The following is a 288,358-nucleotide window of genomic DNA, read 5'->3' as shown; positions in this document are numbered from 1 at the left end:
TAATTAGACACATGTAAATATCAAAGCATGAGAAAGTTTCTCTTAACTCCACCACTAAGTGTAGGGGAGCACACATGCGAAGTGTGCGTGATGCACATAACTACACCTTGTAAATGTAACTAGAAATGCAGTAACCCCACACTTTGGCTGAGTGGCAATAAGAGCTGAGCTGTAGTTTAAATTTTCAACTTTCCTCTCCTTAGGTGAAGTCGAGAGAACCCAAACAAGTTGGTAGATGCATTTTCAGCTATAGCTTCTACTAAAAGCCTGATAAATCCAGACCACACATGTAGTCTGTACTTACCAAACAAGATACAACAAACATCCTCCTCTCCCCTTCTCATCTTACAAGCCATAATGATATTTTGCGGATGATGGCTTTTGATGCCGTTTTGCTGACTACGTACCCACGGTCAGGCCGACTGCATGTTTGGCTCCTGCGTTCAAGGAGAAGTGCTGCGCCGGCAGACTCGGTGATCCCGCGTCTATGTGTTTGTCGTCATGAGTCTGGCGGGCCACGGCGCTCACTCTCTCTCTCTCTGACCTCACTGTGTAGTGGAAGGTAATAACAAGGCGGCCAGTACCGAGGCCCGCCGCCACTCGACCAACAAATTCCTGCCCTGTCTGTCCTGTTTTCAGCTGGGAACCGGCATAATGGAGACATGGCACGGCGTCTTCTCCCAAAGAGGGGTCATGTCAGCCTTAAAATGGTAGAACTCATCCCCGCTAACTGTGAGAACATGTGTGTTAAAGTTATTACTGCTGAAGTACACTGAAGCATGAAAGATGCCTCTGTTTTTATTTTTGTAGTGCAGGTTTTTTTTTTAAAACACTGACAGATACTTATTGCTACCACAAGATGAGATGACATACCACAGAGAAGTAAGTTCTCTATTTTATTGTGGTTGAATAGAAACAGTTATTAACTCCATTTATAAACAGGTCACTATGAATTTAATCAAACTTGCATGGACAGATTGTTTTTTTTGTTGGTTTTTTTTTGTTTTTTTACAGTGTAGTAAATCTAAGGCATAAAAATTTCCCACCTGACAGAGAAAAGCTATGTGCAATCATGTTCTAGTGCCGCTCAGGATGGCAGGGTATTTTTAGAGTGTCTTCTCGAAATTCAGCCATGTGGTAACACAGGTCTGGTGAAATATCGGTTAATGGCTTGTGAAAGTTGTATCTTGATTATGCTGATGTGCACTTTTTTTCCCCTCTCGGGCCTCGAAAAATACAGTTATGTAAATTAACTTGTGTGTCCCTTGAAAGTTGCTCTGTAGCTGCTTCCCTCTTCTCAGTGTGAGTCATACTACTGCTTCCTCATCAACAACACTACAACTCGTAGCTCACCAGCTGTAAACGAGTACTCTACTCATAATCGTTCTTTCAAGTGTCACATAGCTTGAAAGGTAGCAGATCACAGCTACGATAGATTCTAACCACGACCCAGAGTAACCACAAACTCTGTATCAAAACATTGATAAAAACACTTTTCTTTTCCATTAAATCGCTAAATACGAGCAACTGTAAGAGGAGCTATGAAGAGGTGATGGCATGACACAGATGTAGTGTGTTTTGCTACAATGAGAAACGACGGCTGTGCCCCAGCTCCATATGAAATAATATTTATGTACAGTGTACACTATATATACACAAAATTTTATGATATACTGTTTGGGCAGTTGGTATACAAGAAATGAGCATAGGTTACCATTTTAACAGGAAATCACACAATACATGCAATGTAAATAACATTTTTGGAGCTGCATCACTACCATTTGCAATATTTCTTTTTTTGCAGCTGGGAGTACCACCTCCACGTCCTTTATGCATTGCATTGTGGGAGAAAACTGTGTAAAAATCTTTTAGTATGCATACTGACACTTTTCAGAAGATGTAATTTTGTCACTTTTCTAACGTATACACAAAACATGCTCAAAACCTGCTAAGAATTAGTCTTGAGAGTTTGCATTTTCTCCTGTGTGGGTGCTCCGGTTCTTCCCACAGTTCCCGTTGCATGCTGGGGATGCGCTCCAGCACCCTGTGACCCTGCACAGGATAAGCGATTTAGAGAATACACTAATGGGTAGAGCTTTTATATGTTTAGGATTAACTAGTTTTACCTTAATATCAACAAATGATGTATCATATTGCGTTGTTCGTTACACTTCAGCCTTGCAGTTTTTTTCTCATTTTATGCATAAGTGCAAACCTGCAACATGAGTTTATTTGATATTGTTCGAAAATACACGTAACACTCTCCACCTTTTGGCAGGTGCGTTACCTGAAGATCATTGAGAAGAGTGGATATCAGGCCTTGCCGTGGGTGCGCTACATCACCCAAAATGGAGGTAGGTTAAGAGATCTCTCATGCTTGTGCAGAATGCCCATATGTGCAGGTATTAGGCAACAGTTGGGCAATGCAGTGCAATGTGGTGGGAACTAACCTTGAACTGATGCAGTTCTATGAAAAGGGGATACACTGTAGAACATGAGGCAATGTGGCAACGTCCTGCGAAATGTGAGAAAGTGAACTTTTTCTTTTCAAGCTTCCCGATCTTCATATTGAGATTACCAAGGTTGCACATGTTGGTCTTTTTGCTAATGTTGCCAGTAATTGCCAAACATCCTCATCTCATTTCCTTTGTGTTCCATTCATTCTGGGTGGAAAGCATCAGCTGCCTCCACTTGATTTCTCTCCGATTCCCTCTTTTCTTTTGTCCATTTGATTAAGTCTTGTTCATTTCCTCCTCAGATTACCAGCTCCGGACCCAGTAGGCAGCGCCTCAGCTGGCAGTAGGCAGGTGGAGAACCGAGGGGGCGGAGTTGAGCCGCTAATGCGCTATCAATGGCAGGTGTCAGTCATGAGACCATAGGACTGTCAGTATATACATTTTGTTTGTTTTTGTATTTGTTTAAAGTTATAATGATTTCAGATCAATGCAACTATTAGATGGGGCCTTCGGTTTAGCACGGTTCAGAAAAAAAAAAAGTAATTCTGTTTTACTTCAGCGTGGCTCCTAATGTCAGCGAGGCCAAAGGAAAGGAGAAGAAATGTTTACATCCAACGGACACAGTGCAGAGTTACACGCAATCTATCACTGTGGGTCAGATGGTTTAAAATCATATGTTACAATTCTTTTTCTCAAGTTACTGTAATCACCTCCACACAGGTCAATAACACACTCACCTGTCAGTTTGAGTATATTTTTTATAAGAAGCTGCTTTTTTCTGCCACGATTCCTATTTGTTGATTATCTGTATATATTTGTTACATTATAATGATCTTCAATTCAGTGTTATTAGTTAAATGTCTGTAAATTAAAAAGCAAAGGTCTCTCTTTTTGTATTATCGCCTCCATACAATGCCATTGATACATGCCAGAGCAATGCCTTCCTCCTTGGCTGTTGTGCTTTTCATTTGACTCCTTTGACATTCAGCTTTGCAGAAAACACTCGATGTGGTCAGTTTAGGTTGCACGGTAAACAGAGTACCAGTTGAAAATCCCTCTTTCCACCCCGACACCTGTTTCCCTCTTTCTCTGTCTGTAACCACGCTATTTTAAATCATTAAATGTCTATTTAGAGAAAACTGTTCCACCGTCTCCTTGCGTCATTTCACATGTGATGTCAGTCCTGTAGAGTCATCACTCCGAGCTGACACGGGTGTCATCTGCAGGCACCTGTCCCGCAGGCCAGTGAGGAATGCTGAATGGGGGGAAAAGCTCTGCAGAGCGAGAGAGAGAGAGAGAGAGAGAGAGAGAGAGACAGAGGAGGGGGTTTCCTGTATCAGGCTTGTGGTCGTAGCTAACCCTGGATGGTTCTTTCCACCCCGTCCTGGAGGTCTTTTCAACAGTGCGACTCTTAATACCCAGGGCCTGTGATATCATAGGCAATTGAGCGCCAGCACTCCGTAAACATGCAGGAGAGCTAGGAAGGATGTGACTCAAGCTGCGGTCAACGGTCGCAGACATGCTAGAGAGCAACACGGGATGGACCAGCACAGACTAGCTATTGTTCATGCCAAGCCAGACTGCAGTGGTCCTGCATGAGGTCATTTCTTAAGTTTGTCTTGTAAGAGCACTGTGATACTTTTAATTCATGTGACTCAACTCAAAGAAAAGGTACTGAAGGCTGTGAGTCCATGTTACTATGACGTGAAATGCTAGATTTGTTTTATTACTCACACGATGGACTTGATTCTATCATTTTGTGTCCAGTGAGATGTTTTTCTTTCCCCTTCAAACCCCTATTGGAAGCATCTGTTTGGTTCAAACACCTACACTACAGGTGTGCTTTGTCTGAGGAAAAAAATATGATTCACCTTTGAAAACAAGCTGTGTTACCCAGCTTTCAGTGTTCAGGATAGTCATCAAGATCAAGTTTAGTTATAACCACCTGTAACCAAAACATGGAAGTTGGACATGTTATATTCTAGTCTGCAGCTGTCTTTTTTTTTCTGCTTTCTCAAATAACATCTTTAAACATTATAATAATATAAGATTTCAAGCTGCATTTTCCTCACAATTGAGACAACATGACGGAGAAAACAAGTCAGTTCAGTCTGCTACTTGATAGTTGTTTCTGTTTTGGGACTATATTGAGGTTTTAGAACTTTTTTGCTGATTTGCAGACTTTACCTTTGACTGAGCACCCATATTAGAGTTCAGTCCTGCATGTGAATTCTTGTCCTATCCAGCAGCGATCTGAATGACAGGTATGAGACTGGTAATAACGCCTACTCAGACCAGATTAACGTATCTCGTCTACATCAATCTCAACTGTCTGGTGTTAGGAGGGCTCTGGTTTTGGATCAAGTTCTTCAACGGGGACTAATGCTGCAAACATAATCATATAAGTATCTCTTAACTCCAAGTCATGAAATGCCCGCAGTTCGATGTGAGCGTTCCCCTCAGTGGAGAGCAGTCTCTGTGATACTTGGCAGAGGATGTGAATGTAGTATTTGGCACATGATGAGAAGGTTGCATTCATGAAGCAAATTCAACCTCTGAGGATGCAGAGAGGGGAGCCCTGACATGTAACTCATGCTTTGATTGCTTGCAGAAGGCTTGAATGCAGCAAACCATCAGTATCCTCTCTCATGTTCACAAATATTTAACACAAACACACACTCTCTTATCTCAGATCAACCACAGGGGTGTCAAAACAAGTTTCTCGGAGATGCAGCTTCGTCATTTATGTTGAAAATGTATAGTTTCAAAGAATAACGAAAAAAACGAATCAGCAATTACACTTTCAGTTCTTAAACTCAAGTGTTGAAGGAAGGACTTCTATCCTTTAAGTAGCAATGTACCCAAATAAATATACTTCATTATAAGAAAAAGTCCTGCATTCAAAGTATTATCAGCAAAATGTGCATAAAGCAGTCATTTATAGCAGAATGTCTCCTGTCAGTGTTATTGTATGTATTATATTATTGACTTATTTTTACTGACGCATTATTGTGTGAGCAGTTTTTAATGTTGTAGTCGGTTGAGATGGAGCTAAATTTAACTACTTTGTACATAGTTTAGTTTAGCATACAAAATAACCATGCATCATACATACGGTATATCCTCACCATGTGATTGTATGTAAATCTGCATCTGCGAACTAACTAGTAACTACAGCTGTTAAATAAATGTAGTGAAAAGTAAAAAGAACAATATTTCTCTCCAGCATGAAATGGAAATACTCGAGTAAAGTCTCATTACTGTAAAATTGTACTTAAACACAGTATTTAAGTAAATGTGCGTAGATACTGTACATTCCACCACTGTTATCATCTCTAATGTATATTTTAGCACTTGGTTAACGACTCAAGCAACAACTAATTGAAAAATGTCAGATCTAAACCATTTCCAATTTTCAATTTTACAGTCACAAACTTTTCCTGATGCACCTCTTCTTTCTTACTACAATTAATTTATAGTAAAAAATGTATAAGACACATGTACAATGGAATGAATTGGACAACTTTGGACAATGGTATAAATCATGATTATAATTTTTGAGTTTCAAAGTCAAAGCCAACATGGAGAAAAAGTCCTTAAAGTGCTGAGAGAAAATGGAAATTTTAGCATCTATAACTCCATGACAACCAGATCATCTCTGTGCACCAATGAAGATCATGTGATTGAATCAGCTTTGATGTAGTGCCAACCATAAAATGAATGAACCTTCCCATTCCTGCAGTATAACGTAGATTGAAGATTAGCATGTGAATAGAATAAAAGCCTTACCTTTCCCCTCTTGGTTGTCGTGACAACGTTACACTATTGTTACTGATTGTGTGGCAATTGTCAATGGAAAATAACTATGGTTACTCAACAGTGTGATGAAGTAACAGATATAGGCTTGACAGCGTGGCAGTGTCGACTTCAAACACAGGTGTGTCACGAGGAACCCCGTGTTTATTCACACACGGAACCCCGGTGCCTAGCAACCGAGGGAAATCCTCTCCTGTCACATCAGGACTATGATCCTTGCGTGACGTCAAAAAAAAGGTCGTTCCCCTCTCAGGCATGCGAAGTGCCCCTATAATCGTCTGTGTGAAGTCTCTCACCCTGAGTTGTGAAATACAAATAGTTGATGAGTCACTTGGAGACAGTAACTAGAGAAAAGGTATTCCACTATAGGTGAAAGCCGCAGAATGTGAGGGACTTCCTCCCACAGAAACCTGAAAAAGTTGTTACACCAGTTGAAAAACACCGGGAGCTCAGTGTGTGGTCCGGGCTGGCTATAAAGGAGGGTATTCCTCGAGTGTAGGGAAATTTCCATCCTCCTGTGTAGACTTTAGAACAATATTGGTTTAAAGAGCATATAGCTGAGTGTTCAACCGAGCTGGCCTTGAGTCTTTTAGTGTCTCCAGCCCTAACAGATAGTATGCTGAGACAGCCCGGAGCAGTACGTGACAGTAGGTCATACATCCTCATCAGAGCATTTCAGCTTGGGTCAGTTATTTGCAGTGTCATTGGGTAAAAGTGTACATTAGGGCAAACATTTGACACTGTTGCTATATTTACTTCCCATTAAGTGATTTCATGTAACATGTGTTTTGTTTTAATTTTGCCTTGGAGACTAACTGACTCAGCAGTGGAGTTCAAAATCTGAAAGATCAGCAGGTACAGTAGGGCACGTACAACCTTGTTCATGTCATAATGTACAGAGCAAATTATCATGGAGTACTAAAGCAGTGGTTCCCAACCTCAATGTTGGACCCCACAAGAAGTCCCAAGATAAATTGGATGTATATTTTTACTCATTCTTTTCTTTTCGTGTGTGAAACATTAGATACTTTCACTTTTTCGGGCCTCTAAAAATCCTTCAAATAGGACAAATTCAGTTTTTGAACTGGCCATAACCATAAGTCATAAGAGGTCACAAGTAGACATTGCCTCATTTTAGAGCTGCTAATAATGATTATCTTAATTATTGATTTCTCTGCCTCTTACTTTCGTGATTCATAGATTAATCAAAATATCCCAGGATCCAAGGTAACTTAGTTGAAATTGCTTGTTTCATCAGCCCAACAAAGATGAACGATGAATCAATTATTAAAATAGTTCCCGATTAATTTTCTGTTGATCGATAAATCAAATTCAGCTCTACTTCATTTTAAGGGTCACAAGCCAAAAAGATTTGGAACCACTTTACTTGAGGGCACACTGCCACGTACATATTTCACTTCTTGTACTTGGGGAAAATCTGATGGGAAAATCTAAATGATCATCAAACTCTTTTATCAATCACTTACAGATATACACTCACTGGACACTTTATTATTTTATTGTTACCTGGGCAATATTATAAATATTATTATTATATTGCACATTATTATTATCATTATTATTATTATTATTACTACTACTATTATTATACTTTTCAGTATAATGAACTCCAGTACACCACCACCACCCGCTATGACCTCATTAATAAACATAAAGTAGAATTATCATATTTCTGACAATGTCAACAAAAACTGAGAATGTATAAGCTTCGGGAAAGTAAAATTTATGGCAGAGCTGTTGTATTGGATTGTATTAGACTGCACAGGCGTTCCTAATAAAGTGCCCAGTGAGTGTATTTGTTCAAACAACTCACTGTTAAAGGAATAGTTTGATGTTTGGGAAACAGGTAAACTAGCCTCCTCTTTAGCTATCAACTCGGCTTGTACAGTCACCAGTTCCTAACAGTGAAGCACACCAGGAACAACAAAAAAAATTGAAGTTGTGGTACACTTATATGTAACTCTGTGATAGAACCAAAAGTACGACTCCACTGAACTCACTTTAATGTACTGTGTTGGGCTGCTGGCTGTTGCTGGTTAGCTTAGCTTAGCAGACTTGGAAACAGCTCGCCTGGCTAGCTTCAGGTATTCACTACACCCATGCAGCCAAGAAATAGTCCTGCACATAACCCCCCTAAATCAACAGCTTGTTTTTACATTTTTGGTTTTTGTACAGACTTTGTTACCTTTGGACAGAGTCAGGCTAGCTGTCCCCAATGTTTTCAGTCTTTATGCTAAGCTAAGCTAACTAGCTGCTGGCTGTATCCTTATATTTACCACACAAACATGAAAGTGGTGTCGATCTTCTCATCTAATTCTCATCAAGAAAGCAAATAAGCCTGTTTCCCAAAAATGTTGAACTATTCCTTTAATAGAAAGAAGAGACTCTACGTCAGACAGTATGTATTACAGAGCCGGCTCAGTGACAATAACTGGCAGTCATTTTCTTCACTCCAGGTTTCAAAGTTCTGCTGCTTATATTCCTGGAAAACTACCCTGGATACTGTCACGGCATCCAAAACAAAAAAAGCACTCAGTGCTCACCGTCAGTGGAGCTGTGTTTGTTTTGTTAGTTAGTAGATGTGTCCTCCTTATACCCTTATCCAAACCAAGAGTCAAGACAAGAGGTATGACTTTCCAAATATGCCCCCGGTATCACTTAAGCTTTCTATAGTAACACGTTTGCCTTTGCTCTTTGCTGTTGAGTTACAGTGCCACGACATGCCCCTCACTGCTGAAGGATTATGTGAAAATGACATATCTATAATGGCAGTTCTGTACAACCTGAGGCAAAATCTACAGGGCGGTTTGAATAATGTTTTCCTTTAACAACTGTCTGTGATGGCACGGGTCTCGAAAAGTAAACACCCCCCCCTAAAACAAATATACAGTAGATGTGTCCAGCTTGTATGAGAAGGAAGTTGTCTTGTAAAAAAAGATGTCTTCCTTTATCAGATAAATGAAAAGAGACGAAGGACTTAATATTTTCATGTAGCACTGAGGACAATTTATGTTTTATGACAAAGAAGGAGGTCTTTCACTATTTTCTGTCTGTGAACAAAACCGAAAAAATAGATGTTGCTTGAGGCAGCATGGAAGTGGAGAAGTCTTTTCTTGTGACACAATAGAGGGTTAAATCCTTGTCTGTCCTCTTTGAGAAAACATAAGACACCTGGCAGTTCGATGTGAGTTCAAAGGGTTGAAAGAGCTTTCAGTAAACTTCAGTTCTTGTTTCATATTCGGGTAAAGAAAGACAAGTGCACACAGACACCTTGCACTCTGGATAATGACAATTGCAGACCTGCAGCAGTGCCAGAGAGGACAAAACCTCCAGTCCATGGCATTCAGACTGCTATTTTAACCAACTACCAGTCTACCAAATCTACATCTGGATATTATCTGGACAGTAACAGCTGTAATAAACATTGACGCACTCATCAGAAACCCCCAAATTCACTTTGATTGTCCACCAGAGCGCCTTTTGGTTTCACTCCCTGCTACTGAAAATATTTGTGTTTTCGCTTCTCTCGCTCCTCTGGACATTTGATAGGCCTTGGACGCCATCCGACATACTTTCTGCTGTCTTAATGCCGGCCCGTTGCACCAAATGATATTTTAGCACAAGTGCATGGCAACAGCAAAACAAAGAGGCACAAGATGAATTCTTTGGCCGACCACTTTTTGAATTACTGATCATGTAAAAACCCTCTGTGGCTCCCAGATTGCAAACATCAGTCCTTGGAGCCTGCATGCAAACCAGTCCTCTAAATAGGCTTGTCTATTTCTGTTGGGCTGCGGGGGGAAAACATGTGTTTGACATCAGTGTCACTCTGTAGACGTTTTGCAGCGGGGCTTCATTGTCCCTTTACGACAAACTCCACTTCTCTATGAGACAGACAGATGACAATGGGTAAAGTCAAAGAGTTACAGTAATTACAGTTTAATCAATGAGCTCACGTTTTGAGGACAGCCCAGTATGCTGAGGTTAAATGGTTTTGGATTCAAGGTTGTGTCTCATTTTGAATCTGTTTGGGCTGCTGTTTATACTAGCTCTTTGAAAAGGGCTCTGGATAGACAGCAGCAAAGTAAACGGACGCACAAAGTACAGTGTGTCCCATGCCACAACAAACTGTCCAATACTATCAAGCCATGTACAACATGCTCAACATCAAAGAGCACAGTAATACATAGCTTTAAATCACTAAATTACTCAAAAACCTGATGTGCAGTGACAGTTTGGACAGGGGAAAGTGAATGAGCTGCTCCGTCCTGCCATAACAACTGAGGTGCTCATAATCAAAACACTCAACAGGCTCCAGCTGCGCTGCTGACTGTTCAGTGGGGAAAATGCTTAGTGGCTCACAGGTGTGGGTATGTATGAGCTAAGATGAGCGTTTCAGCTAATAAATAATATTAGGTCACACAAAACTTTGTCTTATGAAATAATTTGAAATGAGCGAGACATTAAAATTCAGTCCATGTGGAAAAGTCAGAAAGATACTTTTGCCCAACTTGAAAGGATTACATGATGGAAACATAAAAAGATACTTCAAACTGTGGAGTTTAGGAGGATTTGCCTCTAAATCTGACAGATTGTGATTTTTACTTCTATTTAAGTTTTCACTTTCAGTTTGTCTCATTCTAACCATACCTTGTTCATATTTTTCTCTGTTTTAGTTACCTATATATGACTGTAACATCCATTGTTAATTATAGCTGTTGTACGTATTTGACTGTTTTGCAGTACAGGAACTGAAACTTTATGTTTTTCATGTTAAACAAAATCTGCTAATCTATTTCCTGAAATTCAGTGACCCTGAACTGAATGTAAGGAGTAGAGTTCAGCTGAAAAAGAGCAGGCCTATTTCACAACTCAAATTTCCAAATAGAAAACTCTCCTGCTATAAAGACAGGTGATGCTTGTGAACAGTATCCTCATAAAGTCCCGGTTCCAGTCGCTGAGAAACCTTGTGTATTTACCAGCTCATGGGGAAGAGGAGGAATGAGAGGCCTGTGTGACACCAGCTCTCTCCCTCTATAATTTCCGTCCCCATTTTCCACCAAGACCACTCAATCTTACAGCCATATGGCGGTTTGCTGCCTTAACCATTCACAGCTGAATAAAAATAAACCTTTGGGACGCATCCTCGGGACAGGGGTTTGAAGACGCATTCATTCAACTTGCGCTTGACTTTGTGCTGGTTAAGATAACCTACTGTGATTCATCCTATCTGCAGATGATTCCCCTCATATAATTTGCACCGGGAGTACGGTCAGGGTATACAATATCATTCAGTTAAGATTCGAGGGTGAGGCAAAAATAGAAATTCAACCACATGAAGAAGCTGAGACCAGAAATAGCTTGTTTGATGGGTATATATTTCAGTGGTGCAATGATGGGGTCTCTCCAGAGAGCTTTAAAAGCTCCCCCCCATTTATGATTTGGGGTAGGGTGGTTGTACGCGTGGTTACTTGCTGTGTGCTTCTGCATAAGACACAGAGAGTTTAAGAAGTCAACCATCCCGCAGCTTTTAGATTAAAAGAAAACATCTCAAAATGTCAATTACACACATCTGTGCTCCCAAAATAAACACGTGTTGAGAATGCCACTTATTGTTAATCTTAGACATGATTAATGGGATTAACTGACGCTCTTTCGTCAGTCTTTCAGCAAACACAACATGTCGTCATTTCACAGTCTGATGTAGTAACTTTTGTATATTAGGAGGTGTGGCGGAGGCTTACTGCCTCCCACGTCGATTAACCTGTAAATGTGGTGTGAGGTATGCAGACAAGGAAGGAGACAACCTTCGCCCACCTCAGAGCAATTAAAGAGATAACTGTCTATAATTATTGTGGCTGATTTATGGCCTAGTATGTATTGTAACAGTTATCATTTCACAATGTAAAAAAGGTGTTGGTACATATGTTCAGAAGCAGTCAGTTCAAGATGTACTAAGAGGCACTAAGTTAATTTACTAAAGCTCTTTTAACTTTGATGTGTGGACTTAATAAGAATACATGTTTTTCTTAAATTGACATAAACACCTTTTTGAAATGCTACAGTGGTTTATGGGTGAGTTTTTAAAATCTCTGTGTGAATTATTAGCCATGGTAGCAGAGTGGCTCTACGGATGGCAATGTCGGTCTGTCAGTTGGTCAGTTCACCACTTCAGACTGAAATACATTTACATTTTGTCATTTGGCAGATGTTTTTATCCAAAGCAACTTACAAGCAAAGCAAGACAATCAAGCGTTAGAGGACAGTTACTCAAAAGATCCATGGTACCAATTCTCAAGCGTTAGAAGTTTTTTTTGTTTTTAAAATTTAAGTAAGAGACGACTAGAAGTAGACAAGTATATAAGAAATACCATAAACAATAAGAAAGTAGTGCAACAATTAGCAAAGTGCTAAAAAGTTAAAGGGGTTCAAGTGTTGATGTGATCACGGAAGAGCTGAGTTTTTTGAATGCACCAAGGGAGTCAGCAGACCATGTGGAGCTGGGTAGCTCATTCCACCATCGCGGAACCACAGACGAAAAGGGTCTGGATCTTGATTTCGTACCAGGCAGTGATGGTATTACCAGACCAGTGTTTCCCCTATAATTCTACAGGCCTGGCCAGCCGCCAGGCCAAAAAGAATCCCTGCCAGGCCAAAAAAATATTTTTTAATGCCAAAAATAATGCCAAATATCCATTCATTTGGAAATTAATAGCATTTGGGAGCTTCTGTGCAGCACTGAACCGAAACGTGAATTAATCTCTGTGTCGTTTCCTGGGAAACTCTGGGTAGCGTAGCTGCTTTAAGGAATAGGGCAGTACGTAATGTATAGCGAGTGTGAGCGGCGTAAAAGTGATGGTGAATGCGAGTGGAGCAGAGGAAAAGGTTAGCAGTAAGTTGTGAATCTGGCACTAAATATACAGTTCAGACTACAGTGTGTCACTTAATAAATGCTGCGGCTTCTCAAGACCAAGAAAAGTCTTGTTTGTTGTTTCCCCAACTGCTGGAAAAGTGAAAGGGAGTTAGCTCCAAAGTTAGCAACAATGGGTTAGCCTAACCTCACGATGCTAAACAGAGAAACAGAACGAAGAAATGTGTGGCTGCTGAGTCTCTCCCAAGTTTTGCTCAGCGCATCCAGCACCCACCCCTTCACGTTGCTGCTGCTACCCCTAAGCAGTCAACCTAGGGGAAACACTGACCAGATGTTGGATCATTTGCAGACATACGGCCTGAATATAGTGCTGATCTGACTTTTCCTCTAGCGCCACCATGAGTTTGACATTCGTGGTTTTGAGTGAAATGTCTGAAAAACTATCAGATGGGTTTTCATGGCATTTGGTACTGACATTCATGTTTCGCTGAGGATAAATTGTGATAACTTTGAGGATCCCTTACCTCTCCATAAGGCAGCATCATGAGGTCAAGATTATAACTTGTCCACTACTTTGTTTTAATACTGAATACCTGCAAAACTGATGACATTCCCATCAGCTTCAGCTATACTTTGTGTTTAGTGCTAATTAGCAAATGTTAGCATGCTAACAATCTGTAATCTTTCGTTTCCAAAACAAGAAAATCAAGTGTAAGTACAGAGTTTTCACCTGACAAAGGGATCATGCTCTGAATAAAATTCTTCAAAAAGTAGGTTGTGAAAAGGGGAACTCATTATACTGCGTATCTGATTTGTTGTTGAAATGAACATTTCACATGCAAAGGCGCTGAAACAAGAACAAAGACCTGAATGTCAGACAGTAAAAAGATCCTCTTGAATTGACCTTTTCACCTCAGGTTAATTAACTTCTTGACTCTCACCACTCACAAGTGTCTGAAAAGGTTCGGCTGCCATCTGTCAGCACACCAAAGCTGAGGTTGTAGTGCTGTGATCACTATCTCACCATCTACACAGAGGGGCAATTTACTCCCATGCCCACAGGAGATCATAAGGCACTCAAGCGATAAATTACAAGCCTGAATCAAAGACTGTGGCTTCAAGTGTGTGAACAGGAAAGATTTGCAAAATAATGTTTCCCCAGCTTTTCCAGTTTTATGTGTCACTATCACAATAGGACGTGCTTCCCGATTACTTCATGCTCAACTTATTGTTTTAACAAGAATACACAAGGGATCTTTCACCAATATTAGCACTGACACTGATATTGTTTTAGTAAACATACCGGAAACATTATTTAAGAAGGTATGTCTACAACTGATCTACCTAGCGGGACACATTTAGTGAGTCACAGCATACCGATGTCTTCTGCCAATGACAGGAAATCCTACTTTGGTTTCATGAAACTACATCAGCTCTAACTTTAAATGTGAAGCTATTCAGAGGGAACTACGTGTGAATATAATAAAGGACCATATCATATATGGTTTTGTATCTAATATATTAACAGCTAATCACACATACTGTTGTACTTAACATCAATGGCAGTCATTTCCCAAAGCATACCATGTGTGTTTAGATTGAATTCTTAGTTACCAGGCACTGGTTTCTGTTGATCTCACTAAGGTATGAAAATTAACTTGGAACATATCATTAGCTTCTAGTTTTTGTCAAAGATGATTCATTGTAGTGTGGGAATATAGCTGTGAGCAGGGACCATTTTGAAACTTCCCTTGCTTGTACTCAAGAGAGCTTCAAGAACAACAGGCAACCATATTTATTTACCTTTTTAAGCATGTTTGGGCACTTTTACTGTCATTAGATAACATTTCTTACAGGAAAAGGATTGTTGGTTTGGTTGCCAAATAATCACTAATATTGGAGCACCCTTGAATACATGTACAAGACTTTCCACACTGTCAATGCAATAATGTAACTTTCACCAAAAGGGTACCATGGAAGGTTTGAAACCAGTCTGAAATAGGCTTAAAAATACAAAACCACTGGTATGTCCTTTGAGGTGTGTATTTGTAGGAGGAAGTTGGGATTCAGAATCTATAAATGGCATGTAAAATTCATGGTATTCACATAATTGGTGCATCTGGATCTGCCTGCAGGACAGCTTTCATCACTTAAACTCTTCTAACTAAAAAGTTAGAAGATTGAAGAAGATTGGGAATTCTTCGACAACCTCCTTCTTCCTTCCTCTTTATTTTCCTCTCCTCTCCTCCACATGCACACCTGACAAGACAGGTGAAGCGAGGTAAAGAGTAACAAGAGGCAACAGCATCCCTCAGGGCTGAGGCTCCTCTCCTTTGATCCTCCACAGCAGATATGATCATTGACAGTACCTCACTACCCCCCCCCCCCCCCCCCCCCCCCCCCCACCCAAAAGACCTTCAGAGTCATCTCCCTGAATCCAAGCTGCACTAATCTCAGTGATCTTTATCTCCACACTTCAAAAAAGGGACCAAAGGACCCAAAAAAATCCTGTTTCTGTCTCAAAGTTCAACAAAATCTCTTGACCTAAATCCTAATGAGCAGTTTCACTACCCAGGGATGAAACAGCTCAGCTCTGCCACCTGTTTGTATGCTGTTGTGGGCTCCACTTTCCAAAGGAGGCTGAGGGTGAGCCAAAGTTCCCCATTTGTGTCAAGCTCATAGCTTTTAAACAGATGCTGGACCTGCTGTAGCCAAACCAGCCTCACTTTTAGTGTTGACCCATGTGGTGATGCTATTTAGCTTCTTACAGACCCCATTAAATTTACCCGAACGAGTCGAGCCAAATATATCAAGCAATTTCAGTTTATAAGGAGTCGACTTTAGTGAGTCACTTTTAGTTTTACCAGCGTGCACAGGTTGGTTTGAAGGAATCCTCCAGGAGATATATTTTGAGGATGATTTAAAACTCAGGAGTCTTAAGTTTTAGTCCCACAGGAGATGTGTAACAGTGTTTGAGTTATATTGTTAGAAGCTTGTGTGGGAAACTCCTCAAACATGTGTTCCCTCAGAATGGAAACTGTGCATGCCGTTTGTTGACTCACACCGCGATACACTGTAGGGCACCCACTTCCTCAGCATCCAACAGAAAAATGAGTGACAGATACATTTCAGCCATGGTAGAAAATTAGCAGAGTAGGCGGTTACAGAGGAAGGAATTAGTCCAATGTGTTGATTGTCCTTGTCTAATTCAGCAGAACATCCCCATAAGCTCATCTGTACTCCCTCTTAATCATCTATTACCCTCCTACATAGACAACAAACACAAAAAAGCCCATTTCCCTCTGCAGATGGTTAGCTGCAATGGTTTTATAATGGCTTACACGTTGAAATGTCCTCTTGTATTTTATAGGAAGAAGGAAAAATAATAACAGCAACATTCCAGAGGGGCTATAATTTTCTTCCGGCGGGTAAAAGTTGTCCATTATGGTCAGGGTCAAGGAACACATGCAACCCCGTCATCAGGGCCGCGTGGTCGGCCACATCAGAACCGCCCGTCACAACCAGTGGAAAGGCCCTGTCTGTTAGCACAACACACAGCCAATCGCTAGCCAGAGGCCCCAGCTCCTCGGTACATTTGCCCCCCCTAACCACGCCACGCTCTAATTTAAGCACACATATTCCATTGAAATTACAGCATACATACCCACCCTTCCCTGCAATTTACATGATTTGCACGATGATGGGGTGAACTTAGACAATGCTGATACAGTAGATACTCAGGAAGTTTCTTTTTCTTTGTTTAGGGCAGGGTTAGGGGAAGTAAAAGTTTCATCAGGAATCATCTTTTGATTCAGATGATAAAATAGCAGTTATGTCACACGGTAACAGATCACCGAACATCAAAAGTCACTCGTTCACTAAATTCACTCGGCCTTATCAGATGACACATGAGATTGTCTGCCAAACAGTTTTCTGAACAAGCAAACAGAAGTGAAAGGTGTTTTGCCAGGACTCACACCATTTATGCCACAAAACTTAATGCATCCAGATGTGCAGCACAAACAACAATAATGAGTTTGACACTTATCGCAAAACAGAGTTTTCTTTTCATTATTTAGTCTGTGTTGAGTTTGAGTTTTGGAACATTTCAATCTCACAACAATAGTCTGAAGATTCTTTCTAAAACATGTGGAGAAGTGAAATAAAATATAATAATAATAAAATATTTTATGACAGATGCCAAACAGGAACATGAATCATGTTATCAATATGATTTTCAGATTGGCACAGTAATAAATAATAAAGATAACTTTTCAAAAGAAGGTTGTAAAGTTTTTTTACAGCCACCAAAAATGTGCACAGCAAGATGTTCTTGCTAAATATATTTACAACACTGAATGTTTAGCCTCCTTATGCTTCTTTTGCAAGCTAAATTTTGCAGCTTGCATCCATTCTATAATGATTTATTATAACTGCATGTGTCTTTTAAAGCTGCATTAGTCAGTATATTTATATTAATGATATATTAAATGACTGAGAGGTGTCGCTTGTAGTGACACCGTAGTTCCCCTCAGCTCTGCAGAAGGTTTTAGCCTCATTCAGCTCATTGTTGGACTTACATTTGTCAGGTAGCCAAAAACATGACTACAAGTGAATGCTAATGTTGCTCCTCTATCTGCTGAATGTATAAATAGGCTACTATTTGCCAACACATTGACCAGAACTTTATAAGGAGGGGGATAATATGTTCACTGTAAAACACTGTCAGCTCATTCAATGTGAAAAAGTACATTTCCTGCTGCCTTAAAAATATGAGTAAACTGAACTAAACTGGAATATTTTGTGAGTGAACTCATGAGTTATTGTGATGAAACTCATCTAAGTTCACTGAACCTGAGAAAACAAGATAATTACACTTAAGACATTACGTTTAATCAACAGCTGTTCAATGACACATGTTAGAGTCACAGTTTCAAGAGTCACCAAGGTCTTAACAGCTGTTGCTGCCACTTTCATAACAGAGGCAGTACAAAGACAACAAGACAAGATCCCAGTCATTTTATGAAATTATAAGTGTATGTGGGACAGGGACCGAATCATCTTGGTTAGCATGGTTTTAATTACTATCTGAAGAAACAGTCATGGCTTAGCTAATGACACACAGCAAGTCTGCATCATGCATGTTAAAACTACAAGAAAGAAGGCTCTCATGAGAGTTTGGTAACGTTTTAGATTATGGCCCGCAAAGTACAGCATAATTATTCCCAATTTACAGTGTAATTTTTTGTACTAGCAGTGTACCAGTACAGTATGTATGGATACATAGGCACAAGGAAAAAAGATGTGAAGGGGATAATAATCTGGGAACTGAAAAGAATTTTCACTGTTGGTATTTTTAATAAACAGGTTCCTATTCTAATGTTAAGAGGTACAGTATGGCCATAACTGAGCAACAAGGGTGGAAGTTTGGGGGAAGATAGGGAAATGAGTTCTGTAGCCCTTTAAAAATCTGCTGCTGTTAATGTTAATGTTAAGTAGTATATTAACGTAATTTCTAGGACACAGGATTGGCTCTTGATGTCTGTCCTAAATTGATTGCCTTGTTTTTAATTTATGCTCTGTGGTGAAGCTTAAAGGACGAGTGTGTAGGAGTTAGTAGCAGTGAGGTTGCAGATTGCAACAAACCCCCCCTCCCCTTTCAAGCGTGTAGGAGAACCTACGATGGCTGCAAAACTCATGAAAAACACAAAAGGCCCTCTCTAGAGCCAGTGTTTGGTTTGTCCATTCTGGGCTACTGTAGAAACATGGTGGTGCAACAAGGCGGCCTCCATGGAAGGGGACCTGCTCCATACGTAGATATAAAGGGCTCATTCTGAGGTATAAAAAACACAACAATTCTTATTTTCAGGTGATTACACACTAATTAAAACATACTCATGAATATTATATTCAATTTCTGCCAAGTCTGTTCCACTAGATGCCACTAAATTCTACACATTCTGCTTCTTGAAGATAATTTTACACAATGTGAACAAGTTCCTAACTGATGAGCTCGCTCAACATGATAACATCAAACAATACTTAAAGTTAGATGGAAAAATCTCTAAGCATGAAAGCAAGTATGATTGTGCCAGAGATAGTTTGGGCTATTTATGCATCAATAAATCCACGGCAAACTCTTGTATATAACAGTGTGAGTTAAGGTAAAAATAAAACACACCCTGCCAACTTGCGTGCATATCTGCTGGTGGAAGAACTGTCAAAAGGAAGTTAAAAATGTTGTTCATTGTGGTTTTTGGTCATGCAAGAGTACATCTCTTTCATGTAAGTATGTGTATTGGCTTGTGGGATGTTACAGACAGAGTGGAATTTTACAGGTGTTGTGGGAATGTGAGTCTCCTCTCTACAAAAAAAAAAAAAAAAAAAAAAAAATTCACACCTACACAATCTCAGACCTTGTTTAACCAGAAGTTATTCGGCATGTATCTCCCTCTGAGGCGTTAACAATGAATACTGTCCGGATCTCACAAGAGCTGTCTCTATGTGTTATAGGTGCAATGAAAGACATGACAGACAATTTAACACTCACGCCTCACCTGGGAATGCCTCGAAAAACACACACCGCTACACTGAACAGTGCATCCAGGGATAGACGGTGGCGGTGATGACTCATCACGGCGTGCTGGGAACCTGCAGAGTGAAATGTGGTTATGAGTTATTGTGATTAGACTATCAGATCCAGACGCAGCTGATGGTATTTGGCTTTATTTTTAGAACGTTTATCTGTTGTATTTTTCTTTGTTGTACTGAAGTGTTTGATTCTGAGAGGCAGATTCCACAAGTCTATTCAACATGATGTTTTTACTTGGCCTCTCACGCCAACAAAGATGTCAACGGTTGTGTTTAAGCGGTTGGCAGGTGTCCGCTGCAGAGGTGTGTTTAACTTCCGTTCACCAAGGAGACAAAGATGTTTAAAGAGGACATAACATGTACATTTCCAGGTCTATATTTTCTGGGACTCTACTGGAATACCATTGCATGATTTACAGTTCGATAACTCCTTATTTATCTTATACTGGTCTTTTATGCAGCCCCTCAGTTCAGCCTCTGTCTGAAACAGGCCGTTTTAGCTCCTGTCTCTTTAAGGTCCCACCTACCAATGAGCCCACTCTGTTCTGATTGGTCAGCTCCAAGAAGCTGCCCCTCGGCAGGCTTCCAGTGGCTCGGGAGACTATGTAAACAAACAGCAGTGGGAGGAGGATTTCACTTTGTTTTCCTTGTTCTTTACTTGAAATGGAAACTTCTCAAATATATCAGCACATGTTCGAGCCCGAATCTAATCCAAAATATGCGAGTGGACAACGTGAACAACCTCAGCAACAAAGACAAACAATCTGACATCAAGAGGAGGAAGTAAAGGTAACGTTGCAAACGAAGAGTTCAGAGCAGGCCGAGGCCCTGGCTTGTGACTTTCAGGAGACGCACATCCGACATCATAACAGTATAAAAATAACAGGGAATAAAAAAAAAACATTATATGTCCCCATTAAGTTAACACAGATTTCTAATCAGGGGTACTTATACTAAGAGTGTACTTCAGCATTTTGCCAGGGTGTCCATGTAAATATCATTTAATAAGTAACTAAACCAACTCAACTAAAAGACAAAAATAGTTATTTGATTTTTTAAAAATGTATTCACATATTTATGTTAAGGAGGAAAATAGCCAAATAGCATTACAAATGTGTTATGTTGATTTTTAGTCAATTTAAAATTACCAGTAAGCTTCCCATACTGAGTCAGATGTCACCAAATGTTGCAGAGTGAAAACTAGTTAGCAGGGAAGCAGATAAATCAAAAATAATTAGCTAAAACTGATGGATTAATGGTTGAAATAGCCTACATAACAGTATTTGATTAATGGTTGATATTAAACAGCTGAAATGATAAGCTATAAGTGATGAATAAACTGTCAAAATAGCAAAAAGTAACAGATATACTGTTGAAATAATTCATGGTAATGGATAAATGGTTGAAAATACATCCAGCTTTCCACTGATCCAAGTGTTGGTATGAATGCAAACTACCTAAACATTTTCAATTTAACTGTATGAAAAATTATTCTAACAGTATACCGAACAGTGCAATAACATCCAGTTTGTAATGCATTCATATGAAAACAGGAACATGGCAGGTGTGTTGCGGATGAAGGGGTCTAATAGGACTGTGAGGGAACTTCAAACAAAAATAGTTTGGGAACCTGACCCAGACAATACTTCATGACAGAATGATTTTAATCCACAGTGAAATGTCTTTATTTTAGGCTGCTTTCAATATGTCAAACATGCATTCGTCCAGTGTAAGTGCATCATACATGTATGTCACGTTTACAGTTCAAGGCGGACTTTGTTCAGCAGTGATGTGGTTCATTCATTTACTCAGGTGTGTTGAAGGCACCACAATGCTACGCTATCGCACAGTAAGTGCTTTTGAATAGGAATTTGTTCATTGTCACGTAAGATGGAGAGCTATGGGGGCCTTGGCATTTGAAAAGGCCATATTTGAGGGCCTCCTCGGTGAGTGTTTACCTTCAGGGACAAATGAAGCCATTGAGTCCCTGCGAGCTGTGAATGAGCTCCTTCTGCACACACAGGCTTTTTGAATGCACATCAAAACAACCTCAGCAAACTCAGGGACACATTCCACAGGCGTTTAATGTGAGGGCAAATAGGCAACCACTTCAATAAAATACCTCTCGGATGGAATTGCATAAGTCAGAAAAGCAAGCGCTTGCCAGATCAGGGTGAAACTCAGGGAAACACCAACAGTTGAAGGTTTACCTGAAGTTTTTAAGGACTGTTTTAAAGAGAGAGGATTTATTGCGTTGACAGGTTTACAGCGGACGTACATGCAAGTGGTTTGCACTGGTACAAAAAGTCGATTGAGGGAACACTGAAGATGTTTATCAAAACAGATCTTAATCACAATGATAGAAGCAGAATTCATTCATCAGATCTTTGTAAAATATATAGAGGAAGACAAAGAAAACCCTCTGCCACATGTCTATTTTTACATGCCGTCTTTTTGAGGTTGAAGAGACAATAACAAGTTGAGCCCAGCGAAGGCCATCCTATTTTAATTATATTGTACCAAAGCTCCCCCGCCCCATCTCCCTCCTCTTTCCGCAACCCCTTCCCTTCACAAACACACACAAAAAGGCATCACATTACACGCTAACATCCCCGCTACCCGTGCCATGTAATTATACAATCGGCAGAAAACATTTATTTTTAGGGTCAGTAAATGTTTGACTTCTGCTTGTGTGTGTACAAGGCTGAGAGAACAGGCAGGGGTATTTCACTATAAAATTTTTAACAACTCGAGCTTCATTGTCCAGTTTGGGGTTTTTATGATCTGTAGGCGTTTACGCAAGTTGAAAGCGTTTCCAGTTCCAGCATTATCCAAGAAAAGATTTGAGGCACACAGTGTTCTCAGTATAACAGGTGTAACTAGTTAAAGCTACTTTGGTTGCTGTACATGGGTGGATTTTTTTGGGTAACCCTTCTTTTGTGACTATTGTTGAAATTCTGTGCATTATTAAAGTTAAGATTGAAGGGGAGTAATTCAATTTTCACAGTAAGTTTTACTGATCTGATGAGGAATTCCAAAAATATAATATAATAGTTCTTAGATTACACTCAGAAATATTAAATTAAAGTGGATTTAAGGAAAAATATATTATGGTGCACAGCCATATTTCTTCAACTTTTCACTTTTTTTGTGTCAGATATGTGGTTGCTAACGTGAAGCAGCACCCATCAATAGAAAACACTAATAATTAAGTTGTTTATAGTCTTAAAAATAAACAATGATCCAGGTCAGAACCCTCATTATTTTTATTTTTTAAATTACAATATTCTTGAAATGTTTACTGCCGGGAGCATTTTTGTGCCGATTTAATGGTGTACTGGCCAGAAAGTGAGTTTTGATTGCCAAAACTTTCTGAAGCTGGAAAATTAATCCGTGAGTCATTGGGATTGGTTGACAACTCGATCAAAGCTTTAAATATAATAATGTATTATGGGGATTTTGTGCTTTGGGAGGGTGAAATCTTAGTCATGGGATTTGCAACCTATGCGTGAGTAATTCTCACATTTTTTAGACATGAGTGTGGTGAGCATAACAAGTATATTTGGGGTTTTCACTCCTATAACAGATGCTGTACCTTTCCTGACCTGCTCTGCAACACTGAAGGGTGGTTATTATTATTATTAAGTAAAGATAACAGAATAAACAAAAGTCACTTTTTCATCGACTAAAAGTAAAAACACAAACTCTTCCTGTGCTTTAAGCCTTCGAAGGATGGTCTGCTGTTCATTTTTATTTCTGTTTGAGTAGTGTTTGTTAAAAACTACTGTACTCAGATGTTTTTGGAAATTAGTTTACCTTTTTTCAAAATGAAACTTGTTTGCGAAGGATGGTCTGCTGTTCATTTTTATGTTTCTGATTGTCAACAAGTCTCTTGAAAAGACTGAAAGTGTTGCTGTGTAGCCAAAGGCTGATATATCTTATCCCTCTGTGTCATATTAAACACATCAAAGAGTCACACTCTTGCACTGGGTGACATTTTCCTTCTTTACGGAAGTTAATTTTGAGTCAGTCCCACATACACCCACCAGTTTCTGTAAATACGCACTAAATACGTATTAATCTGAACGTTGTCCCCAACAAATGCACCGTTTATTTCTGTTTGAGTAGTGTTTGTTAAAAACTACTGTACTCAGATGTTTTTGGAAATTAGTTTACCTTTTTTCAAAATGAAACTTGTTTGCGAGATGACTAACAGATTTTTGGCTTTGATCTTTCCTCTAGATTTGTTGATTTAAAGGAAAATGCAGCAGCATCCGGTTCAACTTCACTCAAAGTTGACAAAGTAGACAATTAAAAGCTCAACTCCTCACATTTGTTGTGTCAATGTAAAAAAAAAAATAAGATACCAATATTATGCAACAATACTGGCATATTTTGCACAAAAAAACAGAACAGTAAAATAACAGCATAACATAGCAGTGATAAAGTTATTGTGTTTGTGCTTTTGTAAAATTGGTTCAGTATCACTTAGACTAACTGTTGCACTGGGTCATATCTTCCTTCCTAACGTAAGTTTATTATGAGTCAATGCCACATACACCAACCAGTTTCTGTACATACGGCACAAAACGTGTATGAATCCGCCGCTGAAAATTGTCCCCAACAAATGCACCATTTATTTCTGTTTGAGCGATGTTTGTTTAAAACTACTGTGCCCAGATGTTTCTGGAAGTTAGTTGACCTTTTTTCAATATGAAACTTGTTTGAGAGATGGCTAACACATTTTTGTTTTTGATCTTTTCAAGAGATTTGTTGATTTAAGGGGGAGGGGGAAGCATCATCCAGTTGAACCTCACTCAGAGTTGACAAAGCTGACATCATTCAAATGCCCAACACCTCACAATGCTTTCTGTGTAAACACATTTAAGATACTGATATCACTGCAACCACACTGGCTTATTTTGCACATAAAACTGCCAGTCTGTATTCACCGCTTGTTCAGGCACTTTCTGTACCTGCAAAATATATTAAAAAAAAAAAAAAAGTACAACTGAGAGACAAAAAAAAGAGGGTGAAAGTCATTCTGCTTTCTAGTATCGTTTTTAGCAAAAGAACAAGACAGCACATGGTTCATCCCATTATTTATTACTCATCATAAGAACAAAGAGTAAGAAGGGATGATTACTGCTGTAGCTATATGCTGTGACTTGTCTCTCTAATGTCTTGCTGTCCATCACATCCTCCGAGGACAGACATGTATTTACTTAATAACTCATTGTTTGAACATGATGACCAGAGTGCTGGTGTTAGGAAATTAGCACATGTTTCACCGGTGAGGTTCATGTGACCTGCTGGGACTGCAGTCAAACAGATCTACGCCCGGCTTTTGTTTTCCGAGCCGCACGATCACCCAAAGCACACTGTTTGTAATAGCTCGGGCCTTATCTCGGGTTTAGAATAAATAAAACATTCGCTAAAGAAGTTATCAACGCTGGTGATGTGCCAGAGTTTAATCTAATCTGCAGCAGGAGGAGATTGAATCTGTGCCAAGGAGTTTTACAGCACAGTAGGGAAAGGTTCTGTGAGTGTCTGATTCGCTCCTGTTTTTTTTTACAGCTAAGTGACATTGCAAAACTCAGTCACATTGTGTCGCAAGCAGAGATGGAAGAGTTAATCCATGCTTCATCCAGTCTTGACTACTGTAACTCTCTTTTTCCCCAGCGTGGGTCATTTACAAGTAGTCCAAAACGCTGCTGCTAAACTCTTGACCAGGTCCTCTGAAAGGTTTCATGTGACACCGATTCTGATTGCTCTTCACTGGCTCCCCGTCAAATTCAGAATCCAATTCAAAGTTGTTGTGATCACTTATAGAGCTCTGCATGGTCAGACACCTGCATACATTAGAGATCTGCTGCAGCTTTATGTCACCAGCAGGTCTCTAAGGTCCTCTGATCTGGGTTTGCTGGTTGCTCCTGGATCCAGGCTTAAAACTAAAGGAGACTGTGCTTTTGAGGTTGTGGCTCCTAAACTTTGCAACTCTCTCCCTTTGGTCTCAAGATCTGTGGACGCCTCAAGACCCATTTGTTTAGGCTCGCTTTTGTGTAATTTTCTATTTATTCTGTTGTTTTTTTTAATTGTGTTTTATGTCTGTATATTTATGCTTTATTTCCTCTGTGAAGCACTTTGTGACGTCTTTGTTCTTGAAAGGTGCTATATAAATAAAGGTACTTACTTACGTAGTCCTTATGTGGTTTATCTTATCTAAAAGTGCCCGTAAGTATCAGATTGTCCGAGAAATTTACTGGCGCAGACTTAAGTTATGTTTTGACCCAGTGCCTCCACGAAGTTCAATTTTAGTACCTCCTGTTCAAAGTAAATTTAGAAAATTACAAAATTGGAATAATTATTCCTTATAGGTTTCTGTTTTAAAATCATTTACTGTACATTTATTTTGGAGAAAAGATAAGAAACTCCCAATGTTTGATGTTCAAACGTTTAAAAAGTGATATTATTCCATCAGCCATGGTCATAAGTGGCCTTTTAAAAAATATGAAATGAAAAGGAGAAAGAAACACGCTAGATGTTTCAGGCCAGATCCCTTTTTGGCCAAATCTCTGTTGAACGGAGCCTGACGGATGACAATACGTGCCACACCTATGGTTGCGGTTACGGTGACTCATGCTCAAAAATCAAGCTACTGGCACTAACAGTACGGCACGTTCACACTCATTTCTTCCCACCTAGTCAATACACACAAATATCTATAATATTCCAGTGATACAAAGGAGTTTTATACACTTTACTGCATATTTTGCTTCATTTGATGACAGTTTTCTTCCTGTGCTGTTGATTCCTGCACGCAACCTGAGATCACCCGGATTTATCCTCTTTCAAGGTTAAAGACCAAAGGTGACCTGCCTTTTGGTTTTTGGAAATACCTGCCTGAGGAGCTCCAGCTGGAGAAGTCAACTCACCATGCTCACTCATATGTACACTACTCATAAAACTTTGTCTTTGCCTGTTTTATTGTTTGCAAGGTTCCTGTTGAGGACAGCACATTGAGTACAGTAAAGCAATTTGAACATTAAAGATAATCAAAGGACTTTCAGGATGAGTCAAGATTAGGCAAGCTCTTCCTCGTTTTGGGACAAGCAGGATGTTAATCAGCCTCAGACAAGAAATCGCTGGAATGTGCTGATAAAATTCTCGTTGGAAATCCCTCTGGAAATGAAAATCACATGTTGTATTGTTCCACTGAAGTAATAATGTACGATGAAGTTTGCAGTCAAAGGTCTTACCTGAAATAAAACGATCCGACCTGTGCTTGTTGAAACAGACGCATTCTGGTCATTTGTTCAATCAAAAGTTCTACCTTAACGTCTTCTCTGTTTCATATTCCCTCAATGTTTTTCTAACATAACAAATGAGATTTACTGCTATTGTCATTCTTGATTAGTTTGGGGATGGAGGGACCTCAGGGCTACGGCTTCGTTACCTGCACTTAGTGTTTGGTGTTGATGGGAGAAGGAGGGGAGGGGGTTACTTTACCAGAGATGCTATCAGGTGACGGAGTATTTACCTCCATTGGTGTTTTCTGTAATTAAAGAGTTTACTCAAAGCTGTGACCACTAATCACTTCAACAACCGTCCTCCAATTCATGGTCCCGGAGGTCCACATGTCTCCTTTAGCTGAGAATAACGCGTTTAAATGCATGTATATTGCGAAACAGTTGAAATTCAACTGTCATTTGAATATGAAACTTTGGTTTAATTTCGATTCTATTCTACTAATTACAAGATGAATCAGTCGTCTTTCTCTAATGTGTTTTGAGTAACATCTCATCTTTGAAATATGACACCGTCGGCACAGAATCTGCAGCCTTCGGGGAACGCTGTGCCCAAAGGAAACCACTGAGAAGCCTTGACTGTGTTAAGCTGGACAGCTTATCTACGACACATCTCCAGGGCTGCTTAAAAAGTCTGCAATTATAGGTTGTCACAAAAAGAAAAAGAAGATGAGTTAAGCTGGGCTGCTGGAACAGAACGGGTGTATTTTAAAGGTTACAATTTACGTCAGACATTTGTTCTAGCGCTGCATCCTCTTCAATCCATAACTGAATAATCATGTTTTGGTTTCTATTTTGCTCTGCAAGACAACTTTGTTCCTGTTAGTAGAGAACAACAATAGGAATAAGCCCTCCAGCTTCTCATGCTGTTAACAGAGAATAATAATCATGACTGCAACCAAACAAGTGACCATGTGGCCTTTTTTGTGTGTGTGTTGTTGTTCCTTCAGTCATATTTTCAGTTTTGGGGTCGTTATCTCTGGATCTTCTTTTAAATGCCCAGATATGTTTACCTCTAACAGTAACTGATCCAGAGACAACATTTCCTCAAGGAGAAGAGATCAAAAAGTGGCACAAAGACTGTATTTAGGTAAGTTTTGAAATGAAAACCAAACAATCCACCTTCTTTTTTAATTTGTTGGACATTTTAATTGACATATAATTCAATATATTTATTAGACTACTTTTTGTACATTGTCAGCTTGGATTAGCAACACGATACCTCAAAGAAGCTGCTCAGTGAGAAGCTTAGAATATCAAGAAACATGACCTCTGTCACAGTGGGGACAATAATATCTGGGGCAGCTACGAATTTTTCTATTTTGCAATGTGATATTGCCACAGCAGGACATGTGATGTCATTTCCCCTGGGTGTTCAATTTGGCAGGGTGGCAGGAGATTAAAGGTCCTTCCGATGTGCTTCCTCTGCCTCAGAAGAAGCACCGTGCTCCCCTTCTAATTTGCCTCCTCCTGCCATTTGCTGTGTGTACAGACTGAAGCCTTTGAAGTGGTGAAGCTCTCTTGCATATGATGTAAATGCTGCGTGTGTGTGTGTGTGAGTGTGTGTGTGTGTGAGTGTGTGTGTGTGAGTGTACTAGTCCTGATGTGATAATACAAAATATAAGAGTTCAACAAAGGGTAGGTTTCCTGCCGTCCTCATTCCCATGTAACACAATGCAGGTGGACAATAGAGGCAGGCTCAGTCAGCGTCATTATCCGCCGAGATTCACTGCGAGCTTCAGTTACATGAGCCCGGCACACATCCCTCCAGTGACTCTACTGAAGAGGTAACCTCGGGTTTATCTGCTTGACCGTCAGTATAAGGTTGCACATGATGGCTTGTGTTTCCAAATGCTACTGTATATATGTTTTTCCTACGTTTGTGTAGAAAATTCTCCCATGAAAACACAAGATTGTATAGCCAGTATTTGAAAAAATCACATATGATATTGAACATTCACCGTATTCAGATAAATAGCAAATAATATTTAAGGTTCTTTTCCACATGCTGAGTTTTTTAACCGAACTTTTGTTTCTCAGCAGGCCTGGAATGTTTTTACTGAATAAACAACCTGAACAAAAAGTAAAACTGAGTGATATGAATGATTTATAAGACTGCTTAGAGCTGATTTTAGAAACTTCAAAAGCTTTTGGATATGCAATTAACTGTCAATCTAAACTGTATATTTTAGCATCACAGTTTCTTCTCCGCCGCCTCAAAGCTGTTCTTTCAGAATCATGCTGAGAGAGGGGCTGTTAGCGGGGGCTCGGCTGGTTTGTCTGCCTGCTGACAGACATTAAAACGTTCCCTCATCTGATAGCAGCCCGGTCTTTGATTAGTTAAGCGAAAACAATGCTTCTGCAGCCAATGTGAGAGAGAAATCACAACACAGAGCCAGAAAGAGAGAGAGCCAGAATGTTGAGGCAGATATTGATTTGAAGGTTTAATTACAGCATCCTGCAGGGAAAACATGAGAGTCCAAACACAAATAATACATTCCTGTATCTGGAATGTGCAGCTGAGGGCTTTTGAATCCAGATTTACTGTTTGTGTACGTTTCAGTATAGTGTGTTTCTATGTGGCAGTTTATGTTTATGTGTTAATTTTAGTGTGTAGAACTTCAAGGCTAAAGATTTATCTTCACAGTAACTGTAGAATCAGATGGCAGAATTGAGACATTTTACATCCAATACTAGACTGTTTGTGCTGCTGAAAGCAGCCTCAAATGTTCCGAAAGATAAATTAAAAGAAAAAAGTAAACTACAGTTTTTAGGGGGGTGGAGACACTCCAAAAAATCTCCTTTTCAAGTCCTTTTAGTCTTATTTGAGTCTTTACAGTGTTAAAACAAGTACAAAAAATCTGCCAGAGCCAAAGTCAGATTATTTCCACCTTTACTTGATTCTAGTGCATTCTTATTATTTATGATTATAAGTGTTTATTAATATATTTGTGGACAACTAAAACCCATCATCAATCAAGTAAAACAAAAATAAATATACTGCTCATTAACGCTAAATAGATGGACTTAAAGTAAAGTGTTACCATGTTAGGTTTTTATAACTTATATACAGATAATATGGACATTTTCTGCAGTGTGTGACCTTTTAGTCACAGAGGGTCTAACTACAACATCACCCCAGGATCACTTTTTAGCATCATCGTGTTTCCTTACAGCTCTGCGCTACTTTCATTCACGTTTTATCATTCACACTTTTATCCAAAGCGACAGACAAGCGAGGCAAGACAATCAAGCATTAGAGAGCAGTGACTCAAAAAGAGCTGTGGTACGAATTCTCAAGTAGCTGAACAGTTAAAAGTGCAATGAGAAAGAGAAATGAGATAAAATCAGAAATGACTGAAAGTGGACAACTGTATAAGCAGTGGTGCAACAATCAACAACATGTTAAAAGGTTTAATTTATGTGATTTATGTGACTAAATGTGGTCCATGATGTTATTTAGCCAGTTTTCATTCATGTCCAGTTTATTTTTGTGATTGTTGTTGACATACTCTCATTGTATTGGGTCACTGTTTGAGACTGTTGTTAATCCAGACGGCAGCGGTTCTCCCACATTCTTCTGTCCTGTTGGGGTTTTCTGGTGCCATGATGGACTCTCAGGTGGCTCCATTCAAGCAGGTCAACAAGACCTCACAGGAGCTGCTGGCAGACCCGGTGCCCACACAGCCAATTCCCCAGCACTCAGCAAGACAATAAAGCAAGAGGCCCCTCACAATGCAGGGGCTCCCATTAACAATGAGGGGGACTAAAGCAGCAATCAATGCAGGACTCCCGATGAGGCAGACCAGGGCTGTGCAGACGTCTGGGCTGGGGATTTAACCAGAGGCCTCGGGCAATCATACCTGACTGCAGGCAACCTGAGACGCAGGGTGGAAGGAGGGGGAGTGGTGGAGACACTTTGAGGGCTGAATGAATTGTAGGTAAATCTTATGGGGGGGAAAAACCTGTTTAAAAGAGGTATTGATGATTTATCTTGAATTCATGGGTGCAGTTTTTTGTGCTTTGGTGTGTAATATCTGGCCAAATATCACATCACATCCACATATTTCATATTTCTGCACTGACAGCAGAATATTTTTAGTCACATTTGGTATCAGTTCTTCAGGCTTCTTTCCAGCTGACAGCGAGCAGTGTGGCGTGATTTTTTTACTCAACTTTGGAGCACCTTTTTTTTTATGAGTCAAAGCACCACATCAGGATAGCGCTCTATACCAGCATACATGCTAACAGCCTGTAACATAATTGAAGGCATGGATGGATGGATTACCAAAAAGGTCTACCAGGAACAGACCCAGGGGCCCAAAGAGTCAGAAGGCCTTAAAGACAGAGCCTCTGTTTGAAATGACTGTTATTAACATTTCTTCTTGGAAAGTCAAAGGCCTCAGTCAAAACTAGAAGTGGCCTAATTATGTTTTTTTTGCTCCTGATTGAAATCTGCATCCTTTATTTTTGATTATATGCTGATACTGACTTCTTTCACATCTGTTTATATAGTACAGCTGCACAGTGCATCCTTGTATTTTGATTTAAACTGCAATAATAAGCCAAAAAAAGTATCAGAGGCCTCTTATGTGTCTGTGTGCAGGCAGCATATTCCAGTAAAGTTCAGGTATTTTACCTTTAGATTAACATTTTTTATTAAATCTGATCACAAACAACATACAGTAGGCCTATAATGATGACAAATCCAACAGGAATGAAATACAACACAAATTACTTCAACAGATTTAAAACATTTTTCAAGAAGGCACCTAATTTTCATATAACTTCTGTCTTGTCTGGTTGGGTTTCAAAAGTAAATTAAATACAGATAGATGGTTTTAAACAGTATTTTATCAAGTACTTCTCATTATGCTTGTATTCCTACATTTAAACACAGTGTTATTCTTTAAAATTCAGTCTTCAGCTATGACAGCCAAGCACACCTCAGCTTCAACATTCAACCCTGAGAAGCACTTTTTATCATGTACACATTCATTAGTCCATTGAGAAACACTTTGCATGTGAAAACAAAGAACTAAGCATCTAAAAGAAGCAATCAAGGGAAACAGCAGAGCACTTTTCTGGCACGCGATATGTAAGAACTCATGAATCCTGCCAGAAAAGACCAATGAAATCATTCCAGCTCACATAGAAAAAAAAAAAAAGGCAATATGAACAAATGTAGAGATAAGTGTGCTTGCCTGTGTGTGTCTGTTTGCACGTATGTGAGTGTGCACGTGTGTGTGTATTTTGGTGACACGCCACATAAATATTTACCATCTCTAACCAAATGAGTGTGCTGATGTGGATTTAAAAGCTAACATTACAGAGGATGAAATAATGAGCTTGTGGTTTCAGGGAGCTGGAGGGAAACACGCTTGGACAAATAAGGACGGCGAGTAAATGGGGCCTTTGTTGAGCTCCGTGATACTTCTCGCTCTGCACAAACAGAAAGGAGGTGTCGGAGGTGATTAGGAAAACAAATGTCAAGTTCTTTCACTCTGCTATCAGCTCTTTTCAACGCAATCCTGCACAGGTGCATGAAGTGTGTGTGTGTGTGTGTGTGTGTTTGTTGTGTGAGTGTGTATGGAAGCACGCCCAATTTAAGTTTGCTGCTGCTGCTGCTGAATGTCAGACTTGATGAAACCTTTTTTCTATCTCTCTTGCCTGTAAAGACAAGGTATAGCAGAATGTTTTTGTCTCTGCAATCCTTTTTCTTTGTCTCTGGTCCAAATCGCAGGGATGCTATGAGGTGTATTGTGAGATGTGAGACACTACAAGCTCACACTGAGAGTCTTTTCTTAGAAAAGAAAGCTGGAGATGAAGGGATTTTCAGTTGAGCAAACTGTTTGTCTTATTGCAAAGTCAACAAGGTAACAAACGTCTCAAGGATCCTCACTTCAGTATCCTCCACAAACAGGTTGAGTGAGGAGTCGCAAGTACAAGTGAACACAAAAATCACGTGCGCTCTGAAGTGTTAGTGGACCGTAAGGAATTTGATGTGGTTGCCTGTGAGAAAATCAAACCCATAAATGGCTTTACCTGCACGACTTGATTCTGCTCATAAATGGTAAATAATTACAAAAGCAACGGACAGAGATAGCACATCCCACTTCACTACTGTGCAGAATGAACAGAATGCACTCTGAGAGAAACAGACAAAGCGAAGTCGGTCCTCTTTTATTTTTCACTCTGTGTCAACAGAAGCGCATATTCAGTTTATGATGTGCTCATTAAAATACTTGCAGAGCCTCAGTTAGCATTTTACTGGGAGGTCGCGCTCAAGGAGCTCCTCTGTAGATCATTTTATTACAGTTTTATTGCTCTAAGATGTAAACAAAGCAGGAAAAAACACTCACTAAAATTGTTTGCAGGAGTTGTCTCACTTTGACAATTTTCTCCGCTGTGCGTATCTACGGGGGGCAAAGCTGTAATTCTGCTGCTGATTTAACACGACACTTTCAGATCTATGAAAGTACCGTGCAACATATGACCACTTTTTCCAGTTTAAGGTTAGCAGAAGTTAATCTTTTCATGGATTCAGAGTTACCTGCAGTGTGAGCTGTTGCAGATATAATCTATAAGTCTTAAATAGTGAATTAGTATGACACAAAATGAAACTGTTTTTGTAACATGTAGATATGAATAGAAGTCTGACACAAGCTTCTCAGAGAGTTGGAAGATGCATTATGTAGAAAAAGTAACAGAAACTTAGAAAAATAAACAACGAACTAGAGTAAAACATACACAAATTGTTTTTACGACTGTTCTTCAAAGGAGTAATCCATTCATATGTAGCTATAACTATAGAAACACTTTGAGGGTGTGGTCGAAGATGAGACCTGAACAGGTAAGGTAAACACACACATGGAATGTTGTAATAGTTTTATAAGCCTGTTGAACACAAAACACACCTACGCCGAGTTACATGACTACAAAAACATGTCCAAAGTTGATTTATAGGTATTACCCAAACACGAGTGTCAGATAGAAACCTCGCTATCGTCCAACCACTATATGCACAACATATAGTTTTAGCATTAGTCACTTAGAATCATTCAAACTGAAGCGGTCGAGCTGCTGAAAAAAAAACCCACCCTTGAAACTGATGAATCAGCTTCACCTTATCAATTGTAATACAGATAAGTGAGAAATGAAAAAACAAATTGCTGCAAAGCTAATGTCAACGCCCAATGCTTTGCAAACAGTTTTGACATCCTTTGAACTCTGCATTTACCTTGAACGATAGCAGGGATATTATCAGATGTAAAGAGTAGAGTGAAGTAAAGCTTGCCTGATTTTCCCCAAAATACACAGGAGAAGAAGAAAACAGTGGCCTGATAAATAATTGGTGGAATTTCTGTCAAGTTTTCTCTCAGTTTCTCCTTTGCTGTCTCTCCCTTTGTAAATGTCTCTCTCCTCATTTCCTCTTTCTTCTTCACTCTTTTTTTTTTTTTTTTTTTTGGCATTCCAGTTTAGACCAGTTGGAATTGTGAAACCAAATCAAATCCAAACTATTACAAACGTATTAATCACGCCACGAGGAATTTCTCAAAATTTCTATGACAAAAACTAAAACTCTTTCATTAAAGACATTTAGTATGATTTTGTTTGGCCGAGTCAGCGTTGGCATGAAGCAACACGAGGCAACACGACAACAAAAAGAAAAGAGCAGAATGGAACAGTGAAGCTGAGTAATATTTGGAGAGACGCCACAGTTCAGACAAACTGTACATGAGATAGGTTTGAAATTATTTTAAGTGAAATAAAGGTCTAACAATGAGCTCCCTGTCAAATTGGCTCATACAGAGAATTTTACTACTACAAAAAAACTCCTTTTCAGTCACTGTGCACATGTGTCTTTCGGATACAGTCAAAATTCACCCAGAATTATTTTCCCAGTAACATTTTCAACACAACTAAAGCGTAAATAAAAGCATTTTGGGGTTTTTTTGTGGGATGCAAACCTACTACGATACTCAAGGATGTGAAACTTTAAATGCTGTGTATTGAACATGGAGATCATTTGGAGCAGCAGATTTGACTTTAAACTTCCCCACTTTTTGGGGATTTTCTGTTAATATACCATTATGATGTTCTCTTTTCTAGTTTTAGTCTGGACAGAGACTTTTGAAAACGATGACGCAGGCACCCACTTTCGCTTCCTGACTGGGTCTTATCAGTCACGTCATGTCCGCCTTATATTCATGTTACTTTCAGTAACAGATCCACCTTGTCGGTGGTCCAGCAACCAACCACAGACTAGACATTCTGCTTCCTGTTTACACCGGCACACGCATGCCCAGTGTACGTGAATGGTCATGTGATATGCGTTTTCAGGCGTGTTAGTATGGAGGTTATTTCTGAAACAGTGCTAAAAGACTTGTGTGGACAGAGATCGTTTTCATCTTAAAACGTCATTTTAAAATGAAAACAACAATATAGATAGATATAAAAAATATTGCAGTAGAGACCCAGATTAAAAATATAGATAGTAAATGTGCATAATATGCTCCCTTAAAGAGAGAGTTCTGCAAAGTTCCTGAGCTACTTCAGTGAAATTATCCGAATTAAACTCCATGGCATCAAACAATCTTTCTCCTTGTAAATTATAAGTAGCTTCCTGAATTGCCTCGTCTTGTGTGCTAGATGACAAGCATCCAATGAGAATGGAACTTTTTTCATGACAAAAAGAAATTACTTTAACAGCAATTTTCTGACTTATTCCCACACGTCTCTCTCGCTCTCTCTTTCTGTCTCCCACAGCAGAGTTTTCATGTCAAGTCTGTCGTCGCCTCTGAGGTCAGGCCCAGGGCGCTGTGTTGTCTCCAGGTGAGAGGAGAGTCCTCCTTGTACTCATGATGTTTATCACTTCAGTGCTGAGGACTTGCTGAGTGAGGTCAGTGTAAACCAGGATTAATCCTTCCCACTTTTTGTTTCACCCAGGGCGTCAGGGGAACTCTCCTGCCTCTCCCTCAGCCCCCTTGTTTTTACTTCTTTTGTCCGGAGGAGCATCTGAAATATTTCAATCATTTAAAGAGCTTTTTTTTTTGCTTAGAGGTTGCCTTGTGTTGTCAGAGAAGAGAGCTCATTGGCTCACTCGCGCAGGAGCAGGTGAAACACGAGATGTCGGGGGTCTCCAGGGATTCGTTCCTGAGATACCAGAGGATTGAATAGCTGGAAAAGCTCATTATGTTCATAATCAGAAATTGTCAAAATAAGTAAAACTGTCTCTAAAAGTGTCATCATTTGATCAAGCAAGCGTTTAGGTTACCTATTGACCTCTCACATCTTTGATAATTTGTGGATTTGTCTTTTTTGGGAAAATTGCGCTGCAAATTCATGTATTGAAAATATTTTCCCCTTCAGACCTCTGTGACTTAAGATAGACACTAATTATCTGCATTTACATTACATTCATTTGGATGCTTTTGACTAAAGTACTTCTTGACTATTTGACAAAGGGACAGAAGGAGCTGGAGATTGAACCACTAACCTTTAGTTAATGGTCAACCCACTCTCCTATCTGGATTAAGCTTTAGACAAGCCGCTAAAACATTAACGAGTTTAGATGAGAGATTTAGACGGCTGATAGCGTCTGTATTCATTCCTACTGATAGACATGAGCTTACCTTTTTATACATGTTGGCCTACTGTCTTCACGGTTTGTCTCAGCTGTGTTGTTGCTGCTTCTTGTTTAATTGTAGATTAATTTTGTCCATAAATCTTTTACTGTTTTCTTCCAATAACCGATAACGTTAGCTAACATTACTAGTTGACACATAATGTTACTGAAATGCAAAATGCTGCTAATTACTGCAACAGGTCAAGCAGCTAAATCAACTTCTAAAAAAAAGATATTTTTGGGCGGATGATGTAATTTTATCAATCTAGACAAAAGCATGAAATGTGTAAAATAAGATTAAATGGTAATTAATCCATTTATCCATCTTTCACTTCATTGTTAATTCATTGATGAAAATTGTAATGTCTTTCAGGAGAGTTTTATTTTCAAATGATAGCTTTTATTTAGTTTTAGTTGTGTTTTACTCATGGAAAAAAGGTCATGAATCAACAATTTACGTCATAGTTTTTTTTGGCAAAATTAACACTGATAAAGTTGTTTGCTCACTTGAGGGAGCAGACGCTCCTTGAACAATCAATTTGAGAACATATTTTAGCATTAGGGTACGTGGGTCATGTTCAAATTAATTCCATCAAACTACGTGTTGTTCTAATTTGTTCTAACTTGATTTTTTTGAAAAAGTGACAATATCTGCTGAATCTATCAGCTGCTAAACAGCACTGATAATTATGTAATACACCATATCTTATCTTTTTTTGCTGTTACACATTGAAATCGTCACATTACTCACACTGTAATTAAATATGCAATTAGCAAAGACGATATTGGCGCCAGAGATCTGCCGTTATGACTTCCTGAACTTGGTCTGACGACACTCCAGAGCTCCGTGCGGCCACTGTGACCTCCCAGGCAGTGTTTACTCTCCGGTGCAGAACGAACATGTTTTCACTGAGGATCCTGGGCTCATAAAACACACTAATTAGAGGGCATCCTTCAGCCAAGTGCAGCTATCAGTCAGTCATTTTATGTTTATGGCCATTTTTTTTCTGTTGCTATAAAACTCTGTTGCTGAAGTGGTGTATAGCTGGCTTAAGGAGCCTAGGACAGAGATAAGACTCCTATAATTTCTCCGTATCAGCACTGAGTTTTACGCTGTCTCCATCAGGCTGTAACCCTTGGTCAGGCACCAATACATAGATTTGACAGTCGCCCACGCATGTTATCAAAGCCAAGGATTGTGTGTGCACTTAAGTATAAGTATGTTATGTTGAAAGAAACCCTACTCTTGCATTCTTTGGAGTTAAAGAAAGGACATCGTCCCCTTGCGTGTGCGTTTACAACACAGCAGATTCCATCTTAAAGTCTTGAGTGACATGCAAGATGCAGATTTGACGAAAAGAAAAGGGGAGAGGGAGGTATCTTGTCATTCTTAAGCTGGATGTGACCACGTTAGCATGCTAAAAACGCAGATAGGAATACCTCACAAAAGCCCAAGTCAAACAGATATTGTACCAAAGGCATGAGAAAAAACCGACAGTCCTGGTCCCATCCAGCAAGCATGCGATGAGTCACAGCAGCTTGGGCAAACAACGATGTCTGGCATGAGTCATAACCACTGACACATGGGTATCCAGAACACGTGGATGGGCACACAACAGACAAGTCCAGGCAAAGGGCTGCATCCAGTCTGACAGCCGTTTACATCTGGATCTGTCCATCTCGGTCTACGTGCAGCAAGATCCTCCACCCGTTCACATGGCCATATACTCTTTTGATTAGCAGACTACTGCAAACAGCAACAACACTGCTATGAGTCACTGAGTCAATATGCAAGTTGTCTCTTTGTATTTGGCACTAAACAGTTCCCATCACATTGTCCAAATATTTCTGTAGCACCAAAGTCAGAGTCAAACAGTTATTCATGCATATGTATGACAAAATTGCCAAAAATACTTATACATGTTCACATAATATATGTATGCATAGTTTCAAATCAAGTTTGCAAAAGCAAACACATACACACACCTGTCACACTGGCAGTTATACAGGCTTTGCATATCCCATCTTCCTTTTTGAACAGGATTTAGAGATTTATCTTCCACAGTAAGCGAGGTATGCGCTGCAGCCAACAAGTTTGTCTAAGCTGATATAAACCGATCTGATGTAATATGACATGTTGTATATTTATTCACCATTTTCCAAGAACAGGCATATACAGCTGTGAGATGTGGTTCCTACCAGGTATTTGTAAGGTTAGCGTTAGGCTGGTGTTAGTTGGTTCGGGGGGCTCCCACAGAGGTAAACAGGGCAAGCTTTCTTCAACCTGTCATTAGATGAGACTGTGCCAAATGATGGATGACTCAAGGACATTCAGTACTCTTGGTTGAAGCTCTTTGTTGTATTATGTGAGCCCATACAGCTGGTAATCCATTTGGTGGAATGTGGCAATTCCTGTTGATGCCCGCAGGGAAATAAAGAGAAAACACCTGACCAACTGTCCAAGTCTTTTAGGACTTCTGAGGCATAAAAACTGATTTTTCAGTGAGAACAAAAATCTGTTTTGTGGTGTGAAGAGATTTCATTTGCCTTCAGTGTGAATTCTCAACTTGTTCCAGGACTGTTATTGAATTAAATAACTTGAAACAAGCAGAGTAATCTGGCTTACGTCTTCTTCTTTGTGATCCCTTTTTTTTTCCATCTTCAAGAGCACATTAGTGCCCCTGGACTTAATATAAGTGAAAATGGCCTGTTTTGTGGTCACTTGTTGGCTAGTCATCCATGTTGGCAACAGAAAGTAACTAGAGAGCAGTAATGAAAAACAACTGTTTCTGTGCTGACAACAACCTTAGAGAGAACGCAATCGAAAGTCAAGCCAGATTAACAAAGGGTTGAAAGCAGCGTCTCTAAATGTTTATATCAGATCAAACATAAATCAAAAACGAGGCTATAATACCATTTACCCTTTTTCCCCTTAAGTAGCGTTAATACTTCTACTTCAACATTTCTATACTTATTTGCTTTCTTGTCAAGAGTTGGATTAGATTATTGATACCACATGTCATGTCTGTGCGTTAAGTACAGAGGTATAGCCAGGTGTTGATTAGCTTAGCTTAGCATCCAGACTGTAAGCAGGGAGAAACAGCTAGCCTAGCTCTCTCCAAAGTTCAAAAATATACCTATGAACACCAAATTAACATGTTGTATCTGATTTGGTCGATCCGTAGGAAAACATGCTGTAACTACTTGGCAAAAAACAGGCGGGGACAATGACTTCCTAGAGTCTTGTCGCCACAGTGCGGAGATGTTGCACATATGTACTGAACAAATAAATGAAGAAATAGTTACAGCATAAATGTTAAACAGCTGCAGTTATATGGCGTTTTTATCCAAAGCACTTTACAATGTTTCTGCTGCTCACTCACCCATTCACACACACACTCACACACTGATGGCGGCACGCTACCACACTGGGCGCAACCATCAGGTGCAATTTGGGCTTCAGTATCTTGCCCAAGGACATTTCAACATGCGGACAGGAGGAGTCGGAGATCGAGTCACCGACCTTTCGATTAGCGGATGACCCGCTCTACCTCCCGAGCCACAGCCGCCCCAGCATGTAACTCTCTCTACAACCATGTGTCATTTTTACATTTCCTTCAGATTGAACAATTAAGATGCATTAGTCAGTAAGCTTAAGATGTGGTAGGTGTATTTTTTAACTTTGTTCTAAGATAAACTAATCCCTTCCTGGCACCACCTCCATACTGACTGTAACACAGAGACATAAAAGTGGTATCGTTCTTCTTATTAGTATAAGCATATTTCCCCAAAACATCAAACTATTCCTTTGATGTTGGAAATATCACTTTATTTCACACTGTCTGACAGTACGATATATATATATATATATATATGTATATTCTGTAGCAGCTTATTCCAGCTGTTCATTAAAGCTTTATGATGTTTACAACGAGTTAAATTAGTTTTTTAGGCTGCACCATTCCATCAGATGGAAATACTGTAGTTGTATTGTGCATCATTTAACACACATTTACCTAAAATTTAGTCTGACATATCTGATATCTTTGGAAACATTAGGATCTCCAAAAGAATTTAAAATAAAGCTCTGTGGGTTTGAACAATGTTTGGCTGCACAGTGTGAGTTTGTAGTGACTGACTCATTGGCAGTTCTGTGAGGGTTTAAGAAAGAAGAAGTGAATGAAATGGTGATATGTTTTCATAATATCAACTCTATTTTACAGAAATGAAACATTTCATGTCTTTATCAAATTAAGCTAAATCAATAAATAATAACTGTAACCTGAGGACAAATGAATGAATTGAATTATACTTTTATTTATCCATTTGTGTTACACCCCTCATTGCACCGCGGCAGATTTTTCATTTTGAGACTCTGCTCTGGATAAATTAAATGTTAAGCTGAGGATATTTTGAAGTGTCCAGTTTCAAGGAGGAAAAGAACTTGTCGAGTTGAGGATTTTATGCAGGTTACAGTGAAGACATGCAGATGCAGCAAGTTAAAAAGTACAACACAGCTGCTCCATGTCAAAGCAAGCTGGAAATAAAATATCTGCTGCATAGTGCCAAAAAGCTGTTCGAGTTTAGTTATGAAATTTATGAGACTGATAAAGGGAAATCCTAATGAAGAACACATGTTATACTACAGATGAAGTTAAGGAAACCATCTGCCACTGACATCCACGTTGTGAACGGGTAATCCCAAGGAATCTGATAAATTGACTGGAAATGTTTCACAATCAGTGTCCCTCCTAACCCGCCTTTGGATCTGTCATTGCCTGTTGTACTTTCCACACAAAATCAACCCTGCTGTGACTTGAAAGTGCGGCCGTGACCTCTCTGCGGTCACTCAAGCTCTGAGGATGAAGACGAGGTCCCCGGGGTCCTGATGTAGCCTCTGCACTGGACACCACAGCTTCAGAGGTCTCTAGCAGAGAATGGGATACGTTTTTCCTTTTTTTTTTTTTTTTCTCCAATGTCGCGTAAACACCAGCGCCAGACCTGAGTGGGATCAAAGTGCTCATTAAAGAAGCCCACAACCCTGAGAAATGGCAGACCAAATAGCAGCCCATGGTGGCGGGCAAAAACTAAATTTGGAACAAGGGCATGCATTCATTTCCCAGGAATGGGGTGTCTTAGGCAATTGCCATTGAGCAACGACAGTGTTTTAAACAGTATTTTTTTTAAAGCTACAGTAACAAACAGCAGAGTTTTTGTGCAGAAAACAGAGGAAGAGTTGTTCCTCCAGACAGATAGATAGATAGATAGATAGATAGATAGATAGATAGATAGATAGATAGATAGATAGATAGAAAACACTCATCTCTGGTGCATGCTTTGGATGTTGCATTGAAAGTGAGATCATTGGATGATGGATGATTCTGGACTTTGACTGACCCCTAAAAGTAATATGTCACATGCTTTGTTAATACTGTAAATATTTTAGACAAATCACAAAATAATTTAGCTTTCAGCGTTATGTTGGATTTGTGTCCTTGCAATTGTTGATTTTACATGAACCAGCTGTATTACAAAAAGGGAATTATGAGATTTATTCAAGAGTGTGTCAGTAAAAAAGCAAAATGAGGAGAATACGCTGCCAGCCAGTTCATTACATAGTTCAGTGCCGCTCATGCGTGATCAACAACTCTATAAACAGGTGAACAAACCTCCAGTGAAAATAACATACACTTATATGGAAAGAAAATGTGCATTACATTTTACTTTCATGCCACAGAGGTGTCATAGTTTCTGCTCATTTAACGGTTTCCGCCAGCTGGGCTGAAATAGTGGTAATGCAGCGTTTGTATGAGTGACTGAAACACACTGAGGCAACTGTTGTAAGCGGGTGAACACAGGAGAGTGATTCTCAGGTTGCCACTACTTAAAACCTGTGGGTTTTTTTTTTCTTTTTAGAGGTTATGATGGGAGTCAAAGCAACGTCAAACAGCCCTTTCTATCGACTGGCGAGATACAGAAAAACATATTTCATGTGGCTTCTGTGTGGAAGCAAAAAACACAAAAGCACAATTGCGTATCGCCACTTACAGGCTTCTTAAAGGCTCAATCAAGAGTGTTGTTGTTAACATTTGTCCACGGGACAATAGGTTTTCCAGTTATGAACGTAAATCAAAACTGCCTTGTGTAAACAGACGGAGAGAAACAATCTGGAATCATCTGTTGATTCAGATTTCTATTTGAGTCTTTGTGATTATGGCTTTCCCACCATTGCTCTGTAATTATAGTCCCGCTCTCCTCTGCAGTAAGGTTCACATTACAAGTGTGGTTATCAACATGTGTGTGAGAGCGAGTGAGAATGTGTGAGAGTGAGTGTACGTGACGGGTAGTGGAGGACTTTCAGCGCAGGCTGAGCGTGCCTGTGGTTGACCTGTTACCCTTAAAGTCCTCTGCGGAGGCTTAATTATCAGAAATAATACTGCTGGTGAGACTTACAGTACACAGTCTGATATATGAAGTGTACTGCTGATTGGCATGCATATTACAGCTGAGTATATTTACTCATGTACAGTCTTTAGGTAGTTGGTCTCTTCTTGAGTATTTCCTTTTTATGTTGCTTTACTCTTCAATATTTCAGAGAGAAATACTGTATTTTTTACTCCACTGCATTTATTTTACAGTTCATGTTACTTTACAGGTTAAGGTTTGGGATATAAAACATATTAATCATTACAATCACTTATGATACATGATGCATGTTTGTCAGATAAACAGTGTATAAAATAGGTAAATTATTATCTCCATGACAACCAGCTACAACATTAAAATGTTGCTTACACATTAATGTATCAGTAATTATTAAATTATAAAATATTTAACACTATTAAAGGGATTATTCTGCATAATGGGTATTTTTCTTTTGCTAATTCATTACATTTTGCTGACAATACTTACATACTTATAGTCAAAATCATAGTCTTGATTTTGAAGGCATAACTGTGTTATAACACTGAGTTTTTTCTACTCTTATATAAAGTTATAATCCTGAAGATTTCAGTTCTGGTTACTTTGGAGACACCTGTGGTTACTGGTGGTAATGACATGCTCATTTTAATAAAAATAAGTCACAGGTCCATTCAACATGACACATGTAAGGATCAGCTACACTGTGCAGCTACTCTGTCAGAAAAAAAGACCAAGGAAGACATTCAGCAGTGTTGTCATTTACAGTAATACTGAGCAAATGATCAAATTATGTTCAGTTCACTATGAATCATGAGAGAAAGGCAGACCCTGTCAGTAACAATGAAATTTGAGTGGAGGTTACAGATTGAAAATACTTATAATGGCTATTCCTGAATATATGCCAGCCATCACAATGTATCACAACTTGGGTACATAATAGAAAATCTGTTTTGACTGTGTGCCTTTAATTCAAGACAGGTGAGCTTCCTCTGAGTGAACTGGGTGCTCTGACAACAACTTATGAACTGCACAAAACACAGAAACTAAAAAAAGGACACAAAAACCCCAAAACCACAACAATACTATGACCTCAGTTTACAATTTGGTATACAAAAGAAATGTAGGCCATAGTTTGTTTTTGGAGTGCCATTCTGCTGGTTCATAACTTATGTACCATTACTTTTATGAAATTTGAAAAGCAGGAATTTTAGTTTTAATGGGGTATTTTTACAAGGTGGTATTTCTACAAGTAAAAGATAATATCTTGATGTTTGTTTTTTGTGAATGTAGCCAAAAAACACTACAGAATTAGAATTGTTTCCTTTGTCAAACGGACATACTTTTGAGTAGAAATGCAGGCTTATAACCTTTAGGTAAAACCACATTTCAACTGGAATTTTGATTCTCCAGAGAAGTCATCAGTCAAACGGAGGACAGGACTGAGTTGTAGTTTCTTAAAGCTCAAGAGACAGCGCCAACAGTCCCACTTTTAAAGTGTAGATAGAGATATTCCCAGATGAGGCTTAGACAGCCCTAACCCCGAATGATGAATTAGGCTATTCACCTCTCTCAAATCCACACAGACCTCTGTGTGTTTTGTCACATGAAAACACAAGCTTGCCTCTTTACCCCAGGCCCAAGTATGTAAAAACAGAGGAAATAGCTGAAAGAAAAGGTGTCATTTTTCTTCATCTGAAAGAGTGTATGTGTGTGTGTGCATGTATGACTGAGAGAGAGAGAGAAAGTAAAAGAAAGTGAGAGCGCCTGCATGCGTGAGAAGCACATGGAGGGAAAGTGAGAGCGCGAGGGGAGAAAGAGTAACCGGCCTCTAACTCGCTGATCTCAGCTGATTACATTTTCCCGTCCAGACGGTAGACATTCCTCCAACCTGTGGCCGCAACCATCGGGCCCCTCGGTTTTAACTTTGCAGCAGAGTCCCATTAGAGGTAAACAACCCTGAGTCTATGCAGACCGCAGAAACAGGTGGGCGTGCGGGGTGAGACTGGTCACTGGAACCCTGATCGAGGTCAACAGACAGAAAATCTTCAACAAAAACTTTCAACCTTTTGTACATCTGATTTTCTCACGGACACCTAAAAGGTGAAGAAAAAAAAGATGCCTTGCGGTCTCTCTCTGTTTAGATGGCTGTGAAAACACAACATCTGTGCCGCAAGGAGTTAAACATCAGATCTGTTTGCTGCTCAAATACACCCTTGGAATTTGATCTGCCTGAGTTGATCAGAGTGAACCTGTCATTCCCACAGGGAGCAAACCACTTCACATCTCTAGGTTCGCACCGTCATGTGAGTAGCAGTATCTGCCGTCAGACCAGGCTGGTGACATGTTGAAGCTGTGACATGGCAGAAATGAGTCAGATTCACAGTACATCCATATTGTGTGTGTGTGTGTGCGTGTGTGCGTGCTCTGACTCAAGCAGCTCCTCTTGCCAGGCCTGTGTGTCGCTGTACGCCCGCAAACACATACACACAGTCAAAACACACACCTCACCCCAACGACAGCATCAGTTTTTCCGCCATGGAGGCCACAAAGGTCAGGGAAACACTGGCTGCGTTTCAACAAGCCCCCCCCCTCTCCCTTCCCCACTTGCTCCTCAGCAGGCCGCACGTTTACTATCAACAGGAAACATCTTTCACGGTAAAGGAAGTGTTACTCTCTAATTGGCATGATGTGATTCAATGACCAGATTACTCCCAGCCAATGGGAGGGGGCTTATTTTAAGAGGAGGTATAAAAGGGAACAGAGGCCCTTCCAGAAAGCTTAGACGGCACAAAGTTCTCACACCGACTACATGGTGTGCTCTCAGCTCAACTTCTGCAAAGTTGTTAAGACTGTACATAGAAGCATTACTAAGCACATCTGGTTTCATTGTTGTTTCATGGATCCCATAACACATCATGAAACCACAGTCTAAGCAAAAGAAGATGGGGGGAAACCCAGAGTGCAAAAAAACTGACCTCATTATGATTCTCCAGTCTTGGCATAAAGTATGCGTTCCTCCTCACACATTTTATGAACAGAGAAAAATGATCCAGTAGCCTGTAATATATCGTATAATAAATCATGCTGGAGCTAAAAGGTAAATGAAGGTGAGAGGAAGGTCCCATTGAGAGGGATTTACTGTTATTTTTTTTCTCTTTTTTCACAGAGGTATTCACATTTTGGAGCTCTGCCTTATGACGAAGCAGTTACCCCCTCAGCTGCCACTGATGCCACAATCTCATTTTTAGTCTGCACATTCCAAAAAGTGATTGTTCTTGCCAACTTTGACAAATTTTCTTTTTTTTTTTTTGCTTCAATGGACGGCAAGAGGCATGAGAACAGAGCCAAAAATATCATAATACAGAGTGTGACATTAGGGGAGCACGGCCTAGCGACGGGGAGCTATGACGGAGTTCCCTGATTAGTGAGTTACCACGCAGAGACAAAGGGCCTCTGAAATCACAGGAAACAGAACAATCAAAGAGCCGGCGTACATTCCAAGAAAAGCAGCGCGCCACAGAAGTACAACATGATCCAGGACGTTGCTCTGTCTGAACATCTGATGAATGCTTTAGCTGAGCAAGTGCAGTATTTATTAATAAAGAATGATACATAGGACAGACCAAATAGCTAAAATCTTAAATTAGCAGAACCCATACATCAGATGCTATCTTTGATCGCTGTTCCTCTCATTTTCCTGGTTACAGAAGGAAAATCAAAAGACATGAATCCGAGCCATATTTGGATAAGAACTCACCCTAATTATAACTCCCACACTGTTGGAATCTGTCTTACAACCTCAACAACAGGTATTTTTATACACTTGCAGATGCAAAACCCCCAAACCCTCAAAACTGTGGGGTCCCCTTCCCCAATACCACCGGGCCCACACAGCTTCCCCATGAACCATTAGAACTGAACTCAGGAAATAACCGGCTCCCTTTCTCCAAAATGGCAGCCCTGTTTCCGCAGTGCTGGCTTGCTGGATTAGAACAATTCCCCACCAGCCCATAATTTGTGGGACTCTCATAACACGACACACCCTGCCATACATTTCCATTATAACCCCATTTTGTCCTCTGATGAGGATATTTCAGGATGAAGGGCATCTTATCCAATTTCTGGTGAGGGACCCTCTGAGGGGTTGCTTTGGTTAAGGCCTTCACAGATGGGCTTCTAGCCACCAAATGTCTCAGATTTCTCCTCAATTGTTCGGTAGCAGGTAACAACAGGGTTGAACAGAAAGCCCTCAATGTGGTCGCGCAAATTCTAGGTCAAGCAGAGATGAAGGAGATCTATTTTTGGCAAAATGTGCTGTTTATCTCAGTGTGTAAAACCAGTGGGGAACCTCTTCCCCCACAAGTCAGGCCCACTTCTCTAACTTGTGGTGCATGTGGCGATCTATGCAATGTGGTTGCCAAATTATCTGTTTTCTCTTTGTTAAGTTAATATGATGAGGTATGAGCGGCTAACATTGATTCGAAGTAATCAACTAATTAATGCAGAGTTAAATGTAGATATAAGGCCTTGATGAAGAGGAGTATTTCCACAGCATTAGAAACACAATGTCTTGCAAATCCCTCATCAGAGTATCAAACGCAGAGAACAGACCAAGCTGTCTGTCCTTTCACTGTATTTCCAGGCCAACAGTGTATCAGTCAGGCTTGTGCAACACAATGGGGCGAGGGCGAAATATGCCAGATGAGTATAAATCTTAGCACGGTCGACCTCAGAGTCTACGAAAACAAATTAGAGCCCGGCAGTACCCTTGGCTCACTCAGACACACACATTATATACACAACTGCTGTACATGTGTTCCTTTTAATCCCTGATTTGAAAGACAACATTCGACATGGGCCTCAGCGCAGGCAAGAATGTGGTATCTCTGTCTTGAGCCTGTGTGAGGTCCACGCTGCTGAGTTGATTATAGACAAAGCACAAAAGAGAGATGCAGAGATCAAGAGACAATGTGAATGCAGTTCTCACATGTTTCTGTTTAGGCTGAGCAGGAAGGTTACAGCGTGATGCCAGGATGGTGAATGATGCATCAGTTTCCTGATAACGTTAAAGGCAAAGAAACTTTAACACATGTCACTCAGATGAAAAGGGACATTAATTTTATTCCATTACACCATCGCTGCATAAACACAGCCAGCACACACACACACAAAATACACTCAGACGCAAATGTTATTGGTGTATTCTTGCCAGAAACTTAACGTAAATTGTATTTGCAGCCATAGAGGGTGCACCACGTTGAGTAGAGAGGAACTGTGATTGTTCATTGCAAACATGCAGCCACCTCAGTTTGCGTTAACCCACAACACACAAAAGTACACGCTCACACACACGAAACACACATTTCAGGAAACCATGGCCAAACTGTGAGAAGATTCACTGTTCGAAAAACAGGAAGTGGTTACCAGCTGCATTAAACCAGAGTACACCTCTGTAATACTCAAAATACACTGAGAACCTTCAATATCTGAGTACTTTAAACTCTAAAGGAGAACTGAGAAAACAGTTCTACTGCCACCTCAAATTCAAGTTTTATTCGCTTTATTTGCATGAAAGACAGATGCACGTTTAAACAAGCACATTACTGAAGGATTTCTCGTTTGTGCTGGAATGCAGTCCCTCAAAGAAGCAGTCCCTTGTCATTAGAAAATTCTAATGCAGGCTTTTGTCAAAGAACATCTCTATCCCTTTAACAAAAGAATGTCTGAATTGCATAATATGCCAGGCAGGTAGATTAGCAAAGGCTTATTCTCCTGCACCGTGTCTGTGCTGCTGATTGCTGTGCCTCAGGTTAAACAGAGCAGCTGCGTTTGAGAATGTCACCCAGAGCTGCGGGGCTCTCCTTCCAAATGAACTCACATGCATTTATGGATCAAGTGTGTTTACCCCCTCGGCCTGCTGCAGGTTGAAGTACATGACCTGCCCTGCTGTGGAGCAGTGCCCAGGCAAGCTGACAATTGTGAGGGCTTAGATGGGAATGAAAACAAGAAGGGAATAAATCGAGCTAAGTGTCATTATTTGAGAGGTAAGTGTCTGCAGCTCGGGGGACAACACAGGCAACAGGTCTTGTGACGAGCTGGCGTGAGAACTGGTTCTGACAGTTGAGCTGAGCCGCAAACAAGATGGGCCTGATAAGTGCTTAAGGGAGAGCTCAGGTGAGCTTTAAGTGGTCAGTCAAGGTTGAGAGGGTGAGGATTTCATGCTCTCCCAGAGGTCATGGACTCAGGGACGCCTCAGAGAAGCAGCCACTTTGACCTGTTGACCCTTCAAGTAGCCTGTGAGATGTGGTCACAGGCTCAGATGTTAAGGAGTGAGACTTGCTCTGTGTCGGCTTTCCCCACTCCGTCAGAGCACATGCTGTTGCCAAGCACTGGGTGTGTGTGTATGCACAGTGTATTACAGTCACTATTCACTATGACAGTATGAGATGATCACATATTTTGGGAAGAGTTGGCTGATGAATAAGACAGTCAGTCATAAAACACCATGGAGGAGTTACATCAACAGTCCTGCCTTGTAGTAATAACCTCAGATGTGCACAAATAGACCCGACCCTGCCTTGACATATAAGGAAAAAATGCATTGAAGCCTGATTTGGACATATATGTCCATTATATACAGTACAGTTGTGACATATTTTCTCATTAAAGGGAACTGGAAGGTGTGTCCAAACTTTTGACTGATAGCGTAGTTCTTTAATCACCATTATTCTGATGTCACAATTTGTCATCTACTTAGATTTAATTTCACTATTAGTTTAGTCTTCACTCCTCAACATCTCAGCTATGATAAGAACCAGCCCCCCATCTATTTTCACATCACAAAAAGCCCGTAAATTCCAACCTGATCAATGGTGGGCCCCTTTCAGGAAGTGTGTGAAGAGGCACAGATGATACAAGAGATACAGGTTATTAAAGAGCAGCGGGGAGAAGGGGAGTTTGAAGTTAACCAGTCGGGTGAGGCCCCCTGAGCCATTACAGTAGGTTAATTATACCTTAGTTGAAGTGTTAAATAGACCAGTAACCTGTGCTTTGGTGCCGTTTATTGAAGCCAGGTGTAGTAAATAAATCAATTAGGTATGCGGCTTCAGAAGTAATTTGACTCACTTCAGTCTCAGGGGGAGTTTTCGAAGCTATCTTTGACTTTATGTTTGGCACTGTGTGGGTATTTTCAGTTTTGCTACAGTTGTACAACACGACCGATATTTAAAATAGCTGAAAATCCTCCAACTGTAAACGACTTTGAACAGATTTAAAATCAGGTTACGTCAGTGGATTGCACATAGCCACAAAAGAAACTGCTGAAAGTTGGAGAGGAAACCGACATGTGGCTCAGCAAACCACTCTCTCCGTTGAGGTAGCACACTTCACAAATGATGAACTGAATATTTTGCATTGGTGTGGATTCATTGGTGTGTGCATCGTGGACCCACCTGGTAAGTTGACAAAACCACACTACAAACACCGATTCCTGTCAGTAGGCTAAGACTGAAAGAGGGACACATCAAAATCTGAATGGTGCGCGTGCCAAATAGTCGGTACACACCGGATCTCGTTTGTTTGTCAACCACAGGTTGTTATCTTCTGTGCCTTTTTGCAGCCAAACCCAAAAATCTAAATTACTCAGTTCCAGATACACCCATAGCACCTGAACACTCCCTTTAACTGATATAACTGTACAAAGTATCAAAGCAACTGATTTGGCACTTGTTATAACCAAAAATCACATCGTCATCTCTCTTTTTCTCACGCTGAAACCCACATTACAGAACCACATTATAAAACATCTGTTAATCTGACGTTTGTAGTTTCCATATTCGACTGCAAAAGCCAACAACAAGTGATACTGAGAAAACTAGATACTGTCTGTCAGCATCTTTCTCACCCCTCACCCGCTCTAAAAACAAGGGTGTTTTATGGCAGTTTGACTAGGGGTTAATGTCCCCGTGCTCCTTTGAGATAGCATCTGTAATGTGCAGAGGAACCTGTCTGACCCCCTCAGTGCAGAGTTATTGACTGACTGGGTGCTGGATGATTTGCAGGCAAACTCGGGATACCTCCTGGCCTTGAGACATGGAGGAGAACAGACTTCACCTGTGTGGATTCAAGTTTCTGTAATTACTCTCAGCAAAGCCTGATGTTAGATATTTGGAAAAGTCATACTCTCACATTAAATAGTGCACTAAGAGGTTGTACAAATAGGATTCTATGTCAAGGTTTTCTTGGTCTTTACTTCATATAACTCTCAAGATCCAAGTTTTTTTGACAACTTCAATTTACCGCATGATGATATATTTCATTAGTTTTTGTTATGAAAGAAAGAATATATGAACACATCCTATGACCAATCCGAGGCCATGACCCTGAGATTGTGAAACTCTCTTCAAACACATTTAGTCACATACGTTAAGCTTCTTACACTGTTACAGAGGAATCCTGACGTTTTGACCACTGAAAATGACAGTTCAGCTGATGACCTATCTCTTCCTCCCACTTGATTCGAGACACGATGACTGCTATTCACTACGCAGTTCAATTTCCGTTCACCATGACATTGTAACTTATACTCACTCATTTCCCACAACAACTCACTAATAAGCTCCTGACAGTTTGGGCTGAAATGGCGTCAAGCTTTAGCCTTTTAAGGGATCCATTTAGCAAAAAACACAACACCATTCAGGGGTACAGGATCAATATCCACTCTCTGAAAGAGCGTGGTTCTGTGAAAACAGACGAGTACACTCAAGGAATCGTAACCAGGTGTAGGGGAGGAAATACCTGGAGCATTCCTCAGTGCAGGAATGTTTTTATTAGCGTTTTTACAAATGTCGCCATTTCGAGGTGTGTACACTATAAAGTGCACTGCAGGCTGGATCACTCAATCAAGCGGTGCGTGGCTTCAATGGGGAACCTGTGTCGAGGCCAAGGTTATGCTATTTGAACAGCTGGCACAGTTTAGTTCGGCATGTTCAAATGTGCACAGGTCTGAGGCTGTCATACCACACAGAGGAAAAAAAACACAGGCCTCCCCCGACTTTCAGCAGGATAGACTCTATACAGTGTCATCATACTCAAAGTGTTGATCGAACAGGCGTGTTAAGCTGCTCACAGTAGATGGGTCAGACATTTATGCATCAAAAAAATAGAGTTGAAAGGCTGTTAACCAAAAGATCTATCTTTGTAAGTTGAAATAAATGCATCTAGGTTATGAGCGTGCAGCTTTCCGTTCTCTTTTTTTTTGATATCTGCCTTTTTTTGAGCCAGAAACTTACTCAGGTCAATGTACATTTTCCAGTTTTTCAGAGAAATCAGTGCAAACAGAAGAGACATGGACACATTAATCAATGAAACCCCTATCACATTCACACCGTCAATACATAAGCTTTAAAAAAAAAAATTAAACATTTTGGAAATACGCTGGAAATTCACTTTCTTGCCAAGAGTGAAAAGATTGATACCACTATTCCTATAATGTTGAACTATTCCGTTAAGGTGAAGATGAAGCATAAAAACAAACAATTTTACTATTTTACCAGAAGTAAAAACATATATATCACAATGTGCATTGGCCTGGCCAACACTTTGAACTGTCATGTGTCCAAAGGCCGGCCTGAAAACGTTCCAGTGCTTTCAGAGTGACCCACTTCAAGCCCCTGAGAGCCTGCCCATTCTCATTTATCAAATAAAAAGCACCTTTCTTAGCACTTTGCAGAGAAAAAAAACATTTTCACAGCCAGCGAAGCCATGTGTGTGTGGTGTGACGAGTGGGACCGGTATGATTCCTGGTGTTAACAGCTAATAAATTGGGGCCCATCCCCCGGTGCTGTACTGGCTCAATTATATCCACATGTAGCCATTATTCCTGCCATGTTAGCTGGAGTGGGCTGCATATTTTTAAAAGGTGGGTTTCCATAACACTTGCTGAAAGCTACCTCGGTTGTCGAGACACATGTTTGAGCTCTATGGAAGCCAGACGCTGGCTGTTTTAATGCAGAGGTGCTGTGGAACGCAGCAGGGGCCAGTGTGTGCCCTTTGTCTTCAAAAGTCTCACCTCAGTTATGTGTGTGGAGACGATAAACAGGTTTGTTACCTGGATAGAGTCGCAAACAAACATTCAGATTAACCTAAAGTCTTTCCTCAGGTATTTTAACACTTTTGTCTACAAGTTTCCAACAATATAACTGACATACCCTCAGCTGCCAGTTTATTAGGTACAGCTAAAACTAATGCAGACCTGCAATAAGTCCTCCCTTCATGAAGGTTATAATGTTCAGTTTTGGTTGAAACAGTTTTAACGTGAATGCTGTCTGTGTTGTTGAATTGCACTGCATTATACAGAGAAGTATATTATAAACACCTATCAGTAGTTTATTCAGCCTTAATAAAGAACACTACATCCATTATCACGATTATATAAGTGGATTTAATGACTTTAAATGATGTTTTTGTAATTAAATTATTCTGTTAAAGACACTGTGTTCCATAAAAAGCCTTTACAGACAATTACAAACTAACAACCCCTGAAATATTGCGGTTATGTTTGTCTCAGCGGTAAAAATTGGAAGGGAGTTGGACTCGTGTCTCTCTGGTATTAACTGGTTTACTTTTTCATCTTAACCATGTAAACAACCAGGCAGTGTCATGCAGCTGCAATACATTATTCAAATGAGCGCAGCGTAATTAACCGCTGTATATACTGTAGCTTAGTGGCAGTTGTGTTTGGTGACAGTTATCTCTAACAGTGAAACTCAACTGTTCTTTAGTTATGCTAATTCAACCAAAGAAACTGTACTTAATGCTCCCCAGCAGGTACAAATGTGTGCTCAGGACTATCTGCTCAGTCCCCGTGCTGTTTTTTTTTTTTTTTTTTAACAAATGTTTGAGGTTTTGTGAAATTGGAGCAGGACTAGGGCCAGCTCTTTGAATGTCACACTGTTGGCACGTGCCAACCTTTTCTGCTCAACATTTCTCTCCACCCCCTTGTCCTTCCCCCCCCTTTTTTTTCCAACAGGGGGGATGGAGAGCCTCAATGCTATCATTCTTTGATTCTGTTTGAATCTGGACGCATGTGAGCAGGAAAAGGAGCCAAACGTGCTTCCTGAGTGGTCCGGGGGGGAAACGCTGTAATAAGCAAGGGGTGGGCGGTTAAAAATAACTGGGCTATATAAGCCCGGAGCAGGATCCCACTCACTCTCAAACTCTCACTGACTCTCGCTCGGTCAGGACGTCCCGTGCTGGTCCGGCGCTACCTCTCACACTTACACACTGTTTTTCCATGGCAGTTAGCGGAGTGTGCCACATGAGGCAGGGCTGATGTGTCCAAATCCTCACCGCAGTGACGGAACACTTACAGACCTGACACAGACATGATGCATGCTTGTATTCATGTCACTGACTTAAACAGCCCAGTAACAACTTATAAGTGACAACATGTGTTTTCGTCATGGAGAATATGAGACATAAATCTATACGATGAGCCAACAAACCCAAACTTTGTGCTGTTTTTTGGAGACAAAAGAATTATAAAAACAGAGTAAAATGCCTTAAATTCTCAACATTGCTGTTTAAGTTATTCGTGGGAAAGTTTTTTCAACAACAGGTGCATTCAGAAAACAGAATATCTTCAAGAATTAGTCTGACTGTCACCGCTGCAAGAACATGTCAACAACTTCATGAGCCATTAACAACCCTGACAACTTGCTGATAACTTTCTAACTTCGGTATAGCTTCACAGATAAGACAGCAACACCAATAGCACAAGCTTTACAATTGTGAAATGACAGTTGCCTAATGTTAAAACTATTGTGTAAATCTCAATTCAGGGAAAGAGATTTTCTGGAAACATTCAACACTTGTTTCATGTGACAATTTCATTTGTTCCTCTTCTGCAGGGAGAGAGAGAAAATGTGCAACATGTATGGGGCTGCAGGTTGGAGGAGCAAGACGTGAGACTGTGCTTTGATTAAAAAGGACACGAGGTAAAGAATCTGTGGCGGACACTGAATCCCTTCCAGGTCCCAGATGTTTGTCCTATTTGTGACCTCTAACCTCTGTGTAGAGGGGGACAAGCAAAGCAAAGGGAGAATTTCCCTACAGGGATCAATTAAGTTCCACTTCTGTATGAACTTATTACAAATCTCTTTAACCGAAACCTTCACTGAGAAATATTTTTGTGTGGGCTGGTGTCAGAAGAGTGTTCCACCCATCGTATGTGAGGCCCCGCGCGTTCGTCCAATTTGCCCAAATGAAATTCTCTTGTTGGGTACGTACACTTCTCCTCAGGAAGTGACGGATCAGAATGAAATACAAACCTGTCTCTGAAACATCATGCGAATTACTGAGCGCTCCTTCCAGGGAAACACCAGACCTGCCAACTACAGCTTTTTTTTTTTTTTTTTTTGGCTTTCTCATCCCTTTGCTGCACCTCACAGAGCCGAGCACGCTGCGTGCAGTTTCACATGATTTCAGGCTACTCAAAAGCCCATCTTACAGTCCTATTTGTCTGTCTGTCCATCATTTGGAAGTGAAAGATGTCAAGTAAAGTCTTACTACAGGTCTGTCGCAAATCTCCTGTTCATCACATCTGGTTGCATCATGACAGTGTACTACAAAACAGAGTGTGTGCAAATAATGGATTAACCAGCTTGGTTGAAATGTGATAAGCTTGCTGTGTTGTGAGGCTTTTGGTAAGAACCAGTAATGTTTGGTACGTAATATTCAAAGTTAGACTGAATGAATGAGTGAGTCAGTGAGTAATTGGTCTGACGAACTGGATTTATTCAAGTAATTTCCAAGTTTACAAGATTACTAGAACAGGTTGAACTTTATCTTTCTAGAATTTAGTCCCGATCTGAGCAAACCTCTAAAAAGAGATGTCTTTGTAATATGAAAACAGCAGCTGTGGTTCAGCTGGTAGAAAGAGTTGTCCGTTAATTATAGGGTTGCCACATGTCAAAGTGTCCTCAAAAGAGATTTTGCCCACAAATTCAGCTTTTTTGGGGCTTGGCTCAGAAATAGTCACACACACAAGATATATGTGTTAACTTGTGAGCTTCAGAGGTGGTGGTAGGCGGATTTTGTTACCTTTGGACAAAGCCAGGCCAGCAGTTTCCCCCCCGTTTCCAGTCTTTATGCTAAGCTAAGCTAACCATTTCCTGGCTCCAGCTTTATATCGAACAGACAAATATAAAAGTGTTGTGGATCTTCTCATCTAACTCTCAGCAGGAGAGTGAATAAGCGTATTTCCCGAACTGTTCCCAACTATTCCACTAAGAAAGACACTAAACCGCAAACAAAAATGTAAGTTGCTTTGGCCAAAAGCATCCAGAAAATGAAAGAGAATCACTGAGGTTATGAAAAGTTCAGTGACAAATCACATAGACATGCAATATTCTGTTGAGATAGCCACGTTTTACATATCGAAGCACAATCAGATGTCCACAGACACGGTTGTTCAGCAGGTGCAAACCAACTTGGTCTCCAAAGAATGGAAAATGTTTTAGAATATTTTTTTAGAAATAATTAATTTATGAGATATGACTGAGAGTGCAAACAATGGATTAAGTCTCCTTAATTTAAACTTTTAAACATTACACAGCGTTAAAGGTAGCTGAGTAATAGGGGAAGTGAGAGTGCTCTCGCTCTCACTGGTAGCAGAGCAGAGGACTGCTGCACAGAGTCGAGGTCAGAGTCAACGGTCAGAGGTTCAGACATCATGCCGGCCGCTCCACTGCCTCTAAAAACACACTTCCTCTCCGGGATTTACTGGATCTCTGCTGTGTGACGCACTTTCCACTGAACACATAGCACAGATCAGGGATCAGGATGTGGAAACCTAACAGCTGCACTGACTGGTGATGGTGAACATGACAGCTTGATGAGAGGTGATCTGTCTGTCATGAGGTGCTGAGCTCAGGCGTTCTCTGTTTGTTCAGATCATCAGTACCGAGCGCTTTTACGCTTTTCTTTCACTGTACCTGTCGCAGGAGGGAAGGAGGGTGTTTGGGATTAAATGATGATTCAGTACGTGTAGATAGATATAGAACATAATGTGTTGATTCGTGTTGAAAAGTAAAAAGTACGGCCCTTAACTATATTTATTCAAGTACTGTACTTAAGCATAATCCAAAGAACTTGAGTATTCTCATTTTATATCACTTTCTACTTCTTTTGCACTACATTTCAGAGGGAAATGTACTGTTTACTTCTCTACATTTATATAACAAATATAATTACTTGTTTCTTTGCAGATTAAGATTATTTAAATATATTAAGTAAATGAAACTTCACAACAGTATATAATACAGCTCTATGACAAGATAATAGGCTGCTTATACAGGTGAATGCATCATTAATAATAATCCAATACTATAATATATAATGATATTAACACTGACAGAGGACATTCTGTCTGGAAAATGAGTACTTTTGAAACTTCATACTTGAAGTTTCAAAAGTACTCATTTTGCTGATAATACTTGTCATATGTGTACTTTATATAAATATAAAGTAAATATATATAAAGTAAATATAACTATGAAGTACAGAATGATAAATATGTGTACTTACACTCAAGTGAATTTCAATACTATACTTTTACTTGCAATTTAGTATTTTTACACTGCTGTATTGGTACTTTTACTTACATAGAGAATCTGAATATTTCTTGTTATAATTTCATTTGGCAGACGCTTTTATCCCTCTTCCACCACTGGTGTCGATTGTGAGATTTGATAAAACATGAAAAAAAAAATGCAAAACATGTGTCAAGAGAGATGAGAGAGATAGAGATGTAGATATAGATGACAAAGTGATGCTAGGGTGATTACAAATCTAGATATCAAAATACAAGTGAATGTAGGTGACCCATATTGCAGAGTTACAGTTGGCCAGCAGCGGTGGAAAGAGACTAAATACATTTACTCAAGTACTCTACTTAAGAACAATTTTGAGTTACTCGTACTTTACTTAAATATTTCCATCTGATGCTACTTTATACTTACACTCCACTACATTTCAGAGGGAAATATTGTACTTTCTACTCACTGTTTGACAGCTTTAGTTACTTTTCAGATGAAGATTTGACACAATGGATAATATGAAGATGAAACCAGTGGTTTCCAACCTTTTTGACTTTTGACGTCTTAAAAAAAGCAATGTGTAGTCGGGGTCACATTTCAGATGTCTATCGGTTGTTAACAGCTGCACCAAATAGTGATTTTTCCCTCCAAACTTCTCACATGGTTTCATTTCAATAAATCTTCAAATGATCCAATATTTCACCAAAAATCAAAGATTAGAGAAAAAGTCCAAAAACTGAAAACAGATTTGTGTATCAGAACTTTGTTTTTTTCTTCTTTTCTCTCCCATGAATCATCTCACGACCCCTCAGATTTATCTGGTGACCCTTTGGAGGGGCCTGACCCCTAGGTTGGGAACCACTGGACTAAACTAGCTAACTGGAACATGCTGCTTACACACTGATACTTCAGTATTAATAATCTAATGATGTCATATATAATAGTATATCAGACAGAGGGACCAAACCTCTACTATTACTGCAATACTTTAAGTACATTTTGCTGCTAATACTTATGTACTTTTACTAAGTAGGATTTTTTTGTGCAGGATTTTTACTTGTAATGGAGTATTTTTACATTGCTGTATTGGTACTTATACTTAAGTATCTCAATACTTCTTCCACCACTGGGAGCCAATGAGGTCCTGCTGAGAAAACCATCAGACCGTCTTCAAGTCAGAAACCAGATCTCTCAGGAGAAACAGCAACAGGCAACAGTTGTGATGTAAATTTGACCCCCAATCGACACCGCAGACCGCCCCCCTCCCCCTCCCCCCTCCTCTCTACCCCTCAACCATGTCAGTCCATCATTAACACCTGAATGGGATGTTACCTTAAATCATGTTTACATCAGGACTGGTTAGAGCGTTTAAAAGCCGTGAAAATCGTTTCAGACTACCCTGGCGCCTGTTTGGACAAGCCTGCTGTGAAAGAACAAAACCATCTTCCATTAATGATAATGAGCCGAGAGCGGGACGCGCTAAACAGGTGGAGGCAGCAGCACGCACCCAGCTCACAATATCTCACGCTTTTTAAAAAAAAAAAAAAAAGTCTTTCTTTTTATACTATGTTCAACTCTCAATGACCTGCACACACATCTTTTTTTTTTTGAATTACGAAACAACGCAGAAGCTGTTCCCCATTTACGTTTAAAAGCGTTAAAGTAAACGAGGAATTGTTTTTGGATTGTTTGTCATTATAAGAGAGAAAATAAAGAAAACATATATGAAGAAAGTGACGATTGCAATTTGACAGCACACATTAACGGCATTAATAATCAAATGATAGAAGATGGTAATGTTTTTTGACATTTTTGTGGTTAATGATATCAGCTATCTATGCGTGTGAGTGTGTGCGTGTGTGTGTATGTGTGTGTGTGTGTCATAAAAGATGATTACGTAACAGGCTGCCTTTTTTGTTGTTAAAATCATTTCTTATTTATGTGCCTTTCCTTCCAGAGTTTTAACCCACTAAACTTTAAATCTAATTGTATTTTTTATTACTGTTCATCAAAAAAGTCATATCTCTCCCATGTTGTGATGATTAACTGAAGTACTGACAGCCTTCATATTAAGCTGTTGGTGAGGCTTGGCCTCCGGCACTTTCTGTCATTAGACTTGTTCTTTTCAGCATATTACGTAAGTATCTATGGTTGCTATATTGCCCAGTGTGTTTGTAATTTGCCTGCAACTTTTTTCCAACTTCAGCTCAGGTGGGTTGGTCTGCTGAGTGTTTGCGTCACTCTGTGGGGGAGGTCCTACACTTTATAGGCTCCTCAGCGCTGCTCGCCTGTCATACGGCGCACTGAGCAACGCTGCCTGCAGGAGCCGCTTTATAAAGAGCTAAATTTACCAAACTTTACGTTGTTTCCTGAGCTCTCACAATTGGCCAGGAGTAGTCGGGTTAGAGGGTTATAAGGTTCGGAGGACCTCCTACCACTCAATCTTGTTCATGTCTTTGAGGCGCAGCTGTGGAGAGGCGACAGTGAGATAGACGCACAGACTTTAGTGCGGCTGCCGCTCAAAACAACGCGACTTTAAAAAGAGATTTTTATTATTTCACCGAACGATGGCCTTATCCGGAGTGATGCTACCGTCATTTTCGACATTCTCAAACCAAAGAGAAAAACCCTGGGAAAACGTAAGTTAAAACTTATCTTGTATTGTGTTTTAAAATCAGTGATTTGCATTAGATGACTTGTCTTGGTTGAGTTGATCATCATAGTGATATTAATATCGGCCTATTGTAAAGCAGTTCGAAATAATTTATTTGCTTTTGGAAAACAAGAAAAAAACAACTTTATCCTTATTTTAAGAAAATAAAGCTCAGTATTAGACTGAATTATCTGTCCAGTGGAAATTATCTGCAGTGTCACATACAGTGTTTTATTTCACAGCAACATTACAATCATGCTTAATGATATTTTTTATTCTTTCAGAGATGGAAAGGAGATGTGGACAAGCTAGTCTCCAGCAGCTGCTCCATGCTTGAAATGGTACACAACCTGGACAATCATAGCAAAAAGGACGACGAGGATCTGAGTAATTATTTGGATCTGGATTTTATTCTCGCCAACACAACTTGCTCAGACAGCGCGGCTGTATACGTGGGCACAGCTGATCCCAACATGTACACGACGGGAAACTCTGTGCCACCCTTCCCTGCAGACGACCACCGCTCGCCGCCACCCCCGTACGGCGCCAGCCTCATGACTGAGCTGCTCCGCTCCGAAGGAACCAACAACTATGGCATTACGCGCAACCCCAGCGTTCAGGGGAGATTTTATGTCAACACGACGCATTTTCCCCGCCAGGACAACATCAAAGTGGAGCCACCCATGGACAGTTACGGCCCTGTTTTGGGCATGGTGCCCCAGAGCTGCAGCAAAATCAAGCAAGAGGGGAACGTTTCGTGCATGATGTCCTTCGAGCAGCCCCGAGTGGCCATCTCTCCTCGGGCAGCCAGCAGCATGACCCCGCCTCTCAGCCCAGATGACCAGGGGGCTTCGGACTGCCAGGCACCGATGTGCCAGCCCATGAACTTCCCGCAGAAGTATCACACCACGGCGGCTTTCCCGCACCATCCTCAGGCTCCCCAGATGCAGATGACCTACCACGCTCCGCATGGTGCGTTTGGCATGTACGATGAAGGTCTCAGCCTGCAGCCTGGCGCGCAGAGGGTGATGCTCACACCGCCCTCATCTCCCCTCGAGCTGCTCGAGTCCAAACCCAAGAGAGGACGGCGCACATGGCCACGCAAGCGCACGGCAACGCACACCTGCACCTTTGCTGGCTGCGGCAAAACCTACACCAAGAGCTCACACCTGAAGGCACATCTCCGAACTCACACCGGTAAGTTTAAGTTCATATTAATGACGCATGAAGTAGTATATTAGCACCACAACTGTGCGTAATTACGTACATGACTGCTCAAATCAAACCCATATTTCCCCTTTCAGCACAGACTAATGAATTTCCCTTTCTTTGTCCACGCAGGTGAGAAGCCGTACCACTGCAGTTGGGAGGGTTGTGGATGGAAATTCGCTCGCTCCGATGAGCTGACCCGTCATTTCCGCAAACACACCGGCCACAGGCCCTTCCAGTGCCACCTGTGTGAGCGCGCCTTTTCCAGGTCTGACCACCTGGCACTTCACATGAAGAGACACATGTGAAGGAGCCCTGAAAAGGACTTGGGCTTCATGGGGGGGTTGTGTTGTTTTTGTTGTGATTCAACTGATGTATTTTTTATTTAAATTGTTCTCCACACGACCAAAGTCTTTTTTATATAATATTGAATTTAAAAAGTTTTAGTGTTATTATTTTTTAATAACGTAGCTGGTACTACTTTGGTTATATAAAAGCTTTAGAAAAGCTTTGTTTGCTTTACAGCAGGCAGACCAAGAAGGGGCTGGCCCTGTATATACTACTCTTCATTGACAGAACTGGAATGCTGTGTTTGACACAAAAGTGCCTTTCTATGACTGTGCTACTGTAAAACTCTAGTATATGTTGTCGACAGGAGTGAAATGCTCATACATTTTTTGCCTAACATGTGCAAAGACAATGTTTTATTTAAACTGCCTCACTGTTTGAATGGCCTAAACTCTTTTATTTTAATGTGGTCTCCTATTTTTTTTTTTTTTTTTTTTTGGGTGATATTGTCTCCTCTTGGATCCAGCCCCTCTGTACACTATCAGGGCTTGATGTCCTGTGCATTATTTTCTACTTAAATTTATATAAATATGTACATGGATTTTATACTGTAAAATGTGTATTTATTGTAAATATTAAAAAAACAATGAAATTGAACATTTGGCTTGGGGAACTCCTTTCTTTCAGGAAATCACAAGATGCATCTTGTTCACACATTTGGTTTAATGGGCCGCATCCACCCACTCACCCACCATTCTTTGCTGCCTTTGAAAGCACTTTAAATGGGTGCAGTGGACCTGCAGACCATCACATCAGTTACACTAAATAGGTTATACACGTTGCCATTGGATAACCACTTTAATTTTACAACATGGGCACTTGATTTCCACTGTGATGCTTTGCAGCTGCAAGACAGAGAAGGGCAGCAGCTTGTGGGCTTAGCCTATAAATACAAACACTCAATTTCCATAATTACAGAGTGAGCTGGGAGCCGTCTGGACGGAGGGGCACAGCAAACCCTCATCAGGGAGCCCTTAGACTCCCTTTCTGATGGGTAGAAATTATAGTAGGACATCAAAGGGCCTTAATACTACAATTACACAGAGTCACCCTACACTACAGATGCAAAGTATGAGTCTGTGCATATTATGTCTGTATGGTGTCAGTGAGCATTTGTTTCATCCGCCATCAAAGGCTGCATTGAGTAGTATCAAAGCCAGATGGCTGTTTTTTTTTTTTTTTGAAAAGATAAATATTAAAAACATTTTTCTTCAAATACAGCATGTGACCAGTCATTGGCAAAAGTCTTCCTGTTGCTTTATGATAAAAGTTTACAGCTTTAAAACATGGCTCAATAAAAAAAAACCACTCCTTCCAAGAAAAGTGCTGTCACTCAGCTCCACTGTTATCTTGTATCTCACGCTCACTCATAACAATAAATTGTACAACCGCTGGATGTGTTCTTCAGCACGTTGCCAGGATTGATCATATTTAAAAAATGAGGAAGTACAGACCAGGTCAAAAATATCTGCAGTAGTCGATGCAAATGTATCACTCTCATTTCGCTTTTTTTGTTCCAATATCAACGCAGAACCTCAAGATGAATAACAATCTATCATGATTTCACTAACGTAACTCTGTTCTGTATTCACAAGAAACTTCTTTTTTAAGTAGCAAATTAAGACTTACGGAAAGATTTAACCAAAGTCCTTCCTTCCTGTTCCTCATGGCCACAAGTGTAATTTCTATATTTATAACTGATACATTTACTTTGCTATCAAACAAGTGAATAGTTTCATTGTGACGTAACTGACTATTTTCTTTGGTTGTTACAATATTTTACTTAAAATACAAGACTTACCTTGTTCCAGGAATGTTAAAAATCACTTTTATTGAATTAAACATTACAGTTTCAAGCAACTCAAAAGTCAGATTATTATTTTTTTTTAATAATCACATACATACTGTGCAATATTACATGTTATAATGATATGTTGATAAATAAGGCGCCGTCACTCTGTACATGTCCAGTAAGCTCTGGATTATACAGTGAATGCATTATGTGCCAAATAAACCTGATTAGTGTGAAAATTATTACAAGAATGCAACATTTTAAGGCATTTAAACAAATGTCCTCCATCTGGGTCATAAGACATTAATGAACAGAAAAAAAAAATCCACAGAAAACAACAACAATAACAACAACAAAACAGATCCAATGGTTGATTTGAGCATTGAGAGAAAAGCAAAATCTAACCTGGAAACAGATTTCACTTTGTATAGGCGGTAGTGTGAAGAATACAAGTAAAAATGTCAAAGCTTAGTGTAACAGCACCAGTATAAACTATGTAGGTTTACACTTATTCCATTTTATAGAGGCTCTTAGTTGTATGGGAGTGCAAGTTGTTTGGGCGTTACAACAAGGCAATGATAAATCATCTGACAAACACAAGCTGCTGACATCAGAGTGACGGTGCAACAGCGCTCCAGGTGGACTGAACTTTGTTCATAAGAAAGGAAGACCTCAATGATTATCGCTAGCATCTTAATTATTGGAAATAGCAGAGATAAGAAATGATAAGGGGTTAAATCACATTTAACTGTAGCAATTTTAGGATTAAAATGGCTATCAAGAGATTTAAAAAAACATCATATCTTATGTATGTCCCTGTTGAGCATTTTTATTTCTTCAATCTATGTACTTTAAGGCTATAAATAATAGATAAGCAGGCATAAATGGCAATACTTGTAATATTTGAAATAAAAATCTGAATTGTGCCATTCATGATCTTGATAACTGAGCTCCAGATCTTTAAGACTGGTTTGTTTTAAAGATGGACTCTGCTGCTCTGAGGCGTGTACATAAAACCATCATCAAATAATATTTACAGTACATGAGGAGGTTTCTTTAAAAAAAAAAAAAAAAAAACAACATTTGCGATTGGACAAACTAAATCACAGGCTAACAGAGCAGTTAGCATGTGTGGTAATCCATAATCAATATGAATGTTTCTGAGTAATTAAAGGTTATATAAAACAGTTTAAACAGTGCATTTTACAAGTACTTCATATACCACAGATTCATTGCTTTTGTATATAAATAAAGCAGTAAAATATTCTTAAAATGTTATTTTTCTTGCAACAAACAAGCTTTTGGATAAGGCAGGGTTGTAGGTTGTAGTCAAGTACCCAGCTGGTTTGGGTTGCGTTAAATCGCTATGTTCTTGCAGGATGAAGCCAGGCTTAAATCAAGTGGCTCCGTATTGTCCCTGATTATAGTTGCCATGTAGTTTGGGAGCAATGAACCTTAACTGGTTGCTAAATACGGAGTCATTTGACATGACTCCAGTCATGGCTGGAGAAACACTGGTATCTTACACAAATTGGTAACAGGGGCTGCTAGACGTGTCGGGCCAGTGTGTCGGTGCTGTTGTCATGAGTGTGCGGAGGACTGCAAGGCAGAAGGAGGAGGACTAAAAGCTGTGGCGGGGCATGTCTGGTCAGGCGCTGGGCATGTCGGCCCTGCTGAGAGCGATGGCCAGCTCTAGGTCCTGCTGCTCCTGGAGCCGCAGTCTCCTCAACCTCTCCTGCTCCTCACGCTCACTCTCCCGCTTGGCCCACTCCAGCTGCTGGTTCTCACTTCCAAACTAGCGTAGAGAAACAAACATGAGATGTGGACAAAAAAAAAAAAAAAAGCAGAGACAGAAGCTGAAATGCCAACACAAAAAGAGGCGAGTCACTGGACAAGAGCAAGTTCTAAAATTAACTGTGGATGCAAATTTGAAATCAAATGTTTCTAAATAGGCAGAATGTCGACAATTACGTCCAAACATAACTGAAATGATTTTATACACAACAGCAAGTTGAACATGATAAAAGCAAAAAAAAAAAGAGGTCATTTAGATTTCACTTGGACATCACAAAAAAGTCAAAAAACCCAATGAAAAAAAAGATTCTTACACGACACATAGAGCGATATACTGTTGACATAAATTACTGGAGAGATATTTCCCATATACATAAGTGCTTAGATATTTATTTAATTAATTGTGCTCATGAATCACCGTTCTCAGATTATTCAGGTTTTTCACATGCAAAGGATTGAAGTTGACCACCACACCCTTGTACAGTCTTACCTTGGCACGTTCAGATCCTGGCAGAAAAACAAAGATTACAACACAGAGCTCGATATATAAAAACCACAAATCCCTTTCACAACTGTCATGCTGGCATGAGGGATAAAATTAATTAATGTCATGTCAAATGATACAAACCAGACACAAAAAGCTGCCATGCATCATCTCTCCACTTGAGAGCACGCTCAGCTGTTAGGCTATGCACGATGGCAAAAAAGCGGAAGACGGAGGACAATGAAGAAGATTTAATCTGTTGCACTCTGCTTCAAGGCATATCATGTTTTGACAGCAAATAAGCCTTTAGCTCGTACTTCAAGATTTGAAAAAAATGCTCCCAGAGTGCTACCTGACCAGGCAAGTTCACTAACTCTCTGACTAAAAGTTTATATATCCTAACTTCCTGTCAAAGCCACAGATGGCAGCAAGCATGCAAGCCCCTTTACCAGGCGGACGTAAGCAACAATCAGCTAGATAGAAGTACCAAGACTGTTCACGTCAGTCATGCAAACATGTATTTTCCTTCCACACCAAGCCCTTAAAAAGCTTTCAGTTGTTCTGTCAGTTGTTAGTCAACAGCCAATAAACATGGCGGTCCTGTGATTGCGTGCTATAAAGTCACTGTGTGATGGAAAGTTAACAGAATGAGGCCCAGTGACTGACATCTCTCAGCCTTCAGCTCTACAATGTGAAGAGTGACATCATAAGATCAGTAGCTCATGCAGACAAAAATAATTGACTGTAAGTAGGCTACACTTACAGAGCCAAAATCTGCAAAACCCATAGGACAGTCTTTGGATGCTTTACTCGAGTGTGTCGTAACAAAAGTGTCTTTACTGTCTGCTGTGGAGCAAACGCTCTGGGAGGCCTCTGATGCACTCAAACTGAGCATACCTACTGGAGAGGGAAGACATTTAAGTAAGTACCAAATTCATGTAAGAAAAAAACACACTTCAGTGCCATCACTGCAGATGCTCAGAACTGAACGCCCCTTGGGAAAATAACATCACACTTTATACACTAATGTGTAATATTGTTCTGCTAAATTTTCACAGGAAGCCAACAGCTTTAAGCTCATGCATATAAGTCACCCAGGGGAAAGCAATACTGGTTCAAAAAAGGTGTTAACCACATTTTTTGAGTAAAGCTCACTGAACCATTGAAGCTTAAAAAAAGCACAGTGTTGCTCTTTTAGAACATCGACTTATAAAAGACGGACCCGCCCTTGTCTACGGTAAGTGTTGAACTCGTATGTTGTATGTTGATGGTGTTATGGCTGCAACTATTCATCTGTCAAGCTTTGTTCAATTCTGTGAATGAAACACAACCAAATCTAGGAATTGGAGTGCTTCTACCAAAAAAAAAAGGGCTCCACTATCTATCTAACAATGCATAACAGTGGAAATTCCACCTTTGATTTATTTGAAGGGGCCATATTATACCCCTTTTCTACAAGTTCACACAGTTCCCCGGCGTCTTAATAAAATGTATCTGACATGCTTTGGTCAAAATACCACAGGAGCCTTCTCATCCTGTACAGAACGGCCGATTTGAGTGCCTGCCCGGCCCACCTCATCCCCCCTTCTGCAGGGTGTGCCAGCTACCATGGTAACTCTTGAGCGTGAACCCCGAAGAAAACACAGCGATGCCCATCAGCGGTGCAGCGAACACACCAAACACCTTGCGTTACTCGCGTGACTTTGACCGGGGGATCATTTGTGTTTACTCGCCCCAAACAGCCAGCAAGCAACGACAGGCACCGACTAGTCCCCAACCAGCGCTGGAGGCTCAGCCTGTATGAAACCAAAATAAAGACTCACTAGTGTCGAAACGTTAGGCTGTTTGCACAATTAAATGCTGTGAATTAATAAGTGTGCTCCAGTCCCTTTTGTTCTCTGGAAGTCAGCTGTCGTCGAACTGAGAAGCACCTGAGTGAGCTGCATTTTGGAAGATGCATGGAGAACCCTGTTTGAACCCAAAATAAACTTTTGATGTTTTGGTGTGGTTTAATTGCAACTAATGGATCAAATGGATGCTGAAATAACTACATCATAATGCCGATTTGTAAAAAGTCTGAATTCAGGTTTCATCAGGTCTGTCAACAAGACAACTTTTAAAATACTTTTCTTCTAAATTGAGTTCAGATCAATCAGAGCTATGCTAACACTGTAGCTGCTCCATCTACACTCAAAATAACGTCATCTAAAGGCATAAATATGGCAGCGAATTTATTGTTTATACACACAGACATCTACATACTGTGTAACTTTAAAATTATATAAACTCACTGGCATTTAAGATGTTTATTATTGATGACAACAGCTGAGGTAGTGTGTGATTCCAGTGTTAACTTAGTTTTAGCTAGGCTGAGAGGCCAGTTCAAAGATAAATCCACTTAATCCCAAAAATCTAAAAAATAAACTCCTTCCGCTGGTAAACTGCTGCGGATCAGAATAGAATTGTGTGTTTATTCCTCCAGAAGATGTGACAGCAGCAGCAGCAGCAGCAGCAGCCGCAACACAGGACACTCCGGCTCTGCTCGCCGGCTCTCTGCTCCAGAACTGGCCGGCGTTCAGCAGCCGTCTGTCGGCGAGCAATGGCTCTGTCCCCCAGTCCAGCCCTGCTATACGTGCAAATTTTTCGCCCTTAGCTTAGTTTTAGCACGTGAGAACAAACATGGCAGACCTTAGGAAACTTAGTGGGAAGAGACTCAGATAGAGGTATGGATGGGGGGGCAGTACAATTTCAGTGAATCTCCAAATGATGTTAGAAGGGGCATCAAATCTAAATGGCTTGTTCAATCTCAAAAGTACAGAGTAAGTCAGCCAACCCCAAACTGACTCGGTTATCTTATTTCAGTTTCAGTTTGTGTATTAGTAGGCACATAAGAAACCAAAATATATACGCACAAGCAATAAAAAAAGTTTTTCATAATATGGCCCCTTTAAATATTGCTCTATTAAATTTGTTATTTGTGCTGCAATACACTTGGAAGCAGTTAGCTGGATTACACCTTGTAACTGGACCAAAATTTGTTGTGCAATTGCCCCTGTGATGCATACACTCAGAGCAGCCCACATCTTTCTCACTTCCCCTTCACGTATGAGGCATATCTCTGGAGCTAGCTGACTGCCTGGCTAACTGGATACACATCTCTTGCCCTCTCTGTGTGGTAAAGCAAAGGGGAACACCAACTTTCTCACGCTGTGGCTTCTGCTAAAAGAATAAGTGCAAGGTCACAGCGGAAGGCAACGTGCTGGGCATGGCCTGTGGGTAGAGTGTGACTTCACGTACACACACACACAAAAAAAACCTCAAGATGAACATGAGGCTATGTGCATCGAAATGGCAGAGAAATTGTTCTCAGTCTTAACACATTTTTGACAAGTTTATAATTGCACAACTGAATTTATATCTAATTAATAATAAAACCACCGAGATCACATCACTCTTTAAACGTTATAAGTACTACCACATCTCGAATGACACCTTTCCTGTTGACAACTTCAAAAGAAGAAATTGCTTTCATTGCACTGTCACAGCTCAATAGGAAGTACATTTTTCAGCACACCATCAGGGCACAAAAATCCGTGTTTAGAAGGACAACAGTCAATCACAATAAAAATACCCAAAACAATGCTGCAATGACATTTTTGTGAGAGGTTGCAACTATTAAAAGGTGGCCGAGAGCAAATAAAATGTGTGCTCAAAATAAAATACCTTGACATGATGAACGGTATTGATTTCAACTGGTCTAAACCAACCTTACATGCTAATTATGAACATCACTGAATCACTGATGTCAAGTGAAGCAGCAAGCACAGTCATGTTCAAGCACATACACACACACACACACACACACACACAAGGACAAAAAAAATCAGGGCTTACCATAGGGAGGTGCAGGCCGGTTAGGCACATTTTTCTTTGATGGGAGCGCAGGATTGTCTGACTTCTGCCCACACACAAGAGGAGAGACCAAAAAAAAAAAAAAAAAATCTCTCAACTGTCATTCAACATGATGACTCCAACAGAAATGTCAGCCAAATTATAAAGCCTCTGGCCTCATGGCATAGAGGTTGTTTTCATAAATGTGATGAATGGGCAGAAGAATAAGAAATCACTCATGATGAGAGTAAAGTACATAACACAGCTCTCTACAACTTAAGTGGAAAGTTATGCTTTATGGTGCAACTGATTCATAACTCTGAGAGTCTGTGGAGCTTACCTTCGACATCTGACTAAAATCGGCAAATCCACCCTTGCCTCCAAAAGAGTTGCTTCCAAAGGGGTCCACTGTCCCAAACACATCTGTGACAAGAGTACATTGAAACACATTTGGAACATTTGAATAGGTTTACGGAAAGAGCCAAGAAACTATAATGAAGTTCAGTCCCAAACCACACATTCAAAATCATCTCAGCATCTTGCTTATTCTGAAAGGGCCTGCATGCTATTTTCAGCAAAGGGAATGTGGCATGACCGTTAAATTTTCCATGACATTTCGCAAAATCCCTGAAAAGCAGAGGTTTTGTTTAACCTGACGTATGCATCTGATCAGCTAATTAAAGGCGTCAGTTGGAGTACTGTTAACCAGAACTGTGCCCGGGTTGTTTTGAAGCTCAGTGGTATGCCGCTTAATGAAAAAAAAAAAAAAAAAAAAAAGGCAAACTGCAGATGGTTACAGTGAAAAAACAAAACATTGTAATATAATATGTTTGTTGTGAATGTGCAACCACAAGAGACCCCATTCATGTGGAGTACGCTGTGTTTTTCTTTTACGCACAGTAACTCAGCTCAGGTCTACAGTTGCCTCTGTGTTCTTCTGAAGGTGTGTAGCATGGCAGAGCATTGGTCAGCAGTAGCCACTAACTTAAAACAACTTCCGTACCGAATGAAGCAGAGCCGCTCAATAGTAGCAGATATAAAGGCAGGACAGAGGCAGGAGTGAACTGGTTAAAGGAGTGGCAGTGTATTCTAGTAGAGCAGGACCAGCAGTCACAGAGTTTCTGTTATGTTTGGCTCCTGCAAGCCTCCTGTTTTTCCAGGGTAGGGGGAGTATTTTTAGTTGGCCAGTAGTTAAATGCGTAGGTACTCGCCTAAAAATAGCCTCAAACCACAGGAAAATTTGAAGCCACAGTGAGTAAAAATTGTTTGCCCCTGATGCCCCCAAAAATAAAATCTAAATCTAACACGTCACCCAGAATGGCAAAGAATGACTCTTTGAGATGCTTTGCACAACGAGAACGTTCTCTCACGTTCAGATGTCAGTTAATAGAGTCACATTCTGGGAAATCTGCACGTATTTAGTACAGGGATGACTGTGCATTTGTGCTTTTATTTGACAAAGTGACACTACCACAGTGCCATCTCATGTCATCTTCCCTTAAACAGTAATTGCATATTTGATAGAAGAAACACAATATCTTCATAATGACTGAAAACATAAACCTCCAACCTGCTTTAAAAAAGAATGTACTACAAAACAATTAGAAAAAGAATAAAAGCTAAACTGAGAAACTGAGTATTACTGATGACTCTTCATTAAACAATAGCAAGGAAAACTCAGGTTAATCTGTAAATTTACAACTGAGAAGACCAAGAGTAAAATCTCTCTCTATGTACTGACATCCCATGATGCTTGTAGCCAACAAAGTACCTGAATCCCTTGGTTTTGGGCTGTTTGATGAGAAGGGGTCAGCACTGCTGAAGGCACTTGGCTGAGAAAAACAAAAAAGCAAAGCACAAGTTCAATAAGTAAGCTACTGAAAAGAGCTTGTTGAAAATACAAAAAAAATGACCACAGTAGCATAACCACCAGAAATCTTTCTTTGTAGTGCTGGTTTACTTTTCCCATTATCTACAATGGAGAAGACATGCCAGAACTTGCTTCTATCAGCACTGACAACTATAGCAAGTTGTTTAAAAGAGGAAACATAACATTTTGAACTCTGGGGAAAAGAGCCTTAGTGTTCTCAGGGTCACATTGCATACAAAAGAGCCAAGATCAACACTTCAAACTAACAAAATCTGAGTGCTAAAAAGAAGATGTGTTTGATACCTTGGCTGGTGGTGTGGGTTTTCTACCAAAGGGGTCTGAGGATCCAAACAGGTCTGACTTGTCTGTCCTCTTAAAAAAATCATCAGATGAGGTGCCTTTGAATGGATCACTTTCTTTGAAAGGATCTCCCCCAAATGGATCTAGAGGAAGAACAAAACGGTGGTGAGTTGATAGCAACTGGCTTGGCTGCATTATGACTTGAATCATTTTCAGTCTTTAAAAAGTATCTGAGGTTTTTTTCCACAGCATGAACTCCAACAGACTGGAACAAACAAACATTTCCATTTCGTTTACGTAATTGCACAATTTTGGCATCCATAATGTAGATATATTTTAGGAATTTAGCAGAAAGGCTTATTCTCAAAAGGTCTTCAGACCTTTGAAGGGATCGGACTTGAAGGGGTCTTCTGTCTGGAAGGGATCTGCTGGGGGCTCCTTAGCGCTGCTGTTGTTGAACATGGCTATTTTTGACTTGAAAGATTCATCCTGATGTAAAAATACATGCAAAAACACAAATCGAGACACGTCAACATTAGTCATGCCATGACTTTGCACTAAAATATAATTCAGCAAAAAAACTGTCCACTTAAAGCCGTCAGTGACTATATTACATCAAAACAAAGTGTAACTTTATGGTATGACAAGGCAGAAAATCTCCTCTGGGGGCTACAAAACTGTGAAACAAATAGATTTCATGAGCATATTTGTGTTTGTATTCCTGTGGCATCTTAACAGTCATTTTTAAGGAATGGGAACCAAAATGTGAACCAGGATCATCAGGTGTACAGGCGAATAAAGTTTCTGGGTTCTAGGCTAAATTCTTGTGGTAAAAAGAGGACTTATTCTTCATCTCCTCACCGCACTTCTGAAACCTCCGTTCTCCTTCTCAGCAAAAGGTTCACTTAGGTCTGGCAGGTTGCTGAAGTTTCCTCCATTGATGTCCTTTAGGGAGCTGTTGTACTGTTCGATGGTCTTGGTCACTTCCTTTTGGTTGTCCTGGATCAGCGACAGCTTACTGCGAGCCTAAAAACACATAAAAGACCGTTTAATCCATATCTGATTTCATAAAGACAACAGCGTGATTTCCTTCTTGGTTCAACAGGGCAGAATTTCCTGCCAGGTAGAAGTAATTATCATTTCAACCTGCACTTTAAAATATAGTGAAATATAGTGATGTATTTGCTTTTCCATCGTGGATTTGGTACAAATACATTCATCAAAAGTCAAGTTTTCACTAGATTAAACAATGATGACCATGTTTAGCAAATTCTGTATATGGTGGTAAGTGGTTAGGTTGGTCAAAAAGAGCAATTAAACTATGATACAAGAAGGTAATAAACATTTTCACTTCAGTGTTTCAAATTTGTGCTCCCCAATGCACGTTAAACACTTAAGCACAGTAGTCATAGCAAAAAAAGTTGAACTTATGTCTCAAAAAGTGAGATTACTATATCAAAAAATATACCCACCAACACCAAAATACAATAAGTTCAAATTCTACAGACATTACATGAACATACACACAGGTCTTCCAACACAGGGAAGTCAGTATTATCACAACCGATCTTTAAGCCACAAAATGTTGAGCTGATCAGAGATCTTATTGGCCCTAAGTGCCAGAACATCTTCATGTAACATGTCTCTCTGTCCATACTGACCTGGTTGATCTCTTCCTGGGTGGTTTTGAGCGACTTAATTATGCTGTCCAGCTGGACGCGACCGGAGAGCAAATTCTGCTCCAGCTGGGCCTCCTCCTCCTGCAGCCGGCTCAGGTCCGCCTTGGTGCGACCAAGTTCATCCTCCTGGCTCCGGAGGTCAGTCTCCTGAGAGCGGATCTGGTTCTGCAGGGACGAAATCTAGAGGGTGGTAGCGGAGATATTTGTAGGGTCATCATTTGTGTAATAGTTTAACTGCTCTACATTTAGTAATTATAACTTATGTCTGATTTAGGTTGCTTGTTAGGACAGATCAAGGTAGCAATATATTGAGGTTTGTTCTCTGCAAGAAAAATAAAAATGTAGGCCTCAAATGAATCAGCAAAGCAATGCTTCACTTCCTGATACGTATGTTAATGCTCCCTTAAAAAACAAAATTAGCAAAACACAACAAAAGTTACAAACACCTGACAACTTTGTTACAAGTAATAATCTGCAGTACTTTCCTTCAAACAGACCTAAACCTACACTGAACTCACAGTTTAACCAACATGTGATATCTGGTATCATAGTAATTCCTGTAAGTCGTCTTCTTACCACAAACATCACACCCCAACACAATCAAAAATGCAAGTGTCATCAAAAGCAAAATACAAAACACAATGGTATTTCTTCTTATCATATGCATGTTATTTTAATGTGTCAAGACTCTAACCATCTGGGACTCTTCCTGACACTTCTGCTTGACGTCATTTAGCATCCCCTCCAGCTTGGTGCGCTGCTGGTCCATCTCCTCCAGACGTTCCTGGGCTTCCTGCTTCTGGGACTCCAAGTCCTGCAGGCTACTGCTCTCCCGGTCCAAGTCGTTCTGCATGTCCTGAGGCCAAACACACATACCCAGGTATCATCTTTATTCAGCAATTAACTCTTCCAGTTCACCTCGAAACTGTGTAACTTTGGTGTGAATCAGCACAGGATAAGTGAGTATCTGACTCCTGATTACTTCTCCACAAGTTCATCATCATGCTTAACTCAACAATCTTCTTGAGTGGATCTCAAAATGTGCATTGCTTTAAAAAAAACAAGTCAAAATTACTCCATGAGTTTGCCTTGTTAACAGATCTGTATATAAATTATGTATTTTTAGGCTGTTCATCAGTCATACAAAAAGGTCTATTAGTACTCTTTTTATTGTTTCCAGGCACTAAGATTGACTTGTAGTCACTCATGAAACACTAATTATACAACATTATTTTATCCATAAACAGATGGTTTGTTCATTTTTTTGACTTAGACTTACTTGAACTTCACTATTTTGTTGTCTGATGGTTTCCTCCTTTTCCCTTATCTCTTGTTCCATGATGAATTTCTCTCTAAAGATGAATGACATGGGAGAAGAGCAAAGGACAGGAGATTACAATTTGTTATCACTCATTAACAAAGCAAATGTATGCCATTTTTTCAACAAGCTTGAAAAAACAAATTGATGAAGAAGACAATGTGATGAGAGGAAGTAATTGCACGGAAGCTACACCCTACTTGATGGCCACAGCATTTAACACTACTTAATGTCACTTATTCAGTAGTACGAGCATGAGCAAACAAATGGTTCAAAGTTTCGGTTGATGCTGTTGGTGAGATGTGGAAACAGAGAGATTTACAAAGAATCAACATGAAAGAAAAAGCAGAGGGTGGGGGATTTGTTGCATTCAGTAGTCACTTTATGACCTCTGTGACAATATACCAATTTAAAGAAGAAAAAAAAAATCAGCAAGAGAAATTTAGAATATGATTGTATACATGCCATAATAATTTGAAAGAGAGGTCTGGCGATTGTGATATGTTTAACCTTATTTCAACTGTCACAGAATAACTAAAGATATTTACATGAAAGCTACAAATTGTTGTAATGTAAGCTGTGTTAACATAATTATGTTTTTTTAATTGCACTTATAGTTTCATGGTGCTTAGATCTCACTGCAGTCTCCCCTCTTTTTTCTCAGAGGAAAAGAAACAAAGCTATCCTCCTGCTACTAAGGGGCTCACCTCTGCAGCTGAGCTATTTCCTGGCTGAGGTCGTCCAGCTCTTTGATGCCTGTCAACTCTGCCGACCCTGTGGAGCTGGTGCTGTCCTGAGGCGAGAGACATCGAGACAGACGAGTGAGACGGCAGAGGAAAAAAAAGAAGAAAAAAAAAAAGGACATTCAAACAAGTAAGCACGATAAAGGATGTTAGGGGGGACAGGAGGTGAGAACAGAGAAAACAGGAGACAGGTAGGAGAGAAAATGGATATGAGGGAATGTGAAGAGGGAAGACAGGGGTTAGGAAAAAGGAAACAAAAAAAGATGGAGAAACAGAGCAGAGGGGAGATGAGTGGTATGCACGGGGGAGAGAGGAGCTCCCTGCTGGCATGTCTAGCAAAACAAAAGACACAGGAAGGAAATACAAACACCTTGCACAGCTAGGGAAGGACAGAGAAAGAGCCAGACAAAACATGAATGAGGAGAAATGCAGACAATACGAAAGAATTTACCACTACAGTGAAATTTGGGTCATTTTTAAAAAATATCAGTTATCAGAGACAGTTATGGGAACTCCTGGTGGCTTAATAGAAAAAGTGGGTGTCCCGGAACCGTCTCCCTCTGTAAGCAAGCCAAGCATTGATCAGATAAATGCTATCTTTAACTTTTTCATTTTTTTAAAGTTTCATGTTCGACCGCAAAAAAGGGAACTGTGAAAAAGAAGAATTTGGTTGAAATGATAGCGCTTATTTATACTTTTTTAAAAAAAAAAATTTATTTAGGTTTTATTTCTGTGAATTATTGCTCTGTTGATTTTAGTCTATTTCTGACATCGAATTGTTTATAATTCACACAAACAACCTGAATGTCTTTGATGTGGCAGGTTCAGGTGTGGTTACATATTAGAAGTCCTTCCCTTTTCGGTTTTGTGTAAACGCTACACGCTAACAGGCAGCTGTTATCCAAAATGTTTGGACATGTTTCTGTTAAGCATAAGAGTGAAACAAGTGAAATTTTTTCTTGAGTGTATAGTTTCCATATACAGGATGAGAAACTGCAGCTTGATGTCTGTTCTGATGGTCAGAAACTGAAGCATTTTATTCAAAAATTACATATCCAACTAATTGAAATTGATATTTGATTTTACCGGCACACCCTTGACTTTTGATGCTTTTTAAAGATGACAGATCCCTTCAGTCATTGGTTGGCCAAACTGTAAAACTAAAAAAACTAGACTAGTGACTACTTGTTTTCCTAGTATAACACAGTATTAACTAAGTAGAGCTGGAATAACATTAGATATTGTGACAAGTCATTGATGATTACCCTTAGAGCAAAGGGAGGTTTAGACAAGGGACATTTATGGAAAATCCAAAGCATTACAAATTTGTTGCAAACAGTAACAAGATGGAAGTATTCATGTGTTCCCTTTCTATTGGAAAATAAACTGGAAAACTGGCATAATAGAAGGGGCACGGTCCTGTTTACACCTTGTGCTTCGGACTGAGACAGATGATATGATAGAACAAAAGCGCCACCTTGTGACGAAAAGCTGAACTACTCACTCTGCGGATATTAGCTAATGCAGCATATTCAGGTCTCACAGCTGACATAAGCCCCGCATAGCTCTGTTAGACAGGATAGAAAAGCAAAAGCACAACAGAATAGTTTTGCAACAGCAAGTCTGGAAAGCCAGGAAGCAGAACTCACCATTTAAAATATATGCAGATGTCGGAAAACATAAGATTCTTAAGGTACAGATGCAAGTGAGAAACCTTTGGCTTTTGATTAATGACAGAAAGGTAACTGCAAACCACCAATATAGACTTTGGAGTTTTGGCTTGCATTTAATTACAAGCACAATAGTGAAAGATAGGAAGCCTTTTAATAAAAGAAGCTATTGAAAGATCAGGACTCACGGAGCCTGCCACTGATGCTGCAGTCCTCTCTGAGGGGGGAATCATGTCTGGAGTGAGAGTGGAGGGAGGGTCCATGCCTTTAGTGACCTTCTGCTGAATCAGATACATGGCCAGGGAGAACTGCTCCCGGGTCAGCTTGCCCGTCTGTTTAGTGTCAGCCAGTCCCCTGCAGAGAGAAGAGACTTCACTTGAAACATGACATTCTTTGTTCCTTTTTAAGAAAATGATATCTGACAATCACAGATAATGACATCCATCTGATATTGTCAAACATGCGGTCGAATTTCTAAGAACACGAGCATATCTTCACCACAACACAAGACATGAGCAGCGTTTAGAAAAATAAAGAAGTGCTGCAAATAAAACACAAGCAAATATGTGACCACACATACATGCCACAAAGAAATGTGCTGCAAATAAGGAAAACACAGGCAAAGTCCACAACACACACATTTTTGGGGGACACTTGATAAGTTAAACACTCATCAATGATGTTTGAAAATGAGATAATCATGTTTATTTTCATTTTAATATTCTTATTACCCCATTCAAATATTATTGGGAGATATTTTTTGTACAGCTTTAGTCTTTTACTTATTATTAGCTTGTTCTTCAGTTTTTAGTGTCTCTCGGAAGCTTTGAATGTGTAGAATCTTAGTTCTGTTGTACTTGCAGCATTTTTCTATTTGCTGCAAGCTATTTTATGCCAAATATGCAGGGTCAAACTGGTGAATGTATTTCCTAATTTGCCTGTGATTTTTGAGGACTGAGCTGTCTTGACCCCTGTAATATTCTCAATATGTGAAAAAGTGTGTTGTGAAATTAAACAAGAAAAACTAAAATAGAATAAATATGATGTGAACTGAGCTCTCACCATATCTGTGCCAACATGGTCTGGGAGAGACTGGACTGCATGAAGATCTCTATGACCTCTGTCCCAGTGACGAGGCCGTCATTGTCTGTATCCATCTTCTTGAAGATGTCATCGTATCTCTCTCTGTCAGCCACCGGTACCACCCAGTTTACCGCTGGCTGGAAGGAACAAAGGAACAAAGAGCAACATTTATGTGATTAGAGATGAAGGAGAAAACATCTGCTACAACTTCGCAGTTCTTTTTATGTGCTAGACTTAAGATTGATAGTTTGGATTTTTCAAAGAACAGGTGGTATTTGCATTTACTTATACTGGTTAACAGTAAAAATTATACTACAGCACTATAGATTATTAGTGACCAATAAGGAAAATATTTGCAATAAATGCAAGCAAGGTTTACCCCACATGTCCAAGAACACTCCACTGAAATGTACTTTTACCAGTTGTTTACTACAAACAGCATGACAATCTGTCACTGAGTTACCAACCCCATTAACACAAATACTGGAAAAGTCATCATATAAAATCCAAGTTTGAATTCAAACATTTGTGACTAAATAAGTTAATATAAGCAAGAATACATATGCAAGAAAATGGCTTTGCAAGACCTCTCACAAAATGTGGAATGGACAGTTTTTGTGTTGAATAAGTTACACAGAAAATTAAAAATGGGGAAATTAAAATAGCAATTAAAGAAGGAGAAAAAGACAGGAATTTAAAAAAAAGAGGACATCACAGAAAGCCTCACTTCTTTTCTCTGTCAGGGAAACCTGTTTTTCCAACAGTCACAAATGAAAAATCCCTGCAGCAATAACAAAGTACAGGGAAACACACTGGCCTGTGCACAATTCTCAGAACAATGTGGCAAAACAAGTTCACCCATTATCAACAGAAAAGAATTAATGCATGAAATGGGGCTTTCTTTAAAACACCAGGCTCTGCCCTCGTGACCATTACTAAGGGAAGAACAACAAGGGCTAAACGTATTGATTTTTTCAAAAGGACTGGATGTTTTTCCAAGTTTTTAGTGTTTTTCACTTGATGCTTGTTTGAAGAAAAACTACCCAAGACAGCAGGCATACAATCTTGTGTTTACTTCCCCATGAAGGAAACAAAACTTGTAAATTCTATTTTAAGAAGTGAGGAGGGTCGGGCATGTGTGAAGACATGACTGGTGTAATGCAGAACCACAATTATACATTATATTATTAAACTGAATATTAATTTTTGTGTGATTTTTCACGCAGTTTCCATTATTATTGTGATGTATAGCAATATAAGAAATGTATTCTTAATAATATCTTGATATCCATTTTAACGATATTGCCCAGCCCAGCTAGACTTATCAATGTCATGATGCAGTCACACTACGCCAACATCAACAATTCAAGCATCACAAAAGTGAGGCAACAAACCTGTGAACTAGATTTAAAGGAGTGTTTTGGAGAGAGATTGACAGTAGTGGTGCTGAGGGGAGTGGCGCTGGGCAGTGGAGGAGTGCTTCGCAGGGTCTCTTTGAGAGGAGCCGCACCAGCCGCAAGCCCGGAGAGGGCAGGCAGGACAGCCACAGCGCCTGGCAGCGCAACCGCAGATTTTTTCCTTTTGGAGGGAGGAACGAGGGAAGCCGGTAAGGTAGTTGGGATAGGTTCTTTCTCCATGGCCCGATACACAAGATGCATGACCTAGAAAATGGGAAATCAGTTCATTTAATTGTATTAGCAAAAACAAAGGTTTTCTATTTTTTATTCCTGATTTTAAAAATCAAGTATTATGATCCCAGAATGACTCTGGAGTGACAACTTACCACTGTGAATTCATCTTTGTCCAAGTGTCCATCTTTGTCTACATCACTTAACTCCCAAATCTAGAGAAACATAAAATAAATGCCAGAATTAACAAGATTTAGTTGCTTTGACTTGTTAACTCTGCTATATCAGGAGAGACTGTGCAAAGGTTACATCTAACATGTAATATCACCTTTCCTAACACATCCAGAGGTAGCTTGGAGTTTATCAAGACTGGCTTCACTTTATCACCAGAGAGGAGACCATTTACAGGGGACAGACTCTCAAAAATGCCCTCAAATTTCCCTTTTTCATCAGGCTGGAAAAGAAAAAAGAAAACAGGTTTAAGAAACAAGCCTACTTTTTGCATAATCTAAGGAATTTTCTGGACAAATGGTATCAACTCACCCTTATTGCCCAACTATCAGTTGATGTTGTTGAAACACTTAATAATGGGCTGCTTGTGTCTTTCTGTAAAAAAATAAAATGGACATGAGATACTAACAAAGTAGGCTATCTGCAGAAACAAACACAGCAACAACCACATGAAAATGGTGAAAAGATAGTTATTAAGAAATGTAATTTTTCCCTCACGATATAACTTCCTGCGACACTCATGATACATTAATCTTTAATCAGACACAGAGAAGTCATTTTTTTCCCTGCCATCATGTTGCAATAGTCAGCATAGTCATTTCAACACTCACAAATTTGGGTGCCGCTAAAGTCTGATTGAGGTTGTTGAGGCTGATGTCATTTCCGCCCTGTGCTGAGGCCACCAGTCTTAAAGCTATGAAGAAACCCTATGAAAGAGGAAGAAAGTTAGGTGTGTTTTGTGCAAACATCAGCATCACCACTGGCAGCAAATTTACAGAGAAACTTGGTGTTACCCGCTTGTCCAAGTAGCCTTTTCTTTCTGAATCTGCCAGATCCCAAATCTAAAAAAACAAACAATAAAAACAAAAAATGACTGAATTTATTTTTTTTAAAAACTAAATTTAAGTCAAGATGGCAGTGAGCACATATATGAATGTGTTTGTGAGTGGATGTGTGTATGATCCACCTTTCCCAATGTACTGTCTGACAGCCCTGATTTCTTAAGGAACTGAGCTGCATCTCCAGCTGATATTTTGCCACTGTTTCCTGGATCCAGCTGCAAAGAATCAACGAAACACATGAATTAGGCAGAGCAGAAATAACATAAAACATTAATTGATTGTATACGACTGGTGATATACAGCTAAATGAACACTGAAAGAGATGAACACAGCAGTAGCCCCGACTTTACCTGTCTGTAATAGCTCTCATAGGCTGGGTTTCCACTTGATAACTAGAAAAGACGGGAAACACATATAAATTAATTCCAAACAATAGTATCAGCTAGCACAACCTCCACGTTAGGCTGTTGGATGACAATAGCTGTAACGTTAGCAGATTGCAGTTACATCATCAAGTCAGTCCGACGCTAACGTTAGCTAACTAAATGTTGGTTGTTGTTCAGTTTAACCACGCATTTATTTTCATTAATACTGTCCTCACTGTTAACTACTACTTTCCCTACGACAGTAGCTTCTCTCCTCCATTTAAACGCACAGTGCCTCTGCTGTCCTTAACCTAGCTAACCATGTTAACTTAACCTGATTGACAACGAATTGTTTCTAATACGGCCCCACTAGCTAATATCCACCACTGCTGGTAGAGTAGCTAGTTGTGTGGTGAGAGTGTATAGCGACTGTAACTGTCACTTGGTAATGATCAATATAAAAATTCGCCACTTTTCCCAAGATACTGGAAGTTGTTACCTGATTGAGAGTCATAAGCGCCGCCATATTTCCTGGTGTCTCGGGAGCGCGCGAACGCCCCTTAACCGGACGAGCACGAGCGGCGACAGATGAGACGTCTTATTTTTTTCCCCACCTGCATTCCGCAAAGACCCGCCCTACTCCGCCTCTGATTGGCTAGTACACGTTGCCTTCGTTGGTAAGATTGGTTAGGTTTATCAGGGTCAGAGCCAATCAGAGGCAGAGTAGGGGCGTATCTTCACAGAATGCGGGTGGAAAAAAAATATCGCTGACGGGCCGGGCCGGTGGGTGTAAACTGGAGCAGTGACTGGTGCTGAGAGGGATTAGATATGGGAAAATGTATTGTGCCAGTACAAACAGAGGTGGAAACCTGATTTAAAGGACCAGTGTGTAAGATTTAGTGGCATCTAGAGGTGAGGTTAAAGATTGCAACCAACTGAATACCCTTCCCCTCAGCCCCTCCAATTCTGGCGTGTACGAGAACCTATTGTGGCGACAAAACTCGCAAAGAAGAAGGGTGCTCTAGAGTTTGGTTTGTCCATTCTGGGCTACTGTAGAAACATGGAGGTACAACATGGCAGGTTCCGTAGAAGAGGACCCACTCCCTATGTAGATATAAAGGGCTCATTCTAAGCTAACAAAAACACAATTCTTATTTTCAGGTAAATATACACTAATAAAAACATACTTAGTAATTTAATATTCCATTTCTGCAAAGTCCGTTCCACTGTATGCCCACTAAATTCTACACACTGCACCTTTAAAGGTAGCAACATGCTGAACTTGTCATCACACCCATTAATTAATAACATAAATGCCACACTGCCCTGCCTTGTAACTCACTGTAGTTATTGTTAGTGAACATTTCTGTTTTCTCATTGTAAATGGATGTTGCTCAAAGTTGCTGTATGCACATAGGTCTTACCAGGTTCATACCATGAATTCACCCTTATTATTTCTTAAAAAAACAGCAAGGTTGGATTACTTGTCAGGTAAAGCAGGCAACTATCCAAAGACCTTCACTGTGGTAGTTTGCACCACTATATCACAACATAAACTGCATTTTTACCTTAGTAGCCAAATTTCACATATATAAATTTCAATTGTTCAAGTTTGTTTGAATTATCTTATTACAAAGATAAATTGAAATCCATTACCTGTAAAACAAAAAAGGTCATACAGTAAGATGAAATGTCACCTATTTTGTGAAACAAACACAGTCATATCTCATAGTCGGTCATTTTTTCCTGTAGTTGCATGAATCATATGAAACCTCCCCCAGAGATAGAGTAGGCTTTTACCATTATACAGCCAGCATTTCTCAGTAAAACTAATCTTGATTTCAATATTGTGATATGGCAGGTTCATGGTTTAGTTTTTCATTTTGTCCAATGCTGTAAAACATGAAAACAAATTGTGGTTGTGAAGTAAGCTAACTTACATTTAAACTACATACTTCCAAAATGTGAGCATATGCAGTGAAAAATATGACAGGACCAATATGGTTATAATCTTTTAATAAAAACTTTGGTATCAATAACATTCTGTCCAATAAAAATAAGTGTGTGACCCAAAGTGATGTCATCAGTCACACCAGGGGCTCACCATCTGTTTCTCCAGACTTTCAGGATATTATGCAGGTCCCGTCACATTACCATGAAGACATGATGAATTCATGCCTTTTCAATGTAGAAAAACAATTGCATTGTACACTTAGATGAAGATTCATTTATGTCTAAAGATTTCATTCATTTCTGCCTTATAGAGTGGGGAAAGGAAAATAAAGTCAGTGCCACAGATGTAACCAGAATAAGTTACATTATATTACAGTCTGTATTTCTGTCTGTATTTTTTGATAAGTCTTACATTTTATATATTATATGTTCTGTTTTATGTGCATTTTATGTTTTACTGTGCTGCAAGAGAAATTTCCCTTTGGGGACAATAAAGTTAATGTTGGAATCTGAACAGTTTGACATCTGCAAACCTCAATTTGTCACATTTACTACAGCTTATAATCAACTGTCAATGTACTCTAACCGGTGAGGAACTGTGCAAGGGAATCTGCAATTAAAAGTTAGACAAATAGATCAAGAAAATCAAGACAACAGTGGATGCCAGTGCCTCCATATTCTTTGTTTTTACAAATTGCTGATAGAGCATGTGAGGAATGGATGTGGTGGAAGGTGGAAAACCTTAGAATCTACCCAGCAGCTCAGAGGCAACAGGGCGGCATCATGACCAAAATGAAAGAGAAACTAAGTCCATAAACATCCACCCTTCACTATATAAACCCCCCAAGTTGGGTTGTGTCCAAATCTCAGGGAAAGGATGCACAGCAGCCACAATACCCCTGGAAAATACAGGACAGAGTTTCTCTAGGAGGCAGGACAGAAAAAAAATCTGGCCAGACCTCCTCAAAGCTCATCTTTATGCTTTGCTTCCTCCTCATCTGTTTCTGAAAGTCCCTCCTCCATGTCTTCCTTTGTTTCTTCCTCCCCATCTTCTTCTCCCTCGTCGTCTATGTCTTCATCCACATCATCATCGTCATCAGCGGCGGTATCTTGCTCTTTGGTCTTCTCCTCCTCTTCTTTTTGTTTCAGGTCATCTTGCTCCTGTTTCATTTTCCTCTCTGGTTCCTGTGGGGAAAGTCCCGATAATGATGAGCCATGACTTCTAATCTAATTTGTATTTCACAAGCGACGGTTTCATTTGCCGTACTGATATACTAAATATGGAAATATGAATTGCAGCACCAGCATACCTTTGTGACGCCCCATGTCTCATTCCCAATGTCTTCTGCTTCCTTCACGTCATCTGTGATCAGGAAGTTGTCAAAGATGGTACCAGATTTCACCTGAGATGAACCATAAAAATGTTGTTAACATGATCCTTTGGCATCATTACAGTAATAACATTAATACTCAAAAGATGTCTTTCTTCCTCTCTAACCTGCCAAAGATCGAGACCTAAAACACCAATGTTGTCAAACTTGTAGATGGTGGAATCAGGACTGTATTCAGGATTGTCAATCTCAGGGTGTACCCAGGCTCCTTTGTAGTTGGGATTGTCGATCTGCTTGGGTTTCCATTCTCCCTGGAATAGAGAAGCTATTTATTATGCTGTAAAGGCATCAGCGGAGTGAATGTTTAACTTTTTTAGGCACAACAGATAATTAAAAGCACAGGCTCTTGTAGAATGACTATCCATCTTAAGCCTACCTTGTACTCGGGGTTGGGGATCATGGGAGGCTCCCACTCTCCATCCATATCCTCATCCCAATCATCAGGCTTTTTAGCATCAGGGTCTGGAATGTTTTCAGGTTTGTCCCAGTCCTAAAGGAGAAGAAATAACCCCAAGATGGGAGGTTAAAGAAATAGAGTTGTAATTGCAAGTTTGGACGTACCCTTGATTCAAGGCATGATTAATGGACAATAGTAAAAGACTACAGCTGTACTGGGCAGCAACAGATAATATAAAAATATTTTGAATACTTATATAAATTCCCACTATCAATGCAATAAAATTGATTGAAAAAGGTCTGCCTCTCAATAAAAGTGTGGCCAACAAAGTAACTGTATATCTGCTTACTAGCACTGGAAAAGGTGGCACAGAAACATAATTATCTTGCCATCATTGTCTACTTGTTCAACATGTTTTATATTAAGTGGTTGATCTTTCCAGCAAACCTGATTTTAAACTATTTAAGATTCCTATTTTGATCTGACATATTGCCAATTAATAGATCTTGTCCCACACTTAAACCCAAAGAAAAAGACAAACAAAGGTACATTTTAAACTGGATGAGGTTGATTACCTACAAGCTACTGGCAGCAGACGTATATTAGTAAGCTTATTCACCTCAGGCTTGGTGTCATCAGCGTCGTCAATCTTGGCACGGTCATCCCAGTCCTCTGGCTTCTTGGCTTCAGGGTCCTTAATTTTCTTGGGAGGCAGGAAGTCCCAGTCCTCCTCCAGACTGCCGGATTCTACCTTCTTGTTGTCAATCTTCACCTCATAGGTCTGGTCTGGATTCAGGATCAGTGTGTACAGATGGGTCAACTCATCATCCTAAAAGAAACAGAAGTGTTTTGATTAAGCCACTGGTAGAGAGTGTGTTTGTACTTTATGATAAAGATGATAATAATGTTTTTTAACATTTCTTATGTCAGAATTACCTTGCACTTTACTTCTTTCTTGATGAGGTGATTCTTGCCCTTGTAATTGAAAATGACGTGAACCTTCTTGGTGCTGTAGCCACAAATATCAGGGCCTGTGTGAAATAGATTAACACAATCACTAAAAATTGCAAATCCTGATATTATAACCATTTGACCACAACTGTTGCTTCCTGGGAACATAATCACTTACCAAACATGATGTAGTATGTGGAATCTCCATGCATGGCACTCTGATCCAAGTCAGTGGGGAAGACCTTGACATAGCCACCACCACAGTCAATCTTTTGCTCATGCTTGACTGTAAACTGAATGACCAAAGGCTTGCCCTCGTTGTTGAAAGGTTCAAAACGGGCAGAGGTGGCATAGAAACGAGCATCTTGGCTTGTCTGCAGACCTGAAAAAGAAAGCATGAAAGAAATCTTTAGGAAGACAAACACAAAATAGAAACCACTGCACTTAACTGGAGGAGAGATGAGCTTTTCAAGCAAAGCTACAATGCTGAAGTTGAGCTGCGGAGGCAGTAATATGTTTTTGTTTAACTCAGTAAATATTATAGCTGCAGAATCAGGTAGCAACTAGCAAACTTTTTCATAATCTAACAATTTATTCATTATTTCCTCCAATATTTACAAAAGGGACACGTTTGAACGACATGTGACTGATCAATACGTCATTTCAACATTAAAAACTTTACCTTTGTCTTTCTCAGCATCTCCATAGAAATTGCCAGCCGTTAGTTTCCACTCTCCATAGTCAGACTTGTGCTTGGAGTCCATCCAGCGACTTCGCCATTCATCTGAACAGAAAAAAACGACCAGTAAGTTCAACGAGGTTTAACACTTGGGACACATCAGTTATTTCAAGGTACTTCCCGAAAATTACTGACATTAGCCAACTGTATATGCACATGTGCGTTAGCTACTCTTTGGAAGGTAAGTTTCATAATTGTGACATTTGTTTAGTTTACTGCCACTTAGGTTAAATCTAGCTAGCTACTTAGTTAACCCAAGGTTAGTTGTGGGTAGCATAACTCAACGTTTGCTAGCTCTCGAGGCCTTGTTAAGGTTAGCCAGCTAACGTTATCAACTTAGCTAAAGTTAATAAGCTGAAAATGAAGGTATTTTTTTACTGAACCGCTGACTAAAGAAATCTTAGTTTCGTGAGAATACGATTTAAGAAAAATTCGCAATGATTATTCTAACCGAAAGATGGCTAACAGTCAAGCTAAACGTGCAATGAATTAACCTCCTGCACGACCAGCATAATGAATTTCTCTGCCAAACTTACCACCGTCCAAAAACTCCTCCCGAAAGTAAACCTTTGCATGTACGCAGTATACTACCAAAATTACCGCAACTACGCCCAAGACTTGCATTTTCCCCATCTCAGGACCACTGTCCGCTACCAACAATACCCTTGCTAAATAGAGAATATCTTCTGGAGAAGGAAGAGAAGGGGGATATTTTAGAGTCGCTCCAGCGAACAGATGTCTACATGTCATTGGACGACAAGATGGCGTGTCTGGACCAATAACAGTAGACCACGAAACATAGGTCCTCTGCGGAGACTGACCCAGGATCTGTACTTATTTTGGTAAATTCGTCGTTGTCATTATATCAACAGTCCGATAGAGGGTGCCAAATATAACAAAAATAAATAATGGTTCCCAGACGATGGCCCGGAAAGCATTCATAATGATTAGAAGTCTGATTCTGGTCATCCATTCAGCCAGTCGTTCAGCCTGAAGACTTTTTAATTGCCAAATATCATAGAAGACAATGTGAAGTGTGATTTGGCGTCATCAATACAAGGTTACTGAAATAAAATACGTGGACAAGCATTATTATTTTCTCTAACAAGCCCTCAAAACTGAGAGAGAGAGAGAAAGAGAGAAAGGCCAAAAGCAAAATATGAAGAACGGCTAGGGACGATAACATTTACTTTTTTCATGTCACCTTTGACACTAACGGCTATAACGCCTGGTGGTGTCCCTCAACGGCTGGGCAACAAGTGCGATCATTTGGCGAGTAGGTAAGTTATGCCAATTAAAACGAAGCACATGAAACCCAACTACACGGTCAGGGTTATTACTGAAAGAAAATACATGGACAAGCATCATTATTTTTCTCTGACAGGCCCTCAAAACTGAGAGAGAGTCCAAAGCAAAATATGAATAACGGTTAGGAACGTTGAGATTTTTTTCACGTCACTCCTGACACTAACTGCCAGTAGCGCGTGGTCTCCCTCCAACGGCTGGGCAACGGTGACAGTTACAGGGCTGTTAAAACTGGATTTGAATGAAAAACTTGCTGTCAGCGGTCGGGAAAACCAACGAAAACAACCCAAACAGAAAAAATGTGGCCGACAGAGAGCTGTAATTGTAACGGATAATCAAGTGTTGGTAAGCACAGAAAAAAAGTGTACAGTATGTTAACATGATGTATGGCATAAACGTTAGCTTGCACAAAGTGTCTGACTGACAGCCAGTGTAAAGTTCGCTAAACTTGGATTAGTGAACACAATGTAAACGTTAATAACCTTACCAGACGAAAGTTAACTAATCTAATAGCTATAAAACTATCTTTATGTAGCTTTTATTTAACTTTAAGTTAGCCAGGAGCATATTTGTAGCTTAAGTAGTAAGGCGATATTCCTTTACAATGGTAGCTAATAGCTATATCAGCTTATTTAGCTAACCTCGCTCTCAGTTGAACGTTGTAAAATTTAACAATGTTAATCAACGGTCTCATTAACCGTTAAAACGTTTCCGTTGATATGTATTGTGTGTATATAATGTGACATGTATTGTATATAGTGTGCTCATATCTAATGGTAAACTCCTCGATATGACTGTCAGCTCGATTTAAAAAAAAAAAAAACTGCCATATTTTGCTCAAAAAATGCACTTATTTATCAGTTTAAAGATATCCCCATTTCTTTGGGGCTTCATTAAAGTGAACATAATGGCATGAGGCTGCAGCACAAGTGGCAAGTTATGTTTTTTTTTCTTATTTTTTAATGCAGGGAGGATATGCAGAACTGAGTTTTTAATCAGCAGAGGAGGATTTAACCTGAGCTCTTACTAATGGATGCACATGATCCAAAGCCGAAGAAGCATGGCTATCAGGTAAATTACATCTAACACCTTTACATTTAGACCTCCGCCTACGCCATTAAGCATAATTCATGTGACACTGCATTTGTTAATTGAACAAGTTACTGCTATTAACACTGCTTATCATCCTCAGGCCAAATACAAGCAGGCGAGAGAAGAGCGAAAGAAGCTCCTCACCCCTGCACACATGTACATGATTGACATCCTGGCTGATAGGCTGTCCTTGGAGCCAACAGCAGTAGAGGACTTTATTCTAGATTCCTCATCTGTGAGTGTGTCCTAAGGGTTTTGTTTAGGAGATTGAGAATATCTCACAGGAGAAGTAATTAATCATTCCAGTGTTGGTGGACTGTTTTGTGTTCATTATGACAAATCAGGTCTGTGATCAAAAGAAATGAAAGAGCCAAGACTCAACATTGACATAATGAGATCCTTTCTGCATTTGGGGAAAATATGTGGCAGTTGCAACTTCTCACTTAACCTTTCAGATGGAAACTTGGAGCATCATTACATACAGGCTTCCAACAATTCCAAAATTGAATACAGGTTTGGTGGCATTCAGAAAAAACACCTTAGGGATAGAAGGCACAACTTAGCCTTTATATTTTATTGGTCAGATGAGGTTCACATGTTTTGGTTCAGTTTGTGCATCATATGCATGATGGCAAAGTTTGAATTCTAACAAAAATGTAAATTGTTATACTATTAAAAGCAGCCACATCTCAACCGATGCACACCAACACATCATATTGCCATGTTCTTTTGTCTGCCACTGTGTCTTTTTTGATACTACAATACCACTGTGATATACAGAAGTCATAATATTAAAGGCTTACATATAGTAGCTTTGAAGTGGGTCAAAATGTTCATTCTTTGTTTCTGGTGTTGTTTAATGCCGTACTATAGTACTGTCATGACTCTCATCATTTTTGATTTTGGGGAGAAGTTTTCATTTTCATAGGTATTTCTTCCTTAGTTTACAGGAACATTGCGTTTTTGGTTGAGTGCGTGTTAAAGTTATAATTTCTTTCTTTTTTCCATTGTTGAACAGCTGGCTGCTTTTGATAATTTCTTTTCCAAGGGAGGTTGTAAAACCATTTCCTTTGTGTATCAAGAGTCTGAAGTCCCAGGAGTAGGTGGGTATAAATCTAGAAAGATAATCAGTTTCAGCTGTCACACATTAGCCAGCATGTCACGTGTAATTTATTACTTGACTGTCATCATGCAAGTTGAAGTTATTTTTAATAGAGAACAGAATGATAACAGCAAATCAATCACAAGACACATGGTTGTACAATACTCAATAAGTTTTCATCTCTGGGTCCATATGTGTGCTGTATGCAACTGAGTTTATGTTCGGTCATCTCTCTTTACTGTCTAGTAAACATAATTGATTGAACTCGCACCCATACTGGTTAATATCCAAACTTCAGTTTAAATCATTGAGTAGTGTTACATGTCCATTTCTGTTTTTAATCTAATCAAAAATCATTTTAATTTAATTTCAGAGTGTGGCCGCTCATATCCTGGGGCAGCCAAAGGGGAGAAAATAATGAGGCTATTTTTAGCCGATTTGTCTCAGACATGCCTTACAGGCATTTGCTGCTCTTTCACACGGACTACAGTGGACATTCCTGTGAATTCAGAAAACATACATGAGGTAAGACGTGTAATGTGTAAACCATTTAAAATGGTGTTTTCTGTGATTGTAAGTCATTTATTGTTTTCTATAAAAGCGACATTTTCCCTTTATACTACTGTATTTTGATATTTTGTTGAACTGCACATGCCATGATTTTATTGATGTGCTAAAAGAAGTAGAGAAGAATTATAGAATTAACTTATCATAATTAATCATTGTGTGCTAAAATAATTTATTTTTCTAATAAAACTAGAAAGCTATCAGAGAGTGCATAATCCACAAAGGCTGGACAACTTTAAGTTAATTTTAATGATAGAACTTTAATAACAATAGAGATTGATAGATGATTTTTCAAGGTTACCACAATCTTGTGCATATTGGGACTTTGTACAATAATGAATTGTGCAAAAATATCAAGCATGACAAACTCATCACAACTGAGTTATGGCCATTTAGATGCATCATGTCGCAGGAGTATGCCTATTGTCAAAATTCTATCAAATTTTGTAGGATTGATTTAGGTTGACATGCTGTCATATCTAAGGAGTCTACAGTTTTTCATTTCATTCAACAAAACTGCCAGTTTTACTCATTAGTACAACTTCAACCAGTTAGATGGAACTAATCAGCATTCCCTGTATGCATTTGACAAAAGCTGGCAACCTTTGTGATAGAAAACACATGTTGCATTACTTAGGAAGATCCTTGCTGCAGATGACCATGTAACTAGCGCTAAGCAAATTTGAACTTTTTTGCCTTTTCATTTTGTGAAGTGATTGATGATCTTGTCTTGCTGCTTTGTAGGAGATCTTTTTTTCAATGGTCGATGCCAGAGAGGGTCTCCTGAAAGGGACTAGGAATGCTTTCAATTTTCTGCTACCAGCTCTTGATGCAGCACAAAACTGGGGCGTCCTAGATAAGTCTAGACACGGAGCAAAAATTAAAACAAACTTCAAGTACACCATACAACGTTGTCTTAGCTCCTTAGATGGTAACTAATTTTTTTTCTGTCAAATTTTGATGTTTAGAGAGAATTATAATTGTAACCTGTCTTCACCATTTTTATTAGCAAATCCTACTTGATTGCTTTCAAATTATCATTTGTTGCTTTATTTATTAACAATGCCATTACTGGTGGCCTTTAAGTAGTTTTGATGATCTTGTCTCTCATGTACCCCAGACATTCAGATGAGCAATGAGAGTATCGTTCATCTATATAAAGTCACAGATATTGACTTCACTAAATTGGTGTCCCTTGAGGAGATGAAGGTTGCGGCTGCCAACTTTGACATGGTGCATCGACTAGAAGAAATTCTGATGCAGTGGTATAAGCAAATTGAGCAGGTTGGTTAAATGAAGATTTTATATTTGTTACTACTACTCGAAGAGGCAGTAGTCAATTCATGTGATCAGAAGTATCAAGAAGACTCAAACAATGCAATATCATTAAGATGTCATTAAGATACGATCTCAGAGCATGATCAGGGTCTATACAGTCTGTCTAAAATATAATCGAAAACTAGATTAAATTAGACCATATTTTGAATTATTAAAGCGTATCACTTCCTAATCAGTCGTACTTTATATTGACTAATTGAATTGCTTTCAAAGGAAATTATAACCTTCCTCTGTATCTGTGATCATCAGGTCCTGATAGAGAGTGATCAGTTGAGAAAAGGGGTTGATTCTGCAGGGCCACTGAGTGAGTTAGAACACTGGAAAAGAATGTCTTTAAGGTTCAACTCCATCATCAATCATATCAAAGGCCCAGAGTGCAAGGCAGTTGTAATGGTGCTACATATCAGCCATTCCAAAATTATGAAGGTATGGATGCTTGAGTCTTCAACTTAAGAGGTTATTATAGAGCAGTTTTTACCATTTTTTTGCTTGATATGACCAAGGTTTGAATTGCATACAGATATGGACTCCACTCAAAACTTGAGAGAAACACTCAATATTGCTAATTGATTCTGTGAAAATAAAACCAGACAAATGTCTGTGCAAAATGATATGGAAAAGTTTATTGTTGCATCAGATATACTGATTACGACGTGAATGAAGATATGTGATAAATTCTTAACTTTTAATGTTGTGTTTTAATGGGACATGGCATACATACAGAATATATATTCTAAATTTCTGATTTTAGTGGACAATTGCAGTGACAGTTGTCCATAAACCTAAATTGAATCTATTTTTAATCAATGTCAAATGCAAGGACTTGCTTGCTATTCTCTGTTTCTTATTGTACGTTTGATACCTTTGATGAATTATATAAGAAATAAAAAACAGCTGTTTCAGAGTCCTTCCCATTATGACAAGAATAATATTATGAGGAAATAGTAACCTTTAGGTAAATTAGGTATCCATTGTTGCAAATTTATATCTAAATATTGACGCAAAATATCAGCTATCAACTTCAATTGGAACTTCTAAAGCCCTCAAGCCATTCACAGCATTATATTTAATCAAACCTTTTCAACCATGCGGCTATGCAGATGTGGCGGGAGCTGGATACCAGGATAACGGATCGTGCCAATGAGGCAAAAGACAATGTAAAATTCTTGTACACACTGGAGAAAGTCTGTCAACCTCTTTACAACAGTGACCCGGTATGTATAGTAAATAATTTAGCTGATAAACACCTAATCATCATCATTACTTTTTTTTTTTAATTATCTGTTAATCAGAAATGAATGCAACAATTTCCATAGACACAGAGTATTGTCAATAATGTCAATATATGTCTGTGATTTCAGGTCACCATGATGAAAAGTGTGCAGAATGTGATCAATGCCATTCAGATGATTTACAGTGTTTCACAGTACTACAATACAAGTGAAAAAATATCTGCACTCTTCATCAAAGTGAGTGAATTCAGTTTAGTCAGAGAAAAAATAAGTTGTATTCAGAAAATAACACACAATGTAAGGACCTAGTTTTTTTGTGATGCTTTAATAATTTATCGCCTCCAAACATTTAACAGGTTACAAATCAGATGGTTACAGCATGCAGATCCTATATTACTGACAATGGCACTTGTCTTATATGGGACCAAGATGCCGAAGACATCATCAGCAAAATGCAGGTGATGATCACACCCATATGGATAACATCTATTGTATCATTAGTGAGGCTTGAATATAACACACATTGAATCAACATGTCACTAATCTTTTATCCTTGGCAGGACTGTATCTGCTTGTATCAGGAGTATCAGTCTTGCTTCCAGAAAACAAAGAAACAAACAATGGAAAGACCTGGAAAGAGGTCTTTTGAAGTTTCAGAGATGCAGATTTTTTGCAAGTTTGAGGGCTTCTGCAAGCAACTCGAAAAGGTACAATCCAAGATCCCGTTTTTTATCCCATTCTTACCACCTGGCCTTGTCAAGTAACAGTCAGCATTATCTTTTCTAGATCACACAAATAATAACAGTGTTCAAGACGTTTGAATCTCTTGGGAAATCAAACATTGAAGGCATTGAGATTCTGGCCAGACAGTTCCACACTATATCCATGAATGTGAAAAGGAAGCAGTATGATATGTTGGCTCCAAGGACAGCTGAATTTGAAGCAGATTTTGCTAAGTTCATGACTCAGATCAGCCACATTGAGGTAAATATTTTATCCTGCTTTTCCAAATTGCAACTTGCTCTGGTATTAGTAGCCCCTGTCGCCCATCTCCCTATATGTACTTGGTATTGTTTCTGAGATACATGATTGTGTAAACATTTTTTGCCACCTTTACCTACAGAACCAGCTGCGGACATTTATGAACTCATGCTTCTCAAACATCATCTCATCTCAGCAAGCTCTTTGCCTAATACAACGGTCAGTATATAATGTTAAGATACCACTGTAATTATTTAAACTTTGGACGATTTCTCATGAATTCCTTTATTTGTAGTTTTCAGAGGCTGAACATTCCTTGTATAATGACAGAAATATCCAACACCGTGGGTCTTATTCTTCAGCAGTATGCCTCAGAAGTAGAGTTTGTGAAAAAGGTATCCCATTTGCATGAGCTTATATACAGAAATTAACTAGAATTGACATCCGAGTATAATTGTCAGATTTGTTTGAGCATTGATTAAATGAGCAGATGTACTTGTGTAAATTTTCTTTGCAGCTCTATGACAAACAAAGAGGTGACCCTCCATTAGCTAGAAACATGCCTCCTGTGGCTGGGAGGATTGGTTGGGTCAGGCACCTCTACAGAAAAATAGAGGAACCCATATCATACATAAAAGTAAGATGTAATTTCTCCTATTAAAACAACAAACAATACTTCATTGTCCTACTGAAATATTTCATTGTCGAATGTATCTGTTATCCTCAACAGAAAAACTCTGACATCCTATGCAGCCCTGAGGGACAAGATGTGGTCAAAATATACAATCTCACTGCAGCTGCATTAGTAGAGTTTGAGTCTGTCTACCACAAAGCATGGATGAGTGAAGTGTCAAAGCTGGATTATGGTTGGTTCTCTTGCCCTGACCTAATATGATGGTACTCTAGATGGTACACAGAACCCCTTTTTAGGTTGCATCATAAGATTATGTTAATATTCATTTCATATGCTTTCTCCCTATTCTGCTTCATAACAGTCTTGAATATTACACTGCTGGTTCGTCACCCAAAGACTGGAAAATTTGTTGTCAACTTTGATCCTAAAGTAACTGAGGTCATTCGAGAGGCTAAGTGTTTGTTAAAGATGGGTCTGGAGATTCCAAAGCAGGCTTTGTGTCTGGTCAAGTTGGAAAGCAGAATGAATGCTAATCACCTCAGACTGCAGGTAAATTATTTTATTATATTTTTTCACAGATGGATGGGTTACCTTAATATAAAATGACTTGTATGCTTTCTTATAGACCATTTTGGCAGACTTTGAGTCCACTTGTGAGAGCATACCTGCAGACTTCACCAACTTGATGGCTTCAAAAATAAAAAATGTAAGCAGTTTATGAATACAGTACATTTGAAAATAGAAGTAAAATATCAAATTGTTGAAGAAAAAACAATGTATGCACAACATAAATAGTTCAACTCATCAGTCAACAACAAACATTTTAAGTGTTTCTTGCTTAGCAGGAAAAAAACAGTAGTGCCTTCAGTAGAAAAGCTTTCTTGCTACAGACTGTGGACATGTGGAACCTGCTTTGCCGCACTTCATATTTTTATGGCTTTTTTGACTATTGACCTTTTATTTCTTAATTTACCAGTGCTTCCAAGGTTGCTCATTTATAACTAAAATGTTTATGATAAATTACAAGGTGGAATCTGCACTTCGCCATGGGTCAGTGCTGCTCACCTGGTCATCCTTCCTCCTGGACAAGTTCTTTCAAAATGTTGACAGTGCTTTGTTTGAGCTCAAACATCTTGTAAAGAAGGTACATTACTCAATAAAAGCAACGTGTAAGCTGTCCCTCTGTTTCAGATATGGATATTGCTATAATATCAAGTATAGTTGTTTACTGTTTAAAGTAATACCAAAACTAATGAATTTATGAAAAAGATAAGAAATTAATCAGTGTAATCCCATGATGTTTAGAGGATTATTACAAACTCACCATGAATGTTTGTGGGTCTTCTCTGTAAAACATGTCCTTGAATATTAAAATCACAAGTATGGCCATTAATAATTTGTCACAATTTTGCCCTTCAGGGATTCACAGAAATACTATAGCTCAAGGGCAATTTTTCTATGCTACATTTCCTTTTTCAGGTGCAGGATATCTGTAAGATACACATTGATGATGTCCTTAAAGACATCTCAGAGACTGTACTGATTGAGCTTCCTGAAGATCACGCTTCCTCAGTGCAGCACCTGATTGACCTTAATGAGGTATGGTACTGTGATGACCATCTTATTTTAATCCACCAAATAAAATCATTACATAAAATTGTATATTCGCTATTGATGTCATACCAGTAAATGACTCGCTAACAATTTTTACTGTGTTAACGATGTAGGTTCAGCTTTTTAAGTTTGCACTTCAAGTATGAATATGTATTCCATAGAATTTTCATATTTTGTCTGGGTCACCATTACACTCATTGTGTTGTCAAATCTCTTTAGACTCGATGTAAGGAGTGGGCAAAGATATTGGACTACAAATGTAGTTGTGTTAAAGAGGCAGTGAAGGAGCTGGGTAATTTGTTCAGTGCCATGTATGAATCAAAAGGCACCAAGAAGACTGTTGAGGAACCTGTTCCAGGTGCTCCTAAATTCCTGTTTTAATAGTTGCATGCAAGTGGAAAGTATATAAATAACCATCATACAGCCACTAACATTTTATGTATTCATTTATGTAGTCAAAAGTTTGGACACACTTTCTCAATGAGAAGGTGTGTCTAAACTTTTGACTGGTACTGTATGTACAGTTTGTTTTTGTTTTTTTACTTCACCTTCTAAAACATTTTATCAGAACTGTGTGACATTCACAGGAGAGATCCAGAAGACCCCTAATGAGGAGGAGGTAATGACTTCAGAAGGTCCAGATAGAAATAAAGCTATCAAATTTGAAAAGGTATGTTCGCTTACTAACACCAAAACATTGCTCATGGTGTATACAGTATACCAACAAATGTATTAATGCTTCAAATGAAAACTGAAATTTCAGGAATTTAAGAAGCTTTATGAACACTTAAGTGCAAGGGTACTGGATGCACTGGTCAAAACAACTAAGTTATCTCTTGACACCCTGAAAAGGAGAATCTTTGGCACAAAGTAAGTATTTCTGGGTTTGTCAGTATGTAATAAAAGGGCCAATATCTAAGCAACACTATACAATTTCTTACAGATCGACATCAACTTACCAGAAGCCAAAGTCTGAGTCTGGGCTGGTCCCACTAATAAAATCTGAAGTCCAGCTGGTCATGCCCAATGTGGTGAGTCTCTAGTACTCTTGGTTCCCAAGGCACCTTGAAATCCTTGAAAGTTTGTGAATTTGAGAAGAAAAATCAAGGCCTTGAAAGTTTTTGAAAGCAGACAAAAATAGACATGGGTCTTTGAAAGTGCTTGAATTTATAAATCTTGAATATAATATTGTTTTGCTGTGCTGTGTTAGAGAAAGCAAGAGACCACATAGTCTGTGAGCTTCTGTAAAGCCTGCTAGTTCTCATTATAAAAATTCTGTCTTACAACAGTAATTAACATTTATCTGTGTCTCAAATTATGCTGTGTTGGGTCTTTGAATTTGAGGGAATTGGGCCTGGAAAGTCCTTGAACATTCCTTGAATTTGATGTTTAAGAAGGTGTTGGAACCCTGAGTATTCATTGACAGCTGATTTTAGTTCATGCTAGTGAAGTCACAGGAAAAAGATAATCTAGAATTGCTTGCCAATCTTGTGAAACAGAAAGTTTTGTTTCTCTGTCTGATATTTGTTGTGATTAGGTAATGATTCCCACTGTAGATGAGATCCAACAGGTCATAAATCAACTGATGGACTTAGTGTTGGAAGTTAACAAAGGTATTACATGCTGGCAGCGAGAGTACAGTCATGATGGCACAAAGAACAAAGGTGAGTCATTGTCAGAAGGAACATGGATTACAAAAAATGCCCGAAGACAAGTTAATAGGAAAGACATATGTCTTAAAGTATAATAAAAATATGTGGATTTTAACAAAGAACACTTAATCTCCTAAAATGTACACCAAAATATATATTAATAAGTTTAAGTTAATAAAGTTGTTCATTTGTAGATCTCTGTATTAAAAATAAGAACAATCAAGATTGATTATTTAATCTTTTTATTTAATATGATGGTACGGTGTATTATAAAATCAATTCCCTGATTGGCCAACATCAATCAAAATTGCTTGCAGCTCTTAAAATTTGATGTGTGAACATGAGTAGTGTTATTAATCTGAGATTTAAATTTTCAAGAACAAGTTTTGGTCATTTGTAATCATCTTATAGGCAGAGAGAAGGAGAATTTCTATCACAGAGTTGTTGAACACAAGGACATCAAAAAGGTTGTGGTGATCCTGAAATCAGCTGTTAGCTCTCAGAGAGAACAAGCGACTGTTCTGAAACAGTTCGATCCATTCAGAGTGATCTGGGATGAGGACAGGGACCTCAAAATCAAGGTATGTTGTCCTGCGAACATAACCTGTTATTGTTTTGACTTTTAGTCAGAAAATGTATTTTTTCCATTATAATGATATTAACATTATCTTAACTTTTAAAAGGAATTCATGGGCAGCAATCCATCCTTGATCCAAATTAAATCAGAAATCCAGCACTATGACTCAATTGAACAAGACATTGATGATATCAAACCTATCATTGGTGTTGGGTTTACTGAACTGTCAACAGGTAAGGTATCAGTAATGTCTTCTAAGCAGCAACTATTATTTTCCCTCTCTCATATGCACTACATTTTACACTGTGTGATAGTGGGTCAAATTCCAGTGGAGAGTGGAGAGAGATAGCTTTACAGCACACAGCCAGAAGGGGGAGCAAAAGATTTAGAGTTTAGATTGTTACCATGCCACCATTTACAAATTAGCTGTAAACACAAAGTACAGTTGAAGCTGATTGCAATGTCAGTTTTTCAGGTATTTGATCATAAACCAAAGAATTAAACAGATTTAAATTTTGACCTGATGATGTATGTGATAAGGAGGTGGATCCCCAAAGTAATTACAATTCATCCTGTGTGGAACATGAATGTCTGCATAATATTTAATTCTAATCCATCCAATAGCTGTCAAGACATTTGACTCAAAACCAAATGTCAACCTCATGGTCAACCTCATTTGGGGGAAACTCAGGGGATCACCAGAGACAACAACAACAATCCATCCAATATTTATATATAAAGATACTTCTGTCTGGACCAAATTAGTAGAGCAACTGAACACCATTTCTATCCACACCATGCCATGGCAAAAAATTTCCAACCCAAGAAGCAACAAATATATGATTTAATAGGAACTGTTTTAACTTTTTGAATGAATGCCAAGAATTTTGGTGGTGAGATAAAGGCCTTACTTTTACATCATCCTATGTAATCATACCTATGTTCTATAGTTAATTTCACAATGATGAGGCTGAAGTTTAAAAATGGTGTGCTTATAATATTTTAAATGCTGTTGCCTTTCTTACTGGTTGTGTCATCACTTGTGTTTGGGGTTGTGTTTGGCTGTGTGTACGTGTTAGAAGGGTGCACAACAAATTGTTTCTCTTGTATACAGATCCATTAAAGAAGTCACTAAAAATTGAGACCAAAGCCTGGAAGAAACTGTTGTGCAAATATCTGAAGGAGCAGTACAAAAAGAAAATGATTGACACCAGCATACATACTAACAAATACATCATACAACTATCTCATCCTGTGGCTAATCTCGAGGATGTACGCCGTGCCATGGGGGCCCTGTCTAAGCTTCGGGATGCTGAAATACAGACTGACATGACATTGATTTCCATTGAGGTATGAATAGCACAGTAATTTGTTTTCAGGGATATAGCTCAAGTCTAGTCTATAACTGCAACAAATGCAAAGTAAATAGGAATGTGTACAAATGTGATTGACCAGTTTGGTTGCATTTTAGCAAAATCTGAGCCAGGCTCAGATTTTTTGCCAGAGGAACCTGTTTCTTTTTGCATTTCTGTATTTGGGCCCCTGCTGTGCCAACAAAGTGGTTTCACTAAAATAAATAAATACATTCTGATAAAGTAGCAGACCAAACTGGATCCACAGACAGTATTTAAAGATCCCCTCCACACACCTAACCCTGATATGGTTTCTCCACAAAGTAAAAGTTCAATTACCTAATTAGAGTTTAAAATAAAACAAAACAAATCTTGGCGAAATCTTGTGTGTGGTTGAAGAATATTTCTGACAGTTAATGATAATGTCTGTGCTTTCATATAATCTGCAGTTTGTCATAATTGGTTCAGAAATGTTTTTTGCTTTCATTGTCTACTTGAAGTCATAAATTATTTTCCTTTCGTAAGTCAGACCTTGAGTTTAATTTGTATCGATGTGAAATAACCATCTTATGATGATCTAAAATTTTACAGGAAGCCTTTGAAATTCTGACTAAATATGAAGCAGAGGTAACCAAAAAAGAAGCAGAGGGGGTACACAATCTGAGGCATTTCTTCACAAAGCTTCAGTCTAAAGCTGTTAGTATCATCATTATATTTATGCTTATTTTGTTTTTGGATGTTATAATGTGCACTTAAGTAACTGTGATCTTGTTTTTTGATTCCGGACATTCCCAGAGATCAGTGCAAGATGAGCTTGTTCGTATGCAACCCAAATTCAAACAAAACCTTCTGGAGTGCGTTACCATTTTCCAAAATGATGTTAGCACTTTTATAGACCAGTATGATTCAGTAAGTAATCTGTGAATCTGTGTTTAACTATGTGTGTGTAAGTTTTCAACCAATATATCAATTTAATTTGATCTATTAATCAGTTCATATGGTCTTGTATTTTAGGAAGGTCCTATGGTTGAAGGAATAGCTCCCCAAGAAGCCAGCCGCAGGCTCCATAGTTGTCAGGTAATTTAACTTAATAACATCCTATATACTGGTCAATGCTAGATACATGAAAGGCAAGTAGAAAAGTCAGACACTGTATAGAGTATCGATATTAGAGTATTTCCTTGTTTTATGGATGAAGCGGTACAGCGGTTGAAGCAGCCACAGTAACTGTTCCTGAACCTTTGGAAAGTACTATACCCGGAGTTCTACGTCTCCCTTTGCGGTGGAAATGCCCTATATGTGTTTACAGTGTATCTGTCCTAAAACCCAATCCAATGAGCTCAATGCAAAACTATCAGAGGTGATATGTGAGCAAGGGGTAAAATGCACAAGTTTGTTTTATAAACACAAACAATTGTCCATATTCACACACACATTTTTGATGATGATTTTTGTTTGTTTTGTTTAGTCTCAACTTTTTGTTGTATGTTGAATGTTTTAAAGTTTTTGTTGTTTGTTTGTTTTTTGTTAGTTTTTTTTGGAAACTAAAAATAAAAAAAGATATATTAGTATCTTACTTTTCTGAGATGAGAATGTCTTGCATATTTGATGACCTTTTGTATTTTAATTTAGGTTAAATTTGAAGAACTGTGGAGAAATTTCAACACATATACTTCTGGGGAGCAGCTTCTTGGCCTGCCAGTTACACAGTATGACTGTCTTCAAAAGAAAAAGTGTGTTTCTACTCTAAAAGGCTTACCATACATTACACTAAAATTATATCAATACTTTGATTATAATGTTAATCTTATTATATTTTATAAAGTATTCAGACTAATAAAACTATGATTTCTTATCATTACCTTAGAAAAGAGCTTGACCTGCTTCAGAAACTCTACGGCCTGTATAATGCAGTGATGAGTAAGATTAGTGGGTACTATAGCATTCTGTGGACAGATGTGGACATCGAAAAGATCAATGCAGAACTTTTGGAATTTCAGAACAGGTAATCATTGTATTTCTGTTATTTTCTTTCCGTTTCTGTGAGTTTTTTGTTCTATGGAGAATGCTTGGCTTTAGGTAGGCATATGCCAATATTAAAACTTAATTAACCAAAATTAATACAGTATTCTCTCTCTGTAATAGGGAGAAAATATTCAAATATACATTATAAAGAAAAAACATAATTGTATTTTTTATCATACATGTATATTGGTTATTTTTGCTATTTGTAGGTGCCGAAAGCTACCCAAAGGACTAAAGGACTGGCAAGCCTTCCTGGACCTGAAGAAGACAATTGATGATTTCAGTGAGTCATGCCCTTTGCTTGAGATGATGGCAAACAAATCTATGATGAGGAGACACTGGGATCGGATCACAGACCTAACTGGTCACCAATTTGAGGTGGAGTCCAGTACCTTTACACTACAGAACATCATGGAAGCACCTCTGTTGAAATACAAGGAAGATATTGAGGTTTGCTCTCAGTTTGGACAGTTTGGTAACATTTAAACACACCTATCCCATTTTTTAGCCATTTTGTATTCACTTTCTTAAGCATGGCTTTCTGCATTTGTAGGACATCTGTATATCGGCTGTGAAGGAGAAGGATATTGAGGCTAAGTTGTCACAAGTGAAAGAGGTGTGGTCTGGGCAGACACTGAGCTTGATGACATTCAAGGATAGAGGAGAACTAATGCTGAAAGGGGCAGACACAACAGAGATCCTCACCATCCTGGAAGACAGTCTGATGGTGCTGGGGTCACTGCTGAGTAACAGGTAGAACTGGGCAAATGCTAACTTGAAATTTTGAGTTGAAAAATTAGATTTTTCCTTCAAAATGAGCGCAATTTACATGAGTGAAAGCACATCACAAATTTGTGCTTCTGGTACATTTTGTGAGTGATTAAGAGCTAAAAAGAAGTAGTTCAATGATTTTTCTCAGACCAGCAAGCTCAGAATAGAAATCCAATGCTGAAATAGAAATAGTCAATCAACAAACAAGATTCCAAAATATCGACCAAGATCATAATTGAACACTAGTAGAGTTGCAAAGTGGGAGGGCCTGCTGGTTCTGGAAGTATATTTCCCTATTCTGTATTCCCCTTTTGACATTTTCTTTGAACAACATCGTCAATATTGCTTTACATTGTGGACTCTATTTTCTTGCAGGCGTAAGGGTAGTGCTCAGCTAAAGGCAGTCTTTACACAATTTTCCTGCACCTGTGCCTGCTGAGGCTGTGTTAATGCAGAATAGGCATCGCAGTGCAATTTTAGTGCTCATTTTGGCACAAAATTGCATCTGCAATAAAACCTGCTTAGACCACCTCTTATCTGCCAACGCAGACACAGGGCAATTTACGTGACTTCAGTTGGTAGACCTACAGAGACGTATCCAAAATCACAAACCACCTCTCATTAATGTTAAGTTTTGCCCCTTTCAGTTTGCCACATTTTGTCATCTACTCAAGATTGACATGAGAATCAAAACATAATTTTTAAGGAATATTTTTACAAATAATATCATCCACATGTATGTAATCCGATAACCCGGAGTTCATAAATACGTGTTTTTCTCACAATAACTTGTAGAATGTTGGATCTTTTCCTTGTTTATTAAACAGCTGTAGTCATTTCTCAGCAGCAGGAATGATACATGTGTTTCATCTATGGTCAATGATTTGAGAGAGGGGCTATGCATCATTCACTCATGGATAGCACAGAAGAGGCAATTTCATTAATTATTTCAGTCTTCCGACACAACGAGAGGATCAATCAGGATCTATTGTAATTGATGTTGTGCGTTTGCTAAACATCAGACTGGAAAGCTGTTACTCACAGATTCCAAGTTTAACAATAAAACAATTTGAAGTAACAGTTGTCCTTAAGATGCGTCCTGAGCTCCATCAAATCTGTCTGGACATTTAGATTAAATAAAAGTTCACACTCACTTTAGAGAATCTAATTATTTCTTCTGTCATGTCACAAGGATTGTTACAGTTAGTTTTCAGTTTGGTACTTGCTGTCAAGTCTCAAAATATTTGCAGTAGTCAATTCTGTGCATGGACGTGTATCCATATGATCAGTGTGTAAAATACAGCTTTATTTTCATTCTACCATTGTCAGCATATTTTGATTGATGCATGTTACAGACATGAACTCTTTTCTCTCTCTCACTCAGCCTCTCTCCCCCATTTCAGATGTTGCTGGTTTAAAGGGGATGAGAGGAGCTCATTTGATTAGTCATTACTGAAGCTTATCCTGACTCCACCTGCTGATTCTGTATTCCTCCCACTAATAATGTATTCAGTCTCTCCTCCACATTGAGCATGGCTGAGCCCAGTGCACTAATGCTGATGGTCAGGAGAACTGCAAAAATTTATAGTCACACCCACACACGCCATGTGCCAGAAATTAGGATTTGAATCTGTACGTACACCCTATTTCAGGAAAATTTGGCCTTGTACTCCCTATTTCAGGAAAATATGGCCTAGAAACTCAGGACTCTCGCATAATGTAGTGATCCTATAGGTTTATACTATGACCACCAGTTTCAATTATTTCAACTTCGTTTCTGAGAAATAACATTTTCACTGATTGCATTCTTCCTCCTGAAATGCACCTTGCTAGTCGTAACTTCTATCCCAAAATCTTTACACAGTCTTGTACCTTTGACTTTTTACCAAGAACCAGATATTTTCTGATGCAGTTGTTAATATTTTGTACTGATGACTTAACTGGGAGAGTTTCATGCCAATCCAAGGTGTTGGAAGGGCTCAAACTTTGAGTAACACAACATTCTCTATAGGATAAATACTTCTGGAACAAGGGGCGCCTGAAATAGCACTTCCTACTTTGCAGCTCTATTGAGAAAAATGGATGGAGGACGTAACTGATGATTCAAAGAGAAAGTCGACATATTGGTGCAAAAAAAATTTGAGGTCTTTTAAGTCACAGCATCCTTTCAGTCATGGTCTCATTAACTAGAACGTTTTCAAATCCCTTTTGTATTTATAAGTTCAATGTTGTATGGACTGTTTTTCCCCCATCAGATAAATAAGAACTGATGTTTTGCATATGAACTGTTTTTATTTACAGGAATTTAAAGACAGAAATGAGGCTTTTCAAATGCAGAGAAGGAGAAGAAACGATGAGTTTAAATGTATTACTTATCCTTTATTAAGTGTTTACACACCTAAAATTGGCAGCACCAGTATGCCAGCAGGACCAATATTTGTCACCATTGACTGTATATTTGTGGTGATTTGAACATCAGAGGTAAACTTTCTTTCTGTCTCAGAGACCTCAGCCTCTCTCTACCCCTGTTTCACCTACAGTTACTTTTAAAGGGGATGAGAGGAACTTATGTGATTAGTCATTAATGAAGCAGGCTAGGACTCCACCTGCTGATTCTGCATTCCTCCTACTGATAATGTATTCAGCCTCTCTTCCACATTGTGCCCATCTGCATTGGAATTGCAAAAATGTGCTGGTCACATCCATGTGTGCTTAGTCGCATTTGCATCTGCACCCTAATTCAGGAAAATGAAGCCCAATGTTTTGTACTGTCTTAAGGACCTTGTGACCATTGCTGTCTCTTTATAGGTATAGTGCCTACTACAAAGCAGAGATCCAGGATTGGGTCTCCAAGCTTTCAACATCATCTGACGTCATTGAACAGTGGGTTATTGTGCAAAACCTGTGGATCTATTTGGAGGCTGTGTTTGTTGGGGGTGACATTGCCAAAGACCTGCCACAGGTAAAGTTTATGCTTTTTATCTTTTTATTCTGAAAATTTAAATGTTGAGAGATTGAGATTAACTGCAGTATAGAGATACAGCATAATCCTAATTTCCTTTTTAAAATACTTGATTTTTCCCAATGAAGGAAGCAAAACGTTTCCAGAATATTGACAAGTCCTGGATTACGATCATGCAGCGAGCCCAAAAGGTACCAAATGTGGTGGAGTGCTGCGTGGGAGATCCAACTCTGGGACAGCTCCTCCCAGATCTTCAAAAACAGCTGGAGTTCTGTCAAAAGTCTCTTGCAGGGTAAAGCTTTGCCAAAGATAAAACAGATAAAAAATGAAACAGAGGGAGACATTACATTTGTCTATGATAGTTCATGCAACTGTTTGTTCCTCTGTCAATATCTGCAATTATACTGCATAACCAAGCAGTTATTTTGAAACAGACTTGTTTCCTGCAAAGTTGGTTTAACAAAATCACTCGTATTTAATGATTAGTATTTATTTCTAATTGATTTGCATTTTAATGTTTTCCATTCAAGTGTTTTCATTAGACTTTTTTCACCTATTTTTTGTTACTCCCACTCTGTTTTGTCAGTGTCTTGAATCACAAAGAAAACTTTGTAATTAATGACATACTGTAAGTTATACAGTAGCTATTGTACAATGGCTGGAGGTGATATGTACACTGGATATGATGTTATCTAACTCAACAGGTACCTCGAGAAAAAAAGACTCCTGTTCCCACGATTCTTCTTTGTGTCTGATCCATCCCTCTTGGAGATCCTAGGACAAGCAAGTGATTCTCACACAATTCAGGTTAGCCCATTTATTGTATTCATTTATATATAATATAAAAAAGTGATGATGTTAACCATAAACGGTCAATCACATAGATATGAAAGCACTTATGTAGACAAGAAAAAAATGTAAGTACCTTTGCTAAGGTTATGTTTTCATTCCCATTTATACATCTAGTAGTTATCATAATATCTTGAATACATGTCAAGAGATTTCAGTGTAATTTGGAGTAGAATGACCATGGGCCAAGCAAGAAAATGTGGGATGTAATTTGGGGAATTTTTAAAGGATTTCTTAACATTGTGAAAAAAGGAGTTTTAGCTTTTCTTGTATTGTGTATTGCATTTCCTGTAAATTTACTTAACTGTCATTTATATTGACTTATTGATTGCTTGAGTTTGTGATGAAAAAAAATTGTAAAACTAATTTTAGGTGCAATTTATTTCTTTAGTCACATCTCCTTGGAGTGTTTGACAATGTCAATGAAGCAGAGTTTCACACAACAGAATATGACAAGATTATGGCTGTTATGTCACAAGAAGGAGAGAAACTACCGGTATGTAATGTTAATTGTATTTACAGATCATAACTGTAATGTGGAATTGTGTGTGAACTGTGTGTCTGTTTGACACTGAGTGCAACTGTGTCTTATGTACATGCATCTGCATGGGTTTGTGTGTGAGTAGTTGTATTGTTCAGCTGCATTTTTAAACTGGTTTCTATATTTCCATAACTAGGAACATAAATAGAGTGATAAATTTTAGTTAAGTAAAATTATGCAAGAATTGATAGCAAAAGGTACTTATGTATAAAATGTAAAATTGTGAAGAATAAGGATGTTGAATTGTTGATTTTTTGTATTAATCTTTTTTTTTTTAACTTAATGTACTTGCTCTCCAGCACTGTTCACAGTATAGAATAAAATAGTAAATGTGTGTTTGTGGTTCCAGCTGGACAGTCCTGTCATGGCACAGGGACCAGTGGAGCTCTGGCTCGGAGTGCTGTTGTTGCAACAGCAGGCTTCATTGCACTCCGTTATTAAATCTTCAGATCTAGAGATCAATGATGAAGACTTTGATCTTCTCTCTTTCCTCGACAAGTTCCAAGCACAGGTCAGTATGGCGAGTGTGTGCCAGAAAAGAAAAAAGACTAAATACCCAAATACCTTTGTATTAGATTTTAGGTCAACAGTAGGCTTGTACACTGTATTATTATAATAGATATGCTCCATTGCTATGAACTATGACAAGAACTGTCCACCCTCTTACCACAACTCCCTGTAGATGCTTCCACAACAGAGGTTTGAAACACTGTACTCTATAAGCTTAGAATATCATCATTGCACATTTTAGAAAGAAAAGAAAATTTCAGATCAAACTGTCCGGAATGATGGCCTCAGCATGAAATAACTACAAATTTAATCATGACTTTATTTTCACCAATTTACCTTTCTCTGTGATGATACTTTTTATATTCTTGGATGTACTTTGTGTCAAAAGTTTGTAAAAATAACAAAGATCAATAACCTTGTAGTGTTGAAATATGAAAAGAGAGGGGTTTTTTTTGGTACAGTTCCAGTCAGAAGTTTGGACACACCTTCCTATTCCCTTGAATGAGAAAGTGTGTCCAAACTTTTGACTGGTACTGTACATGATAGAATTGCACTTAATGTATATTAGCCAATACGTTCAGGCTATATACAGGCAGTTCACCTTTAAATGCATTGTTTTGCTCTTACTCTCTTAGGTGGGCTTGCTGGGAATCCAAATGCTTTGGACAAGAGATTCAGAAGAGGCTCTACAAAATGCTGAAGATGACAGGGAGATCATGCCTCTTACCAAAAAGAAATTCTTAAATCTGCTCAGCGTTCTCATTAAACAAACAACCTATGACCTGAGCAAGTTTGACAGAGTCAAGTATGAGACGCTTGTCACAATCCATGTGCACCAAAGTGATATATTTAATGACCTAGTAGGTTCTTTGAAAAATCTTACTTCTATCATGGATCTTTTGATATTATAGACTAATGGTTATTTGTGTAACACATTCAGATTGATGTCCTACTTTCTCCTCAGGTAAAAAAGCGAATCAAGTCTGTCACTGACTTTGAATGGCTAAAGCAGAGCAGATTTTACTTCAAAGAAGACCTGGATAAGGTCATTGTGTCCATTACTAATGTCGACTTCATTTATCAGAATGAGTTCCTAGGCTGTACCGACCGTTTGGTCATCACCCCTCTGACTGACAGGCAAGAAAAGAGGAATATAAATTACTTAAAGGCATACTATGCAGGATTTTCCTTAAAGTGTAAAGACTCATACAAAAATAATCCCTCTCAATCATCACTTATGATGATCCCCCTGCCTGTATTTTCTTATTATTTTGCTGTGTTCGGGATGTTTCTGGGCGTCAACCTTTACAAGGGAACCACTGTGAAACAATCAGAAAATAACATTTTATTTATCTGATTCACTGTTTTTCTCATTACTGCCATTCACTCTCTAGTACTTGACCATTGCTTTTCTTTCTCTCTTCCTCTCTCTCACGCTCGTGCTCTCAGCTCGCTTGGGGGAGGAGGGGACAACTCTGAATGTTGTGTTTACAAACAGCAACGGACAAATCCATGCATAGTATGCCTTTTATAATTGAATTTACTTTTCATATAGGGTTTAATTTCTAAGTTCAGTCAGAGAATTGCTTTTCTGTCTGCAGGTGTTACATCACACTAGCACAAGCTCTGGGCATGAGCATGGGAGGAGCCCCTGCAGGGCCAGCCGGCACTGGAAAGACTGAAACCACTAAGGACATGGGTCGCTGCCTTGGCAAGTATGTGGTGGTCTTCAACTGCTCAGACCAGATGGACTTCAGAGGACTTGGCAGGATATACAAAGGTATCCCAAGCAATAAAATGATTCATCTAGCAGTGTGGTGTACTATTTTAGGTATCATATGTTGTAGTTTTGTCTATTTTTTTGTTTGTTTGTTTGTTTGTTTGTTTGTTTGTTTCAGGCCTTGCACAATCAGGGTCCTGGGGCTGCTTTGATGAGTTCAACAGAATTGACCTGCCAGTGCTTTCTGTCGCTGCTCAGCAGATCTACATTGTCTTGCAAGCACGCAAGAAGCTTAAAAGCACTTTCATCTTTACCGATGGAGACTGTGTGGACCTGAATCCAGAGTTCGGCCTGTTTATCACTATGGTAGAATGCACAAATCTTATAAATCTTATAATAAACATTTCAAAGAAGGGTAGAGAACATCAAATATATTCCAACATGTTGTCATTCCATCCTAGAACCCTGGATATGCAGGTCGTCAAGAACTTCCTGAAAACTTAAAAGTGCAATTCAGGACAGTGTCTATGATGGTGCCAGACCGGCAGGTAGGTCGAAGCTAGTATTGTTCAAGAGTAAATTGCTTCCTTTTAGCTGTAGTCCTAACTGACAATCACTTTCCCACTGTTGTTTTTGGCAGATCATCATGAGAGTCAAACTGGCCAGTTGTGGATTCAATGAAAATGTTATCTTGGCTCAGAAATTTTTTGTCCTTTATAAACTGTGTGAAGAACAACTCACAAAACAGGTGAGAAGCTTATGGCCAGTGCCTAATTCATAAAGTGAATGATTATTGACACAACCTCTACTCTTTACCAGGTCCACTATGACTTTGGCCTAAGGAACATCCTATCTGTATTGAGAACACTAGGGGCCAGTAAGAGAGCCCGACCCGATGACTCAGAGTCCAGCACTGTCATGAGAGTGCTGCGTGACATGAATCTTTCTAAACTGGTATGAGAGGAACTCTACTGACAAACAGGGATAATATATTTTATATTTTACTGTGTAGACAGACACTGTATGTGGATCTTTTTATTTGTTTCAGGTGGATGAGGATGAGCCTCTCTTTCTTAGTCTGATCAATGACCTTTTCCCTGGTATCCAGCTGGATGGGAGCACATATGTTGAACTTCAAGCTGCTGTAGCTCATCAAGTTGAGCTTGCTGGTATTGTCAACCACCCCCCATGGAACCTTAAGTTAGTCCAGGTACCTCATTACCTGTTCATCCACACGTTTTACTCCTGTTGTTGTCTTGTGTTTTACCAAGTTATAATTTGGAAAATACCACTCTAACTGTTATGTTACTGTTACCACCAGCTTTATGAGGCTTCACGTGTACGCCACGGCCTGATGACTCTGGGCCCAAGTGGAGCTGGGAAGACCACAGTCATCAACATCCTCATGCGAGCTATGACTGAATGTGGAACCCCACACAGAGAGTTGCGCATGAACCCAAAGGCCATCACTGCACCGCAGATGTTTGGCCGCCTAGATGCAGCCACCAATGATTGGACAGATGGTATTTTTTCCACTCTGTGGAGGAGGACGCTAAAAGCCAAGAAAGGTTTGTGACACAAGGTTTAGTGCACATTTAAATAATATGTCTGAATTTATGTCATATATTGCCTTTAGAATTTTTTTACACTACTCATTGTATTATTTAATTAATTATTGCTTGAACTTAAAGAGCTTTACAGTTTACCTCTGATTCACACACACCCACCTACACACACTAGGTATGTAGTGCTGGTCTGACCATCTAGAGCCATTTCAGTGTCTTCAGGTTCAGGGTCTTGCTCAAGGACACTTTAACATGTAGATATGAGACGCTGAGGATTGAACCTCCAACCCTGCTATTGGTGGATGAATTGCACTTGCTTCTGAGCCAAAGCTACCCAGCCGAGTGAAGTGTAGAAGAGAGAGTTTTAGAATTTAATAATTGAATTTTAATGGCTTATGATGGATTCCCTGCAGGAGAGTTCATATGGATTGTGCTGGATGGTCCTGTGGATGCCATATGGATTGAGAACCTCAACTCTGTGCTGGATGATAACAAAACACTGACTCTGGCTAATGGTGATCGCATCACGATGTCTCCATCATGCAAGCTGGTGTTTGAGGTGCACAACATGGATAATGCCTCCCCTGCTACTGTATCCCGGGTGGGTATGGTCTTCATGAGCTCTTCAGCTCTCAGCTGGAGGCCCATACTGCAGGTACAGTTGTCATCAGTCATCCATCAGTCATCAGTCATCAGCGGAGAGAGTCTTTGTAGATAGAAACAATGCTTCTCTTACAATTGAGTGCTTAGGTTGAATACAGGCTTTATGTTTTAGGGATGGGCTAACAAGCGCAATGCAGAAGAAGCAAGCAGCATTATGGATTTATATGACAAGATATTTGAGGATGCTTACTTGTTTATGAAGCAGAACCTTAAACCCAAAATGGAGCTTTTGGAGTGCAACTACATAATGCAGGTATGTACCAAGAAGAAATTTCTATGTTGGACAGGAATTGGATAATGCTCTAAACTTTTTTTCTGGAAACATGGAATAATCTGATTATGATCTACCCTTAGTCTGTGAATCTGCTGGAGGGCCTCATCCCAACCAAGGAGACAGGGGGCTTAGTTGGTAGCAAACACCTAGAGTGCCTCTTTGTCTTCTGTCTAATGTGGAGTCTGGGAGCCCTTTTGGAGTTGGAGGATCGTGATAAACTGGAGGCTTATATCAGAGCACATGACAGCAACATTGATGTGCCTCAAACACAACCAGGAGAGACTATGTTTGAATACATGGTCAACTCAAATGGTACATCCATTTCATACATTTAATGCCACCTCTTTTTTATCTAGTTTTTAAGTGAGGTATAACAACTGTATGTATGGTAATTTCTGTTTCAGGTGAGTGGTGTCATTGGAATCACCATGTGGGGGAGTATGTCTATCCAACAGACCATGTGCCAGACTATGCCTCCATCCTTGTGCCAAATGTGGATAACACAAGAACATCTTTCTTGTTGGAAACCATTGCCAAACAACGCAAGGTGATCTTGTCCCTTTTTAATAGATGTGTTTTTCATTTAAAAAGTAGTTACTTATTTTTGTTTAGGGTATATCTGTGAAAGATTTGATATATTTTATTTGTATAGGCTGTATTGCTTATTGGTGAACAAGGGACAGCCAAGACAGTGATGATAAAAAGCCACACAAAAAAGTATGATCCTGAAACAGACCTTTCCAAGTCTCTGAACTTCTCTTCTGCGACAGAGCCCATGATGTTTCAGGTAGAATATTTCTCATGTTCTGTATGGTTGTCGTTGTAAAGTTTTAAAATAGGGTTTTGTTTGCAAAAGCAATGTTTATTTTTCATTACAGCGAACAGTGGAGAGTTACATTGAGAAACGAATTGGCAGTACCTATGGGCCCCCAGGGGGACGCAGGATGACTGTCTTCATTGATGATGTAAACATGCCTATTGTCAATGAATGGGGAGATCAGGTGCTTATATAGCAGGTTTTGTTATATATTTACTATTTCATGTTCAGTCAATTCAGTTAGAGTAACTACTGTATGTGACTGTCCAACAGATTACCAATGAGATAGTCCGGCAGATGATGGAAATGAGTGGCATGTATAATTTGGACAAACCAGGAGACTTCACCACTATTGTGGATGTACAGATACTGGCTGCCATGATTCATCCTGGTGGTGGGAGAAACGACATCCCACAAAGACTGAAGAGACAGTTTACTGTCTTCAATTGTACTCTGCCATCTAACACCTCCATTGATAAGATCTTTGGTACCTGTCCCTAAAATGACATTTTTTTCTGCTTACTATATATCAGTTTGAATGAAACACTATTTTCTCATGCTCTCTTTCTACAGGTATAATTGGCTGTGGATATTTCGATACTTGCAGGAATTTCAAGCCTGAGATATCAGATATGGTGAAGTGTCTTGTGTCTGCTGGGAGGATTTTATGGCAATGGACAAAGGTAATCACTTGAAAAATAATGTGAAATTGATTTAAGTGATAGATTTATTAATGAAGACATGATTTGATTGTATGATTTCACATTAAAGGCAAAAATGCTTCCCACACCATCCAAGTTCCACTACATCTTCAATTTGAGAGACTTGTCCAGGATCTGGCAAGGAATGCTAAATGTCAAGGCTGATGAGTGTGATGATATCCCCACTCTCCTGGCTCTTTTCAAGAGTGAATGTACGAGGGTGATTGCTGATAGGTATGGTGAAGTTCTTACATACAGCAAATCCCCTTTTAAATACAACAAAATGGCAAGAAGGCAAACCGAAATGTATTTTTCTATAGGTTTATTTGCTCTGAGGACAGAGAGTGGTTTGAGAAGAATGTATCTCGTGTGATCCAAGAGCATGTTGACCCCGACCTTGTACCAGAACTTCATCCTGAGCCATACTTTGTCGACTTCCTGCGAGATGCCCCTGAGCCCACTGGAGAAGAGGATGATGATGCCTGTTTTGATGCCCCCAAAATTTATGAATTGGTATGACCTTGGTATTTAGGCCATTTAATGATATTTGTACTGATTATGTCACCATCATCTGAGCAAAGTAACATTCTTCCAGGTGCCAAATTTTGAGTTCTTATCAGAAAAGCTAATGATGTATCAGACCCAGCACAACGAGGTCATCAGAGGCTCCAGCCTAGATTTAGTTTTCTTCACAGATGCCATGACTCATCTTGTCAAGGTCAGCTTAGAAGCCAATCTAACAGATACATATCCTGTAGTGAAGGCTACAGATAATTCTGATTTATTTGACATTTGCCTCCCTATAGATCTCACGTATCATTCGAACGGACAATGGAAATGCCCTGCTTGTGGGAGTGGGAGGATCAGGGAAACAGAGCCTGACTCGCCTGGCCTCATACATAGCTGGATACAACATCTTCCAGATCACATTGACAAGGTAAAAAGAGAAAAAATAAAAAACTGTTCTCAGCATTAGTGAGGAAACTTGGTAGAGGGAAGCTATGCAGCAACAAGATGAGGTGATAAATAAAATGAAAATTCAATAATAGTTAGTCATGTCTTTTGTTTTAAAATGTTTGTAGAAATGCAATATTGTAAAATGTTTGTCAAGAAGCAATTGAATAAGTATTCCATGAAACCTTGTTGGTATTTTAGATCCAGTTTTCCAAAATTGTGTTTTCTTATTGATCCTTATTGTTTTGCTGCATTCACACTTTGAGGGATACTTGTTTCTTACACTGCTGTGTTTGTCTTTCCATCAGAACATACAACATAAGTAATTTCATGGATGACCTGAAAGTGTTGTATAAAACAGCTGGGGCTGAAGGCAAAGGCATTACCTTCATCTTTACTGACAATGAAATCAAAGATGAGGCCTTCCTTGAGTACCTCAACAATGTTCTTTCTTCTGGAGAGGTGAGGACTTCACTTTGAGGGTAAAAAGCACTGATGTCTGTGAACCCCCAATTCATGATCACCCAAACAAGCTTGGTCTTTATTTAGACAATGTAGTTGAGGACTTTCCTATTTATATCATTGAAACAATAAACCATGTTATGATTATATTATGATTATGAAAAAAAGGTAAAAAATAAAATTAACAATTTAAGTTTACTGAATAATTACAAGTTAAATCCAAATTTTGTTAAGCCGATAAGAAAAATTTAAAAGCAGCCATTGCCTAATAAATGATCAAACTTATAATATTTACTATAAATCTAATAGATCTCAAAGTAATGCTTTGGCTGGTCCTAATGACTTCACTGTGAATTAACTGTGCGCAGGTCTCCAACCTTTTTGCAAAAGATGAGATCCAAGAGATCACCCAGAACCTGATCTCTGTGATGAAAAAGGAGTTACCTCGTGTTCCACCAACGTTTGACAACCTTTATGACTACTTCATATCACGGTCCAGAAAGAATCTGCATGTAGTTCTGTGTTTCTCACCGGTAGGTTAAAACTCAGTACATCCATTATGAGAAGCCAGTAACCCATAGATCAGGTGCTTAAAAACTGTATCTTTGTACATTTATTCTGGATCTTTTTGTTTAAATTGTCAGCTGCGGTAATTTCATTATTATTTCAGTATTTGTTCTGTTGCATTGCATGCTTAAAAGAAGCAAAGTAGAACTGCTATATTACACATGCACTTACGAAGCTACTCCTGTATAAGTGAATGTTTTTGGTTAGATTACATTGTATCTATAATGGCTCCACACTTACTTTTATTTTCAGTGGCAGTTGTGCCCCTAAGTTGAAAAAAGGGGTACAGACAAAGATTTAGGGGCACTGTAATTCTAAGGGGATGCATCTCTAACGCATTTCTTTTTTTAAAACCTGCAGTGCAGAACTTTTACATATAAATAAACATCCTTTACATTCAAGCTCTTGCCAAATGAGTTCACACAATGTTGATTAAGCTTATCACTGCCAGTTCTCTCTGTATTTCACAGTATACTGGAGATTTAATCTGAAATACAGGATGTAGTTGAGACTTAACAAAGGACAGGAATGCATTGTGCTTCATTAATGCATCCTTTTTTTAAACTACTTAGAGACTGCTTATTCTTTTGAGGCATTGCAATCATGTTTGGGGTTTGAATCCAGTATCGAATCTGCTTACTAAATCTGACTTCAGTACTGAAGCTACTTGTCAAAGCTGAATCAATTCAAATCCATTTAGGGTTGGTGTTCAACTTTTGAAGAAACTAAAGTTAGAAATAACTACAACTCAAAAGATTCACCTAAAATCTGTAAGCTGAGAGGACAGAAACAGTTTTGATTGGCAGCCTTATTAATGTTCACAACCTGCAACTACAACTTGAAAATGAGAGAAAATAGAACTAAATTCATTACAAAAGGCATTTTTGTGCTGAAGGCGCTCAGTATACATAGTGAGATGAATGTTCATAGCAACAGAAGACATTAAATGTTGATTATATATGTATGCAGTACATTGAAATAACAGTAACCTATTGACTTTGGCACACCTTTTTTTCACAAGCAACTCTCTACAAATACTGAATGTCTACTAATTGTTAAGCTGCTTAATTGTTGATATGATACTGCATGAATGAAATTCTAACTGAGAGAATGCAACACCTGAAATTGACATGATGTGATCAACTAGACCATTTTAACTATTTTACTAAAGAAGAGTATTTGCAGGAACCACAAAAACACAAATAATCTTTGGCTGAGTACAGACACCAGCTGCAGAGAGCACACAAACCCAACATTAGCTAAGTTTCATTATGTTCTGTCATCAAGTTATTTACACAATCAATGTTAATTAGCGACAGCTGATATGACCTGCTGTCCCCAACGTTTGTCATCTTAACCAGCAAAAGCAACTGTCATCTGTATACATTGCCAATCCAGGTGTCATAATCTAGAGTCACTCACACCAGAGCGTCCAAATAATTTTTTACATTTGCACACTGTAGAGCCTTTTCTACTGTCCTTGACAGGTGGGACAGAAGTTTCGCTCCCGATCTCTGAAATTTCCAGGGTTGATATCTGGGTGCACAATGGACTGGTTCACCCCTTGGCCCAATGAGGCTCTGGTGGCTGTGTCCAACTATTTCTTGTCAGAGTTTCCCATGGTTTGCTCTGCTAATGTGAAAGCTGCCGTGGTGACCACCATGGGTACATATCATGACAAAGTGTCCAACACTTGTGAAAGCTACTTTGAAAGGTATAAAACACAGAGCATATCTATATTGACATTGTAACATTGTATTTATTTATATCCAGATATACAACTTAAAGTTGTATGCTGTTTTATCTTTCAGGTTCCGAAGAAGAACTCATGTCACCCCTAAATCCTACCTCTCTTTTATAAACGGTTACAAAACACTGTATGCTGAAAAACATAACTACATCAACACACTTGCAGAGCGTATGAATGTCGGTAAGGAAGTTCAGCAGCAAAGCTAAGATATACTATGAAGATGATTTTTTGGGACAGCTTTGCAAGGTCTACTTAGGGAAAGGATTTTATAAGATGTTACTGATTTCCAGGATTGGACAAACTGATGGAGGCTAGTAAGTCTGTGGCTCAACTATCAAAGGACCTTGAAATCAAGGAAAAAGAGCTGGCTATAGCATCTGTCAAAGCTGACAAGGTAAATAATAATATAGACTACATCTTCCCATGACCCTGCAAAAGATGCACAGTTATAGATAATGGATAGATCATGTGCAACTTCTCTAAAATCTGAAAAAGTGACATAAAAAAACAAACAAAGGTTGTGGCAAGTATGACACATCTTATATAGAGTAAGTTCATTAATTGGGTAAGGGAGTATTGGCTTTTCCATTAAATATTTTTAATTATAGTAAATAATATATCTGTAGTATATATTATAGTAATAGTAAATATCTGTCCCAGGTTTTGTAAAAGAAAAAAGAAAAAAAAAGAAAAACAACTTGTTAACTGGAAAACTGGATAACAGGTCAACAGTTTGCGGACATTTATATGATACCTAGTATTACATGAGACATTTCTTGTTGCAATCACAAAGGTGGTGGCAGAGGTGACAGTCAGTGCAGAGGCTGCTACCATTGTCAAGAATGAAGTCCAGATTGTGAAGGATAAAGCCCAGAAAATTGTGGACGAAATTGGAGTAGAGAAAGCTATTGCAGAAGAAAAACTGGAGGCTGCAAAACCAGCTTTAGAAGAGGCTAAAGCTGCACTGAATGTGAGATTTATGTGACTTTTTTGCGTTGAGCATATTTGTATTTACACTATGTGTGTAGTATACTTGATATACTTTGAAATTCTACAGACCATCAAGCCTGCTGACGTTGCCACTGTGAGAAAACTGGCAAAGCCTCCACATCTGATCATGAGGATTATGGACTGTTGCCTGCTTTTATTCCAAAAGAAGTTAGACTCTATCTCTATTGATCCGGAAAGGCAATGTCTTAAACCATCATGGTCAGAAGCACTGAAGGTAGCAAATATCCTTTTTTATTAAATTTCTATAGTTACACCTCACAACCTGCACATTGTAAGTGCTTTATGTGAACCTAAATTAATGTTTTCTGTGTGTATGGTCCAGTTTGCATGTTCCATAGTGTAAATAATAATAATAATACCACATAATATTCAACTTTGTGAAGTTACTCATGGCTCCCCTTTGTCCGTCTGTCTTTGTCTACTCTATAGCTCATGAGTGGTGCTGGTTTCATGACCTCCCTCCAGCAGTTCCCAAAGGACAAAATAAATGAGGAAACTGTAGAACTTCTGCAGGTCTACTTTGACATGGAGGATTACACAATGGAAAATGCAAAGAAAGTGTGTGGTAATGTAGCTGGTCTGCTTGCATGGACCTGTGCTATGGCCACATTCTTTGGCATAAACAAAGAGGTGCTACCACTAAAGGTAAAATTCACCTTCATCATTTATGCGATGCAGATATGGCATAGGTAGTGCTGTATTTAAGGATAAATGATATCCACATCTTAAGCCATAGGTTTTATTTGCTGATGTACATAATGTAATAATACTCATCACATATACAGTGACACATTTTCAGTTATTTTAGTTCTGCAATCTAGTATGTTAGTTATGAAAGGAAACAAAAGCTGATGAGAATTTTAAGCATGTTTGAGTGTGATCTCACCCATTTTATAGTTTTTAGGATAGAAATTACAGCTTTAAGATCATAATCAATTTTATACCTTGCATTATATGTTGCAAATGATATGATAATTATAAAAATCTTTTCTATGCTGTACCCTAAGTTTTGTGAACATTGATGTCCTTTATCTGTGACTAGGCTAACCTGGCAGTTCAAGAAAGCAGGCTGAGAGTGGCTAATAATGAGCTAAACGGTGCTCAGGCTCAGCTGGCCGAGAAGCAAGCCGAGTTTGACAAAGTGAAGGCCAAATGTGATGCTGCTATGAAAGAGAAACAGGTGTGGTTCAACCTTATAAAACATTGCATTTACTTTAAGCTAGAAATTGAAATTTGGAGTCACCTAAAAGATCATGTTTTTTTCAGGACTTGCTGGATGATGCTGAGATGTGTAGGAATAAAATGCAGGCTGCATCTGCACTTATTGATGGACTTAGTGGAGAAAAAGTGCGCTGGATTGAGCAAAGCAAAGAATTTAAATCACAGATCAACAGGTAGGTTACAAAGGAAAGAGAATCTAGTGAAGAGAATCTTGAAAAATAATATTTCAGGAACCCATACAATGTTGGGGACATTTATTATTATTATCATTAGGTTTGGCTTTTTCAGGAGAGATCTACAATTTTTTGTATTTATTTGTATTGTATTTATCCTGAATGTCTGAAAGACTTTAAATGATGCCATTTGCCTCTGTTATCCTTGGCAGACTTGTGGGTGATGTGCTACAGCTCACTGGCTTCCTTTCTTACTGTGGGCCATTCAACCAAAATTTCCGTGATATGTTGTTGAAGGACATCTGGGAGGCAGAACTAAGAAGCCATAAAATCCCTTTCACAGAAAATCTTAATCTAATTTCTGCCCTAGTGGACCCTCCCACTGTAAGAACAACACAAACTTGCAGAAAAAAACCTCACTTCTACAGTAGCTGCACAAGATTGTATTCATGTGATGAAACATATTCACACCTCTGTTTATCTGTTTAAGATAAGTGAGTGGAACCTTCAAGGACTGCCAGGAGATGACTTATCAGTGCAGAACGGTATCATTGTCACAAAAGCAACAAGATATCCCCTCCTCATTGATCCCCAGACTCAAGGAAAGGCTTGGATTAAGGAAAAAGAAAAGGCCAATGCACTCCAAGTACAACACCTAAGTGAAATGCAATTGAGTTGTGCCATTCCCCCCCCCCAAATTAGCTGTTGGTACAGTAACGCATAAAATGGAAGTAATGTGTCATCTTGCTTTCAGGTCACATCACTCAACCACAAGTTCTTTCGCACTCATTTGGAAGACTGTCTTTCTTTGGGACGCCCACTGCTTATTGAAGATGTAGCTGAGGAGTTGGACCCTGCTCTTGACAATGTCCTTGAGAAAAACTTTATTAAATCTGGGAGGAGTTTCAAGGTAATCAAATGTAATATCAGCTTGTAATTGATGATACAATTGTAAAATATGTCCTCTTTTAAATTCTTGGAGTTTTCTTGTGTAGGTTAAAGTGGGAGACAAGGAGGTGAATGTGATGGATGGATTCCAGCTCTATATAACTACCAAACTGCCTAATCCAGCATACTCGCCAGAAGTCAGTGCGAAGACATCCATCATTGATTTCACTGTAAACATGAAGGGCCTGGAAAACCAGCTACTTGGTCGAGTCATCCTCACAGAGAAACATGTCAGTGTCTATTTTTTGGATTGTACATAACAGATTTTTCTCACATGGGTCTATCAATTCAAAATAATATTACATAATGGTTGGTTGAATGGTTAAAACACCAACAGTGTGTCGGTTTGGGTTTGACTGGCTCGATCACGTAAATGTCCTCTCTTCTATCACCGTGTTATTATGGTATTAAGCATGTAATATTGATCTGTCTGAGGCTGCATGTGGCTTTTAGATCCACTGATAAGTTGTGAGTTATTTTAATGCTTTTTACAGGAACTAGAGGCAGAGAGACTTAAGCTAATTGAGGATGTGACTGCCAATAAGAGAAAGATGCAGGAGTTGGAGGACAACCTGCTGTACAAACTTAGCAGCACAAAAGGTACATCAGTCATTGTTGTAGGTTCATGCCAGTTTCTTGGAAACCTGTGATGTCATAATATATTTTTGAAAACTAAAAAGTGTTTCTGTTTGTGTAATTTAAGGTTCCTTGGTTGATGATGACTCCATGATTGGCATTTTGAGTGTCACTAAGCAAACTGCTGCTGAAGTTAGTGCAAAGCTCAGTGTTGCAGCAGATGCAGAGTTGAAGATTAATGTAGCTCAAGCAGAATATCGACCTGTTGCCTCCCGAGGTAGCATCCTTTACTTCCTCATCACAGAGATGAGCATGGTCAATGTCATGTACCAGACCTCACTGGGTCAGTTCCTCAAAATCTTCGACCTGTCACTAGCAAGGTATGATCTAATTTAAACCAGTTTAAGAAATATTTTTGAATAATCTTGTTGCTTGTTTGAGCATGGAACAGCATTTCTACTATGACCCTACATGTCATACTACGTTACTCAGTAACTACAGTTCATTTAGAAAGTATTCAGACACCTTCACTTTTTTAGAAATGTTTGCAAATTTACTAAAAAGGAAAAACTGAAATATCACATTGACATAAGTATTCAGACCCTTTACTCAGTACTTAGTTGAAGCACCTTTGGCAGCGATTACAGCCCCGAGTCTTCTTGGATATGACGCGACAAGCTTCGCACACATGGATTTGGGGATTTTCGGCCATTCTTCTCTGCAGATCCTCTTAAGCTCTGTCAGGTTGGATGGGGACCATCGGTGGACAGCCATTTTCAGGTCTCTCCAGAGATGTTTGATTGGGTTCAACTCAGGGCTCTGACGGGGCCCCTCAGTGACATTCACAGAGTTGACCCTAAGCCACTCCTGCATTGTCTTGGCTGTGTGCTTAGGGTCATTGTCCTGTCGGAAGGTGAACCTTTGGCCCAGTCTGAGGTCCAGGTTTTCATTAAAGGGTAAGAATAACCCCTGCCTGTCCTGTCTCGTAATACCACTTTGTACCTCAAGAGGTGATACTGAGTCACTGTAGCATCCAGTTTGCCCTTGGGGGATATGTTGCCCCCAAGTGTGGAGTATGAATTCGACAGGTGACAAATTTTTACATATTGCACCTTTAGGGATATCTCTGTACTTCCACTCAGCTTTCCCTCAACCCTGACTAGTCTCCCAGTCCCTGCCCCAGACCCCTGAAAAGCACCCCTTATTTCTCACAGTCTGAGAGTCCTTCAGGTGCTTTTTTGCAAACTCCAAGCAGGCTGTCCTGTGTCTTTCACCACGGCAAGGCTTCTATCTGGCCACTCTGCCCTAAAGCCAGTGGAGTGTTGCAGTGAGGGTTGACTTTCTGGAAGTTTCTCCCATCCCCACAGAGGATCTCTGGAGCTCAGACAGAGTGACCATCAGGTTCTTGGTCACCTCTCTTGCCCTTCTCCCCCAAATGCTCAGTTTGGCCCGGGCAGCCAGCTCTAGGAAGAGTCCTGGTTGTGCCAAACTTCCTCCATTTAAGAATTATGGAGGCCGCTGTGCTCTTGGGAACTGTCAATGTAGCAGATTTTGTTTGTAGCCTTCCACCAAGCTGTGCCTCGACACAATCCTGTCTCTGAGCTCTGATATGCATTGTCAGCTGTGAGACCTTAATATAGACAGATGTGTGCCTTTCCAAATCATGTCCAATCAATTTAATTTACCACAGGTGGACTCCAATTAAGGTGTAGAAACATCTCAAAGATGATCTAGAGATATGGAAGACACCTGAACTAAATGTCAAGTGTCAAAGCAAAGGGTCTGAATACTTACGTCAATGTGATATTTCAGTTTTTCCTTTTTAATACATTTGCAAAAAAATCTGTTTTTGCTTTGTAATTATGGGTTATTGAGTGTAGATGTGGGGTAAAATGAATGTAAACAATTTTAGCATAAGGCTGCAATATAACAAAATGTGAAAAAGTGAAGGGGTCTGCATACTTTTTGAATACACTGTACCTTGTGAAACCTGCCTAAAAATTTAAACTAAACCAAAAAAGATGACAATTTAAACACAACCTTCATTTTTACCAAATAATGGCCTTGGAGGAGGATATCCTTGTTGCACACTGTTCATACATTAAATCTTTCCTGTGTTTACTATTGCTACTATCATGAATATGTTTCCACAGATCTGAGAAGTCCTCAAAAACTCAGAAGCGAATTGCAAACATCATTGAACATCTGACTTATGAAGTGTTCAGATACACAGTTAGAGGCTTGTATGAAAACCATAAGTTCATCTTCACCCTTTTGCTGGCCCTCAAGATTGACTTACAGAATAACAGAATAGAGCATAACAAATTTCAGATTCTTATCAAAGGTAAGATGATCATCACTAACAAGAAAAGTTAATCTACCTTTTTCTATGGTGTATTTTAACATGTTGACATCTTATATATACATATAGGTGGTGCAGCTCTTGACCTGAAGACATGTCCCTCAAAGCCATTCAGTTGGATCCTTGATATGGTATGGCTTAACTTGGTGGAACTCAGCAAATTGCAACAGTTCTCTAACATTATAAACCAGGTGAGCTAAAGCTCTATGGATTATATCATATCTTCATCTGATTTATTCATAAATGTGTCTATAAAAAGTGTTGCTATTTACATATTTTGTAGGTGTCTCAAAATGGAAAGGCCTGGAAAGCATGGCTAAATGCTGATGCTCCAGAGGAATGTGTCATCCCAGATGGATACAACGCCCTTGATGTCTTCAACAAACTTTTGCTAATAAGGTTGAGCCCTGCTGCCAGTCACATTGCTTACTGCATGTGTTCAAATACACAATATAACATTTCATTCAATCATCCTACAATCCATTTTTTTACAGGTCTTGGTGTCCTGATCGTACCTTGTCTCAGGCCAGAAAGTATGTGGGAGAATCCATGGGCATGAAGTTTGCGGAGCCGGTCATTTTGAACCTTCACAGCACATGGGAGGAGAGTGACCCTCGCACCCCACTAATTTGCTTCCTTTCCATGGGCTCAGATCCTACTGAACAAATTGAAGGACTTGCAAAGAAACTTGAACTCGGTGAGCATTACTCCCGTATTAATATTCCATTGTTTTAAGTGTCTCATCTTAACCCTGACGATTGCTTACTTTGTGTCATGTTCTCACTATATTGTTGTGTCTTACAGAATGCAGAGCTATATCCATGGGGCAAGGGCAGGAGGTGCATGCAAGGAAGCTCGTTCAGATGTCAATGGCACAAGTGTGTATTCTGAGTTGATCAAGTATTACATTGATGGCTGACTACTTTACCTGATCTGTGGGATCTGTGTCTGGATATACATAGGGAGGCTGGGTCCTTCTGCAGAACTGCCACCTGGGTCTGGAGTTTATGGATGAACTGCTAGAAACAATCTCTACAGCAGAGACCATGCATGATACTTTCAGGGTGTGGATTACCACGGAACCACACAATCTATTCTCCATCACACTCCTACAGGTGACACCTAACCTCTATAAATACCGTGATGAATTTATAAACATGTACAGTACATGAACAAGCTTCAAGCAAACATTTTCACCTCTTCACCTCCAGTCATCTATCAAGTTTACCAACGATCCACCCCAAGGTGTGCGTGCTGGCTTAAAACGAACATTTGCAGGAATTTCACAGATCCAGTTGGAAGTCAGCAACCTGCCCACGTGGAAGCCTTTGCTGTACAGTGTGGCCTTTCTCCACACTGCTGTGCAGGTAATGATCACTGATGAGGAAAGGGAGCTTTATTTAGAGGAGCCAGTGACAAAATATTTAGACCTTGGCAGAGTTCAAACTAGAAGCACAGAAGGATCAAAAGAATTCATTTGATTTTTTTTAATTATATATATAGGATTTAAGCAATTGTATACAATTTAACCAATTGTATACAAATTAACTTCCTAAATCCTATTTCTACTATATATAATATAATGTGTGTTGTATTACTTGCCATTTTATTATAATTCTGACCAAGGTGTGGCTAAACTTGGTGGAACTCACAAGTCACTAACATTATAAATGCAACACCATTTTCTCAATAAATCTTGCCCAGAATGTTTTGTATGATTATCTGATATATTTCTCTGGTGTTCATCACTTGTTATGATGATGAAATACTTCTGATAGCCTATCATGATTTGAGCCATTAATGTTTTAAAAAGGCAAAGTGCGCTTTACTGTTCACACACTTCAGGTTCACACTTCATCCATGATTGAACAACATAATGTCAAATCTGCTCATCTTTTTCAGTTTGTTCTCTCTAAGACAGCGAGAGAAGACAGGTCTTCATAATCACAAAGTCTTTTTCTTTAGTGTTAACTCATGCTCAGTGGCTTGATTCAATATGTGATAAATTGTTTTATTGCTTCCTTTTTGAGGAACGGCGCAAATTTGGACCATTGGGTTGGAACATACCTTATGAATTCAACTCTGCTGATTTCACTGCAAGTGTTGAATTTGTTGAGAGACACCTGGATGATTGTGGTCCCAAGAAGGTGAGGATTCAGAGGTCTAATTTTTAAGAATTTCTTATCATCTTTCCTCACTTACCACCTTTTGCTTTTTCCTCACAGGATGTCTCATGGGTAACTGTGCGTTACATGCTAGCCGAAGTTCAGTATGGAGGAAGGGTCACAGATGACTATGACAAACGCCTACTGAAGTGTTTTGCTCGAGTAATAATCGAATTTTTTCCTAATCTGGAATTTCTTGTAGATTACATATAGGAAACAATACAATATAATATAAAGCAATGCAATTCAACAGCACCATTGACAACTGAATGTACTGGATAATACCAAAATACTAAAAACATATTTTTAAAAGGACAATTATTTCTCTTTGATCCAGTATTTTATTTAACTGTTTAACATTTTTAATTGCAGGTGTGGTTTAGTAAAAAGATGTTTGATCCATCATTTTGCTTCTACACGGGCTACAAAATTCCAGTGTGTAAGACAGTAGAGGAGTATATGGAATATATCCAGAGCTTGCCTACTATAGATTCACCCCAAGCGTTGGGGCTGCATCCTAATGCTGACATCACGTAAGCTGACATTATGCTTAATCTCTCAAGTACTGTTTATAATGTATGATATTGCTAAAATCACACATTGTGCTTGGTGTTCAATGTTGACCAGATACCAGACGAACACATCTGCTGAAGTGCTCGATACAATCACAAATATCCAGCCCAAAGAAAGTGGAGGGGGGTCAGGAGCGACTCGGGAGTCCATTGTTTACAGCATGGCAGAGGATATGTTGGACAAACTGCCCCCTAATTATGTGCCACATGAGGTCCGTTTGTTTGGTCTATAGGGTTTTAGTCACCAACCTTTGCACTGACTATAATCTAAAAACTAAACTATGCAACTTTGATGGATTAAGGTCAGAGCACGACTGTTGAAGATGGGTGCTCTGAACCCAATGAACATCTTCCTACGTCAGGAAGTGGATCGAATGCAAAGGATCATCGGTGTAGTGCGCACTAGTCTGACTGACCTGAAGCTGGCAATTGATGGCACTATCATAATGAGTGAGGTCAGATCACTGAGTCATCCCTTTGATCACTCTAAAACACCCACGCTTCACCATTAGTTTCTTAAAATACTAACTTCAGTACATGTTTGTAATTCAGTTCTAACATGTTTTGACAATTAATATTCACTGAATATGTGCATATTATAATACTGAAACATTTTATTTTGAATATAATACAAAACAAAGTGCAAAAATTATTTGTATTCCTGAATATACGGTCATCAAACTATCTTTCAAAAAAAGGTTTTTTTGTGAGGGTTCAAAGTGCTGTGAAACTACTGATCTGTACTTTACTCCCAGAACCTCCGTGATGCCCTGGACAATATTTTTGATGCCCGTGTGCCAAACCTGTGGAGGAAAATCTCTTGGGAGTCATCCACACTTGGCTTTTGGTTCACTGAGCTTCTGGAGAGAAACAAACAGTTCCACTGCTGGGTGTTTGAAGGAAGGCCCAAAACCTTTTGGATGACAGGTTTCTTCAACCCACAGGGTGAGTACCAAGCTTTTGTAGAATAAGGCAATTTTTAAAATTGTCTTCCACCAATAAACAGATTAAAGACTAGACTAGTTGTATAAATGCTCATCTTAAGTCACTGTGGTTTTATGCTTAAAGGAAAATAAATGAATTCTAACAGATTCATACCGACTGATTGATGCATATTGAGTTTGTCGGTAGTAAGATGACCTAAAATGAAGACCCCAAGCAAATGTCAACATCAGCTGAGGTTGAATTGATATCATATTACAATACTGATATCAATTTATAACTATCTTTGTCCTGGCTGATGATTGCAGGTTTTCTAACAGCTATGAGACAAGAAGTAACAAGGGCAAACAAAGGCTGGGCTCTGGACACAGTCACCCTGCACAACAAAGTACTGAAGCAGGCAAGAGAGGAGATAACAGCTGCCCCTACGGTGAGTCAGAAAGCATGCAAATATTAGCAGAACACCAGCTTATAATAATACATAAATCTCAAATTCAGCTAACACTTATAGTCTTGATAAATTTAGACAGACATTTTTCACAAACAAGTAATGTTTATTCTTTTAGGAAATACACTTTTCACTGACTGCCTTTCCTCAACAGGAGGGAGTTTATGTTTATGGTCTGTACCTGGACGGTGCCGGCTGGGACAGGAAGAACATTCATCTCATCGAGTCCTCACCCAAAGTGCTGTTCACACCCCTGCCTGTCATCCACATGTTTGCCATCAACTCCACCGCCCCTGTGGATCCTAAGCTTTATGTCTGCCCCATTTACAAGAAACCAAGGCGCACAGACTTGAATTACATCACAGCAGTGGTGTTGCCTACCACCCAGGCACCAGACCACTGGATCTTGCGTGGTGTCGCCCTGCTTTGCGACATCGCATGAGGGATAGCTGCATGTCATTGTTTATGTGTAATACTGCTTAAAGGGAACATTTTAAAAAAATCACGTCAGATACCTGTAAAGAGGTCTATTTAAGATATGTTATTAATTATATTGTTACATTGCATTGTTAAGATTTACTATTAAACAAAGGGTATGATTTAACATTTAGAGTGGACTGTCTACTAGTTGACAAATCATTAAAGTTGTACAAAGTGATAAGGTTTTCATTGTACCATTCTTGCATCTAATTCAGTGTGCCAGTCAGTATGTTGGCCAGGTTTTGTGAATGGCCTCTCAAATGTTGCAATTAAATTACATTTTAATTAAATAACTGATCACAAAGTCTAAATGCTGTCGTTAAGTCTACTCATACCAGTAATATCATAACCTGGTAAATTCCTCTTTAGTTCTTTCCCTCTCTGACATAAAACGCTTGACAGTAAAATTTTGGAGGAATCTGACAGACATGGCAGCGCTCTCACCAATCAAGTAGGGTTACAGGTAAATGATACTGGTGTACATCCTCTCTTATAAATTACAGATATTCCAAGCATTAGTAGTTGTAAGTACTCATAGTTCAATTTATGTGTATATAAAGTATCCAATCAAGACTATTCATTGACTTTCACAAAAGTCTTTACTCCTGCTCACCATTGTGGTTCAAAAATTGATCCCGAAAACAACATGAAAAAAACTTACTGTGTAAAATTATTTAGCAGTCTAAATAACTCTCCATGTCTGTTCTGTACACACAGGACCTGAAACAACTTTTAACAGTATGGACAGATCACATCTACTGATGACAGGCGGTCAAGTCGGCCACAAACACATTTTTGTTGCCTTCCCATCCTGTCAGTCCCAGCAAGTATAATGGAACAAGGTAAGAGTCTCCTATTTGATCTTACTGCTTTTTTTGTAAAATGAATGAGATGTTGATGCAGACACATTTTGTATACAGGATGAGAGTAGAGATAAAGCCAGATACCTCCAACACCTCAGAGGACGAAGCCCCAGACCACACAGGCCGACACTCACACCATTACTGAAATGCAAGCAACTCTTGTTGGAGAGAGGTGTTCTTATGTGCACAAACCAATGTGTCACTTGCTTGTTGTGCCTGAGGATTAAAAGAAGTACAGTACTTATCCAATATTGGCAACGATTAAGTACAAATATGTGTGGAACATACTGAACATACACATGGTCATTTCTATACCTACCCATTCCACTGTAATAAACTGGATTCAAACTGAACACAACAATTGCTTTCCAGTTAGTATGGTTTAGAACGATATACGTTTTTTTTTGCAAACCAGCTATATACTTCCTCATTTTGAAACCCCGATTCTGGAAAATACTGTTATAGACGAAGGCAGTAAAGCCGGTTGATTGTCTATATTGAAGACAAACCTTATGTTGCCAGTTTGGTTTCCCCTCAGTTACAATTAGCACTTGCTAATATGGTTTCTACAGGTCAGCATTATGGTCAGTTGGGCATTTATCAGTTATGGTTAAGGCTAAAATTAGTTATTAGTTAGTGAATGTTAGTCAATGCAATGAAAAATTAAGTCATTAATGTGTGTGGGTGTATGCTATGCACATGTGTGTCTGTAAGGTGAAGAAGGGGTTGCTGTTTGAGTGACATGTCCTTTTCCTAAAAGTGAACACTGGGACGAAGACGAGCAACTGGCGCCAGCCTTCAAATCCCCCCCACCCTCTGAGTGATCCCCAATTATGTCAAGAGGGGAAAATGGTGTCCCTTTGAAAAGTGTTCTTAATCAAACCCAATTAATTCCGCTCCTTTCCCTTATTATTTCCACCGTGGACCACGTCCTGCTAGTCAGCCTGTTAACTAGAGCCTGGGCCCCAGCTAAGGTCACGCTTGGCCAAGCAAATAACATAATAATGTGTGTAATTATTTACTAGTTCTGAGTGCGTCCCTACTAAATTCGGTGTTGCTACATTAAGTCTTCATGAGAAAGGTGTGGTGAAAGAGAGCTATCACTAAATATAACAAAGTCTAACACTTTTAATCTATATCCTTTCTACTGATAGTAATGCCAAACAGCTCAGTGCTCAGACATATTAATGATATGAATGTTTAGTATACGCTCTCCTTGCAAAACTAAAGGGTAGCAACTAATAGTAAAACAGTCAGAAAATGAACTTTTTACAGTATACAAATATACCTGTTCTGGGCAATTATTATTCATAGTGCAGAGGTGTTAGGAGGCCTACATACTGTTTGAACACCCTCATATTATTTTCTTATTATGTTGTCCCAAAAGTCATCTAAATAAAGAGCCTTCTGCTCATGACTCACTTATATCGTGCCCTGAGTCAAAGTAGCATTTTAAAATTGTAGCTGGAAAACAAGGTCAGGATATCTACATTCAAACACTCTTACTACTTTACTGTGAGATGATATGTATAGACAGGAAGCAAGTTTTCTATCTAGTTTAAACACATTCTTAAAGGTTTGAACAGTAGCAGCCCATTAAGTATGTAAAAACTAGAACATGACTGTTTCCAAAATAAATGTTTTTAACATCAGTGTTTATTTTTGTCCCATTTTAAGTGATATATTGTAAAAGATCATTTGTTTGTTTGAAACCAACTCTTCATCAGTCTACTACTAATGCAATACTGCCTGAGCAAGTAGTTGGCTTTGACACTTTCAGTCATACTAGTGCAAATAAGAGGGCTTTACTCACTTCTTTACCTCTGCAAAGCTGCTTTTAGCACACTTGATACATTCACCTCACTAAGACTAAAAACCAGTGCGTGCAAAAATATTTTATTGTCTTCTACTATTTTCTCAGCACTTTACTCTCTGTCCCTCTGGTCAGCTCATGTGGTGCTCTGGTGCAATTTTAGGGCCCAAATGAAATATAATAAGCATAACATTGCACACAGAAGAGTTTTTCATTTTCACCTCTTTCACACCATTGTTCCTTCCCTAATATACTGAACGTCTCTTAAAACCACTGTTTCAATATTTAACAGTTTCCTACCCTCAACCTCCACGTCTGTTTTACTATTGATAAAAGTTTTGAAGCATATGACAGAAGCTGATGATTGATGTCAACTTAAAACAGAAGTTGACTGTGTCAGACAAGATGGTTGGTACGTTAAGTTTAGATTATCTACCCTACTAATACATCCCTGTAAAGGGCTCACATGCAAAATAGACTTCTATGCAAACCTTCATCCAAAATAAATTGGGGCAGCTAAGCCACGCAGGCTACTGGAGGGCAATTAGAGCTTGAGCCCTTGTGGCCTCTGCAGCCTAGCAGGCGGGGCCTCCTGACACCCCTGGTTGGGCCTGATGGAGTGGAGTTTCATCTGCCTAACGGCCTGGCAAAGCTCCACAGGCCTGAACGAACACAACAGGCCTCCATCAGGCCAGCTCGCTCTGTCACAGCTTACATGGCCTATTGTACACCAGCGCTCATTAACGGCACTAAGTCATGTTGGTGTCTTACTAATGCGAGTGTGGAAAGAAAAACAAGATCCACAGTTGAAGTGCTTCTACAGTGGTGCTACCGTAACTTTATTTTTTCTTTTGCACATGGAAAATGAAAGTCACATCCTAAAAACTTGAAAGGACTAGAAATTAGTATATAATAATGTTGAAAACTGATGAAAAAAATGCTTTAAAATAATAAACAACCATACACATTCATAAATGTGTTCTCTGTTAATAAGAAATGTGCCTTTTTGTTTCTTTGGCTTTTAGTCCACTGTTGTCAACAGGGATTATAACTAAATATAAAACCAAACCTATAAAACTGACAGTGTAGATGCTGCCATTTCTAAAGGCCATCATACACAGTTAATGTTCTGTAGTGATGTAGATGATAACTGTTCCTTAAACTTCATTATGGTGTCCACAGTAGATTTCCACTGACGGATAGATTTGCTTCAAAGCACAGCCAGAGTGTTCAATAGTGCTTTGCTTGCCCAGCACCCCTCTGCATCACTGCAATGCACACACACCAAATACATTATAAAAACAGACACGCATTATCACCATGACCTCACAGTATTTATCTGAGCAGCGTCAGTGCAACGTCATCTCAACGTCATCTCCCTCTAGTTACATCAAACTGTTCTACTTTCAAGAGGTAAGAGAAGTTGCCAGCTCCCATTAACTTTCTCACTCTAAATCCACCTGACTTCAGTGAATATTTTGTCAACAATGAAATGAGGAGCATCCTTTACCAAGGATGAAGATTAAGACAGTGCACAATAAAGAACATTGATATGTTGTGCTGTTTCTGTAAATTAGAGATAATATAAATTGGCAAGTTTGAGGGGAGGGGCAAAGTTAATCAGGTCTTGAAAAGGGTTTTTCAGGTGCATCTGAGGGCATCCTGTCTATGGCTGAGAATCCGGGGTTAATCGCTTTAAAAGCAGTAATTAGGTGTTAAGAGGTATGCTTGTCTGTTTAAATTAGCCTCTGAGCCAGATTACGCTCTGTGACTTCCGACAACCTCCCCCATCAGGTCTAAATGCTCTCCAAAAGGCCATTTTAATAATTTAAGTAAAAAAAATACAAATATTGCCTTTAAACCCAAATCAAACTTAGATGTATGTGGGAGAAGAGGTTATGAAATACACATCTGTGCCCACTTTCTTTTCACTTTAAGAAACTATAGTAGAAAATATAGTAGAAATGACCAACCATTGGTGCACATTTGTTCAAAAGATGGACAAAGAGTAAACGCAACCAAACAGACATACAGGGAGAGAAATCTGTTAAAACAAACAAAATTTATACCAAAGCTATATAATTTTGAGAACTAGAAACTGTACCAGCAAACCATGTCAAAGCGCAGCAGTGTTCATCAATCCTCATGAAGATATTATCACTTAAAGTGAGCAGCAAAATCTTACAACAAGGTACACAGACTAAAGTCAGTATTACCTCATTTATAAAGTACCTCACATCCACATAACAGTCAGAACACCCCACATTTAAGACAGGAAACTTGTTTAAATTGCTGAAATTTGTCATCACGTTATAACTCCAAATACAAAAATGTTGCTACAAGGCTCCACTTAGCCTTTCATATACTATATTGCAGTTTGTTGGTGCTGTCTGAAATGCATGAAAACATACAAAATTAGTCTTGACACATAATTTTGAAGTGTCGATCAAAACATTAATGTAGAGGATTGTCTTTTATTAAAACAAGAGTGTGTTCCCAAACAGTGTAGCAGTTAAAATGTATATGTCTGGTAAGGAGGTCCTTTAAAAGTCGTGTATAAGGCAGGAAAACTCTTTCCCGTCCAAGTCTAAAGAAAATTGACCCACAGAGGTTTGATCATTTTCCCTCAGGGTTGATAAGTTGTTCATACAAAATTAATAACATTTTTAAAGTGAATTTTAAAAAATCCCAAGAAATTAATTTCCAGAGTTATTCTTTAGTGTCATTGAAAAATATCTGACTTTTGAACTCCTTGTCTTCATGAATCCTCTCCGTTGTATGAAATAAACAGTCGAAAAGAAGTTTGTAAACATTCACTGGAGCAACTCAAAAGTGCTTCATCAGGTCACATGTGCTGCCAGGTTTTATCCATTGACTGAATGTGCTCTTTGGCCTTCATCCTGAGTGCTGCGATGCTGGAACTCCTGTCATCCTCCATTGGGTATTTGTCGTTGAAGCTGGGCGGGCACTGGTAGGGAGGTGGGCCCATGGGCTGCATACTTTGGACCATGCCAGGTGGGGTGTTGAGAAAGCTGTGGCTCGGATAGGCTGGCTGCAGGCCCTGAGGTGAGCCCATGAACCCTGGGATGGTATGCATGGGTGTGGCACTGGAAATGGGTGAGGTGAGCCAGGGATCTAGGGGCATCGGGTTAGCCACTGGCCCCACGTTGGGAGGCATCGGTGGACGATTGAAGGATAGCATAGGGGAATCGTGCAGCTTCATGGTGCTGGTGTCCATCTTTTCTTGACGTCTCCACTTGGCCCTCCGGTTCTGAAACCACACCTGGACAGAGATAAATGCAATGAGGTCAGATGGTGCAGTGTCATGGAGGCACTGAGACACAATGGCAAAAATCATCATCAGAAAAAATGCAATCAATCTCGGAGGGTTTGAGCTGTCTGCCACACTGTGTTGTCTGATGGTAACACTTGGGGTGTGTGAAAAACGCGATTCACATAAGAATTTTAGATTCTCATCTTCTATGATTCTGAATCGATTCAAAACGGCCAAAAACATTTTCTGTAACAGTATTTATTAATAATATTATGTTTTGAACAGATGGGTTATGCAGCCCCTGGACAGTGTACAGCGTGCACATGCAAGAGTAATCTTGTAGTTCATCTTACAAAAAGGCAAGCCTTTGGGCGCATTTTCAAGTTAATAACGTAATAATTAGCTTTCCAAGACAAAGTATTTTGTGATAGTGCACCATCACTCAGAGACTAATGATAGTGAAGTGGAGCATCAAACTCCAGCACTAGCAAATGAGAGCGGCTGACCAACACACATTGCAACACTTCACAAAATCAACCAAGAAAAAGACTCAGTCTGTAGTCGGTTTCATGTTAAATGTTCTGTGCAATGTCTTTTCCCGGTACTAGCGTTGCATCCGAGAGGCTGCTCTCCACTACTGGAGACCCAACACTTTTTCCCCTCTTACTCCCATTACACACACACCAACTTCTGTTTTTGCAAAAAATATTTAACTAGTGATGTTGGTCATTAAATTACACTTTAATGTGATTATTCTAATACAGGCAGAAGACTGTAACATGCTTCAAAATGAATGCAGTTAACTTTTTTTAAATCACAAAAGTTTCTCTGCTTTTTTCTGTTTGTCAGACAGTGACCTTCATCAAGACCAGTTAGCGTATCTGTCAGTTATGTTTTATATTTCAGTTCAGTGGACAAAGGACACAAATCAATAGTTTGACACACAATGCACTGGCCTAAAAATAGTGCGCCACTTTCTATTTATTGAATCAAGAATCGGTTTTGAATCTAAATACATCCTTGAAATAAATAATATACATGTCTGATTCTGTTGCCAATCAGAGCTGTAGTGAAACAGATTTAGAGATGGGAACAGTGGTTTTATGAGAGTTGTTGTAGATTAAACCTATTTGTCCCAAAAAATGACAACTGTTTTTGCAGCTAGGTGCAAAATAAAATAAATTATCTTATGATTAAATGTGGTATGCTGGAGATTAGGATATCACAGTCTTTACCTGAACCCGAACCTCAGGCAAGTTGACCTTCATTGCCAACTCCTCACGGCTGTAGACGTCTGGGTAGTGAGATTTCTCAAAGGCTCGCTCCAGCTCATGAAGCTGATAGGTGGTGAAGGTCGTACGGTTCCTTCTGTGTTTCTTTTTAGCGTGCTCCTCCTCTTTGGCCATGTCGGGAGATCCCTCAGCAATGTCTTCCTCCTTTTGCATGTTGCTCATTTCTCCGTCACACTTGTCACTGGAGAAAAGGTCTGATTCTAAAATGATGAAGAAGATAGAAAGACCAAAATAGGCATCATTAACCATCTGAAATTTTCACACTTGAAGGGGAAGAATGTTTGTTATAGCTGCCTTTCTCATTGTGGATGTCAGAAACCAAGATGAAATTAAAAAGCTCTCCTCATTGGCAACATGTTTACATCTTTAGGGTTATGATATGATTATGCTGTGTTACATATTGCAACAATTTATACTTGTTTGCTTGAATGAGTAATTCTGCCTCATTAGTAACATACAAAAATATAGACAACAAAAATTTAAGTGTAAATCAGGGTTAAGTAGGACGTCAGTATTCATATCTTTTAACATCTAATAAAATGAATGTAACATTGTTAAACAACCAACAGGTGTGCAACTTGTAGCCAGTAAACAGTCTTTACATTTTGGCAACACTACCATTTTGACAAATCTTATTTGGCTCAGCCAAAGGCTACATCAGTTTAGAGACTTTCTATTTTGTGCAATACCCAATAGTAATAATGTCAACAGTTACAATACAGCACAGGGAATCTTTCAGAATTCACCCCTATTTATTAATTCTAAATGATTCAAATATTTTGTTAATAACAGCTGAACACCACAGCCAAATAATTTCTCAGAGGACCAATTCACAAAATAATCCTATTTTTTCCAGAAATGTTGTTACCAATGTCAGCAGCATTGGACACCAAACTTGTAAGAAGTTGCATCCTTTCAAATCGGGGTCAGATTTGCATAAACATGGTTCACATTCCACAGCATTTCCAACAACTGGGTCACTCTCCTCTCTTACTATTTCATTAATTCTGCTTTCTGTGACAACAGTAAAACATAGAAATAGCCTCGTATTCTGAACACTAGAAGTAAAACTTTTTCTTGCTCTTTTATTTCTTTCTCTGTAGTCGAATAAATTATCTTATGTCTAGTTTTAAGATGATGTGATTGTTTAAAATTTCAAGATGAATGTATGTAGCTTTTCAACACACACGTCTTAAGTGAAATCTTAACTCTTCTCCTCGTGATAAAAACAGCTTAATGTCTGATGCCCTTTATACAGTTGAGAACACCAGGGGTTTGGCAAGCCCAAATGACATCACGTCTTTCACTGAATTCTTCCCCTGCAGTAATCCCATAGTAACAGATGCTACCAGTTAAACCTGTGAGTCCCCGCCTCCTCTAATCTAACAAGGGACTTTAGTTGGCCTCTACACAAGCCAAGTAAACAGTCATAGTCCAGATTGTGTCTTCCAAGAAATGGATGTAGAGCAAGTGAGCCATGTGTGTGATGCACCAAAGCTTGTTAATCATACCAAATCGTTTTAAGCAAGATGGTCAACAGATCATTGGTTTGGAATAATGATGCCAAGCAGCAAAAGCTGTTTTTGGGGGGTGGGGCTGAATGAAAAAAAAACCTTTGTTTTTTCCACATTATGTTAAGTTCTAGGGTAAAGCACCATATAAGTATCTAAACTGCCACATCAATCTTGTTTATGGACAAAATTTAATAAAGTAAAGCTAATTTTGCCCGAGGGATCAAAAGTGTTGCAAAATTATGCTTTGATTTATAAAACTCTCAAAGGTATCAGCAACAAGTTTTTAGCATGCCAAAAGTCAAAGCAGTGCTCAGCTTGTATTGTTTACAATGGGATACAACAGTGAAGAGTTTTCACAACAGAAAAAGGCATCAAACCTCAAAAAAACAAATCATCTTTGTTGCATAATGCGCTTCTCCACTTCCCATGCATTCCAGCTCCTCCATTGGAGAGAACTGCTCTATCTGGTCTCTACTGGTCACATAGGTTGTTCCGATGACAATATACTGTTCATATTTTAAGCTATTAAACATAAACAAGTCTGGAGCAGAGTAAGCTAAATTTAGAAAGTCTTTTACATCCTACATATGCAGAACATTGCTATCACATACAGTATTAAATATTTTATTTCAACCAACTTAACAAGTTTTGCTCTAATTATTTTGAATTTGCTCAACATCTCAAAATTACCAAAGACAACAGATATGTCAGCTGAATTGACTTTTCTTGCAGTGGACATAGTAGAGTACAAGTGTAACTAATTACATGGCTCTGGTCCACTTGTGGTGTGCCAGGAGGCTAGCATGCACAGCGCCAGGGCCCTGGTACTATAACATCTGATTGGAATGTAACCACAATTTATGTTAACAAATCAAAATGTCCTCTGTTTAAAATGATGGTGTGTTTCCACTTGATAAAAAACAACAACACTGTTTCGTGGTTTTGAATATATTTCTCAGTATAAGCCATTTATAGATTCAAGGAATTTTTAGAACTTACATCTAAGATTAAAATCAAGATTCAGAAGTATAGCTTGAACACAGAAGTATAGTAAACACAGGTTTTCCATCGGTCAAGCTTGTCTTTTGCTGGTTCTTGTATTTTTATCGTTGTATTGTAAATATGAGAGTCCAGTCACCTAAAATCATAGGTAACTATTGTATTATCTTAAGATAGAATCACACAAATATAACTTCATTTAAATGTAGTTCTGTGCTCCTCCTTTTGCACTCACCAAAATTGCTGCCCTTATTACTATTACACATCGCTGTCATTACAGACAATCACAACCATCATGATATTGAACTTTGTTATGGAAGGATACTGGTCCAACATATATGGAAAACAGTGTGGGAGTATTGCATTATAAACCAGAGATACACCAAGAGACCTCAATAAACTTTATATATGTCCAATGTCACTCTCTGCACAGTCTAAGATAAAATCCCTGAACTTACTGTGATCATGAAGAAATGCATCTGAGACTGTTTGTACAACACAATATGTTCTTTTCTGAAAAGACTCACCATGATAGGAAGAATGTTGAGAGCTGTCACGCAGCTCTGAAAGATGGCCATAGGGATCTGATGGGTCTTGCTTCTCAGGGTGCTGTGGGTTTTCTCCGTTGGCTTTTTGGCCCTCATCATCTCCTACTGAATGGAGTAAAGGGTCCTGGTCTTTAGTGAATCCCAGTATGACATCAATGCTGTGGACCCTACCTCCAGTGCTTGAACCAGCACCTTTTGCCATATCATAGTTGTCCAGGCAACTGTCGTCCACTATTCCGAGCGTATCCATTGACAAATGCATCCGAGCCTTTGGAGATACTTTCTCTCTTTCTTGTCAGGAAAAAAAACCCCAAAATGAGACAAGGCAGAGCAGTTGTTGTAGAGAGCTGCGTCACATGCAATGGAACAGCCTTATGTGAAGCGTGAGGGCCGTATTCTTCAGGGATCACTTCAGTGAGGTTGAATATGGTTTTTGTGAAAAAGCAGTACAAACTCACATCTTTGTCTGCAAACGAGTAAGTGAGAGAAAAGAAAAAAATGACATGACACATTCTGTACACTTAATGAATCACTGAATAGCTTGTTAGTCTTTATAGGCTTCAGTTGTTGTAGTGGAAATGAGATCCGTTCTGGCAGCAAGTTCCCTTGTTTTGATTGTTAAGATACTTAAAGTAGCACAAGTACTTCAAATAGTGAGTGTTAATTTCCTCCATAAATTCAATGTTTTTCTACCTCAAGAAACTTCATCAAATTATGCTATCTTTGTAAAAGTTCTGTTACGATCATATGTTGTTGACTACAAGCAGGGCAATATTTTGTCAACAAACCTTGATAAAAGTAGGAGGAATTTTAAAGTGAATCAGTGAAGAATCTTTGCTCTGCACAGACACTTTTTGTATCAGTGCATATCTTATTTTTACAGTGTCTAGAAAAACAAACCCAATTACCCAATAATCTGATTCACATCAGTTTTTATCTACATAGCACATTTTAACCTCAGCATTTTTAAAGTTTTTACATAAGTATGCAGTAATTTGGTTTAAAATCTACCCAAAGACATCTTGTGAGCCACCAAAAAGCAAGCTGCACTTAAACAATATTTTAATCTCTTACTTGAAAACAAATTAACCTTATGGAAACCCATACATCAGTATCTGTTATGAATGACAAAATGCACAATAAAGAAAGTAAATAAATTAATCTTACCTTCATTCAAGGTTCTATCACAAGTTACGCTGCGCACATCGTGTCTCTGTAGTCCATAAGTACACAAATGACAATATCTACTGTAGGCACTTGTTCCTCCCTGTTAAGTCCTTGAAATCCCCTGCACACAAGTGAGCAAAGGACATACTGTTGGAGCCCTGTGCAACAAGCATATGTAATTTCTTTCTCTCCTGACAAAACTCTTCTTAACCACACAGGACACCAAAGCTTGCGGGGGAATGGTAGTAAAACCAAAGGGTTTAAGAGGTTTATTAATTGGAATCCTTCCCCTTTAAGAATGACTGACAGTTGTTTTCTGGTCAAGTAATTGCTCCAAATGTGTCCTGCATTCAGACCACAGAGGGAGGCCATTGCTAATGAAGCCTTGACAAAACTTTCAAAAAATCTATTGTTTGAAAGATAATGGCTTGTACTGAGAGTTTCCACTAATCCCTTCATTATAGACAATGTAAGGGAGAAAAGACACAGAGATGGACTTTTAACTTGAATGGCTACAGACTGTAAAGACTTGTATTCATAAATTTTTTTTTTTTCAAGCAGACCATTCTTTATGAGCATTGTTGCATTTGGAAAAATAAATGAATCACTTGTGGTTGAAAGCAAATTTAATGACAATTTTTTTGTGGAAATAAAGAATGAGCAATGTTATGAAGGTTTCCTATTCAGATGAATTGTCTACTTGAGTTACTATAAATAGTACACAGCTAAGAAGATGCGATTTATAATAGTAATAATAGTCAAAGCATCCTGCATTTTTCATGTTTATACAAGAGGGAGTGACAAGAAGTAAAAATAACAACATCTAGGTCCAGAAAAGTAAAATGGGACAATCCTCCCATACCATTTAACCTAATCATTTCAAATACTGTATGAGCAATAAGTGTACAAGATGAATGTTGAACCCTGTCCTTATTAAAAGTCCTGTTAAAGCCCCTTTAAAGTGTTTCAGTTGAGACTGTGACACATACTCATATTGTTTACATGAGTCAGATAAAAAAATAACAAATAGTGTGGCCCTGTTTTATGAATAATCTTGTTGCTCTAATGGTTCACAGTGGAACTGGGTTGGGGGCATTGGGGGCATTTTATCCTGCAACCTGCAGTTTCTCCTCTGCCAGCTGGCACAACCAAAGCTGTGGCAGCTACAGTAGGTGTTGCAGAGATCAATCCTATCCTTAATGAGCCTAAAGACTTCACTAGAGATTTCCTCTGACCTCACTCCTCCCATCTGAAGATATATTTAGGAGTTCTTTGCACGGCAAAAGCAAAATCCAGCATGGAAAAGTTGTGCACAAGGTAGTTTTTCCTACAGAATGTCAGGTGTATAAAATCTGAGAAAGCAAAAAATTGAAGAAAAAAAATTGTCTCTGAAGTGGTTTTAAGAGAAGTCTGAAGCATCAGCCATGCAACAAATCATATATCAAATACTGACTTTTATTATATTCAGTGATTTTATACATACTGTAAAGTTTCCAAGAATAAATGTCATTATTAGGACTGCCAGACTGCTTTGAAAGTAAGGAAGTACTGTTTTTAAGTTTTCATTTGTTTACTCTGCCATGCGTTCTATGTGGATTATTTTTGCAATAGGGCATTGTTTTTGAAAATGCCTACAATTACCAAGAAGATGAGTAAAATCTGTTTGGCACACATTTATTACATGTTCATATTCATTCCACTTTTCATAGACTTAGCAGTCCATGAAAATTTGCTGTAGTGTCTAACAGGCGGTGTGTGTAAAAAATAATAACTATTGATTATAATTAATTTTTAAATACATTTTGACACTTATTAAAGACGCTTAATGAGGGTCTTCCATCGATGAATATGCCATCCTCTTAGACTCAGGGAGATTCCCAGAAAGTTTGTCTGCATGATTGTCTCATGCCTAAGCAGACGAGGAATTTTGAATACTAACAAGTTTAAAGCCGCCTGGCAACACTGATCTGAATTGCCAATGCTCTCTATGGGCAGAATGGCTGTGGGTTAAGTGGCTTTGGCTGAACACCTTTTCTTCGTTGTCAAGGTTGTTTTCCAAGAAAGCAAAGACTGCAAAGCCCATTACTTTTGCCTGTGAACAACAAGCTTTGCTACTAGAAGAAAGAAATAAAGTAAAGGAGTTGGCATGTGCCCAGGCTCTGCCATATGGTTACTGTAAAGAAAGTCAATGTGTGTTGGCAGGGTGCAAGGTGTGCTCTTCATTAATTTATTCATTAGTTAACAAGGCATTTTCATGAATATTTTAAAACATTATCACAAATTAATTTAGGTGTTCTGTCATGTCAACCAGGATTTCTATTTTGGAAATTGTCTTTTAGCAAGATAAAACATTGAAAGAAGCATTAATTGCTTTAGTAAGCTGATACCATAAGACAGTCAATGGACTTAGAGGATGATAATTAGTGTCATCAATTAGTGATGCAAGTGAGAAGATTCATTGTGTGTGATTCAGAACATCCAGTTGTCACAAAATTTAGAGAGTTATGATTTTCATAAAAAGATATGTAAAAATATATATAGTATATGTCAGAAACTTTGAGGTATCAGAATGATTTTACAAACCAACATTGAATCTTATAACAGTGTATTAGTACGTAATGGTGATATAAAAAAAGATCAGGTGGTATTGTCAACTGACTCTCACATGTTCAGCAAACTACATGTATCTGCAATCCGTTTCAGCTAACCTGACTTCGACTTCAGCTGATTGTCGAATACACCTTCTAAAATTCCCACTTAGCAGTGTCAGGGTTATGTTTAACCAGATAAAACATCTGGGTGAAGTCCTCTGACTTCTTGAAGACTTTTCAAACCTCATAAGCAAATGTATACATCAATTTTACGTTTCTACACAATAAATATTTACATTTAAAAAATATTATATATTTACATATTAAAATGAGGGGAACAAAGCTGTATGTCAGAAGATGCTACAAGATCCCACCTTGTATGCATTAAATGTGTTTTTTTAAGAAATCTGATACAGTTTATTTCAGTTTAAATATTGATTACTCCAGGCTGACCCAAGAGCGTTGTCACTGCAGTTGTCTGCATCTGTATGGTGGTCTTGTCGTAGCAAGAAAAACGCAGGTATAACTATTAGCATTAATGATGGCTAGGTGTGATAGTGTGAGCCAGCATGTATAATTCTTGCCAGAGCCCTGGAAATGATACACCTGAATGTCTTATAAATTACACCTGTTTATCAAGTCACAATGTTTACTGTGACCTTTGTGTGTCCACATCTGTATTTGGAAATGCTATGCACCTGTTGACACATAATGTTTAACACCTACTCAGATCTAGTTCAGATGTTTCTAATATCATCTATTGTTTTGCCCACTACATTAATGGATAATATTCATATGAGACCTGCAAGAGGCTCCTAATACCACCCAAGTCGTTGGCAAGCGAAATTGATAATCATTTTATCACATTAATATATTAAAGCTGTCCCTCTTTGCTTGTTTCCCCATTATCCTAATTGAGTACAAATTGGTTAAGAGGGTGCAGCATAGCTATCAAGCTCCTTAGTTTTATCAGATGACAATTTAAGCCCCTGAGATCCTATTAGGAAGAAAGCGGATAATGTTTAAAGGCGCTGTGTCAGCTTACAGGGGGAAAGGGGGATGGGGAGCAGCAGGGGGATGACAGGGAGATGATGGAAAGGGAGGGTAAAATGCTGAGCGACTGACCATGTGATCAGCTCTGGCTGAAATGTGAGGGGAAGCTGACTCTTTCAAATACTGAACAGTCTGTACTGTCAGAAGTGCAAGTCTATTATCAGTTTGTGTGAGGTAGTACATAAAATAACCTTTTTTTATTTTACCTGGCTTCAAGCTTAGGCTTTGTTTACAGACATAATGAAAGTTACATTTTTAATTTTAGAATTTCAAAATGTCATTTCAGAATATCCAAAAAGGCTATAATTGTTTTAAAAAATGTACATTAAACGAAACTAGTAATCTAATTAGTGTCTAGCGATAGAGGGGCCAAGCAGGTATCAGGGTAAAAGTTTAATCCTAGATTAAACAGTATGTCCGATGATGTATGTAATCTATTTGCTTTTCCTTATAGGTGCAGTACAAGCAACTCAACATACCTGCTATGTCAAGGTGTGCAGATAGAGATAAGAGTGCATCATTGATGTTCCTGCATGGGACGTATTCCTAAATTTCCTTATTTTTAATCCCATGCATTTGTCCTACTATGCTACTTTGAATCCTGCTTATTTAATATTTTGAACTGGTGCAGACAAAGTCATTAGGAAAGGGGAAAAGAAATGTTCAGAGCATTCAGGTACTTTATCTTTTAATCTTTTGGTTTGTCACAATAGTTAAAGGAGTTTAACCCTCCCTCTACTCATCCAGATTAGGACTTGTTGACCCACGGTTAATACTTCCTTCACTTAAAGTCTAATTTAACATCTTTATCTTTTAAACATAGTCGTTGAGGAGACGACACAAAAAGGAGCATTTCATACTATTTCAAAGACTGTTAAATTAATATTTTTAACGTGCAGATAAAAAGACATCAATAACATGACATTAATGACATTAATAATCCCACTTTGAATAAAGCTAAGGACTTCTAACATGGAGATGACAAATTAATTTAGGGAAGTAATGTAAGCGCTGTGAGGTAGAGCGGCCCTCCATAGCCAAATCAGTTTTCAATTGTAATATTTTCTAAAAAAGAAATGACTTTCTGGATCAAAATCAATAGCTATTAAATCTACATTGTACTTGAATTGTCTAACATTGCAGTTAATATGACCACATATTTGAAGGCCTAGGAATAGTCTGGGTTAAATGCAGGTTAAATGAATAGTAGGCACATGAGAAAACACTTTTCCTGAGCAGTCTGCTTTATCTCCATCACTATGGCCTGGGTTTGGTTTGGTTTATCATTAGTAGTGTCCTCTTCTTAATCCTCTTCCACCATTTTTGTACGGTCCTCTGGCAGGTCAGTGTCATCTATCTTGAGCACTCTATGGACTAATGAAATAAAATAGTTTTACTGTATATTCAGAATGACGACCTCAGTTTCTGGATAGGTCGGCAATATTAAATGTTTTGTACTGTTTTGTATGAAAATTAATATAATTATGAGAAGAGTAAATATGCAGGTATTGCGACATGACTTTCATTGAGGGGACATAACTGAGGTCATTGATGGTTATTTCATGTGTTAAAGCAAGACTATGTAACATCTGCTGAGCATCAGCAACAGCGTCCTCTGCTGCCACAAGTGGTAATTACAGGACGCTGATGCATTTAATTCTGTTGATAACAGGGCAACCAAAATCTGTTAAGTATGATTAAATATTGTCATTGGTCACACCAGTGCACTTGAAATTTCTCTCCTGTGTTCCTGTTTGTACTTTCAGATATCAGCCTTATTTTGCTGTTGCCTGATCGCTTTCAGTCGTTACAATAGTGCAGTACCCTCACCGCAAGGTAAAATACGTTTAGGCTACCTGTTGGAGATGTGCTCTTGGCCGAAAATGCACTAAGAGCCTGTTGTCTGCAGCTCTTCATCAAACTGTGGCTGTTTCTGCTTGTACTGTTCCTCTTTGCAGTATTTCTCACAACAAATGAACGAATAGCTCCAAATATCTCCAGATCTTGTTGCTGTGTCGACTTGTTTAGGTGACTTTGACTTGGTTTGACCCGGCACAGCCAAAAGTGCCAATGGAAAAACCCTATACTGTTTCTCATGGGTGATCATACCCACTCAACCCAAGTTACATAGTGCAAGAACAGGCGTTCAGGGCGCAGAGTTGGAATAAAAGAGGTGCCATTCTCCCTATTACACATCAGTATACCATCAAAATAATTTTGAAGTTTTTATTTTAAGGTAAAATAGTTGCATAATGTTGCTTTAAAGAGTTTCTTGTGTGCTTCTGTTAAACTTAAAGGTACCCTGTGGAGTTTCTGACCCCTAGTAGCTCTTTGGAGCAGTAGTTTTTTAATGAATGTGTCCCTGTTTTGTTTGTCTCATCACATCTCATGTATTTGGGTGACACGATGCACAGTCCTACCAATTGTTTCACACTATTGTGTAATTGTTTCCACTGATCTACAGGTGGCTATAATGTGCCAAGAAACACAGCAATGTGCCAACAAAGGCAGAGAAGAGGAATGTAAGCAAGTAAACATGGATGTATTTTGGTGAGTAACAGTCAATATAAACATAACTTTTGTTTGTTTACAAGAAAACGCCACAGGGCACTTTTAAATTTGTCTGTCCACTCTCCCCTAATCTGTCAGCTGACACCATGGTTATAGTGCATCTGTCTCTTCCAAGTTACACTCCCTTCAACATCAACAATTGTAATAAAATAATAATAATACTTATAAAAGAAACTCATGTTCCACCCCCACAACTGTAGCTTTTAAATGTAACATTAAGACCATTGCAGCAACATGTTGATGTTTGCCTGTGACGAACAGTTCGATTAAAAGGAAAAAAAACATTTCTATAATAATTTTGCTTTCAGAGAGGCTTATCAACCTATTAAACTGAGATGGTTAACAAGGTAATTATGCCTGCTAAACGTCAGCATGTTAGCATTTAGCCTAAAGCCCTGTATACACCCTCACAGAGCCTCCGGCATGGCTGCAGATATCCATTTAATGTATAAATTGTATGAATATTGTTGCACATTTGAATGCATCCCCTGAATGTATCCTTTGTGTCTTCACTCTGCCTTCTCCAAGAAGCCTAAGCCAAACACATGAGTCTTAACATAAGAACAGGACTTAAAAAGGTTAACGGGTGGACAAAGAAGCAGGTGGCTTTGAGTAAAGCTTTCCTTGAACATCCGTGTCTTATCATCAGCAGCATTACCACATTACAGTAATGTTGTTAGCAAGGGAAAACAATTCGCACCAGGAACACCTGACCAGAGTCAATGAGATTATACTATGAAACATTATCTTATTGATCCAATCAACTACTCACACTGTATTGTTTTGATTTGGTTAAGCAAGCTGTAATTCCTATAATTCCTCATTCATCTGATCTCATGTGGAGCTGTGAGAATGAAGTCTCTCCCATTTTATGATCCTGGTGCTTTTATTAACATGTGATAGAATTTCCTTCATGCTTGTACTTCATCGTTCACATTTTTATTCTTAAAACGTCACAGGAGGACACAATTTGGGTTTGTGTTTTGTCATTTTAAAATTAATTACAGATTGGCCTGATAGGGAAGCTATGATCAAAGAGACATACAGTTTAAGATGCTTAAGTTCCCCCTAGCCCAAAAGTAACAAAACCTGCTACTCAAAACCCCAATACACCACTTGTTGTCATGATGGTTCTGTATCAGTTGAGGATCAATGTTATTCAAAGTTCTCCAACACCAATGACCGGTGGTAGCAAAGCATTAAAAATTATACATTTGGCTCCACTTGTCTGGTGGTGGAAATTAAAGTAATTGGCAGGTGCAGTGCTACAATTAAATGTCAAAATTTTAAACCTTTCTTGTCTTGTTTTTTTACTAAAGACAAGGGATGATGATTGCATCTTGTTACTGTTTCTGATTGCTGCTTCATTTGTGGCCCAGGTTTGTACTGACACAGAAGTTCAACAAATGCATGTCCTTATTTGCTACATAAGGCAAGTTGATCCGGGCCTAATTCAGTTAAAAACTAATGCATTTATACAGTTGCTTTTAGGGGTTTGGTATGTTAGTTTGGTTGAGGTTTGGCCCTGGTTTCATCTAGTTTCACTTCACAAAAGAATATCATCCATGTTCCATACCATGTACCAAATAGTAGGGTTTAGTTAAATTAACTTATGCAGAAAATAGTCTGTTACTTCTCCACCCTCTCCACCCAGATTCACCTGTTTGGCCTGGAAAAATTGAGCTACCTGCAGGGTTGTCAACACTGCTATAGGATCGTGTCCATATTGGTACTAGATTTGACCCATGTCTATTTAAGGGTGGTCTGCTCGGGCCCTGACCCTCTTTTAATGAGATTAACTACACCAAGAGCTGCAGCTTGGCACATCTCCTCGGGTACTTGGTGTCTTGGCCGGGGCTGTACTCACCTCATTCCCCTCTAAGACTGTGCCGTGTATACATGAAGAAGATATCAGCATTCACTGTATGTGCGTCATTAGGCACATTCGAGTAGTTATGTATCGTCAGTTCATGAGGTCTAACAAACAGTATAATACAGTGTCATGCATTATTTCCCCTTTTGTGTGTTGTCAAAAACTTGAACCAGAATTTCAGTTCTATTCAAATAACAGAGATTGGAGACAAAGCAAAGTCCCTGAAATCTATCTAAAAATCAGGTGTAGTCAAATCCATTTCACCACTAACAATAATGTGTGGTTTTACTGGAACTGTGACTCAGCCACAGACCTACACACTGTCTCTTATCTGGATAAATCAAAATGAGGACTCTTCCAGCTTCCCCTTAATAGTTTAATCAGATAGTCTCAGTAAGTCAAGTGGTCTAAGTAAGCCAACCCCTAGTTTTGATGTGTATGTTTAATTAGAATCATAGGTTTTTTAATTAGAAAAAACTCAAAAATGTGCTCCTAAACTGCATAATAATATAATATTAAAGATGCAGATGAATTTTTTGTATATATTGAATATATATTTTTCTGATTACGAAAAAAAAAATTCTAGTACAGCACTATAGCTAGATGTATAGCTTAAATAATTTTTAAATTAAATTTCAAAAATGCATACATATATTTTTTCCCTTTTTATTAGTGAACCCATCTAATTTAAATAAACCTTAAACCCCCTGTTGTAGTTGCATTTAAAGACATAACTGACTTACATAGGCTTCCACACTGTCACATGGAGAATGAGGCTTGTTAAGGCTTGTTGTTTTTGCTTAATTGAAGACAGCTAACACATCAGCATTACTTGAGATTGTAAAGTGATTAAAAAATTATTGTTTTAAAGCGCACTGCCTAAGAGACATGTTTAATGGTAGCTTCCTGAAATCGAGCCCTGACAGGTTATTACACGCGGAGCCTAATCTGCTTCTCCGGCTAATTTGAGCCCCAAGCTAATAAACCCCCACCTAAAGCTACCTTATAAGCCTTGTTTGCATCCGTTGATGTCACACATGCATCACACACAACCACACAGGCAAGAGAGTTCAAACTGTCTAATGCACACCCACACACGTTTTGGTAAGAAAAAAAAAATCCAGACATCAAATGAGATATTAGAAATCTAGAATAATGGGGTGATATTAGTGCAACATCTTTGCAATTACACAAGAATAATATAGTGAGATTCAGATATTGTTGTCACAATATTAACGGGCCAATATTAGTGTAATTCCTTTATAATAATACCAGAAAATTCAGGAATCACCGTCAGTGAAAACATTCCCTCTCTTGTTTTAACGTTAATATAAAACTGTCTCTATTCTAGTACTGCAAACTACAGCATTTTATGGCCATATTGATTTAACCTAAACACCAAAAAGAACTGTTATTACCCAAAGAGGTAATAACTGGTAAACTGTTTTCTGTTAATTTTAATTTTTTGGTTATGTGATTGTCAAGTCAACATCAGTAACAAGTGTCATCACTTAGAAACGCCAATGGTAGCTTCTGTGCAATAACAATGAATCATAGAAGGAGAATTTAAACGCTGAGTCTACCAACATGGCTCACATCGCAATAGCACCTTGTGTCATTGGCCATACTTGGTCCCCATTCAAATGGGGACATTTAGGGTTAAAGCAGTGCTGTATACCAGTACTGTATAGTATCATTCCTCCACTGTTATCTGAAGGTGTGAGGCCTTTTGTTTTGTTTATGTCTGTGGCTCACAGACAAACATGAAGTAGGAGCCTACTGTAGTTACTAATCACACATGCTAATCCCTGCTTAATGGACATGTAGGTCATATTTTCTCTTTACAACAGCTTTCCACTCTATTCAACAATTCAGTAGGAAGTATTCTCACATTAATTATGTACACTTTTGTCCATAAAAATAGCTCAATGTTATTTAAGTGCTTTGTGACTCAAACTAAAACATTTAGGCATTTAAATATGTTAAGATCTCTGGAATGTGTACATATTCTCTATCAGGATCTCCAGTTCAGCACATGTGTTGTGCTACACTAGTCATAGACATTATTTTTGTTGCACAGCGATTAGTTTTACTCGGATGATATAATAAAAGCATGTCTCTGCTTACTCACTTCTCTTCCGCCAGCTGCCTCTGGTACTCAGACTCCTCCCTGGACATGCCTTTGGACTCCTCCAGTTGCTCCTGCTTTACCGTCATCTCCAATACTCTTCAACTTATCACCCAACATTTGATTCATGAGGAACAGCATTGCTCACTTCAGATAGATGTTATTGGCGCAATCCTACAGGGAATGGGGTGAGGGAGGTCAACAGCCAATGGAGGGGAGAAAGGCAGTTGATAAACCTTATATCTGTGAATCAACAGATTACTGCCTTACAAACTTCCCAAATGGGATCCTTGGCTAGACTGTATCAATAACTTGTCACTGGAGTAAAACCACTAAAGAGCTTAGCTCATAATTGGCAGCCTTCCGACATCGGAGAGTCTTTACATTGTCAACAAGATGCAGCAGCACAGAACCTCAAGATGTAGGCGACTGTGGTTTTACTCCACCTCACTAACCAATACTAATTACCACTGTACATCAGACATGGGGTTTAAAAGATCATAAACACAGATGAAAGCAAAAATGTTCAAATAAATCCCATAATGTAGTAACATGTTGACAGCAAATCTCATATAATGAATTTTAGTTAAATATTCACTCTTTCTAGATCTGCCTTGGTTTCCGCTTAAAATATCTGAACTAACTAACTATCTCAACATACGTTTATTTTTCTTCAAATTTTTCATATTAAAACACTTCAGATTGCCCCCATTATTTTACTTAACACCAGATTTTGATTTTTTTTTCTTTCACTTTCACTTTCTTTTACAGTCACACAAGAAAGCACAGGTCAAATTAATTCAAGAATAATTTATGTATTATTGGCATGTCCTCAAGGGAACTCTGTCACTAGGTGATTTGTGACTAAAGGGATTCAAGGAGCTGTAAGATACTTAAAATCTCCCTGATCTGCTCTTCTGTCTTTTCCCCTGCTAAGACTCAGTATTTTAGGGACACTGTGGCCTTAACACCTCCATGACCTAAAACCTCTGTGCCTAACACAGAACTAATAAGGCTCTGGATGTTATACTCTTAGGTGTTAAGATCATCTAATTACAGAGGATCTGTTTAAATCATTCACTTGTACCTCTGGACTGAGGCCAACTTGTCCAACTTAAACAGTTACTGGAAAAAATGAATACTTCTTGTTCTGATATCTGATTGATCTGATTCATTGTGAAATACATACACACCCGAAACTTAATAAAAGTTAAGGTTACCCAAAAAGTCTAAATACACAGTTTGCCAAACTATGGTTAAATAAACGACTTCTGGGTTCCTCAAAGATGTGAAGCTCCACCAGAAGTAGTGTATTTAATTTTGTAAATCCACAAGTGTATGCAGCACATTGAGCCAATCATGGAGGAGTGCTTTGAGAGCTTTATAAGGACATTTAAATATTTAATTTCCACCCCAAAACCATTTCATCATTGGAAACTATTGTAAGAGAATTTCAGAAATTCAAGCTGACTGCAGTTGCTCCATCTATAAGAAAACTACAAACCATTCAAGTCTACAATTGGTGAATTTTTTTTTTTTTAGAACTTTATTACAATTGGTGAATTTTATACTCAAAAGGTTTGGGTGGCCTACTGTAATTCTTTTTTCCATGATCAGAGTAGACGTTGGACCTCTGACCTGTTGTATTTACCTTCTGTTTTATTATTTTACAATATTGAAGCCTTGTAGATTTAGATAGTTTTCATTCAATGCCATAATTGGCATTAAAGGAACTGCATTAAGCTGGTTTAAGTCCTATTTATCAGACCGATTTCAGTTTGTACATGTTAATGATGAATCCTCCGTGAAGGCAAGGGTTAGACACGGAGTTCCACAAGGTTCTGTACTTGGACCAATTCTATTCACCTTGTATATGCTTCCTTTAGGTAATATTATTAGGAAACACTCCATAAATTTTCATTGTTATGCAGATGATACCCGATTATATTTATCAATGAAGCCAGATGAAACCAATCAGTTAAACAAACTCCAAGCATGCCTTAAGGACATAAAGACCTGGGTGACCTGCAATTTTCTACTACTAAATTCAGATAAAACTGAAGTTATTGTGCTTGGCCCTAAACACCTTAGAAACACATTATCTAATGATATAGCTACTCTGGCTGGCATTACCCTGGCCTCCAACACCACCGTAAGGAATCTGAGAGTTATCTTTGATCAGGATATGTCCTTTAACTCCCACATAAATCAAATCTCAAGGACTGCCTTTTTTCACTTACGTAATATTGCAAAAATCAGGCACATCCTGTCCCTAAAAAATGCAGAAAAACTAGTTCACGCATTTGTTACTTCTAGGCTGGATTATTGCAATTCCTTATTATCAGGCTGTCCTAACAAGTCTCTAAAGACTCTCCAGCTGGTCCAGAATGCAGCTGCACGTGTTCTGACTAAAACTAGAAAAAAAGATCACATTTCTCCCATTTTAGCTTCACTACATTGGCTTCCTGTAAAATCTAGAATAGAATTTAAAATCCTTCTCCTAACTTACAAAGCCCTTAATGGTCAGGCACCATCATATCTTGAAGAGCTCATAATACCGTATTATCCCATTAGAACACTGCGCTCCCAGTATGCAGGCTTACTGGTGGTCCCTACAGTCTTTAAAAGTAGAATGGGAGGCAGAGCCTTCAGCTATCAGGCTCATCTTCTATGGAACCATCTACCAGATTCGGTCCGGGGTGCAGACACCCTCTCTATGTTTAAGAGTAGGCTTAAAACTTTCCTTTTTGATAAAGCTTATAGTTAGGGCCGACCAGGCTCGCCTTGGATCAGCCCTTAGTTATGCTGCTATAGGCCTAGACTGCTGGGGGACTTCCCATGATGCACTGAGCTCCTCTCTCCTCCTCCTCCTCTCTATCTGTATGCATTCATGTAACATCAATGCATGTCAATAACTTTGCTTCTTCCCCGGAGTTTTTTGTGCTTTCTCATCTCACAGGAAACCCTGGGTTCTGGGCCGAGCCTTTGCGGTCCTTCACAGTCCTGATGGCATCCTTCCCTGGCTATTGCTGTTTATACTTATTGTTATTGTTATGATTGTTGTTCTTCTGTCCCCCCTCCCCCTTTCCCTCTCTCTTTCTCTCTCTCAACCCAACCGGTCAAAGCAGATGGCCGCCCACCAAGAGCCGGGTTCTGCTTGAGGTTTCTACCCGTTAAAGGGGAGTTTTTCCTTACCGCTGTCGCCAAGTGCTGCTGGGGGAATTGTTGGGTCTCTGTAAATTAAAGAGTACGGTCTTGACCTGCTCTATGTGAAAAGTGCCTTGAGATGACTTTTGTTGTGATATGGCGCTATATAAATAAAAATTGATTGATTGATTGATTTATACTGCTAATATTTAGTAGAACCGTCTTTGACAAGAATTAACAGCCTTGAGTCTATGCAGAAGGGATGAGAGAGACTGTCAACATGGATTGGCATTGTAGTCCGGTACCTATGATGGAAATAGAGCCAGTCACAGTCCCAGTATTGTCATCCCATTTGGTAGGCTCATGAAAGACTGGTAGAGAACTGGCTGGTTTGGGAGATGCGACTATTGGTTTCTACTTTTGTCTTTGTCTCTGGGTGTGAAGAATATTCATGTGTCATAAGTAACGACTGGTAAAAATTACTTTAGAACATGTTTTGTGCAGTGACTAACATTTATTTTTAAATTGTGATGGATGTTGTGTTTGTGCACTGGCTGTCACTCGGGCAAACACAAAGAAAGCATAGGCGCATAAAAACCAACCTGCAGCTGGACTAATGCACTGTGTTCAAGTGAACTTCCAGAAAACAAACCCAAAATTGCTGATACTGGCCAAAAACCTGCTCAATGGGAGGCACTGGAAAGGTGTTCTCTGATTGGTGCGCTTCATCCAGTCGAATGCTATATCCCGCCCGCTGGGCCAGAGGGAACACTTTTCTTTTTTTCAAATTAATGTGCAAATTTTCATTTGATGTGGCTTTAAACTGTGATATGATTCAAAATCCTGTGCAAAACCCCATTTTGCATTTTTTATTTTCAAGCTGACACAGAGTCTGCTAATTTAAAGAAGTACATTTAACATTTATTATAATTATGGCAGGGTTATACTTTGCAGTCAACAGAAAATTACTAGTCAATGGAGGTATCCTTTTAATCTTGACAGTAATGATGCATTTCCAAACATGCACATTAGATATTTGAATCTTAATTGACTTAAATTGCACATTGTGTGCACATAAATGGAAATTGAAATCTCAGTTTGCTTGAATTAAAGCTGCATTTCTAGACTTTCAGGGACATGACCAACCAAGAGGAAAAGGTGAAGCCAGAATAAGTGATATGTACACAATTCCTTCTGAATGAACTTATACATAAATTCCTCAGCAACAAACTATGTTCTAGCACTTATAATATAGCATTTAACAGTACTTGATACTTCCTCTATTCTGAAACCAAAGCAGTTGCATATGACTTAAGGGAAAGGCACAGACACAAAGTTGACGATTGATATAGTAGAGACAATGTTTTGTAAAACTTGTCAAATAGCCAAGAGGAAAATGACCAAACTTTCATGCTTGCCAACCTTTTCATCTTAACTGTGGTAACTGGAGATCATACTTTAAGGCCGTTCATTGAATACCATCTGAAAGGGGATTATATACAGGTGAGAAAAAATGGAATCATCTCTCATAATACTTTATATTTACATCTACTGACGTGTTGTTATGTAATATTATTGATTTGTCACTTTTAAGGTCTTTATATTTTTACCATGTGTGGATTTTACATGAACCTGTTTTAATGCCCTTTTCTCTTGCAATTTTTCTTAATTCCAGCATTAGATCAAAACACTTACTTCATGTCTATTTTTCTGCGGCCTATAAAAGAAATGCTGCCCAGCTCCAACGACCTGTCCGAGTTGGACTCAGTAAAGGTAACAGAACCACAGGAAAAGCAGACATACTGCAAATGTACTAAGTCCTCAGGTCATTTATCTTCATCCCAGAGTCGATCTAATATTATGGCTTTTGTTTTTCTCACTACGGCTGCTGTTGCATTAGGTAAGTGGTTTTCAAACACATTGCACTTTATTCTCCAATGAAGAATGAAAATGTGCTTTCCAACTGCCACGAAACAACAGTAACATTGTAAAGTCCAAATTGCAACTCGCTGATTTGATTTTTTTTTAACTTGCTAATTTGCTGACTTGCTGACCTGTGTTTATTTGTCTATAAGGGTCGGCCTGAGTTTCGCTTTGCGACACAGAGGTGTGACAGCCAGAGATAATAAATATTTAAGCTTTCCTGGAGAGCTGCTGATGAGAATCCTGCAGATGTTGGTGCTTCCCCTCATCATTTCCATTGTGATTACAGGTTAGATCCACACTTTTGTAAATCTGGAAATCAAGTTAATCAAAGTCAGTGGTTTGATGCACATTACACATGGTAATAGCTTCCAGATTATAATCTTAATTTTTTAGACACACTACAGTAGTAGCTGTTGTACTGTAGTATGGCCAAGTCTTAAGACTAATGAAAGAAAAAGTAAATCTGACAGCATAGAGCTCAGTCTTAAAAGCTCAGTTTTAAATGTCCTAAAATTTCCACCAGACATAAAAAATATTTTCCTTCCGGCACCACAGTAGACACTTTTTTTTCATCCATTGAGAAGCTTTGTTTATTTTTTCCCCAGATAAGATTTTATGTTTCTACTGTTACTGAAAATGCCTTTAATTCTTCACATGTACTTTTCAATTAGTATGCGGTAAAATAGTTGATTATTTTGCTTTTTACATAATGAAACAATTATGAAACATCTGATGTGTATTAGTAATATTTTGTTTAGTTTACCTAGTAGACAAGGTTTTTAACATGAAGCTTTCATCTCAGTTTTAATTTTATAAGTACATTGTTCAAGTAGAGAATAATAAAATGTTTACAGGTTTTCTCTGAAAATGTTTATGTATTTAGGGCCTCTACAAACATTCCAAATGTTTTATACAGGTCAAAATGTGCCTATGTACATGTGGTAATTATTAATTTGTATACTTAAAATAAAGCGAGAATGTGTGCACGTACAGAACTTAAACACCAATAGCAATTGCTGTACTAATTAATCATGAGGTTTAGATTCACCTTTTTAATTTCAGGCTTGTCATCTGTGGACAGGAAGACTTATGGGAAAATTGGGTTCAGGGCCTTCAGGTACTGCATGGTCACCACACTTATCGCTGCATTCACTGGTGTTGTCGTAACTGTTCTTATCCAGCCAGGGAAATCATCCAGATATACAGCAGTGACCTCTGGTGGTAATGCAGAGGCTGTGCACACTGTGGATGCTTTTCTGTATCTAATCAGGTATGTATCAAACTCTTCTCAAGAAAACTATACAGGAAATGTTCTCAACATAATTTAGAGGTTTAATGATGCATTAGGGCACTCAGAAGATGTGTTTTTGACTTACAGAAACATGATCCCTTTAAATCTGGTAGAAGCTTGTTTCAGAAAGGTAAGATCTGCTTTGCCTGCTTTGGTTGGCTCACCAACCATTAACATTTGATTCTACTTCCTGTCCAGTATAAAACTGTTTATTCCCTGAGTGGTTCAATCTGACTGAATCAAAAGAGATCAGTGAGATTTTTTTTAATGTTTTTATGTCTTCCTGCGATGGGAACCACTTGTTTGTGTCCCTTATGTTGCGATGATTCTGTCACAGTGTTTCTATCGTCTGACCAATCTTCACTATCATTGTTTTTGTCATTATTATTACAATATTTACAATATTATTATTCATCAATACACAATTTATTCTAACTGCTTTATTAGGACCCCTATAGATGACACAGTGCCGACACCAGGCACCTCAGATGGGGTCAATATTTTGGGTTTATTGGTCTTCTGCATTGCCTTTGGCCTCATCCTGGGCAGTATGGAAAATGAGGGAAAACCTCTGAGGGACTTCTTAGACTGCTTGAATAAAACTACCATGCAACCGGCTAACATGGTCATCTGGTAAGAATGGGAAACAAACAAGAAGATAAACTGGTTGTTACTGTCATTATTATTGTAACTCTCTGAGTCAATACTGTCTTTAACGCACCAGTTCATCTGCATTTTGTTTTACGTGTTGTATGTAATTGCTTTTAATTTTCTGTTATCGCTGTTATCTGTCCAGGGATGAGGGAATATTAGTAGCCATATCATTAAAGAGCTAATCAAAGGCTGCATGCTCCTAGTCTTTGTGATAAGGTTTTGGATAAACTATGAAATATATATTGTCCCAGTGTTTGCTATCCATGAAGTATCCAACTGAGGTCAGTTGCTTGAGATTTCTTGCAGAGGTGATAATCTATATGCACTGCTCACTATGTTAGCTCTCTATCACTCATTCTGGGAAATCTTGCAAGAGCATTGTGTGGTCAGATATGATGATTTCCTCTGCTCTATCTCACCTCTCTACCACAGGTATTCTCCAGTGGGAATCCTTTTCCTGCTGGCAGGACAAATTTTGAAGATGAGAGACCCTGGAGAGAGATTGGTCATGAAGTTGCAATGTATACTCTGTCAGTGATCACTGGCCTGCTGATCCACAGCTTCTTCACCCTTCCCCTCATCTATTTCGTTGTCACACGTAAAAAATCCCTTCAAGTTCATGGTTGGTCTGCTCCAGGCTCTCACCACTGCCTTTGGGACTTCATCCAGGTGAGCCAAGGTCTTAATTTTAAACATAACGCATTACAAACACATTCGGAATGGCAGAGTGTCAGTGTCCTTTAAATACATTATGGGTTTCTTTCATAGTTCTGCGATCCTTCCTGTAACCTTCCACTGTATGAAGGAGGTTCACAGCATGGACAAACAAGTGACATGCTTCATGCTGCCAATAGGAGCCACAATGAACATGGATGGTGCAGCACTCTATGAAGCTGTAGCTGCTTTATTCATAGTCCAGGTTAATAATATGGAGTTTAACTGGGTCAAATCATTGTTCTCAGGTACGATTAAATTTATTTCAGATTTTAGCTATGTAAAGAAAGTTCTGTAAGTTTTACTAAGCCTTAATCTTTGTTATATTTGCTTATAACTTTAACCTTGATTGGTGTCTGTGTGCTTTAGGGAAAATACCTCTAAGCTCAGGAAGCTGTTAGGTCCCAGTGTGAAGTACAGTGATGATCACACACTGTTACACTATTTTTATAAACACAAGCAGAGGCCTCGAGGACCAGTTCCCATAGTTTTGAGTGGTCTCCTTCTCATTGGTTGAACTTGTACATGCAGATTTTCAGTGTTTGAATCCACAAACATGATTGGTAAACTATTAACGGCTTATATCTTATATTGCATTAGATAACCATCGCTGTTGCTTTTGTTCAGTTTTATTGTCACAGCTGCAAGTACCGGTGCGGCAGGCATCCTGCAGGCTGGCATGGTATCCATGGTGATTGTGTTGTCATCAGCTGGACTGCCCACAGAAGACATATCAATGCTCATGATTGTTGATTGGATTCTGTAAGTGCCTGCATGTATGATCTTGTACTTTTCTCTTTCTGAGAAACAATCTATGCAACATTACATCAGACATTAAGAGTGAGGATATATTTTAGCCACAGTAGCAGCATAGCTCTAGTGATGGACTGTTGGTCTGTTGGTACACCACTTTGGTCCAGACAAAAGGTGTTCCAGTTTTGTCTAACTTTGACTAATCCAGAATAATGGTATTGATTTGCCCTCTAACATAACATCCTTAAAGTACCTGTACATGTTGACAGCATTCTTAAACTTTTATTGTTGTGGTCAAGTCAATTATATGTTTGTCGACAGGGATCGTTTGATGACTGCCACCTATGTGCTGGGTGACTGTATCAGTGTGGGTGTGGTGCAGCATCTGTCCAAACATGACCTGCAGAGCTCCGCTCCTGCTGAGGAATGCTTGGAGGAAGAAAGCTCAGCTCCCATGAGATTTGACCGTGTGTCATTGGCTTAGACTCGTGTTTCGAATTTTTACAAAGACTATCAAAAGATCTGTATGAGAAACCCAATAAGTTACAGATACTAGTGGAACAGACCATAAGAAAGGGGATTATCAGGATGAGTGACAAATGTTTAGGCAGAGATATAATCTAAAGGATCAGGTAGGCACAACCAAAAATACACTCATTGCTACAAGACAAGTTGCATACTAGTTTAGATGAAATCATTAAAAGCATACAATTGTGGTGCTCTAGAGGTTAGATATAAAAAGTTAAATATAAAAATTTGACATAATTAATAGGCTATATGCCTTCAGAATTTTGGAAAAAGCTATATATTATATATTGCATTTTTTATTTATTATTTTTTAATTAATTAATTTATTTATTTATTTAATTTAAGTCAGTTTTTACCACTTTATTTAGTGTTTAGATTTGTTTTTGGTCTGATTAAGCAGAATGGTTACATGACATGAAAAATTATTTCTTACTAAAGGCACATCATAGTCTTTGATAGATTGTGACTGATGCAATTTGCCACATTTTCATTAAGCCTTATGATAAGTAAGTGTTTCTATTTTTTGAAAATTATTTCTGTAACACAGTTAATAACATCAACTCTCATGCTCTCTAATTTTATTCCTGCAATTCATAATGTTAAAGTTACTATGCTAAATATAGTAAATTATAACAGGCTTTACATAAGGGTAATCAAGAGATCAGTCCAACCCTGTATTTTAAATGACAACTATCTAACAGTGCACTATTTCATCCCGTTGTAGCACTGCAGATGCGTCTTTCACAGTAATCACTCTACCACCATCTGGTGGGAGGAAAGTCAACATGCCAAAAATATCTATATATATCAGTGACCCAGTTACTCATGGGCTTTGCATGTAAATACATATAGAACTGTTAAATATTTTATGGTACTGCACCAGTAAACACAATGTGCGCCTGTAACTGGCAGTGTTTTATGTTTTCTCTGAAAAAAAAACACTACAGGAAGGTACAGAAAGGACAACAGCACTGAAATATAAATTTCACCCTATTGGCTATTAAAAAGGACGTTTTCAGAGAAAGTTAAGACAAAATTTAAAGCTAGGCAAGCTTTTCATGGAAATAAAACCTTTAATTAAAAAAAACAATAACTTCTTTGCCTGTTTATTATAATAACAAATGAATGCAATGTTGGTATGTTCTTACTCACCTAAAGTTAAATACTTAATATTCAGGGTGTGTAGTGCTCAAAATCTGTGAGCAAACAAATGCTTTCACCAACAAGTCTGGGCATATTGAGGTATTTCAGTGCTGTGCAAAGTAGCGTTATTAATAGAAAACTGTAAACACACCCGAAATGCAGCCAGTAGCAGAAGAATAGAAAACCGTGGCTGCTCCCACTGGGCGATGAGTGCAATGCCAGAGAGATGCCACTCTGTGTTCACTGACATTGCCCAGAGCTCAGTGCAGCTGTGAGGACAGAGCAAGAGAAAGAGAGGGAGGGGGGAAGGAGGGGAGTGGGGGGAGGGAGGAGAGAAAAGGGGAGTAAGCATCACAGCCAGCGAACAAGTGAAAGGAGGGGAATTCATGTGGAGGAGGGGTTTCATTAAGAGTGAGAGAGCTTAAAAAGGATGGTGAGAAAAAGCAAGAAAGCGAGAGAGACTGTATGTGTGTGTGTGTGAGAGAGAGAGAGAGAGAGAGAGAAAGATGCTGTTGCCAGGGAACAACGGTGAATTAGAAACGTCCATGTTTTCAAGCTCGCAGGAGGACAAAAACATGTTCAATCATGGATGCAAAATGGACTGAACGTGACAGGAAGGAAAACAGCTGATCCTGACTCGGGGCATTGCACTCAGCCAAAAGAAAATCAAAGAGAAGGAAGGCAGGTTTGATTACATAACTATCACAACACAGCTCCGATGCGAGTGACGTCATCACAGCAGGATTAGAGGCTGGGGTGGGGGCTTTAGTGTTGGTGGAGGGAGGAGGAGGAGGGTAGAGGGGAGGGGGGGATTCAGCAGAGACAAGCAGAGGTAAATGGGAGGAAGAGAGATAGAGAGTGCTCATCATGAGACGAGCTGAAAGCGCAGGCTGAGGATTATCTTTTGTCCAAAAAGCAGCATGGGATCTGACAGAGGAGACTGAAAAGATGAGAGCAGGATGGTGTTTGCTGTGTGATGATGACCCTGACTCTCCTAACCGTTCTCCCCTTTACAGGAGGACTCGATTTCTCTCTCAGCCTCCATTAGAAGCATCGACAAACAGCAGGAGTGGTCCAACAGCACCTCTCCTGAGCACACAAGTGTCCCACCTGCAGACGTAAACAGTAATGAACCTCACTCTGCTCGAGCGGCTTTAAGGAGGAAGGGGAAAGAGGAGCATCTGAAAGCAAAACAGAGAAGCTTTCAAAACAGTGACGAGGAAATCTCCTTAATTACAGTATGTGAGTAACCTGCTTTTACATGAACCGTGGTGTTTTCTGATCACAGCTGGATAAAGTGCTTTTTTTTTTACACAGAATGTTATTCACAGAGGGCACACACTTAATCAATGCTCCATTTCATTCTGCTAATATGTGTGATTCAAATTAGCGAGACAGTGTCTGTTTTCATTTGTCAGATAAGGAAAGGGCGGCAGTCGTGACTGAATAGCTGCTCACACACTTATTAGCCCTGAAAACCTATGAGTAATGGGATCCTACTGTACACGAAACACACTATATGCTGCCAATTTATGTGTTTCTTCTTCTGCTCTTCTCACTGGTTCAAAGAGGACACCTGGCAGGTTGTCTGGTCCCCGTCAATCAAATCTGTTCAAGCCTTAACCACACCGTACTAATAAAGCAGATTACAGTTTTTGAGTGTCAAACTCTTAATAAAATAATATGTAAAGATGTTTTTGATGTTGATTGATGCTTATTTAATCATGATTATTTAATGTCAAAGAGATTTGAAGCCAAGTTTTCAGAGGCTTTTTCCATCATTGCCTGTAGATTGCAATCAGACAAGTTGAGGAAGGCTCCACTCATCTTGTCTCTGTTGCCTTTTATCATCCGTCACCCTATTGATACTTATCTTCAAGCTGCGAGCCATGTAAATGATTTAACAGGTCAGAGGAGGAGTATTAGTATAACATTTCACTTACAAATTTTACTCATGTTAGAGGAAAAGTACTTGTCAAGAATATAATTTTATTATTAAAGCGTTATTCAGCATTTGCATACGTTTTATTTCCATCTCTGAGACAGAAGATTACGTTTTGGTGCACTGAGCACAGTCAATAGCTCTCGAGATAGTGTTTGGAAAATAAAGGCTGCCCTGCCATCTGGACTCAAATCCCTACCGAGCACGTGCTGCTGCAACATTACTTTGTGTCCATCAATCAGCGGTTGACTGTATGAGCAGTTTAACCCGGGTAAGAGACATCTGCACACGCATCTGAACAATCCACACGCACTGATCTGCTGTTTCCGTGTGAATTTCCCTGTTTTTTTCCTCAGCTTGTCACACCCCTCTTAGCTGTGAAAATGATCAATCCGTTTCAGGAGGCTTTTTTTTAAATCTGAGTGTGAGAACAAAGGAAGGCGACTTGAAGTATAATTTACCCTGAAGGTGGCTTTTAAGGAATTCCCCCATCAAGCTCACATCAAACACCACAACTTCTTCGTGGGACTGATAAACAGACTTTCCTCCACCATTTAGAATCCAATCACAACAGCACAAGCATCATGTAGCCTGAAGGCCTTTTAGCCCACTTTTTTTTCCTTCATATGGGCTCTGATGTGTCTCACTATAGCTCATCAGTGCCATGCCAGTGGACAAATGGACTTTGGTAACGTCTGCTGCAGCATGATCAATGGCTGGGACAGTGATGTAGGAAGGACACTCCTCCCCCTACCCCCCCAACCCCACATACACATTTCTGACACAAGACTCACACATGATGTTTATTCTGTGCGTGACTGATCCTTATATGACAGCCTGCAATAACTGACCTAAACACGAGACGCTGCGTATGTAAAGCTTTACGTCATATAGCAAGAAAAGGACAGGCGGTGCTGGATGGACACTTCTGTCATTTCTGACTTGGTTATGTAAAATATGGAAGTACAGGTCAGTCTCTGCTCTAAAGTGGCAGATATTATTTGCTTGTATCACCCTCAGGGGTTAGGGTTAGCATGATGAGCAATGTGGTGTTTTATTTTTGTCTCTTCGCCCAGAGATGCAGAGGAAGAAAATCAAATGGGACTTAGTTTTGCCAGTTTTTTTACTTACACTGACTTCACTGCATGTGGGTTGTAGAAATTGCAAATTTTGCAATTTTTTGGCTGCATTTTTGATATTTTTCATGTAAGTCAGAAGGATAAAAGTTGCAGATTTGACAGAACTTATTGTTGGATTCTTCACATGAGCATTTCTGCTCTCAAGAACACTTAATCACAATTAAGTTTTGTTAAAACTCTTATACACTATATAAGATATATACATATCTTTTAACAGTGTTCATGGCATTGTATCCTGAATGATATTGTGTTTTTTCCTGTTTGTCAACCACAGAGAGCTGAATCCCGTCCTCCCTGGCTGAGGATGGGTACAGCAGAAGCCACTTTACGCATGGATAGCATGGAGGTTAAAGACGAGTGGCAGGACGAGGATTTCCCCAGGTATCCCTACATACGTATGAAAGCGAGAGTGTCTGTGGGTGTGCATTTTGTCTATTTCTTTGACAGCCTCTGAAATAATGGAAAGTCAGTCACGTGTGTTGAAAGCTGAGAGGCAGCAGGTGTGTTCTTTCCGTGATGCGGTCGTTATGTGATGCGTGATGAGGGTGTTGTCATGTCAGTGAGCAAAATAGCAGCTTGCACAGAGAGAAAAGACAGAAAGCAACACAATGAATAAATAGTTGGCCACCCACACTCTTTTACTGGCAAGACTCATTTCTAAAGCAGAAGAAATGTGCTTGACAAAAATGAGCAGAGGAAACAGATTATTCCAGGATGTCAATTCTATCCTCGACAGCTTTACATATGTTTTATTACATACAATAATGTCGTCCATCTCCTGCAAGTCATCTTGGTATTCACACGATATCCTGGTGGCTCAGATGGCTAAAGGACATACAAGGTTACTGCAATATGATGTCTTCAGATGCAGTTCAGAATCATTGGCACGTTTCATCTCTATCTCTGACTGTGAACTAGCTAACAAGGTCAGAAATATCTCAAAAAAATCAAATGTGGTGGAAGTATGTAAAATGCTGCTGGGAAATAAGGCAAAATTTCATGTCAAATTACATTTTTCTCCTGTATTTCACCTTGATCTCAACTTTGTATTGTTTCTTATGGCTGTTTCTTTATGTAATATGATAAACGTACCTTCAAGCAGTTATATTATAATATTGCTTTCACACTGCAAATTGTTTTTCTCTTCCCTACTGTTTAATCCACTCTTGAATATCTGTTGGAGCTGTTTTTTAACTTGCCTCTACAAAGCTACTGACAACATAATAACAGCAATTATCTCAGCAGCTCCATCAGCTAGTCCATACTTGTGGTGTTTTTAGGGTGTGTTAGTCTATGCTTGCATGTCTGCGTTAATGTCTGTGTCTTTCTTTCTGTCTGTGTGTCTGTATGAGTGCAATCTACTGTAATCTTGCTCTCCTCTCCCCAAGCGCTCAGGGTTCGTCTGTCTTATTATAATGTCAGAGGGGAGTTGAGAATTACTGGTGTTGCTTTCTCGAACAACACGTATTGTTTCCAAGGACACACTGTACTTATATCACAATAGAGCGTCTCCAAAAAAAAAGGCTAAGAGCAAAGAAACTGCTTCTCATATTTTTCTTTATAGTTTATTTTTGTTTTGCTTTTTTATCATAGGAGTTTATTTCAAATGCTTATAACTGGCAATTATAAAAAGACCAACACAATCATTAACTTGGTAGAAGAAGAAAAATAAGAGAAACTATAATTCCTCCAGAAGTCAATCTGTTTTCTAATTTGCACTGTTTCTATTATCACTGTATTTATACATAAATATATTTATCTTCAGGCCACTACCAGAAGATGGAGATGTTGATTCTTCATGTGGCCTCACTGACACCAGAACCAGTACGTGAAATAAATAAACAGCATTAAATATATATTGTTGTTACTATATACATTATCTAAACTTCCCTGACTTGCTTTTTTAGATCCCCCCAGCTCTCTGAATGTGGGAGAGTCCATGGCCCAGCGTAAACGCCGCACCCTGGTCGCCCCCGACATGAACCTGTCCCTGGATCAGAGCGAGGGGTCGGTGCTGTCTGATGACTTCCTGGAAACGCCCGACGACCTGGACATCAACGTGGATGACATCGAGACTCCGGATGAGACCGACTCGCTGGAGTTCATCAACAATGGCAACGAGCTGGAATGGGAAGGTCAGACAGAGGTCACATAATAATGATAATTTTAGAAACATTTAAATGTTCAGGATTAATGGAGACACTGAATTTTTTCAGGTCAAAGGATGCATGTTAAAGCAAATCACATTATCACAGAGCAAAGACAACCCTGTCTCAGACATCACATGTCATCTTCCTTTGGCTTTTAGTTACTGCTTTTCACTTTTCCAAATGAAAAGACACAGTGGATGCCCTCAGAAGTGCAGTCAAGCCAAAAGTCATTGGATGTTTACTTAATTCCCCAAAGTTTGCTCCCTTTAGGGTCTTTAATTCTTGTTTCCATCGTAGATCCAGTACAATAGTACTACTGACAACACTCATTTCCTTCCATAGAGTTGAATAAATACCTTTCTCACACAGTCCCAACCATTAGTATTCATTGCTGGACTTTTATAAATTAGATTTAAGCTTTTTTCCAAGTGTCTTTTCAAATCTAAGAATAATTATGTAAAGTTGAATTTTCACAACTTTTTAATTTGACAGTGTTTCCACGTTATGTAGTTTGTCTCAAGCCGTGAGTCACGTTGAAGTTTGATAGTGAACAGATATGAAAATCTTTAACTCCGTGACCCTGATCTATCTCATGTTGACCATATGATATCACGTCATAAATGTTAAGACAAGCAGAGAGGATGGTTAAACAGTCTGACCAACAACTTTCTGGTGTCACCTTGTTCCTAGATGACACTCCTGTGGCCTCCGCTAAACGTCTTCCAGGTGAAAGTGAGGAAGAGAGAGACTCATCCGGTCGTCTCTGGCGAACAGTGATCATCGGTGACCAGGAGCAACGGATTGACATGCAGGTCATCAGGCAGTACCTGAGGGTGGTCACACATGGAGGTAAGTTCAGGTCACAAATGCGTGTATGTTCTTTTATAAACATACCAGAGGGTTTATGTGCCTGCGTGCATATATGTATGTTAGGGTTCATTCAAAGTGGGTCATGAAAGATAAGTACTGTTAAGTTACAATGTATTTCCCCCAGAATATAATCATGTTGTCAGGGTGGAAAAGCCTCTGAAACAGCATTTAGACCTTCAAGGGATGTAAAGAGACATAAAGGCAAAAAGGCAGAGCAAAGCAAACTATTTATATGGTACATTTTATGCACAAGGGAAACTCATGTGCTTCATATTAAAAATACATGTTAGCATAATGGGATTAAGCCGCAACTACTGACTCAAAACAAGTACATACAGCGATTTAAATTAGCAGAATGCAGCACTTGTTGAAGCAAGACAACAGAAAATAGAAAAGCTGTAAAGCTGCTTTGAAAATAAATAAATCATAAGTGAGCAATTTATGAATAAATACAGTAATCTTTACAGATAGTTATTTTTTAGACCTCCATAGTCATATCAATATTGATTTTTGAGTAAAATGCCACTGCTCACATCATTGCTAATGTCACTGTCATCATGCTGAATGTGTCTCTCTCGTCTCTCAGGTTATTATGGTGAAGGTCTAAATGCCATCATCGTGTTTGCAGCCTGCCACCTTCCTGACAGCAGCTGTGAGGACTACACATACATCATGGAGAATCTCTTCCTGTAAGGGACTCTTTCACAGTTATTATGAATCTTTTTATGATATTATTCTTTTACTTTACTCTGTTTTCACTGTATAATTGATCAAAGAATATGACTGGAGATGATTTGCCCATGAAATGCACATGTCAAATCATGTTTGAAATGATCATTAACATTAAATGCTCAAAATGAAAGATGAATCATTTTAACAGCCCTCATTTTGGCTTCAAGAACTTTCCTTTGTAAAGCACATATCTGAACTGGATCCACTCCAAATCACCATTTGAACATAGGAATTCTGTGTAATTGATGCTTTAATCTCATATGCCGCCATATCATCAGAAGATCTGAGCTTGTTTGTTCTGTCATCAGGTACGTTGTGAGCAGCCTGGAGCTGCTGGTGGCTGAAGATTACATGATTGTTTACCTGAATGGAGCTACTCCTCGCAGGAAGATGCCCGGCATCAGCTGGCTGAAGAGATGCTACCAGATGATTGACAGGAAGTAAGACAGGAAAAAAAAACAAAAGTATTGTTTGGGCTAACATGATGAAACTGTGGTCAAGAATGTGAAACTATTGAGTCATGATGTTAAAAATGATGATTAGAAATATGACGGCATCTCAAATACTTTTGCTCTGAATGTCTACTGCAGACTGAGGAAGAATCTAAAGTGTCTCATCATTGCTCACCCAACATGGTTCATCCGGACGGTCCTGGCCATCTCAAGACCTTTCATCAGGTGAGGACATGTTTATAATCCATCAGTCTATCCCTGGAGCGATTTATTGGCTGAGAAACAACTTGTCTCAGCATATCTAAGAAACAGAGAGAAGAAAGAAGATGACTATGTCATGCCATAACACGCCTGTGTGTTTATTCAGACCGTGACAAAACATAAAAGTATTATAATTCGGCGCGTCCTGGTGGCCAAGACACTTAAAACGCTGACTGTGTAATTACAATGTCCATGGTTTTGGTCTTGTCTGAAACCTTTGTTGCATGTCATCCCCCTTCTCTCTCTCTCCCCTCACGTTCTGTCTCCTCTCTACTGTCGTCAAAAACGCACAAAAAATACTTTAGAAAAGAAAAAGTACAGTCACTCCGTAACTGTTGCAAACATCTGTCTCAGTTGTAATGTGTTGGCGTCTATCTCAGATGTCTTCACTGCTTGAGTCTCTTGTGCCTTTGCTGTTGTTTGCCTCTCGACTACGACCCTCCTATTAGCATCTGGACGTCTTTCTACTTCACATGTTTATTTGTATTGTTCTGTTTTTTACATATTTCATTTTTAAACCTTTGTTGTTCTCTGCAGTGTGAAGTTCATGGATAAGATCCGATACGTTCACACCCTGGAGGAACTCAGCCAGATCATCCCCATGGAGCATGTGCAGATCCCTGAGTGTGTGCTGCAGTAAGTACTCTCAACCACCAAGGGTCACTACTGAGACACTACATGTGTCTGTGAAAGCTGAACTAGTGTGTTGCATGCTTACAGTAACCATGAAAGAATGCTTATAGTACGGCAATCAAACCAAATCTGAGCCAAACAATCAAGATTTAGTAATGTGTAATTGTTTGCATGTATTTAAATGTATAGTTGTTGCTATTTATTTTAATGTACTTAGCTGAAACACTAGATGGTCAATATAGTGTGTAGTATACTGGCAGGGTAAATAATCTTTGGCTCATCTTCTACATATGATTTGTAATAGTGTACAGCAATATATCATTAGCTTCTTTTTACATCCGTGTGACACATCAGTCAAAGATTTCTATTCTGTTTTTTCTAAGGTATGATGACGAGAAGCTAAGAGCACAAAGGGAAAGGTGAGCAACGGATTTTAATGTGATTTCACATTAAAAAGGATTTTAAGTTCATGTTCTTGATGTAGTTTTGATATCTGTCTGTCTGACTTACAGACTTGAGCAAGAGCAGCAGCAGACCAACTCGACACTGCCTAAAGAAAGGTGAACTCATTTACATACAGTCTGAAGCCATTTCTGGATGAATTAAATGTTTTTTTCTGCTACAGAACGACAGCACTACAACATGGAAACTATTCAGACATTTTATTCTTTTATTTAAAACTGGTGGTGGTTACTATAAGTCTGAAAAAAATCACTTTCACTTACAGTTTCAGTTATTTAATTCCATCCATTAAGAGTCTGAAATAAGGCAGCTTCCTTCATTAATGTCAAGAAAATGTCATGCAAAAGGCTGAATAGTAAATCAACTTGTTTGAACAACTATTGCAGCCACTTGGATGTATTTTAGCAGCAGAATTATCAACATAACATGAGCTAGCAAAATATTTACATATTTACTTATGGCTTAACTCTAATCTGTCACGTCCAGGCCGAAGTCAATGATAGCAGAGGTGGGCAGTGACATCTGACATTAAGGTAAGTGTTCTCATTGACTTAACTGCCCCTCCATCGACTTTGCAGGCTGGTTTGTAATGTCAGCCCACTGTAACTAACCTCTGACATACATAGAAATGTTGTCTTTTGCGCACACACACATGCTTATGTCTGCAAAAGAGACACGATACAGTAAATCACTGAAATGCTGGACGATGGCCTGTTCGGAGTGTGGAGGGTCACCAACCGAAAGTCCAAAGGGTCAGCTCTCAGTTCAAGAGCTCCGAGATCCAATTTACAGTATCATATCGAGTCCAGTCAAACCAGAAAGAGTGATGGGTTGACTCAGATCTTAAAAGTCAAATTTTCTTTTAAAACAGTGAAAAATTGAAATCAAATCTGTAGTTTTAGAAAATAAATCAAACTTAAATACATCTCTGTTTATGGGTAGATGAAGGAAACTGAAGCACACCACTGTTTCTTTTATTCTATTTTTATTTCATTTTAATGAAATTGCAAATCGCATCAAAGTGTTAACTGTCAACTTCAAATGTCAACTTTTTGATTCCTCCTGGGCTCTGGTCCTTCTCTAAGGGCACCAGGCCAAAGGCTAAAGTACAAAATATGTTGCTGAAGATATACTGCAAAATATATTGACAACTGTAACTCATCAAGTGCAGCTTATTTCCACGTTTGCCAAGTCATGTTTCAGCTCAGACTGCATAACAGTCCAAAAAATGTTACCTGACCCTCAAACACTGTATTCCCCTTACCCCGTGTTACATAAAGCACAGCTGCGTACCCTGTCCTGAAATCAGAGGAAATACCCACCACAGCAGGCAGCAGCAGGCCGCAGCAAGTCGGGGTTAGTTAGGATGGGTTATTTTGGAAGTCCCCACCCCCCACCTCCGTGTGTGCTGTGCTACTGACCACTCCTATGAGCCTCCATATATCACCCGGAGGACTGGCCGACATCCCAGGAATGGACACAGACACCATCTCCTAACCAAATGCCAGGGGAGGAAGCAGGAGAAAAATATATAGGCAAACCTGATATGTGTCGTGTTTGACGGGGGAGAATAGTTCATGCGTACTGACATACAGCAGATCTTGAAATTGTATCAGGAACATTATATTTATGCAGGTGCAAAATGTCGATGAATCATTATCAAATTATCGTTCAGACTGTCAGGACCAAAGGTCAGACAGAGAGAGAACTTAACTTTCTGTATTTGCATTACAGAGCTTTGAATCAAAAGGCCTATGGGGAACATCCATTCATTAAAATGGGAGCCAGCCAAGACCATCGCTTGTTGCACTGGACTGACTGGATTACATGCAAGACAATCATTTCTCAAAACATTATTTTCAATAAAATACTTGCTTCAAACAACTGAAAGTTCATTTACACCAAAGCTTTACGAGTTACAAGCTAAATAAAATTATATCTGCTCCCTGCATGTCGACCTGAGCTCTAACCATAGCATGAATTCAACCATATGAATGAAATTGTGAGGACTTGGATGAACTCTCAAGCATCTCCCGACGGAGCCGGAAATGTCAGACGTTTGTTCATACTTGTAATATATTTTTGAGAAAGGTGTTTGCACAGATATTTGGTTTTGTTATGAACGTTATGGGTATCGTTTGGTTTCATGATCATTTACTGACAAATAACGTGCAATGATATTGTTCTTCTTAGACCTACAGTCGATGTTACTGATGCAAACGTGTGTTACAGTTTCAGGTTTTCCAGAGTTTGATATGCAGGTGGCATGCTTGTTTATATCCTTCTGTCTCTGTTACATTTGTTTTTGTCAGTTTTTAAGTCATTTGAAATGATGTTTTAAGAAATACTTTTACAAGAAGAAAGAAAATCATACATTGCTACAAATGAAATATATTTAAAGAGAGAGTCAAATTATTAAAAGTGTTATTTATGAAAATGTGCCATTTACTGTTTGTAAAAAAATAAATGAGTGAACTAAAACAAGCTTTTGTCATGTCGTGATTATACTCCCTGTATCCAACCTTGACTCCTGCAACACAACAAGCACAGCCTTACCCACGAACATCACAACTTATATTTTCATCTTTTTTATTGCCTCTAAATGTGTTCCAGTTTGGTCCAGAATGTTTGTGACATTTCCCGGTGAGTTATTAAAGGGCATCGTTTTGATTTATGAGAAGACCGTGTTGGCCAAGTTGGTTGATGTTCTTCATGTCACCTGACAGTCCTGTGCTGCTCTTCATAGGGATCATTCAGACCCCTCTTTATTTTTATATGCAAGGTTACTGTGTTCACAAGGTATAAGGACGATATATAACTGTATTGTCGCTGCCATCTGTGAGCAGCAGAAGAGATTTTTGCCTTTATCCTGCATGTTCTTTTACATTTTTACCATTAACTGAAGTCTACTATGCAAAATCAATCAGTCTAATCTGATTAATTGATTCAGCTATAAAAGAAAATTAAATTACATTACTTCATATGTCTCTTGACCTATAATAATATACAATTAATATTTCAACAATAAATGAAAAAACATGGTCTGTTTGCTGAACTTGTGTTTATGATTAATCGATATTGGCATCGGCAACAATGCGATGAAACAGAAACTACATTTAGTGAAAAACACTTATTTGCTTTCTTTCTGAGACTTCGATGACAATGTTGACGCCACTCTGAAGTCTGTGCGCTCAGTACGAAGCTAGAGCTAGCAGGTGATTAGCTTAGCTTAGCAAACTGCAACTAGAGGGAAACCGTTAACCGTGCTCCCTCCAAAGTTCAAAAATACACCTACAGCACCTCTAAAGCTCATTAATGACATATTTTGTTTAATCTTATGACAGTTTGGGGTTTTACAAGGATTTATGTGCTATAACTACTTCTTGACGAACAACAACCGCGCACAGAGTCTTGTCGTCACCATCATGTCTTCAAGAAGCAGTCACACTATGTAACACCCTCTAAAACCACAAATTGTTTTTACGGTTCAGTTTTTTTACGGCTAAAACACATAATTGTGTTAATTAGTGAGCTTTTGGGATTTTTTGAACTTCGAACAGACCCTTGCTAGCTGTCTGTACCACAGACTCCAGTCTTTATGCTATGCTAGGCTAACCACCTTCAGACATGAGACTGATAACGATCTTCTCATCTTGGACTCGGCATGAAAGCAAACAAGTGCATTTCCCAAACTCAGTCAAACTATTCCTTTTTATCCTTGAAGTGTAGGTCATTTTACATTTGGTTTAGCCTCATTCTAACTGTAAAAATAATATATATAACAAAATAGTCACCTAAAGGTCTGTCTGTCCTCTCAGTCTACAGAAGGAAAAAGTATGTGCACCACATGCCTCACACAGTGGACCACATGGCTTGGTGCGTATGTCGGAGCAGAGCCATATGGGACAGTTTTGTAACCCCCAATCTTTTTTCCCTTTCTTTTTTTAACCATATACTGTATATAACATTTTCTGTTTACTAACATCTGACTACTACAATACATCAAGGCTCTGCCAGTTATTTCAATGTAAGAGATGAAAAAATATTATCATCACATGGTGCCAGCAGTGAAACATGACACCATGTGCTCCGATAGCTGGAACTCAAAGTTCACCTCTCTCACACTTACACTTAAAGAGATAAGACCAGTTGTAAATTAATTTCTTCAAATACTCCACAAACAAAAGGTTAGACTACCGCACACAGAGGCGTGTAATAACTGAGGCTGATAAGCAGTGTACTGTAAGTTCAAAGAGATAGACCTGTGCTATAGTTACTCGAGACCCTCTGGTCACATGGCTGGTGGACATGTACTCCAGCTGGTTGCATCAGAAATATGCGTGACACAGCAGGCTGACACACAAAAGCCGACTAAATATAGTGCTTCTGGTCTTCACCCACCCAGAGCTGTCTAAGCATGGAAAAGTTTCCCTCGAAAAACCCAAATAACGAGGTTTTACTCTGTGCTGTGACAGATGTTTCAGAAACAGGACGTGATTTATTTACTCTGGCATGTATTACAGTAAATTAAAATTATTGTATGCTTAGCACTTGCCTCCTATATATACAGTGCCAATACTCCCTTAGGATGAATTTAATCTCCACTTAAAGTACATGTCTGAGTATTTGAAACCAAACTGATCATCACCAGTCTAAATGGGCTTCCTGCTTGAATTTCTCTACTATCTTCTAAGCACTCTGTTAGGTGTGTGGTATTTGTCAGGTATTTGGTTGGCCAGTGTTCACAGGCTCCCTCACAGCAGGTGGAAAATTTGGGGTCTACTTTCATGTAAATGTGACGCTCCTAAGTCCTCCTCCCATTGGTGTTGTGTGTTGTAAAGTGGTGGCTTATTGGCTGCAGGAAAAAGAAGCTGATTGGTTTGAGAGGCTGTGACGCTGCAGCCAAATCCTTTATATGCCCGGCAGGGAGATTGTCTATCAATGAAGTAGTAAAAGGGGGGAACATCTGTGGCAGAAGAGAAGGAAAGGTTTTGAGCCTTTGAGTGAGCGTTTGCTTTGGTTGGGTTCCCTTCTTTTATTTACCGAATTCAAGAGTTGACCAATATCTAAAATAAGAAAATGAAGTTAATAATTGGCATTGGAGGGTAAGTATTGTTTATTGTATTTTCCTATGTGTCTATAAATGAAAATTTGCCAAAACTTAGAGTGTAAATCATATTTGCGTGGCATGAAATTCATCTTAATTTCAGAGTGACCAACGGTGGGAAGACCACTTTGACAAATAGGCTACTAAAGACATTACCCAACTGTTGTGTGGTGCATCAGGATGATTTTTTCAAGGTAAGAAAAATTAAAGTCACCATTTTTATAAGCTTTGAGGTTTGTATATTAAATTTAAAGCTACAATACATATGATTTGAATGCATTAATGCTAAGTTAATAAAAGTATTACTTATAATATGTTCTTGACTACATTTTATGCTCAGAAATAACCCGCCAGTCTGACCTGCAGATGTCCTGTCATCGCAGTAGCCTAGTAATACATCTGGCTGATTGTCTCCTGGACAGCCAATGAAAGGGTTGAGCGTCCCCACTTAAAGTCAGACTTTGTCCAAACATGTTGCAAGTTCTGCAACTAACTTATTTGCAACCTGACTGTTAATATTATTAACCTCATTTGGCATAAAAGAAGCCATTTTATTTCTACCACATCCATCGTCTATTCGTGTTGCATTCAGGGTCAGCAAAGGTTGATTGACCACCACTCATGTTTTTTAAAACATCAGTGACTTGATGTCACTTTTTTATCTTATCTCATATGTCATGCTACTATAGCAAGACAAGGGTGTCGTTTAAGGCCGCGTTACTAAGAAAAAAAATCTAAATCGCAAGTTCCAAATCGCAAGAGTCCGAGGCTCTCGAGAAATAAACATGCTAGAAGTTCCATCCCTAAAAGCATCCTTCTTTTCGTCAAAGTGAGGCAACAGCGAGCGTTATCACCCAAAGACCTTAAGAAGAGAAAAGCGCTGTCCTATCGCAATTGCAACATTGAGAAAAAATAATTTTTAAAGCGCACCAAAAAAAATTTCACCGTGTGCTACTTTTGGTGGAGACGAGTCCCTGACTTGTCCTGTCCAGGTGTGATCAGCTCCGACTGATTACTAGGTTGCAGCAATGTTTTATTGGTGACTGTTATTTCAGAAACCCGATCAAATAGAAGTCGGGGAGGACGGCTTTAGACAGTGGGATGGTAAGAATGGATTTCCCTTAGGAAAACCATGCAGTAATGTACTTTTTCTTTCCTGCACATTTCTGTAGTTTGGTAACAAATCAATGCTACAGACATTCACTAACCGTGACTAATGTGTGTTCAAGCACATTGGTGAGGACTGTCGTTTGCATGTGTGGTGAAGCCCGCTGTTCTTTCTTTCCTCCTTGTTCTTTATCAGTGATCACGGCTCTGGACATGGAGGCTATGGTCAACACTGTGAAAGGCTGGCAAGAGAACCCGGTCAAGTTTGCCCGCTCCCATGGCATCAGCCTGGCACCTGAATCCGACTCGGAGAATGGGATCCATTTTCTCATCGTGGAGGGATTCCTCATCTATAACTACAAGTGGGTCTCTTGCCGATATCAGCTTCACTTCTGGCCTCGTTTTCTATAAAATTGAAGCTACGGGCCTCTTGAACACTAAATCTTTTCACTAATCAGAGCCTTGCCTCCCCTCTGCAGGCCTCTTCTTGACGTCTATGACAAATGTTTCTACATTTCCGTTCCTTATGAGGAGTGCAAAAGGAGGAGAAGGTAACAGCCTTGTGGAGTAATGCTGACAGATTGCACTTGAGTGACACAGTATTACAGGTGTTGGCTATATATATGACTTGATTGATTATGTGTCTTGCAGTACAAGGACATACACAGTCCCCGATCCCCCCGGCCTCTTCGACGGCCATGTCTGGCCCATGTACTTGAAACACAGGAAAGAGATGGAGAGCAAATGCGACAGAATAGGTATGTTAAGATAATTCCTCACATCTGGAACTAAATATCAACGATCCCTCATGTTTCTGCACTGCTCTGACTCCCTATTTCCAACCTTACTGACTAAAGCCAAACAAAATATTCCCCTCTTTTCACTTTATAAATGAATCTCATTCGCAACTGATTTGTCTCTTTCTGCACAGAGTACCTTGACGGGATGACATCAAAGGAAGACATGTACAACAAAGTATATGAAAGCATTCAGAACTCCCTGCTGAACAACTTATAGGTAAATAAACTTTTAGACATTGATTAGCTTGAACATTATCTAAGTCAGATGATTCATCGCTGTTTTCGTCAGTGTGAGTAACTGCTCTTCTTCTCTCTCTCTCTCTCTCTCTCTCTACAGCAGGACGGGGATGACAGAGGACTTGTGTATAGACTTGTAAATATAATTTTGAGTAAATGTGCAACATCAATTCTGTACTTCTAGCCTATATGATTTCTGATTTGTAAATAGTTAATCATGTAACTTATTAAGAACTAACGGCAGAAGCGTTGTGTTTTGTATAATCCTGTGTAACTTTTTTTTCTAAAAGATAAGCCACCTCTGGATTACCCAGTGTTGAACATCAGGGACAGATCTAAACTCTGATCTTGTTGTATTATACATCAAAGTGAAATACCCACTGGGAGGAAGGATTTTTGTCTCACAACATAAAGAAATGACTGAATCCACTTTAAGTCTCCTGTTTTTATTCCTGACTCACTTCAAACAAACCCGTATAGTTCCCATAAAAGTCCTGTTCTGACTCATAAACCTCACGTTTGACAGCTCAAACATTTACATATATTGAGGATGACTGATAACATCCTGCAGCTCTTGAATGAGCCTCGTTATAGCCCAGATTAGATTTAGTGTCATAGTGAAAGCGGCTGGTTGGCTAATCATTTCCTCGAAAAGACAATTCCCTCGAACAGGCTATTGTAGTCACAGGAAGGGAAAGTACAAAAGTACAAATACAATGATTTTACTGCCACCATTACTACAGCTACATTGTTTTACTGCATTTACAACTGTCTTTATTAATTTTATATTATAGCTTGATTATCTGGTTTTGTACATCTTGCTCTTCTATGCAGGTAGTTTGGTTGTTTGACAACGAATGTTTCTTGTTTTCATGTCACTCTTGAAAAAGAGATCTTGACCTCAATGAGACTATCTGATTAAATGAAGTTTCTAAAGAGTTGCCATTTTAAAGATCTGGATACACAAATGTGAAATGATGTTGTAGCATCTATGCCTTTAAATATGACCACTGTTTTTGCTTTTGTTATATAAAATTGGAAAAATAATTATTTTACCTATATCTTAAATATGAAAGAAATTACATAAATATTGACTCTTTAGAGATCCTGAATGAATTTATTTTAGGCTTTGTGAGAATGATTAAACTAAACTCATAACACTGGGTAGAAATACTAAGAAAGAAAATCTGTAGAAGCACTTGAAAGTAATTATGGGATATTTAATGAAGCCTTCTTTTCATTTGCTCCCTGAACAAGGAGCTCAGAGTCCGCTACAGAATATATTGTCTTGCTCAAGGACACGTCAGCCATGATAATACTACAGCCCTTACAACACCTGAAGTTTCTTTATTCTTGCCTGTAGCCATGTGGAGTAAAGGACACTTTTATTTTATTTTATTTTATTTTATTTTATTTTATTTTAATTAAGACATGTAGTGAAAGTGGCGTGCTCTCTACCCTCAGCTAACACTATCTGCACAGAAAGGAGGGGAAACATGAGCAGTATATTTCACATTTATTGATATTTCAATATCAAAAACCCAGTGAGTTATATAGTAACTTTGAAGGTTGTATTTTCTATCTGCTGCTGACTGTACAACATCATTTTGAAGCAGAAAACTTGTGTCTGACGGGAAGTAATGACTAGGATATGAGGATTTATACCCAAAGCATAAAATAATGGATTCACCACCTATCAGAAAACACATCCATAAGACTTGCTGAATCTCTCCTTTTTCTTCTTCTGACCACAGATCACTTCACACTGTACATTAATTTGAGAAAAGACCAGCCGGCTCTGACCCTGGCAGAGCAGTGCAGGGTGTGTATGTGGGGGTGGTGGGGAGGGGGGGTTTCAGGGTCTTGTGATACGTTTCTGGGAGTCTTTGCATGCCAGCAGTTGGCCTGGAGTAGAGGGGAGCTGGTCTGTCAGTTTATATTTAGGCTAAGTGCCTGAGGTGTCAGGGGAATATATTTAACGACTGTACAGCCAATTACTGATTACCACACACCCACTCCGCTGGTCTGACTCGAGTCGGGCCAGTCCCAACGCACCACCACGGGGGCGGGTAAGGTGAGAACCTTGTTGGGTGGCATTTGCTCCCACGTCACCCGCTGCCATGACGACCTGCAAAGTGCAGGTTCTCTATGTTTGGTCTGAGAGGCAGGGACACAGGAGATGAGCAGCTGTCATATGCTCCGCAGACCCCCCCCTGTGTGAGTCAGTGAGGACCCCTGAGGCAGTGAACAGTTGTGGTTTTGCCACTTAATAGCAGGAATATTTACAGCTGCCTTCCTGCGTCAGACATATGTGAACAAGTGAATTCATTTCTGTTATAAAAGAACAGGTTGGCCTTGTGTTCGTCATTGATTTTAGTTTTTTAAAGACCATGAAGTGATTTGCTAAGTGGCACTTAGTGGTTTCACAATGACTTAAAACCCATAACAGAAAAAAATGGCATCTGGTGCTTTTAAGCCCATCAGAGGAAACATATCTTTATTTATTTTATTACTCTACTACTCTAATCCTAAAGCTCAACCTAAAAAGTATCAAATAATTGAAATGTAATGCTTCAATAATGATGAAGAAAAGAAGAGCAAGCCTCCACCAAAGTAATGTCACTTATTTCAATTGATTTTTCACAACTCCTCTGCCAGTATAAGTTGATGTCTTATATTAATATTAATGTTTCTACTGTGCAGTGATGTTTTTCCACAAGTTATGTGGCTCAGTTTGTCAGTTATTCTCCACGTTTATATTGAACATAAATATTTTCCCAGAAGCAGGATGATCATGCAATAATAGTGTGTTCACCAACTGAGGAGCAGATACACCGCTTAACCAACGTAAAAAAAGTCTAAATATACAACACACATTTAGCACTATATGAACAATTTTAAAACTGCTAATTGTAGTCCAGCACTGAACTGATACTATACTGATCTATTCCTAGGTTTCTTTCCATTTATTCTGCATCTACAGGTGCTTTGATGTTTTTTTTATGCTTTTTGTCTTGTAATATCAACCCTCTGGCTTATTTACATTACACTGATGTTAATTAATGTGTGCTTTCACTGATAAATGAATAAATACAGTGAAATTCATTCATAAAAATTCATGGTAAAATAAAAAACAAAATAAAAACAACCTATGATTCAGATTGGGTCAGGTCATGTTAACCAGTGTGAACAAACTATATATAAGTTTGACCTATCGAGTCCTAGTGTCCACTTAAGGAATAAAAAAGAGAAATAAAATTAAACTTGTTGCCCTGGCGCCTTTTGCTTGTGTTTTTGATTTAGTTGATTTAGTGCTCTATAAACTTTAATGATAGATAAATATATCTAAGACATATTAAAACAGTGGTAGCCAACAACCACTTATATCATAACCCTTGAGGCCAAAGTAATCCCTCAAAAAGCAGATTTTTAAGCTTGAGATCAAACTGTATAAACATTTAACATTAAAAGAGTTTGAAGAGCTCACATATTAAGAGCTAATTTGTCACATGTTGATACCAAAACATGAAGAAATGCCAGCATGTTGCTCAAAGCTGAAACGTGAGGAGAGCTGACCACGCTGATTCTGACATCAAAGATAAGCAAGACATGTGTCACAAGAAACCCGATGGTCTGAGATGACCTATATATCTGATCAGGCATTTCTATTTTAACTTGTGTTCGACTGCAAAACCAGCGTACTTTTATTTAAGAGGTTACAGTTTTTACTTTCAGGAGGACCCAAAGGTCCACATAATGGGGGGGATTTACCCACAAACAGATGTTAATAATTTTCATGTATTTCAAACATTGTTTCATCAGTGTCTCACCTGTATTGTCTTCCCCATGATCTGTGGTAAACCCTCTGGATCTATCATTTAGGTGTATACTCCTCAGAATGGCAGTGTGAGGCCTCAGGGGGAAGACCACAGGTATATTCCTTGTGGGAGAGTTTCTTGTGGTAAAACCATTTTAAGACCATCATCTTCGTTAAATCTCACAAGAAGCAAAGCTGTGAGCAGCCCTGGAAACCTAGATTCATGGGATAAGATATATTCAAAGCGTAAAAGAATTAGTCTTTCACACGGGGAACGTCTGCTGCTGCTGCTGCTGCTGCTGCTGCTGCTGCTGTAGGCGTACCATGAAAACAACCAGAAACTGTTTCTTTTATTTCCAAACACTCCTAATTTACAGCACAGATTAGTTTTTGTGGCAACATTATGTTGTGATTTGTTTACTTTCAGGCACACAAGAAAGACTCAATTCAACGTCAATACTTACTGGCTACATTTTGTGGGTTACATGTCCTGCTCGGGAGGTCTTGTGCCAAACCAGTGCCGAGGATCTGTCTCTCTTATAAATCTGGACTGCAGGGCGGTCCCAGACTTTGGAACAGGGAAAAGGTCTCTTTTGCTATGAATAGCTTCACCATCTTGATGCCCTATTTGGCCGAAGAAACGCACACCACAGCGCTTCATCTGAGAGGTGATGAATACTGAGCTGTGTGTGACTGTACATCACTGTGTGTGTATTTGTGACCCACATCAAGCAGCTGAGCAGAATATTTAAAAATATAAATAATAGTCTCATGAGGGTGCTGCTCACAGTGTGTTTATGACTATGTTAATCTATATCTTGTCGCCATTAATTTATAATATTAAGAGTTTCAATGTGTCATACATAAAGTATTCATGTTTGTGGGGCTCTATAATGACTTCACAGCAACTTTATAGGTCACAGCTTGTAAAGTGTTGTTTAGTACTAAGAACTGACTGTAAAGCTATTTTCAGTGGCTCCATTTATAGTGTTATATTTATTATATATAGTACTGGGAAAAGGTTTAAGGCAATTTAGATGTTTACATTCTTATCCATGATGCAATACCATGAGGAAGGCAAACATACAGCCAGAGTCATAAAGATGTATCTTCATCAACAAGAAGAGCAAGCAGTCCTGTAACGGTTGGTTCGGCCTCCACATGATCTCAACATCATGGAGTCAGTCTGATATTACACGAAGAGACAGAAGCAGCTGAGACGCCTGAATCCACAGAACTGTGGAAAGTTCTCCAAGATACTCGGAACAACCAACCTGCCAAGTACCTTGTAAAACTGTGTGCAGGTGCACTGAGTTTACTTTTGGGTTTCATCTCTTTACTGAAGTTTGTATGAAGTTAATTGATAAATAAAAACTATTCATGGCATTATTTTTTACTTTTAGTGCCTAAAACTTTTGCACAGTACTGTATATACAGTGTATATGATTAGAAAATGAATACTGATTCATTGACATGTACATGTAAGGATCATTTTAATGTTGTCATTGTGACCAGTAATACAGCTGTGAAATAAATGTATAGTGGAGTAAAAAGTAGAATATTTCCGTCTGAACTGTAGTGGAGTAGAAGTAGCATAAAAATGGAAATACTCAAGTAAAGAACAAGTACCTCAATATTGTACTTGAACACATGTACTTAGTTACATTGAACCACTGGCTTTTAAAAAATGTTTAGTATCATAACGTTTATTATACCAGAGTTTTTACTGTTGCCCATTACGCACAGTTGCACATCTTTTTTTGTAGATCTCCACATGAAAATATTCACCTTCAGCTTTTAAACTCAAACCTATTAAAAATGTATCTCACAACATTATTGGGCATTTTGTTCATGAAATTGCACGAAATTGACGAATAATCTAAGCGAGGTCACATGTTCAAATCACCAAACTGCTCTGAGCAACAACTGGTGCGTAAAATGAATCTATCGAGTTTATTTTATTGTGTGTTGTACGTTTATTGTGTCGCGTAACAAAGATGTCGATGATGCTTTAGACACATATTACTAATATTTCAAATTTGTTGAACTCTGAACCCAAACTGCACCTTCGCTTAACGTTTTGTGTGTCGCCAATAAACGGTGCTGAATTAACAGTTGAAGATGAGCGATAATGAGCAGAAGGTGAGTGACTGTTGAACCTGAATGGATACTATTGACGACTGAAAACAAACTGAAAATATATCTTAAAAGGAAATTTTGACACAAAGGTCACTGGAAACTAAATGAATTTGCCATGAAATGATGAATAAAAGTGACATATTTGTTTGTTTAACAGGGACAGTAAAGATAAACACTTGCATGTCCATATTAGGATTTTGAATTGAGTGTAAAACAACTAAATACACAAATAAAGAAATTAAAAAAAACAAAGAAACAGTGCAAACACATTTTCTCATAAAGCCTACTGGTCATGAAAGAGGAACACTGGATGAAAATGGACGTTTTTATAGACCTGAACTGACAGATTTGCCCAGAGGAAGACTAGAGGATAAAAGGATCTTCAAGCGCTCAGCATGATAACATCATGGATGTATGAAGAGGTAACACAGATACAGTCCGCCGCCTTGTGGAGAAGTTTTAGGCCTGCATGAGGCCATGAAGCCTCCCAGCTCAGTGCTGTTCCAGGATTGTTGCACAATGTTGGAACATTCAAACTACCATCTGATATTTATTTATTAATCCTGATGAATGACTGTGTATTGAATTTAAACGACGTGGAACTAAACTAAACTAAATATTTATATCATTTTAGGTTTTTATAATGACATTTTAATACGGCAACAGTTCTCGCTGAGGAGTTTACATATTTGTCTTCAGCAGTTTATATATTCAGTATTCAGGAAAGTCAATGTAAAAGTGGCTTTATCTCACATTTTTATTCAATTGTTCAATTATTCCCCCCACTGGGTGAACTGGTCCCGGAAAATAACCAGATTGAGAGGTAACATTTAGACTTCAGTTAACACCCGTGCGTAAAGTTTACTCAGCAAACGTCCTTGTGTAAGTCTTGTGTAACAGAACTTCACCACGGAGAGGAATGGGTTAAATTCTCTTGCTAGAAAGTTTGACTTTCTGTGCATGCGTAAGTAACTGGGCTGAATTCGATAAATGACCAGAAAAAAAAGCTCCAGCCCTCCTCTCCTCTCCTCTCCTCTCCTCACCAGTTGTCAGTCCTCCTGAGAACTGATATGCTGTGCTGCTCATGAGCTGGAACCGAGAGCGCGCGCCTGCTTTTCATCCAGTTACCACAAAGCAACATCTGTGCGTGAAATTCATGCCATTAACTAAGTTATCATTGATTTACAGGAGGGGTTTCATTTTTTAAAAGTTTTATTGCGATGGCAAAATTGTCTCTTTTATTCTTATACTTTTCCCAAGGACTACTTCCACTCATCACTGGACAGCAGCAGCGCACCGGGCCTTGGCGGCAACGGATTCAGTGGGAGAACAACGGGCAGGTATATAGTTTAGTGAGCACTGGGTCAGAGTATCAGACTCCGGTTCGGTCCAGAAGCCAGTCGAGGGTTTATATGAGCAGCAGTGATGGCATGAGGAGCCAGGTGTCGGGAGCGCGCAGAGGAGCTACCCGTGTAAGAACCGGACACTCTGAGTCCAGACAGTACAGGTATGACCAGGTGGTAGAACCAGGATCTATTGCACCTGGATACGATAGCAGACAGTATGTGCCCGTTAACGGTCGCGCATCAGGGGCCAGACAGCAGCCACCTGAGCGCCCTCACAGAGCAAGATCTGCAGGTTATCCAGGCGCACGACGCTTCAACCATGAAAACAGCATGAACACTTCTTCTGTGGGGAGTTCTACAGATTTCCAGGGCAGAAGAGGAGGTGTTTCCCGCGTGGATGCTACTGCACTGCAACCGGGGCCCGGTGCGCAATACCAGCCGTTACGCACGGTGCCAGAGGCGATGCCTGTCTCCAGGCAACCCGTGCAGACGAACCATCCAATCCCGGGAAATCCCTCAACTTTTGGGAGGGAGTCTGAGGCTCCTGCTCCTTTCCCTGCACTTAGTGAGGATGTTGCAAACCGGGCAACCAGTTATGGAGAGGACATGGTTAACGATGACCCTCGAAACCCGTTAAAAAACCACAGGAATTCAGTTCTCTACAACATGTATCCCACGAGAGGGAGGTCAGCGGCTCGCACACAGCCCCGTCCGCCTGGCACAGGACATGGAACAAGATATTTCCAAAATGGTAAGTTCAGTGTCTCGATCATATGTAATTAGCTCAGGCTGCTTAATTGAACTGGATTTAAATGATTTTAGACAACATGATGGTCCAGTGGATGCCTTAATTAGGATAAAACCTACTCAGATTAATAACCATCCATAAAAAGTACACTTTAATTAAATCAGTTGTTTTTTGCAAGAAAACTCTGCATGACAAGAGAGGAAAATAACTTATTCTGGCTTTGGATCCTAGACTGACAGCGCAGGAATGTAAAACATTTAAAATTATGCCAACAAACACAAACAGCTGCTCTGATTTTCAGCCTGGACACCGTTTTTTTTTTCAGTGGATTATTCTCAGCATACCTAGACTAAGACACTAACTTCTCTCATAAGACATTGTTCTTTTAATCTCCTCTCCCAGGACTGCCAGACCTGGTGCCAGACCCATATGCCATCCAAGCAGGTGCTTATATCCAGCGCATGCAGATGTATGCGCTCCGCTGTGCAGCTGAGGAGAACTGTCTAGCCAGGTAACCTGTGGTGCCAAAAATGATTCACTTCTTCAGTATCCACACAACAGCACGTAGACACACGCACCCCCACACACAGGTATTTCCTGTGTTTTCTTTGCTCATTGTTCATGTTAATTTTACATGTTTGAGCAGAACGTTTGGCTGTTTTAAGATAATTTATAATACACTCATGTCAGTTTAATTTTTCGATGTGTTAGGATAACCTGTCTTTTGATAAAGATACAGTAACTGTTTAATCATAATATGGAGGAATGATTCTCATCAACATCGTGTCCTGCCAAGACATAAATGTTCTGGGTTGGTTTTCCCAAAAGCATTCAGTACAATGGAACAAACCCTCTGCGCTCGGTTACTTTTAAGAAAACTAGCCCTGGGAGCTCAGCCAGGATCACTTTCCAACTCAGTTTGTGCCCATTTCTCTGTGATCTATCCAAGGTCGGCTTACGGACCCGCCGTGCGAGACATCGACTTCAGAGTCCTCCTGCGGTTCCCACAGAAAGTGAAGAATCAAGGCACCACTGACTTCCTTCCTGTCAAGCCGAGACATCAGTGGGAGTGGCACAGCTGTCACCAGTGAGTTTACATAAAATGATCTTTCTTCATTTTAAAAATTAGCATGGCTCCATTCAGCTCTGATGTAACCAGAAACACACCACCTCCTTAAAATTCATCTGAAGCTGTGGTCTGAAAGGCATTGCTGAACCCTGTTTGAGCCATTCCACAAGTATAAATTTCCCTGTTCTATTAAATTCTATTGTGCTCTCCACCCTCAGACATTACCACAGCATGGATGCCTTCAGTAACTACGACCTGCTGGACGTCGTCACTGGGCGTAAAGTCGCAGAAGGACACAAGGCCAGTTTCTGTCTGGAGGATACAGGCTGTGACCCGGGTTTCAGGCGGCGTTACGCATGCACGGCTCATACACAGGTAATATATCCTTACACACCATAAAGATTATATAACCTTCCTTTAATCAGATAATCTCACCAAGATCAAAATTTTGAGCATTTTTTTAGCAAGAGAGGCCTGAGGACACGTACGGAGAGAAGACAACACAGTCATTCACACATAAGCTCAACCACAAACCAAATCAGAAACATCTCTAAATATGTGGAAAGTTCAAAATCACTGAGTGTGACTCAAGTTTTAAATTACTTTGTAATTCATACTGGAAGTCAGTCTTCCCAAGTGCAGTATTACATGTGTAATATCTGGTTCAAATCCAGAACCGGTTCAAACAGCCGTAAACAGCTATCACACGGGAACTGGACTTTTCAGTCATTCAGCAGCTCATAAACGAGGATAAATAATGAAATTACATATTCCCCCAGGTGGTAGGAAATCTTCTTAGTAACTTAAGGTGGGAAAACAACATCAGATGAGTGCAAAGTAGCAAAAAACATATTTGATCCTACATGTTTGTACTGACTTTAATGGAAGAGGCCTGTAAAGAGTAAATCATTGTTTTTTGTTACTTTTTACTCACCTTTTGTTGTTTTTTCCCACCTTTTACTGTAAGTTGTTAGATGGTGATGCAGAATTTAAGTCATACAATGGAATTTAAACAAGAAAAATGTAAAATCTATTAAGACAAGAGATCTTTTTTTAACATGTTATGTACCATAATAGCATCTTCCCCATTTGTTGTGGAGTTCAAAGTTCCTGTAGTTGTTTGTTTTTGTATTTTTTTTGCAAATCCTGCAGATCCTCTTCTGAGAAATGTTTTCATAACTAAAACTCCAGTTTATGCCAGTGAAGGAAAAAAAACATCCTGAGGACATGGGAATATTTATTATATCTGTTGTCTGGACTCTGTGATTCTGGCTTTGTGCTCTTTAGTGCCGGTTTCTTGTAACAGCTTTGCTGCCAAGAACTGTTTGTATAACTAAAACTCAAATCTTTCTCATTTGCAGCACTTGTAGGAAAATAGTAGTCAAAGTCGTCTGAAGAGCCTGAGTCTGACGGGGTGTTTGGGTTTTTATTTTCAGGGTCTGAGTCCAGGATGCCATGACGTCTATGCTGCCAACATCGACTGTCAGTGGATTGACATCACTGATGTACCTCCAGGAAACTATATCTTAAAGGTAAAATGTCTCAAGTTTAGATCAGCTGTTCGCCTGCATTACATCCGCTATATATGGATTTTAATTCACAGCGTGGTCGTTGCATTTTTAGTAACCTGCCTGCAGAGCTGTTCAAACTGTTTTATTTACGATTTTTTTCAGGTTATGGTCAATCCCAATTTCCACGTCATGGAGTCAGACTTCAACAACAACGTAGTGAGATGTGATATCACATACACAGGAACTTATGTCCAGACACGCAACTGTCGAATAACAAGGTACTGAAAGAGTGTTTCTGTTTTACACCTTTTATCCAAATCAACCTAAAATTCATATATTTAGATTATTAATATGTTTCTTAAAAAGTGCTAAACAGTCAAGTGACATTGAGTCAATCCTTTTTGTTATGTTCCTGTTGGATATTTGTATCTTAATATCTTTCTCTTCCCATTTTCAGGGGTTGAATTCTTCGTTTCCTGTACTGTTAAGGGGAATTTCCCAGCAAACATCTCTGCATGTACTGTACAGCAACATCAACACTCTGACTAACAAATGGTGCAATTGGTAACAGTTTTTTTTTTACTTCATGTGTATTTTTGTGCTACATTCCTGCTATAGAGTCTTGAAGTGCATTTATTTGTAATAAATGCAAAACCAGTTTACACCCATTCTGTGTATGAAACCAGTGATATCAGCAGATTTACTTGAGTATTTCTACAAATGTGCCGCAATTCATTACGAAAGGATTATCTCGCCGCATATTGTCTTGATTTTTCTGCCTTGTGTTGTTATGTTGCACATCATTACTTGTTACAGTTTTATTGAAAGGATACAATGTTCTATATTTTTGTTATTATCAACAAATCTCATTAAAAAACAAAACCAACAATGTGTTCATTTCCTAAAACAGCAGGGAGCTGCAGGTTTTAGCAAACATTACTCAAAAAGAGTAAATAGTGCATCATTTAGGAACTATTTCAGCTGCAGATTTGGATACACAAGTGGGTATTTATGGAAGCACCTAGAGTAACCTAGAGTAAAGGTGTTCATGATGATGATGGAAGAGGTCATCCGGTGCAATAGTATGACTCATAATCATTTTTGGACATCAGTGAAGGTCTACGGCACAGAGGAATAAGCCGTATCAGGCTTTGGATACACACACAGAACTTACTAAGATCAGTTCATTGCTGCTTTTGGGATTTGTTGACAATTAAAAAAATACAGAATATCAGCAGACTTACCTTTAATCGCTTGGTGGTCACATTAGCAAAAACTGCAATTATCTCTTTTTATGTTAAAGGTTAGTATGTTGGAGTATGTTTACGTGAATATGTGCTTGTGTGTAACTGAGTGAATGTAAAATGTGGAAACTGTTAATATTGCTCAAACATGTTTGTTGAAAACTTTATTATATTCTGTTATTACTGTATGTTGGATTTAATGCAATAAAGATTGAGATGTGAGGAGTTTATCATTATAACAATTCCTTACTTTCCTTTTAAAATAATAGTCAACCACAACCATCAGTTTAATCTTGTAAAATACCAGGCTATGAAAATTATTCCACTTTATCCATTGATTTCTTAAGATTTCCCCTGGATTGTAGCTGCATGTCGATATTAAGGACAATTATAAAATAGATTCCTTCAATAGTTCCAAACCCAGTGTCCCAGGAGGACAAAAGCGGCTTGTTCATACCTAAGTAGTTCAGCACTCTGCAGGACTGAATCAGTATTTCATCCTCGTACTGCTGAATGGAGGAGTTTTACTTTGAGTGATGCGTGCAGATCGTGGCCTCAGAGACAAACAGGCCTGCAGGCAGACGCTGGCGGCATGTTTGCTGACAGGCCTCTGTGAAGTCAGGATCTTATACAGCTGTGCAATACCTACTAAAACACAGCCAGAGCAGGATGAATGGAGGCCTTTTCTCGCTCTCTGTCCCTCCTCGGTGCATGTAAAAAGGAGTGTCTCTCAGCTGCTGTAAAAGACTGCTTCCTGGCCCAGAATTCATTGCATCATGGCTTCATTCACCTCCTTAGGGGAGTGTTTGGGACAACAAGCATTTTAATAGCACTGGCATATTTTGTCTGAGTGGGAGGACTGACACAAACCGCCAGAGAGTATCTCCAGCGAATCACTCAAAGTTTTTACCAAAGACAAATGTGTTTTTGCAGCAAGCGCTAGACTGTTTCAAACAGCAAAAGAACAACAGAAAAAAACCCAGTGAACCTGCTTAGAGACTACTGAGAGCACTCTAGAGTCGGTAGTGCTTCACCTGATTCAAAGATGTTTTAGCAATCACTCTCTCAAACAGGCATTACATGTCATGAAGCAGATTTGAAAGATGTACTGGAAAACATGCAGGTTACAGACAATGTATGCACTGTTAAATGCACAGATGTTGAGTATTTACAATAAATCAGAGTTCTGCAGCTCAAAAAAAGCTGCAAACTGGGGAGATTAAGCGCAATTGAAATGGTTTACGTTGGAAGTTGCCAAGGTGCTTCCCTGCCAGAATAGATTGTCTGTGTTATTGAAAGTGTCTGGAAAATCCCTCCGACTCCTATTTAGTCGACTCCATTCCTGTCTGTCTAGGAGTTTTCAGGAGAATAATTACAGACAGGGACTATTTCAGCAAAGGATCTTGGTACTGTAAGGTTCAAGTCTAAATCTGGTCCTCAACAGACATAAAACAAGACTAAGAGTTTACAGCCATGCTAGTTTTCAACATAAATCTGTTTCTCTGATCCTGTGTTATGGAAAATTCTAACTTTAGGGGTTACAAATTGGGTTACACTGGGTCCTCATGGACCTTGAGGTCACAGAGTAATCAATATCAGTTTTTACAGAGAGAGACACTGTTTCTCTCCTTGGGTGTACAGCTGTCCAGATGTTTGGGGAAAGCAGGAGCCACTCTGATAAAGAGTGAACAGCGTTGTCCCAGTAACCAAGGTCAGGAGATGGCCCCAGACCCCCAGACACCAGAGATAGATGATTGCGCAGATTTTCATTGGCATAACCAGACTGTGCTGACAGTGACCTGAAGCTCCATGCAACGTGACCTGAACTAACATGGGTAAAGCACAGTTCCTTGTTTAGAAACTGATGAACCAATAGACTAATTTTTCATATTGTGGGGTGATCTGTTGGGGTTAAAGACCAAAAGTCAGACCTTCATCTGCAGAACGGGAAGAGACGACATCGAAGCGCAGAACACCTTGATGTTTATTGTTTCTGTTCAATAAATATTCTCAGCATAAGACATCAAGGCTTCTGGACACTTTCTTCTACCTGATGAGTCGACCACTGATCAGCGTTCCTCCACAACAGGCTGTACTAAGGCACAGCAGTGCTTTGAGCTAAAAGCTAACATCAGAATACCAACATGTTCACAATGACAATGCTAATATGCTAATTATTAGTGGGTATACCATGTTTGCTAATTAGCGCAAAGCACAAAGTATCTGAGTATTTTGTCATAAACCAAAGTATTTGACAAATTTTGCACATTTTTGACCTGATGGCACTAGATGAAAAGTAAAAGGGTCACTAAGTTAATAATTCATCCTGAGGAGGGAATGATTGTACCATATTTATAGCAGTCCATCCAATAGTTGTCGAGACTTTACTCACCTCACTCAAAAACACAAATGTAAAACTCATTGTGGCGTCAGAGAAAAAGTCAGGGGATCACTAAAGTTCATAGGATACATCGTCTGGGAACGATGAACATCTTTACAAAATTTTGTGTCAATCCAACAAGTAGATGTTGAGATATTTCACCTGAAAAGTGGAAAATTAGACCTTCTGGTGCTGCTAAAGGAAAAGTGAAAGGATCACCAAAGTCAGTATGATTCATCTTCTGGGAAACATGAATATCTGTACAAAGTTTCATAGCAATTCCTCTGAAAGCATTGGACGGATCCAACTGGCAAACAGATGATTCCCATGCCTAAAGACACTCTGCTAGTGTACTACATTATACATTCCTCAAAGAATTTCAGCCTACGTAAGTCAAGAGGTTGTGATATAGAGCATGCACAGTGGTGTCGGCCGTACAAGGAACCTCACTACGGAGAGTTACAATCTTATCTCTGTTTTTACTTTTGGAGCTGTTTCTAAACAAGCCATAGTAACCGCACTTTCCAGGGACGAAGGAACGTGTCAACCGGTGCAGCGGAGTGACTCATTGACATGTTTTTTATAGTTTTTGGACAGCAACAGAGGTCCAGAGCAACAGAGGGATATCATACTTTGGATACACATAATACTTGTAAGTGGGATGACTTCATTGTTGCTTTGGCTCTGCACAAGAGATTTATTGAGAAGAAAAATATTAAAAAAAACACTAGCCATATCCTTTAATCTTTTGTTTTTCACAATTGTTTCTAAAAATTCAACCCACAAGGGATGCTGAAGTTTAACCTGTTGCAACCAGGCAATCAGATGTGCTCCTCACATCTCAGCTGGTCTCAGCTCCTTTTTGGACCGGCATGTCATTTTAAACATGTCATGCTGTAGAGAAAGACAGTGGCTGTTTGCTCAGCTGTGGAACTTCACACCAACATCTGGACAGAGACTCTCGTTAGCCTTACACAAGCACAGAGCAAGGAAGGAAAAGGCAGGTTGGCACCTTTCATTTGGCCTCAGAAGACACAATCCAACGTACAGGTAGGTAAGGTGAGGAGGGACGGGTTAGTGTTTTGCCGTCTGCCTGCGGCCGACACTGAAAATACTGTGGCAAGGAGAGACATTTTCCGGATGCATCTGCACGTAGGTGGGCAGTGTTTGGAGGGGTTACTAAGGCCAGGGTTTGGTATTTGCAGGTCATATTTCAACAAAGCGGGGCCACGTGAGAGCCGACGGGGACGCAACAGTGGAACGTGCTCAGCCTAAAGAGAGCGTCTTGACAGGTTGGTTTAGGCACAGAGCAGAGAAATTCCTCAGCAGTTCTGTCATCCCGTTGAGATTAAGAACAGCGCTGAGGTCAGCCGAAGACCAGCGAGGGCGTGTAGGGCAGACACACTGGGCAACTTCCTCACCCGGGGTCACTTACACACAGCACACAGCGTAAAGTGTAAATCTGGAGCGAAAAACTACATCGTCCGCTGAAACAAAACAGTCGTCTTTGAGTGGGATTGATGATGAATTTTCTTTCAAGCTGGGTGGTATTGAGACTTGGGTGGTATTCGGAGGGATGGCTCAAAGGATTTGCTGTTCTTTGATTGTTGATCCACTGTACTGTCTGTCTGTAAGCTTTTCATCTCCTACTTCAAACACTTGTATTAATTTTTCTAAAAACCAATCTGTTTTGTTCATTTTGATTTGCCCAAAGGAAGACCCCAGCCATGATGGAAATGACAAAACTTTGTTTTGACTGTGAGTTTCTCATTTTGTGGCATCAAAAACTGCGAGACACAAGGATTTCTATAAAATGAATTTTTTTGTTTGAATGTCTTTGAAAAATTGGTGTTTTGTTGACTTAAGAGAGGAAACTGAAAATCCCTAATTGATCATAAACTGTGAAGTGCACTTGAGTTACTTTGATTCAGACTTCTTCTCAGTTCCTCTACAGATTCTTTTACAATTAAAAAAATAATGTATGAAGTTAGAAAACTTTTTGAAGTTTGTAGACAATAATATATATAAAATCATTGTCATCATAGACAGCAGTGACTTTTCGATTTTCTTTGCATTTTACTGTTATCTTATCTTGATACATAATTGTCAGTCTTATATGTATTTATTTTGTTACTGTCTTATTTAATTTCAAATATACTTATTATACTATTATACTTATTATACTTATATCCTTTCTGTTGTGAAGTACATCATCCATAAGGTAATGTATTACTAAATTAACATTAGACTACACTACACTAATGCTATTATAGGAGTTTTAAAGCTGTTGCAGTAAATCAGCCAATTTTGTTTCTTAAATAATTTTACAGTTGTTCTCTTGTGGGCAAATGTAATAAATAATAATAAATATAAAATTATTTATTGCTATAACCTATTTTTGTGATTTCTGGTTACTTATCGGCCCACATACATGCCTGGCTGTTTATCAGTGGGGCTCTAATTAACATCATTCAAAAATCCATTAAAAAAATCATAATACAGCATAATATTAATAGAGATGCACCTAATTAACTTTATTTGTAAGCATAATCAGATTTTTCCAGCCTCAAGATAGACTACAGTAGTCATTTTTTATGTAATCAGTTAGAATCATGTTATTATCCGAAAGCTGCTGCTGTCTCTCTCTGCCTCACTCTGTGTTTCAGGAGGCTGTTTTGGATCAATTAGCACCTAGCCGTTGTTCAGGATCAGGCCACGGCCTCTAAAACAAAGACAGTGGTTGTTCAGTGTACTGTACCCCGTCTGTTCAGACCAGGAAACAATTGCACACCTGCAGTATTAACAGCATCCTTCTTGTGTATTATTTTTGGGCGGATGAGACTAACGAGGGGTGGCAGCACTAAGTGTTGTTCTTGGTTTGAATCTCTGTCTGAAATTCCGGAGTCACTCCAGTATTTACAAAGGCGGCACGGCCAACGGTTCAGTCGGTGTGCCTTCTGTCTGACAAGATTCATAGACAGAGTATGCGGAAAGGCGTAGACTTGGACAGAAAGCCAAGACACGGCCTTTCACAAAGCTCATCAAGCTTTATGCCGCAGACATGATCCGATCCAGGCCTGCAGACTCTAAAGTGACTGAGGATGGATGTTAATTTGCAGTTTCTTGGTATTCATCCAACGTTCTGGCATATCTTATCATGAGATATTTGTTTAAAGAGGTAGATTTTAGTCATAGAATAGTTGAAAGAAAGGTCTTTTTTTAAAAACATTTTTATCTCTCTGCCAAAACAGGCCTCTCTTATGAATAGCAGGCAGAGTGATGTTGAGTCTGGAATAAGTAAAATATTCTGACATAGTTCATTGCTGAGCTACACAAATATTTTTGCCTTTGTTCCTGCAAGAAAACACTGAATTCAGGAGATCCATTATAATTCATTAGTCTGTGGCGCTAAAACGATCAGTTGGGTATTCGATTCGTCAATCAACAGAAAATCAAATGAATCCTTTGAGTCATTTATCAAACAGCGCTGCTTAACATTCTCTGATTACAGCTTTTCAAATGTTAATTGGTTGCTTTTCTCTATTTTATAAAAAGTAAATAGTTTTGAGCCGCAGCAGAAGAGAAGAAATACTGAGGTCAAGAGTCCAACGTACCCCAATGACCCAGCCACTTAAAATGTTTGACTGTTCCGCATTTTCATATTACTTTTGTTGTATTCTTTAAATTTAATCTCTTTAACATTCGTCTAAATGCTATACAAAGCCGTCCCCACGATACCGGAGCATCGTCTTGGTGGAAAAATACGACATCTCTTTATTTCATGTTTTTGACCAAAAGTAAAACAGCCGAATTTAAAAGTTGTCCAATCAACTTAGCAACCGTTACCAAGCACAGTCTCAAGCTTTGGATTTCCCAACATGCTAAAGCGGCATTGGTGGGACTGTAGTACAGTAAAAGTGATACTTGATATATATATAGTTCAGAAGATGTCTTTTTTAAAAACTTTTCAGGACCAAAAACAAAAGAGGAAAAATATTAGGAATGGATTAAACCGTGTGTTTATCTGCTCTATTGTAAACTGCAAATGTTAGCATATCTGTCTAACAAGCTTACTACCTCGCCTGGGTCCAGACGATTCGAGTTGACTGATTCTGAACCGAGGAGAAGTAAAACTAGGCAGCGCTGATCAAATATGAATCAAGGTTCTGTTACTGTATTGCCTATTTCTCACCTCAAATGTTTTCAGAAACATACTTTAGATGTAGTTTAGCTGTAAAATGAGATTGTTTGTAATGTGGCCGCAATGTTGAAAATGGCAGAGCAAAAACCAAGTACCACCCAACTCGCAGTATGTCACCCACCACATCACCACCAGCATTTAGTGGTCATTGAATCGAATCCTCCTCCCCTTCGGAAACTGGTTAGAGTGGAGGCAATGTCAGACTGAAGATGGAAACGGAGTGTAACGAGTTGACAGTTCTGTCTGATATCATGCAACCTTACTACCTTTACAGTGGTAGTAACCTAACGCAGCATTACATGCATAGCCAAGCTGGAGCGTTTTATTAGCAAACTACATTATTTTTGAAAAATCCCTGTTGAAGAATGAAGAATCCACTGTTTGAGAGCCGGAGCCGGTCCTGGAAGCCGAAATTTCCCAGTTCGCCCCGTGAAGTTGGATTTCCGATTTGGAAAGTTGGAAGAACCTCACCAACCCCGACCTCAAAATCCAAGATGGCTGCTCCACGTATCAACAGTGTGACAGCTATAGTAATATACTATTTATTAGCACATCTGTCTTATTTGTGTCTCATTAAAACAGTCGTACACACAGTACTGTCCAACTTCTATCTGTGGACATGTTGCCATGGTGTTTGTATGCACAAAACACGGCGTAATGCGTTACTATCAACTGATATTGCTAACAATGGCTAGACAATGGCTTAAACAATGGCTAGAGCTGGTTGTCTGACTTCTTGTACTGGAACGCATCAACTCGGGTGTGACATCATTCCCAGCTCCGACTTCCGAGGTAAATTGAGTGCAGCATTAGCCTCATCTTCAAATCATTTCCTCATGTAGTGGAAAAATAAAGCATAATAATCTCTGTGTTGCTAGTCTGGGTATGTTTTTCTCCCAGAATGACTAAAGCACCTTCTTCACTGCAACATAAGATCAATGTCTTTATTTACATGTCTTCTACAACTATGTGAGTGTCACATTTACTGGAACATGTAGTTTTAGCCCCAGAGATTTTATCTTAAAAAGTCAGCTGGACACGTTTTCAGACAACCCAGGTTTTTAGCGTTAATGAGCGATCTGTCAGCAACGGTTGTTATTTCCAACGAATTCAACAGTGGTTGGCCAGAAATGAGAAGCCAGTTTTGTTCACCACTGTGTGAACTCAATCCCCAGGATGCTTGAGGAGCCAATTTTTTTTTTTTTTCATTTTCATTTTTCATTTTGATTGGTGATCTCGACAAGTAATAATAGCCTCTGGCACATGACCTCACCCATCACTCTAACCTTCAATGGCTTATCGACTGTTTATAGCCTCACCTCTCACTTGCCATTATAACTCAATTACTCAAACCGCTGTAGGTCCGCAGACACGGACAGGTAGTGACAAAGTGGCCGGGACAGTTGTAAGTTAAAAGTTTGCATGTGTCATCCTTCCTCCATCTGTCACCATAGCTTTCCATCAGTGACACAGACAGAAAGAGAGACAGATGGAGGGATGTGTTGTGAGGTGGATGGATTATACTAGCTCTCAGAGGGAGGCGGCGGTGTGCTCTGATAGCAGCAGGAGCTTGTGGGAGCGGCGTGGTGAAAGTCTCAGACAAGAGTTAAACAAACAGAGACACAGACGCTGGCCTGGCTGGCCCAGAAGCCAGCGCACTGACAGAATAAGGCCATGAGAGATCACACACTGCCATCTCCAGATCAGCTCGAGAAGTATCCTTACAACTTCAACAACCATCTGGAATACCTCTATTAGGCTCGCTGAATGCATAAATCATTTCTCAGAGTCAAGGGCAATGAAATGCTGGCGTCATTTCTTTTATTTCATGTTCAAATGCGGGACATTCAGCTCTCAGTGGATCATCGCTTGAGCTAGATAATTGAGATGTCAGACTGATTTGTGAGAAATTGCATAAGAATCCATTGTATTGCAATTTAATCTTCACCCCGCTTTTCCAACTTTCCTACCTCCCTGCTGGCTTTTCTTCTTACATACTAGAACGACCATGTAACAGAGGAAAAGACAGACTAAACTCTTTATTTGTAAAATGTCTGTACAATAGTTTAAGTGTTGTAAATCTCAATATAACATACAGTAGGTTAGGTAGTATCCAGACTGGTGTAAGCTGCCTGAAAATATATATTTTTGCAATAAAAAACTAAAATAGTAACAATAAATTAAGACTGTCATGGAAAGATACCTTTATGTTTCTATTGGTGGTTGTTCAGTAGCAGTTCACAGTTTATCCTTCTCATTATTTGCCACTGTATCACCAAAAAAGCATAAATTCTCGTCAAGGTTTGACTGCCACTCTTCAGGTCCTCTCTCCACGCTTCTGTGCTTGCTTGACATACAGTTGCCGGTGGACTCTTGGGGGGAGTTTTCCCTTGGAAATATCCCCACCTTCAGGCCGTGCTCTGTTTCCACCGGCTGACAGCTTGTCTAAGTGGCATCAGCTCCTGCTGGAAATATTATAACAAAGAAGGAGGAAAAAAATTATTTAGATTCAGACCTCAGCACCTCAGTGAGCTCAGACTCAATTCTGTCCCCCAATCAAATACTGCTATTCTCAGGGATTTTCTTGTAAAATCATTCATTGGCAGAGCCCCAGAAACAGAGTGCTAATCTCTACTGTACTGAAAGTGAGGCAGTGCGTGTGTGTGTGTGTGTGTGTAGGGGTGTCCTTGTGAGTCATGTGTCCTCTCTTGCGGAGGAGCACAGTAAACCAAGTTTTCATGTCTCAAGAGGTGTTTACTCAAGAAATTTTAGACCTTGAGAGTGAGGACATTTTTACATCTCCTCACTTTATGCAAGTTAAATATACTACAGGAAATGTGGTCTGACCTGGTAGGGGACCCTTATGGACTCCCCTGTTCTTCCCACTGCATTGTGTATCAAATATATTTCCTTTACGTACCCATCAACTAGTTATCAACAGTTAAATTCTGTCCAGAGCCTCATTTTGTCACGTATTTGTGATATTTTTGTCTCAGTATCTTTTTAGGTCAAATATTTGTGTATTTGGCATTTAGTAAATTTTATTTTTGTGTTCCATACTTCCTATTGTGAATAATAGATCTTCATAAAGTATATAGTATTCTAGTTTTTTTAATGTTACATATCTATACAGTACTATAGATATGTTCTTGTTCTTTGCTTCAGTTTCAATATAGTTTGTGGTACTTTGATTAACACAAATTTATTTAGGAGTATGCATCATGAAAAGCATAACATCAACTGAAATTTTTCAAATTTGATTTTGATACAGGACCTCTCAAATGATCAGTTAATTATCAATTCATCTGAAGATTATTTCCTCCATTAATCAATCAATCATTTTTCCTCAAGTAGTGACACAAACCAACAATTCCAACATATCAAAACCAAAATATATTCAGTTGGCTTTTTGCCTTAAAAATGGCTGAAACCATTAATCTATTACCTCAACTATTGCACATTACTTGTATTCCAATTCACCAAACAATTAATTGACTAACTGCTTCTAATAAATATTCCACTTTTCATTCCTGTCTTTTGTTTTCTTCTGGATCAAGAAGACCAGAGACCATATTATTAGAAGTTAAAGGTAAAACTATGATCGATAAAGAAAAAGACTGTTGGAGAGAAGATTTTAACTTTTAGAGTTAAGGACAGATTGCAGGGAATGCATCATGTCATTGAGGGTCCTTACAAGTATATAAGTATAAAGATTGTGTGTGTGTGTGTGTGTGTGTGTGTGTGTGTGTGTGTGTGTGTGTATGTGTGTGTGCTTGGCTGAGTTGCGCAAGATCTATTGTGCTCAATATTTTAACATTGAACCTGCTCTGGGTGACTAATTCAGATGATTCAGGCCTTTAAAATGGCAACAGCATCATCGCTTTGAAAGACTTTGAAAATGAAAAGAAAGGACAGCATTGAACTGAAAAGCTACATCACACTTATAACGAAATAAACTCTCATCTCACTAAATAAATGAAAGCTCAAGGACGCACAGTTTTGGACCCGTCTCTCTGGCTGACAGCCTCGACCTGAAGCTGCAGCCTTGTGAGTGCGTCTCTCCCTGCAGTATAATGTGAGGAGAGCTGCTTTGCTATGTAGCGGTGCTCGTGTTTATATGGACGTCACAAATATACCAAGAGTTTGCCTCACTCCGTTCTGGCATGTGGCCAGGGGGTTTTATGATTAAAACCAGATTGTGCTTGCCCAACTCGGAGAGGCTAGAAAAATAGATTGCAGTTACGCATAGTCTGCACAAGAGGGAAGTACAGAAACATGCATGTCTGCCTCTTCAGCATCTGCAAAGGTGGATTTTTTTTTTTTAGGGGAGGGCTGAACTGTGTGTATCTGCTGTTTAATTTTCCTCTTCTGCTCAGGGGGACTTTTTCACACATGTCATCTTAAGTGCACTTCTAGTTCACAGTCAGTAATAATACATCTGACTGTGGCATGAGAAGAAAGGCTTAATTCCTCATCAACCCCTAACAGTAAATTATGCCACTTCTGAGTCAGATCATCCTGTAAATATGATACCTCCTTTGTGTCACATGATTTGAGGCAAGCGGCTGTGGGGTCTTCCTTTGCCAAAAACGACTGAGCTCCTGCCAACTCTCAGTTCCCTCGAAGTTATGACTAAGTAACACTGCAAAAGAAAAGGTCTGTCTTAAGATTTTATCTTCCTTCCTGCCTTCAGATTGTGTTACTGAAGTGAGAAAAATGTATATGAGGATGGTTTATATTTTGCCTCCTGTAATACAACTTACCTTGTTTTAAGACCTGAGCTTTTAAAATGTGTATAAATCAGCAGCTGATGGCACCACTTTGTTTGCAAATCAAGTGTTTAAAATCCTCAAATCTCCTCAAAAATGTAGAATTTTACTTCAGGAAGTGAAATAGGCTCACACATCCAACTAATTTTGACTGCTTGTGTAACCAAACTAGAGATTTTAGGGATTTAACAAAACACTGATTTATGTCCGTTGCCGAGGCAGACACATTTTGCAGTGTGGTGAAGACTGGGAAACCATGTGACATCAACAAAAGCAGACACATTACTCCCCCCGCCGCCCACACACAGACACCACACTCACATACATCAAACACACACATAAACCCTTTTTTGTAAGAGGGGAGGAACACTGCAATTCATTTACTGACTTTGAAAACTATGCTGCCAGTAAACACAGCCAACGTCATCAGCTGTGAGTGCTGATGGAAATATCAACACTGTAAAAGAGGAGAAAGAGAAGTCCTCTTGTATCTGAACTTACCATGAGTTGTTCCCCTGCCTGGTCCCACTCTGACCTCCACTCGCTGTAGCAGGGTCTCATGTTTCAGGCCCCCATGGCACTGGGGCAGACCGCCCCCTCCTTCACACCATGCTGGTGCTCTGGCGGCCTCTGCCTGGGTACGCAGGGGTCCTTACAGGCTTGGGAGGCGGGTACGAGCCCTTCCCACACCGCCCGTTTTGGGGGTACGGCGGAGGCTTCTGAGTCCTTGAACTGGAGGTGCTGTTCCCAATGATGACCTTAGGGTCTAAGCTCTGTGGATGAGGCTCTAGATGGCCGATGTGGTTGGAGTCTCTGTGGGGGTACAGGTGTGGCGGGTGTCCGTTTACGCCCGGCCTTTCGTGGTTGATGTCCTTACTGTGGCTGGGTGGGGTGAAGCAGCTAGTTTTGACAACCGACGCCATGTGCACAGGGGACGGAGAGTTAGTTCGTAAGATGATGCGGTCTTCGTCGAAGTGCTGCGACACCTGCGCTGATGCAGGCTTATGATTGGACAGCGGGGCCACCCTGAGGTCACCTGGATGAGCTGAGCTGTGAAAGTTATTGGACGACCCCTGAGTGATGCTGAGCGCCTCCTCACTGAGGTCGATATTGGCTGTGAGACGATCAATCTGGTTGACGACCTGAGGGACAATAAAGAGTCAATACTTGTCCAAACTGCACTGCACAACTGCACATTTACTCAAGTACTGTACACAGGTAAAACATTTGAGGTACTTGTACTTTACTTGAGTATTTCTATTTCATGCTGCTTTATATTCCTAAATATATTATACTTTGTTTACTCCACTACATTTACTGCTGCCATGACTCGTTACTTTTCAGATATAAAGACCCTTCAGGTTGGAATTCACTGGATTAAACTACCTAACATACAGTTAATGAAGTAGTTAATAGCAAAATTAGCTTCTCCTAAACCAATTACAACAATTAACAATCTAATAATGTGATATATATACTTTTCCTTTCTAATTATCTTTTACTTTTTTAGTATTTTTACATTGTGGTGTTGGTAGGATCTTCCATCACTGCTAAACTGTATTTATAATCACTGACTGTGCTAAAACTCTGACACAGTAATCAGTCATTGAACTAATCATTCAAATCAAAGCTGGTGTATCAAGATATATATAGACTCCAACTGTCTCAGTGCACAATCATGTAGATTTTTTTTATTCATAATGTTGCTTCAATACAATGCTGAGCCTTCAAGAGATGCATTCAGCTGTGAATCACTGCTGTTTTACAGCTGCATGCAAAATGGATACAGTAAAAGCAAGGCATAATTTAGTTAGTAACAGTCTCGCGCCAGGCTTTTTAATGTGTTGGCCGGAACACTGCCAATTTCTCCAGCGTTCTGCAAAAGGTCAGTGCAAATTGTTCTCAATCACCGCTTCGGTAAGAGATGATGAGTGAGTCACAAACAATGCAGTCAGCGTGCGCACACACTCATGAACATGCATTGACAGACAGGCAGATAGCGACCTGTGTCAAACTGATCTGCCCTGTGATTCATTTTGTCGGTATCTGAGCCTGCGTTAATAGTTTTAAATGTCACGATATCCAGGGGAGCATCGATGAAAGGCTGGGGCATCCGCACCTGACGCAGACCTTCATGCTAAGATACCTGATGTACACACAGAGTAAACATCTATAATATGAGACTCTCCTACCTCTTTCATCTCCACGTGTACTTGCTTCAAACCCCCCAACACGTCTTCCAGGTCTGTCACCACTTGTCGTATTTGATCCCTCACCAAATCCTGCCTCCTCTTTTGCTTCACCACTTCCGAACACTGGCGCTGGTGGTCGTGGTTGGTTGTTGTGTTGCTCGATTTTGAGGTTTCTGGACTGATGATGCCAGAGGGAGGGACACAGGGCCCCTTCCGTCTGCTTTGGTTCAAGTGTTTTTGTGGGACTTCGGTGGGAAAAAAGCCTTTATGAGAGCCACCGCGTCCATTACAGCTCTCCTCTGATCCACCCTTCAGTCTGCTCCGGTCCTGATGGATATCTCTTTCCTCCCCTCCCTCAAAGAACACAGACTTTGGTCCAAAGTGGCCATTTGGCATGTGCAAATGACCAGGCTGGGGGGCGTGCAGCTCCAAATGACAGTTCTCAGAGGCACATTCGTAGCCTTCCTGTTCCTTGTCCACTGATACGTACCTGACAGACCTCCGGTGCGCATACCCTTGACCTTTGACCTGAAGATGAGGGAGTGGATGTGGTATTACAGTGTTAAAGGGGTGTGCCCGGGTGTTGTTGCGCACCACACAGCCGCACTGTTCTCTGACAGACGGGTAGTGTCTCACCCCAGACTCCGGCGGGTAGCTCCACTGGGCAGGGTTCAACTCCCAGGGGCAAACTTGGCTCGAGTCATCTGACTGGCTGTAAGGGCCGGGCCCTGCGAACACAGGCCTCCTCTGTGGGCTGCGATGACCGCTTCTCTCAACTCTGTCCACTACGAAAGCTCTCCCTCCTACGTCTTTAACCCGAGGAGCCTGGATGTCTCTCCTGCAGTCCAGCAATGGGTGGTCTGTCTGTCTGGCTGATGCCGGTTGGTATCCCAGCCCACCGTGATGGCCGTACAGTGGCTCATGGTGGACGCAGTGCTGGCAGGGGCAGGGGGTAGGGGTATTGTTGTGCTGAAGGAATCGGTGGTGTCCCGTTGTTTGTGCGCCTTCTGTGTACATGTCCAAAGAAGTCCAGAGGCTTGTGGGGAAAACGCCTTAGAAAACAACTGGTTTCCTCCCCTCCCAGCTCTCTCCAGCCCAGTCATTCACTCGCTCTGTTTTCCTCATCTGCGTCTTCCCACAAGAAAACTTTTCTTCAGCTCTTTTTTTTTTCTCCTCTGCCCAAGACTTCTCCCTCCCCTTCCTTCCTGTCCGTTGTTTCCCTTCTTCTTCTTCTCTCCTGTAGTTGTTAATCTCTGTGCCCGTTCTTTTCTTTCCCAGGACCCCCTTTCTCCAACATGTAACTTTTTCTTACTCCTTCTGCTTCCTCACCCTGTAGCCCTCTCTCCTACACGGGGCCCCTCTCCTCCTCCCTCCCTCTCTGTCTCTCTTTCTACCTCTCCCGCCTCGTTGTTCTGTCTCATTTGCTGCTGCAGGCTTCCAGTCTCTCTCTCTCTCTCTCTCTCTCTTTCTCTCTCTCTGGCTGTGTATTTCCCGTTTCCTCCCCTCCCCTCTCCCGCTCTCCTCTCTCTCTCTCTCTCTCCACCTCTTACTCTGTCTCTCGCCTCTGGTATATTCTCTCACATAGTCGACTGTACCTGAATTTGTGAAATCCTTCTTTCCTCTCCACCTGAAATCCAGCCGCCCCGTGAGGCTCCTCAGGTAAAGGACTCCATATGGGTTTCTGTCTCTCAGAGAGTGCGTGAAAGAGTCCCAGCTCCGGTGCTGAGCTCATTAGCCCAACTAAAGCCTTTGCACTCTGCAATTAAATGCTGCCTGGGATTCCTCGGCCAGAGACTGAGAGAAGAGGGGAGGGGAGGGGAGGAGAGAAGCTCTGGGGGAGGTGGGGTTTCTAACATACACAGACGAAGGAGTAGACAGCACTCTGACTCAAGGAGAGACAGCCACTGCCTTTTCACCATAGATTCTTTCTGTATCTTCTTTTTTCCTACCTCCTTTCCCTTCCAATTCCTTTCCCTTTTGGTCCTTTGCCACACCTGTCATTCCCACTCTGTGATTGTCTCAGTTAAAGTGATTTCACCTCAACAGTTGAACAAAACTTCACTCTGCACTGTAGTGGCTCTGCATAGGAATGTATGCACCCTTCTTCCACTCAAATCCATACAATAGCTTTAAAATGCCACATCCCTGTCAGAAGAGTCTCATCATGTGCTCAACCAGAGTTAAATTTATCATCTTATTCATTATAAATCAAACTCTCTTCCGTAATCTCCACAACACACATACAAAAAAAAGTCCTTCATACAAAAATAGAAAAGCGGGATGAGCAATCACGATCTCTCTCTCCAAAATAGCACAACATGCCTGTGTTGTGGCTCTTTGTCCACAGCGACGGAGGACAGCTAGGCGTTTATTTTCAAAGAAAATAACTGGAGCTTTGAAAACAATGGGTTGTAAAAAAGAACTACTGGGAACAACAGCAGAGGAGGATGAAGGGGTTTCATTCGTCCCAGCAGGAGGATGAGCAGTCCGGTCCCAGCTGCTGAGAAACGTCGTTGTAGATGAAACACAACTGGAGTGACTTTACCTTATATATAGATTCACAGGAAGGAAGCGATAACCACATCTGTATGCACACTCACATTCAAAGGGTTGCACCTACTGTATAATTGAGTAGCTACTTTGATGTACTAGGAGTGGACGTATGGATAACACCCTATACTGCATAGATAATTTTATATAACTTTATATAGTACATTTTTGGGAAAATTGATTGAAACAAAAGTATTGGGCAATTTTAAATTTTGACCCAACAATGATGCTAAATGGACATTTAAAGGATCACCAAATCTACAATCACAGTTGATCTTGACGGGATCATGAATGTCAAATTTCATGGTAATTCATTCAGTTGTTGTTGAGACATTTCACTCTAAACCACAAATGTCAACCTGCCGGTGGTGCTAGAGGGAAAATCAAGAGATCAACCAATCAATAGAGTCATAAGGATTCATCATCTGTGGACCATGACAGTCTGAATCCATCCGATAGTTGTTGAGACCTCTCAGTCAAATTGGTAGATAGACCAACAGACTAACATTGCCATCCATGGAGTAATAGCTAAATAAATCCAATATCGTCATAAATCAGTTGTTGTACTAAAGTTCTTTGAGAAATGTATAATGTAGAAGCAGGGTAGTGGCTTCAGGAACAATATCACCTATTACAATGTACAATGTTGAACAAAGTCAAGAGGTTATTAGTCTTTGGAGCTGTTTCTGAACAGACTAACTTGCCCATACTCTTCAGGGCCAACCTACATCCAACGGTGTGACTCATTGATGTGTTTTTAATAGTTCTTGGACAACAATCTACGGCACAGAGGGATAAGATATATCAGGCTTTGGATACACGCACAATAGTAGGAACAATTCATTGTTGGTTTTGGCTCTGCACATGAGATTTGTTAACAATGTACAATGTATAATGTAAAATTGTGATTTTTGAATACCATCTCAGTGCATTTTGACTCCTATTACACAACTCTGTAGTCGCTCAATAAGCACAGAATCAGAAACTGGCCCTTTGTAAAATTGCCAAAGGTGGAGCCACCCACAGCGAAGAGTTAGTCGACCGAGAGAGAGGAGCAATCTGGCTTTACTTTTTCTTTTAACTCAACTGTGTCCTTTCAGCCACTCTAATTGCATCATTGTTCACTTTTGAAAACCAACTCTGTGAATTTTTCTCTCAGACCTTTTTTACATACCTTGACTTGAGACCTGAATGTTAGCAAAGTAGCGATATTTCCACCTGAGTGGGGGGTTTTGGTACATTTCCCATCCTAAATACAAGCACTGCATTCCAACTTTATCTGTCTCATACATATGCATACACACAATCCAGACAGAAAGACTAGAAAGTCGATAAGACCAGACACAGCAACACCTCAACCTGTCAACTTAATCTCACTGTTTCTCGGTAGGGGTCCCTCGGTCAGATCCTTGTCTACGAGCTACAAAAGGAATATCAAAGGTTGTAGTTGTCATACTGTCTGCACCCATACATATATATGGGTGAAGTATGTGCGTGTGTTGCCTCAGAAAGTTCCCTGCTTGTGCAGCTCTTACATCACACTGTTTTGTGTTGGTCTGCCCACCTCCTGCTTGGCTGCACGACTGCAGGGCAACAGTGAAGTAGAGAACTGGAGCCACACTTCACCATTCTGCCACTCTGTTCGCACTTATGTCCTTACTGGCGTCAAAACGACCTAATTAGCACATATGGATATTTCTAAATTAGTCTATAGCAAGAACACAATATGGTGTCGGGGATGTGTCAGATGGCCTATTTACCCTCCTGCAGATGCACAGGCCCAGATACCTACTGATGCAGACTCAACTGTCCCACATCACACAATATGCAGATTATTTGTGATGCACTAGTGTGGAAGAGACACTATATATGATATGATTAATGTTATGTCGGTGATATCACCGTATAGGCCAGGTTCTGCCTCATTAAACAGAGTCCCAGTTCATTATATTGATTTAAAATAATTTTAATCACCTAAAAGGCACTTTGTGGAAAAGCCCCAGAGTGCATTACTGAACTTTTATAGACATACTGACTCTCTCAACGTCTGCAGTCATTTGGTCATTAAAGTCCATTAAGGTCTAAGCACGTGAAGACAGAGCTTTTGCAATTTTGGCACCTAAACTCTGGACTAGCTTACCATATTATAATTTCATGGCTGAGCATTTAGTCTTGATCTGTAGTTATTGCCTCTTCGATCTTATTTTATTATGTATACTAAACTTAAAGAGTTAAAATAAATAATTCGGTCTAATATTTCTATATGTGCACCTTTGTTTTTTTTGTCTTTTGTCTTTTTTTAAACTTTCTGCATACCTCTATAGCAATGGTTTCCAACCTGGGGATCAGGATCTCCCAGGGGGTCACAAGATGGATTAGAAAGCAGAAAATAAAATGACTTTTTTTTTAAAGTCTTTTTTTTTGGTGGTGAATTAATGGATTCATGCAAAAGTATTAAAATTACACATTTATTACATGCATTTACATAGATAAAGCTTTATGGTCATACGCCTTGCCAAGGTTGGTTGGGAATTACTGCTCTGTAGTATTTTTACCTTCTAGGGTATTGGCATCCTAAAAATGTACACATATTACATATGATTACTAGGCCTGGGTATGATGTTGATGTTGGCTTATACTTGGTGCAACATTTTGGTCAAAAAATGTTCAAACTAAGCCCTGATTGTCATTTAATGAAAACCTGGTACAGTATCTCCAAAAATACATTTCTCAGGGAGTATGAGGGACAGTTTTTAGATTTAACACTGTCAACTTTGCTCAGTCATAAACAGGAGTTGTGATGTGTTGATAGTGATGTTAGTGTCATTATCTGATATGAAAATGTGAGCCCCGTATCAGACTGGTGTAACTGAACCAGCACACTGATACTGTATATTAAATTCTGTACAATATAGATAACAGGGTGTATTTCTGTGACCATTGTGTTTAACTAACTTCAGAGCCAAAAATGCGCTGATCATATATGAATATTCTATTGTTATTTGCAGGGATGTGCAACATGGTGTTCTCATGAGTATTTTAAAATCACCATCACGTACATTATAATTATAACTGTGCATGATTAAGCTAAAAAGAGCAGCAGAGAACAGTGACTCCCACCTCCAAAAACAGACTCAGCACTGTGCTCTATTTGACTGTTTCAGAGTCTTGAGAAAATCACATACTTGAATCATTCATGCAGCTGCTCACATCAATGCTTTAATGTACACTGAATGTATTAAATATTAAGGGCATCTTCGTTACACTCATCTTCTCCTCTTTATCTACACCCTCTCCTTAGGACCTGCTATAAATTTAATGAAAGAAATCAATGACAGATGATGGCTTTTACCTGTCTTCATGTTATTTGTCAAATATGTGAAAAGAATAAGAAGCCCAGGGTGCTATTTTGTGCATTCAGTGCTGACTGAGTGCTTTTAATGAGGATGAATCGTTCCTGCATCTCTAGATGAGGTCAATCTAATTTCACTCCCAAATGATCTCCTATTGTGAGTAGATTATTACAGTTCCCGAGGAGCTATCATCATAAAATAGCAGGGAAAATTTCCCTCTTACCTAGAAATGAGATGATATTTTGTTTATGGCCAGAAATAAAGTAATATCTGACCAGTGGTGTATTTAAAATATCAAAAATGGGGAAAAATCACAGAAACCCCCCTCATATTGCTTCTTTGAGGTGTTTAAATGTCCAAAAACCTTTGAAGCAAGACTTGGCTCCCTGAGAAAAGAAAAAGTGCTCACAAAAACTGCAGTCAGAAGTGATTTCTCCACTGCGGGATAGTAACTAGTGACAGTGTCGAACCTATTTTGCAGAAGTCTTCGTTGGATCTAACACACAGTGAGGTCATATCTTATATCAGTGCTCGGTGTGTCGGTGCACGTCCTGCTCTTGGGAACACAATGGTTACGTTGTTCCAAAGAGGATTATAAAAGAATTCCTATTTCCAAGCCAGGAAACCCAATTGCATCATGGCTAAAATGTGCTGCCTCATGCAATTCATAAGATAAGTTATTCTTTGAGTTTTGCGGGAGAGGAAAATGGTGTGACGTTGGGAATGTGCACAACTTCAGAGACACAATGTATTGCTGTAAAGGACATAAAAAATACACTATCAAGCTTTTTTTCCCCTCCATTGTCCAAGGTTGGAAAAAATCTTGCCAAAAGAGAGAACTCATACAGTTTCATCTTTATTATTGAAATTTACAGCTTGAGGTCCTTGAGACTATTTATTGTACTGTTTATATATATTGTACAGAATATGAATCTGTACAGAGTGTAAAAGACCTCAGGCTGCCGTTGCTAATTTGTCTTTATGTGCTGAGCATCAAGGACACCACACTGGAGTCAGCTGTTAAAAAAGGTCTGACATCCAAATGACAATGGCAAAAAGCACTAATGGACAGGATAATGACGGGGGAGAGCGAGTGCTGCCTTGAGAAGCACAGCTGAGATGGCTCGCAGACAGTTGTTGCCATGGCTGACAATAAGAAAATGGGAACGAAATGATTCATTTTGCCCTGCTGGTGTGTGATTGCGCTTGCTGCGGGGACACGGGGACAAAGTGCAGAGAGAAAAAAGACTTATATTTACCTAGTTTGGCTCTTGAATGGTGACAAGGGGAAGGAGAGATAGATGGCGGCCATGAGAGGGGAGTTTTATCATCTCTGCACTGACAGCACAAAAGGACACGTCACAGTGAATGCAAGGGCATGTTTGTAGTTAAGACCCCTTTAAGCTGCAATGACACCAAAATTCGCCTGCTGAAATTTACTCGTCTGCTGATTGAATTTTGACTCACAAATTCACGAGGCTCTCTGATGTCCAGCCGGTTTGAGGGTGTGAGAGAAATGGGGGAGGGGAGGATTGATCCCTCATTCAAGAAATATTGATTGTTTACATCCTTGTTTTATTACAAAATAGTACAAGCAGCAGAAAAGAAAGGATGTCGTTTGACTGCAGAGAGTGCACGGACAGTGACGGAGATTAATGACAGTGAAATGTTTGATAAGAAGCTGTATAATTTACAACTTTGTGGACCGCTGCAGTTATCCATGCTAGCGTCAGCAGTTGATGTTTACAACCCTACACCAATCACCAACTACCACAGTTTGAGGCTGAAGCCAATGTGGAAGTACCTTAAAGTGCAATGCCACTGACCACCACTCCAAAACATCCCTGGCTCCAATGACTCCCATTCAAAAAGCTTCAAATTGTCTCTAGAGATACAAAGTCAATCGTTTTTTTATCCAAGTCCAGGGCCTCCTATAAGTGTGCTGGTGGCTCATTTTGGAAATTATTGCTCGGTTAATGCAATTAATAGTAGCTTTGATGTCTGCCGTGTGGATGTTGATTGACTCTTCATTCGCCTGCTGCTCTCTGCAGCTCCGGGACTCTGAGTCGGACTATCTTAGCTTCTGTTTAAAGAATCAACAGTTATTTTTCTCCAGACATGCAGGTCTATTGTCTTTGTGGTTCAGAAGTTACACTTAACAAAACACCTTACATTATGCTCTCACACAATAACTCTTTAAGTTTAATGTTACTTTATTATGATACCTGCCATGCTAACACTATTTAACTGTTGCTAAAAAACATTGCCAACATTAGCCATAGTGTGCAGCACTCAGTGTTCCCAGTAAGCTAGCGTTCGCCTCGGTCCGAGGTAGCGGGGCGTGTTTCCAGAGCATGAAAGGCAACAACCCGCAGTCCTCATTTGGAAGGTCCTGGCTCCAAACGATAAAGATGGTGCCGACCTTAGACAGCAACTCTGAGCTTCAAACCAGCTCCAATGCAAACTAAAAGGTGACACTAAACTAAAAGGTGTCACACCTCATCCATTTTCATATACAGTCTATGCTACTTCCTGTCCCGCCTGCTTTTGGCCACGACACAGAAGTCTAACGAGGTAAATTCTGGTCTAACTGCAGCTTTAAGGCAACTCTAATCACCTTAAACAACAGACTTCAGCCGAAGTGAGACATCCATATTTGCTTGACTTTAAGGAACATGAATGCTATATATAAGTTGGAATCTCTTAACTGTTTAACTTTTAATTGTCAGTCTGATTAACAAAAGAACAATTAACAACTTTCTTCATTCATGAGAAAGATTTTTCTTCATGATCTGTTATTTTACCTATTAATCTGTATCATGGATGCAGTTATATATTCAGTCATATATTCAGGGTCTTTCAGCAATAAACACATTTTAATCATCTACTGTATTGTCATTTTCATTCAGTTACATGTGGGGCTTTGCAGCAGGTAGAAACTATGTTAATGTCAGATATATTTAACATAAATAATTTCCACTTTCCCTAAAACATTGAGGAGAACATTCAAATCCATTTAATAGTTGTTGAGATGTTTCATTCAAAACAACAAATGTCAACCTAATGTTGGCACTAAATTAAAAGTTGGAGGATCATTAAAGTCATTAGGATTCATCCTCTGGGGATCATGAAAGTCTTGATGGCAATACATCTGATAATTGTTGAGATTTTTCAGACTGGATCAAAGTGTTGGGCAGACCATCAGTCTGACATTGCCTTCCCTCGGGCCATGCTGCTAGGCTGCATTGCTAAAAATAAAAACAAGTTTTCAAGGATGAACCGAAATGGCTCTTACATTTTGTTTTATCTGAGAACTAAGCAGTGTGGCACCATGAACACACAACACAGTCTGGGACATGAAAGTCTGGCCCGGCCTGGCGTCACAGCGCGGGACACTGCGGCTAAAACAGGAACAGACAGTCAGGCTTCTTTTCACTCAGATCTGACCTGCAGCAGTAACATGCACTGACCCAGATAAGCCCACATCACATTGTTCATTAAACAGCACGACGCCAAGCCCTTTGGTGATAAGTCCAGGGCTGAAAAATTGAAGTGACCACTGCCAAAGTTCATTGACTTTATGCCACGGAGGAGGAAGTATTCAGATATTTTACTTAAGTAAAACCACCAATGGAGCCAATTAAAAATACTTAATTTCTAGTAAAAATACTGCATTCAAATCTGACTTCTACTCAGTAAAAATATGTAAGTATTATCAGCAAAGTGTAAAGCCCTGTGAGTGTCATATTATTATACATTATGTTTATTATCAGTAGGATTGTTGCATTGATGTGTAAGTTAGTGGAGCTCATTTTAGCTACTATACTCACTGCTGGATATTTTAACAATGCATCATACAGTATTTTTTAAAGCTGATTGAATGTTTTGTATGTGAAAACTTTATCAGAAATATAAAGATGTGTAGAAGATTTGTCTCCAAAAGGTAGTGACACAGAAGTATAAAGTAGCATAAAATGGAAATACTCAATTAAAGTGCAACTAGCTAAAAATTGTACTTAAATACAAGGTTTGAGTAAATGTAGAACACTATATTTTTGACATCTTTGACAAACAGATGACTGAAAAACAAAAAATTGAATTGAATTAAGAAGCATTTCTCATATTTCTCATGCCACACAACTGCAACGTTGCTGGTTCGATATCAGCCAGGGACCTTTGTTGACCTTTGTTGCATGTCAAACCCATCTCTCTCTCTCTCTCCTTGTTTCCTGTCTTCCTCCTCACTATCCTTTGTCCAATAAAGGCAGAAAAAGCATTTATCTACTTCTAATATGAGTTATGAAGCAATAATTGCTTAAATATATGTTCAGTTTCAAGATTACATCAAAATTATAAACATAATATCACACATGTCAAGTGTGTCAAGTGTTCATATGTCGATGATTCATACTTACACTTTCATAAGTGCACAATATATTTCAGCTATACACAATTGACAATTTCTGTTTAAATATAGCAATTATTAGCCAATTTTGAATGTATTCACTGTAACATCTGTACTTCTATTCATCTCTCAAAAAAAAAAAGACTGAATAGAGCAATTTCCCCTTTGATATTTAGAGAAGGGCTCCTTTTGAGGAAGCACCGTGAAGGTCAGCGTCTTACACAGAGGCTCTCAAGGATCCAGCTGTTTCACAAAAAAAGCCTTAACAAAGACCTTTCAAAATGTTAAAGAAAGGTAGTACAGTACATGGTTGCTGCATGTTACAGTAAGCTCACGTAGTTTGTGCTCTTCTCCTTGAGCGATTTTAGACACTTATGAACAGTTAATAATAGATAATAAAGCAATAAATCATTAATTTTTAATGCCGAACAGTAAAAAAAAAAGTTGAATGTTAGTATATTCATCTGCTAAAGTGATGACAGAAACTTTTGGTGCATTTTATTTCGGAAAAAAAAAAAATCAATCAGCATCTCTAGTGTTGCCTGTGCTTCCCAGTGGTTCCTAACATGGGGATTGAGAATCCTCAATGGGGGCACGAAATAAATCTGAGGGGTCAAGAGGCAATTAAAGCAAAAAAAAACCTTTATGCTACAGAAAATGAATTACTCTTTGCTTATATTGTTAATTGCTGGATAATTTCACCTCTTCAGGCATTTTGACAAGAGGTCACAAGTGGACATTTCTTCATGTTCAGGAGTTACAAGCCAAAAGAATATGGAGACCAATGTTGAAAGGTATCCACATATTTAAATTACAGGGTAAGTTATGCAGATATTTAAAACAGATCACGTAAGATTTGGGGAATTAGAGGCTCAGTTCATTTAATACATTACACCTTCATTATTCAGACTTGATTAAGTAATTCTCAGATGCAGACGACGTGTAATTACTCCAAACGTCTTTGCTGTGTATATATTAAGCAGAAAATATTCAGTTCAATTCTAGTTTCTATTTCTTTGCAGCTTCCTGCAGTTTTAACCTTTGGTTTCACCGGGACAGACCAAACAAGTCTTGAAATACTCCACCTTGCCATTCCTGATCTTTAAGTTCATGGCGTTCCCTTTGTTTGGAGTAATCTCTCATGTTTACCCACAAACAAACAGCTGAATCATTTATTCACCGTCATTCAAAGCATTGCATCTCCAAACTTTCCAGAAACACAGCAAAGTCAGATATGATGGTGAGAGAGGAAACAGTTGAAAGCACTGCCTTTTAACGCACATACAAAGTAGAGCCTCCAGCTTTCTTTTTTTTCCCATTTCACATGAATAGCAGTGCACTTAAAGCTGCGCACCAAGGGAGAAAGCAAAGCTGTACTCAACTTGACAGCCGCTCACTATCTATTGTGTTTAATTTCATATCTGTTATGATATTGTACAAAATCCTCCAAGGTAACCAATTAACATCAAAAATCTCATTTGCGTCTCACTGTTTCACATCAGCTTCAAACAATGACTTTAAATCAGCCGGAAAATGGTAAGTGCAGTTCGTTTGTGGATGTTTTAAGTAGCTCCCAATGTTTTTTGTAAGACTCTATTATTGTGGAAATTTACAGCAGGTGGTGAAGGAAAATTATCTTCTGATGCACTGTGGAGACGCTTAAAGCTTTTTTTCTGGTGAGAACATCACTTGGTTCACATCTAATATGAGGAGAAACATGCCAACATAGATCGAGCATCATTAAAAGGGCCGAGCGACCTCATTTAGAGAAAGTTGGCAAAGAGTTCCTCATCTAGGCTAAGCTTTAGATGAGTTACTGATGGCCAGCGAAGGTTTTGAGGGTTTTTAATGCTTTGCAAACGGCCGTTAAAGAGAGATGGGCAGTTTTGCAAGACCTTGTTTGAACCAGCTCTAGGAGAAGCCAAGCCATGAACTGTGGTTGAAAACACTGTGCTGACACAACGTCCAATCTTGGCTCCAGCGATGCGACCTCTCTTATTTTATTAAGTGGCAGTATCTTATTTAGTGCTGCAGCTCTTATATTGAATTGTCAATGAATGCTGAATCTTTTTCGTCCTCTAAATCATAGACAGTCTGAGATGAGTCGATGTCACGTCCAAACTCAAGTTCAGACCAGTTAAAGGACCAGCACGTAAGATTTTGTGGCATCTAATGGAACCGACTTGGCAGGAATGAAATATAATATTCATAAGTATCTTTAATTAGTGTATATTCCATGAAAATATGAATTGTTGTGTTTTTGTTACTTCCTTTATATCTACATAGGGAGCGGGTCCCCTTTCGCGGGCCTTTAACGTTATTTGTGAGTTTCGCGGCCACTGTAGGTTCTCCTACATACTTGGAAGGGGAGGGGAGGAGTATTCATTTGGTTGTAATCTGCAACCTCACAGCTAGATGGCACTAAATCTTACACACTGGTCCTTTAAAGGGGACATATCATGCTTTTTGTGATTATCTGTAATTTTTATACTGTTATGATGCAGGATGTCTGTGTTACATATGATCAAAATTCCAAAACTTGAGTTGAAAGTCAAAGTCCGAGCTTCAGCCTGCTCTGACTGCTTCATTTACAAAGTTACCTCTACTTCCTCCTTGTGATGTTGTCAGATTGTTCGCACATGCCCACAAATGGCCGTCTGTTGGTAGCTTGTGTTGCTAAGGTTTTTCCACGGGTTGTTCACGTTGTCCACTCGCAAATTTCAGATATGATTCAGGCTTGAACATGTATATGTATTTAATAAGTTTATATTTTGAGTAAAGAAGGAAGTAACTAATCAGAACAGAGTGGGCTCATGGGAGGGGGGCCTTAAAGAAACAGGAACTAAAACAGCCTGTTTCAGACAGAGGCTGAACTGAGGAGCTGCATAAAGGGCCTGTATAAGATAAATAAATAAGATAAATAAGGAGTTTTTTAACTGTAAAACATGCAAAAAATATTCCGGTGCATTCCCAAAATAAAAATATAGACCGTGAAATATGCATGATACATCCTCATGAAAAGACCAAAATCTACTGACTAACCAACCAAAACTATTGAAGACTTAAAAATGTCTCAGAAATATGTAGTTTCATTTTTGAAAAAGGCAAATAATTTAAATCAGCTGGGAACTGCAGGCAAACATTACTCTACTCTATGAACTATTTTCAGCCATAGATTAGGTGTGCTTGTATGTATTGTCTGCTTCAGGATAGTGTATCTGGAATCAACTTAAAATGTGCAACAGTGGGGCTCATTTATGTGTTTTTGTGTTTATGTGTTTCACAGTCGTCACCTCACAGAAGAATAAGATATATTAGTTATTGGTAGGATCGATTGTTTTGTTGGTTTGGGTCTTTTTGTGGGATTTGTTGTAAATAAAAAGAAGACAGTGTTTTCTTGGGAACGGTCTTTTCTCAAACTACACAACGCTTCTGCAACAAATCAAACACTATGTCTTGTTATATCTTCAATGAGAACAGTGATATATAAGTAGAAATGTGGAATACTTAGATCATGAAAGAGTGTTTATGTGCCATCTCATTTCACTGCCATGAACACCAGCGCAACAGGAAAGACTCAGATTGTATGAAAAATAAATAAAATCCTCCCTTTTTCTGCCCGTGTCCACCAGCAGCTGGCATCAACAATGCTTTATGTAAAAGAGCTTTTGGAGAGTGAACATCAGATTCACACAACAAGAGACCATTTGGATAAAAGCAGCCTGTAGTTATCATTTGCTGCAGCATTGGAGAAACATTTTGCTCAACATCAACTCTGCAAAAATACTGTTTTGAGAGATTTTCTTTTGATACTGTAGTTTAGTTCAAGTTCAATATGCATACATCTTGATTTCTCCTCTGTAAATGGTACATTTTTTTGAACAGAGATATTTTGAGTGTTGACATTATAAGTCATACTCATAATGGGGACATTTAGTGTATTCACACCGGAAAAAGTGACAATATTAAGTATATTTTCATGAGTCAGTATACAGTAGGGATGTGCAGAGCCCAGTTTTTGTATTTGTATCTGTATTTGTTGAGGCAGCAAAATTATTTGTATTTGTATTCGAATAAAAGTTGAAAGAGGCTTAAAAATCCTGTTTTTGTTTTTATTATGCTTTTAAGTTTAGAAAATTCAAGTGTCCAATAAGTCTTCATGAATAAACAACCTAGCAGGTGGATGTGTCTCCTCTCGTTGAGACCTGCTGACAGATGGAACAACAGAGCAGAGGAGAAAGACTGAGATAGCGATGTAACCGACCTACACACTGGTATTTTCTTCCCAAAAACAAATAATTTTAATGATATTTGTATTAAACAAATATTCGCAAAAACCCACTACTTGTGCTTTGCTGAATAACGTATTTGTATTCAGGCACACTCCTAGTATACATACTAAAAAACATTTTACTTTGATACATTAATGCTGATTTTTCAGTTTGCTTTTGCTCTACACTATTGTCCCACAATGCAATGCTCAATGGAAATGGAAGGAGTAGTCACCCTGCTTACAGCTGCAAAAATGTAAAATAAAGTGCAAATGGTATTGAGACATTTACAGAAAGATAATCATCAGATGGTGCATGTATTACATCATTTCCTGTTAGTATAAAACATAATTAAAGTATGTTATTTATGCTAATTGCAAACAAGACTAAGAGTCAACAGCAACACTAACACCACTATAAGGCTGTACTAAAGCACAGTGGGCCAAAAGCTAACGTCAGCATGCTAACATGCTCACTATGACAATGCTAATATTCTGGTGTTTAATTTAGCAGGTATGTTAACGATGTTCACCATCTCACTTTAGCGTGTTAACATGCTAACATTTGCTTATTTGCACAAAGACAAAGGTGAGGCTGATAGAGATGTCAGTAGTTTTGTATTATTTGTTTTTGCAATGATCATAATCCAAAGTTAAAAATTATACCTGATGATGACACAAGGTGAAAAGTCATCGGATCGCCAATGTTATTAGGAAACATCATATGGGAAACCATGAACGTCTGTACATAATTTCATGGCAGTCTGGTGTTTATACAATTTATTTCCAGTACAGAATCGAACACAGTTATGACATAAAGTACGATATGTGAGGATATTTCAGTTCTTTTAAAGATGTTGGTGAAATTTCACAGGAAACCAACTTCAGTTAGTTTAACAGAAACTCAGCTTAGACTTTAAGAGTGAGATATCTACCATTTAAAAGAAAAAAACAAAACATAGTGTCACTGCCTCTAGACAGATTATTTCTGGATGATCATTTATCAACTGTCAAACTGAAACGCTTATTTTGGAGACACTTTAAACTTACTCAATATAATTAGCTGAGCTGTATTTCCTGTGTGACACCACTTGCACCACAGAGGCGCAGGGTGGAGCGGAGCAGCCGACCTGACAGCTAGGAATGCACGATGTCACTGCCTCCAACTAACCACGGGGAGGGTCAAAGGTCACCCAGCCATTTTCACAGATGTTGTTTTCCCGTTCTGCAGGCAACTGGATATCTACTGATCCCGCCGAGAGTCCAGGATGTTCTTGGTGTTGAATGTATGATGCATTGTGCTTTCACAAAGTAAATGATCCTGCATTTAGTATACGGTCTCCTCTATTTTTTATCCAAGCAGATGTGAAATTGATTAAAAATGATTTTGTTGCACCTCTGAACTATATTAAAATTCTCATCTTGATCTATAGGTGGCACTCATGATCCTCGACAGCTCTGCACAGTCATCTATTTGCAAGCATAAATTATGGATTAATAATTTATGCCCATAATTTATACAAGTGTAGGGTTTTTTTCATATTTTTGACCCTGTTTCACTTAAAAATATGTTTTAAAAATGTGGCATAAAATATGGCTTTGAATAAAAAAAATAGAAATGAAGTTGCTCAGCTTTTTCATGGATGTTATGCTGAGTAACCTTGCTGAGGGAAACAACGCATTTTGCCACAAAACCCCTGCCCATCTCTGTCCTTCATTGACATTCTTGGCTGCTGAAACTCTTATTCAGGCATTTATCACCTCCAGATTTGATTAATGCAACAGCACCCTCTACGGCACATCCTCCAAAGTCCTGCAGTACATCCAAAAACCTGCCGCCTGAGTGCTCTCTCTTTCTCACTCCTGCTCTATTACATTACTCACTGACTCCAAAACGCCCATTGGCTTTGCATGCAGTAAAGGATGCAGAGCAATCCACTTTTCTCTACATAAAGAGCTGTTCATCACGTGGCCTCTTCCCATCTCACTGGACTTTTTAACTCACCTTCCTCCAGAGCTATTGCCAACATCCTGGACTCCGCTGCAAGGACATAAAAACTACAAGTCCCTTGTTCTCCGCCCTCAATCAAAATATTAACAGTCACCTTTTCAGTGAAGCAAGGGGTCATTTTGTCCAGACATTTTTTATGAATGTCATTATATAAGAATGACAGATTGTATGGAGTTCATTCACAGTAATTTTCCAATTCTTTTTATGCTTTGATTGTGTAACTGTATATATATATATCCACTGTAGCTGTAGGTCTATTTGTTTGTGATTCTCTAGAAAGCTAAATAAACATGTACTGGATAATTTAGATAGATAGATAACAATGCTAACATGCTGATGTTTAGCTGGAGTAATGTTTTCCATGTTCACCCTCTTAGTTTAGCATGTTATCATGCTAACATTTGCTAATTAGCGCTAAACACCATGTACAGCTGAGGCTAATGGGAATATTGTTAGTTTTGGAGGTATTTGGTCATAAATCATCACCAAGTATTGGACAAATTAAGTTAAGTGAAAGGTTACAGGATCACTTAAGTTATTACAATTAATCTTGTACAAAATTTCATGGTAATTCATGCTAATCAATCTAAAATAACTGTCTTGCAACAGAGTACTAATAAACAATCAGTATATCCAGAGGAAATTACAAAAATGTCATAAATTTAAACAGGATGCAGAGGCATCAGCATCACATAATGATGAGACTTTAGGGGCTTGTTGGACATCAGAGCAGTCAAAAAGCAGTTTACTGTTTTCAAACTCCTCCAGCCGTGGCCGCACATAATGGACAGTCAGGCCTCTTGGAGCCAGCTAGCCCATTAGCCTGGGCTAATGCATCCAGGACTCCCCGCTATGTGCTGCCCATATCACTCCAAACTGGATCTGGTTTCACACAGAAGCCGCCACATCTCTTTGTGCTCGGGGCAACTCCAAAACAATGACCTCTGAGAAACCGGACAGATCAGATTGATCATGAAACAGTTGCTGCTGGACAGAGAATGTGCTTTTCCTGCCTCATACTAATCGGCTTGTGGTTGAGGTTGTACGGTCAAATAAAAGTCTAGCAGAGGATGTATGGTAACCAGCAAAATAATAAATATTTCTGGGGTTTTACAAGACGAATAAATTGTTCAAGAGACACAGATTCAAGTATAGAGAATACTGTACATGTACAATAACACATATCAGATTCCTGTGCCTCCTCAAAATGTAAAGTGGATATTGGCTCAATCAGAGGGTGAAATTGTTTTTGACCATGCCTGTGATCTTGGGTTTCACAGCTCTGCCTTGCTAAATGGACCGGGTGCATTAGGGGCCAGAGAGGAGTGCGCTGCAGAGTGCTCTTAAAAGGCGAGAGGAGAAAAACAACTCAAGATAGCCTCCCTGTTTTTTTCAGCCCCGCTGCCCTGCTGTAGAAGGACAGTGACACGTACCAACCATGTATGGAAGCGTCGCGTTTCAGGTTGCAGCCGTCAAATCAAAACAATCGCCCTGATGGAGACGGGGCAGAATGTATGTGGAGGGTATGGTGAGTGACATGAAGGCACCTCATGTAACGCAGGGTGAAAGTTTTCAGTTTCCTTCAGCTTTGTTACAGCTGGATAGAGTTTGTAGTCTTTGTTTTAATGGGCTATCAGACAAGTGCCACATACAGTAGGAAACAAAAAGTGAGCACAGTGGTTTGTAATTTGGTAACCATCTTTTATCTGGTATCCCATGGAGAAAAAATGAAACACAAGAAATAAGGAATAATATGCTTTTGGCGTTTTTCTTACTGGCTTACTGGCTGGGGTCCTTACTTATGAAACTTTTCTTCTCATTTGGTTGAAACAGCATCTTCCTTAAAAGTTAAAGATGGTGTTATTCAATGTTTTTCTTGTTGTCAGTAGATCCCTTCTTGAAAAGACCAAAACCAACAATGTGTTAGTTTGTTTCTCAGCACTTTTCAACTCCCGTAGCCTGACTGTGGCACTCAGCACCAAATCCAAATCCTACTGACTATGTAAATCTTTAAAAACAGGTAATGAATATATGTTTATTCTTTTTAAGAAGGCTGAGTCGTTTTATAAAACAGCTGAGCACTGTAGATTTAAGCAAATGTTACTGAAACAGAAGTAAATAGTTGTGGACTATTTTCAGCAGCGGATTAATACTTAATAACTACTTAATAAAACTTGAGGTGTGGGGTTTGAAAGACGTGAACATTTAAGAGGCATTGGGCTTGTACTGGAGATTAAATTCAGGATATTTCATCCTCTGATGCTTCAGGTTTTTGTTTTCATCTGTCTCATGTGAGTTGCTGCACACTAAATTGCTGGAATGCCCCTTTAAATGTTCAATAGTACAATCTTGACTATGTGTTAAAGATGTGGTGATGTTCGGTAACTGTCAAACTAATTTCATCAATACGTAAAATGTTTTGCTTTGTTGTGTTTATGATGCTCAGATGGCAGTGGAGTGCACATAGATTCTTGAGTTGATTCTTTAGCTTTTTTTAAAAAAAACTTGAAACAATAACATCTGCTGACATTTAATACCTTTATAAAGCCACCCAGAGAGAGAAAGAGACAGACCTGCCCTCCCTCCATGACACCCACACCTCAAGGGCCAGGAAATGGGCCAAGGAACATCCTGGCCGACCCCTCACACCCCAGCCAACACATATTTCAGTGCCTCCACTCTGGGAGGAGATACCTGACAATTAAAACCACCAGACACAAGAACGCCATAAAACTCATTAACTCCTACGCCTAACTTCCCCGTCAGCCTACAGACCTGCTGTTATCTGTCCCTGCACCTGCCACTTTAACCCCCACCAACGTCCACCCAGTGTAACAGTGTCTCTGTTATATGTTATTTATTAGATTTTTTACTAATATAAATGTCTTTGCGTGCTTTGAAAGCTTAACTAAGGCAAATTCCTTCTATTTCCATACTTGGCAAATAAAATATTCTTGAATCCTTGAATCGTTGAATCTTATATTTCAGCTTATGTCTCCCTCTCATTCAGGAACCCACGTTTTCTCTCACTTCCACTATAGGAAGGGTGACTCATCACGCTGAAGCAAATATGCCAATAGTGCGCACTACCAGCAGGGTGTGTAAATTCCACACCTGTCCCATCATCCTCCCCCCCTCCCCTCGTCTCTCACCCCCTCCTCCCCCTTTTGTGCCTTCTCTCTTTTCACACATGCCCTCCCCCCCACCCACCCCCCCCTTCGTTCACCCACACCTCACACTGAACAGCTTGAAGAGCAGAAAGCTCCTCAGCGCTGTCTTGCTAAGAACATGCAACGGAAAACAAGAGCAAACCGGCAGAGAGTGATCGGGTTTAACTGCGCTGAGAAGGCCTCTTTCACCTCATCAGCATTCCTCTTTGCAAACAGGTAAGTTTGAGATTCACATCCTCTACAGGCGCTTTTATGACTTAGAAGCATGAAGATTTGTTTCTAAGCTCTTTGGTGAACAGAGGAAGAATGCAAGACGGGATGCAACAAACATGAAATCCACAGCATGTGTTGGAATGAACAACTAATACATTTAAAACACCTTTTCTTATTGAGCCAATATTTTTGCTGAATATGGCGCTGCTGAAATGCTTGAATAGACTGTTTTTAGACTGTACCGCTCCTGCTCTCCTATTTTCCTCTCTTCCTCTATCCTCCTATTCCACCCACTTTTTCTTCCACTTTATCTCTGAAGAAAAAGTGAGTCTTGGTCTTGGTTCACCCTTCTAGAAGAGACCATTAACTTAAGCAGGATAAAGCTGAAGAAGTTGAATAAAGTTATGTGTGAAAGTGAGCACAGACCGCTTTTGTTATCCTGCTTGTTTACTCCCAAGATGGATCATCACACTTCTTCTTCACGGGAGAGGAGGTGGCGGGATGACAAAGGCTGCAGCTGCCTTTTCTTCTCCTGAAGCAGGGAGAAAAATGACATAATGGCTGTCAAGCTCAGGTAACTTCACTTGGACACCGATACCCTTGAAACTTATCCAACTCTTGGGTTGTGTTTACAAGATTTGTGCCGCTGTGAGAGTGTGAAATCCAAGTCATTTTGAATACGCAGTCTGTGACTTACTTGGGTGACAACAATAAAGAGGTGATGAGTAAATTACAGGATGCTCTCATAAATACTGTTACCACCTTGTCAAGTTCTTGTTAATTTACTGTTATTTAACCAGAGCAACTCAGAGGAGAGAATAGATGATCTTTGTACTCAAATTTCAAGTAGCAAAAATAGTCATAGCGATAAGTAAATTGCAGAATATCAAGACAGAATTTGTGCCTGTGTGCGTGTCACAAGTTTACTGTAAAGCTCCAGATGGAGGAAGGATGAACGTGAGAATAAGTTGTTTTCCACTGAGCAGTGATGTCATGACACCACTGTTTGGGCGGACTAACAGTTTAATCTGAAAACTGAGCCCATGTCCTGAGGCTCAGACAAACAATCTGAGTACAAACGTAGACGGTAGAGACTCCTCTACAGCTGTGGTGGGGGAAGAAAATACGCTTGAAAAGAGAAAGCTGATATCTGCATTTGAGGTTTATAAAACACTGCGTCGTTATAAAATTTAAATGCAGTTTACTAAACCTTTCAGCATTCAGCTGCTCAAATCTGGGCCTGCATGTTTAGTAATTATATCTGAGGGTTGATGTTAGGCAATTTAGTTTTTTCAGCCTCTTTTTTTTAAGGCTTTTTAACATGCAGGTCATGAAAAGAGCAATTCAGTTTTTGCATTTGAAAGTAATAAATTGTGGTCCAACATGTTGCCCGCCCTCACCACCCTCCACACATTCTTCATTCATTCTGGTGGTCAGTGTATTATATTCGACTAGTTCAGTGTGTTTTTGTACGCAAATCACGACTATTTTCTGGATCCTTCTGTATCAAATGACTGCGGTTGACCTGGATTTCTCATTTGGATTCATGGCAGCATGAGTCAGTGATTTAAGCAGCAGACATAACAACTTTGCATGACAGGAATGAGCATAATTGCAGCATCATGTGTGATCTCCATTAAAAACTATGATTTTATGAATTGTATAACACTTTTTTTTAATCTCATTCAGAAAGAGATATGCAAAGTTCAGATTTCACCCGGACGTCCATCCTGCAAGCACTGGCTCTCTGACTTTTCTGAAGATGCAGAACTTAGCTCATTAGTGAGCATTGAACCAAACAGGAATTGTTCACAGTGGCTAAGTTCAGCATCTGACATGAAAGAATGAGCTCCCGCATACCTGAGAGTCCCGCCGTCCCCAAACGGAGAGACGAAGGGAGAAGATGCACAGGATGAAAAAGCCGGGACACCTGTACTGTAAAACAAAGAGGAATGCTGTAAAAGTCTTTGCATGTCCAGACACAGTATTCAGCTTCTCTTGATTTATGGGAGGTTTATGAAGAAGAAGAAGAAAGAGCAACAATGGATGGCAGATGGTTTAGTCAGTGTGATTTGTGAACCACATCACTAATATTAATAATTTTTCTTTGATGTGAGTTCATTTTCAACAATCTATACATCTATTTTGGAGAAGATTATCCCCTGTAGATGATTTAAGTCAATAAAAGCATTAACAGTATGTCAACAATGGGCTTACTGTGCCTTGCAGAGTTTAAAATAGAACCACAAGTTGTTAAATTTCCTGCTTTCAATCATTTTAAGATCATGTTAACATGGTGTTTGTCAGGTTGTGTCCTCCTGTGCCTACTGAACTGGATTCAGTGTGTCTTTGCAGAACTGGCTCAGTCCAGCAGGAACAAAAGTGACAGCCAATGTAACACCATCAACGGGCCGTCAAGGCCATCATCATTGTCCCCATTAAAATGATCTGAACTAACACACCGGAAATGACCACAAACATGTTTATCACAGCAGTCAGCAGCAAGTATTTTGTCAGGAGTGATGAATTTGCAGTTCGGACACAAATAAATGATGTATGTGTGCTTCTTTCTATTGTATCTGTGTGTATCTGTGTGTATCTGTGTGTATCTGTGTGTATCTGTGTGTATCTGTCTGTATGTGTGTGCGTGTCCTAATTTGTCTTCCTGTGTGGGTGAATCTGGCTGCCTCTGCAGGTAGTCGTTATCAACAGCCGCTGATTTGTGCTGAGTAACACTTTACGTTGCCTCACTTCATTCCTCACTCTATAATAAGCTGTCAGTGTGTCTGCAAGCCTCTTCACCAAATTGGGATACACCAGCTCAACGCCTCTGCAGTCATTATATACCTGAATGGACAGGTGCTGCATTAGCTTAAGCAAAACTGATCATCATAAGACATGTTATTGATTCTGGATGTCCTCAGTTATCAGGTGCCATTGGGTTTCACCTTGGACCATCTTCCTGTGGACTATTAGAAAATCTGCAGACGTGCAAAAATTAATAGAGCCTGCTCAGAAACAGACAAAAATAACTTGTTGAATTGCTATGAAAGTGCATACTGTTTTGTTTTTTTAACACTGTAATTACATATCTGTGATATCTAACTAAATACATGTTGAGAAAATCTAAAATGTACTCTGGAAATTTTATTTAATCATTATGTGTGTTGATTATTAAAACTGTGGTTCACATCAATATCCATTGTGTTAATTTCCGCTTGTCTGATTTAAATATCTTGCAAGAAGGATCAGTCCTGGTCAGGAGGATTAAAGAACTAAAGCTCTCGATAAACCAGTAGACGTTTTGACATGTCACAGTAGCACAAAAGCGCAGGTGTAAAATAATAAAATTAATGATTTGATGAATGATGAGCTCCATTTAGCGGCTTCAGTTTCAGGGTTCTGGTATTGTGCATGCTGACTCACTGTCACACCGTCACGGCTTACTGGAAAACTTTAATAGAGAGAGCTGTCGTTAATGTGATTAGTAATCCCTGTGTTTTTTCACTCAATTCAAAGTGTCTCCCATTAAAAAGTTAGTGTAGTCAAACATCAGATGCCACTACTTCAGTTTACTTTAGTTTATTTGTGCCATTTTTTTAACAGCATGGGTTTATTGACTTAAAAAACAACACCGTGGTTAAAGGATAGTTTCATAATTTTTCTCAAGTCTGTCTTAAAACAACATTCAGGTGCTCATATGAACACTGAAAGAGGTTTTCCTCACTGTTATCATTCCTCCTGTTCATACTGGCTATTAAAAGATCCCCTTCAAATGTGCTTACAATGTAAGTGATGGGGGCCAAAATCCACAGTGTGTCCACACAGTAATTTTGTGCAAAAATGTATTTAAAAGTTTATCTGAAGCTTATATGAAGCAGTCAGCAGTCTGAGTTAGTCATAATAGGTGGATATTTGATACATTTAGTCTTTTTAGCATTAAATTCCCTCTTTGTGTTTGCTTACTGAGCTGCGGTGGAAGTATAGCAACAAAAAGAGGGACTTGGACACTAAAAAGACTGTAATGTTTAAAAATATCTACTTAATTTGACTAATTTGGATGGCTCAAGCTTCATATTAGTTTTCAGGTAAACTTTTAAATACATTTTCTGCACAGACGGAGGCTTGTGGATTTCAGCCTCCATCACTTACATTGCAAGTGCGTTATGAAGGGATCTTCTAATGGTCAGTATGAACAGGAGGAATGATTATGTCAAGAAAAAAACTGTTTCAATGTTCATTTGGGCACCTGACTGTTGTTTTAAGACAGACTTGAAAAGTTGTGAACCCGTCCTTTAACAACAAGAAGAGGTAAAAAATCTCATTTGTGCAGGTGAGATAAAAATAGCAGCTGTAGCAAGAAGTGATCCAGTGATTGATGAGATGAACGTCTTTAGATCTAAAAATGATGATTAACTGATGATAAAACTGAATTTCCTGAAGTTGCTTTTCCCCATTAAAGGATGGAGGATGTCATATGCTGTACAGATTGTAAATAAATTTGAGGAAAATGTGACAAAAAACAGGCTTTGAGCCCCTCTAAGCTCTGAAAAAATAATTATTTGCATAATGCTGCAGCTACACCTCGCAGGCAAATCCCAGCCTTTATTATTTCATCATTGAGTTGTATGAATGCCAGTCTCAACAACACAATATGCTTCACAAAGGCACTAAAGTTTGCTGCATGTTTGTGTTGATTTGCATTATATTGTATATGTGTTGGTTTTATTGCTTTTATTGTATCCATCACCTGTATAAACTGAATACAATGTGAAGAGTAGAGAAATTATAGTGAAAGCATGTCAGTGTGTTGCTACAAGTATACTTTCAGTCCCTGTTGAGTGTTGACCATAATAATTTCTATTATAATCCAACGAGATTATTAAGATTATTTACATTTAGCATTATATAGCAGCTACAAACCACATACATTTTAAAATAACCTTAGAAGACGCCCTCCTAAACCCTCCCAACTTAACCAAACCCCCAGTTCTTGGCTGCTTCTTTTACAATAAGAAGGTTTGAGGCCAAAATGTTAATTAAAATTGTCAGAATGATTTGGAGCTTCTGGACCAGTGCAAAGCATTTATTCTACAAGGGGGCAGCGGCTTTCAATTCAAACTACCTTAAAGGACGAGTTTATAATTTTTCAAATCTGTCTTAAAACAATAGTCAGGAGCCCAAATGAACATGAAAATAGGTTTTTCTTGCTGTAATCATTCCTCCTGTTCATACTGACCATTAGAAGACCCCGTCATAATGCACTTACAATGTAAGTGATGGGGGACAAAATCCACAAGCGTCCTTCTGTGCAAAAATGTATTTAACAGTTTATCTGAAGCTAATATGAAGTTTCAGCCGTCCAAATGAGTCAAATCAAGCAGATATCTTTCAACATTACAGTCTTTTCAGTGCCAAAGTCTCTGTTTTTGTTACTATACATCCACCGCAGCTCAACAGGGAAACACAAAGAGGTTAGATAAACTCAAATGCATTTATGCACAAAATGACTGTGTGTAACAAATGTAATTAGGGATAAAATGGGCAGATACTTAATTATTCAAGGTTCAGTTCTGTCAGAAACTTAGTGAATGTATATGGTCCAAATGTAGATGACACTGCCTTCTATACATATTCATTTCTCACTCTCTCTACACTCTCAGGACAGTTTGTAATAGCAGGAGATTTTAACTGCACAATGCATCCAACTATGGGCAGGTCTGCAGGTTACGATCAGTCACGTAACAGATGCAGAACAACTCTTCAACGTTTTGCTAAAGAATTGGATCCGTTGGACATATGGAGTGAACTGAAACCAGATGGTAGGGTTTACTCATGTTATTCTAGCACAAACAATACATACTCTTGTATTGATTATTTTTTGGTATCTACAGGACTATACTATAAAATACAGAATTGTTTTTACGATAGCGTTGTAATCTCAGACCATGCACCATGCTGTTTAGTGTATGAGGATAGCAAGTTGTTAAAAGACCCCCCTAGATGGTACTTTCAACACAAATGGGTACAGGATCAGGAATTTATATGTGAGTATGTAGGGAGACATATGATTTTTTTAACTTAATACAACATAAACATCTGCCTGCATTAAGTGGGAAGCATTTAAAGCTTTTCTAAGGGGACATATAATAAGCTATACAAGCTCTCATTCTAAAAAAGCAAAACAAAAAAGACTGTATTTGAAAAGTAATCTACAGTTAGAAAAGGGACTATTGGTTTTGAGATCGGAGTATGATAAGTTAACGGCCGAGCAGCTGCAAGCCTCTTAAGACTTAAACAAACATTCTGTGAACAACGTGATAATCCAGACAAACTTTCAGCATCGCAAATAAAACAGAGACAAGAAAGTCTATCACATCAATCACAAGTAATGATGGTACTTTAACGGATCCTATTGAAATTAATGAAGCCTTTAAAGTATTTTTTGAAAAATTGTACAATACAGAGATCAAAATAGATCAGCAAAATCTGAACAGATTTTTGGATGGGTTACTTATACCATCAATCTCAGATGAAAGCAAAAGACCTCTGGAGTCGGAACTTACTGAAGAAGAAATTAAAAGTGTAATCGGTAGCATGAAATCTGGAAAAAGGGTGGAACCAGATAGTCTTCCAATTGATTTGTATAAAAAATTTAAGACTAAGCTGTTAACACCACTGATGGAAAAGTTTCTAGAAACATTTCAGAATGAGAGTCTTCCACCTTCTATAAATCGCGCTCTAATTATATTACTTCCAAAACCAGAGAAGCCTTCCAACAAATATGAGAATATGAAGCCAATAAGCTTGTTAAATTCTGACCTTAAATTTTAGCAAGATGAATACAAAACTTGGTGCCAGGAATTATTGATAGAGACCAGAATGAATTTATTACTGGAGGGCAGGATTTCATAATGTTAGAAGAGTATAAAATATTATAAATAACGGCAAAGAGACCTCAGATAGAGCTCTTCTATCATTGGATGCAGAGAAGGCCTTTGATAGGGTTGAAAGGGATCTGTTCAATGTTCTGGAAAGGTGAAAACTAAAGAAAGTTGGTTCATCTGATATAGAAAAAGCCAACAGCAGAAATGTTGACAAATAGAAATATGTCACAAAAACATTAATATTAAAAGAGGCTGCTGCCAAGGTTGTCTACTGTCCCCATTGCTGTTAACTTTAGCAATCAAACCTTTTGCAACAGCAGTACGATTATACCCATAAATTTATGGAAAACTTATGGATAACTTTTATAGAATAACAGCTGGACAGATTGAACACAAGTTAGCGCTGTATGCTGATGATATAATTTACTTTATTACCAAATTAAGCAAATCAATTCCAGCTTTACTACAGTTAACAAAAACATATGGTGATATTTCAGGATATGCAGTGAATAAAACAAAGTTAGCAATATTACTTCTTAACGAAAATGGAAGAAGGATCCCAAATTCTGAAGGGATCCAATTTAATGTGGTGGAACAATTCAGCTACTTGTGGATACAGATGTGCCAAAGATAGAAAATGTTGTTAGTGATAATTATGGACCTTTGATGGAAGGATTTAATGATTCAGTTGATAGATGGATGTCCCTCCCTGTGTCAGTAATTGGTAGAATTAATATTTTTAAAAATGAATGTTTTACCAAAGTTACTTTATCTTTTTCAAAACATTCCTCTGCCACTGCCGACAGATTTGTTTTCAAAAATCAAAAAATTGTTTATGGGATTTATTTGGAACAGTAGAGGGGCAAGGCCTTGTTTGTCTCTGTTATATTAACCATTTGATCGCGACTTACCAAATGTCCAAACTTATTGTTATTACTGGGCTGCACAACTGACATCTATTATGTTTTATTTCTCAACAAATGACACCCCTGATCAGGCATAAATTGAATCCTATAATCTAAAACTGACTCTTCCCATGTATTTATACTCAGACACAGAGAAAAAACTAAAGAGGCAGACTGGCAATCCAATCATTAAGCACATGATTAAAATCTGGTATGTTGCGAGAAGCTATAAAAAAGAACCAAACTCTTTGTCACAATATAATCCAGTCTGGGGTAATCAGTTACTGGAAAGAGCAGATGTTACATTTAATCTCTGGGGGCTTCTAAAGGGCTTGAAAAGATTCAATATCTGTATCTACCAAATCTGATATTATGATGTCTTTTGAAGAGCTGAAGTGTAAATTTAATCTGAATGGAAAACACTTCTTTGAACTCCCACAGTTGAGAAGTTTTGTAAAAGCGAAACAAAATGATTCACTTACTAGAAACTCCACAGTCACTTATGAAACAATGATGACAAAGGACGGTTTAAGAAAGGGTGTCATATCAGAGTTTTATTATTTTATTATCTGCTCACATCCTGCTCATCAAAGAGTTCACTCTATAAGCTAAATGTTTGGAAACTGAAATCTCAGTAGAGGATTGGAAATCGGCCTGTGCTGACAGTAAATACATGCCTCAGATAAATACACTATAACTGGTTAATGACAATTTATGTAAAACCTGAGAAAGTAAACTGTTATGATAGAAGGATTAAAGCATTTTGGGAAGAGGTCAGAGAGACATGAGGAAATTATTTTCAAAGGAATTCAACTGAACCCTAAATTATGTTTTCTTGGTTTATATCCAGAAGGAAACAATTATAATAAAAAATAATATTACTTATTGGATAAGACAAAAGATGTCAAAACTCCCACTAGAATGAAGAACTTATATACTAAAAGATAAACAGTTTTTTTTGTTTTTTTTGTTTTTGAAGATTTGGGGACCTTTTCTAAACTATGTTAAAGATTCAGAGCAAACAGAGGAATGATGCTTGTTGTAAACCATATAGAATTTGTTTTTGTTTATTATATCGTTATATATTTGTTTCTTCTTCTCTTTCTTTTTGTGGGGAGGATTACCAGCATTAAATAAGTGGAACTTTTGTTGTTGTGTTTGTTGTTTGTCGTTGCTTAAAAAATAAAAAAAATATATTGATAAAAAAAAAAGGTTTTGTGGACACACTGTGGATTTTGGGCCCCATCACTTACATAAAACACATTTGAAGGAGATCTTTTAACAGCCAGTATGTACAGAAGGAATTATTACAGCGAGGAAAACCTCTTTCACTGTTCATATGGACACCTGATTGTTGTTTTAAGATAGACATGAAAAATTGTGAACCTGCCCTTTAACCACATTGTTGTTTTTTTTAAGTCAATCAACCCATACTATTACAAAAATTAAATTAAATGATAATAATTATAATTAAATTTAACTGTGAAGCAGAGATTCTTGTCATATTTAATGAATCCAAACAACACATTTTTCCAAAGTAATTTAAAGTGAGGGTAGATATGATCAGCAATAAATCGTCACAATTTACTCCACAGTTGTTTTGTATGCGGACCAATTACTAAAATAAATATACCAGCGTTTCTCTGAGCTCATCACAAAAGATATGACTTACATCAATGTCTTTCATGAGTCACTGCAAATAATGATGAATAATGATAATGAATAATGAGTTGGAAAACCTGTGAAGCATTTTAAGTGTTCAAAAACCCTTCCCAAACAAATATCTGTAATAAATGTAAACTGCTATGATAAGACAGAGAGTGTAATTATGATGCCTTGTTTGCCTTTTTTTTATTCTTAGTTTGTTATGAAAAACAAGATCTGAGTGCTTCTTTTTTTCAATCTTTATTGAAAAACATTCAAATATACAAAAAGTACAGACATGTGCTCAACATAATGATATACAAAGAAACAAGAATATGAATCTAAACAAATAATAATATTTAAAAAACAATAGGGAAAAATAAACTTCATTAATATAAAATTATGATAAAAAATACACATTATTCTTCGTCAATGAGTTCACTGTACAGTTGAACAGTTTTACAAGCTGTATAATTTCTAGGATTAAGATTATTTGAGTCAATAAAAGCATTAATCGTATGTCAATAATGAGCTTATTGTGCCTTGCAACCACAAGTTGTTAAATTTCCTGCTTTCAATCATTTTAGGATCATGTTAACATGGTGTTTGTCAGGTTTTGTACTCCTGTACCTACTGAACTGGATTCAGTGTATCTCTGCTGAACAAGAGTGACAGCAAATGTGACACCATCAACATTAACAAGGTTAATGTCCCCATTGAAATGATCTGAACTATATCACACCGGAAATGACCACAAACTTGTTTATCACAGCACTCATCAGCAAGTGTTTTATCAGGGGTGACGAATTTGCGATTCAGGCACAAATAAATGACGTGTGTGTGCTTTTTTCTACTGTATCTGTGGTCTGTCACAGGTGTCTTTTGGGGACAAGTTTCAGACTTAGCACCAGTTAAATAGGGATGGCTTGTCTAATTGAGGACAAAAGCTGATTTTTGGGGTCAGTGGTTAACGTTAAGCATGTAGTGGTCAGCGTTAGGGTTATGATAAGTCCCCAGGAAGTGAATGTAACTGACTGAATGTCCTCAGAAGTAACCATAATCTGATATGTGTGCGTGTGTGTGTGACCTAATTTATCTTCCTGTGTGGGTGATGCTGGCTGCCTCTGCAGTAGTGGTTATCAACAGCAGCTGACTTGTGCTGAGTAACACTTTACGTTGCCTCACTTCATCCAGTTCACCACACAGTTTGACAGTTTTATTACTTTTTTTTTTTTTTTTTTAGCATGTATACATTTGCAAGTCTTATATTATATAGAATATATTCTTTGAACTGGCATCCAGTGAAATTGTGGGGTAATTTTGTTAATATGCATTCATGAATGTGAACTTTACCACATAGAATCAATAAGTTTACAATGAATTAAATGTTATATTTATAATGTTCAAAATGTGCAATGACATTTTTACACTCAAATTTAATATTATGATTAGTTTTACATATATTTTCCATCAGTGGTGTGTTGTGGTGTGATGTTATACTGTGTGTAATACACTGATTGTCCACTAGGAGGCGCTCCAGCTTCACAGCTCACTACTAATAACAAATTAGATCCATTAAACTTCTCACTCGTCGCTCTAATATCTTCTTCTTCTCTGTAATGTGAAAGTGTGACCTCCTCCTCCCTCTCTCGCTTCCTCTCTCTCTCTTATAAAATCCTGGAGTGTTTTCTCTACAGTTTTATCTCCTGTTAGAGGAAAAAAAAAAAAAAAAGGTGACATTTTTCAGGTCAGTGAAGGGAAAACCATTTATTTCCACCTCGACGACGGGTGTGTGTGTGTGTGTCGATGTGTGTGTGTGGAGAAATCTAGGAAGTACCGTTTGTCTGACATGTCGACCAGGACGACGAGGAGACGTTAATCCTCAATTTCTGAAAGAAACTGATTTTTTGAAGAGCAATAACGTCGTCGGAAAGTACTTTTTCATCATTTTAAAACTGAGTATAAGCAGTTACTTGGCTCACCTTTTTTTTGGGGAAGCACAGGTGAAGAAACTTTTTTTTCCTCCTCAAGTTTTGTGAAGGAGTAACTTTACGTTACGTTGACGCTGCTTCACCGGAGTGTCAACAGGCTTTCAAAGATGAAATGAGTGGTGTTCCTCGAAAGGTGAGGCTTATTTTTAGTTTCTGACACTTGTAACTGTTTGACATTTATCACCTGGGCTGGTGTATATTCGGGAATTTTGTTAATTTTAAAGGGCAATGTGGTTTATCGTTAATACAGTCGGTGTTTTGACTTGTTTATACTGTTCGTGGGAATAAAGCAAACAGAGAGACTTGCAGTTTGGGGTTTTTATATGCCAGAAAGTATCTTAGAGTATTTTACATGCCTCACACTTTATTTGTACTTTCAGCTTGATTTCTGCTTTACTTCTACCATTATAAAGTGGTCTCATTTTTTCTCGTTTGGTCTCATTTCTTGCAGTGGATGCCAGTTATGCTGAAGCCTGCCTGTGTGTCAGGATGAGCATTACAGATGAAGAGGCCCGTGTTGTGCAGATCTACCCCAGACTGTCCCAGGACACGGTTACCTACTGTCCCCTGCAGGTCAACGCTGGGGACACGGCGAGGGCTGTCATCCACAATGCTGTGGTCACTCTGGGGCTGGACTCCAGCCAGACGTACTGCCTGCTTGAGGTCAGGAAGAGCGGCGGAGAGGAGAGGATGTTGGAGGCTGAGGACTGCCCTTTGGAGCGAGTCCTGCAGTGGCCCCGGGGTGCCCAGAAGTGGCACCCCGAGAGCCACGGGTACTACTTTATCCTGCAGCAGCAGCAGCCCAACCAAACCAGCAGAGAGGAGTATGATGATCTCTGCAACCTGCCCACTGTAACTGAGGACAGCATTCTGGAGGTTTTACGCGATCGCTTCCACAAGCACAAAATCTACACTTACATCAGCAACATCCTCATCGCCATCAATCCCAATAAGTTCCTTCCTGTTTACTACAACCCCAAGTACATCAAGATGTACGAGAACCAGCCACTGGGGAAACTAAGCCCTCACATATTTGCCATAGCAGACGTGGCCTTCAGAGCCATGCTGAACAGGCATGTCAACCAGTGTATTGTGATATCTGGTGAGAGTGGCTCAGGGAAGACTGAGAGCAGCAGTTATCTCATCCACTGCCTGACTGCACTCAGCCAGAAGACGTACGCCAGCGGGCTGGAACGGACCATCCTCGGGGCCAGCCCAGTGCTAGAGGTAGGTCACTGTGACATGAAAGCTGGCTACCTGCCGAAACCTCAAAACCTCTCACACCCACATCTGTTAGCAGCTCATACTGTGTGGGGAGTCACTTCTGTGGTGACTATGGTGTCAAATGTCAAATATACACAATTATCAGTGTTTCAAACTTCTTAGATCTAAAGCTAAAACCATTAGTTGATACACAGAAAACAATTTCGGTAAATGATCCTTTATCAAACAAAAATTACACCAAATTTTCTGGTTCCAGGTTCTCAAATGTGAGGATTTACTTAGAAATATAATAGCAAATTGAATTATGGCTGCAACTAACAATTGTTTTAATTACATTTCTGAAAATGCCCATCCCAATTTCCTAAACATCAAAACCTTCATACTTCTTTTTTTCTCTGCCAAACTGTCCAAAACCCAGTTTATCATCACAGAAGATCAAGAAAAGCAGCAAATCATCACAAATGAGAAGCTGGAACCAGTGAATATTTGGCATTTTGGCTCAAAAAATGACTTAACTCTTGAATTGATTATAAAAATTGTTGTAGTTTCAGCTTCCCTAATGTGAGGATTTATGCTTAATGTCATTGCAAATTAAATATTTTGGGGTTTAGGACTGTTGATTGGAAAAACAACAAGCAAACTGAAGAACTCACGTTGACACCTCTTAGACTTAACAATAATATGTTTCTCTGAGTTTTGATCCCCTAAGAACATATTGTTCTTTATTTGTTCTTTATTTTTTTGATGCATTTCCAGCTGTAAACTCCCCCAAATTGTCCCATTCTTCACCACACGAGAAAGTTATTTGCGTAGTAGTAAGAAACATGAATAAGAAAAAAAACCCCGGATGCCGTTGGTGTTCGTGTTTCTAGTTTAGATGACAAATCCATTCCTGTTTCTTGGTAGATTTAGACAGTGATAAGCTTGCTTCAGTCCCCAGAGTGACACTAACCAAGAATCTGCTGCTCTGACTTCACAGAATCATGGTGACATGAGTTTGCTGATCACAAGATTGATAAGAGTTTTTTTCTGGTTTTGTGGCTATTTATGAGAGAGTCAAACAAACACACACACACACACACACAAATGCCCACTTTAGTTTCATATCTTTTTTTAGATGTGTTAGTCGCTTTTGTTCAAGAGTAGAAGGTGGCAAATAAATAAACCACCATTCATACAGGAAATATGCATCAGCACCATGTGTTTGAACTTCCTGTGTTTAAGACATCACAGTAATCAACAATAACCACAATGGCATCATTAGTAAAGAGAAAATACCTAATAGAACATAAACATTAAAATAAGAGTTTTAAAGATCAATAGTATATCATCTCAGTGTTTGTTAGTTTGTTTTGCAGTATTCCAAGTACATTTATAGTGAAGCTCTAACATTACATCAAATAAAAAAGCAACAAATGCAAGCAAACAATGCTGTATCTGTCAGCTGATTATTCACACCTCTTTTTTTTAACCTCATAACTTTACTTTCACTCTCACACATTTAGATTAAAAGGGTCCTGCTACAGTTCAGTAAACGCTTGCAATAAGTAACAGGCGACATATCTGGCCACATTTCCCTGCAATGTCTGCTTTCTGTTTTAGGAGTCTGTCAGATTAAAACGATGTGCTTCAATGTTAACTGCTATGAAAGTTGTTCAAAAACGGACAAAATTAACACTTTGTTTCTTAGGACCTTGTTTTTAGTGCTTAAAACGTGAGAATCAAGACAATAGATGGTTTCTCTTCATTCAAAATACAGTTTCATGAAGAAAAATAACTTTCTACTAATACACGTACAATTTGCAGCTACAGTAGGTGGATTATATTTGAATCTTTTCCAGAGCAGTACACAAGTAAGTTCATCTGTCCCCCAATAGACCAACTCAGGTTTACACAAAGGATCCTGGTCCACTTTGTTACTGATCACACACAAACAATCCCAAGGGGCCAGCCTTTCATTAGACAGTGACTAAATATGGATTCCTCCTCTCTCTGAACAAGTCCAACAAGTTTCTCCTTAAAATAAGCAACAGCTCAAGTATTTTTCCTGTTACTGATCTTACTGATATTTTCTTATGTTCCTCTCCTAACAGAGGTTTAAACAGGCAGAGATTTAGCTTGAGGAGTGAGAGTGGCTTCTTATCTTGGTGTGATTTGATTTTTTTTTTTTTTTTTAAATAGGGAACAAGTTCATTGAAGACAGGGATGTCATGCCACAACAATTAGCCTCACAGCTGTGTATCAACACAGGCCAACAACAACTTCTTGACCTTGGTTCCTGCTGTAGTAATGAGGATTAGTTAATATGTTAATCTGTTGTTTGGGGGTTTTACGGTACTCAAGCTACATTGCGAAATCAAGGGATTTCCTTTGTGTTCATGAGTCAGACTCTGAGATACTGGTTCCTTTTTTTTTTTTTATCTGAACTCAAAAAAATGAGACTTTTTCTTTCCTCCTCACTGCCTGCGATTTTTATCTTCCTGGTGCAAGAAACTGACTGACGACTGTTCAGTCGTAGCCAGCAGGTGATTGCACCTTGCTTTCATTTACAATAGTGGTCACCTGAATGACTGAGTTGGTTGTTGTTAAAGGTTAGTCTTTGGGTGTTAGTGATCAGGAAGCTTAGCACTGAGCTCCACATGGGGAATGTGCAGGGCGTTGTCTTTGAGGGAACACCAGAAGAGAAATAGAGGCAGGAACGTGTCAGAACAGGCTCAGCCAGGTCTGCTGGCAAACCAACACAACAAAGAAGATGTCGCCTCCTTTCTTTCCCTCTGAGCCTAACCCCCATTCATACAAATGCACATATTCCTTCCCCCCTTTATTTTTTTTTAGCTGTTTTTCAATTCAGAGATGATGAATTCTCTTGAGTCTGTATTTCAGTACAAAAATGTGCTCGCATTTCTCACATTCAGGACTATTTAGGGCACAACGGGTGTTTCCTTTGCAGCCTCAATTACCCCATAATCCATTGTGCATCAGTCAGTTGTGGCTCAGGCAGTTCTCTGCAATTCACAAAGTCGGGAAATATCACATGGTTACATAATTTCAGTGGTTATTGAACACTGGGGAATGTATCATATGAACTAGACCAGTGTTCCCCAAGCTGAGGATGGAGTCCCTTCCCACCTCTGAGGGGTTGAGACAATTTACAGAATAGGAAAACAATGGAAAAAAGCATGTAATCTACAAAAAAATGTCAAATTTTATTTTCAGATGTTCCTTTAAGGTCTCTAAAAATATTCAAATATAAAAATCACTCTTTGGGTGACCCGGTCATGAGCAAACAGTGATGATGGGTCAAATCATCAGACGTTGTTTTGTTTTAAAGGGTCACAAGCCAAAAAGTTAAGGAACCAATAAACGAGATGAATGAAAGTGTCAATGCAATGTAAATAATTGTCCAGGGTGACATTTTTATTAAATAGTGTGTTTTGTCCAACCAACAAAACCCCAAAATATTCAATTCACAATGATATATTTTTTTAAAAAGCAACAACAAATCCTCATATTTAAGAAGCTAGAAACAGAGAATCTCCTAACAAATCATCAGATGTTTAGTTTGGTACATTCTTTGCCAGCTGTGCTTCATGTGTCACAGCTCATACTATCAACTCCGGTATTGTCACGTTTGTCCCAGTTTACCTCTGGTATTCACCACTTTGTTGGCAGTCTTTTAAGGGCGAATTCCTGGTGATGAACTTGGATTTTTTTTTTTTTTTGACTTGGTCTGCAAGTCTGCCTGAACGCATTGTTGGTTTTGATAACTGTAAGGGAGGAGGAGCAAGTTCTCCCTAGCCTATACATCCAGCCCCTAACACCTGTTTCCCTCTCTCTCCACATACCTTCTTCACTTTTTTTTCTCCACATTCCTTTAATCTTTATTTCCTGAGCGTCCAGCTTTTGATTGGTCTGATTAACAATGAAAGCCATGCATATCTGAAGAATCTGTCTTTTTATTTACAGAGGTGCACTGAGCAGGAACATACCAGTGATTCAATGCTTTACCTGCCACTGTATGATCAGTACAGTATTTAAGTCTAACACATTGTCTGCGGCATTGCTTTAGCCTGTTAAGACACGACCCTCAGCATAGCTCACAATGGAATGAAGAAGAATGATAACCCCCAGATGCTGATATGAGCTCGGTTTTGATTTTTTTTTTCCTTTTTCCCTGGAGAAAGGTTACGACATGGGAAGTAGAAGCTGATCCAGAGTCAACAGCAGCTAATGAGTGATTATAATCCTCTATGTGTCATTTTATCCCCATGACTTTGCCTAGGTGGAGTCTGTTTTGTTATTGATAGTGAACCTTAGATACTGTCTCCAGTATGTCTCAGAATAACAAACTATTTAACTGTGTCCTGGCAGGGATGTAATGATTATTTTCATAATCAACTATTCTGTTAGTTTCTTTTTGATTAATGATGTTTTTCAGAATGACATTTCAAAAGTCGTAGTTCATCTAACAACAGTTTGAAAACTAAAAATATTCAATTTACAAATATTTGAATCAAAAGAAATTGGTAACCAGCTCTCATTATTGTTGTCTTTACCTGATAGATGACTTGAATGGGTTAATCAATTATTAAACTGCGGTAGTTGACAGTTTTTTTGTTTGATTAACAGTTAAACCGTTTATAGCTCCTTCCCCGCAGCTGGTACATTTCCTGTTCATTGAATGTAGTGGAGTAGCTGTGGTTTTCTGGATTTAATGCTTTTTAATGCTTGATCCTGCAGCAGAAAAAAACAGTTTCCCACCGAAATGTGAACACTGACACTACACAGAAAAAGAGGAACTGTGCCTTAAGTGTCAGTATGGGGAAAAGAAAAATGAAACTGCTCTGTGTTTATTTAGGAACGCTATTGTCAAATGAACAAAAGACAACTTGATGGCGCATTTATTTTAAATGCTTGTGGCCAGTGAACCATGAACATAATAGATGTGAGTTTCCTGGTTTAACTGCATTACTGAATAAAACACTGAGAATGCGCTACAGTCACTGGAGTAAGCCAGGTGGACTGGAATATGAATTCATAATTCTCAGCTCATAATGATTATGTCAGTGATAATTCAAAACATATAAAAAAAAAACAATCAAAACATCACCACCCCAAACATAGCTTATAGTTTCAGATCTATGCCGTTATGCAGTTTATTTATATTACAATGGATCAAATAACTACATGTAAACCCGCTGTACACTAACAGCAAGACAAAGTTAGCAACTAGCTGGTGAACTTAGTGGAACAAATATCTGGCACTAAAGAGCCAGATATTTCCCTTAGGAGTTGGTGGAGACCAAAACAGAGCAAGAAGAGGGTGAATATTGTTCAGGCGGACATAAACACAGCTCCAAATGTTGGATCTGGTGGTCTGGTGGATGTGTGAATAGACAACTAACACAGTATGTGTGTGTGTGTTTACTCCAAGTGGACAAAAAAGTCAGTCAACACTGCTTTAGTATCTTCACATTACTTAAAGGTGCAGTGTGTAGGATTTAGTGGCATCTAGCAGTGAGGTTGCAGATTACAACCAACTGAATACACCTCCCGCTCCAAGCATGTAGGAGAACCTACGGTGGCCGCAAAACTTGTGAAAAACACCAAAGGCCCTCTCTAGAACCAGTGTTTGGTTTGTCCATTCTGCGCTGCTGTAGAAACATGGCGGTACAACATGGCAGCCTCCGTGGAAGAGGATCCGCTCCCTATGTAGATATAAATGGCTCATTCTAAGGTGGCGAAAGCACCACGATTCTTATTTTCAAGTGATTATACACTAATTAAAACAATACTCATGGATACTATATTCAATTTCTGCAAAGTCCATTCTGGTAGATGCCACTAAATTCAACACACTGCACCTTTAAGTCAGTGAGAAAGCAGCTACAAATAGTGTTCATATAGTCTCTTTTGTCTTATACTGAATCATTATCATATTTTGTGGCAGGCTACAAGCATGAAAGTCACTGTGGATTCACTTGACCAACTTGATCTTCACTGTTACATAAAGTTGCTAACAGAAACAGTTTCCTGCCAGCCACAAACCGGAGTGATTTATTGCATAGCTTCTCTGTGCTGTAAACATTTACAATGTTTTAGTCTGGGTGCCAATGTCTGTGACGAACATGCCGACAAATTTGGCTGTTTATTTTAGTGAAAACTAATGTTCCTGTGTTTTAAACAGGCCTTTGGCAACGCAAAGACTGCAGAGAATAACAATTCCAGTCGCTTTGGGAAGTTCATCCAGCTCAACTACCTGGAGAGTGGTGTCATCAGAGGGTGAGCTGTCAGAAAGTTTAAATGATACCCAAATGAACATTGAAATAGGTTTTTCTTACCATAATTATTCCTCCTGTTCACACTGTAAATGATGGGGCCAAAATCCACAAGCCTCCCTCTGTGTAAAAATGTATGTAAAAGTTTATCTGAAGCTAATATGAAGCTTCAGCTGTCAGTAGTCAAATCAATGAGATATATTTCAACTTTACAGTCTTTTTAGTGCCAAAGTTCCTCTTTTTGTTGCTATGCTTCCAAGGCAGCTCAACAGGGAAACACAAAGAGGAAATTTGATGCTAAAAGACTGTAAATGTGGCAGATATCCGCTTGATATGACTAACTCAGACTGCTGACTGTGGACACACTGTGGATTACATTGAAAAAGCATTTGAAGGGTGTCTTTTAATAGCCAGTACAGGAGGAATGATTACAGTGAGGAAACCTCTTTCAGTGTTAATATGGACACCTGACTGTTGTTTTAAGACATGCTTCAAAAATTGTGAATCTGTCCTTTAAGGCTCTTGGAGCACTATAGACAGCATCTTTAAGAGAGTTTCTTTGGTTGAAATATTTGTGTTGTTTAAAGGGGACCTATTATGCTTTTCCATATTTTCAGTCATATATATAATGTTACAATGTCGGATGTTCATATTAAATGTGGCCAAAGTGTCAAATAACAAGATAAATGTATGTAGAAGTAATGTATGTAGTAATGTAAATGTATGTGAGCAAAAAGCACTGGCTTCAGACTGCTCTGAACACTCAATTTCCAGTGTTTTTTTCTACTTTAAGCCCGAGCTGACATCAGCTCATGATGGATTTCTCTATATGGTCATCTGCTCCACACACAGCGTGCAAGATCACTGCTCCGCTCTGCTAACATTATGGCATTTCTCCATTGTTTTAGGAGTGGTTACACTGAGCCATGACTCAAGTCGAGCTGGCACACTGTGGCTGGCACCCTTTTAGCATTACACAGCATGGCAAAGTAAAAAAGTTGTTTACCTGTTGGAGTGTGCTGGTCGTCTGCAGCACATCATCAAACATCATCATAACTGTGGTTGTTTCTGGTTGAACTATTCCTCCCTGCATTATTTCTAACTGATTGGCTGAACAAATAGCTCCAAATATGTCCATATGTTGTTGTGTCAACCAGTTTTAACACCACTAATGAAGCTCTGCCAATTTGGTGAGGTTTAATTTCCTGTAATTTCTTCATAATAAAAGTCTCCAGTTATTTAGTCATTTAAAAGCTTTAATATGACGCAGTGAAGCAGGAAATGTTGGGTTTGCATCGGTGGTAACTTTACACAACTCTGATACGTGCTGCCCCTCGGCAGGCTAAAGGAAAGCTAGCCAATCAGAACAGAGTGGGCTTATCGGGAGGGGGGCCTTAAAGAGACAGGAGCTAAGACTGCATGCTAAGAGACAGAGGCTGAACCGAGGGGCTGCATAAAGGGCCAGTATAAGATAAATAAGAAGTCTTTTGAACTGTCTATCATGCAAAGCTACTGTAGTGGAGTCCCAGAATAAAAATGTAGAGCTGGAAATTAGCATAGTAGGTCCCCTTTAACAGTTTGTTTTTCTTTCTTGTTGTATGTTGTTGTGTTGGAAAACACACTAAAGCTTTACAGGTTTTGTTGACATTTTTTTCTTGTGTCTGTCTGTAGGGCAGTTATCGAGAAGTACCTACTTGAAAAATGCCGGCTGGTCTCCAGAGATAAGAAAGAGAGGTATGAGAGAAACCAAATCAGATGGCATCTTGAATCCTCATCAAATCTGTTCAGTAAATTGTTAGATTTTGTTTTTAACCTATATTTATTCAGGTGAACTCCATGAGAATAAGATTTGTTTTGCAAGAATTACTCTCCTGAATACAGGAGAGTAATCCTTTACATTTACGTTTTAGTATTTTAATAGTTATTTATACCTGAACCCTGACCTCTAGTTTAAGCCAGTAAAAGCGGACCACATTCAAAACATTTGGGAGTATCAATGTAACCGAGCCACCTTTACAGCTCCCTGTGCAGTGAAATGTTGAGTAAATAACACAGCTGAGATGAAACTTGCGTGAGCCCTGATTGACTGTATCTGCACTCTCTGACCTCTGACTCTCAGGAACTACCACGTGTTCTACTATCTGCTGGTGGGAGCGTCAAAAGAAGAGCAGGAGGAGTTTCATCTTTTACAGCCACAAGACTATCTCTACCTCAAGCAGGTACCTTTGATCTTCACACTTTACAGCAGCAGCAATATAGAAAGGGGGGGGGGGCAGGGGTTATATATGATGTCATTTGATGTTATCAAATGGGGAAAACCAGTGGTAAATGTTTCACAGAAGCAGACCCACAATGTATCGAAACTTCTCAACTCTAAACAATGCATTGTAGTGAATGAACAGACACTCCCATAAATCTGTGAAACTGCTCTTAAACTTGCTTGCTTTCCCAGCTTTTAAATCATTGTATTATGTTGGGTTTCCTGTTTTCTTTTCATTTCATGTCTTTTGAAAATGCTTTTCTGTGACTGAACCCTGATGTGGACAAACATGATAAGTCTGGTCTGTGTCTGGTTTCAAGCAATCTCTGGTGTATTTTGTTTGTGTGTGACAATACAATGGACCAACCACCATAACTGTCCTTATCGTTCTCCAGTTTATGACCTATTGTCCCTTACTTTGTTTTTATAGCTCCTCGTTATTAATGAAGGATGCATTGTAGACACAACTATTGTTCACAACCAACTACTCCTATGTCTTTGTAATTACTGTGATTAGACACTATGAATTATATAGAGGAAGTTTTTGTGCTTAGTCAGTTGCTGCATAATTTGCTGTCAGTCACTGAGCAGTAAAACTGTCCAATAAAGGAGTTACCAAAATGAAATACAGGTGTGAACACAACCATGGAAATGTAACACAGTTTTAGTGAATCTTATGTCCACAATGTTTATAAAGTGTGGATTGTTATGATTGAAAGCCTGCTATCCCCTCCTCGTAAACAACTTTTCTTTCCATATCTCTTGTGATTGTTCTATAGGAAGACCTTCTCTTAGAGGATGAGGAGAAACTTGGGCAGGAGTACAAAAGGCTCCATCAAGCCATGGAGATGGTTGGCTTCCTGGCCTCCACCAAGAAACAGTATGTATGGTTTTGTTAATGAACAACACAGCTGAAATACTGCAAGCCTGCATCAAACTAACATACTTTTTCTTAGCAAAATGCACCAGAAGAAATAATGGATCACTATAACTTTCTGTCTACAATGTAAAAAGGTTACTTGGGAAATGTGCAGTAAGACTTCTTTGTTCAATAATTAATTTTCTTACTTAAATTTAAGCACCAGATATTCAGGACACAGCTAAGGACACAGCTGTAAATGCCAGAAGTTTAAAACAGCCTCAGGAACATTTCCTATTATTTTTTAACCAGAAGGGTAAAGAAAGCCTCTAGTTACAGAAATATTTGCTGCAAATGATCCAGCAACATTTCACTCTACTTCTCAGTCCAACAGCTTTACCAATGTTTACAGTGACGTTGCACAGTTCCCAGTTAATGTAGGTGTAACCATCTAAAAACCGTGGAGGTAGGCGAGGTAGTGTGTAATTTGAACACTGTCGAAGAGTTTCTGCTTTCTATACTGTTGTCAGGTGCAGGTCACAGCTTGTCAAGTCAAGCAGGCGAAAAATGCAGCGCTCATGTCAGCAAGTGCCTGACAGCCTCGGGACACAGCGTACACATAAAAGTGCTAGAAGCATAGTTGTAACCTGTTGAGGTTGTTTCCCTCGGTGAATAACCACACTGAAGTCAGTTACTGTTAATGTAAATTGATCCACAGAGCACTTTACTGTAAGAAACATTAAAATCTGTGTATAAATGCCTTTTTTTCTCTCATAAACAGTTGAATCATACATTCCTAAACAAACAACCCTGGGGCAGTTACAGGAATCCAGTGGAGAATTGGGTGTGCACAAAGTGAAGTGCATGAAAATGAAAGTAAAGATAAATACTGAGCTAAAGTAAAGCTTTAGTGATTCATTATACTACCTCGTCTTCAGCTCGTATGGTCCTCTTCACTGCAGAGTGCTACAGGTTGGAGCTTTAGGACGGCCGCATTAGTGAACTTGCATGTACAGCTTGTCTTTTTGGCTTTGTTGCCTAATGTAGCTGATATGTCAATATAGAAAAACATAATGTTAATATCAACAGCTAATAGCTTCTACTAGATGTGTTTGCTAGAAGGGAACACTGATATGCATCAATACACCTACTGTATTTTTAGCCTAACAGACCGGTTGTTAGTTGTCTACAAATGCCAACTAAGTTTCAACTCTACTTCAGGCTAATACTGACATACTGTTAAAGTTTTACATAGGTTGAAATTAGCAGAAAAGGAGATGTTAATGAGATACCAGAAGATACAAATGTCAGTATATATACATATGTAAGCTTGAGAAGAATTACCATTCACTGACAAATAAGTGAGACAGGGTTTAATTTAAGTCTAATTTGAGGGGCAAACAGTAATCCAAATATGAAATATCCAATTTGTTGTTGAAATGGACATTCTTGACCAAAACCTTTCACAGAATATACAAAACTCCACAATGCAATAAAAATGCAGAATATGTATGCATTTCAGGCAGAAATGAATGGGGATTCATTGTTTTGTTGTCTACCTAACAGATCCAAATACTTCAACACAAAATCAGTCAGATGTATCAGTGATAAAAAGATTAATTCACAGTCAAAAACAACCACGTTTTAATGAAGGAGGTGAGATGGCCCAGTTAGACACTCAGAGCTGCAGTCAGCTGTTCATATCATCTGTTATTCTATCTAGAAGAGGATCTCCATTATGGCTGCCAGATGTTTTATGCCACTTAAAAGCCACTTTATATTTGCCATCTGTTTGTGTGTCTGTGTCTGTGTAGCATATTTTCAGTCCTCTCTGCCATCTTGCACCTGGGAAATGTGACGTACACTCAGTCAGAGGACACTGAAGTCCTGGAGGTTGGACCTGCTGAAGTCTTGTCCACATTGTCTGACCTGCTCAAGGTACATTCCTAAAGTGAAACGCTTGATTACGTACGCTAAGTGATGACATACTACACACTGCTAAATCATCATCTGGATTTACTAGCTTCCAGTTGATTTCTAGTTCATCAAAACCCTGTAGTTAGGATTTGTGCTTCATCCTCCCTACAGACATGAAATGACAGCAACTTAAAAAATATCTCACTCAGTAAGCCCTGAGAGATAAACTGCGTCATCACTGCACCTAAAATAGCTCTCTGTATTTTTTTTAAAAAAACAAACATGTTTCAACCTGTTCTGTTTGTCAGACTATTGTCAGATTTTTGTGTGGGTAATTATGTTTTACAGTACTGAGGAATTGTTGTGAGAGTTTCTGTTCTTTCCAGGTAAAAAAGGAGCAGCTGGTGAAGGCTTTGACCAAGAAGAGAGTAGTGACTGCCAAAGACACAGTAGTTTCACAGTACACACTACAAGAGGTACAAAGTTTTTATTTATTTAAGTTAAGTTTGAATAAGTGTTAAACTGTCAGTGAGCCCCCAGCAATTGTTGAATTGTCAAATTGTATTTTTATTAATCCTAATTAAATGTTAACCTGTTTCATTTAAGAAAAATATGACTCAGGTACAGTTGTGTTAGGTATTGTGGTCTTGTTGTTCTTAAAGGTCAAGATTATTGTCATTTTGTTTGATGTTTCTGTGCGTTCAGGCCACCACAGTGCGAGACTCCATGGCAAAGACTTTGTACAGTGCTCTGTTTGACTGGATCATCCTTCACATCAACCATGCTCTACTCAATAGACGAGACATGGAGGAGTCAGTTTCTGTGAGTCACATGATGCAATTAAGGGTTACGCTGATCTCAAAGTCTGCAAAATCCCAGACCCACTGGGAAAACAATATATTCAAATATAACAAATCATCATCCATCCAGTGTTTAGTACATTATTCTGCAAAAACACAATAAATTACCACTTTTTCAATACACTGCTTTTTCCACTAAAGCGTCTCATTGCTGTTTTGTTTTTAGTGTTTGTCCATCGGTATCTTGGATATGTTTGGATTTGAGAACCTCCAGACAAACAGTTTTGAGCAGCTGTGCATCAACTACACCAACGAGAAACTGCAGTATTACATCAACCAGCACATCTTCAAGCTTGAGCAAGTAGGTGTAATATTTTCACTATTTTTAATTTGTCATTACATTTGTGGTTGTTAGTATTCATTCTTTATTTGGTCTCGACATGCCCGGCACTTTTTATTGAATGTCCTGTTGCCTTTGTTGCCTGTGCATACAGTCACCATGGTGCCTGCAAGTCCTGGAAAAATCTTAAAATATATGAAATAATGTTATCAGAGTTCAGCGCCTTACATGGCCTTGCAGAAATGTACATTGTAGTGCTAGACCACTTAAAGTAATGTTTAGACCACTTAAAGTAATGTTTCTTGGTGCTTTTACTTGTTTTTATTTGTATTATTCATTATTTTGCAACTGGCACTAAGGACACTTACTCGTGCTATGTTACCTGTTTGTTCTGTAACTTTCTCTTTGTTCTAATATGTTCTGTTTTACCATTGCAAGTCCATCTCTGCCTTGATGCTACAGAGACAAATTGACTCACATGTACTTTACCTGATTATGTGATTGTGACATAAATGTATTCCAGGAAGACTATGTGGCCGAGGGCATCACCTGGCAAAACATCAGCTACACTGACAACGCTGGCTGCATTCAGCTGATCAGCGAGAAAACAACCGGACTCTTTGACCTGCTGGATGAGGAGAGCAAGTAGGTGAACTTTTCTTGTAACATGGATGGTGTTACTGCTGGGATTTCTTATACCAAACGTTTGATAGTAATATCGTACAGGTCAAAGAAATCAAGACTTTCACTAAAGATATCTAAATAGAAGTTAATGAATATTTCACGGCTTCCAGTGTAGCCAACAGATATCCAGATAACGGATATCTGGGCGAAGACTTCCTCTTCCGTGCGCCGCTCATTGTTTACAGTCCAATTTGCAACTTGAGACACAAGAATGGAGTTGGAGATGAGACAAGATGTCTACGACCAGATTGTTTCACAAGTAGTCAGTTTACACTCAGTTAACATTTTAAAACCAAACTAACATCGATAATTCTTGTAGGTCAAGACGACATTTTGGTCAATGCGTTCCGCCTATTTCCCTTCCCGCACGGACTGTTTACCTGCACGTAACCAAAGCACGTTCCTGTAGAAACCGCCAGAAGGGAAACAGAAACCAGAACACTTCTGACCCCAAAATCTTGTCCCTTGCCTACAGATTCTGCACTCATATGAAGATATCTGTTTATAAAGATGAGTGAGAAGCTAGTCAGTCTGGCAAAGAGAAATACTTCTTTTTGATGAACAAGAAATGTCAAAACATTATTACAGCAGCAGATCAGTAACCACAAGAAATCAAGCTGAACTCTGTTCTGCTGGATTTCAACCTCTGGATTCTAGCTGTTCATTTGGTTCAGGAAATATGCTAAAAAAATTAAAAAAAATAGGGTCTAAGAGTCTGGCCTGGAATTATAGCTACATTTCCAGTTAAATAACAACAAAACTAGACTTTCTAGACGTAGGGTTATCAAAGTGATTGTATTTTTTCTGTGATGTTGATACAGCTTTAATAAACACAACTGCATGAATGATCATTTGTAAAGGTAATGTCAAACAAAACCTCCTATTGATAAAAAGAAAAAAACACTTAAACAGCTCTATTTGGACAGCAGTATAGTGTATCATAATAACATCATATAATATCACCTTATAATTATTTTTCAATGATTATAAGAAGTTGATGTTGAATTATTGCCCATCCGGTGTTTTCTACCTCCAGTTGACTGATAAAGTCATTTCCCTTGACGTTGACTTGGTTTTATTTTCTTTCCCAACCATCATCTATTGAAATTAATATTCTGTGTATCTTCAGCCTTCCTCAGGCGACAGATGAAACCCTGTTGGACAAGTTGAGGCAGCAGCATCAGGACAACCCATTCTTTGTACCCACGACAGACAAAGAGCCAACGTTTGTTATTCAGCACTTTGCTGGGAGGGTTAAATATCTCATCAAGGTGAAGTTATATCCTCACACCACAAACATCCCTGTTCTACAAAGTAAATTATAATTTCCCTACATGCATTTTAACATGTAATCATTCAGTTTGACCACTGTAACATAGATTGGGTCCGCAGTAACCTTGTGAGATAAGCCGGCTTGGGAAAATCTGTGTTATCTTAGTGAATGATTAATGCAGCTCCGTCGCCTATGACGACTGCGGTTGTACTGTGAAGTTTGTGTTTGTGAATACATGCAATCAATGTAGAGTGTCACAGATTCCCTCTTGTGTACATACAGCAGGTATAAAAGGATGCAGCATATTTATCACAATTTGTCTAATTTTTCTAGGATTTCCAAGAGAAAAACACAGAGCACATGCGTCCTGAAGTCATATCACTTCTCCGGAGCAGCGAGCGGGCATTCCTACATCACCTGGTCGCGTCCAGTCCTGAAGCACTGTTTCGATGGGGCGTCCTCCGAGCCACCATCCGCATCGTCACAGTATTCAAGAGCATGGGACGCAGGCGTGCAGAATTGTGTAGGTAGCTCTAGTCGCTAGTTGAGCTGAATTTCCAGCTGCAAACAGCAGCTAAAATAAGTCCCTCTGTAGGTCAGTCCTCAAAACATAAAAAAACTTTGGTTGCTGGACAGTTTATCAAGAATTACATGTTTGTTTAACTTTTTCTAAATGGTTCACTTAGCTTCTATCTCGATTTTCTTCTTTTGAGCAATGTTCTTATGATTATACACAGCTGACTTGTTTTACTGTCACTGCAGTCGCTGCCAGACGTGCCTCCCGCAAGTCCCTCAAAGACATGAAACAGCACAGCAGTCCTTTGAAGAGACTTTCTAGGTACATACACTCCACTGCTACATTCATACTGGATTTTCCAGCACACCACACATGTCTCTCCTTCTCTTTAAGATGATTTTCGTCTGATAGAATCAGACAATCCTCCGTGGGTTCTTGATACAGACATACAGAAGCATTTTCTGATTTAGAGCATGAAACATAGAACAGGAGCCTCTAACATCAGCCTCAGGTTAACAGCTGTAGCCGTCAACCAGTCAGGTTACATTACATTTACACAAAACAGGCAAAAAATAATGCATTAAAAGTACAAATCACTGTTTTTTTTTCCTTTATTCATTTTTTTTTTCATCATTTATTTATTCTTAGTTAGTCCCTTGATAGAAGGCATAGAAACACACTTCTGGTGTCAGTCCGTCACAGGACAAGAAGAGATACACAGACATGTAAAAAATCATGTACATAAATATTATTACCTTAACATGCGCTTGACTCACTGTAAATATGCACTAATTAATGCTTGAAGTAAAAAATACCTCATTTACAGCCACAGCATGACACTGGATTTCTCCTTCGATCGCTCTGACGAGCATCCTCTGGATGTATTTGAAGACATCTTTACCAACTTTGAAAAGAGAAAGTAAGTAGACCGTATGGACTGATTTTTATACATTATGATTCACTTTTTTTGTAACATGTTGTATTTCCAGCGCTGTGTGTTGCGTTGAACCTCATTTTGTTTGTATTTTCTGCAGGAAAAACAAAGGCGGTCGACAGAAGCAACTCATTCCAAAGGTTAAGTGTTACTAAGTGATGCAGTGTTGATGAACTTTATTTGTTATGACAAGTCAAAAGCTGCACATCATCATCATTGTATATCTTATAATTCATTCTGTTCATTCATTCTTCAGTTCGTCCATCTATCATCCATATAACCATCCAAAAATCCTTCTGTTTTTAGTCAGAAAACTCACAGACTTTATATTTTATCCATCAGAATCTCATAGATTTGCGCTCACTCAAACATGTTGTGGGTCTCGCCGCACACGACCGAACCAGCAAATCCATCCCTCACCCTCTCCAGAGGACGAAGCCTCCAACAATTAGCGTTCAGTTTCAGGTTTGTCTGCTCTGTTCCTCTGCTGACTATTTATTGTTCTGTTTCAAGTCACAATCATGGCATAATGTGACTTACATGTACTGTATGTGTTAAGAGAGAGGGTTTTTTTTTTTTTTTAAATGCCATCCCAAAATTAGAGATCCATCTTTTAATCTTTTGAGTTATGGGCAGAATTTTCTAACTTAGCCATACAGTCTCAGGTATCTGTGTCCTGCTAAAAATACACGCAAGCACCTCTCAAAAAATCCCAAATTATCACTTTTATGGTGGAAACCAGTGCTGATTTTTTTATTTGTTTATTTATTTGGATCCCCATTAGCTGTTACCAGCACAACAGCCCTTCCTGGGGTCCATAGATGCCAACATCTACGATTTAACATCAACCATCACTGTACTTATGTGTCTCACAGGCGTCACTTCGGAAGCTGATGGACACAATTGAAACGGCAGAGCCTTCCTTTATTATCTGTCTGCGCTCCAATCCTGAAAAGGTAATATCATCTGTGAATCTATAACATCACCCTTGTAAATTTAGTCCTACATGTTGCTCTGTTGGATAACACAGTTCATCAACTAGGTTTTTTTTTGTTTGTTTTTTTGCAGAAGGAGCTACACTTTGATGATGAACTTCTGCTTCAGCAAATCAAGTACACAGGTTTACTGCAGGTGGTTACAATGATGAAGTCTGGTTACGGTGCCAAGTACACATTTAAGGTGAGCCATCAATTGAGAATAATGTCATATTTTTTGAACGTATATAAATATTCCACTTTACTGTAGATTCAAGGAATTACAATTAAACTAACTTCTATGCTTGTCCATGAGAAGAAAGTTAATTTTCAATTCTGTTACTTTTCTCTTGATGGCAGGAATTTGTAGAGAACTTCAGAATGTTGCTTCCAAAAGGAGCGACTGCGACTCCGGCACACATAACTGAACTGTTTAAGAGGATGGACCTGGATAAGACCACCTACCAAATAGGAAAAACTAAGGTAAATACTCTTTATCATATCAGTACTTTATTACTATCATAAATCACCGTGATCCCATTGATCAAAATAGTCAGAGGATGAAAGAAGCAACCTCACTTTACTGTGCTGCATGTACCCATTTTTCTGTAATGTGTTTTGGGAAAAAATCATCCAACATATGACATTTAGACATTTTGCGAATATTTGTGTCTCTTGAAGTAAGATGCTTTATTGTCGCCCATGGGAGAACATGTCATGAATCATTGAATGCTGTCTCTTACTATAAACAAGACACGGCAGATTCCATGCATACATAAAGTCGTAAAAGCTCCTAAACGTCACATAAAGAATAATGAATGTACTAAAATGCAAAAGAGAATACACAGTACAAATGTGCCTCGTGCTTTCATCACATCTCATGCGTCGTATGCCGCCCTTTCATCTACTCAGGTGTTCCTCAAGGAAAAGGAGAGGAAACTGCTCCAAGACACTCATAACAAGGAAGTGATGCGTCACATCATCACCCTGCAGCGCTGGTTCCGTGCCTGTCATTTAAGGTTACACTTCCTGCAAAAAAAAGATGCCACCATGATCATACAGGTACAATTTATATTTTAAAATGCTGTGGAATTAAAAAAAACACTCCTCCCATCACAGGTTGTCACAGACGTGGTAGATACTGTAACATCATTAACAATCCACCCACACATATAAACTTAACTAGTTAAATGTCTAGCAAGGCCTCAGACTCTCTCACTCGAATCCTCTGCATCTCTAACCTTCAACTTTGAGGGAGACATTCAGTTCTCTTGGCTTGTCTGCTCAGTGTCCCTGTTTATAATTTAAAAGAGCAATTAAAAGAAACATGATAGATGACTAAAGCTGATAAAGGATTTCTGGTATTTCAGAGGAACTGGCGTGAGTTTTATGAGAAACAAAACCGAGCAGCAACAGTGATCCAGACGGCATGGCGGAGCTCACTGAAGAAGTCAAAACACCAAAATGAAATGGAGGATGAAGAGGAGACGCCCGACACCCGACCTGGACGAGACAGGTACGCTACCAAAACTGTTCATATTGTAGGAGCACCAGCTGCTCCAGTTAAAGAAAAATATCACTTTAGTAGAGTTTAACTTGCTTGCAAATTTATTATTTTAGAATAGAAGCCTCCCCTGCATTGTATTACCGGAGGTTCACAGATAAACCATCTGAATATGTTAAGTGTTTGTACTTAATCTGTAAATATTGGATCCATGTTCCTGAATAACGAGTCATTGTGCAGTGTGGAAGTGTGTTATCTCCGTCCAAAACCACACAGTTTGACTGAATGTTTATTTAAAATAACCACATGAGATGATGCACTTGTCTTTTTGGCATTTTGCCTTTATTTACGAGTCAGCGTAGCAAGACAGGAAACAAGGGAACAGAGACGAGTGTGACGTGTAACAAAGGTCCCTCGGCTGGGAATCAAATCGTAGACAATGGGTTTATATGGTATGTGCCTTAATCAACAGGCCACCCGGACAACCCATAAGGAACATTTTCATATTATTTGGTAAATAAAAAAATCATAGACTTGTCACAGAATTTATGAGCCTTTTTTCAAATCTTTCACATCATGCTGACTCATGAATTTCAAGTCATGGCTCTGTAAATTAATACTGCACAACCAAATAAGGCCGATATCGAATTTGTGTGTTAAGAAAAATCAGATTTTGGTATAAAACCCAGAATTTCTGGTGCATCGTCAGGTTTGTGTTCATGTGTTCATACATCAGCCTTTTATACCTGCAAAAAACAGGGAGAAAACCTCAGTCAAAACATCTGTGATAGGTTTCCCTTAAAATGTGTTATTAAAGAATTGTGTACTAAACAGGACATTTTACAGTTAAGAAATAATAATTGCTCCCTGGTGGACAAATAATGTACTGGAGAAACTTTCAAAATGACCTCAAATATACTTTTGATATTTCTGTTCTACAATTTGAGTCAACATATATGCCAATACCAATATATCTGTGATTATGGTTCTGCCTAGTAGCGTAAACTTGGTAATTGCTGTAGGTAACCCTTGTTCAGTTCATATGTATGTGCATTTTCAATAAAAATCTCATTATAGCATTAGGATTCACAGTCGCGGTGATCCCAGTCTGATTTAATGGTTCTTGTATAACAGCTTGACCAAAAGAGAGTTGAAGAGGCAGGACAAAGTGGAGCACAGCCCCAACAGGACCCAGCAGCTAGACCCAGTCAACGGCCAGTCTGCACAGAGGTCCAGGAGCAGGGAGAAACGAGAGGGCAGGGGATCCCCTCCCCCTCTGAATAGACCCCTCTCCCTTCCTCTGGACTCTAAATTTGTTAGCGATGATAGCCCCACCAGCCCCGTAAAGAGCAGCTCCCTGCAGCGCTACAAAGATGGGGACATCAAGGAGAAGGCCGAGAGGTGGAGGGAAAGAATAAGCGAGGGCGAACCAACAGACGAATCAAGTCCAGAAGTACGGCGACGAAGAGACATGCGGAAAGATGAATATCAGTACGTATTCGATTTCTGGTTTCATCAGACATCCTAAACTCATAAAAATGTTTCTCCGCAAATGTTGAAGCCCCGCTTATATGACCCTGACAGTAGCCTACCATAGTCCACAGCTCTGCTCTTATTTTCCTCTGCAACACAGGCGCAAAGGGAAGTCCATGTCTGCTGATGAACTGTCCAAAATCAGCTCATCAGGTTCTGATAGCTCACCTTCTATGAATGAGGTAACCTTTTTCATTTTGTTATTACATAATCCATAAAGTTGCACCTTCAACTAAAACCCTCAAATCAAGTTTTTATTGGTATCTTTTTTTTGAACAATAAATTGTTGGCATTGGCTTTTTAAAGTACTGTAGATGTGTGTAGTGTAAGCTGACAAACACATGAATGGAGGCTCCTGTACACATAAGTCAAACAAGGCCTCTCATTCAATGCCTCATCACTTTCCCTGGCTCAATTAGGTCAGGGTGCGTTTCCGTAAGCAGCCCAAACGCAAACGGCGCTTAGCCTACGCCCGCAGCGGGTTGGTGATTAACTTTGGGGGCTCCAAGGAGAGCGAGTACTGGAGCTTTCCACTGCCTCCCATCAGCCCAATGAAGAGCCTGAAGAGCTCGGCCAGTAGCGTGGACATCCGGGCCCTCAAATCCCAGGTCAAGGTACTGACCAAAGGGACGATTTTGACCGACAATGATTCTGCTCTGCATGCAGGCCTTGCATGTTTATGTCCCAAACAGATTTAAGGCTGCAGTGTTTTGGGACTTCTCATTTCTGCTCTGCATCCCAGGACAATGTGAGAATGAGCCGTCCCAGTTTCCACAAGCTCATTTGTGATCTTTCTTGTACCAAATGAGCTGCAACTCAGTGAATATAGTTCAGTCAATTTATTTGATGTCAGTGTGTTTTGGTCACATCAACATTAGAACTAGGGGATATGATCATTGTGACTCTGAGTCAATTTTAGTTAATTGGTTCTTTTACGTATCATTTTAGAGCACATGCACACCAAAAACTAATTATGAATCTGATTTAAGCAATTATTATTAGATTTTTGTACAGGCATTTGTCAGCTTTAGTAGATCATAAACAAACCTTAATCATATGTTCATAAGGTTATAGCAGAAATCACAGTACTTTAAATAACATAAACAGCACTGGAATATTGTTTACTCACAAAAATCATACTACCATTACACAGAGCCTATCACATCTAATAATGAACTTATAAACATGGGAAATATAATTGAAAACATTTGTTAATTCTTACTAACCTGCAGGTATGAATAAAACATAGGTGTAGGTTGATAAGCATAGCAACGGTGTTATTATTACTGTTATATGAACTCATTTTGCTCATACTGATTAAAGCAAAAAAGTTCAAAGTTAGGGTGGCGGCAAGCTTTGCATGAAAGATAAAATGGTGAAGGGGCTACTGCCATTTTATCGTGTTCATGTTGTCTGGTGGCGGGAGAGCTGTGGGATACTTTTGGAAGAGACGGGTGTGGTCGCTGAAGGTGGGATATGGTGGGGAAAAAGGACTAAATCTTGTACTTGGGATATCAGAACAACAATTTGGTTTTCTCATAAAAGTTTGCTCATTCACAGGTTTTATACTAGCATATTCATGTCTTAATACTGTTGCAGTTACCAGCAGAACATGATGGGTCGAGGTTTAGCCTTCCACCCAGACGCACCAACGAGGAGTCAGGACAACAGGGATCAAACCGATCACCACTCACAACCCCTGAGAGGTAAAATCAATAATTCACAACAAAATTATCTAAAGGTTTTGATTTCCCACAATCAAGCTTATTATTAACATTACGTACTTTTTTTTTTGATGTGTTGCTGCATGGAATTTATACAGATTGTCTTTTTCTACAGGATTTGGTTTCTCAGTAGATTCCTGAAGAAGCGAGGACCTAAATATTCCCCGAACAATGACCCATCTCCGTCAGATAAATCTGGTAAACCAAAAGTTTAAAAAGCGAATTCCCCAAATATGTAACCCAAGTGTATTTGCTTGTACAGTGCAAACATTTTAGATATAAACATCAGTGCACTTTCCACAGAAGCAGCAGGGAAGTATTATGAACAGAACATGAATTATTTGAGGTCAAGGTCTAAAGAAAAGAGGAAACAATGAACATGATACAGCTTTCTGTAGGGAAATTAATTTTTTATGATGTTGGTGTTTATTTACTGAACCACACAAGTGAGAGTCACAGTTTACCATCCTTCATCACTTCTTCTCTTTACTGCCATCTGGAGGATATTTGCAGCAACTGGTGTGAAACCTAAAAGGTCTTAATAACATGGCTACATTATTTCTTTGGGTTTAAAAAATAAAAATAAAAAATAACCTTTACATCACCAGTAGAAACAGTAGATAACACTATTTAAACAGATTATTAATTCAGTCTCTCCTTCGGTCGCCTGCAGTCGTCTTGCCCAGCTACACCCCACATCCCTACCACATGCCAGAGCAGACCAGTGGGAGGGACAATCGCAACCCCACCATTCGAATCAGCCGGGCCACACGGGCCCTGGAGTCGAACGCATCTCTGGACCGTGAGATCACGGACCCCAAAGAGCTGCGAAACCTGGACGAATTCCTCGGCAATCAGGTGAGAACATCACCAGAGGAGGAGGAGGAGATAAGGATTTCTAACAGTCGTGTTTTATTTGTAGCATTTCTAAATTTTACACATAGCCATTGCTGTTAGTTGTTTGCATTGTAGATATCATAATTTCCTCACCTTTGTCCTCAGGTGAATGATCTGCAATCAAGAATAAAAGAGCTTTCACCAACAGAGAACATCTTCCTCTCAGCCACCATGCAGTTCAGAGAGACCATTAAAAGCATGTACTCTCTCCAGGTCAGTTCAGTGTCCTTTTCTGTACAAGCACATAATAAAAAGTTTCATCTAGTGGGCGAGAAAATAGGGGAAAGTCTTGTTCACCTTTTTCTAGCACATCTCTATCATTCCTGATAATTAAAGGGACAATTTTGATATACTTGTTGACTGACCTTCTACTATTAATTCATCTCTGTGAGCAAGTTCATTTTGCTTTATTTCATGTTGAAATCACTTATCATATGTCTACTACTAATTGTCTTACAAACAAGCAAAACGTACTTGAAGGTAAAATCACTCATTTTACTTTCCTCGCACACTTTCTTACCAACAGAAGCCCCAAATCGGCTACAAAGATCTGATGAAGGGCTACCGTAACAAAGTGAACACACTAGCAAGCCCCACACAGAAGACTGAAGTGTCGCTGGTGGTCAACCTGTTCCAGTCTGTGCTGGATGGATTCATTAGGGGCGAGATAAAACGAGCGGAGTATGAACCAGTCAAGGTAAATTTGAGCCTTTTAGTCCATTATCAGGTGCTAAAGTACTCTCAGAGTATAAACACTTCACATCACTGATTCATGTTTCGTCTCTGGCTTCTTTTAGGCTCCCAAGTCGACAAAGAAGAGAAGGAAAAAGGACAAATGTGTAAGCTGAATATCTTTATCTATACTTTGCAGTTTCCTCATTATAAATTTTGGTAAATCACCTGTACATGTTGTCTCTACAGCCTGATGGTCCTCTGGATCACCTGTTCAGCACATACCAGGTGAACATTATGCAGTCATGTGACTTGTGTGGCTCCTACATCTGGGGAATGGAGAAAGCCTACATGTGCAGTGGTGAGTCTAGAGAACTACGAAACCATCAGATGTAATTGCATTTAAAAAAAACTACAAGGAGACCGTGGTGAATCTTCTCTTTTTCCTCTGTGTTCATTCTAGCTTGCAAGCTAATATGTCACAAGAAATGCCTCACCAAGATCATCACAGATTGCTCAACACGGTGCGCCAGACTGGTAGGAACTGACACATACTCCTATAAATACTATAATGTTTGAATAACACTCAAAACAAACACAACTTCTCAAGACTCTCTGCCCATCACATGTATGCTCTCCTTGTTTTTCTGTTTGATAGGATGACAGCGTACCAGGCTCCCTTCACTTTGGGGTGCAGGTGTGTGTCCTCACCAGTAAAGCCAATCCCGTGCCCAAGGTGGTGGAGTTGTTGCTGATGCACGTGGAGCTAAACGGCCTTTACACAGAAGGCATTTACCGCAAGTCGGGCTCCACCTGTCGAGCGAGGGAACTCCACCAAATTCTGGAGACTAGTAAGAAATTCTTTGCACACGTTGAAAATTGTAAAATGCACAAGATTGTCGAAGTAACATAACTAATCCAGTCGGCTACCGTCCACTTGACACATAAATGTTCCACATGACATGATGTACAGTATATTAATTGGTTTGAATTGTGTGAAACAAAGACGGGAACAATTAAGGAGTTTTTTGCACAGTTTAAAGGGTGGATTTAAAGTTGGAAATAATTACATTATCTACCAGGAAGACACCAGGCGTGTCTTTCAAGGCTCAAACATTTTACACGCATCACTTGAGAACATCTCAGTGAATTTTTTATTTCCCAAATTCTCTTTTTTTTTGTCTTTGTCAGTTGAATCTCCTCTGTTAATTTGCTTGTTTGCTAATTTATTTTTATATTTATTTCATATAGTTCGAGCTCACAACAAAAGGGTCCCAGGGAGTTTTCTTGTAAACAAACAAAAGTTAAATTTAAGTTATGTGTTACACACCAAAACACATCGTGTGTATCCTTGGGGTCTAACAAAAGTGTTGAATGCATTTCCTCTTCATGAAACAAGTTTTAAATCCTGCATTGTTTACATGCATGTTTACAAGCCTTTGCTGGCACACTGCTGTGTTTCTTGGCACATTACAGTCACCTGTAGATCAGTGGAATTGTGTGACTGACAAACAAAACAGGGACCCACTCATAAATACACAGTTCATAGTGCTACAGGGTACCTTTAACTTAAAACTAAGAAAATATGATATCTTGCATAATGTACATTTTTTTAATAGTTTGAAGGAAGGATCCTGAAATTCCAGACTGTAAAATAATGTAAAGAAAATGTGTGTGTTGTGTCTTGTGGCATTAGATCCTGAGGGAGCATGTTTGGAGAACTACCCGATCCACACCATCACAGGTCTGGTTAAACGTTGGCTCAGAGAACTGCCTGACCCCCTCATGACCTTCTCCCTTTACAGTGACTTTCTGCATGCCGTGGGTAAGTAAATATTGATACTATTTTTACTGTAGAATACAAATCAGACAGGTCTGGTGAGCACGTATATATGTTTCCAGCGAGGCCTTGTTTTGTATTTGCTCAAGTACATTCCTGATGTTGTTTATCGTGTTAGAATAATAGATAATGATTCACACAAACAGAATTGGTGGATTAGATACGTTATCTTACATGGCAAACTTAATGAAGCTGTGTATCTCGTTAATGATTAGAGGGAAACTCTAATAGATGTTCCTTTGTTTCATAAAGTACAATAAACATTGTAACATACTGGTAGAGCTGTAAAACCAGTCTGCTAGTGTGGAAGTTAGTGCCTGTTTCTTTAATTTTAAATGTGAAATCATTAAAGAGCTTGATATGGATGTTAACCAAAATGTATTGATCTCCATGTTTGTTCTTCACCAGAGCTTCCAGAGAAATCTGAGAGAATAAGGGCTGTATACCAAAAGGTTGATGAACTTCCTCCTGCCAATTACAACACACTGGAACGCCTCATCTTTCACCTCGTCAAGTAGGGGGATTTATTTATTTCCTTGTTCTCTTGACTCTACATTACAACACTGCATTAGCTAATGTGTTCTGTGGTGCCAAAATAAAATGATTTCTTTTTATATTGAGGGTTGCAAAGATTTTGATAAGTTGTGTGTTTCTGTGTGTAATAACTCATGTGAGATCTTGATCTTTTGTCTTTATAGGGTCGCAAAGGAAGAAAACCACAACAAGATGTCCCCAAGCTCTCTTGCGATCGTGTTTGCCCCCTGCATCCTGCGCTCTCCTGATGCTAATGACCCCTTCCTCGGTATGAAGGACGTGTCCAAGACTACAATGTGAGTCATCACACATCTCTAACTCTTCACTTTTTTTTGACTAGAAGTACATTTTATTTCATAACTTTAGCTGCAATAGCCCCATTTCAAAATATGAGGTCTACACTTTATGTATGGTCATAGATATAGATTTTATGGGGGTGTACGCATATTAAGCATTGATCCTGTTGTCTGCAGGTGTGTGGAGATCCTGATCTCTGAGCAGATGAGGCGCTACACAGAGAAGATGCAGAATATCCAGGAGCTGGAATACGCAGAAGCATTGGCTGTCAATCAGCTCAAACTGAGGAGACAAAACACGGTGAGATGAATGAGGTCAAAGGCAAATGCATCAGGAAAGAAAACCTAAGTCAAGCAGATTATGTCAGCATATTGAAAAGTTTGTCAATCTGGCTGGAATACTGCAAGGATGTTAAATGCATCAAGACAGTACAGACCATGCCAAGGGAAAAGGACACTAACTGTCAGAAACATATATTAAATTCACTGTCAAAGGCTTTCCTGATTGTCTCAACTCTTCTCTTTCGATACTGTGTAACTTTATATAAGTCTGAGAAAAGTAACATCCTCTTTATTCCTTACAAATACAGAGAGATGGACAATATAATCCAGACTCTGCAGCTGTCACCCAGTGTTTAGTACTCAGTTTAAACTAAGAAAAACTCCATATTAATGTTTAACTTTTTGGCATCTGAATGACCAGATAGCAAATAATTTAAAATATTGTTTAACCTCTTAACATCAGGTGACCTGCTTAAGCAAGTTGTAAGTGGCTTAGCATCACGCAGTAATGAATAAAAGCAATTGGCACGATTTGGCCACTTGGAGGCGTTTTGGAGACATTCAGGGACACCAGTGACACCACAAACTACAAACTCTGGTCTGGAATTTTATACTGGTGTGGTTGACAAGATGTAGAAGGTACGAGGTGACATGTCTGCATAGTTCTGGCATAAAGAATGTCCTAGTTATTGTTTTTCAAATATGACTCATTATAGACGAGGACCAAAAACTTTTTTTTTTTTTTTTTTTAGCAATATTTGAATTGATGTAGTTTTGGTTGAGTTTTAGCCACATGTTAAACATTTCCAGCACATTTCCAGAAACTAGAAGATGTTACCTTTCAAATGAAGCTTAATACATGCATCTTGGCCTTACAGTTCCTCTGTTATAAGCTTTTCCATTTTGGTATGCCAAATAGGCAAAAATTCAAAAAAAAGGGATGGATGTTAAGAGGCTATGATGACCACAATCTTTCTGAAAGAATGTATTACAGTTGCTAAAGAATATCTTTTGTTTTGAATGACACACATCTGACCACAAACTACTTCTCTGATCTCTGTGCAGGTTGTTGAGAAACCTTCAGAGCTGGAGGTTCCCAAGCAAATAGATTCTGATGAAACAGAGATGACCCTCATTGAGAGGATCAAATCCATCAAGCAAGAAAAGTGAGCTTGAATCTTTACAGGATAAGTACTGTGTTCATTACATTTAAAATCACAGGAGTTTGAATGATAATACCTTTTTGTTTTCTTGTCTTTAGGGTGGACTTGGCCTGCAGGTTACCTGACCTGGAGCAGGAAAACTCTGACAATGAAAACCTGGACTCGTCATCATCTATGAGCACAGAGAGCCTAGAAGACCGTTTGAGCCTGGACTCGGAAGGTCAGTAGAGAGGTACGGTAATCTCACCTTCCTCTAGCTTTAAGAAGACAAGTCTCTGTTAAACGTGATGCGATGAGGTTGTTTTTTATATTCCACCAGATCATGATAGTTTCTGTCTGTTTGTGTGTAGAAAATATATTGAGAGTATACAACAGGTCATCTGAACACATCTAAATGCAAACGTTTATACCTGTTCTGATTGGTCACACTCGAAGGCCGTCATAGCCTCCTCCTCCTCCTCCTGGCTGCATCACAATGGCTCTGTAATCTCTCTCCAAAAACTCTCTTGTGTGTTTGCATGTCTTTGTAGCCTTGAAGCAATAATGAGTCTCTTCTCAAAAGCATTTATGGCAAAAAATGACAAAAGAAAAGAGAACCTGAGAGAGAAGTTCAGACCCTGCCTTTCTTTCACACCATGACAAACTTGGCCAAAAAGTGGCAAGTCATTGTCGGGTTGTCTGTTTCAGAGGGTCATAAAAATTGTCATACACAGACCCTCCGACTTAGAAAAGGTGTGGGAGCAGGGGGCTTTGGACACACTGATAAGCACTACATTGAAGCGTATGGAGGCCCTGTAGACCATGTGCTCTCATTATAATAACAGATTCTATTCATAACAAGTTCCTTTTGCTCACAGTTTCCATAAATGAAACTAACCAACATGAGAACTTGTGGTTTGCAGTGTGTGTACTACAAGCTTGTACCAAATATGTTGACTAATCAGATGTTTCTAATACCAGGAAAGGTGACCATGCGATTGAAAAACCAGAACCAGAAGCCCGCCTGCCCGCAAAAACCTCCTGACTTGGCACAGAGAGTCAGAAGTCTTATGTCTCAGGCAGGTGGCGAGTTCACATCAACCGAATTCCTGCCAGGAGATACAGATGTGACCCAATCCATGTGCTTCATGCCCAGCGAAGACAACGACCTAAACTCCTCTACAACCGACAAGCCACAGCTCACCAGCAAGACTACCAACGGGAGCTTTGACGACTTGGACATTCCTTACATAGATGAGGATGAAGATCTAACCTGAGCGTAAAACCACAAGTTGTAATAATTGGAATATCCTCAATTATGTGTTAATAGAAGACTTGTGTTATGGCAAAAAAAAAAACTGTGCAATTTGTTTTATAGACTTTTCCATTTCAGTGCTGCTATGGAAATACAGTAAGTGCGTTGGGAATGTATATGTATTTAATGGGAGATCATGCAGACTGTTCCTTCACGGTCTTTATACCAGATCTGGAGAACCAACAGTTGTGACTACTCGGCATCTTTATATCAATACACTGTATGTTATTTTTAAACACTGTACATTAAATGTTTTATAAAGCTAGTTATTTTTTGATCAGTCCTGTGAAGCTGTGTGACAAGTCGTGTCTCATCTATGGAGAAAAACAAGACAACATGATGAGGAGCAATTGAGAATACAAGTGTCTCCTTTACTAATAGGCATTATTCTGAGCTCAACCGCTATGGTACTAATGGGAGTTTATGTGGTTTATTGAGGGGGGAAAAAAATGTCTTGTAACTGTATCAGAAAATTCTAGCATTGTAAATACAGCAATTCTCCATTGTACAGAGAGATATTGCATCTTGAGCTCATATGGAGTATATTGTTGTAAATCTGTTATTCTGTTATTTCATTTTACTGCTGTGACTGACCACTGATTCAGTGTACCTGTTTAGGAAATGGTCATATTGCTGCCTTTTTAGATTGACTGAAAATATTTCCCTCTGTCACTTTTCTTGGTGTTGCAAAGCTGTGCAGTTTCACCAAGTTCATTTTTGTCTATACACGTAGGGTGTTGTTTTTGAATATGCATGCCTGTATATTTTATAAGGGAAAGGGATGATGCATATTGGGTTGGATGTCCTAATAAACTGACCATTTTCAATTGTCTCTTGCTGGGAAAACTAACATTAATAACAGACAGTGACGAAACTTGTAAAATTACTGGTTTGACAGAAAAAGTTTTATAACAATATTAGGCATATTTTGATTTTAAAAACTTTTACATGCCCTTGTTTGTACAGTAAGACAAAGAATGCTTATGAAATTGCTCAAAATATATAGAAAGTGAAAGACTGAATAGATACCTATCAGTTATTTTTTATAATATATATACAAAGAGCCAGTTTGTAAGAGTATATTGCACATTGAGTTTACACCTATCGTATGAAATGTGCTATATAAATAAACTTGACTATCTTGATATTTTAAAATACTATCTTACATTGCAGTCAATGAATTTTATGTAGAACACTTAACACTTAAAATACTTATTTTTTTTAGATGAGGCAAGGAAGATTTCTGAGGAAATTTACTGTAACAACTGGGTAATTTGAGTAATTTCATTGATGGTGCAACAGGAACCAGTTCCCTTTTGTTTTCATGAGCTCATGAATTAATACCATTTCAGGATAAAATATTGATTTTCTGTTTACTATATAAAGTAAGGAATTATGGGGGTTAATTATGAATATATTACAAAAATGTAATAAACTTATTAAAATTATTTGTTCATAAGCCCTAATTAAATATGAACCCCAGAACGTCTGTTGCTTATAGGAAAACCTATTGGCTGGTCAGAAAACTGGTAAAAATTCCCTTTGTTAAAAAAATTCTTCTTAATGACCATTAAACAATAGAGACCGGAGCCGAAGTATCAAAATTTAACAGAATTTATTTTCTTGTACAAGAAGGAGCGTTTCACAATGCATCACACAGGATGAGGTTACAAAGAAAAAGGCTCCTAGTGGAGCGTTTATAACAGGGTTTTATACACCTTAAGAGGGCGTTACAGTTCTTTTCTTAATCTATCAAAATATCCTGTCCAGGAGCCATCTTGCCCAACTGACCCCCAGATGACATGTCTCACCCTTTCTCCAACAAATTTTAATTTCTACATCTTCCTCTTTACAAATATAATGCTGAACTCCCTTTAACTTTAGCTGATAAGTCTGCTGATGTTGCAGAGTTGCAGTACAAGACAGGAACAATTCATCACAATCTAGATAAAATAGCAACACTCATACACAGTGTAATCATGATTTTTATAACACCTTTGCTAGATCAGAAGTATGTAGTCGAAGTTCAGCTCAGATTCTCTTTTATACTACACCCCCAGTAGTTAAATCTTTATCAAGTGTGAATTTCGGAAGTTCAAACTTTCAGTTTAAGTGATCCACCCTTTGACAGATTTCAAACACGAAAGGTTTCCATTTCAGTCATTTCCCAACACATTTTACTCAGCAAACTGAAACTTAAAATACTACACACATTTAAAAAGGAGCACAAGTATAAACCCATCACATTTATCTAGATTTCACTAACGTGTTGGGGACTTAAAGGATAGGTTCACAATTGTTCAAGTCTGTCTTAAAACAACATTCAGGTGCCCACAGGAACACTGAAAGAGGTTTTCCTCACTGTAATCATACTGCCTGTTAGAGGATCCCCTTCAAATGTGCCCTCAGTGTAGATGATGGGGACCAGAATCCACAGTGTGTCCACACAGTCATTTTGGGCAAAAATGTATTTAAAGGTTTATCTGTATGTATTATGTCAGGTTTCAGCAGTCTGAGTTAGTCATATCAAGTGGATATCTGCCACATTTACAGTCTTTTTAGAGGATTTTGAAAATTAATGTTTGGAAAGAGAGATTGAGGAGCTAAATTGCACCCCTCAATTTGCAGCAATTAATATGTATTGCTCACAATACATATGAAATTAATTAGATTGGCTATGTTGTTGTTAATAAGTTAATTGTGAAATATTATCAAGCTTCAACTTTCAGCTGTGAAAGTCAAACCAGAACTTTTGGCATGAATAAGCCTATAAAAGATGTTTTATTAAGCCATATGTATAGTCTTTTGTTGAATTGTGCTAATATTGGTTCATGGACATAGCTGTACATCTTGTTCACTTCCTTCGTAAACATTGTCACCTCCATATAAGGGATTTCCTCTTTGTTACACCAAACCCGCGGAGTGTCGTTCACGAATAACATTCTCAGGATCAATGGCACCTACGTTTTTCTAAACCAATCAAACGCCGAGTTCGGATTTGCTCTTTCCTCAGCCGGCCAATCGCTGATCGACGTCGGTTGGGAGGGGCGGGAAAGCATTTGGTTCAGGAAGACGGGTTGAAGTGAGGTGGGGATGAGAAATCATCATTTAGTTAGCTCGCTGCTAGCTACCTGGAGCCGACTAGCGAGGTGTTGTGATATTAGTAGCCGAAATCTGTAGATTATTTTACTTTTTGTAGGTGCAACGATGACCCTCTGACACCAAGAATGGACATAAGTTAACAATGACGGGGGAGAAAAAGAAGAAAAAGCGGCTGAACCGCAGCATTCTTCTAGCAAAGAAAATTATAATAAAAGATGGAGGAAGTGTGAGTTAAATATTTATTTGTCTTCGTTAACTTAGCTCGCGGCTGAGCTAAACTGGCCCTCAGCCGCTTGAAGTTAGCCAGTAGCCTTGTTTATTTCGTTTAATCGCGGTGGTCGGGGCGGCATTTTGTTGATTTGATGGTTGGTCCCGGCAGATAATGTTGACCGTTAGCTGGGTGTTGATGCTAACACGGCTAGCCTCGGCTAACGTTAGCGGCCTAGGCGTTTACACGTCAGCTCAGGTAACGTTAGCTGGATAATGTCAACGTTAGGTGTGTTTTTATTAATCGACTATCTTTCAACAATAACCCTGTTAATGTCACCACGAGTATTAGCTCATTTAAACCAGCGCCTAATGTTCGCGTTACCTCATGTTTGTCCCAAAAAAAATGACGTATAATTGTGCATCACTAGCAACGTTATCCGACTAGCCTATGTGTTTAATTGGGGTTATTTTACTCAGTTGCAAAACACCGCTTAATATCTTAAGCTACATTTAAGCTACTTTTCTACTATCTGGATAATTGTTAATGAGGCAGATGAATTGTCAGGCAATGTTAGCCGAGTTTTAGTCGATAGTGTGGTCTTTAAGGGGGCGAAAGCAACATTATTCACTGTGTTTGCTAACGTCGGTTGAAAACAAGCAAACACAACGTTTTAAGTCAACATCCCCGGCAAGTGAAGTCAAAGCTGCCGCTGCTAAAGCTAACATCTGTGTATAACTGTGTATCTATGCTGGCTGTTAAGGATTTTATTTATGTATTAAAGGACGGGTTCACAATTTCTGAAAAGAAAGCGTGCCTTAAAACAACAGTCAGGTGCCCAAATCAACACCGAAACAGGTTTTTCTTGCTGCAATTATTCCTCCTGTTCATACTGACCGTTAGAAGATATCATCATAATGTACTTAACTATGTAAGTGATGGAGGCCAAAATCCACAACCCTCTTCCTGTGCGAAAATGTATTTAAAAGTTTATCTGCAACTAATATGAAGCTTCAGCTGTCCAAATTAGTCAAATCAAGTAGATATTTTTCAACTTTACAGTCTTTGTAGTGTCAAAGTCCCTCTTTTTGTTACTATACTTCCACCGCAGCTCGACAGGGAAACACAAAGAGGGAATTTACTGCTAAAAAGACTGTAAATCCACTTGATATGACTAACTCAGACTGCTGAAGCCTAATATAAGCTTCAGATAAACTTTTAATTGTATGTTTGCACAAAATAACTGTGTGGACACACTGTGGATTTCGGCCCCCATCAGGTACATTGAAAGCACATTTGAAGGGTATCTTTTTAATAGCCAATATGAACAGGAGGAATGATTACAGTGTTCAGAGATAATATGTGTTCATGTGGACCCCTGACTGTTGCTTTAAGGCAGACTTGTTGTGAACCTATCTTTTAACTATCAGAGTGGGCCTGTGTTTCTGACACACTTAAACAAATTTCTCCGCTTCACTTACACCTGTAACCCAGCTTTGATGAAACTAATGTGATAATGTGATGCCCTTAACTGGAATCATCATACTTCCTCAATAGACAGATCAAAGAGACAGCAGGGATTATAGGTATTTGGATCGTTTAGATGATTTTTCCAAAAGTAGGCTGTTGGCAAAGAGTGAGTATGACAGGTTTGTTATAAATTACAGTGAGGCATCAGTGTTTGGTTATGTAATCAGCTGGACAGCTATGCCAAACATACTGGAAATTCATATGAAAACATACAGAGTTGTAAACATAATGAAGAGAACTGGAGTTTTCCTAGTGTGATGCTCTCGTCATCCTGATGTAAACATCTTAGACACCTGACATCATGTGGCACTGTTCCAATGAGGCACTCAGTTCAGATAATTGTTATTGTTTTAATGTGTTACTGCAGCTTGATCTGACCACCCGGGCCATTAGGATTTTACTGTCAACATCCAGCTCCCCATCTAACTGGGCCTGGATGCTCAGTAGTCAATAGCAAAATGTGATTTGAAAATATGTAGCTGGTGGTCATGTCAGTAGAGAGGATGTTGCAACATCCATATAACGAGGCGGTTACAGATTGTTCCTCATTTTCTCAGTGAGGCAGATGGTGTGATCATAAACCTTTTGTGTAGGGGGGAAAAAAGTGTGGGAGTTTATCAAATTTGCTGTGTACGCCCCAAGCGGATATACCCAGGTGGACTGGTTTTCTGTGTTTTTTTTCTCCTTTTCCGCGTGGGGGAAACGGCAAACCACATTAGCTAGTAAAGTAGCTGCTACTGTCTTTAAGTTAGCCCTGGCCTACTTTACAGTTTTCACAATTAATCACCACCATACTTCATTTCCTCCTAAAGATCTTGCTCAGCATCCAGCGGCTCACTCAATCACACTTTCTCTTTACCTCACAGACTCATATAGATTTTACCGTGCCGCAGCAAAGCGAGTTCCTCTCTCGGGAGCTGGATTTACGGGAGATAAAAAAGAACGTTTGTGTTTTACTCATCACAGAAATAAGTCTGCAATCAAGACTCACCCAGTAAACTATAGCACAGAAGTGTTTGGCTGTTTTACCTGTTACATTAAACGGCTCAGTTCCTGCTGGATGTAAAAGTTAAATTTGCAAAAGCGCTTACACAATCACTGATGATACAGTGTCATATCTGGTTAAAATGAATCCTGTTCTCTTGCTTCACATGCTGTGCTTTTACCTGCACCTACCAACATTTGTTAAAAATCAGAGTAAAGCAATATACCAGATAGTGCAGATGCCATGTAAGCACCTTAACCGTGTTGCCTCATTCACATTAATGTCGTAATTAGAGTAAGTATGACTGGATTAATAGAGCCGCGATGCTTACTGTGCTTTCAAATTACTCTTGTCATGTATACAGCTTGGTTTATGTTGCAAAATGGTTACAAAGTGGTGGAAAAATACGCTTTCATATCATAACAGATGTCAAATGTCATGATAAGGTTCTGTGTAAGTTAATCAATGAAGAAAACTCTTTCAGTTTTATTCTTATCTTCTAGTTATCTGCAGGATGAAACCAAGCTTTCCTGGTTATCAAGCAGCTTGTAAACTCAGTTCAAGGGGGTTCATGTGAATCGAGTACATTTCTTAATCCAAAATCTGTTTATTTACAGTCATCAAACCATTTGTGGGCATGTAAATTTACTGATTGTCGTTGTGTACTCGGAGTGATTGTGGTCTGTCAGCAGGTTTCAGTAGTTATACGCAGGAAATTATTTGAATTTCAGTTAAAAGAGAAAAACAGGCCACAGTAATGATAATCTGATTGGTGTCATTGCTAAATTTAAACTTCAGTCCAGTATTTTCCCTCAGTGTAGTTTCTTCTTCCTAAAGTCCAGATTAAAAAGAAAATTTCACATCTTCTTATTCACTCTTACTCAACTGTGGGCTCTCCCACATGATCTGGTGATGCACAGTGTCATTAAGCAAATGCTGCCCTTAAAGTAGAATCCACTTTAAGGTTAAATCTGTTAATATGTTACCATTAACATCATTATTGCTTCTCAGCTGACGTCCTTTCTGTCTGTGTGTGTCTGTCTCTCTCTCTCTGTCTCTGTCCAGCCTCAGGGAATTGGTGAGCCCAGTGTTTACCATGCTGTGGTGGTCATCTTCCTGGAGTTTTTTGCATGGGGTCTGCTCACCACCCCGATGCTCACGGTAAGCCCCGATACACACCCTCTCACGTAGACACGCTGTTATGTAAACCGGCATAACAGTTTGTAATATATTCATACGCCTACACCTCTGCTCTCTGGAAACCTAGCCAAAGAGCGGCATCTCCCATTGACGGGAATCACACAAGGCCCATCACTGTCTATGAATAATTGAATCCCTAATCAACTGAGCACGGCCCTGGGTGACGCAGTTTTGTTTTTTGTTCTTGTGTGCGCGCGTGTGTTGGCAAATGTTTTTGCCAGGCGCTAATGCACTGAGAAATATGAAAAGGGCATCAAAACGGTTGTATTGTCTGAGCACCAGTTCTTTGTTGAAAAGGCTTATCAGGGTGGGTGGGGGGCGGGGGGTGGTGGTGTCACTGGTTTGTGTTGTCAGGCCACACAGAACAGATGCCGGCCGGACAAACCACGCCACACATTCACCTCAGTGCCCGGCAGAGTTGGTGTGCTTCAAGTTATTTGCTACAGGCAGGTGGAGCAGCATTTTTTTTTACAAGATTGTCATTCCAAAATGTAACTTGTTCTTTTGAAAACCAGAAAACCACCCGTTCCTCAATATTTCAAAAACACACGTTATTGTTTCCTCAAAAACAGAACTATTTGTTTGCGAAATGCTAAGATGACTCATAACGATCAACTCCTTGATTTCATACCAGAAGGGATTGTGTATTAATAGTTGTTCTTTTTCTGACAGTAGCTTTTCGTTTTTCAGCCAAGCTCTGCATTTATTGAATTCCTGTTCAGTTTTTTTTGTTTGTTTTTGTTTTGTTTTGTTTTTCATACAAGTTTTTTCCCTTCCAAAGAAATGTACATTTGGTAGAAACTGTTATCTCAAACATATGATGAGTAAACATCTGTGAGCCACATGATGTGAGCCAGACAGGCTTATGCAATGCCTGCTTTTCAGCAGTCTCTTGTTTGAAGAGGTGGTTGTATGTGCGACTGTTAAGCATTAATTACTGGGGGATTGTTGCCCTGAAGATCCCTGGGCGGAGGCAGGATTTGCATTTTGGACTAATCAGAGGGCGCCTGAAGATGAGAGGGACTGCTTCACTGCTCCCAATGAGCGCGCTGCTTCATTAGTATCCAGCAGCAACAGTCTCCACTGAGCATTCACAGACTGTGTGTTGGGTAACTGAGTCCCAGAGGAAGAGAGGGGATTCTCAGCCATGCCACGAGCTTTCCCCCCTGCACCCCTGAACAATAACCAGATCCTGCTGTTCAGTCTCAGTCGAGCTCCTCTTGTCCTAAAGTAAACTAAGGATTCATATTCCCACACCAGTGTCAATGACACCAATGAACCATATTTGCTGCACACTGACATTTAGACTTTGAACTGAACATTTCATGGATTTTTAACCATCTGAACTCCCTTTTCCCTCCCGCATTCCCACCAACATAGATTAGATATTAGGAATACAGAGCCTGGCTGCGCTTAACCATGTTACTGACTATCGTCACCAACAGAAAAGTTCAAATGTGTTTATAATAAAAGCATTAAATTACCCTTTTTCAAGACTGTGCTACACAAGACTTTAATGATTTTTGTTTTATTATTTTTGGAAGTACATCTCAAGAGCAAATTGGAAAAAATTCCAAACAACTTTTCATATTTAAAATAAAATTTTGAGGCCTTGGTGCGGTTTTAAGTGTGAAATTTTATCACAGAACAGTTTCCCAGAAAAACTATTAGTAATCTAAAAACCATCAAACAGTCACTGTGCAAGTCAAATGTTGTAACATGATGTTATGTTACAACAGCATTGATGAAGAGATGTGGTTATTTTTCATTCTGATATGACACATCCTACAGCTCATATTGCCAAATCCTTATATTATGGTTGAATGAGGCCGTAAAGTTTTCTGGTCTCTATGGCTACACGCTTACTGTCAGTCATTCACAATCATATTTACTAAAAGAAGATGTTCACTCTCAACTGAGCAGAGTGAAACAAACAGTGTGTAGCAGGTGAAAATACTCAGTCAGACCTTTTGTCTTTTGTAGCAAAAACCACAATAGGTGCACCTAACTATGCAACATTTAGAACGGACCACACATTGACTACTGTATCAGCTTTCAGAACCGTTTCCGCTCACATGACTGCTCAAAAACTGGAAGTGAGAGTTGACCTGTCAGTAGTGCTCGCTTTATATCCCCACCTGTAGAAATGTATTCACTTTTAATGGGTTACTGCTTAGCGTGAACCATTTGCATTGACGTAAGATCATAAAACAGGCGGGGGGGGTATATCTCAAGTTTGCAAGTGGTTACCTAAAGCATTTAGGTAGTGTGTTGACTGTCACCTTTATGACCTAAGCACATGTGTGAAAATTACAGGATTTAGCACTCCCATGAGGAATGACAACCATTAGCCGCAGAGTGATCCTCGCATGTAACTCAATATGTGTGTCATCACCCTGTGGATGGTCTGAGCAAATGCATAAAAATATTTATATTTGCTGTGTAAAACAAAATTTTTACAATATCATTGCAGTGACAAAAAAAAGTGATTTCTGCTCTTCTCCTGCTCGGTTTATTTTCTTACTTTCAACCCTCCATCACTTAAAACGTTCCTAGATTTTTGTACAATGTGGTCACACTTGTTTCGCTCTCCGCCCCGTAGGTGAAATGTTTGAAATGTGACGCCGATTATGTGGATAAAGTGGTTTCATCTGGTGTTATCTGTGTTTGTTCTCCAGGTCTTACACCAGACATTCCCCCAGCACACATTCCTGATGAATGGGCTTATTCATGGCGTCAAGGTAAGAGACAACAGCGCACACACAAACAGAATTAACTAGATTCGGTGTCCAGGCTCTCATGACAGCAATATAACGGTATCACATGCAAATTACCGGAATACAGTCTCGCACTTTTTATCTTTGTGTTGTTTAATGACTTCAAATGCGCTGTGGAGTTAATCTGTATTTATCCAAATGAAAGAAAGCAATTTTTGATATCTTGACAGTTATTGTGAAATCATAATATATTTAAGTTTATTGATTTTTCTCATCACACAAAGCTGTTAAACACACATACAGCCTCTCACTTTTTTGTGCTTTTTTTTTGTGCTGCAGCTGTTGTCAACTGACATCCTCCTTCAGCGCTGCGAGTTTGACTTGTTTTTATTTGCCCGTGGAGGATTTGCTGAGCGTGTGCGCTCTTGTTCAGCGACGCCCCTCTCGACACTAATTCAGCTACATGTTAACACCTGCAAACTGTCCAGTAACCGTAGCAGGTTGCAGGTTCCCGGTTCCCCAGCTGGCTGACAGAATAGCTCAATGAAGCTCCTTTTGGAGGGTCAAGTACCTCAAGTGCACATTGATGGTGCAAAAAGAGTATAAAAGATAATTGAGGTTGTAATTGGTTTTTTTAGATTTTTTTATTTTTATCTTGTGATCAACAAACTTTATTATTCTCTGATTTTCAACATATTGTAATAATTATTTGATCATCAAAATGGAAAAACTATTTAGTTTCCACAAGAAAAACAAGCCATTATTCCAAAAACAATAACAAAATTTGAAAGATTATGTATTCTGGCCAGCGACCCCTCCGCTAAGATCTCTATTTTGTAACCAGCTGCTTCGTTGTTGTCTTGTTCTCTCGGGTTTCATGTCTTAAGTGGTTTGGTTATACCAGACTTTGTAAGCTGTATGACATTTTTTGCCCAAACAATAGTTGTAAAATTGATGGTTGCCTTTGTGTCATTGTGGCTTTAGAGTACAAACTCAGCAGCCGCAGCTCAAATTAGTCGGCTTTACATGTGTGACTGAATTTTCCACTAGAGCGTCGGCTGTAAGGACAATATCCTGCATTTATTATAGTTACATTTTCTACATGAAGCTCTAGTAGACCTGCAGGTTTCAAAACTGGCTGTATGCGTCTACTTTAACCCCCTGAGTGGTAACTTCAGCACTCTCTTCAATAACTACACTTTAACATTTTCTCCCTCTCTTAGTGTTTTCTTTCTGCTCCTCTGATGCATCCATCCTCCTCACCCATCTCTCTCCCCTGTGTCTCCCCCCCCCCGCAGGGCCTATTATCATTTCTGAGTGCTCCTCTGATCGGAGCGTTGTCAGACGTATGGGGACGCAAGTCTTTCCTGCTGCTAACAGTCTTCTTCACGTGTGCGCCCATTCCACTGATGAAGATCAGCCCATGGTGAGTTGGCGCTTGTTCTCAATTACATTACAATATAAAGAGGTTTAGTTTTAGCCCTGAAAAGTTCAACTTTTTTCTTCTTTCAGGTGGTACTTTGCAGTCATCTCCATGTCCGGCGTCTTTGCCGTCACCTTCTCTGTGATCTTTGCCTACGTGGCGGACATCACGCAGGAGCATGAGAGGAGCACAGCATATGGATTGGTAAGTAGATGGTTTACTAAAACATATTTTGAGTCCTACAAAATATATGTAGTCTTAAAAACACCACCACAATGATTATGTAATCCCAGGAAACAATTAGTAGTGAAGAATTTGTATATAGATTGACAGACAGATCCGCTCACAGCTGACAATTTCAAAGAAATACTGTAACAACAATATTAACACTATGGCATAAACTAACATTAGTGTAGCTCAGGAGTCCCAACCACTAAATATAAAACACCATATTACTACAGTCAATCAGTTAATGAATAAAAAGACATAAAACTAACCTAATACATGCAATAAATATGAAATAAAACTTTTTTAAAGGAACAAAGGCAAATAGAATGCATATAAAATGTGACAGTCCAGTCCAGTCAGTCAGTCCACCCATATCTCTCTATCTAAATGTAAGCGAGCACTACTGCCACGCACATCTCAAATGATACAGGCTTCCTGTATCACACATGATTTGTCACTTGCAAATTACAGATAAATTTATCCCACAGTCCCTTCACGTGCTCACGAACGGGTTGCAAGCATGATGGTGTTGCTTTGGATTTGTTAAATATGTCAAAATGAATTCAACAAGAAATTATCTCATGTTGCAAGTCACAGCTTGCATGTTGCAAATTTGCATGTTCAAAATTTTCACAGCTGTGGTCACAGAAGTTAAGTTTATATTTCTGTTCAAAACTCTGATAAAGTCCGTCACCGTATAATAAGCAGCAGAGCCAAAAGGCCAAAAGCCATTACTAAAAGATAAAAGCATGAAAGGTAAGATCAATGACTTCTTCTTCTGCTCACCTGAACTCTGCCTCACCCTCCCATCAGGTATCGGCTACCTTCGCGGCCAGCCTGGTTACCAGCCCGGCCATCGGAGCCTACCTGTCTGTGGCCTACGGGGACACCTTGGTGGTGATCCTGGCCACAGCCATCGCCCTGCTCGACATCTGCTTCATCCTGGTGGCCGTACCGGAGTCGCTGCCAGAGAAGATGAGGCCGGCGTCGTGGGGAGCACCCATCTCCTGGGAGCAGGCGGATCCCTTCGCTGTGAGTAACAAAACAAGACCGTATTGATCATTTTTCCCCATGTGCACTCACAGTACGCACGGGTTGATTGCAGTGTTTATTAGTTAAAATCAGCTTATTAGTTAAATGTTTGCCTAGATGACCGTTATTGAGAGGAAGCTTCTACTTCACTGTGATTGAATGTTTTCATTTACAGCTAAGAGCCTCATGCTGGGAACACACTTAACAGTTGAGCAAATTATAAACAAGGGCAGGTCACAGACAAATTCTTTCAGTCTGAGAAAACATCTCATTTAAACATTTCTTTCATTCATTCATCAGTTCCTGCATAGAAACTACATGATGCATAACTAGCCCTCATTCACAATGAATACATTTCAGTTATAGATTAATGTTTAAGCTGTTTTCACCTGAGTTGTAGTGGTCGCTGTGTGTGAACATTTGGAATTTGGTCCTTGTTGCCTAAATCTCCATATTTACAACTTAAATTAAAATTGTTAAAAACCTTAATGCAGAGTTCATATCATTACCACCCATGTGTTACAGTAATATGATTATATTGTCATAAATATACAGTAAAGCTTTGATTTGCTTACTTAACTGTATCAGCATGACCTTGAGCAGCAGAGTTTCACTGTCACTGTTTTGAATTCTTTAACCGTGCAACAAGTTAAAATTGCTCTTTTTTTTTTTTTTTTTCTCGGCCAGTCTCTGCGTAAAGTGGGTCAGGACTCCACGGTGCTCCTCATCTGCATCACAGTGTTTCTCTCCTACCTCCCCGAGGCCGGCCAGTACTCCAGCTTCTTCCTCTATCTCAGACAGGTAACACTCTGCTCTCCTTGCTTTATGTGTTTCTCTTCACTCTGCATTCAAAACCACCAACTATACTAGCAGTATGTACTGATTTGGCCAAAATGTAGCATGTAGTATGCAAACAAAAGCAAAATTAGATGTCTTCAGTATGTATCGGACCAGTCTACCTCACCTACTGTGTCGCACAATGCAAAGCGCTGGAAAGGTCACGACAGCTGGTTGTTTTTGAAATGGTGGACAGTAATACAGCAGAGAGTTTGAGTCAGGCCAAAAGCTGTTTTTCGCTCTGGGACTGTTAATATGTCACTTTATTAAGTTTTAATATTTTTTCAGGTGAGGAAGTAGCTTAGACCGTTTAAACTGAACACATACTGGGAATCTAATCAAATAACACCTGTTTGGAAATTTGCTTCGGCGTTTTCGGAGATGTGACCATCAGCTGTGCCATTGTTTAGTTCCGCTTTCCAAACCTGGAAACCGGCTAAGCCGCATACTGCAGATTAAATCAATTAAACAGTTTTGTACTGCATACTGCGTTCATGAGTAGTATGTAGTAGGCAGTTTTGAATACAGCGTAAGACTTCTTGTGGAGATGTTCAGAATCCAAGACACAGTTTTATTAGACGATGTCGTTTGTGATTAATACGTGCATGTTGTATGTGACACCTTCATACTCACGAGAGGCTGAAATTGCTGCTGGAAAGCTCAGGGAATTATTTCAGTACAGATGGGGAAGGGGGGGCGCGGGGGAGGGAGGGGGGGGATTTGCAGACCACACACTTTCACATAGCTTCAAGATTGGAAGAGCAGGTTTGCTGAGCGGCCTGTTTCAGCTTGTGAATAACTAAAGCGAATTCATTAGGTGTCTCAGCAAAATGCTACCACAGCTGCAGCCGAAGACGCAACGCATTTTAAAACGCAAGTAGCCAGAAATAGACAGCTTTAGATGCGTAATTTGCTATGGTAGCATCTGGAAGCAGCTGGCAGCTTTGAGATCAACTGACAAGGTTTGATCTCCTTCTTCTAAACTGCTTGGACTGAGGGTTTTTTAGTTTGTGTAAATAGTGACAGATGAACCAGTCGGGCAAGTCTGACACACGCAGAGCTTCAGACTCTCTTCTATCTTCTTGTAAAAGAAAGTAGTTCTTGAGCATCGGGGCTAATATTACTCACCACCCCTCATGTTTATCAGATATCTCTCTATGTTCATTGTTATAACTTATACACACCTTGCTGCTGCCGCCCGTATTGAGGAAGATAAAGGGCAGCATATTTGACCTGAATACAACGGAGAAGACAAGGAGAGTAGTAAACAGCGTCCGTTTACAAAAGGTCACAAACAATCCTTCATTCTTCCATTGTGTTGTCAGGTTTTTAAGAGAGTGAATAATGGGCGGCCCCCTCCGGCTGTGCTTGTGTTTACGTGAACGTCCTAATCTGTGTTATCTGAATGCTCTCTCGCCCTCAGGTCATAGGTTTCTCATCAGAGACAGTGGCTGCCTTCATCGCTGTTGTGGGGATCCTCTCAATACTAGCTCAGGTACTGCAAAAATACATTTACATCTGATGTTCTCCCCATGTTTGGAAGTTTAGATTTTTTTTTAATTTATTGATTACAGGGGTTAAAATTCACAGGCACCATGCCTGATATCAGGCATAAAGCAGTTTTAAATTAATATAATACTTAATTCAATACATTGTACACATTTCCTCTTCGGCAACTTTTCAAGCTGACAAATCTTTTCTTGTTTTAATCCCTGTGATTAATCTGCAGACTGTTTTCTCAGTTAGTCCATCCATTGTTTTGTCTATAAAATGTCAGAAGATTGTGGAAAAAGGCCTTCATCATTAGCCACAGCTCAAGCTGCTGTCTTCAAATTACTAGTTTTGTTCAAAAAACAGTCCAAAACTTTTAATACGTTATAAGACAAAGAAAGCATCATCTCATATGACAAGGTGGAACTTGGGAATTATTATGTATTTTTGCTTTAAAAAATACCTTTTTACAAATAAAATTATTATTAATTGGCTAATCTTTTCAGCTCTACTTTAGCGTTAAGACACAAGAGTGATGAAAACTTTTTTCCATGTTACTTAACGCCTCTTGTATGACCTGTGTGCTGTGTTTTCTTAGACGGTGGTATTGGGCATCCTGATGCGCTCTATAGGGAACAAGAACACAATCCTGCTCGGCCTTGGCTTCCAGATCCTCCAGCTGGCCTGGTACGGCTTCGGATCTCAGCCCTGGTCAGTAACACACAAACGCTCAAACCTTTTCATTACATTACTTCAGCAGGACTGAGACGCCACGCACAGAAAATTATATAACGAATGAGCTTTTCTAAATAAGAACTAGATTGAGACTTTTTGAAGAACCAGAGATTCATTAAGAAATCTGCTTTTTGATTCATGAAAACATTGTTGGGACCTTCTACAGTGAAACGTTATCACTGAGCAAACATGATTTTAAGCGAAGGAGGAAGTTCATCTAATATGACAAAGGATTTCCTGCCGGATGGTGCAAAACCAAAGTCGTAGTCATAGTTGTGCCTCTGACTCACTTAATGGTTTATTTAGCTTAAGTCAAAACATGCCTTGTTTTACTCCATTGGAAATGTTTATGGAAGCCAAATCTGGTGAAAATATTTGTTCTTTTGCTTTATTTTTTTTTCATTCAAATAACATGCTGAGAATGTGGAGAGAAAAAAAACTCAATAGAAACCAAAATCTACAGCAGAATCTTTAAAATAAATCAATAAAAGCTAAATGACATCCAGCTTTATGTGGTTCAGGCCTCATCTGTCAGTGAACACATCAGAAACACCACTATTATTTTTCAGTGTCCTCTATTAGGTTGAAATGTATCTTAATACAGTTTTGTAGTGTTGTCCACTGTTGTTGAAGTGCCTTTTTACACCACTAGAGAGCAGCATAGTCCAACACTATAACCTGATAACTCCTCAAAGGCATCAACAAAGTGTTGAAAGATTTTTGATCGACTAATATAAAAGCTGATATTATTTCTTGTGAGGATTTACAACATGAGCACAGACATTGTGTTATTTTGGAAATTGCTACTAATGAGATTTAACGGCATTTCCAGTAGCACAGGTCATGTTTTTTTAAGTGTTCATTCATTTAAGACCTGTAAAAATGAAGACAGGTTGTGTAAAAGCATCACTCATAAACCTCAGTTACACTTTCAGTTTCATTTCTCTTCAAGTGGGATCACAACCGCTTCATCAGTTTCTCTTGTTGTTCAGGCCCCGGAGGGGAACGCAGTGCAACCATAATATCTATTGATTGAACATTCACTACATGTTTCCTTGTTGCTCCTCTCTGCTTTGGTCAATACCCTGTAAATTAGGTTAAATAAAGGCCAAACAGGCCGTGCTTTATATTTAGGTGACTCTGTTCCAAGTTCACAAAAAGGGGAAAAAAGAGTCTCTACGTCTTAATTTAATAACTTAGACTTTTGAAGCAGGTCATTTTATAAGCTGTGGTTTGATTACTGAAGCACATTTTTCACACATTATTTTTAGCCACAAGTTGTCATGAGCTATCAAATGTTATGATACCTCAGTAAGTGGAAGCTAGAAGTCAGTTTGATTGTAGTTTTATTGTTTAGAAGTTTACACCTTTTATAACTCCAGAAGTGTTGTGATCACAAGAGAAGAAATGATGAGGTCACCTCAACTCGTCGTCCACGTTGAGTGTATAAATCAATTTTTTTATCGTGTGATGTCGGTTTCAGGATGATGTGGGCAGCTGGAGCCGTTGCAGCCATGTCCAGCATCACTTTCCCTGCCATCAGCGCCATCGTGTCCCGTAATGCAGACCCGGACCAACAAGGTGCGTTTCTCTTGATTTAATCTGCCGATAATTTTCATGATTGATTGTTTAGTTAATTGGATGCTAAAAAGTACCGAAAAATCGGCCTTCACAGTTTCTCAGCGCCCATGGTGATGTCTTCAATTTGCTTGTTTTGCCCAACTAAGTCCAAAACTTTAAATTATTCCAATTTATTGTCATATATGACAAAGAAAGAAATTACAAATAGTCACATTTGTGAAGCTGGAACCAAAGAACTTTTGGCATTTTTGCTTGAAAAATGACTGAAACGATTTTTTGATCAATGAATCGATTAATCGGCTGATCGTTGCAGTTCTGCTGTGAATTGATATCCAGTCACAGCTTTGGTGATCCAGTCTCATCAAGTGTAGACATCTAGTTGATTTTGAAATATGCCTGTATCTGTTTAATATGTTATTTACTGCTGTATTTGTCATAAAATTGATGTCTCACTGCTAGCAGCCAGATAATTGACACATTCAGGTTATGTTTCATGTCTTGCCTTTTATGTACCAACTAGAGGAAAAATCTTGATTTTCCTGACAGTGCTTACGGTCGTATATTTCTTTTCTTTAGGTGTGGTCCAGGGGATGATTACTGGTATTCGGGGCCTCTGTAACGGTTTGGGCCCCGCTCTTTACGGTTTCGTCTTCTACTTGTTCCATGTGGAGCTGACCGACACGGACGGCTCTGAGAAAGGTGCCAAACTCAACATGGCCAACCCCACTGATGAGGTGAGCATGAACAAAAAATCACAATTGCACAATATAATAATAATAAGACATTTAATATATACTGCACAATGAATCTCAAAGTGCTGCAGCGTTAAAAACAGATAACAAAGAAAATAACAAGAGTTAAGATGAAAAAGTCTTCCTGAACATATGATAAAGTATTTTCTTCTCTCTCTCTTCAGAGTGCCATCATCCCAGGACCCCCCTTCCTGTTTGGTGCGTGCTCAGTGCTGCTGTCTCTGCTGGTGGCCCTGTTCATCCCGGAGCACACGGGGCCCGGCATGCGGCCCGGCGCCTATAAGAAGCACAGCAACGGGGCACAGAGTCACTCCCACAGCCCCCAAGGCAGCGGGGCGGAGGGCAAAGAGCCGCTGCTGGAGGACAGCAGCGTATAACCTAAGCTAAGGGGGGCAGACACCCTTCGCTCCACCCCAGAAACCCCCTTGCACACACACACACGGACAGATACACACATTTTACCACATGGACACACCTCAGGCACACATCAGACTTGAGTGCCACGTTAGAGGTGTTTGTGTGTCCACGGCACAAAAGTGGGCGCTCCTTCCTCAGCAGCCCTTTTCTGTTTTAAACCAGGGTATTGTGAAGACTCTCCTAAAGACCCTGTATGATGAGAGTGTGTTGAGTATTTTTCGAGGGGCTGCGGTGGAAAGATGTGTGTATGTGTGTGTTTTGGGGAGTGACTCGGCTGAGCTGGACTCTAATCCTTGGTTTCTATAAAGTGGCAACAGAGTGGAGCATACAACAGCTTGCCCCCCTCCTGGTGCAAACCGAAGTGATTTTGGTTTAGAGTGCGAGTGGGGTAAAACCCCCGTTGTTACTAAATCCCTGTGTGATTCTTCATATTCCTCTGTAGCCAGTTAAGTGGCAACTTTGTCTGTTTGTCCAACAGGAGTGTAACAAACAGTTAGTTGCGCACTTGTTTAATGGTCTTTCACAAGCTAACTTCTGTTATGATGCTTTTCATTGAGACTTAAGCTCCTGTTAAAGCATCCAAGAAGGGAACACAGTTCTTCCTCTGTATGCACAGCAACTGTATACCTGTGAGAGGAGTCTCTGCAAACCAGTCTTGGAGATGTGCTGCCTAATCTAGGTTAGGATGGGTCAACCGGATCAGATCTAAACAAAATAACAGTTGGACTTTGGTCTGCCTGACTACAATTTCTTTAAATATCACACTTCTTACAGAGGGGAGTGTGCGAGAGAGAGAGACAAAGAGAGAGAGAGACCACTTTATTAGCTGAAACTGTTTTTCAATGTTTACTTGCCATTCTCTAGATTAGTAGTACAGTTTGGGTTGTATATTTTTCTCTGTTCAAACTGAAGGCTAGTTGTGCTTCAAGTTTTTATTCAAGAAACAAATGTTGCCTTGAAGTGACTTAATATAAACGTATATATATATATACATATATATATATATATATAGACATTACGTAACCTGTATGAAGACCGAGGTCTGAGAAGGCTGTAATCTTACACTATCGCTCCCATCGGAGCCGTTACAAACTTTTTATTCCTTTAGTTTTCATGCCCTTCCCGTTACTTTGTTTCCTGACATTTATCACCACCAGGGTTAAGGCTTACAGAACCATGGTTTTATTTTAAAAGCCTCTGGACCACTTGAGGTAGAGTGTTGCTATCAGTACAGAGTCTTTGAATTAATATCATTAGGGTTAAACAGAATATCACTCATGCTGCGGTAGAAAATTCAAAGGTTAAGTATGACGTAACATGGTGGATGATGATTTCTACAGTGGTAATTGGATATGAAGTACAAAACGGTTACATTGAATCCCTGACGCTTAAGCTGCCGCACAAAACAGTTATTAACAGACGTTGCACATTTCTCTCAACGACTCCACTCGCAGAAGGCGGCAGAGACATTTTAGATCGAACTGGCTTGTAACTCAAAAACTCCCGTTTAGCAGGCTGCAGATTCTCCACCCAGGTCAGTTTTTACACCTGGCAGCCTGCGTCACCTACAGGAAGGAAAGTAATAGCAGCAGGATGTCACACCTGCAGGTGTAGAGATTTTACCGTTAACAGGCAAAGAAATTAAAAAGCTGCTCTAATTTTAACAGATGAGCTTCATACGGGCAGCGTTACAGGATTACAGCTGCAGTTTTATTCTCTTCAAAAGCAAAATGTTTTTGAAAGTTTTGGAGGTTTTTTACATTTTACACCTGATGGCTAAAATAACAAACGATATCACAGTAAGATCCAGTAGAAATTATAAATATTCAAATATAAATATCTAGAATAACCAGGAGGCTCTTGTTGACATTCAGAGCATCATCAGTGAATATTAACAAACAAAATCAAACAAAAACGTAACGTACACCCTCCAAAGAAGCATCTGTAACATTGTCTGAAAGTCAGTAATCAATCGAACAGTCAGCTGTTCCTTTTCTTGCCAGTAGGTGGCGGCAGGTTGGACGACGTCGCCTGCACCTGATTTTTTTTGGTGCTTTTCGCATCAGTGACACTGTGTTCCCTTATTCACATACTGTGATCAGCAGCTGGTAAAATTATTCCTGTCATAATTTTGAACAGTTAATTGCATCTAAAGTGCATTTAAGTAACCAAATTACAACCTGATACGGATTAGTAGCTAACAGTGGGTCTCATGCTGTTTGACATCTGTTGGAACTGAAATGTACGTCAGATATTTTGTGCCAATATTTTTTTTTTTTTTTCATTGGTTTGCTTTTTCGTACCGTGTGTGTATGTTTTGCTTGCGCACTTGAGTGATTTGGATATTTTTGTGTGTGTGTGTGTTTGTCGTTTTTCTCTTGTCTTAATTTCTTTGGCTGAAGACTTAAGTTTTAATGCTATTTTTTTTATTATTATAGCTTTTTAAAACTTCATCCAGTCATTTATTTTTTTTTTTTTTTAGGAACCTTTTTGAACTTTTGTGACTAGATGGTAAATTATCGAATGTCCATCTGTCTATATTCAGTCTCTTCATTTAACAAGCATTTCACAGTGGTTAGTTACATTTGATGAGCTTATTTTTTCCCCCAAGATTTTGTCAGTAGATCATAACAAAAAGTCACTGAATGTTCCAAGCCAAGCTGTAAATGTTGACCACACTTTACCCTCAACATTTTTGACTTAACCCGTCATAGCGTTTTTATTATTACAGAGGGGGTGTTACTCGACAGGAGGCCATTGGTGTTGATTAAGTCTTTGAATATCATTCTTTTTTTTTAATGTATCATTTATTGGACCAACACACAGGTGAACCCATAAATTCAGACCCTACATAAACTGGTAAGATTCTGCACCAGCCCCCCCCCCCCCCATGTGCACTCGTACAGCTTCCAAGCAGACGACTGTAAATGTACAATCACCTGTACGTTCAGCAAATGTATATATTTATTGCTCAAGGGAGACGGCCACCTCTTGGTCTATTTGGTTGTATGGTGCAATTCTATATTTCTCAAGACTTACCTGCTAGCCACTCCTGTTTTTAGTACGATGTGGTTTGTGGCCTGAACCCCCCTCTCTGTGTGCCTAAAATTAGCCAAGAAATGAGTATGGCAACATAAGTAAATGGTGGTTATTATGTAAATATGGAAAACTAATGACAAACTATTTATTAAAGGTTTATTGTACAATGCAATGTTTGAGTTTGCCATCTGTTCGTGACGTGTTTTTTGTTTTTTTCTAGTTTGTGCCAAAGCTAATTGAGTGATCAACTAATTATTTAAGTGTTAAACATGGGTGTCTTAAATTCAATGGCTGCTGAATCTCATTATCTAGTATCCCTGTTAGCTTTTACACACTGTTTATAGTCCCAGACTAACTTTTTTTTAGCTGTTTTCTAAGTAATTCTGCCCTTCAGAGTTCAATGGCGGCTCTTGTGATTCCCTCCACTTACACATTGTATAAACTCAACTGTTATTAATACACAGACCTGAGCTCATTTTCTATTTTTTTTTGGTCTGAGCCCTTCTTTATTAAAGCCACATGGAGGCAGTAGTAAAGTCTGGTAGAAATCCTTAACAAGGCCCTGGCTTACAATGTTGGCCACAAATATGCATCAGAAACCTTTTTAACTTTTTGTATCAGGATAAAAGTATTAATCAAGCTGAGAGGTTCATCTTTACAATAATAAAGTCTAATTATGTAGAGCTTATCAAAACCAGAGATGACAAATGGAAAAAATACACATGCAAACACACAGTGAAAAACATAGCAACAATAATTAACAATAATGACTCTAATTAAATGATATATTTGAAGGATCTGTTTTCAGAGGAAGATCTAAAGAGGACGCTGATTTTTTTGCAAGTCTTGGTTTGTCGGGCAGGTTGTTCCAGACTTGAGGTGCACTAACAACAAAAAACTCCTTTACACCTTGACCCGGGAGCAGCCGGCCGGTTCTTGTAATCTGGAGACGAGCCGTGAAGTGATTAAAAGGTATTGAGGAAAATCTTCTGTGGTGGCCACTGAAGAGACATTAAAGGAGGAGTACTATCTCTCTTCCTGTTTGTTTTTTTGTCAGTCTGGTTGATTTTATCTGCGTGTCTCTCTGCGGGTTCGTATCTACAGGATGAGACTGACAAATACACAAGTGAAGATCTGTACTCACAACAACAGCAGTTTTGTACTTTAAAGATCCAGCAAGTGTGAATTCGTGCACAGAAAAAGTACAACTGAATATGCAGAGATGCAACTTGAAAACAATGAGAAAAACTCCTGCACACTGTCTTTTCTGCTGCAATATTTATTAGTTCACAACATTTCTGTCTGTCCGACCTTCAGGAGTTATATAAGTATACTTTTTCTCTCTCTCGTTGTTTTCAAGTTGCACAGAAAAGTACAAATGTGATTTTTATTTGTTTGGCACAAACTTTCAGATACAAAATCTTTTTTATTTTTCACTTCACAAAAACATTTTTACATCTGCAAATCAAATAAAACACAATTTTCACCACATAGAAGACATCACAATAATCCAAATGTGAGGAATTGAAAGCACGCATGAAGGTTTCAGCGTCTCTAAAGCTTAGAAATGTTTGGATTCTGGCGATATTCCCTGAATGATAAAAACACAAATAGACACCTAGATTTCTGACAGATGGCTTAGCTGTTTACTTTGAAACTGTTGAAAGAAAAGGTTTCACGGTTGAACCTGTGAGTCACACGTCAGTTTAATCTTCATCCGGTTTCCAGCTGCCTTCACGATTTTCCAGCTACACGTACATAAAAATATATATATATCTATATATAGATCTTTTTTTTTTATTCCAACTAATTAGATGTATTTAAAAGCAGAAAGACACGAGCGTTGGTCAATTATTAGAGAATAATGTAATATATAACATTTAAATACAATGAGAGAGTATGAAATAACCATATTGCATGAACTGGGCCATATCAGGACTCCGCTTCTTGGTGAATTTGGGCTTTTGGAGCTTCAGTGTGTATATGTGATTTGCTCCCTGTCATAAAGATCCTTTACTTTATGGCTCCATGTGTTGTATGATAGAGGATCAGGCCTATGAAACATTAATCAAACATGTATTTCATTATTTTGTATGCTGATAATGCTTCTGCTTGAATTCACCCTGCGACCGACTGTAAATCATTGATGCCAGCTCTCCGGTTTCAGACGGAAATCAACAGCACAATATGAATGTAGATGAGGGCGGATTGTGGACCGAATGTATTAACCGATTCCATAAAAATCCGAGCACATTACGTCCCGGTCGTCACACTTTTCACATGCGCTCGCATGTTCCTGCGTGAGATTAATGGAGCGTTCACATCGCTTTCGCTCGTACATTGGAAAGATTAGTCCACCTGAACAAACAGGGAGGACATTTCCCACAACATTTTAAACAATAATCTTTGTATGTCTGGGCTGTTTGCCTAACTGCTGTTTCCTCCTACTGGAATATGATGATGTAGGCAAAGTGTCCAAGTGGAGCAGCAGGTGTTATGTGGTCTTAACCTGGGATAGAAGAGATAATAATAAGACTCTTAACCATAATCCATGCCCATTGTTTCCTGACGAGCCCTCTAACAGCACTGGGTACTGAGGTGGATTTAGTTACGATGGACTCATCAGCACAATGGGGTCCCTTATTGAGCATCGATAATCACTGACCACTGTGCATACGCTGGCATGTGGGCTTCAGTAAATCCAGCAGATAGCGGAAGAATGACGACCAACACGCCGCTGTTTTATGCAACGTTATGATCTCAGTTTTGGCTCCGTACATTTGAGACTTGCAGACACACGTTTGACAGATTGCTTTTTCCACATAAAACACTCGTGACCTCAAAAAAAAAAAAGAAAGGTGGATGCTTTCACTTGCGGCCTCCTGCGCTTGTAGCTACACAACACATCAACAAACGGCAGGTTCCAGATTTCAGGGAATTAAGGGCACACAGCCTTGTCAGGATTAACAGCTCTCTGGCAGGGAAAGGATCGGGCATGTTTTAACAAGAGCAACTTTAGTGAGGAGCTTTAGAGGAGGTAGCTACTCAGATCACTTCCAAGGCGCAAGTGTGAGTGCAAGAGCCCCTCTAGTGTTTCCCTGTCATTTATTTGTGCTCATGTTGGGGATGAAAAGAGGCCATGTGACTATTTGGGGAGCTGCTGGAATGTATTGTGATGCAGAGTCGCTGTCATAGCACATTTACTTTCCAGGCTTCAATTAGGTGCATGAGAGTGGAAGAGTGCTTACATGTTTGAAAAACTGGCCTCCTGGACTTGGCTAGAGGCCATACGCAGTCCGCAGCGCCATTACTATAAATGTGAGTGTCCATTAACCTCAAAGAAGCGGTGCATCCATCAAGTCCTGCCTCAAAACCTGAAGTATTGTCTTTGCAAACACTGGAAATGGCAGCAGGAAGAAATCTTTCTTTAGAGCAGTACACCTCGGGCCCTCACAGACGCACTGGGAAGGGGAAATGGGCCCAGTGGTGGATGTCCCAGTCGGCCCTGACACACGGCACCATCTTTTCCTGTGGTGGTGAAGTGTAGCGTACTGGCGTCTAGGAAGAGCCCTGGGATGAATCATGTGTGAACCTCATTGTTCTTCCAGTCAAACAGGTCTGTGTGAACGTGGGTTTGTCACTAACCCCTGCCACATTGACTGTGTTTCCCATGTTCTATACGCGCACCACCAATGTTTCCTCATAAGACTTCCTGGCACATGTGGTTGACTATTAACCCGGGGATAGGTGTGGGCCTCTGGGTACTGGGCGTTTCACACACACAGGACCTCTCTGGACACAACACAAGACTTTTTCCTGTGAGGCCTCACTTTGAGAAATATTATTTATTCCTTGTACTTACTGATATCTCTGTCACCTCGTTCAGATACTGACAAAAAAATAACTCCATTATAAGTGAGTCCTATGAGAGTGAGTCAGGCCTTTGCTGCAGCCTTATCACTCTGAACCCTGACCCTCTTGTTTTTGCTGTCACATTCAAACAGGGTGCTACTACTATATGTTGGAATAAGGTAAAGGTTACACGGTGATATGTCGTCGTGATTAATGCCGCTGCATTGAAGCAGACGCCTCAAGAGTGGCAGAAATTGTAGCTTCAGGCTTTTATGTAAGAGCACTTTAATGTTTCCCTGCAGTGAGCTGATCATTTCAAGCATTTTTATGTCCTTTCTGAGAGAGACGCCATAAATTAAACTATT

At 39.2% G+C, this 288,358-nt stretch overlaps 12 protein-coding genes, 1 long non-coding RNA gene and 2 pseudogenes across 27 annotated transcripts in view; 9 read left to right on the top strand and 6 right to left on the bottom strand.

The window, feature by feature from the left end:
• The window catches only part of ap1m1 (adaptor related protein complex 1 subunit mu 1), a 14,937-nt gene extending 11,339 nt beyond the window's left edge, over positions 1-3,598 (top strand). For both annotated transcript variants that reach the window (XM_042429350.1, XM_042429351.1), the window contains 2 exons: positions 2,279-2,354; positions 2,759-3,598. In XM_042429350.1, the coding sequence (XP_042285284.1) occupies positions 2,279-2,354; positions 2,759-2,781 (99 nt within the window). In that variant the 3' untranslated portion in view covers positions 2,782-3,598. The remainder of the gene's footprint in view (positions 1-2,278; positions 2,355-2,758) is intronic.
• Positions 3,599-60,019: 56,421 nt separating this feature from the next.
• Positions 60,020-62,488, top strand: LOC121908701 (Krueppel-like factor 2). The gene is made up of 3 exons (XM_042428928.1): positions 60,020-60,349; positions 60,648-61,560; positions 61,705-62,488. The coding sequence occupies exons 1-3, from the start codon at positions 60,278-60,280 to the stop codon at positions 61,878-61,880; spliced, it is 1,161 nt and encodes a 386-aa protein (XP_042284862.1). The 5' UTR covers positions 60,020-60,277; the 3' UTR covers positions 61,881-62,488.
• Positions 62,489-63,788: 1,300 nt separating this feature from the next.
• Positions 63,789-82,306, bottom strand: LOC121908690 (epidermal growth factor receptor substrate 15-like 1). 4 transcript variants are annotated; one of them, XM_042428911.1, is made up of 24 exons: positions 82,110-82,304; positions 81,596-81,637; positions 81,371-81,460; positions 81,198-81,245; positions 81,015-81,110; positions 80,716-80,778; positions 80,501-80,626; positions 80,328-80,387; positions 79,939-80,205; positions 78,524-78,681; positions 77,650-77,815; positions 77,296-77,358; positions 75,756-75,841; positions 75,010-75,082; positions 74,425-74,586; positions 73,713-73,910; positions 72,913-73,077; positions 72,432-72,540; positions 72,055-72,194; positions 71,653-71,713; positions 70,222-70,304; positions 69,885-69,948; positions 65,997-66,013; positions 63,789-65,507 (listed from the first exon to the last, which is right to left on the bottom strand). In XM_042428911.1, the coding sequence occupies exons 1-24, from the start codon at positions 82,134-82,136 to the stop codon at positions 65,361-65,363; spliced, it is 2,511 nt and encodes an 836-aa protein (XP_042284845.1). In that variant the 5' UTR covers positions 82,137-82,304; the 3' UTR covers positions 63,789-65,360. The 4 variants fall into 4 exon arrangements, with proteins under 4 accessions (XP_042284845.1, XP_042284847.1, XP_042284843.1 ...); XM_042428913.1 differs by lacking the exon at positions 65,997-66,013 and having other exon boundaries at positions 65,415-65,507; positions 82,110-82,302; XM_042428909.1 differs by lacking the exons at positions 63,789-65,507; positions 65,997-66,013 and adding an exon at positions 66,020-66,890 and having other exon boundaries at positions 82,110-82,306.
• Positions 82,307-83,609: 1,303 nt separating this feature from the next.
• On the bottom strand, positions 83,610-87,798 carry LOC121909298 (calreticulin-like). The gene is made up of 9 exons (XM_042429778.1): positions 87,578-87,798; positions 86,985-87,086; positions 86,481-86,684; positions 86,288-86,382; positions 85,971-86,180; positions 85,331-85,444; positions 85,062-85,205; positions 84,874-84,966; positions 83,610-84,748 (listed from the first exon to the last, which is right to left on the bottom strand). Exons 1-9 carry the CDS (start codon positions 87,789-87,791, stop codon positions 84,527-84,529), a joined length of 1,398 nt encoding a protein of 465 aa, XP_042285712.1. The 5' UTR covers positions 87,792-87,798; the 3' UTR covers positions 83,610-84,526.
• Positions 87,086-128,694, top strand: LOC121909297 (dynein axonemal heavy chain 8-like). 4 transcript variants are annotated; one of them, XM_042429775.1, is made up of 93 exons: positions 87,086-87,107; positions 89,315-89,417; positions 89,539-89,673; positions 90,457-90,541; positions 90,914-91,065; positions 91,852-92,038; positions 92,228-92,391; positions 92,695-92,871; positions 93,546-93,659; positions 93,807-93,914; positions 94,034-94,135; positions 94,238-94,384; positions 94,464-94,661; positions 94,801-94,877; positions 94,954-95,053; positions 95,176-95,295; positions 95,389-95,524; positions 95,654-95,841; positions 95,918-95,998; positions 96,320-96,436; positions 96,772-96,891; positions 97,126-97,264; positions 97,494-97,576; positions 97,670-97,776; positions 97,850-97,937; positions 98,444-98,570; positions 98,970-99,139; positions 99,242-99,368; positions 100,250-100,485; positions 101,079-101,183; positions 101,283-101,396; positions 101,502-101,564; positions 102,120-102,220; positions 102,355-102,492; positions 102,722-102,962; positions 103,066-103,265; positions 106,092-106,245; positions 106,374-106,537; positions 106,950-107,052; positions 107,486-107,590; positions 107,985-108,146; positions 108,781-109,005; positions 109,110-109,282; positions 109,747-109,925; positions 110,044-110,231; positions 110,327-110,413; positions 110,506-110,613; positions 110,685-110,819; positions 110,914-111,075; positions 111,187-111,433; positions 111,844-112,085; positions 112,206-112,346; positions 112,448-112,679; positions 112,772-112,914; positions 113,020-113,154; positions 113,246-113,368; positions 113,458-113,671; positions 113,758-113,867; positions 113,956-114,119; positions 114,206-114,398; positions 114,481-114,603; positions 114,692-114,822; positions 115,148-115,301; positions 115,670-115,834; positions 117,356-117,582; positions 117,680-117,798; positions 117,909-118,012; positions 118,412-118,588; positions 118,676-118,843; positions 119,059-119,274; positions 119,672-119,809; positions 119,896-120,023; positions 120,236-120,407; positions 120,514-120,669; positions 120,778-120,933; positions 121,019-121,201; positions 121,466-121,571; positions 121,675-121,927; positions 123,701-123,891; positions 123,979-124,100; positions 124,193-124,308; positions 124,404-124,606; positions 124,714-124,787; positions 124,872-125,024; positions 125,121-125,276; positions 125,940-126,056; positions 126,135-126,236; positions 126,447-126,607; positions 126,702-126,858; positions 126,949-127,101; positions 127,402-127,591; positions 127,897-128,018; positions 128,191-128,694. In XM_042429775.1, the coding sequence occupies exons 2-93, from the start codon at positions 89,376-89,378 to the stop codon at positions 128,476-128,478; spliced, it is 13,659 nt and encodes a 4,552-aa protein (XP_042285709.1). In that variant the 5' UTR covers positions 87,086-87,107; positions 89,315-89,375; the 3' UTR covers positions 128,479-128,694. The 4 variants fall into 4 exon arrangements, with proteins under 4 accessions (XP_042285709.1, XP_042285708.1, XP_042285711.1 ...); XM_042429774.1 differs by lacking the exon at positions 87,086-87,107 and adding an exon at positions 87,903-88,321; XM_042429773.1 differs by lacking the exon at positions 87,086-87,107 and adding an exon at positions 88,431-88,691.
• A 3,413-nt stretch (positions 128,695-132,107) lies between these two features.
• On the bottom strand, positions 132,108-140,117 carry LOC121908938 (retinal homeobox protein Rx2-like). The gene is made up of 4 exons (XM_042429272.1): positions 139,987-140,117; positions 138,799-139,285; positions 135,702-135,958; positions 132,108-134,475 (listed from the first exon to the last, which is right to left on the bottom strand). The coding sequence occupies exons 2-4, from the start codon at positions 139,079-139,081 to the stop codon at positions 134,038-134,040; spliced, it is 978 nt and encodes a 325-aa protein (XP_042285206.1). The 5' UTR covers positions 139,082-139,285; positions 139,987-140,117; the 3' UTR covers positions 132,108-134,037.
• A 4,708-nt stretch (positions 140,118-144,825) lies between these two features.
• On the bottom strand, positions 144,826-151,981 carry LOC121908313 (annotated as a pseudogene).
• A 1,496-nt stretch (positions 151,982-153,477) lies between these two features.
• On the top strand, positions 153,478-161,451 carry LOC121908309 (annotated as a pseudogene).
• Positions 161,186-171,730, top strand: LOC121908595 (caytaxin-like). Its single transcript, XM_042428750.1, has 13 exons — positions 161,186-161,600; positions 163,714-163,820; positions 165,205-165,263; positions 165,347-165,574; positions 166,280-166,438; positions 167,046-167,148; positions 167,500-167,631; positions 167,782-167,868; positions 168,442-168,540; positions 168,921-168,956; positions 169,050-169,097; positions 169,486-169,532; positions 170,734-171,730. The coding sequence occupies exons 2-12, from the start codon at positions 163,744-163,746 to the stop codon at positions 169,523-169,525; spliced, it is 1,068 nt and encodes a 355-aa protein (XP_042284684.1). The 5' UTR covers positions 161,186-161,600; positions 163,714-163,743; the 3' UTR covers positions 169,526-169,532; positions 170,734-171,730.
• LOC121908597 lies at positions 165,479-180,582 on the bottom strand. Its single transcript, XR_006099271.1, has 6 exons — positions 180,532-180,582; positions 180,081-180,282; positions 167,819-167,944; positions 167,555-167,610; positions 166,269-166,416; positions 165,479-165,561 (listed from the first exon to the last, which is right to left on the bottom strand). It is a non-coding gene; the product is annotated as an uncharacterized LOC121908597 (long non-coding RNA).
• On the top strand, positions 173,938-176,680 carry LOC121908596 (nicotinamide riboside kinase 2-like). 3 transcript variants are annotated; one of them, XM_042428752.1, is made up of 8 exons: positions 173,938-174,104; positions 174,210-174,300; positions 175,162-175,210; positions 175,410-175,575; positions 175,693-175,764; positions 175,865-175,971; positions 176,145-176,230; positions 176,354-176,680. In XM_042428752.1, exons 1-7 carry the CDS (start codon positions 174,079-174,081, stop codon positions 176,228-176,230), a joined length of 597 nt encoding a protein of 198 aa, XP_042284686.1. In that variant the 5' UTR covers positions 173,938-174,078; the 3' UTR covers positions 176,354-176,680. The 3 variants fall into 3 exon arrangements, with proteins under 3 accessions (XP_042284686.1, XP_042284685.1, XP_042284687.1); XM_042428751.1 differs by having other exon boundaries at positions 176,351-176,680; XM_042428753.1 differs by lacking the exons at positions 173,938-174,104; positions 175,162-175,210 and having other exon boundaries at positions 174,213-174,300; positions 176,351-176,680.
• A 1,551-nt stretch (positions 180,583-182,133) lies between the features above and the next one.
• loxl5b (lysyl oxidase-like 5b) lies at positions 182,134-188,342 on the top strand. 2 transcript variants are annotated; one of them, XM_042429117.1, is made up of 8 exons: positions 182,134-182,209; positions 183,467-184,303; positions 184,703-184,811; positions 185,250-185,387; positions 185,588-185,744; positions 186,806-186,901; positions 187,043-187,158; positions 187,338-188,342. In XM_042429117.1, exons 2-8 carry the CDS (start codon positions 183,619-183,621, stop codon positions 187,342-187,344), a joined length of 1,308 nt encoding a protein of 435 aa, XP_042285051.1. In that variant the 5' UTR covers positions 182,134-182,209; positions 183,467-183,618; the 3' UTR covers positions 187,345-188,342. The 2 variants fall into 2 exon arrangements, with proteins under 2 accessions (XP_042285051.1, XP_042285049.1); XM_042429115.1 differs by lacking the exon at positions 182,134-182,209 and having other exon boundaries at positions 183,105-184,303.
• Positions 188,343-196,516: 8,174 nt separating this feature from the next.
• On the bottom strand, positions 196,517-202,973 carry LOC121908770. Of its 3 annotated transcripts, XM_042429042.1 has the most exons (4): positions 201,667-202,973; positions 199,976-200,616; positions 199,239-199,347; positions 196,517-197,170 (listed from the first exon to the last, which is right to left on the bottom strand). In XM_042429042.1, exons 1-2 carry the CDS (start codon positions 202,681-202,683, stop codon positions 200,077-200,079), a joined length of 1,557 nt encoding a protein of 518 aa, XP_042284976.1. In that variant the 5' UTR covers positions 202,684-202,973; the 3' UTR covers positions 196,517-197,170; positions 199,239-199,347; positions 199,976-200,076. The 3 variants fall into 3 exon arrangements, with proteins under 3 accessions (XP_042284976.1, XP_042284975.1, XP_042284978.1); XM_042429041.1 differs by lacking the exon at positions 199,239-199,347; XM_042429044.1 differs by lacking the exon at positions 199,239-199,347 and having other exon boundaries at positions 196,517-197,167.
• Positions 202,974-232,593: 29,620 nt separating this feature from the next.
• Positions 232,594-263,691, top strand: myo9b (myosin IXb). Of its 2 annotated transcripts, none has more exons than XM_042428989.1 (40): positions 232,594-233,198; positions 233,517-234,292; positions 240,477-240,571; positions 242,239-242,301; positions 242,687-242,786; positions 243,607-243,707; positions 245,501-245,624; positions 245,990-246,079; positions 246,309-246,425; positions 246,630-246,764; positions 247,267-247,388; positions 248,557-248,698; positions 249,034-249,223; positions 249,463-249,538; positions 250,044-250,136; positions 250,252-250,291; positions 250,494-250,616; positions 251,027-251,107; positions 251,220-251,330; positions 251,486-251,608; positions 252,038-252,187; positions 252,496-252,641; positions 253,764-254,120; positions 254,263-254,344; positions 255,762-255,868; positions 256,002-256,084; positions 256,560-256,744; positions 256,889-256,996; positions 257,310-257,480; positions 257,581-257,622; positions 257,705-257,816; positions 257,919-257,992; positions 258,114-258,306; positions 259,152-259,280; positions 259,704-259,809; positions 259,994-260,125; positions 260,303-260,426; positions 261,473-261,573; positions 261,669-261,802; positions 262,531-262,617. In XM_042428989.1, the coding sequence occupies exons 2-39, from the start codon at positions 233,555-233,557 to the stop codon at positions 261,796-261,798; spliced, it is 5,196 nt and encodes a 1,731-aa protein (XP_042284923.1). In that variant the 5' UTR covers positions 232,594-233,198; positions 233,517-233,554; the 3' UTR covers positions 261,799-261,802; positions 262,531-262,617. The 2 variants fall into 2 exon arrangements, with proteins under 2 accessions (XP_042284923.1, XP_042284922.1); XM_042428988.1 differs by having other exon boundaries at positions 232,598-233,198; positions 261,669-261,790; positions 262,531-263,691.
• Positions 263,692-265,930: 2,239 nt separating this feature from the next.
• On the top strand, positions 265,931-284,313 carry mfsd14a2 (major facilitator superfamily domain containing 14A2). 2 transcript variants are annotated; one of them, XM_042429345.1, is made up of 12 exons: positions 265,931-266,192; positions 269,755-269,850; positions 272,568-272,630; positions 273,905-274,032; positions 274,119-274,233; positions 275,071-275,289; positions 275,977-276,090; positions 277,550-277,621; positions 278,216-278,328; positions 279,836-279,933; positions 280,510-280,667; positions 280,850-284,313. In XM_042429345.1, the coding sequence occupies exons 1-12, from the start codon at positions 266,109-266,111 to the stop codon at positions 281,060-281,062; spliced, it is 1,473 nt and encodes a 490-aa protein (XP_042285279.1). In that variant the 5' UTR covers positions 265,931-266,108; the 3' UTR covers positions 281,063-284,313. The 2 variants fall into 2 exon arrangements, with proteins under 2 accessions (XP_042285279.1, XP_042285280.1); XM_042429346.1 differs by lacking the exon at positions 265,931-266,192 and adding an exon at positions 266,358-266,432.
• The last annotated feature ends 4,045 nt before the right edge of the window (positions 284,314-288,358 follow it).

This window comes from Thunnus maccoyii, chromosome 12 (assembly GCF_910596095.1).
Source record: "Thunnus maccoyii chromosome 12, fThuMac1.1, whole genome shotgun sequence".
NCBI lineage: Eukaryota > Metazoa > Chordata > Actinopteri > Scombriformes > Scombridae > Thunnus > Thunnus maccoyii.
The sequence above is the reverse complement of the archived record's forward strand: the minus strand, read 5'-3'. Positions and strand labels throughout refer to the sequence as shown.

What these genes read in the sequence shown, in the direction of transcription:
- LOC121908701 (XM_042428928.1), top strand. Translation starts at nt 60,278, where the DNA reads ATGGCCTTATCCGGAGTGATGCTACCGTCATTTTCGACATTCTCAAAC. An exon ending in GAGAAAAACCCTGGGAAAAC is followed by an intron (nt 60,350 to 60,647) that starts GTAAGTTAAAAC and finishes TTATTCTTTCAG; the next exon opens with AGATGGAAAGGAGATGTGGA. An exon ending in ACATCTCCGAACTCACACCG is followed by an intron (nt 61,561 to 61,704) that starts GTAAGTTTAAGT and finishes TTGTCCACGCAG; the next exon opens with GTGAGAAGCCGTACCACTGC.
- LOC121908690 (XM_042428909.1), bottom strand. Translation starts at nt 82,136, where the DNA reads ATGGCGGCGCTTATGACTCTCAATCAG. An exon ending in CGCTTATGACTCTCAATCAG is followed by an intron (nt 81,638 to 82,109) that starts GTAACAACTTCC and finishes CGTCTTTTCTAG; the next exon opens with TTATCAAGTGGAAACCCAGC. An exon ending in CTGATAGTTGGGCAATAAGG is followed by an intron (nt 80,627 to 80,715) that starts GTGAGTTGATAC and finishes TTTCTTTTCCAG; the next exon opens with CCTGATGAAAAAGGGAAATT.
- LOC121909298 (XM_042429778.1), bottom strand. Translation starts at nt 87,791, where the DNA reads ATGACATGTAGACATCTGTTCGCTGGAGCGACTCTAAAATATCCCCCT. An exon ending in CACATACTACATCATGTTTG is followed by an intron (nt 86,383 to 86,480) that starts GTAAGTGATTAT and finishes TATTTCACACAG; the next exon opens with GCCCTGATATTTGTGGCTAC. An exon ending in TAGGTCTCGATCTTTGGCAG is followed by an intron (nt 84,967 to 85,061) that starts GTTAGAGAGGAA and finishes GGTTCATCTCAG; the next exon opens with GTGAAATCTGGTACCATCTT.
- LOC121909297 (XM_042429775.1), top strand. Translation starts at nt 89,376, where the DNA reads ATGGATGCACATGATCCAAAGCCGAAGAAGCATGGCTATCAG. An exon ending in CTCAGATCAGCCACATTGAG is followed by an intron (nt 94,662 to 94,800) that starts GTAAATATTTTA and finishes CTTTACCTACAG; the next exon opens with AACCAGCTGCGGACATTTAT. An exon ending in TCAATGAATGGGGAGATCAG is followed by an intron (nt 113,369 to 113,457) that starts GTGCTTATATAG and finishes ACTGTCCAACAG; the next exon opens with ATTACCAATGAGATAGTCCG.
- LOC121908938 (XM_042429272.1), bottom strand. Translation starts at nt 139,081, where the DNA reads ATGCATTTGTCAATGGATACGCTCGGAATAGTGGACGACAGTTGCCTG. An exon ending in TCAACATTCTTCCTATCATG is followed by an intron (nt 135,959 to 138,798) that starts GTGAGTCTTTTC and finishes TCATCATTTTAG; the next exon opens with AATCAGACCTTTTCTCCAGT. An exon ending in TGCCTGAGGTTCGGGTTCAG is followed by an intron (nt 134,476 to 135,701) that starts GTAAAGACTGTG and finishes ATCTCTGTCCAG; the next exon opens with GTGTGGTTTCAGAACCGGAG.
- LOC121908595 (XM_042428750.1), top strand. Translation starts at nt 163,744, where the DNA reads ATGGGTACAGCAGAAGCCACTTTACGCATGGATAGCATGGAGGTTAAA. An exon ending in ATCATGGAGAATCTCTTCCT is followed by an intron (nt 167,149 to 167,499) that starts GTAAGGGACTCT and finishes TTCTGTCATCAG; the next exon opens with GTACGTTGTGAGCAGCCTGG. An exon ending in ATCCCTGAGTGTGTGCTGCA is followed by an intron (nt 168,541 to 168,920) that starts GTAAGTACTCTC and finishes GTTTTTTCTAAG; the next exon opens with GTATGATGACGAGAAGCTAA.
- LOC121908596 (XM_042428752.1), top strand. Translation starts at nt 174,079, where the DNA reads ATGAAGTTAATAATTGGCATTGGAGG. An exon ending in TTAATAATTGGCATTGGAGG is followed by an intron (nt 174,105 to 174,209) that starts GTAAGTATTGTT and finishes TCTTAATTTCAG; the next exon opens with AGTGACCAACGGTGGGAAGA. An exon ending in TTCCTCATCTATAACTACAA is followed by an intron (nt 175,576 to 175,692) that starts GTGGGTCTCTTG and finishes TCCCCTCTGCAG; the next exon opens with GCCTCTTCTTGACGTCTATG.
- loxl5b (XM_042429115.1), top strand. Translation starts at nt 183,427, where the DNA reads ATGGCAAAATTGTCTCTTTTATTCTTATACTTTTCCCAAGGACTACTT. An exon ending in AACAAGATATTTCCAAAATG is followed by an intron (nt 184,304 to 184,702) that starts GTAAGTTCAGTG and finishes CTCCTCTCCCAG; the next exon opens with GACTGCCAGACCTGGTGCCA. An exon ending in GAGGAGAACTGTCTAGCCAG is followed by an intron (nt 184,812 to 185,249) that starts GTAACCTGTGGT and finishes GATCTATCCAAG; the next exon opens with GTCGGCTTACGGACCCGCCG.
- LOC121908770 (XM_042429042.1), bottom strand. Translation starts at nt 202,683, where the DNA reads ATGTACACAGAAGGCGCACAAACAACGGGACACCACCGATTCCTTCAG. An exon ending in TACACGTGGAGATGAAAGAG is followed by an intron (nt 200,617 to 201,666) that starts GTAGGAGAGTCT and finishes ATTGTCCCTCAG; the next exon opens with GTCGTCAACCAGATTGATCG.
- myo9b (XM_042428988.1), top strand. Translation starts at nt 233,555, where the DNA reads ATGAGCATTACAGATGAAGAGGCCCGTGTTGTGCAGATCTACCCCAGA. An exon ending in ACATGGAGGAGTCAGTTTCT is followed by an intron (nt 246,426 to 246,629) that starts GTGAGTCACATG and finishes TTTTGTTTTTAG; the next exon opens with TGTTTGTCCATCGGTATCTT. An exon ending in GAAAGCCTACATGTGCAGTG is followed by an intron (nt 257,817 to 257,918) that starts GTGAGTCTAGAG and finishes TGTTCATTCTAG; the next exon opens with CTTGCAAGCTAATATGTCAC.
- mfsd14a2 (XM_042429345.1), top strand. Translation starts at nt 266,109, where the DNA reads ATGACGGGGGAGAAAAAGAAGAAAAAGCGGCTGAACCGCAGCATTCTT. An exon ending in GGCTTATTCATGGCGTCAAG is followed by an intron (nt 272,631 to 273,904) that starts GTAAGAGACAAC and finishes CCCCCCCCGCAG; the next exon opens with GGCCTATTATCATTTCTGAG. An exon ending in AGCAGGCGGATCCCTTCGCT is followed by an intron (nt 275,290 to 275,976) that starts GTGAGTAACAAA and finishes TTTCTCGGCCAG; the next exon opens with TCTCTGCGTAAAGTGGGTCA.